General features: G+C 37.2%; 4 protein-coding genes across 8 annotated transcripts in view; 3 read left to right on the forward strand and 1 right to left on the reverse strand.

Annotated features, from left to right (window-relative positions):
• Positions 1-13,310: 13,310 nt before the first annotated feature.
• pcloa (piccolo presynaptic cytomatrix protein a) lies at positions 13,311-87,498 on the forward strand. Its single transcript, XM_038294786.1, has 27 exons — positions 13,311-13,754; positions 18,144-19,245; positions 24,321-25,343; positions 44,503-47,250; positions 47,633-51,698; positions 51,982-53,513; positions 54,691-56,758; positions 58,879-58,926; positions 59,455-59,537; positions 60,840-60,918; positions 63,032-63,157; positions 67,454-67,562; positions 67,720-67,784; positions 67,987-68,171; positions 69,689-69,739; positions 69,886-70,016; positions 71,615-71,641; positions 72,578-72,671; positions 74,263-74,334; positions 74,428-74,674; positions 75,217-75,474; positions 76,361-76,549; positions 78,369-78,510; positions 80,463-80,524; positions 84,811-84,945; positions 85,135-85,280; positions 86,151-87,498. The coding sequence occupies exons 1-27, from the start codon at positions 13,552-13,554 to the stop codon at positions 86,292-86,294; spliced, it is 15,135 nt and encodes a 5,044-aa protein (XP_038150714.1). The 5' UTR covers positions 13,311-13,551; the 3' UTR covers positions 86,295-87,498.
• Positions 87,499-104,158: 16,660 nt separating this feature from the next.
• Positions 104,159-222,864, forward strand: cacna2d1a (calcium channel, voltage-dependent, alpha 2/delta subunit 1a). 4 transcript variants are annotated; one of them, XM_038294777.1, is made up of 40 exons: positions 104,159-104,386; positions 128,294-128,375; positions 129,639-129,755; positions 149,287-149,346; positions 151,029-151,064; positions 151,764-151,917; positions 169,749-169,880; positions 171,114-171,183; positions 171,411-171,461; positions 173,709-173,808; positions 180,124-180,282; positions 182,204-182,308; positions 182,403-182,481; positions 183,058-183,107; positions 183,236-183,343; positions 184,548-184,610; positions 185,455-185,538; positions 185,645-185,719; positions 186,774-186,845; positions 186,947-187,018; positions 187,114-187,175; positions 188,806-188,882; positions 193,016-193,024; positions 193,690-193,750; positions 193,836-193,942; positions 198,172-198,256; positions 198,402-198,464; positions 199,665-199,768; positions 201,756-201,827; positions 202,168-202,235; positions 202,322-202,360; positions 202,446-202,517; positions 208,773-208,925; positions 209,941-209,993; positions 211,889-211,944; positions 214,484-214,610; positions 215,592-215,707; positions 216,209-216,291; positions 217,972-218,060; positions 218,152-218,212. In XM_038294777.1, the coding sequence occupies exons 1-40, from the start codon at positions 104,310-104,312 to the stop codon at positions 218,195-218,197; spliced, it is 3,288 nt and encodes a 1,095-aa protein (XP_038150705.1). In that variant the 5' UTR covers positions 104,159-104,309; the 3' UTR covers positions 218,198-218,212. The 4 variants fall into 4 exon arrangements, with proteins under 4 accessions (XP_038150705.1, XP_038150706.1, XP_038150708.1 ...); XM_038294778.1 differs by lacking the exon at positions 193,016-193,024; XM_038294779.1 differs by lacking the exons at positions 217,972-218,060; positions 218,152-218,212 and adding an exon at positions 220,181-222,864 and having other exon boundaries at positions 104,160-104,386.
• Positions 222,865-251,345: 28,481 nt separating this feature from the next.
• Positions 251,346-276,591, forward strand: hgfa (hepatocyte growth factor a). 2 transcript variants are annotated; one of them, XM_038294775.1, is made up of 18 exons: positions 251,346-251,564; positions 257,362-257,521; positions 257,645-257,757; positions 258,309-258,423; positions 263,410-263,552; positions 263,727-263,847; positions 264,016-264,134; positions 267,697-267,868; positions 267,961-268,112; positions 269,319-269,412; positions 270,400-270,539; positions 272,470-272,502; positions 272,699-272,807; positions 272,900-272,974; positions 273,057-273,194; positions 274,995-275,101; positions 275,215-275,348; positions 275,514-276,591. In XM_038294775.1, the coding sequence occupies exons 1-18, from the start codon at positions 251,501-251,503 to the stop codon at positions 275,688-275,690; spliced, it is 2,166 nt and encodes a 721-aa protein (XP_038150703.1). In that variant the 5' UTR covers positions 251,346-251,500; the 3' UTR covers positions 275,691-276,591. The 2 variants fall into 2 exon arrangements, with proteins under 2 accessions (XP_038150703.1, XP_038150704.1); XM_038294776.1 differs by having other exon boundaries at positions 251,348-251,564; positions 267,979-268,112.
• A 4,839-nt stretch (positions 276,592-281,430) lies between these two features.
• The window catches only part of pax4 (paired box 4), a 6,011-nt gene continuing 1,802 nt past the window's right edge, over positions 281,431-285,639 (reverse strand). The window contains exons 5-11 of the mRNA XM_038294782.1: positions 285,514-285,604; positions 284,298-284,423; positions 284,135-284,217; positions 283,984-284,047; positions 283,793-283,863; positions 283,092-283,188; positions 281,431-281,823 (exon numbers count right to left, since the gene is read on the reverse strand). Coding sequence (XP_038150710.1) covers positions 281,615-281,823; positions 283,092-283,188; positions 283,793-283,863; positions 283,984-284,047; positions 284,135-284,217; positions 284,298-284,423; positions 285,514-285,604 — 741 coding nt within the window. The 3' untranslated portion in view covers positions 281,431-281,614. The remainder of the gene's footprint in view (positions 281,824-283,091; positions 283,189-283,792; positions 283,864-283,983; positions 284,048-284,134; positions 284,218-284,297; positions 284,424-285,513; positions 285,605-285,639) is intronic.

Genomic DNA, 285,639 nt, shown 5'->3' on the forward strand with positions numbered 1-285,639 from the left:
ATAAAGGAGGGGATGACAGGGACCATGTATTGCAAGATTTTGGGGAACAACCTCCTTCCCTCAGTTAGAGCAGTGAAGATGGGTCGAGGTTGGATATTCTAACATGACAATGACCCTAAGCACACAGCCAGGATAACCAAGGAGTGGCTCCATAAGAAGCATATCAAGGTTCTGGTGTGGCCTAGCCAGTCTCCAAACCTAAATCCAATAGAGAATCTTTGGAGAGAGCCCAAATTCTGTGTTTCTCAGCAACAGTCCAGAAACTTGACTGATCTAGAGAAGATCTGTATGGAGGAGTGGGCCAAAATCCCTTCTGCTGTGCATTTCATCATGACTTGAAACACAGCACCACTGCTTACTATTCAAACCCATACTGTAGCATGATCTTGCCGCTAATGATTGGGTAAAGTGTTATTAGATAAAGTCTTATGGTTTTCTTGATCTCAATTATCACAGAAAAAATTGTGCTTTGGCTACTTTAAAAAATATTCTACTATGGCTGCTGGTGATGATAAAATGAATGACTAACAAATATCTTCCCAAGTTATCTTTTAAAAAGCCAGAGCTCATAAGTTTGCTTTACTGTGGTTCTCATTAGTTGCGCATGATTTCACAAGTCTAAATCCGATGCATTAAAATCCAAACTTTTAATTTTTAACAAAGGGATGCATTTAAGTAAATAATTATGTATTTCTTTATTTATTTGCCTCTGTTGTAAATATAGCCTTTGTAAAAATCGGCTATTTTTAGTCACATTTGAATTCTTTATTCATCTATTTATTCGATTTTCCATTTAATTGTTTTCCAAACAAAGCTGGAATAAATTATGTACAGACCCTCAATTCCTGTAGAAAATTCCTAATTGTTGATATTAGTAAAAAAAAAAAAAAAGAAAGAAAGGAAAGGAAAAAAAATTAATTGTAATATAGATTTTTGTTTTAGTTTTGACACCTTGCTTTTTAACACAGACAGTTGGATGAGAGACCAGTCGTCCGAAGAAACCATTAGAGTTTTTACAGTAACAGCCATGTGGTTGCTTTTTAAACACATTGTAGGCTATAGTTCACACCTGGCCTTTTGTGCCACATAATGGCTCATTTTGTGCTGTAACATGCTGACCTGTTATAGAAATTAGACATGAAATTTAGACAGTAATAAGCTCATGGACAAAAACGGCACCATCCATGTGTGTGTTTTGTGGTGTCAGCTGTAGTGATAAGACTGCTGCAATCATGTTTCTGTCCTCAGGGTTCTTGAGTTTGCAGGTTACCATAACAACCATCCTTGTATGTGCTGAGTGTTTGCCTTAGTCTTCGTAATAATCATTTTCAGCAGCACGAGGCAAAAGTCTTTGCCTGTGTTCATCAGATTTTATTTTATTTTCAGTAGTGTGTTCTGTACACAGTGCTGCATTCTTTTCTCTTTATTACTTTGTAAGTATATACAGGCTTTTGCATTAGAAATAACGGAATATTCTTGAACATTTTGCCTTTTTTCAGAGCAGCAGACATAACATAAATGTTTGATTTCTAACAACAGCATCCTAGGGAGTTTAGAATATTTCTCTATGCTTGTGTAAACTAATTACTGTGGGTTTAAGACAAATAACTTTAATGAAGTGGGAGATATGTGTTATACGTGTGTGTATCTGCAAAACAAGAGCTGTGGAAAGTTGGTTTTATTAAGAAGCTCTGACTCATTTTTTCTTGCTCAAGAGTCTGCCTTAGGGATTGTGAGAAACAAAGTCTGTGGGCAAGCAAGGAGGAAATTCAGCTCAACATGAAGCACAAGATAGCAGCAGACTCATGAACTTAATTCAGAGTTAAATTAACTATATTAAATTACTTATACTTTAGGTTTGATGATTTTTTCATGCTGCTGCTTTTGTTTTCATCTCAGTTTTAGTCTGACACACATGTATTTATGTGATTAGTGTTGAAGTGTCTGCAAATGTGCCTTACCCTTAATATTTTTGTCTCCAGATGTTTGGGCTGCACTCCAGTCTGGAGTGGGGGGCAGCAACATGCATTAATCTAATATTTAAAGGGATCTGCAATACGCTGCCCTGCAGGCTTGTGGCAGCTGTGCTGCTACTGGAGCTGGATCCCCTGCAAGAGCAGCTCTCCCTGAGGATGGGTGACATTTTGCATCCAAGCTGAACCCTGCTGTGTTCTCCAGGTACAACTTCTTTTTATATGGCTTCATATTTATTGCAGATGACTAAATTTTTTTATAAATATTTCAGTAGACTACATATTAAAATAGAAATCAAATTAAAAACTAAACTTCTCTTTTTTCCAGTGGACATTTTTTTATGTTTCAAACTGCACAGAGAGAAAACGTTTTTTTTGCAGAGGACCTTTAAGAATCAGACATTCTAATCAGTTATAGTGTTAAGCTTAAAAAGTTTATTGAATTGTGTGGATATGACCAACTAATTAGGAGATGTACTGTAGGCAGAGTAAGCTGGTGGTATGTTAACCAGGTAGGAGGTAAACTAAATCATAACCAGAGTAAAAGCTGATGAGAACTCAGTTAGGGCAGGGCAGGCACAGGAACACAGAAAGGCTGGCAGTTTGTTCAATCACTGAGAATAGAGCTTATTCAGGCAATGAGACAATCTGGCAGAGACAGAAGCTGAATCCCAAACCTCCCCCTAAGCACTAGCCCTAAACTTAGGAGTGTCACTCCCAGTGAGGTCACACTTGCAGCTGTGGAAGGTGCCTTGATTGAAGGTGGGGGTATAAATGAGAATGGGATGACCTCTTCTCTCCAAGGGAAAAGTAAAGCAGTTGTTGCTGTGGCAACAGAGAGATGCCCCATGTCCATGGCTGTAGATCTGTTGCACAGGTTGAAATGAAATCAAACATTTGTCCCTTTATTTAAAGAAATGTATACGGTCAAATACAACTATTGAAAAGAGGAACTTCCCTTTTAGAATTAATTATGTGTTTTTTTCTTTTACTTAACTTGTTATTTTTTGTCAGTGTGGCGAAGATGCAGCAAACAGGCGGAATTTGCATTTGGATGCAAGCATAGTTATTAAATAAAGAATACCTCAATTAACAAATGTACATATACTTTTGTTCCATATAGGTCTGGCTTCCAGGTTTGGGGCTGCTGATGTCCTGCTGGGATGATAACTTGGAACAAATGGCTTAATATAGCCAGGTATTTAGCACCCTCACAGCTTGAGGCTGTATCCGCTGTGGTTCACGGTGAGGTTTGTGTGTTTATTGTGTCTTTTGTGTTGTCAAACAGAACTTTTGCAATCCAAAAAGTCTAGTTTTAGTCCCAGTTCACCAGAACACCTGCTTTCAAATATACTGTGGCTGTGATTTAATCCAGTGGTTGTATCCTCCGAAAGCCAGATCTATCGGCCTATTACGTCATAGCCGCCTGCTCAAATCTGAATCCTTCAGGCCGTTAAATGCAGCTTTCTTTCCCCCAGTTGGAGGCAGAGACATTGTATTAAAGTTTATGGTTGGAAGGACAAGTCCGTTAAACCCTTGTTAGATTATCGTATGCCATGAGTCATTGCACGTTGAAGCAACCCGGCTGCTCCATGTTCAGAGGAAAAAAGGAAATGGCAACGAATAGTGGTGAAAATTGTAAGTATAGTTTACTATGATAAAAATACAGTATATCATTAGGTTTGTCTTAAATTACTGAAAATAGATTATTTTAAACATTCAAAGTCCGCTATGTAATGGGTACTTTTTGGTTTTTAGAATGTTTTATCTATCCCTGTTCAAAACGGGAGGAAGTTTTGCACAGGGAAAGCCCATTGCTCCTCAAGGAGATGGTTAAATGCAGAGAAGTAATTTCCCTCTGGGATTATTAGAGTATATATATATATATATATATATATATATATATATATATATATATATATATATATATATATATATATATATATATATATATATATATATATATATATATATATATATATATATATATATATATATATATAAAAGCATTTAAGGACAGATTAATATCTGTGCAGTGTGTGACCTACAACTCTGATAATTACAACCACAGTACTGCTGCTGAAGCTCTTCAAAAATTTAATTAGCACACAAAACTGTAGTCAGAAGTTTGCCATCCATTATTTGTCTGCTTTTTGCATCAACTCTCACAGTTCCTAGGTGACAGACTCATTTTCATTGCTGTCAAAGGACCCAGTCCAGGTAGATTGGGTGCATTGGAGGACGCAGAGGCAGGATTCTAACACAGCTTTGTTCTCCATGTACAACCAGTCAACTTTCCAGGCTTTTCTTTACTGTAAAGGTAGAGCAGGAGTTTGGCTGGTGTGATCATTAGATCTTCAACCTTTAAGTATTTGGCTTACCATTAACTTTCACATAATTGTAACTTCTAGACAAGCACCAGTTTAAATCTTAACCCTTACCAGATTGGTGAAGTGATCATTGCCCTGGTCCTGTCCATCTCAGTAGGGAATACTGTCTCACGCTTATCTACAGGGATACAACCAATGGCTCCAAGAGATTCTTTTCCAGGACAGTGAGTGCTCTAAGGCATAACTGTCATTTTAGATTTCATTGAAGCTGCATCAGGACCTAGAAAGTCCCTCTCAGGCCTATAGAGACTGTTGGCAGAAATATTTTATATAACTAAACCCCCATTAGTCTTAAAAAGTGCTGTTTGTTTGCACATGCACGCTTAAAATTGCAGTCACTATGACTCATCTGTGTTAGTCCCCACGCAGGAAACTTACCCCCTTGTCGTAAAAGGTAATGATCCCTTTGTCTGTGACGCACTGGTCTGACATCAGGTGTGAGCCTTTACAGAAAACTCAGGAAGGATAACATCTCTATTACTGTTGCCTCATTACGGTACAAGATTTTGGTTTATAAAAAAAATAATAAATAAATATACAACAATATTCAGAAATTTGAAAAATACAATCAAACCAGCAGTTGTGGCCTAATACAAAGTAATAGCCGGATAACATTATAGCCAATTATTTATTTTTTACAATATCTATTAAAAAGCACTGAAAGCTAAAATAACAGCAACAAAACAGCATACTGAAAATATTCCAAGACATGATATGAAGGTAAAGCAAGGCTAAATGAAATAGCCGAGAGTTGTAAAACATATAACGCATAAAAAAATAATAAATAAAAAAAGCAACATTTTAACAAATGTTTTTGTTGATTTTAACACTGTGGTCAAAAAAGACCCTGGAAACCATGCATATTTACAGAAAGTTAAACTAATTATATTTAAATGATAAGGCTCATGATATGATTCATTGATTGAAAACATACTTAAGGATGAGCTGCTGAAAGCTTTTAATATTTCCACCAATATTTATAGACATCAAATACGCCATGTTATATTTCTGTATTTTTTTTTACAAACATGCTTAAAAACTAATTGAAACTGCTTGGTTTCCTTGGAAACAATGCATATTTTAAGGTGTATATTCCTCTGTTAAAATGGCAGGTAGGTGTGATGTCCAAAACATGATTATAATGTGTCTTTCAAAATGTTTTCCACCTCTAAGGAGATTTACTGTCTGCTGTACATTTTAACGAACAGCAATTATCCTCCAAGGGGATGAAAATGTCCCCAAAAAAATTAAAGAAGTTTGCAAAAAGCTGTTTGCTGGGCTTGGATAAATGTAAGCGGTCCTGTCTAATGCACCGTTGAAGACCGTTAAATTCCATTTAAGTATCCAAATTCCATTGGTGGGACTTAAACTGTGTGTTAGATTTTCACTTTGTATACATAGTTCAATTACTTCAATTAAATTATTAGGGCATTTATGTCCATTGTTCTCTCAGATCAAGTTGGACACTCTGGCTTAACTGTTTCCAACATTTTACATTTAATAGGCTCCTGTCTTTCAACGCTACTCTATTCTCAAAACATATAAAGGATCTAGAAGTTTACACATGAAAAACAGGCAGTAAAATATAATTATTACTTTCCACTTTGTACCATAGTGTATTCAAAATGTTGCCACAGGTGTGACTCTCCTAACTGATACAGTGTAGCAATGAAATTGTCTCAATCCTTGTGGACCTCTCTGTGGACTATGACTTCATTGAGGTCAGCTTGACTTTATTTCAGGTAATTAGCTTCTATATAACAGTCCGAATACTATCTATGCTCTGGAAAAGACTTGGTTCCAGAGAATCTGTTAAATTAGCATAATTTTGGAGAAAATACAGCAATTAATGTAAGCTATACTTTATGTCTGTGCTGTCCAGTATTTCCTCTTCATCCTTGGTTTAAATGTATGCAGCAAGCAGCCTCTCTTGTTGTTACATCAATCAGCTGCTGCACTCTTGGCTTTGACGATTTGGCCTCCAGACAACAACCAGCAAATCCTATTAAGCATTCTGCTACACCACAAAGTACCCTTCCCCTGTCCTTCAGCTGAGTATCATAACATAGTCTTTAAATAAGTCTTGCACACACTGATTTACAGGTGGTTTTTCATAAATGTATAAAACATTCAAACATAGTTGACTCGCTGACTCATCTATGAGTCAATATCACATTTTCATTTAGTAAGGTCTAGAACAGACCTCAGCTCAACCTTTTTATTTGCATAACTGATACAAGAACTGTACATGAAATCTTTCCCTGTGCAAGGTATTAAAGTGGGTTTCAACATGCTATTCAATTCAGTTTTGTTGTTTTTATGAGATCAACAAACGTTGAAGTAATTTCTCCTGTTGCTTGGAATAAAAATATGTCTAAGATATTTTCGACCATGTTGTTTTGCTATTTGATTGCCAGTTTGACCCTCATCTATGACAGCAACATTGAGCTGGACAAGTCACACATTGCACTGTGTGAAAACAGCTTACAGGGCAAAGCAAAATGACTGATTGGCCAGCCTTTCAGAAGAAAAGAGGATTAGTGAAGCCACTTTAAGTCTGCGCATGGGTGCACCCTTTTTGGACTGAGGGTGTGTGTGTGCGTGTGCTTCCAGGCACATCTACTGTAGGCATATGCGGATAGTAAGGTAAGGTGAGGGAAGCAAGGAGAGCCTCCGTTGCTTTAAAAGAACTCTTTATCCCAGGTGACTCAAGGGCCAGAGGAAAAAAATCCCCCTCAGGATGTTTGGATAAATGCCAGAATGCTAAGAAGGATAAGTGAGGCTCAGCTCTAAGAAATTAAATGTTATTTGAAAGAAAACTGTCACCTGGGAACTGCATCTCCTCATCATCACTCTGAATCGGATACTAACATGAGCACACTCTCAATGACTACAATAGGTATGTAGTGCTCTCTTTTTTTGCACACTTTTCTGTTCAAAAGAGGACTGGATTACAGAGTTAAAGCTCCCAAGGGAAGATTCGAGTAGCTTGTTTAGACAACCACTTCACAAGGGGAAAGTTACTTTAGTACCTGTACATGATTTCTCCAGAATATCAGTATGCTGAGTCTATTTTAGTGTCTTTTTGAAGCTTGTTTTCTATTTTTATTTTGCCCAAACTCTAGAGAAAAGGAGGCTGTGTTTGTCAGGCTCTCATGCCACAAACAAGTATTAAAATTTAATGAGTCCCGTCTGTGTTATCTGGTTACCAATATCAAGTTACATTAGTGGGTAGATTCATAGGCATACAAATTCCTAAAACACAAATGAATCCAGGATGGTTTATTAATATATACATGTTGAAGCTGGACACATAGTCCTTAACATGCAAGCATTTTTGATACATCATTTATATATACATAAAATACATGTAGGGAAGCATAATTTGAAAACTCATTTTAAATTGTATATTAAAGCTGCTCTAAACAGTTTTAGCCAGCAGAGGTCACTGAAGAGGACTGTCTTTAAAACCTCTCAGGAATTCACCTTTTTCAATGCAGGTTTAAATGATTCAGGAAGCTTAATTTTCTCTTAACTATATACTGGTTTAGATTCTGATTTCAGTGTTAGTCTAGGTGTTTAAATCACATTAGACCCTTGTGCTTACAGTTGGATCTCTGATATTGGGTAATTTGCCATCAGCAGCTGCTCTGACTTTACTTGATTATTATCACCTGGCCCTTATCCTACTAATCACCTCATCAGCAGATGAAAGTAAAGTACCAATACCTTTGGTGCAATTACCTTTAAATTGACCTTGCCAGTACATTGGTCATCCTTGTGTTTGTTCCTCTCATTCCTTTATTGTAACTGTAAGTTTTGAATTGTTGGCTTTTTTTTTCCTTTTCTTCCAAGACTTTAAGTGGAAGACAAAACTCTGCAGTTAAGTCATTTTCTTCCCACCATCATGACAAGTATTTCTAGGATCTAGAGGTCAGACAGCTATCAGGCAAGGGTTTGGCTAGTGAAATTGACTTAATGGTTTATTTAATGACAGTTAAACCATGATTAAGCAACAGGAATTGATGACTCTAACATAGTCCCAGGTGCCCTTAGAAACGTCTTTCCTTTTGTTTTTACTCGCATTGTGAAGATTTTTCACAGTATATTTTATATAAAATTGGATGGAATAAGTGATAAATGTGTAAATGTAAATCAAGTATGAAGTTTGGCACTTTTAAGGATCTTATCTTAAAAATCATAGTCAAAAACTTGACTAGATGCATTTAAAAACACTAATAATATTGAAAATATTTTTTTTGTGGGAGAGGTGAAAATTATTTAGATGTATGCATTTTTTTTCTTTGAAACCATTTTTTCCATTTCTTTCCTTCCAATATCCATTTGAAATATAAATCAAATAGCAATGTACTTAAGCTATTTTATACCACCTAATTCCGCTTTGTAGTCTTTATCGTGAATCTGGAAACCAAAATTAAGTTTCATACACAGAAATAATTGTGTTTTTTGTGTTTGTTTTGTTTTTGCATTTTTTAAGACATTTTCAGCACTATTTTTTGCCCTTTTTTGGGCCAGTTGCCTCATGACCACTGATTTAGCAACAACAAAATACTAATCTACCCCCTGCTCATGTAGGCAGTCAATTATACAACCACATTGCCTGGAAGTAAACTTCAGGTGGTAGATTACAGAAAATTGCCTAAAGTTTGGTGAAAAAGTACAAAAGGCCAAATGGGATGACATGATCAGTACTCTGAAATGGCTGAGGTTGGAATCCAGTGCTTTGAATCATTCTTATGTTTTTGTTTTAGTATTTCAAGCTTTCTTTTTCCTTATTGTAGAGTTAATGTTGATCTACAGTATCTCCTCAAACCTGTTCCCTTTAGTGCAATGGTTCCCCACCCATGGTTCTCAGGCCACTATTCTGAAACTATTTGATGCATCCCATTTTGAACATGCCTGAATCAAATGAATGGCTGGTTGCCCTGCCTCTGCTGGGCTAAATGAGGGGATTGAGCCTTTAAATTTAGGTAGGTAGGACAGATGATCACTACTTTGCGCTCCCCATTGATCACATAACTCAGCCTCCCAGCTTTATGTCGGTACCATATTTGTTCTTTCTCGTCACCACAACAAATAGCATGAAGCATTCTGATATATATCTGCTTGTTTAGTGACCATGGATGATAACTGCTTTTCAAGGTGCATTGTTGGAAATTTTGAGTCCACTACTTTTTTATCCACTAAATGTTCGGACACTCATCTAAAATGCCGTAATCACTATATAGGGATCAGGGTGGACGTTCGGAAACAGCCATCGATGTCTCTCTTTCAGCACACCAGATTGAAATTGGGGATCCTCCTCTGCAATCAAGTGCTGCAGAACCCTTTTAAGCACCCATTCTTTTCTGGTTTGATGAAAAAAGTAAACAGCTAAAACACGCAGGAGGAACAGGGTCGGGAAACACTGCTTTAGTGGCTTAGTTTAGTGTCTCCCTCTCTACTGTCTTTCATCAGTCAGTTGACTCACCTGTTTCCCACTCGGTAATCCCCCTCTTCATTGTTTAAACTAATTGATTTTATGCGTTTTGTTTTCATCACAGTTTATCTTATCCATTTTTTTGTGCACTTTCAGTTTGTTAGTCGAGTCTTATTTTCTTATTTGGGGTCAGGATTTTGTTTGCATCTATCCTGTCTGTCTTCAGCTTCCACTTTTCAACAGAATATCATAGCTAAATTTAAAAAAAACAAAGTTTTGGCTATTTTTACACATGGTAAACAATGTTAACTGCTAAGCAATTTCAAAAACCTCAAACCAGCACAAATCTTAACAAGCTTTTCTCATTCCTATAATCCACATCTAGGAAATTGCAAAGTATTTACACCTCATAACATTTGTTAATAATTGACCAAAATAGCACAATATCATAAAGTACAATGAAAACAACGCGAATCCAAATCGCAGAAGTTTGGCATTGATTCATATGTATTCCATTTACAGTTTACTTTGCCATTTGCTACCAAGCATAGAAAAAACAGAAAATGTCTGGAGAAAGACAATGTTTTCAGATAAGATCAACATTTCCTTTGCAAGCCTATGAGCAAACTGTGCACATAGACTAGATCGCTCAGTGAAACATGATTGTAGCAGCATCATGCTACATGTATGTTTTCCTTTAGATGGGACAACAGTGCTAAACTATTTTTTAATAAGATGCCTTTTAAAGGCACAGGATTTTACATTGTGAGATAGGGAGTGAAATAAGACATCATGGCTGTGCTCTGCTGTTATCTACTCATAGAGCTTTTATAAAGTATTTTCAAACTTGTAACTGTAATTTGCAAAAATGTTAATGGCCTGTGTATACCTTTTGCAAGCTTTGTAAATGAAACCAAAGGACTACATGTGGTAAGTTGACACAGGTCAAACTGAGACTTTCCTATTTATTTATGTTCCCATGTAATTTTTATGTCAAACTCTATATTTACTATAATCTAAGTATGTCTGGTTAATTTATTCATTCTGAAAGCAGCATAGTGAAAGAGTTCAGGATTCGCTGTTTGGTTTTTACAACAGCTGAACCTACATGTGTGTTACAGCATTTAGGTCAAATGCCATAAAATACAAATATTTCATTAATTATCTTTAAAACGTGGTGTAATTTAATAGTTTGACTGAAATGTTTTTCTAATGCTTTCTCTTCTTTCTGTTTGGATGGGTTTACTTTATTTTTTATGAGTGAATAACAGTGCCGTGTAAACATGTGGGTGTTCTACTCATACCTACGCATGCACACATGCCGGCAAAGATTGTCCATGCATAGGCTGCTTATCCACCCTCACAGTATAGAAAATTACAAAGAGTTTCTTCTTGGTAAGAGGAAAAATGAAGTGGGATGCTGGGAGATCATTAGAGTTCCATCATTTATCACTGAAGACAGATGAGAAAATGCATCACTGCCTACACATGCTCATTCAATTTGAGTGGGGTAAAGAGAAGAAAAAATGTGAAACAGAAAAAAAAAGTCATGTCTGCATAGGAAGGTCAAAGAGATTGGAGGTGGGATGAAAATAGAACTGATTTTATATATATGCACACCAATGGAGATGGCATGAAATAAAAACCTAAGGGAGGCAATTAAGCTTGTATCGATTTATAATAGCTTCTGTTGCAGCTATAACCTATTCTCTTTTATCAATTTTTTTAAAAGCTCAGTTATTCAATTACTGAAGAATTGTTATCTTTTTGGCTACATGTAGAAACTGGTTGGTAGAGCTGAACAACAACCATGAACCAAACAAGACAAAAAAATGTTTTTAGGGTCTGATTTTGGTCCTAATATGCAATCACTTTTAGAAAAATAAAATACAGCATGGAATTGTAAGAGCTCAAATTGGATTCAAATGAGTTATACTGTCACATGCTCTTACTTTGAAGCTTCCTGTCCAGGTGCTCGGGGCTGTGAGTTTGCTCCAATGAGGACACATCTGCCCTCACAGACAACACAGCAAATGAGCACTTGCTGTCACATCACCACACTTCCTGTTGACGTAGAGGACAGCCGACAGGTTTTAATATCCTTGACGCTGCATCTGCTTTCTGGTTGCGCATTTTCCAACAACATTAACCCAAAGTATGCTGCAAGTTTGATTTGCAGGATGTGACCTGATGACTGTTCACAGGTGTCTGGGAAAGGGTTGTTCTCTTGAAGATTGGGTGGGGAGTTGGGTTGCTGCTTCTCTAATTTAAAATATCATTTGTAGAGCTCTATTGGATATTCCAAGCTATAAAGCTTTATAAAAGAGATGAGATTAGGAATCCATTGACTTATCTACTTTCAAAGAGTGAAACCTGAATACCTCAGAGTTCTGCCAACATTCAATCTCACATTAAGAAAGGCTATATCACACTGATTGTGAATGCAGACTAGAAAAAGCCAGATTCTCCAACCTATGAGTCATCTGCAGACCTTTGCAGATGTCTTATCTGTGTTTCTGAATATTTCATGATGGCAAACACCTCTAAAATTAGATATGTGAGATTACGGAATAATGACGCCTGATGAATTATATTTCCTTCAAGGTAATCTCTAATGTGAAGTCACACTGCTATGATCACCATTAATCTCTGCTCAGGAGCAATAGATTCTTGATCCAAAATTTATTTTGAAGATGAGAAATTAATATTTTGTGAAGATTAGAGCTTTCTTTGTTTATTTCTTCTCTCAGCCTAGACATATTTGATAGTCGCCTTTAAGTACATATTTTCCTTCAATGATGTCTTAGGATCACTTGCAATGTGGATCATGCGCAGTCGGTCTCAATGCGTTTGGAGAACCTGCGTTAAGATGACTACACTTCTACAGAAAGGAACGGAAATTGTTAGGGGGGATTTCAAGGTAAAACACACTTGATCAAAAAAATAACACATATCGTGAATAGATTTAAAAAGCTTTCGAATAATTGCCTTTAACTCTTGAGATACAACATATGTAGCTGTTTAAAAAATAGGATTGGTTGTGTTATAAAGAATAAGCTAAACCATGATGACAAAAAATAACGTATTTACAGTTAAACATTATATTGATATATAAATGAATGCAATATAAAAAATGTCAATGAACAGCAAATATTTTCTATAAATATAAAAGTTATATTTTACTTGTTTTCAAAAACATACATTTTCACACTTTTGTACCAATTGTAGTTCATTTCTTTACATAACTAAATGTAAAAGCTCATATCTAAATAAAATATTTTTACATATTGGATAAATGTTACATGATACAGCATGAAATAATAAAATTTAAATGATCTATTTTAGTTTTTTTAAAACAAAATTAAATATTTACATGGTTCTTGGATTATATGCATTTAGGAAAAGTAATAGCTTATTTTAACAAAAACACATAGGTAAGTACAATCATTAGAAATTTATTTTGTAACATTGGACCGGAAATCTGGTTCAGTAGTTGTGAGCGCTAGTAAAACGAAGACCCTTCACCGAAAACTGTGGCAACTGGGGATGGAAGCTGAAGATATGCGATGCACAGAAAAATGGGAAATGGAAATGGAGCCCTTCCACGGGACAAGGAAATAACAGAAGACATCTAAATAATCCGTCATGCTTTGATACTCCAAATGATTGTCATTTTTGGAGATAAATAGTATCTAAAAACGGGTCTTGGGTTGATCTGAGAACTGGGGGGGAGCGGGAGGGGTCGATCATGGGGAACGAAGCGAGCCTGGAAGGAGGCGAAGGGCCGCTATCTGGTCTACCTGAAGGGCTGGCACCTGACGGGAAGGGCGGCTTCGTCCGGGTCTCCGACGGTTCTCCGGTCAACCTGAGCGAGGATGAGAAGAGGCAGCTGGCGGCGGCGATGTCAAGGGCGCAGGGCAGGCAACCTGGAGCTCCAGCAGCTGCACGAAGGCAGGGGTTTTAAACGACATCTTTTTATTCACCTCACATATTAAACAAGCGTTTATGAATGGAAGGTGGGAGTGAATATGCGGTTATTAGAATATATGGGATGAGGAAGTGCGGAGTCCAAATTTAAATCCTACACACAAGAAACCCTAATTTATTCCAGGAGTTCATTATGTTGAATAATCAACGGGATTCTATTAGAATGCGTTTTTACTGTTAAATACCAAAATTGGCTTTAGATATGCAAAATTGAAGGTTTAAACGCGTTTTATTTATTGTTCTGTAAATTAAAACACCACCTCCGATTTGATCGGCAATTCTGTATGAAATCAGAGAGACACACCTCCAGTATGAGAAATGGTCGAAATGCCTGCTGGGTAAGGAATTCGGTCGTGCCCATTGCTCTTTTAAAAATCTTCTTTTCCTTCTACTGTTTTCTACATCATCTTAACCCCAAACCATCACATTATTTAATAGTTAAAATATAAATGGAGAAATGGAGAAATTATATTTGTTTTCATTATGCAGTCATGCAGTTAGAAGATCTCCTTAGGTGTCGGATAAGTGATGCGCCTTCGTGCTAATTGGCTCCAACTGGGGGAAAATTGTTATTTATAACCGAGCTAGAGATGGGGGAGTGGGGGCATCGATATTATTATGACTATAAATAGAACAGAGGCGTTAATGTTCTCTCATATTGTCCTTCCCCCTCCGCGTTTTGCGTATTAAAAGCTGCGCTCGAGCTCCTGCGGTCTTGACGCTGTCCATGGTGCTGAAAACATTCACTGCGGCGTTATTTGCAAATTGGCAACGTTTGTCGTCAGAGCCGACCCAAAATATTATGAAGCCCAAAGCAAGCCCACCACAGCGAACGTGGGCGCTTGTAAATAGCATGTGCATGACTCCTTTCAGATTATTTTTTACTATCATTTTAGATTTTATTAATTCTGTCTTCTGCAAACTCTGTCCTAAAGTGAGGTTTTGAACACCCATAATGCTACATTGATAGGCATCCATGAAAAAAAGGGCTTTTACTTTAGGTAATAGTGGCTGAGACTGCAACTTGATGTCCACTTAATGCACCGTGCCAATCCTTTCAGTTAAACCCTGCATTTAAGGAAATGATTAACATTCCCAAAAATGAGCTCCAATGAGCTCATTAATCTGGTGACATCAAATTATGCATTAGTCAATTGATTTGTACATATAACTACTAACACTGACCAAGATTTTTAGAGGTTTTCAAACAGTGTTTATTTTAATTTATGTTGGTAGCAAGAAAGAAACATTCTTATAAAAGAAACATTTTACCATAAACTATACACTAAATATTAAAAGTATATTGCAATCAGAAACTAATCACAGAAGGAAGATTAAGAGTAGCACTTACTGATTGGCTGCTGACATTTACAGTAAGATAGCACTCATGCCCACACTGAAAATAATTGGATACTATTCATTGCAACATTTAACTTTACTGCCTGAGATTTTTATTTGATTACATCCAGGGACCTTTACTATAACAGAAACAAATGTGTGTGCATGTTCTAGACATGCACCATCATGCTTTAATCAAGGGCAGCCAGTCAGTCCATTAATGCAATGATGCATTTCTCTAAGCATCCAGTTGGCATTTGCTTTATTCTTTGTGCAGATTGTGTGTACATACTGTACCCTCTCATTCTGACTTGACATGCAAGGTATCGCTGGCTGTTTCTTGCTTTGGTCAACATTTTACACTGTCATTCGTCAGTATCCTTTTTTTTGTCAGCTTAAACCTCAAGGCTAGGATCTATAATTTTTTTTGCTTTATGTTTTCAATGATGTGTTGATGTAGCCTTTAAAAAATACTGTTATGGCTGGATCGTTGTATTATAATTAAAACTAGGTAATATTTAGGGCAATGTAGTGTACAAATATATTACTCAAAATGTGAAGGTAAATGAATGCATTAACTTTGCCTATAGCTATATTATACCACTTAAATTGGTGGGTTAAATGCAGAGAAGTAATTTCCCTCTGGGATTATTAGAGTATGTAAAAAAAAAAAAAAAAAAAAAAAATTAAATGCATTCCTGTTGCATCAAATTGTTATTTTTATTATGATGTGAAGGAAAAAATGTACATACCTGAAATGTGCATGTATATTCAGCCTCCATGGATAGTACTGTGTAGGCTCCTATTTTGCTATTAGAGCCACAATTTTTGGATAAATCTCTAACAACTTCTAATCTCTGGAGATTAAAGGTCTTGCTGATTCTTTTTTGTAAAGTAGCACAACCTCAATGTAATTGGCTTGAAAGATTCTGTGAAAATCAAATCTCATGTCTCATCAAAGATTTTCAGTAAGTTTTAGGTCAAAACTATACCACTGTAGCCTGCTGTGTGATTATTGGGTGTGTTCTCCTGGAAGGTGAACATGTGATTTAAGTTATTTGCAGCTTAAATGGACTTTTCAAAAGGAATACCCTGTAGTTAGCTCCCCTCATCATTTCATTGATACTGAATAGTTTCATTGTCTCTGCTGATGAAAAATCAAGCCCTCAGTATGATGGCCATCACCATGTTTTAAGGCACAGACAGTGTGTTAGAAGTGATTTACAATGTTAGTTTCTGGGCCAAAATTTTGTTCTCTCTCAAGGATCTGCTTGCAGCACTTTTTTGGACACGTTTTCTGTGTCTCCTGTGTGTCTTATAGCAAACTGGAAGCACAACTTAGGGTGTGCTTTTACAGATGAAATTCAATATTTTGTAAGACTGTCCTGTCAAATTATCTCTTATAGGTAGTACATCCCTGTAGCTTCTCCAGAGATATCAAAGGCCTTTTTGGTGTTTCCCTGAATAAGTCTCACCTTGCTCAGTCTGTCAGTCTAGGTGGATGTCTACGTCTCTTTTGGTCATAGTTGCACCATCCTCTTTTAAGGTAATGAATTGAAAAGTGCTGATTGAGATTAATACAACTATCAATAATCTTTATTGTCATCATAAGGCGATAGTCATTGTCATATTGTTATCATCCTCCCTCCTCCCTGTAGTGGCTCTCTTAATTGCCAAATCTGAGACCCATATTTGAAGCATTGACCCCAAAGCCAATACCATTTCATACTGTCAATAGCACAGCTGAGGTTTAAGGCTCAGCCAGCCTTACATAGCATGACATCCTTGCATAGACGTTAAGGCCCCCACATACTTATGAGAAGAAATGTCAAAATCACAAGGAGAGCATTGTTTGCCATTTTTGCTTCATCTCCATAGTTATCTGGTTGGTTCTTAGCTAATGAAGCTGACCCCGTTGGTCCAGTCTTTGAAATCCAGCTCTATCAGCCGTGTAAATGTATCAATCTGGCTGACCAGGCTAGGTCGCTGTAGTTGTAATCGCTATTGGTAGATTTTTCATGTGTTATGTTGGTTGTTGTTATTGAACTTGTGGGACAACAGTGGTGTTGGATTTAGGCATTCACCCTACCAGTGGTTTGAACACCAGGTCTGTCCATCTCAGAATGCTGGTGAATATTCTAAGTCATCCAGGTCATAGTCAACCCAAAACTGTAAAAAGAAAAAAAAACCTGAACTTTGTTTTCCAAGTTTGAAGACGTTTTGCTTCCAATCCAAAAAGCTTTTTCAAATCAAAATGTCTGAAATAGCGTTGTGTTCCAAGCTTCATAGAGTAGCCCAACAAAGCCTTGTTTTGGCTTAGAAAACATGCAAATTTAACCGGAGGAACAGGTTCACTTTTTAGAGTTCTGTTTGGGTCCTGCTGTAGATCAATCTGTCTTTTAGTCTGTATCCTGGGCTTTAGTATAGGCCAACCTTTACTCGCTACCCATCATTTCTAAGTTGGAAAAACCACCATTCTCTTTGCAAGTACAATATTGGTACAGAAGTGGATATAGGTTTTGTTTTCCTACAGATCAGCCTTTATTTCTACTGAAAGCGGTTTTGCAAGGTTGAGGAAACCTCCAAATGTAAATATCTGTAAAAATTGGTCTGGTTCTGCAGATCAAAATTACTAAGGTTTAATGGTTTGCTTCTTCAAAATACTAAATACACTAATCATATCTTACCTGGATCTCACTCTGTTTAAATGAAATACAAGATATGTTAGGTGTGGTTATTTTAATCATTGGCCTAATTTTTGAGATGTGACTTAATGTCATCATCCAGCACAAACTGCCATGACTTGAACATTCTTGTTTCCTTTAAAAACGTTTAAAAGTTAGAAAGCGATAAGTTCAATTTTGTGCTGTAGTTACATGCATATGGATCAGAATTACCCATAGACCTGTTTTACTTACAGTTCGTGTTGTATGTTAATTTTGTTGTTTTATGTTTGTCCTGTTTTTTGCTTTTTTTTTAAGACACTTACTGAGACTCTTTTTTTTCCTTTTTCAGACCTTCAGAATCTGATGCTCAGCAACACGTAGGAGCCTTAAGGGGCCCATCAGGTTTAAGTAAAAGTCGAACTGTAGATGCCTTCAACCAGGGTCCTCCTGGCAAACCCAAACCGGGCCGCAGCCCTTCTTCACTGAGCCTCTTTGAATCCAGATTCCGGCAGGAGCCAAAAGGCCAAGAGACAAAATCATCCGGCATGTTTGGCTCCAGCTTCCTCAGTGGGGCAAATCCCCTCAGTGCTATGACGTCCTCCATCTCGTCCATGGGGGACTCTGTCAACATTCCCAAGTTTGGACTGTTTGGGGATGAGGAGGAGGGTGAAGCATCGGCCAAAGCAGAGAACAAGCAGGGAGGGAAGCCAGCAGGGAAGGGCCCCCAGCAGGGCCCAGGACCAAAGGCACCACAGCAGGGTGTACCCCCAAAACAGCCAGGTCAAGTCCCTCCTGGGCAGGGGCCAAAGCCAGGCCAAGGCCCTCCTGGGCAGGGGCCAAAGCCAGGCCAGGGTCCTCCTGGGCAGGGGCCAAAGCTAGGCCAGGGTCCTCCTGGGCAGGGGCCAAAGCCAGGCCAAGGCCCTCCTGGGCAGGGGCCAAAGCCAGGCCAGGGTCCTCCTGGGCAGGGGCCAAAGCCAGGCCAGGGTCCTCCTGGGCAGGGGCCAAAGCCAGGTCAGGGCCTCCCTAGTCAAGGACCTGGACAAGGGACACCTAATCAAGGACCCAAGGCAATTTCTTCAGGGCAAGGACCACCTAATCAGGGTCCAAAATCCAGTCAAGGTCCTCCTGGCCAAGGACCAAGACCTGCAGGTCAGACGCAACAGGTACCCAGACCAGATCATAGTGGACCTGGCCAGACCAGAGGTGGTCCACCACAACAAGGACCTGGAAAGCCTGTGTCAAAACCGCAAGGACAGCAAGGCCCCATGCCAGCCAAGGATACTGGGCCCCCCAGTCAACAGATAGCTGGAAAGCCTGCAAGTGGACTCTGCCTGCTGTGTAAAACGACCCAGCTCAACACTGGATCTAAGGAGCCACCCAATTACAATACCTGCACTGAGTGCAAGAACCAGGTCTGCAGCCTGTGTGGCTTCAGCCCGCCAGACTCAGGGGTAAGACGCTGACTGCCTTCCTTTCATTTGCTGTTGTCTTTTTTTTGTTATGTTTTGTTTTACCTGTTTCTTAAAAATATACTTTTTTAAATTGTTGTTTAAAAAAAAAAGAGCTGAAGTTAGTTTTGTTACACTTATAGTAGTTTTCCTGTGCTTAACTGGCTTCATATAATATCAATACAATAATTCATTCTGAATTACACACTGGAGCTGACAATGCTGTGCTTGCAGAAATGGAATTTACTCTGCTGCTTCCCTGGAAAAACTAGACTATTTAAATCTTCAGTTGTGTACTGTTGTCATTTTGCCAGACAGCAAAAATAGAACTCAAATAAAAGGAACAAAATTCAACCTTTCGATGCAAGCATTATCATAATCATCATAAATTATACTGTATAGTCTAACCGAATTGTAAAGGTAACGGTTAAAAAGTGAAAAAAACAAAAAGAATGTCAGGAGATCAAAATCAGATATATATATATATATATATTTATTTATTTTTTTACTTGTTCTGATCGATGTTTAAACATTGACAAATAAAATTTTCATCACAATGTTTATTATAATTAGGCCATAAAATGTGTGTTTGTATAACATTTTTTTGTAATTTTCTAAAAGAAATAAAGATATACATGCCCTACTTTATGCTGGGCATGCTTTTTATATCTATACTTTGTGTTTTAATTGAAATTTAAAACTTCAGTTTTGTATCCAGTCTCATATATTCTTTTTTTAGGTTGTTGTTATAAAAGGATAAAAAATAAATTGTCGATTTTGAAAGGCCTGACTGGTGCATATCTAATAAATGTTAGATATAAAACATTAGAAATAGATAATTTAAATAACACACTGATTGATGCTTATTTTCATACCACAATAGAATTCAAGGCTAGCCTGTTCCCAACATATTGGGCTTTCCTAACTGTGGCATTGGGCATGTTGCTAATAAGAGCAACATGCATGATCTGAGAAACAGAGAGACCATATGGACTTAGGGAATACTGACCAAGGTGACTCATATCATGGCCACAGGAAGGAAATGTGCCAGCAATTGGTGAATTTCACTCAACAAAACTTAAGAGATGGATCTCTCTCTCTCTCTCTCTCTCTTTTTCTATTGATCTCTCTCTCTCTCTCTATATATATATATATATATGTATATATATATTTTTTTTCTTTTTTCTCTTAGACCTGCTTTTGTTTTTTAAAAATCAAATTAGTTATAAAGTTAAATTTTTAATTTTGTGTGTATCACGTGACTACAATAGGAAGAAAAAGCAAAAACTATCATTGAATGCCTAAAAAAAAATGTTTTTTGTAGCTGTTACGTCCCCTGGCTGAGTCTAGGGGGTGTAAGGGACCAGCATAAATGTAGACAGTGAATGAAGAGGTCAAAAGGGCATTTAAAGGTTTTATTCTGCCTTTTCTTGTGAATAAATTATGGTAAAAGCTTCAGCGAGAGCCAAGGCCAAAATAACAAACAAAACAACCCTAAAGAAAAAAGAAAAGTGGACTTACCTAACTCAATATGAAACCAAAATATACAAACCTACAAAATAACTTACCTAACCACCACATAAACAGGATAAAACTGGGGTTAAACAAATAGGCAGCTCTCCCCTACAAAAACATCCAAACAGGTCTACTTAACAGCCCATCAGCTTCTACAAGGATCACAGAGGTGTATGGCAGACAAATGGCTCAGAGGCCCTGAAGTACTGCTTCACAGGCCTTAAATAGTCTTCAGGTGATCTTGATTGGACAGACTCAGGAAGCAGCAGCCAGTCTTAAAGGTGGAGCCTAAAACAGAGCAAAGTGTTAATTGGATGCAAAAACAAAGACATCCAACTTGGGGATGTAACAGAAGCTCAATGTGATGAAACTCTTATGAGCATTTTTTCTTTTTTATTATGTTTTTTTTTTTCTAAGTTGACCTTAAGTTACGCTGGACATGAAAGTAACGTCCATGGCAGAAAGTAAAGAAAACGAGATATGCAAATAGTTTGTTTCTTTTCCATGGCTGTATAAATGTAGGTGGGTCAAGATTAGACACATCAGAATTAATTACTTTTACCTTGTGTAGATCAACATTGTAGTATTGTTAGAGTTTGTTTATATTAAGGGATGATAAACACAGCAACGCACTAATGGGCAATATAAATATGACTGCTAACAGACATGGAAGAGGTCTTTTCTAAATGACTTTGCATTGTCTTTGTACTGAATTGTGCTATACAAATAAATTTGCCTTGCCTTGCCTTGCCTTTCTAGATAGGGTTTCAATTGTTAACAGCTGGTCTGTTGTAGAAACCAAGGAGATGGTCAAACCCTACAAACAAAAGTCTTTGCCACTCTTTGTTTTTGTGTTTTTTCTTTTTTTTGGAGTGTGTGTTTGTTATGGTTAAATCATAAACAATAAAAAAAAATGGACTTATTAGCTCTAAGTAATTTTCCTTCTTTTTTAAAGAAATTGTAATAATAGTAGTAATAATTTTAAAAATATTATCCAACATGGTTTCAAACACTGCTCCCATAAGTGAATTGCATTTATAAAGCCCCTTTTTAATGTTTCAAAGTCGTTCACACAGTTAAGACAAAAAAATTTAAAGGGTAGATAAAATGGATGAAAAGCTTTAATATTCAATAAATCAATAAAAAAGGTAATAGTTATAAAACCCAAACCTCAATGTGGGAATTTAGAGGTTTTCAGCTTATTTCCAAACCCTGTAGGAGTTTAAGCAGGGTATGAAGAAGGGCATTCCTACTATGTAACCTAGTGCAAAAGTGTAGCAGGTCAGATGTTGTATAAAGGTTTGCCTAAGCACGGCTATAAAAGCTTATACAAACAGCTCAAAATAGATTCAAAGTTCGCTAGTAGCTATTAAAGAGAGATTAAAACTAATTATCTGGACTGTTTTGGAAGCAGTTTGTGGAGTAAAAAGACTTGAAAAGTTTTTTCCAAAATAGCCAAGCCCCCCTTGTTATGAAATTGTTAGAAAGTTTGTTAAAATTGTCTAGGGGATAGATATGAAAGCATGAGTAATTTTCAAATCACCCTTCAATATAAGAGGATTTCATCCTTTAAAATCCTTTAGTTGTTTAGAATTTCACTCCATGGAAATTGCTGAGTCAGAAATTGCAGTAAAGTTTTGTATATAATGCCGGACAGACGAGCCAATATAATGATGCTAACTTTTGAATTAGTCCTCACTCTACCTTAATGTGATTTATGAATTTAATTAATTTGCTGGTTGATATTGAGGCCTTGACTCTCTCTAAACCATCTCACTGTAATGGTCTTTGGATTTCGTATCTTTTAGGATTTGGTAATTAACCAATTTTTATCAGTCAATCAAATTGTTGTTTATGACTAATACATTTTTTTGGAAAAAACTCAACCTTTTTTAGCTGATCTTGGGCTTCCATAACTTAGAGTGAAATCAGTTCAGAACATTTTCTTCTTAGATTTCAACTTAGACGTCACTGATAAACTAGCTGACTATGCCATATCACTTGTTGCAAACTGTTATATTTTCATTGTTTGTTTTGAAACATGTTATTTTTTTACAGCATTTTTCGCAGCTTGAATTGTGTTTCCCTTAAATATTAAGGACAGAGGGAATTATTATACTATTTGTCACTTTTATTATAAAACCTAAGTGAGGAAAAAAATAGATTCATTCAATTTGTTAGTAATAAATATTAAATAAATAAAAATCTTCTGTAAAATATGCAAAGTTTGTGATATTTTCTAATGCAATCCTGCTTTATAAGTCTTCATAGGCCTCGCTCTGACATATCTGCCTTGTTCCTTGGTTATCATAAGGCTGCTTGTTCACTACTCTTTTCTAATAAACCTAAGAAGATTCAACAGAATAGCTGAATTTAAAATGGGTTTGAATTACAAACAAATGACTCTGTCCAACAGTTGTTTATGATGGATATTTGTTGCTTTGGGTGTTAAATGGTGGGTATCGTGTATCACATCACATTTTCAGATTTGTATGCATAGAATAATAAATAAATAAAAAATACATATTCCACTTTAGAATTATGCACCAATTAGCTTTATTGGATTTACCTACATCCGTACATCCATCCATTTTTTGTCACACTTATCCCTGCTGGGGTTGCGAGGTTGCCTATCTCCAGCTGTCAATGGGCGAGAGGCGGGATACACCCTGGACAGGTTGCCAGTCCATCGCAGTTGATCACCTACAATCCAGATCAAAATCAGTGATGTGGTTTTAGTTAATATTTTTTTTCATTCGTTTCAAACAATTAAAGTTGCTACAATAGCCATTTTGATTGTAGTAAAACACCATGAACCAACACCAGCTTATCTGAAAAGCTGACTTTGGATCACCGCACAACAATCAATTTGTTTTTAATTATTTGCCTTTATTCTTCCTTTATCTGATTTAGGACTGCTTTGACACAAGGAATACAGCAAACTATTTGCAGGCTGCATGTTTGTTTTCTCTGTGTGTAGCTTATCTTGTGCTGACTCGAGCTTCTGTCTGGATCTTGCCTTATAATTATATATTAAAGACTGCAGTTATCCATGTAACTGGGGCACCTTTTCTTGTCACGCTTTTTCCTTCCTGTCAACTTTGTATAAGTATACTCAGAGTCAGCTCTGTGTGAGCAAACAGCTAGTAATCTTAGTATTTTTTATTTTTTTTTGTCTGCTTACCTATGCAGAGAGACCACTTAGAGGCCGAGGGATTCTTTGCAGATGTTTTGAGTTAATGGGCTGTTTAAGTTGTGACACCATTAGTTTCTAATATTTAACTTTTTACCCAATATACTAAATGTTTCTTGGACATTTTGGCTATTAATCATCTGTAAGCCAAAATACAAGAATTAAGTAATGTGTTTTATTTTCTGAAATGAGTAAAAAAATTATGGCCATCCCAGGTTTTTATTCTTGACTCTCTGCCAATTCCTGATTGTCTTGAATTTTCTGCCCTTCTTTCTGTAAACATACTAATAACTTTAGGAAGCTGATGTCATACATGTGGTTTTGTTTTATAATTAACCCAATTTTAATTTTTTTTTTCTTTTTTTTACAGGGCAAAGAGTGGCTTTGTCTGAATTGTCAAATGCAGCGAGCAATGGTAGGAATGGATCCCCCTGGCATGTCGAAGCCTATGCAAGGCTCTGGCCCCCCCTCGCCTCAGAGACAGGCACCTGGCAAGCCTGGGAAGCTGCTGATAAAGCAGCAGAGCACCTCTGACCAAGGGTTAACACCACCAACAACACCAAGGCAGAAATCCCCAGGTCCTTCATCTCCAGGACCCCTTTCTCCAGGCTCTTCATTATCAGGATCACCCAAAATTGACCCCAAGACAGGACGCCCCATTCAGCAGAAGTCCAGTCCTCAGCAGTCTCCTGCTAAAGCTAAACAGGAATCAAGCTTCTTTGGGGGTCTGGGAGGTATCAGTTTAGGAGGGTTCACAGATTCAGCTAAACCCCCTGCATCTGCTGCACAAGCTGCAGAGTCTGTTACAGGGAAACTGTTCAGTGGGTTTGGCGGATTGATGGAGTCATCGAAGCCTCCTACAAAGGCTGCACCAAAACAAGATGAATCTGTGGCTGGAAAGCTGTTCGGGGGGTTAGGGGGCCTGACGGAGTCGACTAAACCTCCTGCTACTGCATCTCAAATGTTCAGTTTTGGCTCATCGCTTCTAAGCTCAGCAAGCACTCTTGTCTCTGGAGAGGAAACCAAAGCACCAGAGTCTCCACCTGGGTCACCAGATTCGGGACCAGGTTCTCCTCCAGATTCTGATCCTGGTTCACCTCCGGACTCTCCCTTCTCTGCCCCTGGTTCTCCTCCAGATTCTGGCTCTGCCCCTGACACCCCTCCTGCCAGGTCCAAAAAGCCATCCAGACACACCTCTGTGGAGCAGGAAGAGAAACCTTCTGCAGCTGAATCTGCTCAGGCTCAAACCTCAGTTGCCAAGGAAAGCTGCCCTCTCTGTAAGCTGGAGCTGAATGTTGGATCATCTGACGCCCCCAACTACAGTCTGTGCACTGAGTGCAAGAAGAAAGTGTGCAATCTATGCGGGTTCAATCCTAATCCTCATTTAGGAGAGGTAGGAATGCTATTTATTACTCATTTATTTTCATCCCTAACCACACCATTTGCTCTATGAACATGCTACATACTTCTTAATTTTTTCAAATGTTGCGTAAATCAGTCCCTCATGTTTCAATAAAATTAGCCAATGGGGAGATAATAAGGACTTTTCAAGCTTAATTTTCTTCATGAATATCTTGCAAAACTTTATCCTGATAGTCTATGATTACCTGAGTAAGTACATTCATTTACTTCATAAAATTGACATTAGAATGCTTCTGTAAAGCTGTATCTTCAATACAATGTATCTCCATTTTGCCTCCATACATTATCAGCTAAATGTCTTTTAATGACTTAATATAAAAAGTAGACTGATTGTACAACTAACAGCTTCTATATTTTCAAAATAAGAGCTGAATTAACTGTATTTCTTAGTCAAATTACTTCAGATTAGCTCATAGAGGTATTTATATATCCAAAAATCCCTAACAATATTCAAGATTGTTTTCTTTGTTTCAGAAAAGCTATATGCTTTTTATATAAATTACCAAAAGCTGAATACTTTCTGACTTTTGCATTCAGCAAACTGATTGAATTTATTTCTAGGTCATTGTACTGTGTGAAGCAGCACGTTTCAAGCACAAATGTGTTGATATGAAGTGAAGCTAAAGAATATTGACGTTTTCCTTTTTACTGTGCAGCTATATCACTGTCAGTGAAGCAGTATTCAGGTGGTGTAATTGGTACAATGTTCTTAAGCTTAAAAGCCTTACCTTGGCTTCTTCAAATATTTTTTTCTTGCCATTCTTGTCAAATCTTTTTTTCTTTTTTTTTCACCTCTGGAAAAATAAACTTTCTCCAGAGAACACTGGCTTGTTCATTTCCAATTTTGGAGTAAGAGCTTATTTCTTATGCAGAATCATCTTACAATGTTGTGATGTAAATATATGGAGCACCAGAATGAAATACAGTCATTAAAGTCCAATATTTAAATCATACATTAAGAAATTCATTTTAAAAATTGTTTTGAAAATATGATTTTTAAATGAAATTATAAAGACATATTGTAAATTCCATTTTTTTCTTTTTATCCAAATTAAACCAGTGTCCCACGGCATACCAGCCTGCCAGGTGCCAAGTGTAGTGACTGATAGTTCTGGCATCAGTGAACAAAAATATAAGTTATAATTGCAGAGTTAAAATATACCTAAGGATGCAGACTACTAGAATAGACAAATGCTTCTAATTAAATGACAAAAAACGTGGTCATTTTATTGAAAAAGTAAGTTTGGATAACAGCTGAATGACTGCTCAAGACTCCTTCATTAAGTCTGAAGCATTTGTAAAGTTCGTTCATACCTGAAAAAAGATTAGAAATGGGAGAAAAACAGTGGATGCTGCATTTTCTCCTAAAATATTCGTAAGAACCAATCTTCTGTTCTTTTACCAAGCCTTGTCATCTCCCACATGGATTACTGCAAACACTTCTTTTTGGTTTTTCCAGAAATCCCTCCTTTTCCTTCCATTTAGTCCTGAATTCAGCGGTGTAATCATTTCAACACATCACCCAAGACTTACAGAAGCTTTACTGATTGCCTGTCAACTTCAGAATTCAGTTCAAAATCCTCCTGTTCACATTCAAAGTCATCCATAATCTTCTCCCCTCATCACCAAAGGGAGCAGAATTTTCTCCTGCTCTGCTTCCAGACTCTGGAATTTTATAATACTGATACTTTACCTCTGTTTAAATCAAGGTTAGAAATGTATCTATTCAAGACTGTGTATCTTCACTGATTGCCCTGCCTGTGCCTTTAAATGAAATATATTATCATAACCAACAACTCAATAATGGTTCCTAAAACGTTGATACTATGCATACCAGTAAAGTTGTGAAGAATTGCCGAAAAATTAATGAGAAAAATTAAAACTAATTGAATCCTCACCTCTCTCAAAGAGCAACCATGTTCACATAAGCAAAATAGCTGCTTCTTTTTTCAATCCTGACAGAATTAATGAAACAAACATCAAAACAAAGAAAGAGAGAGAAAAAAGACTTCAATTTATAAACATTTATGGTTTGTAAAAGACAGCACATATACTTAAGCATAATTGGGCATCAGAAGGCCCACTGGTGACAATGGTTTTAAAATACTAACACTGGTAAGAAAAATACCTCAAGAATAATATACTACACCTAATTATAGATGGCAAAAATAATTTGGAAATACGAAAAATAGTAAAATGAAATCTAACAGAATGCGTGACAACTGAGCTTTAATGGATTTGCATATAGCACAACAATATAATTCGTCTTTATAAATGGCAGGATCACTATTACTTGTATTAATCCTAATCTGCATTATACTTTTACTTTAGTACTTTTATAGATTTGACTGGATCCAGAATTGCTCCGATTTTTGTTTTGTTTAAATCCCTGTGGAACTTTGAAGATAACCTAGTTGTTCATCTCCTAATATACATTTATTAGAGTTAAGTAAAGTTATCCCATTTTAAAGCTTGGCTTTGATTTCAGTCCAGATTTACTGAATAACAAATAAAAATCTTTAATTAGTATTTTCTGAATGAGTTAGGCATTACAATTTCACCCAACAGTTAGCCGGGAATCAGGCTCCTTTCCCAGGAGAGGAAGAGAAGACCGCCTGATTGGCTGACAGCTGCCAACCTGAGCTTGGGCTAAAAAAAAAAAAGACCTCTTTTTTTATATTAAGTGAGATCCTAATAAACCAAGTAGTCGAGTTTAACAAACATGTTTAACAAACCATTTAAAAACTGGATTAATAATTACAATATACAGTTCCTCTTTAATAATAAAATCTAAAATGACCAATTACAAAACACTAACAGAAATGCCTAATGTATCAAAATTGCTGCAAATTTTACCTATACAACATTTATGTGTTTTGTTGTTTTTTTTTTTACTTAATTTGTCAAAAAATCCAATGACAATTCTATTTTTTATTTATTTTATTTTTTTTCTGTAAATTATTTCATGGTCCAGGCTTTAAAGGGTAAAAAAATGATTTCTAATAGTATGGTTAAATGTAACTTTTGAAACTTTATTTCTTTGTAATTGGCTCTCCTGGTCCTCCATATGAACTGGCTTCACTGTAGACAAAGACGCCAACGTTTCAGCTACAAATATATGTATTTTCAGGCTGCCTGTTGGGATTTTGAAATGCAGAAATATTCCAACTTGTGCATCACATCCATTTGAAGCTTTTGTATCATTATTTTACAGTGGGGAAAAAAAAAATTTAGAAATTAGTACAATGATTCTTCCATAAAAGTCTGTAAATATTGCAAAATTAAATTCAATGCTTTTAAAGATGATTATTTCCTTTATGTATAAAAATAGGCATAAACTTTTTTTTTGGAAATCTAGTCCTTTTGGTTTCCTGTTTCCTTTGTTGTCAGGGTTGGTTAGGTGATTTGTCCTACCTAGCTGTGTGTGTGGGTGTGTGTGTGTGTGTGTGTGTGTGTGTGTTTTGAGTTTCTGTCTGGTGGAAGCACAAACACAACAGATTGTGATATATGGTTAAAGATTTGTTAAATTTATTATGGAAATGTGCCCAGAATGCATGCAAGACGTATTCATACATGCTGCACCCACTTTCTGTTTATTCCATGCAATATATGTGCTGATCCATGCTCAATATTGATGCACAGCATGATTCCAGATTTAATTTAACCCATCTTTATGAGAAAACTAATAATGGACAATGATCTGCTGATGTCTGTATTTCGTAACTAGGTGCAAGATTTTCCTGATTTGGTCGTTTTATTACTTAGGTAATCTGTTGCATTTCTTAAAGCTATCTTCAATAACTGGAAGTAGTGTTAAGCTGGAGATAAAACCCTTACAACTCCCATACATCACTTTTTTCTTTTTTACTATTTAAAAACTGTGTTGTTTTTCAAGTCTTTGTAAGAAGATCTGGTACTTAGAATTTGTTTGGCCCCTATAATAATTTGGCCTTTATTATAGGGGCCTTAATATATTCATTATATACTGCAGTTAAATCGTATCATGCTGGAGATTTAAAAACAAAATCAAAAGTAATCAATTTATTTTCTCTTTTGGGGGTAAAAAAAAATTAAAAACATTGTTAAGAATCATTTGCAACAAGATAACTAACTAATTACGGGTACCCAAAAATAATTAATAAAAAATTATTTTAAGAGCATTTTAAGTTCTTAATATAGTTTCTTTAGTATATGAAAATGTTAATCCTCGACTGTTTAGCTCGAGTAGTATAGGGAATCAAGGTATGTAAAGGTAAAGGTTTTCAGCCTATCGGCAGTGTTTTCCTATCATACAGGACTGTAAGAATCATGAGGAAAAATATCTCCACTGCTCACTGTTATACAACTGAAGCAAAGAGAAACACCTGGTGTAATGTCTACAAATAAGGCCGTTAGATGCTCTATAAAGGCCAATGAGTTGCTTCTTAAGGGGGTAAAAGTGTTTTTCTGTCCTAGACTTACAAGGATAATCTCAAGGACATGAAAAGTTCATTAAACTTCAGTATCTGTGACTATGGAGACCAAATAAAGATAATCTATATTTGTATTAACATTGATCATGCATTTTTCTCACTAATATTATGCAGAATATTTTTTTATTTAGGCTTTTTACACAGTAGCCTATTCTTTGGATTGAAGGAATTTAAATTTGGGCCCTTTGTTCATAATGTGTTGAGTTTGTATTGGCATTAATATACCAGAGGGGGGAAAAAAAAGTTTTTTAAGGGGTTTTCAAATTGCGAATGCTTACCAGGGTGATAAGCAGATAAACCCCCTACTGTAATTGAAGAGATGCGCAGGAAAAAAATGTAGTTGTGAAAATAGCAGGCATCCCAACTATCACTCTAATTGGAAATAAATTAGGCTTTTTATTACCATCATCTTGTTTTACAAGCCAGTAGCTTACATTTGTAAGTAAAACAAATAAATTCCCTTTTCTATTTCCATAATTAAATCCATTAAATATTTAAATATAAACTACTAATTGTGACCACTTTAGATGAGAAAACATGCAGAATATTACGCACATGCCACCTTAGTGGAACCATCTAACCCCTACATAGTGTGTGTCACCTCTGTGTCACTCGCTGTCGTCATGTCAGCTGCCAGAAAAGGTTTGCTCGCTGACGCATGTCAGGGTGCGGCTGTGAATGCGTTTTGTTTGAGGAATGAGTTGAGGTACTTAGCTAAAGGTTTTTATTACCTAAACTGTGAACAACTGAATAGAGACAGCTCGACTACTGTAGGTGTGATATTTAAGTGACTGTATTGTAAGCATGTGGACTTGCTTGTTGTATTTCTTTCTTTTTTTTATGAAAAAAAAATAGGTAAGAATTTTTGCATATTACCAATTAAACACATGTTTGTGATTGTAAGAGGCGGAGTCTCTATTCTCAAAAAGAAATTTTGGGGGCAACAGAATATTCGCCCTCTCATTTAAGTCTTGATCCAGACATTGGATTTCTTGCCTAATCCCCAATAATGCATCTTGTGAAAATAATGCATCCCAGAAGGACAAAGACTATTGTCTTTTCTTCTTTTTGGCATGTTTGTTACACTTTCTCTTAATCTTGTCAGTTCATAATGTGCTTTTGTTTCTTCGTCTGGAAACTAAAATTTTATTATTTTATTTTTTTGTTCTTTGTTTTTCTTTTGTCAGATTATCTTTTTCCCTCATCCTGTTCGTCCTTTACGGTCTCCCTCCCTTTTTATCATGTAGACGATTTCTGTAAAAGTATGCATGCTGCTGAGCAACAATGTTCCTCCAGCTCAGGCTGCATGTCATGTTGGCCCTTTCAGTAATGAGAGCGCGTGTTGGAAGAGACTTACATAAGAAGGGAGTATCAGTGCTTAGCTAACGAGCAGAAATCTGAGTTCTTTTTATACTATCTTACCAGCTGCAATGAAATATACAGCTACATTTTAGATTTTCTCAGGAAACTTTACAAGGAGAGCCTCAACTTCCATGGTCGTTAAAACCTGAAAATCTAACAGGTTTGTGTAAATTGAGCTTAATTGATACACTTAATGAGGGAAGATGAAATGTGAATGCACCATACATCAATTTGACTAAAGTATAAAAACATCCCCAACGTAGCTCTATGTTAGATATCAAAAATATGCGTCTTTTGGTCCCTCATTAAATATTAATAAGATAAAGGAATATTAATATTGATAATTACATTGTACAGCTTTTGGAAAACTCAGACAATTTTGTTTTCTAAACTGACAGAATGAATCTACATTAAGACACATTGCAGGGTAAAGATGTGGTAATGGGCAGATGGCTAGTACAGTGGGGACTGGTTGGAAATGGACGGTTTCCTGCGTGATTCCTGTGTGATTCCCACGTGAATCACGTTGTATTTCCTGAGGCCAGTTTTTTTATTTCAAAAAGAACTGCAATGTACCCGGACAACCACCAGGTGGCGCTTGGGACCTCTGCCGTGCTGAGGGTGACGTTTGTGGGCCTGCAGTCAACTGAAAAGCAGGTTTATTGGGGATCTTGGTGTGATACTGTGCTATTTTATTTTGTTTTTGATTAAAATAAAGTTAATGAATTAATTTAACATAAGATTATGCAGTCAAGTGACTGCATAATCTTATTTTATGAAAATGGTTGCGTAGTTGTAGATACACCTCCGATCTTATCTGAGAACTGTTATTTCTATTTATCTGCATCGCTATTATTTAATGAAAAATAAAATTAATTAAGTTGGAGCCGGGGATACGGACTGTAGCGCAACCAGAGAAAGGCGACAGAGACAGTGCTGCGGCTGGTGATGTTGAAATTAAAATCATATCCAAAGTTGATTCCTCATTAAGATAAGCCAAAGTTATTCAAAAGGGTATGTAAGAAAATATATTTTCTCTAGTTTTGTAAAATATAAGTGCCGTTGAAAGCTTTGTTTTTGTGTGTTACTTTCTTGCCGTGCAATACGTGACACCCCTCCCAGTCTGGTCAAGTAGCAGACTGGGAGGTATGTCACGTGTTGCGAACTTATAGCGCAGTGGTTAAGCTGAGTGGTGTGTAGACTAACAGCTTGAGGGTTCAATCCCAACTGTGGCCGAGTTGCCTTAAATGTTTTTTTTTTTGTTTTTTTTTATAAAGCATCTTAATGCACCTTTTTCCTCCCTGTTTGCACCTCCAGTAACTTCTATGCCAATATGTGACGAGTGAATTTCTCCGCTGTGAGATCAATAAAGCTCATCTAATCACATCTACTCCAATCTAAATAAATAAATAAATATACACATGTTCAATAAATAAATAAGCATTCAATTAATTACCCCCAATAAATGGTGAAATGATATGTTCTCATAATAAATCATTTATTTAAAAAATGCTGTTATGTTCCTTTTTTTTAATTCCTTTTAAAATGCTTAACTATTTTTATTCTTTTATTTTCTTTCAAAAAATCACTAGATTTTAAAAACACTCATAGGTTTTGAAAGGTATTATATATATATAGAAACTAAAACGCTCGGATCTTTCTGTCATTTTGTGTGCGTGTGAAGCATCTGCAATGTTTTCGTTAAATATTCAAATAAATAAGATGGACTTTAAACTAGCAGACACGTTTGGATTTTTGCCATTTAATTTTTTTATTTAATTTTAAAAACGAAAGAAATGGAAATGGGGTTTGACGAAAACCAGAAATATGGTCTGCCTGCATTCATGAACAACTTATGTTTGTGAGACCCCCTACCCCTCAGGACCCCCGCCTAATCAGTGCAAAAAATAACGACAAATGGCTTTAGCAGGTTATTCAGAGTTGACGCGGTACTTTGCAGACAACTTACTCTCTTGTTCTCTGACAATAGAATTCAACCACCACCATTTACAGAGACCCCCTCCCCCTCACAGCTCAACTTTGTGGTTTCAACACTGCAGCGAAAGTTTCCTGATATGGGGAAGAGTGACTTGAAGGACTGCATTGATAAGATCAACGAATTTCTCCGTACAACACGCAAATCATCCCAACGACTCTCAATGTAAACCTGTTCAGTATTCATCACAATAAACACATTTTCTCTCATGCTCTTTTCCCACTTTGTGTTGTTTTAAAATCTAATCTGAAATATAGAAATAGAAATTATAGAAACAAAATGTTTCACAGCAGTTTTTTCAGGAACAGAATCAGGTTTATTGACATTGTCAGAGAAGGAGTTCACAAACTAGGGATTTTTTTATGGTACAATCGTGCAAGATGACACATATAAGGGTAAATAGAATTATAAAAATATCTAAACACTGTGGCAATATATAAGCAATATCTATACCGTATATCCAGGTCTGGGACGGATTTTAGCAGGGGCTTACCGCAGAAGCAGCGAGTTTAAAAATAAAATTAATAAAATTGAACAATATCACACCAAGATCCCCAATAATCCCTTGAAATGTGCGATGCTCCCTTTGGTAAGGAGACCAGGTGGGGGTTTTTTCCACTCATCAACATCGCTGTTGATGCAGAAGCAGCGAGTTTACATGCAAAGTCAGCTCCTCTTTTTATACAGGCTCATGCGTGAATGTCCAACGAATAACTCCAATTGTTGTTTCAAAAATAGAAAACCTGGTTACATTCTAACTTTCATTACTTTATAAAAAAAACTGTTGATGCAGAGGCAGCGAGTTCTGCAGTTCTAATCTGATTGTTTGCCTCCCATCAGCGCCAGGTTATTTGTGTGTTTTGGTGAGACGTTTCCTAGCTTTCTTTAGTCTGTCTGCTTCCCTGATTATGACCAGTTTTTTGTCCTGTGGATCAGCAGTCAACTGAAAAGCAGGTTTATTGGGGATCTTGGTGTGATATTGTTCAATTTTATTAATTTTATTTTTAAACTCGCTGCTTCTGCGGTAAGCCCCTGCTAAAATCCGTCCCAGACCTGGATATACGGTATAGATATTGCTTATATATTGCCACAGTGTTTAGATATTTTTATAATTCTATTTACCCTTATATGTGTCATCTTGCACGATTGTACCATAAAAAAATCCCTAGTTTGTGAACTCCTTCTCTGACAATGTCAATAAACCTGATTCTGTTCCTGAAAAAACTGATGTGAAACATTTTGTTTCTATAATTTCTATTTCTATATTTCAGATTAGATTTTAAAACAACACAAAGTGGGAAAAGAGCATGAGAGAAAATGTGTTTATTGTGATGAATACTGAACAGGTTTACATTGAGAGTCGTTGGGATGATTTGCGTGTTGTACGGAGAAATTCGTTGATCTTATCAATGCAGTCCTTCAAGTCACTCTTCCCCATATCAGGAAACTTTCGCTGCAGTGTTGAAACCACAAAGTTGAGCTGTGAGGGGGAGGGGGTCTCTGTAAATGGTGGTGGTTGAATTCTATTGTCAGAGAACAAGAGAGTAAGTTGTCTGCAAAGTACCGCGTCAACTCTGAATAACCTGCTAAAGCCATTTGTCGTTATTTTTTACACTGATTAGGCGGGGGTCCTGAGGGGTAGGGGGTCTCACAAACATAAGTTGTTCATGAATGCAGGCAGACCATATTTCTGGTTTTCGTCAAACCCCATTTCTATTTCTTTCGTTTTTAAAATTAAATAAAAAAATTAAATGGCAAAAATCCAAACGTGTCTGCTAGTTTAAAGTCCATCTTATTTATTTGAATATTTAACGAAAACATTGCAGATGCTTCACACGCACACAAAATGACAGAATGATCCGAGCGTTTTAGTTTCTATATATATATAATACCTTCCAAAACCTATGAGTGTTTTTAAAATCTAGTGATTTTTTGAAAGAAAATAAAAGAATAAAAATAGTTAAGCATTTTAAAAGGAATTTAAAAAAAAAGGAACATAACAGCATTTTTTAAATAAATGATTTATTATGAGAACATATCATTTCACCATTTATTGGGGGTAATTAATTGAATGCTTATTTATTTATTGAACATGTGTATATTTATTTATTTATTTAGATTGGAGTAGATGTGATTAGATGAGCTTTATTGATCTCACAGCGGAGAAATTCACTCGTCACATATTGGCATAGAAGTTACTGGAGGTGCAAACAGGGAGGAAAAAGGTGCATTAAGATGCTTTATAAAAAAAAAAAAAAAAAACATTTAAGGCAACTCGGCCACAGTTGGGACTGAACCCACAAGCTGTTAGTCTACACACCACTCAGCTTAACCACAGCGCTATAAGTTCGCCACACGTGACATACCTCCCAGTCTGCTACTTGACCAGACTGGGAGGGGTGTCACGTATTGCACGGCAAGAAAGTAACACACAAAAACAAAGCTTTCAACGGCACTTATACTTTACAAAACTAAAGAAAATATATTTTCTTACATACCCTTTTGAATAACTTTGGCTTATCTTAATGAGGAATCAACTTTGGATATGATTTTAATTTCAACATCACCAGCCGCAGCACTGTCTCTGTCGCCTTTCTCTGGTTGCGCTACAGTCCGTATCCCCGGCTCCAACTTAATTAATTTTATTTTTCATTAAATAATAGCGATGCAGATAAATAGAAATAACAGTTCTCAGATAAGATCGGAGGTGTATCTATAACTACTATCAATCTATCTATAAATATTTTCATGAAATAAGATTATGCAGTCCCAATGTTAAATTAATTCATTAACTTTATTTTAATCAAAAACAAAATAAAATAGAACAATATCACACCAAGATCCCCAATAAACCTGCTTTTCAGTTGACTGCAGGCCCACAAACGTACAGACACGGTGTCTCTGACTAAAGGAGCTGGTCAGCTCCTCTTTTTATACAGGCTCATGCGTGAATGTCCAACGAATAACTCCAATTGTTGTTTCAAAAATATAAAACCTGGTTTCATTACTTTACATTCTAACTTTCATTACTTTATAAAAAAAGCGATAATAATTATAATTAAAAAAAAACAAAAACAATTAAGGCAACTCGGCCACAGCTGGGATTGAACCCAGAGTCTATTGAACCAAAGACCACTCAGCTTAACCTCTGCGCTATAAACTCGCAACCCGTGACACCCCTTCCAGTCTGCTACTCGACCTATGTAATTCTGACTCATGGGACGCCGAAATGGAGTCAGACTGTCACCTAGTGGCTATAGTAGTCACATGTTTTTCACACAATACGTGAAACACGCGGAGCGTGAGTGAAGTGTCCATTTCCAATCAGCGCCCACTGTATGTCTGAAAAGGGACAGAGGACAGATGGGTCCTGATTTTCAAAAGAAAGGAAATAAGAGGAAAATGATTACTTACCTAAACCTTCACACATCCTGTCAGAGATATAGAGAAAATGTTTAAATTAAAATTGGGCAAGCAATCATTTACTTTTTTATTTCCATTCATTTTTTTGGACCTCTAAAATGATTATTTTATAATTGGTTAAATTGTATATTATGATATAGACTTCATCATCATAAAGGTTTAAAGGTTTTACAGGAATCCATCATTATTCAAGCCCCTTTTTCCCACTAACTCTGTTAGTCTTTTTGTTTTTTACGTCTCCAAAGCCTGCTGCATGAAAGTAAACACTTCCATGTGGTGATGTCTGTGCCTTCCACCCTGATTGTTATTCAGTTAACATGCCCTCACTTTATACTGTTCTCAGCTGACCAGAATTGGAAATGTAAAGATAAAATTCAGTAATACATACACCAGCAGTAACATCACTTATCTGTTACTTTTTAAAGATTCTAATCATTTGAATATTTGATATGACTTGGACTTAGAGAGATTTATTTTGTCATTTTGTATACACAAGTCTATACAAAAAGAAATTTCGTTTAAAACAGCTCTGGACAATTTCCTACCTTTACTGTATATGACTTAGCATATGAACATCCCAGTCATATCTGTTGCTGTAATTTGTTAGGTTGTGTGGTGGACCCAAAGGCAGACAGAAGCTGGGGTGGTTTCTTGCAGGTTTAATAACAAGTGGGGGCAACGGAGACATATATCCAGAAATAACTTATAAAGGAACATAGAAACCAGTGCAAAGGGGAACACATACGTAGTTTAAGGAGAGAATGAAGAGAATCCAGCAAACTGTAACTGCAAAGGAGGGGTATATATGCCAAACAGAACAAAGATTGGGAGCAGGTGTGGACAAAAAGATCTAGAAGGGAGCTAGAGGAAAAGAGACAGGCATATGGGGGCAATAGAGAGTAAACATGAAATACATAAGTGCTCAAATACGATCAGAAAACAACTAGAAGGTAACTAAAAGGTTATTAAACTGATGGCCTAGAAAAGAGAGAGACATAGATCAAAGTGTAATGGAAAACTTAAAAAGAAAACTTAAAGAGAACCAAAAAGTCCAAAAAGCAGATTCACTACAGTAATGTGTGTCTTTATATGTATTCACTTCATGCAACGCTCACAGTTCTCAACATCACTCGGCCTGGAGCCTGATACGATAAAAATAGTAACAGTCACAGAAGAGATCCACTAAGGCTGGAGAGGGGAAGACACAATAACTAGAGGGCAACCCCTCTCACTATCGTTTGTATTTTTTATTCAATCTATTAAGTAATGAAGTTCTGAAGCAAAGCACAGAGCCTCCTTACATAAGGTATGTTCTCATTTGAAAGGGGTAATATTTTGTCTTGTGCTTTTCATCTGTTTTTTCTGGTGAAAGGAAAACAAATCATGCACTGTCATGCAAATTGTTTTTTTTTCTCTTGAACTGTGTGATTTTTGTAATGTCAAAACCGCTCATTTCAAAATGTTTTCTCCAGATTGTATGTCTTGAAAAGCATAAATTGTTACATAATTTTAGGGATGATGATTTGTTGCATAAAACTGAAAACTATTTTGTTCATTTGTATTCTATACTTCTGAGCCAATACTATAGAGAACTCTGTTTCAACTTTTAACATGCCTCTTTAAGTTTTGGTTTCCAAAGACTGACATAATTTCCTTAGCTCTCAGGCAAGATTAATTATTGCGTGATTTCTTTAATTCACAAACACAAAATTACATCTTGCCAGATGCCTATAGATAGCCTCAAAACAGAAATGTTTTTAGACCAATGAAATGCGGTGACATGTATGACATCAACCAACAGCAACAGGCTGAAGCAAGACAAACATCTATAGTCAGTGGACATTCTTGTAGACTGCTATTCAGACAGTTTAAGCTGAAATACCCTCTCTTTCCTTTTTTATTTAACAGTAAATTATGTGATTTGTGAATGAAAGAGATGTTCACACATTCCTCTCGATCCAATTACCCCCCAGTTAGCTAAAAGCTCGACATGAGAGGCCGGTAGCATTCAAATTAAACTACACTTATCAATCTGGTTTATATCAGGAGAATATTTTCCCATAAATCTTTTAAATTGAATTGGTAAAATGGGTCAGACTGAAGGCAGAACAACTTTAAAGTGCTGCAACTGTTTCTTACGTGTTTCTTAAAGCTTTAAAACCTCAATTGTTAGCGTGATATCAGTATGTGCAATATCTCAAATGCAGAAACCAGTCTGTATACAGTACTTGTTCGCTGTTTGTTTGCTGCAATATTCAACACCAATATTATCATAATGCTTGTATTCTTTTAGATTTGTTTTTGTTGCAGTCCCAGATAAGAACTGGGCCTTTAGATTCTTATATCAGAAACCCTTCCTCTGCAGCTCTGTGTGTAACGTAAGAGTCCTTTTCCTGTGAAAGATGAACTGTCTGCCTTGCCTCAAGTCTATTGCTGCCTGCAACAGATTATCTACTAGGATTGTCCTGTGTTCAGCCACACAATGGTGTTCTCCTTTGTGTGAGTTTAACACATGAATTACTCAAATGGTTGCTAACAGAAATATTAAAATATCCTAAATCCAGGACTTTGTGAATGGACGTTACATTTTTAGGCTTCGTAAATTGTCTTTTGAATAAGTAGCCCTCCAGCTCCGTACCTGGATAATTTTCTCCTCATCCCCTTTCTAATTTGCTAATTTCTGCATGCTCAGCCCAGAGCCAAATTTTAGCCACTGAGTATTTTGTGCCAAGGAATGGGGAGGGGAGGGGTCAAAGCATCGGCGTGCCAGCACTGAGCCATCATCAGACAGAGAGTGGAGGACAGGCAGGCGGAACCTCGCTGAGACTTGAAAACACACACATTCTGGCACCAGCCTCATTTTGTTAGTACAGGCTGTTACATCCTGATTGTGGCTCCCCACCCCCAGTCACATACAGGCTTGTTTTTTTAAATTCACCCAGATGATATTCCGAGAAACTAACAACACAGCTTGGAGTCATTTTGAAAATATTCTTTATGCATGGAAAATAGAAGCTGAAAGTGAGATGTCTCGGTGAAATGTGAGGTATTTATTCACACTTAATGGAATACATTACCTAATTCTAATACCTAATTTAATGGGAAATGCATAAGAAAAAAAAAAAAATCCCATTGTGGAATCAATAATGACTGGCCTAAAACAGAAAAAGATTAGAGAAATCTACTGTGAGGAAAAAAAGAGAGGCCAAGTGGATAAAGGGGGAGTAGCCATCCAGTGTCATAAAAGATCTGGGTATCAGCCTCTGCAGCTGTAAGGACTACAGAGCATGACAACCTGACTGTTGTGATTTATCTGAGCCCTTGTGACTCATAAGTGAGTCACTACCCCTGCACCTTTTGGTGAAGTTTCTAGGCCTGGCAAAATAATTTCCTAAACAAAAACTGTAAAATCAACAAAATATCTGGTGGAGACGTGCAGATCAAATTCTTGATGCTTGAAATAATTTCTTCAATGCAGGCTGATATGTGTCACATATTGGGGGGAAAAAAAGCTTCCTCCAAATGTGTTAGATTGACGTGTTGCCTAGTTACATGTGTTGGAAGTCAATGGGGCATTGTGCTGAGACAGTTTTTTGTTTGTCTTGAATTGTCTCTTTTTCTGTTGTTGTTTATTAGTTTCAAATAAGCTTCTTTTGTAACAATAATAGATCATTTTTTTTCTTTTTGGAGGTATATAAAAAACAACATAGTAGTTTTATTTAATTTACTGAAGCATCTGAATTTAGCCATTGAACCAGGCGCCATCAACATTAATAGGCAAAGATCTTTTTTGGCTTGGAAAGGAGCAGAGTAATGTTCCTCCATAAGCCTGATCCATGTTAATTAAGATGGCAACTCATCAATAAAAAGAAGAGCTGCAATGTTTAGACTTTAACCTTAATTAAAGCTAGAAGTGAAAAGATAATTAAACTATGATTCTAACTAAGATTCTTATTTTATCTGTTAATATATGTTTATTGACTCTATCTCTAAATTATACGCTGGCATTTTAAAACAGGAGCACATGATCAGAACACTGTTACTCAGCAATTTAAAAGGGGACTTAGCAGTTTTAGCATTCTTTACTAATGAAGTAGGAGTTAACACCATGGTAAGATGGAAACAACTGTTTGAGTATTTGTGAAAGGAGTTTGCAGTGGCTTATGATTCTGGTAAGGTATTTTAAGAAGTATCTGATCTGAAATCAATCTTTCCATCGTACAATGAAGTAGACAATTCGAGGACATTCAAAACAACTGCATCCCTTCCACTGTGAGCCAGTCCAACCTGAAAACAGACTGAAAGATACTACAAGGGGTCTCCAGAATGGAATGGAACAAACTACTTGTTTGGTGAAGTGAACCTGTGTAACATTACAGCAGTAATGTGGATGTGTCTTGACTCTGGGAAGCTTTACAGACTTGACCAGCTCAGTACTTTAGAATCCATCATAATATAGTCCATATATCAAAATGACCTCGTTACATATGTGAGACAATTTTATTAACTATTCAAACCAGGGCAATTAAGGGGATTTGGACCCTAAAGCATGACAATAACTAAAAAGAAGCAGCTACAGCAATGACTCACCAAAGCGTAAAGACCTTGAAAGGCTTGAGAGTCAAAGCAAAGTGCCATACTTTTTCTCAGAAAATCTTTTTATTAATTGTTTAATTTCTTTATCAGAAAATCTCTCTCTCTCTCTATATATATATATATATATATATATATATATATATATATATATATATATATATATATATATATATATATATATATAAAAACAAACTTCTTTTAAGAAGTGATACATTGTACTGATCACATTAATGGTTGAAAAACTGTTTCAGTGATGTAATAAAATCTGCAAAAATCCTCCCTAGCATCATGACCGCTGACAGGTGAAGTGAGAAACACTTTTTGTTAATGGAGATGCATTAGATAGGGAAGGAGTAGCCTAGGAGCTGATGACTTAGGAACAGAAAAAAAGGCAACCATAAGGATTTAATGAGGTTTGGCAAGAGCTGAATTGTGACTGCTAGACAACTCGGTGAGCATTGCATGAAGTCAGAGTTTCCCCCAAACTATACCTTATGGAAGATGTTACCTGTCTGTAGTTACTCAAGGAAAGAACATTAGTAAACCAGCTACAAAGTGCAGAAAACAACATTCAAATAGTATACTTTGAATAATATGAAATCCTCTTTGTTAATTTACCATTAGAATTTTCTCTTATTCTCTGATTTTCCAGTCTTTTTTTAAACCTAAATAAGTAAGGAAAATTAAAAATTGGCTTATATATGTTCTAATTGATACCAATTATTTTCCCTTTTGTTATTTATTATTTATGTATTATTCAGTTGCTTTTATTCAAGGTCAGTTAAACCCAACACATTGTGAGTGAATGCAATAGTGTTTTGAACAATGGAATTTTATGTTGGGGTAAATTTCTATTCTATTCTATTTTAGTCTATTCTGTTATATCTCACCTTCCCTTTTCATATATTAAAGTTGAAATATGATTTATTATGAGCAGAAGTAGCAGTTTCCTCAGTTCTAGAAGCTCTAGAAAAAGACTGACTGAGTGAAGGAGTAGTGAATTGTCCCTGTTGTGATGTCTTGATAACGTCAGTGATGACAAGATCTGCGGAGGCTGCCGCTTCCTAACGGCGTGAGGGAGTATTCCTATCAGCAGCCATCTCGCCACCTATCAACGCCTGCTCTTTCTAGTCATTAAGCTGAAGAAACCACCACCACATATTTGTTTTATCAGGGAACGAATGCAGAGCTCTATGGGGCTGATCATTGCCAGTGCTGGTTAGATACATGTGCATGCAGAAATGCCAAGCTTCCTGAAATACAAGATTTCTGACGTTTATGCATGGACTACAACATGGCAGTTCATGCCTTATTTAATCAAAGTCAGCTGCTTCTGAGTTCCCTCTCAGTCATCATCAGCCACTCCCTCCCATTTCACTGTTTCTTCGTCTATCCATGCACAGAGATACATGGAAGACTAGGGTAGAATATAGTTATGTTAATGCATTTGTCAAAATGTCAATCAAGGCATTTGTGCATTTCATTTACACAAGAACATTCAGATTTAGTGCTTGTGAGTTTATGTCATTTGTTTTGGTGTTTGATTCTTACTTTATTGATTGTTTTATCTTGCCACTTTAGCAAAGCAACATGAGATATTCAATACCGACAATAGATCCATATCTTGAATAAAAGCACACAGGAGAGCACTTAGTTCAGAATAAGCATCGTCCTCTAGAGTAATGTTTTCCAGCATACATAAAAATAGACAACGCCAATGACACAGCTTTAGCAACTTTGAAAATAAAAGCACTATGCCTCAGGTGATTTTTAGGGAATTGTCTAGCAAACTATTATACTTAAAGCATAATAGCAAAGTGCATATTGATGCAGTCATAGTCTGTGCTTTCAAAAAAATATATGCTTTCTTGATGATATCTTAAAATGTGCACATGCTCACATACATGATATGTAGACCATTTAAATCCTATAACACATATTGTCTATGTTTTCATATGAACTGTCTGCACAAGATATACAGCCCCATCTGACATGCCTTTCTAACCCTCTGTCCCATTATCATGCATTATGCATGCGCCCATTTCTGAAGTCCCTCTAATGTAAGAGCTTCCCTTGAAATAGAACTGACATTGTTACAAAACATGTTCTCAAAAAAGCATTTGAATGCAGAGAATAACAGTGTATTCTTACTAACAGATATTTACCAGACTGTTTTTGCTTAGCAAATGTATTTCTGATTAGATTTTCCTGTTAAATTCACTCTACATGTATGAAATACCTCAAGTGATCCACAAAGGCAAAGTCATTTCTAAAAATAAGTCAAGAACTATAATGATGAGTCTGTGAACTTTACCATTACAATTATTGATCTTTATTTTAAATATAAGCTCTTCGCGACAAACTGATCACTCGCATCAACCAGTTTTGATTTGGATACATTTTCTCACACAAGCTTTCTTTGAATCATCTTCAAACTTCTTGATGCCATCTAATCCGGTTTACTTTCATTTTCTGAAACTGCTTCAGTTTTTTTGTTTCATTGTCCTACTGTAAAATCTGACTTTGTTACAGATACTTCACACCTAAGTTGTAGTAAATCTGCTTGTCCCATTTGCTGAAAGAAAGCCAAGCACCATTTTACTTGTACTGTCACCATATAGTTGATGGGTGATGTGCAATGCCTTATGTCCTTAAAATCTGTTGGGGCCAAAATATCTAACTGCTTTGATTTTAGTCTATCTACCTAAGAAGTTGTAGAAAAACAATTTTGACAGATTGCTAAGATTTTCTGCAGCAAATTTTATCAATCTTAAACAAGTTTTTCTTTTTTTCTTCTGCAGTGGAGTATTATGTGCTGAATTCACACACTGACCTTGGCTGCATAATGCATAACTCTTTCTTTTTTATTAAATACAATATACATTAGTCTTTCCATGACTTTATATGCATAGTTTTTGACTGTTTAAAAATCCTATGAATATATTCTTGACCCATATATGTCTGAAATTTTACAAGGAGCACCTGACCAGTATTACATCTTAAGTACTGGTCAGGTAAAGAGGCTTGTTATCAGTATCAGTATTGTTTTGAAAATGAGATTAAGGTCTTGAGTATGCTGTTTGCTTTTCTCATCATGATATGATCTTTGTTTAATAATTTGAATATATCAACCCTTTTTCAGAGCCATCAATTACAACAACCCAATTTATAAAAATGCAGTATTATTGATTAGTCAATTTAAACAATGTGTTTTGTAGTTAATGTGAAACAGATCTGAGATCTTTGATTTCTGAAAAACTGTCCTCATGTTTGTCTTGCAGAAGGAATGGCTTTGCCTGAACTGTCAGACCCAAAAAGCAATGTCAGGCCAGCTGGGAGATGTCGAACCACCTGTTTCCTCACCAAAGAAGCAAGAGCCTGCTCCACCCTCTGTCCCGTCTTCTACCCCTGTTCCTGGTGCTGTAGATAGCAAACCTGTAGCTGAACCTCTAGATCCAACCCCAAATGCTTCTGAGATCAAGGTAGCAACCGAATCCACACCCATTTCATCTGAACATATCCACACCCATTCCATCATTCCTATGGAGAAAGTTCTTCAGGAAACACCTGATTCAGAGGAATTAAAGCAGCCATTAGTTGACAAATCAGCATCTGATCAACATCTTTTAAAGTCAGACAGTTTATCTGAGATTAGCTCAGAAAGCCTGTGTGTTGAGAGCAAACAGCTTACTTCTGAGTATATAGCAGAGGAAGGTCCCCACTCTGACATGAACCAAAACACACCGGGTGCAACAGTCAGTGACATTTCAGAAAATCTCTCTGAACAAATCCACACCCATTCCATCATTTCTATGGAGAAAGTTCTTCAGGAAACACCTGATGCAGAGGAATTAAAGCAGTCATTAGTTGACAAATCAGCATCTGATCAACATCTTTTAAAGTCAGACACTTTATCTGAGATTAGCTCAGAAAGCCTGTGTGTTGAGAGCAAACAGCTTACTTCTGAGTATATTGCAGAGGAAGGTCCCCGATCTGACACGAACCAAAACACACCGGGAGCAACAGTCAGCGACATTTCAGAAGCTAAGGAACAACAAAGTAGCTCTGAGAAAGCAACAGGGAATCATCCTGGAACTGACACAGAGATTCCTAACGTTGAGCATCAAGCAGAGTGTTCACCTGTTGGTGAAATCTCAGCAGTTGAAAAGCAACAAGATAGCACAGACAATACGGCAGAGAGCTTTTTTTCAACTGTGGAAGTTGAGACACAAATTCCATTGACAAATGCAGTTTCAGACAACACAGCAGCCTCCATAAAGGTGGAAACTAGGTCAGATACTGAGATCACTCAAACTGAGGGTGCAGCTCTCCCAGAAAATCATCAAAAAGTTAATTCAACTCTTGAAAATCTGCCCGAAGTGACAGATGAGGCAAATGCTTCTATGATCCATGAATTTGTGTCACAGGATACATGTCCTGTAAATACAGATTCTACAGCTGCAGATATAAACAAGGAATTATGTGAATCTTCAACTGACAAACCCCAAAACATGACAGCAGAGCTCACTTTACCAGACACAGCATTAGAGATCATCAAAATTGATGTCGTTGAAAGATTTGGGGCAGAGACCATTGCACCACTTGACACAAATCATGTTACTAAACATAATATGGCAGCAACAGACTTGATAGCCTCTGTAAACTCTGCTGCCAAAGTTGATTCTCCAACAACTGACAACACAGGGCAAGATGTACAAGCAACACCAGCAAACAGTTCAGAAATTGACATTTCTTTGGTCTTGGAAGATAAAAATGATTTTGCAGCTTCAAAGGAAGTTTCTCAGGTAACCGAAACAAAAAGTGCGCTTATAGAAGAAGATGAAAAGGCAGAGCCACAAAGTATGGCAGATACTCCTCCCCCTGTTGTAGATCTATTAAAGAAAAAAAACAATGCTCCAGAGAAAGCAAATAATAACAACTCTGATGGAGCAAATGATTCAGTTAAAATCATAAATAACAGTGAAGTAGCTGTGTTTAACACATCGGAAAAAGATGCTTCATTAGGAGTTGGCTCAACACATTTTGACACAGGAGCAGCAGAGATGATAAAAGATGAAGGGGATTTCTTAAAAAAAGAGAACATTGAGGAGAAACTAGAGAACACAGATGATCAAAAGGTTCTGGTTAAACATGGTAACAACGATGCAAGTTTAATTATGGAAGTCAGCAACAATCAAGCAGATACTATGGAGGGAAAAGAAGTAGGAAAGGAAAGCACAGCAGTATCTCTCCCAGAGGAAATGCCTCAAGAAGACAGTCAGATAAATAAAGACGTAAAGCAAGAAACAAAGTCTGAGCCTGTTGAGGGGAGCGCTGTTAAGACACTGCCATTGTTAGAGAAACCAGAGAAGAAAGAAAACTCTTTGGTCGAAGCACAAGTTGCACCACAGAAAAGAAATGAAAGCTTAGACGATACCACATTAAAGGTAGATGAACAGTCTGACAAAGCAGAGCTTATTTCTGATCCACCATCTGTTGAATCAAGGCAACAAGAAACAGATGTTGTAGAGATACCCTCTGAAAGTGTACTACCTGTGTCATCCTCATGTGATATCATAGAAACAAAGTCAAGAAATAAAACCTGTGAGGAGGAAAGCTTGGAGGATAAGGTAGATGTTGGTTTGAGTACTGCACAAACTCAAAATGAGCCTGAGAAAGTTGTTGAGCCATCAGTCAAGGAGAAGGAGGCAGAAACTGACAAGAAAGAGGATGAGTCACAGCCTGTCGTTGGCAGCCTGCAGGAAGCTATTTCAGTATCTGAAGCAAGTGCAGTATGTGGCAAAGATTGCAATGCAGTGTTTGGTGTGGAAGTGAGCTCCACTTTAGAGAAACATGTAGCTTCAGAAGATTTGCCTTCTTTTACACCTTCAATCCCACTAGCAGAATCTGAAATCCAATCTGTAGTTGGTACGCATGATGCAGGTTTAAAGGAAGAATGCATGGAAGAGAAAATGGAAGCAGAGGCTAATCCTGTGGAAAAGCATGGTGATGACGAAGCACTTTTTGAGGTGACCATAGTATATAGGAATAATACCGGTAGCAGTAGACTCTAGACTAGACCCCACTTATTAATTGTAGCTATATTTCTTAAATCTAAATTAAACATTTTAGCTGTAAAAGCAAGTACATCACAATGGATTAATTATTTCTTATTATATAGTACAACACTTAGTTAAATGCATTGATAAAATATGTTGGTACTTATTCTTTGTTGCATACAAAATGTTTTTGGACTAATATTTATTTTTCAACGAACATATTTATACTTTGCTATTACTATATTTGTCCATATGGTAAAATGCAAGTAAAACAAATACTGTCTAAGATTTTTTGTCCTAATATTTGCAAGGAGTAACAAGTTGTTTTTTTTTCTTCTTTTTTAATCACCAGATTAAAACAGTGGAGACCTTGAAAGAGCTTGAAATAAAAGAAGAGGAGGCTAAAGAAAGCAGCCCTATGAGCCCCTCAGACCTAGCAAGACTAGAAAGCTCTGTACTTCCAATTCTGAAGGCCCCAGTGGGCACAGAGGAGGAGGAGAAACAGACCGACACGCTAAAGATCAGACGCAAACTAGAGGTTCTTCCTATCTCATCTGATTCTCCAAGCTCTGAAGAGGACAAAGAACTCTCAGAGAAGATCGTCAAAGGTACTGCAAAGAAAAAGCTTCTTGTGGCGATGGATGTCAAGGCAGACTCCATGGATGAAAGCAGCGAAAGTTTCGGAAAGGAAAGCCCAATGTCTGGAGATGAGGAGGATTTTATCAGAAAACAGATAATAGAAATTAGTGAAAATGAGGATGCCTCTCCATCGGATGAAGAAAGCTTAGTCAGACAAAAGATCAGAGAGGAGGACAAGAAACAAAAGGAAATCAACAAAGCTGAGAGTGTAGAGAAAAGCATGTCAGGAAAAGCAAGACGATTAACTAAGAAAACTGCTATTAGTCCTGAATATGAGGATGTTAAGGAAATCACGTCCACATTAGATAAATCTGAAGAGAATGGACAAGAGCAACAAGAGGAATTTCAGAACAATGCTTCAGTTTGCAAATTAAAAACATTTGAGCTGAATGTAACCAGTGGCCCCATATGTATACCAGGTGAAGATGGAGAGCCTGAAATAGAAAGTCTGACAGACTCCCCTGATGATCGGTCCAGGGGTGAGGGGTCATCTAGTCTACATGCATCTAGCTTCACTCCTGGAACATCACCAACATCTCTTTCATCTCTGGATGAGGACAGTGATAGCAGCAGCCCAAGTCATGTCCGTACAGGTGAAGGTAAACAACACAGAAAAGCCAAGCACAGACAGACTGGGCAAATGCTGCCAACTATTGAAGACTCATCAGAGGAGGAAGAGTTACGGGAGGAGGAAGAACTGCTTAGGGAGCAAGAAAAACAAAAGGGTTCAGGAAAAAGGTCCAAAAAAGACAAAGATGAGATTCGAGCCCAAAGAAGGCGAGAGCATACAAAGACACCACCGAGCAATCTTTCTCCAATTGAAGATGCCTCACCAACTGAAGAGCAGAGACAGGAAGCTGAAATGGAAGAGATCAGACGGTCTTCCTGCTCTGATTTTTCTCCCAGCATGGAATCAGATCCTGAAGGGTTTGAGATCCATGCTTCAAAGATTGCAGCAGTCCAAAAAACATATCAGCTGCCTATATCAGTATCTCTTCACTCTCCAACTGATGATCAAAACACTGATAAAATGCAGAAGAAAGCTCTCAAATCTGCTGATGAAGCATATGAAGAAATCATGCTAAGGGCTAAATCTCCAACAGTTGATAAAGGTGAAATTCAGTCAGAGAAGGAATCTATTTATGGAGGCAGGCTTATTGAAGACTATGTCTACCCATCTCTTCTGGACAATTCTTTTGATCGAGAAGAGCAAGAGAAAATTTCTGTTCCTACTGAACCCAAAAAACTGAGATCTCCTGATGAAGTTTATGAGGACATGATTAAAAAAAGAAAGGAATTCATGCAACTAGAGCAAGAATATGAAAACATAAAGCCAAAAACTGAAACCTCTAATCCAAAAATTGTGCTGCAACCTGCTGAAAATACTATCCCCCAAAGTGGTACAATAACATTAGGAAAAGATGGGAAGCCATTGTTAGATGCTGAAACTCTCTATGAAGAGCTAATGAAAAGAGTTCTAACACCAGGTACAAGCCCAACTCAGCCTGAGCCAAATGAGGAAACTACTTCATCAAAAAAGATCCTTCACCCTATTCCAGACTTAAAGGTAACACAGTGCTCCTCTGGAGAGTTGTCCTCTGATGATGAAAGTACAGTTAAAAAGGAACAGGAGGTAACAGAAAAATCAGATATGACATCAGCTAAGGACCCTGAGCCTGTTAAAGAGGTATCTGAGGCTTCTCTGTTGATTACATCAGATGAGCAACTTGTTATTGAAACCTCATCCTCTCAGGCTGAACTTGTTGACCTTTCTGCTCCCTTTCAAAGATCATCAATCCCTGTGATTTCTAATGTGTCTCCCCTACCAACTGTCCCCCAGTACACACCTGGTATATCTAGTGTGGTGTCAACAGCTCCTCCTGTTCCCCCTAAACCAAATATTTTGCGCAGAGCTAATTCTCAGGAAAAGGGAGAAGAACCTGTTTCAACACCCCAGCCTCCTCCTACTCCACCAAAGCCTACAGTTTTTCCCAGGAAAGCTCCAGTTCCACTCCCACCACAGGCTTCAGTATGTATCAACAAATCAGAGTCAGTGGCTATAACTTCACCCCAAGGATCACCTGTAAGACAAGCTGTCACTCCAACATACAAACCTCATATTCCACCCCCTGTTCCTCCAAAGCCAGCCATATCTGTTGTGGACAGCCACAGACCAGGACATGGTGTCAAACCACCAATTGCACCTAAGCCTGGTTCACAACCATCTTCACCTGCTCATGCCCCTCATCCAACAAGACCTACTGTTCTTCCCACTTGCGGTAATGACTCAATCCTTAATCTGAGTCCCTCTACAGAGAACAAGACATTTCAACCTTCGTCAAAGTCTCCTTCTTCCCCAAGATATGCCAGCAATCTTCGTGACACGTATGTAGTCATCACACTGCCATCCCAGCCTAGTTCTCCAGTTGAGGGTGTCACAACTCAAGCCCCCTCTGGCCCTGGACCAGCATCTCCTTCACAGCAAACTCATGAGGAGAGTTATTATCAACCACACCCTCAAAACTCGTATTCACAGATACATCAACCGACTCCTCCCCCTCAGACCACCAGGGTGCCTCTGGCATACACACGTGTCACAGAGTCTATTGAAAAACAAGAGATTTGTAGCCCAGAAAAACATGTTTCTAGTTCTTGTCACATAATCGAAGCAATATCTGCCTCAGCAAAGCCATCTGTTATGCCTAACCTCATATCTCAAGTTGTTACAACTGAAGTTCAAAGAACCACTGTTTCTGTTGTCCATGAAAGAACACCACCTCCGGTGCCAGCTCCACGGGCAACTGGCATTCCACTGTCGATGGAGAAACCTAAGCCTCAGATACTAGCACAGACTGAAACAACCTCTTTACCATCTGAGGTGGTAGATCTTAGAACTGTAAAGGTCGATTCAGAAATGAATATGACTGGTGTTGATCTGTCCACTGGCCCTGATTCAAGACGCCAGTCTTTTGTGAGTGATGTCAGTCGTCACACCAGTGCAGTTCAGTCACCTGTGGTCAACCTCAGCACTGAATCATCCACTGTTTCTATAGTGACTGACAGTATTACTATTGTGACCTGTTCCGCAACAATCCAGCAATGTGAAAATGTAGAGTTTCCTCAAGCAACCTCAGTGCCCCTTCAACTAACCAAAAACAAGGTATATGAACCTGTATCTCAAATTATCTATCGACCAGTTGAGTCTCAACCATCTGCTCTTACTACTACAGAAATTCCAATTAACCTCTCAGTGGGATCAAATGCCGGTACAGGAGGTTTCCAAGCTACTCCAATCACTGTTGGACCTTCTTCTATTGCAACCTGTGTTGCCAATGGATTAACTACAGGAAGAACCACAGTGGCAGGAGCAGTTGATCTTAGTACTACAAAACCTTTTAATACTGTGGTGTCAGTTGATGTGACTTCTGCGGATGTAGTTACAACTGTAATCACAGATGATGGAAAACCGGTTGATCTGACAGCAGGAAAGAGAGCCGTGTGCTGTGATGTTGTGTACAAGCTACCGTTTGCAGGAAGTTGTGCCACTCAGCAGCCTACCACGCCTCTGCCTGAAGATCGTTTTGGATATCGTGATGACCATTATCAATTTGACAGAACACCTTATGGCATGAGAGGGTTTAGTGGGATTAAACCCTCGATGTCAGACACCAATCTTGCAGAAGCTGGGCTTTTTATGTACAAGAGTAAGAACAGTTATAATTTCAGTGTCACAACAGAGGGAGCAGTAGATCTCACATCAGCAAAGATATCAGATGCAGGTCAGTGGAGTGACATTGCAGACCTGTCACTTAAATGTCACTTTGGACTGCCTCCACTTATTCATGGCTAATGTGGCTTTTTGACATTTTTCCTTTTTTAATTTGCATGTACTTTGATGTCTTCTTCATTCGAAATCAGACTTTTGCATGTTTCCTTACTTGTTTTGCTTGTTTGAACTTTTGCTTTGACATTCTTTTTTTTGTTATCTGCTCAATGCATGGCTTGATTCAGAAAAAAATGCTCTGAAATTATGAACTAAAAATATGTTTTGACTTTTGACAGGTGAAGCAGTTGATTACTCCAAGAAAGGAAGCTATGCAGGAATGATAATCCCTCCATATTCCAATTCAAGTGCCACAAGCTCTGTTTGTTCACTTTATGGCACCACTAGTGTTTTAAGGTCATCGAATGGAGTGGTCTATTCCTCTGTTGCAGCACCAATTCCATCAACATATGCAATTACTACCCAGCCAGGATCCATATTTAGTACAACATACAATACCTTTTCAGGCATGCACACGAGTGACACCATGCCCTCTTTGTCCAATCTCCAGAATTTACCACTCACCAGATCTCAAAGTTTTCTCTCAACTATTTCCACAACAGAAGAACAAGGAGATGCTCCTCTTAATCTGGAGATCTCTAAAGGAGGTATTACTCCTGCCAATGGTAGGCCTGCAATGACATCTTTATCCCTTGACACATATACAGATGCATCTTTGGAGGCTATAGCTGCTTCACTAGAAGCACTGTCTTCTCCAATGGTTCCTGGAGATGGCCAGTACCAGGCAGAGCGAGAGAGGCTAGAAATGGAAAAGCTAAAACAGCAACGCTTGGCTGAGGAATTAGAATGGGAGCGGCAGGAGATTCAGAGATTCCGTGAACAAGAACAGTTCCTGGTACAGAAAGAATTAGAAGAGTTACAGGCCATGAAGCAGCAGATTCTGACTCAACAAGAGGAGGAAAGGCAAGCACATCTTATGATGCAAAAAGAAACTTATGCCCAGCAACAGCAGCAACTTGAGCAAATACAAAGACTTCAAGAACAGTTGCGTTTACAGCTAGAGGAGCAAAAGCTCCGTCAGATGTATCCAGGTGCTGACATCCCAGGACATGGTGTGCAGGAGGCCATTGTTTTAGGACCAGATGGCACAGTACTTTCTCGAAAAATTACTGATAGCGGATGTCAGACTGATGAGGAGGACGAAGCATTAAGCAAGGCTTACACATCAGGGAGAAAAAAGAAGAGTGTTAAAAAGAGTGTTGATAGTTGTGTGCAGACTGATGATGAGGATCAAGAGGAATGGGAGGCCCAGAAAAGCCGACAAAGTCGCCCCCGTACTTCCAGAGGTGATAGGGGTGGGCAGTCAGAGATGTCTCTTCAAGCCCACACTGAAATTTCTATACAAACTGACACAGATGGGAATATTAGAATGGACACAAGAATGGAGCTGTCAGACTCAGAAAGGACCTCACCAAAGAAACGCCCCACTCCCTTAGAGATAGCTCAGTCTGCAAACCTCAAACCTGAATTTTCTTCCCTTCAAGCTCACCCCAAATCTCCCAAAGTACTTTATTCTCCTGTATCTCCATGTATATCACCTAGCAAATCCCTTGAGTTTGTGTCTTATGATAAGTCCCTAGGTGATACAAGCCCACAAAAGCTAAGAGAAAGTATAGACCCATTAAAATCATCTCCAGCAAGTCCTCGAGGAGCCAAAACCATACAGCGATCCATGTCTGACCCAAAACCTATGAGTCCAACAGGAGAAGAAAGAGCAACATCTGGCACCCAGTTTGGTGAAGGCCATCAGGTGAGTTCTACCCATTATTTTAACTTTGTAACAAATGTTTCAAATTTTTGAAAAATGAATACACGTCAGGATGACCTTCTAGGTTTATAGGTTTCCATTTGAATTGCAATGTGAACATTAGAATAGATTATTTTTAGATAAGTTTTTCTCTACTGGAAAACCTGTATTGATAAAATATAAAAGCTAGTTTTCCCCAGCTCTTCAATACAGAGCTGCTTATACATTTATTAACTGTTTAGGGAAATATGATGAACATGCAGAAATGTTACCTCTTACATTTTAAGTGAGAACCTCTTTCCATTTTTTTTTTCTTTATGGGAGCGTGAGGGATTTGCACAAACCAGCCAGAAAACCACTGAACTTTTTCAAAAAAAGTCTTATTTTATTCCCAAAATGTTCAAAAAAATAATAAACTTGGCCCAAAAACAGAGGTCAACAGAATTCAATTCAGGCTTTAACATAAAGAACTCAAGCACAAACTGACCTAACAAACAGGACATAAGGGAACCTTAAATAGTGGCTGATTAGACCACTGTTGACACACAAGGGGGATAACTGACTAACAAAGTAATAAACAAATAAACTTAACTAAACAAATAAATACTGGCCAGACACTAAATACCTTTTAAATTTAACTAATTAACAAAATTACCCAAACTAAGAATATTTAAACAAATGATAAACAAATTTCCCTTCCCATTACAAATGGTTTGATCCGCTGATTACCCTGCAACCACCAATTGAGGAAAGCTAGAGCTCATTGCAGCCCTCCACCAGCTGATCCCAAGGAAACTGACAACTTAAAGAAGAAAGAAATTAATCAATTGCATCATAACAAAAAAAAAACTGACAAATAAATGTGTGCACTGCAAAAAGCTAACTTAAAGTCAGGCTAATGAAAATATATGAAATGTGCAACTGATTTTGAAAATCAAAATGTAAAAGTTACCACACAGCTTCAGAGTGTGACAGCAGGCTGTCACAGGGAGTGAAAACAAAAACATGGTGATATAAAGAGAATATATTTGCATGCACCATAAAGCCTACAGGCCAAAATAAAAGCATTGACTAAATAAACACTAACCCATATTTCTTATTATTTGTGAAGAATATTGATACAATTGTTTCCTAATTAAAAGAAATATTCACATTATATGTTATTGGTCATTTTTTATAGGGGAAAGGATCCAGTGTTACACCCACGGGTACTCAAAAGAAGGTGAAAAGGACTCTTCCCAACCCTCCGTCTGAAGAAGATTCAACAACAAGTGGACAGACAGCATATACCACCAACTCTGCCCGTCGAAGAATGTGCCGCAATTCTAACATGGCACGTGCAAAGATCCTACAAGACATTGATCGGGAGCTGGATCTGGTCGAACGAGAGTCTTCTAAGCTTCGCAAAAGACAGGCAGAACTAGATGAAGAAGAGAAAGAAATTGATGCTAAGCTTAGGTATTTGGAGATGGGAATTAATCGGAGAAAAGATGCTCTTTTAAAGGAAAGAGAGAAAAGGGAAAGGGCCTACTTGCAGAGTGTTGCAGAGGATAGAGATTACATGTCTGACAGTGAGGTTAGTAACATTCGAGAGACTAGAAGTGTTAGAGAAAGTGGTGAAGATGAAGACATTGAGGATCACGGTCTGGAGCGTCCCAGGACTGCTCCTCACTCAGAACTTGATGACTTTGTTCCTCCACAAACGAAGCATGACTATGGAAAATATTCTCTGTACCAATATCCTCAAAGTCAATACCAGCACTCTATCTATCAGACCCCTCAATCCTACCAGTCTCACTCTCTCTACTCCTCTGTTCCTTCACTTACTACTGCCCAGCAGCAGAGTTACCAGCAGATGCTTTTGTTGCAGCAGAAAGCTGCCAGACAAGCTGCCCTTCTATCAGAGCTTGATGCAACTAAATATGATGTTATTAGTCGTCAGCCTGATCCCACGCCATCAGCTTATCTTGGCGTTAAGTACGATAAATATGGTAACCATTTAGATCTTAGAGCCCTGGAAGTAGGAAGTATAGCAGGTAGCCCAATGTCAGCTGTTTCTGATTCATACTACACAGAGGTAGAACACCACACACCTCAAAGTTACATGCTGTTGGAAGATGCTGCAGAGCTTGCAAAGACCTCCACAGGTCTTTCTTCCTCTTATAGCCTTGCTGAGAGGGAGCTGGCAAAGGCAGAAAAGCTTTTACGTAGAAGTGCTGCAGATCTTGGGTCTACTGATTATCTAGGCTCCACTTCCAGACTGCATACTTTTGGAAAGACACCCGATGAAGAGGATACAATGGAGGAACCCTATGAATTAAAGCTTCTGAAGCAGCAGCTCAAGCAGGAGTTTAGAAGAAGTACAGGTGGAACAGAAAACTTAGAACAACTGACTGGGCTCTCCCAACACTACTACACTCCAAGCTCTGGTGTTTCTAGTTACTCCCAAAGACATTATCCAAAGTCAGAAAAATACAGCATCAGTCGTCTTACTCTTGAGAAACAGGCAGCAAAACAACTACCAGCATCAGTGTTGTACCAGAAACACAAAACCCCACTGATAGATCCAAAACTCTCTTCCAAATATGCCTCTATTACAGACAGCAGGGGTTTGGAAACAGATTATAACTATCTGGGATCTACCAGTGCATCTCCAAGATCCAGTAGGCTTATGCAGGATGAGATTACATTTGGCCTTCGTAAGAATATTGCAGAGCAACAAAAGTATCTTGGGTCTACCTTGGGAGCCAATTTAGCTGGCTCCCTAAATTTGGGCCAGAGCTTGGGCTTGGACTCTGCTTATCCTAGTGGTAGTCGATCGAGACCCTCATCCAGACCTACATCCTGCTATGGCCTGGATTTGTCAATCAAAAGAGACCTCTCAAGTTCTTCATTGAGGCTTAAAGGAGATGGAGAATCATCAGTAGATAGTCTGAGTTATCAAACCCCCTCTGGTCGCACCAAACCCACTAGCCTTCCAATTGTGCAAAGTGGCCGTGGTCGAATACCTATTGTGGCACAGAACTCAGAGGAGGAGAGTCCATTGAGTCCTGTTGGGCAACCAATGGGCATGGCTCGTGCATCAGCTGGGCCTCTTCCACCTATCTCAGCTGATTCAAGGGACCAGTTTGGTTCATGCATGTCCCTACAAGATTCCCAGCTGCAGCAACATATGAGAGAAGAGCCGACAAGGGGTAGGAGTTATGTACTGCTGGATGATCTTCAAGGCACAATGTCTGATAGTGAAGGTAAAAGACAAGCTTGTAAGAATGCATCCCTTTTCATTTTCAGTGTGTTGTGAATACGTTTATTGATATAATTTGCATTGCATGCTAGCATGTATAACACAGGTATTTTTGTTTTTAATTAATATTTTAAATTTTGCATGCTTTCTTTTTATTTTACTTTTGTTGTCTCTTCTATTCTTTGTTTAACATTTACTTTGTTGTATTTGTTCTTTTAGTTATATATCAGCAATCCTTGTTGAAATTTTAAGATTTCAGGTGCATGTATTTCTTTTTTTATTGACTTTTCTTTTATGTATACTACACAACATTTCTCTTTATATCTTTTCTTTGTTTGCATGAAAATCTTGTTTGGCTCCAAGTTCTATCAAGGAAAGAGCTCCCATCAAATATAATGTTATGTTTTTATTTTTGTATTTTTGTAGTTAAACTTACCATATAAGACCATTTTTAGTATCAAGGGATTCCTCTGATTTGCAAAAATATATCACAAGAAAAACTATTTCAGTAGAATGTTTGAAATGCATTACATTTGATGGAAACATTTACTTCGGCATAATAAATTCAAATCTAAAATTTGCATGTCTTATTTTCAATATTATTGTTTTAATGTAGACTGGGTGTTTAATTGTTTTGAAATGAGCATACAGAATGTCATTTAGTAATATAGTTTCGGCTCTGAAGTAATATTTGGTTGAGATTATGAATTTTTAAGTCATTTTTTCTTTAAAACTTCATATGCATTTAATAAAAAAAGTTAAGTATCTAAATTTTTACAAAGTTTTATAATTCAAATAAAACTTTAGAATATACAATAACCATATTAATTCTAGCCCAGATTTTGGTCAAAGGTGACTTTTTGATTGTGGTAGCCCGATCTTGTGCTAAATACTTTGGCCCGATCACCTAAAAGTTTCTGTGTTTAAAAACATACAGACTTCAAAGTGTGAGCAAGACTGATCTACTAAACAAATGCACACAGGGTTTATATTTCTAAAATGAGCATAACATCGGTCTTAATTAGGATTAAGGTATACATTGTGACTGATGATAATTAGTACAGTAAGGGAAAATACGTTTTGTGTTATATTTTGTCATTGGACAGTTAATGATTCATTTTTTTATTTTTTTTTAAATCTGCAGGCAAAGTATTCATTTTCATATTTTCCGCATACAGTAGCTATCATACCAGCCTTCAGCAAGCTGTACTGTTTAAAATTCTGTCTGCCTTTGGGAAATGCAACCAGTTCTACTCTGCTATCCCAAACTCTGCATTTAAATAAGGGGTTCCATATTGTATTTGCAATTATTAAATTGGATATTTAAAACTCTCCCCTTAACAGCTTGTGAATTTTATTGTTTGCTCAAACTACTGCTCATGATATGAGATCTTTGTAGATCAAGCCCTTGCTGCCTCAAATGTTATTTTAGAAAAACAAGGAATTATACATTCAAGTTATTTACAAAAGCCACTGGCATAAACCTAAACTACCTATATTTTATCCAATTCGGGTTAAATTAATATCCCAGCTGTTTTTTTCTGCAACTTAATATATGCATTGTGGTACAAGTTTGCTTTGCAATTGATGGATTCCTTCTTTTGTCCTATGCCCCATCTCATGCTGAAAAATGGTTCAAATGCATCTTGGCAGAAAAGCAAACTTGTGAGCATTTGATGAATTCTACAATATCTTTCAGCAATCGATGCACATTATTAGTTTGATCTCTACCAAAAAACATTGTAGTTATCTAGAAGAAAGCATTTTATCATTAATTAAAACTTGCATACAAGCAATGACTTGTGTGGTTTAGCCAATGGATAAATCCAAATGGCTATGCTATTTCTCTCACCAATTTAAAAATGTTATTCTGGTTAAATTAATTTGCCCTCTTTTAATTGTTGTCTTTCTGACAGGGAAACACCCATCCCAGAAGTTTTCCCAGAAAACTGCTCCACTTAATGTTTTGACTTAAACATAAGCCCTTATTATCAAATAATATTTAAGATAAAAGCAGTTTTGAAGCTCATGACAACTTCTCTGTGAGAAATGTTTTCATTTTGTTTGGTAAAAATAGTAAAATGTCATGATATTATAATGTAAATGAATTTGCCTTGATTCCAGCTCTTTGTGATTCCCTGATGGCTTTGAACAGAGACGGTGCAGCTAATGGTAGGGTATTAGTTTAGTTCTAATGTTGTCCATGAGCTAACATATCATCATAACATATCACAAGCACAATGCACCACACCATGAACTTATGAACAAATGTTGGGGAAAATGAATAACATTTTTATTATATTTTCAGTTTGGAACATAAATCTGAAAATGTAATAGAAAATGTTTTAAAACTTCAATTGGAAATAATTTATATTGATGGTCATTATTCACTTTAACATTATCCAACATTTACATTCATAGTGGGTCCATTTCTCCTGAAGTATTTGATTATATACACATCAGTAACCCTGTTTAATTTATCACCAAGCTGCATTACTTTTCTACTTGGCTACCAATCAATATTTATTTTGCTATTTAAATATGTCCTAAAACTATTAGGTATTTTTTTTATATTTTATAATTAGTTTTTCACTCAGCATCACAAAATCAAATGCAAATAAATCAAATCCATATTATACAGTAAGATGCAAATGTATTAACTCCAAATGATTAAATTAGTGCTCATTTATGTGCCTGAAGCTTATCATCTCAGACGAGAAGAGACAGACTGGTTTGACAAACCAAGAGATGGACGGCCAGAGAACGGACAGGAAAAGAGACAGGTAAAAAAAAACACCAGGTTGGTTGTGGTTGAAAACTTACTTGATTAAAAAGGTCATATTTATGGGTCATTCCCACAAAGTAGTACTTTTTAAGCATTTATTTCTATTTATTTTGCATATTAAAACCCCAGATGTATCTTCACAAAGTGGAATATTACACAAGATAGGATCTTTTTAATACAGTAATGAAAAGTACAAAAATATAATCCTACCAAATAAAGAGATAAAACATTATTTACTGAACCTTACTAGTGGAGTGTCTTAATTACTCAATTATTCAATTACTTGTCTGCATTGTCAGCTACGATGTTTGCTTAGCAATATTTCTATCAATATCTACAGAAAATCTGTATTAGAATTGGTCTTATGTAATACTCTTCAAAGAAATACAATTTAAAATGTTATTAGCTGCAAGCTGCATGCAGTAAAATGAATTGCTTTGAGTGAGCGAGTGAGTGAGTGAGTGAGTGAGTGAGTGAGTGAGTGAGTGAGTGAGTGAGTGAGTGAGTGAGTGAGTGAGTGAGTGAGTGAGTGAGTGAGTGAGTGAGTGAGTGAGTGAGTGAGTGAGTGAGTGGCTGGCTGGCTGGCTGGCTGGCTGGCTGGCTGGGTGGCTGGCTGGCTGGCTGGCTGGCTGGCTGGCTGGCTGGGTGGGTTGGGTGGGTTGGGTTGGCCAGCCAATCCCAAACCGTGCTTAAGCACTATCCCACCACTTAGTGAAAAGGTCCAGTGGAACATTCTGCCCTTAAATAGCAAGTCTGCATCATTTGCAGGCTGGCTGGAATTCAGGAGTAGTTGTAACAGCGGCCTGGTGGCGGAGGAAACACGTTCCGCCAAATGTATTTTCCGCTGGTTTTGAAAATGTCCAGTTAGTTTGTAAAAAAAACATAATTAATTCCAAAAGGGAAGGTGCCCTTTGAAATAGATTTATTTTACCACGTACATTTGTTTTAAGAAATAGGCAAATGTTTTATATTATGTTAATCTGCGCTACAGAGCTACAGCTACACACTGAGTGTCACTGTGTTACTATAGCAACAACTGCTTTCATTTTCTGTTGGAAGAAAGAAGCTGTCCCATTCTTGTTTATACCCCCCAATCTTCAATCAAGGCACCTTCCGCAGCAGAGAGTGGGACTTCACTGGGAGTGAAATTTGATAGCGAAGGGTTAGTGGTTAGGGACCGGTTTGGGATTGAGCCAGAGAGTGAGTGCCGAATTCTGCCATGTTTGTTCAATAAAAGAGATAACTTACATGTCTTAAGAGTGCAAAAGATCTGTCCCATCTTTTCCTTCTGTATGTACAGCAGGGAAAAGGGCCATACTATCCATTCCCTCACCTCAGGGTCAAACTGCAGAGGGATCTCAAAGACCGCAGTGTCACAGGTAAAGTAAACAAAAAATATTGCAGTCTAATTATATCCATGCCACACAGATATTATATTTAATTTTGCCCCATCGCTTCGATCAATCACTGTTGTTTTGGATATGCCGTATTCTTCATAACAGTAAAGTAAGGATGGTATTTTCAAAGTAGATATAGGCCCCAGAAAATTTCTAAAGTTACAGAGCTGGACTGATAGATGTACTTTATTTAACTCAATACTATTTATTTAAAACTCCAATAAAGGAACCTGTCACATCCCTTCAAAAAGCTCCTTTAGGCTCAAAGGTGGCAGACATGTATGGCCATTAGTTATCGCCTTGCTTAAAAATAGCCTCCCACACTGTTCGTGATCTTACAGAAATAAAAACCCAAACAGGAAAGGATTCTTGTTAACATTTTGCTTGTTATGATTTTTTTCTTCTCTCTTCAGCTACTATATAAAGTTGATGGGAATAGGAAATTATTAAGGTTCTGTAGTAAAAGTTTTTTTATGGGATAAGGGATGACTGATAATGCTTGTTTATATAAAGAACAGTTTCACAAATAAAGAAATCAGCCGGGGAATGTACAGTTATGTAACCAATAGAGTGAAGAAGGTTCTACAAAGGACAGAAGTTCTCACTTTTACTTTGGAATATAATGGTCAACAGCTCTAGCAAATGGAAGCAGGACGTTTTGTTTTACCCTAAGCTCCTTTCTTTTCAATTTACTCTTCAACAGTTGGTATACACTGTTCAGTTCTCTCAAACATAGCCATCATTTTTCTTTCTTTCTGGTAAATAATATATTACAGGAACCACCGAAGTGAAGACAAACAGAGCTGCATTGAGTTACAGTTTACAAGTTATAATGCTTTTCCATGTCAAAAAAATATGTAATATTCTTAAAGCATGCTTTTGACATTAACAGAACATGATGATTTAAAACTTCACGAAGGTTTTGTAAGAACTAATGTTTTCTTGTTAGAAGATAATAATCATTAATCAATAGTCAATATCAGATCTCAGACTACATTTACTGACAAGTTTATTAAGTGCAATATTTTGTTTATTTTACTAGCTTCTATTTACATTAAATTAATTACATCTATTCGGAACTGAAAATGTAATTTAATTTAACGTTTAACCTGTAACCAATCCCTTTTTTGTGTGGCACATGGTTATTTTTTTAAATAATTTCTGAAATTGATTTATCTATTATAATTTTTATTTGTTAATTGTCTGAAATAAAATCCTCTCAATTATAAAATATTACATGGTCAGAAAGATCCTCAATTGCACACCTACATGTCCTGCTCAACCGGGTGTTAATTTGAATGTACTGTATTAGCAAATGTTTCACTGTACTCTGTGTGACAAAATTAGCACCTTAAATGCAATCAGTTGTTACTATGGAGCCTCTTCTTGGAGAATGTTATCTATTTTATCCATCAGTGTAAAGTGCTGTTATATAGCAATAAAATACTGTATCCCCATGGTTCAATTTAAGCATCAATTAGAACTATATGGTTTGTATACAACAGAAGGCACATTTTCTTAAATAGTTTATCTGCACTCCTGTTACACTATTATACGTTTTTCATTTGGATGTACATTTTAATACCAACAATTATCTTTTTAAAACCTAAAGCTTTTGTGGCAGACTTGACTAATAGTCAGAACTGTTTTCAATCTCATTTACCAGCTCTCTAAAGAAAAATAATCCCACAGCATAATGTTGCCCCTACCATGTTTCTCTTTGGGTGTTGTTTTCTTTTTCTGATATAAAATACATTTTTACCCCACATGTAGCTGGATAATAATGCATTGTTTTACATTATTTGGAAATTTTAGTCCAGATATATAGTGAATATAATGATATATATATTTTTGTAGAAGTTTTCTTTATTGCTAGAACTTGCCAAAAACGTTATATCCTTTAGGTAGTAAATCCAGTGTGATACTGTTGATTCTTTTTAACCTTTGAAAGTAATAGTTTTATCTAAAAGATGCAAATAAGCAAATACAAGGAAAATCCTGCAATAAATTTTCATGCTATAGATTGTATTGTAAGCACATTGAAAACACCACACATATATTTGTAATGTTGGTCTATCTTTTTAATGCTAAACAGGAAATGGTTTGGGTATCCGTGTGGTTGGAGGGAAGGAAGTTCCAGGTGGGAAGGGAGACATTGGTGCCTATGTTGCCAAAGTCCTACCTGGTGGAGCTGCAGAACAAACAGGAAAAATTCTTGAAGGTCAGTCACCTGTTGTATTTATTTTTCTTTTAGCGCAGTTTTAAACAACAGGCTACATAAAGTCAAATCCATAGTGGTTCAGCAAATTCACAATAAAGGCGGAATGTTAAATTAAAAGTAATTACTTTGTTTTAAACATAGATTTTTTTAAGAGAATTAGCGTCCTATCTAAACCATTCCTTTATCTAAACGTGAACGAAGCAAACTCTTCAAAAACGATGAGACTTTTTTTTTTTTTTATGATACAGTAAATCTGTTTGACAATGTTGTGGTTTATAAGCAAAAAGATTTACAGCTTCAGATAAAAATACGATCATGCGAAAGGGGGTTGCAGCTGACTAGATATCTCCCCTCTGGTAGAGATGACAGTCTGCCAGTACAAATCAGGCAGAGCAACCCCGAGATACGCCTTATCCCTGCTTTAGAACGCCGGATGTCTCCTAAGTTTTGCCGTGCTCGGTCAAGACAAGCCCTGAGTTATGGCTCGTGTCTCAGAGTGTCTCAGTCAAACCCAGTAATTTTCTCACTAACTGTGCCAGTGAAAATATGTTGAAGGAATAAGTAAATACATCCCTCATTTGCGAAGGAATCATTTTCCAACTGAAAGACCCAATGAAAATTCATTTTCAGTTTGAGGTTTAGTTAAGGTTTCACGGCTCTACAAAGTTTTGTACGGCTATTGGAAGTGAGACATGCTGAAGGCATCACTGGTCCTCCACCATACTAAACAAAGACAATAAGTCAATATCCCAAGATGCCCACTGAATTCGTTCTCTGTAACTGGTTTGTAACAACCAGAGAAAAATTTAATATAACCTATCAAACTATCCAAACCTTCTGCATTTGAAGTAATGCTGAAGGTTTATAGGAAATAGTGTTGTGTTTTTTTTTTGTTTTGTTTTTTATAATGTTTTTAATTTAGTCCTTCCTTTCTAATATCTAATATCGCTATGGACCACATATTCTTTATCACTGTTATAGGTAGCATGTCTAAATTCAGCTTTGCTCAATTTTACCTGGTGTGCATCCTGTGAAAGGGGGTCTCTTTGATCCATAGGTCCTAAATGATATCAAACTATGCTACTACCGGTATATCAAATTTAAAAGTTGATTTTTTTTTTTTATTCTTTCCAACCTTCATCGGATCTCTTTGGATTTAAAACTGGACTTTTTAAGTCCAGCCTTAAAAAGTAACAGAGATTCATTACTTTTTTTAGAGGTAGAGTAATCTTTTAAAGGGGTCATAGAATGATTCTACAGGGTACTTGGTGCTGGTCCTTAAGGTCTCTGAATAGGGTGTGTAACATTGGTTGGGCTGAAAATGGCATATTTGCTGTTCTATGAGCCCTAATGCAAGCCTGGTTAAAAGCCCTAAAATGAAACGACAGGTTTTCTTCCTTTTATGGTATTACTGTTTATAGTCACCACTACTTTCCCACTTTAAAGGTACACTATGCAACCGGTGTTGATTTTCCAGCGAGACTCCCCCCAGAGGGCGAAAGTAAAAGTGCACTGTCGTAAATATGCACAGCTGTTCTCCTGGTTTCTCCGTCAAGCCAGGCGCGGTTGTTTTGAGCTTAGCAGACAGGCGAACGCAACAAATGACTAATGCTGCGTTCACACCGCAGCTGGCGCGACAGAAGCAGCGAGTTTACATGCAAAGTCAATGGTTGACGCGCGTCAAGGCGCAGCAAAGGAGCAGCAGGCCCAGCGCGTCTGAGCAGCTGAAGCAGGGAGAGAGACACAGCGCTGATGATCAGAGGCTATGATCTCTCTCCTCTTAAACAGTTTATTGACGCCTAAATTAACTTAAAATGCAGAAATCTGCCGGCAGAATATGCAGTTTGGATTATTTAGATGAAAAACACCTACCAGCTGCCGCGGTGAACCGCGAGGACGTGACCTGGCCAGAGGCTGCTGATGAAGGGGTTCCTTCTGTCGGCGCACCGCTGGTATGTGGGGGTCTGAGCGGCTCCGACAGAAAAAATATTGAAGGCAGGATAATAATCTGAATGAACTGACGGCACTGATTACGTTTTCAGGTGTATTTTCTCATTTAAACACATATTAAAACTACTTTATTCCAAATGATCACAGCAAATATAGCTGCAAGGCAGAGAAAGGATAGTGAAGCTCCGCCCAACGCGCGTCAGACACACTTTTGCACCGCACAGCCAGAGCGTCAGAACTAACTGGTTCAAGCAGCAAAAATGAAGCAGCAGACACGATTTTGCTGCTTTTGCTGCGTGAACGTAGCATAACTGCACAAGGATCGCCACTGTGCTAGCAACGAGAATGCTTTTAACTGGGGGGTGTAGCAGTTCTCGGCCGTAAAGCAAGACTGACTCTCACGAGACTTCTGAGCCTGTGGGTGCGGGTCGGTGCTCCTGCAATTGCAAGTGCAGTATTTCCCCCACAGACCACCAGGGCGGCCGAGAATACCTTTGTTCAACCTGAAATGACTCATTTAATCATCCAAAACGTTATGGAACACATTAATTAACTGAAAAATGTTGCATAGTGTGCCTTTAATACACTGATATATGACCTGTGATTTCACCTCCATTGACCTCTTACTGACACACATTGATGGATGTATAGCTGTTCTCTCTATTAAAATGGAATACATTTGGCCAGGTGTTATTGATTTCAAATGGCAGTAAAACATTTAAACCACCTCCCTTTCACTCTCACCCGTAGTTACGTTACGATTCTTTGTACTGGTCAAACTGGCCTGAGTCATTTTAAAGGTGCCACGCCAGTAAGATGTGGGCAGTAAGAGAAGTACTGCAGCCTGGTTTAGACCTGTGCATTGTGTTCAACCCATGCTCTGTTAAATGAAGATTCTGTTTTTAATGTTTTTATGTAATACCATTATTCAGATAGATTGTTTTTGTATGTTTCTATGAACTTTACTTAATTTTTGCATTTCTGCAACCTAAAGAAAGACTGAGAGTTCAAAGCTGACAATACATTTTACATACATTCCCTTTGCATCCCTTTTTATTTTAGTTCCCCAATTGATATGGAACTTACATTTTCAACAACAATTAAATGTTGAGTTTTCAGGTTATTTTTTTGAAGACGTAGATTTGTAAATCGTTTTGTGGCATTGTTTGGAATTAAAACACCTGATCCTGAAAGTGACTAAACAAGAGAGATGATATGGATTTCAGAAGAGACAGGAAAACGCCATATCCTACTACCATCATGGGAGGAGAAGAGGAGGTTGTGGAGGAGAATAAATACCTCAGTGTTCACCTGGTCAACAAACCCAATTGGAGGCGCAGCTGTGAAGCCATCTAAAGAAGCTCATCGAGCTGATACAGCAGGCCAGCTCTGTTCTAGCAACCCCTCTTGAACCGAAAGAGCTGATTTCACAACCTGAATAACATTATGAACAACAGAGAATATCTTTTCAGAAGATCTTTAATCAACAACAGTGTCTTGTATCAAAGGCTTCCCAAGATCTGCTGTTAGACAGATCCTTCACATCTATAACATAACACCTACACATAAAAACTGTTTGAAAAAATCAACTAAAAAACTATGAGTTACTAGGATTTATTTTCCCTTTAAGATGATTACAGTATTTTTAATTCTAGAACCTAGTTTTAGAAACAGCAACATCTTTGGCTCTTATACATTTAATAAAATGCTAGAAAAAAAGTTAAATGATGAAAAATAAAATGTGACATTGCATAATGCTGACCAAGCCTTGCTGTACCAGGCACTACTGCAAATGGTAGTTACTAGATCACTAAAAGGAACAAAATATAAATGATGAAAGCAGTTAGTTGTGTCTCATGATTTTCTTTAGCTAAACTGATGATAAAATGTGAAATCTTTAACAAGTGATCATTTGAGACTACAGTGTAGCCTTCCTGTCACTCACACTCATGCAGCACGTGAGTATCGGCGCAAACCCAAGGCCCTCTTGATGAGCTGCTTCAATCCCTGTAAGTCATGTCCATGTAAGTGTGCAGGGTTGGAGATTGCTGTGACTTTGTGGTGCTGATTGGATTGCTGCCTCTGTCATTGCACAAAGCAATGTGTTAAGACTGCTTTTATTATATCTCCTTTACACCTTTAATGATTATATTTTACAAAAACACCGTCAGAGATCCTATATGAGAAAAAAAACAAACTCTGCAATTGACTTTTCTCCATAAAGAAAACATGCTTTGTTTTTTTAAGTTGTGGTTTGAAGTGAAATGTCTTAATTTTCCCCATGTAGAAATATAAAAAGTAAACAAAGTATTTTGGATGGTGTGTCCATGTCCTAATAATTCATAGGAATGCAAGTCTTGGAGTGGAACGGTGTTTCTCTGATGGGGAAAACATACGAGGAAGTTCAAGGATTGGTTGGACAGCTATGTAATGAGGCGGAAGTGTGTGTTAGACTGTAAGTAGAACTTTCTCTCTTTTCACCGACTGGGAATGTTTTTATATCATCTTTTTACTGTTGTTGAAACCATATTTCTCTTCTTGTTCAAGAAAGATACATACCTTTTTTTTCTCTCTTTCTCTCTCTCTCTCTCTTTTTTTTTTTTTTTTTTTAGTGATCTTAATATGCTGTCTGAGCCTGAGGAATCCCAGCACCTTGATTTACAGGAGCACAGCAAAGGTGATGCATAGTGATTTCTTTTTTCCTCTCCTTGTGTTTTCCACCTCTCTATAGTCTCCCTGACTAAGTTATATAGTTGTAGCCTCTTTTATTGGTTGTCATTCAGAATTACAAAGGGCTAGATCGATGGTCAGTATTTGATGTTCTGTTTGGTTTGTCTATTTATATTATTTTCTGACTCTCTGTGTGGCTGTCTTTGAAGGGGAAAAACCTCCCAGGTCTCCAGGCGTAGATCCCAAACAGCTAGCAGCCGAGCTGCAGAAAGTGTCACAGCAGCAGGGTCCCATGTCTGCATCCTCTTCCAGCCTGGCAGCTCCAACCTCAGCGACATCTAGCCCCGGTCAGCCTGGATCCCCTTCTGTCAGCAAGAAACGCCACACCAGCAAGGCAAGTTAATTTGAAGGGATTTTAGAGAAATACATTAAATCCGGTGCATATACAGAAACACTAAGTCTATGAGCGCTCGAGTCATTGGTCAAGTTTCTTTTTTGGACACACAATCTTGGCAGATAAAACGGATACTAATCTCAATCCAAACAATAAGACCTTTTTAACACTTTTTGGAATGACTATAACTATATCACTAAGAATCTCTACCAGCGTACTAGTCTCAACCCTTTTGCTGAAGCTCTGGCTGCATGTTTAGGTTATTTGATCTCCTTGAAGTTCAGTCTGTATCCAAGTCTGTTGGCTATTACTTTTTTTAAATATACACCATATCCCATTACCTTTCAATCAGCTCTGAATAGCTTTCCTGTCAGTGTGGAAAAATATTATCCCCACAGCTTGATGCTGCCACCCTATTTCTGTATAAATGGGGGAGCTTTGCATAATGCTTTATACTGGAGGTCTTCAACAGGGGGTCCACAACCCCTAGGGGGTCCATGGAGGTACTGCATCGGGGTCACGAAGGTTTTGCTTGATTAGACTTTTTTTATATTCTGCCTGCAATTTTTTCCACTAATTGAAAAGTCTTTAAATCCACATTAACATGAATTCAACACACTGTAGTAAACAGATAAACGGGGGCAGAAGATGTCTTTCAGTCATCGATGCACACATTCAGCGACACACAGGAGCTCTTTCAAGCTGGGCACCGTTTCATTCACAACACCTGTCCCATCAACCAGGAATCAGAATCGGAAATACTTTAATAATCCCAGGGTGAAATTACTTAATCTGTAATAGAGTAACTATAGGACCAGTTCGATATAACACAATTTCATACAATATATATAATTAGGGGTCCTCGCTCCATCTTGCCATCAGTTTGGGGTCCTTGGCTTGGAAAACGTTGAGGACCCCTGCTTTATACAATATCCACAATTAAACTGCTTCATAACTTCAGAGCTGTCTGATTAATTTTTAGGTGTCCATGATGCTTTTTTTCTATAATCCTTTTAAGAAACTGCTGAGATCTTCACAGAGCAGCTGGATTTATGCAGAGATTAAATTGTCTGATTAGAAATAAGAACCTGCAGGTATTTTGTTGCTGAAAAAAAAATATCTTCAAGCAAAGGAGACTGAAAACAACATCATACTGAATCTTTACATTTTATTTCTAAAACTCCCATATTGTGGTCTGCCGCAAGAATATCCTAAAGGATATTACGCTTGTGGTTATAATGTGACAAAATATGGAAAATGTCCAAGAGGAAGACATGTTTGCATGATTGAAAGATCCTGTATAGTGTTTGCATAATGTCAAGAAAAGAGTAAAGTAAACAGACATAAATATGAAATTAGACCCTAACATGAAATGATATACCAGTTGTGCCTCAAGCTGTGCAACAAACACATCACAGCACTGTACATGATGTAGCATAGGCCCACCCACCATTGAACTCCCAACCTACACAGACTAATGCAGCACATTCTTAGGGTCCTGTTGTCTTTCTTTATAGACTACAGAGGGATCCAAAGCGCACTCTCATCCCATCTCTGGAGAGATACAGGTCTGTGAAATAAAACACTTCTATTGATTAAATACTTCTCCCACAAAAAGTGTTTCTGAAAGAATTTAAACTCAGGAAACATAAATGTAACTGAGACTATTTATGGGATATCAACTTTTGTTTTAACTATTTATTTGTTTTTACAGCTTCAGATTCACTATGATAAGCAGCTGGGCAACTTGATAGTTCATGTCCTGCAAGCCAGAAACCTCGCACCACGGGATAACAACGGCTACTCGGATCCATTTGTAAAAGTGTATCTACTACCAGGGAGAGGGTGAGTCAGGGGGGTGGAAACATCAAGCACATCATAACTGCTTCAGCGAGGAAGAACATCTGAGGACACTGATGGTATAAATATTAGAACGACAAAAAGGATGTCGAATGTGGTGATTTAAAAGACCCTGCTTTTTATTCCGATTCAGAGCAGGAGTTAAATAACGTTTTAGGCTGGCTGATATTTTCTTGTCTGTGCTGCTCAGACAGCTACTTTGTTTGAAACAAAACATAATTTTCATTCATTTTGAAATCGATTTAAAATTGATTTTGGCTTACCATTACTTCTTTGGATGTGCAGCACATGCTCTTTCTTTGATATCAACTCCACATCACTCTGAAACATTGAGTCCATCAGATTTTATGGTAAACAGGTTCCCTTCAATTCCCTTTTACATTGATCAGCTTCCAATCAATGCTAAACACCATTAACACTATGTAAATACTGTGAGGCTAAAAATGTACATGTGTTCAAGCTGTTGATAGATGTCACGCTGCAGGTATAAATGCAGACTAACTCAATAGTGCTCATATTTGCCTGCAATATGATCCACACACCCTCAGTAAGTCCAGGGCTGCCCTCTCACTGTGATAGCAATGTAATGCAATTTAGTCTTTTACCTTCTCTTATCTCTGAGAAAAAACTCCTTTAGAATCCATTGAAAATGTATGATGATGGTAATAATGTGCTGCTCTTGGCATTTTGGCCAAGACTCTTTAAGATCTTTAGCTTTTAATGTGTGAAGATGCAGAAACTGCTGTGTAATTGTAGGAAGGAAGGTTGTGTAAAGACTTTAAAATTGTCAGGACAGGTTTCAACTACTGTTATACTGAGAGAGGGTTTGAGGACATAAACCCTTGTGCACATTCTCATGTATGTGCTTTCGGGCTATACATGAACTTTCACAGCTAATGGCACCGACTGCAATCCCCACTCAGACTTTGCAGTTTCATCACAGATCTCCTGACAACCAAAGTGAGGTTGTTGAGAACAATCACTTGAGGCACAGCAAGAGGTAAAATAAGAAAACATTTATTTTAATTTGCTGAAAGTTCATAATAGACATGTTTTCTTTCAGTTGCTGATCTACAGCAGTCCAAAATATCTGAATTTCTTAAAAAATAATAATAATAATAATAATAACATGGGCAAAATACATGTGGAGGTCTGCAGCTTACTAGCAGGTTCTGGGTCACTTTTTCTATCCTGTATGCTGCGTTTTGGGCTAGATTTTTTGTTTTTTAAGTCCTCAAACAGGTTTTTTTTTTTAAATGCTGCAACTTGCAACCTTCCATAACTAAATCTAAACAAAGATTTTGCACATTTACCCTTTGATAAGAGATTCAAGTCTAAGGGCTCAGCAAAGAATAACTGATTTTCAAATCAGTGAAACCTTTTCAGTATTGCCAACAGGTGCTTAAGTCCACCTCTCACAAGTCTTTGCTTTATCACAAATCACAAAGTAAAGCCAGATCTTTTATGAACCCCCATTCCCTGAAGCCCTCACAGTCCACTGAGACACTCTGATCGTCCTCCCTCCCTCTGACTATTGTTTCTGTATGTTGTTTTCTACATTTAATGCATGCTGGACCCCTCAGTCAGGTCATGGTTGTCCAGAATGCCAGGTATGTGACTTGCCCACTCTAGTTGTGTATTCGTAAAACAAACTGCTTGTCAGTTTGGCAGCTGGCCTAGTAGGTTGATTAGCTCAGTGTCCTAGTAACTCCTTTCATTCTGATGTTTTTTTTTTTTCATTATTGTTTTGTTATATTAACATTACTAATATCCTTAAGTTTTGGTGATGAAAATAAATTCCCATCCTTAACTTAGTTCATCTTACCAAATAGCTCAAAATACTTATATTCTCTCCTGATAGACGTTTTGTTGTCCTTGTTGACCATTGAAATTTGAACTTCCCTAACAATCAGCCCCAACTCCTTCAGTTTATCCTTGTATAGCATTTAAATTCCCTCTATAAATCCCCATTAGTCTCTCTAGTGTCATACCGCACCTACTGCACCCAGCTATACACCTGTGACTTTGCATAGAGTGGATTGTTCTTGTCTTTTCCCAAACTAACTAAAATCTCATACCCAACAATCCTAAATCAAACCCTTTACTCTGCAAAAAACATCCATGTGATCAGTCATTTATTTAGTTACTGTTTTCTTCTTTATGTTTGATATTTGTTTTAAAGTCATATTTTTAACCTATTTTGAAAACTTCCAGGCTTTGCTCATTTCTAAATAACCCCAATAAGTTTTGCTGACATTTTCCTAAATGCAGTAAAGCTTCAAATATTTGAGACTAAATGACTTGAACCACAAAATGGACTTTTTTGCAGCACACCCTGACATCAGTCCTTTCCTTCCATGCACGTAGGTCTTAACATTATTAAACCATCAAAAACACTTTTCATCTCTTTCATTACCTTCCTTCTAGTATCACATAGTGTCCCTCTTTAACCCAACAACTTTCCCCTGAGCCAGTGTGCTGGTTCGCCTAACTGTAAGTTATCCTGAGTCATAACAACATGTATATTTTGTGATGTCTTCCTACAGTGCTGAAAACAAGAGAAAAACCAAACATGCAGGCAAGAGCCTCAATCCTGAGTGGAACCAGACAGTCATCTATAAAAACATCCATCTGGAGCAGGTATTCAACATCCTCAGTCTTTTGCAATTTTTTTAGGCTTGGGTCAAGCGATGTGTCATTATTCAATCCTGGCAGATCACTGCTATAAAAAATTAGCATTTTATACCGTTACACCAGGCATCCCCGAAGTCGGTCCTCAAGGGCCGCTGTCTTGCAGGTTTTAGAGCAGAGGTCACGGATTAGTGGACCGCAGTGTGGATCCGGACCCACCTGCTGGCTAAACCAGACCCAACCTGATTTAAAACATTTATAAACGCATGTTGACCGACAACAGTGTCTAACTTCTCTTGCGCCGCTTCTCCTGTTAAATGGTAAAGCCCTCCTGAGCGTCCAGACCAGGCTACACATGATGCAAATTAGCCAATGAGCTGTGTTAGTTTGGGTCACTGCTGCGAGCCACTTTTAGACACAGCAGGCAAACCCGTGGGAAACCAGGCGATGGGAAAGAAGAAGACAGTGAAAAAAAAAAAAGCAGAGAAAGTGTGGACTGCTGGAAGAGGAGCGGTGCAATAGTGGAAGAAAATTTGAAATGGTGTGCTCAAAGATGACCCTGCGCATTTTGAGTATGTTTGGCTCAATCTACTGCTGTAAAGTAGGATTCTCCACCATGAACATAATAAAAATAAATATGGATCCAGGCTCAAAATGAGCACGTTGATATATTCTTGAGAATGGCTTTGTCTCCATTCAAACCCAGGTTTAAAGCCTTGCAGGGCAGCATAAAGCCCACTTATCTCATTAACCATAAAAAAGAAAAAAAAAACAACAACATTCAGTTCAGGTGTTTTTTTTTAATATGTGATTCAGGAAATTGTCTATATACCAAACTGAACGATTGTTGTTCTCTACTTCAAAAAACACTTTGGATTTTAAAATGGAAAAATCCATCCAAATTAAAAAAATTTTTACTTTGTTTATGTTGTTTATTTTGTATTAAAAAATTCAATGTACAACATGGATGCATAAAAACGTCATTTTATTTCAGTGTTAAATTCTGTTTAAAGTAAAAGACTATAATTAAAAATGTCTCTGAACCTTTATTAGTTGATGATTTTCTTTATTCGGCCCCCGCTGATTTTTAATTGGTTACCCCTGTTTTAGAGGTTTCCTTGCTTTAGCACAGCTGTTTATGATGATAGCAATTGAGCAAAAGCCTGTTAATGAGCTTTTGATTAAAATCAGCTGTGCTTGAGCAAGGAAACCTCTAAAACCTGCAGGACAGCAGCCCTCGAGGATCGTCTGTGGGGATGCCTGTGTTACACACTTAATACATTATGGACGTTTATTTATAGATTTCTGGATGATAAGTGCCCCTAGGTCTTCATTAAATGACTTGTGTATCAATCAAATCAACTCTTTCAGCTTCTGGGCATTCTGGTTTATTTTGTTAAAAACATTAAAACTGTTTTCACCAAGGTTCCAATACATTTGCACTTCAATCTTTTTTGTTCTTTTTAAGAACATCCCACACATTTTAAAACTGGAAGCATATGAGGTTTAAGCAAAGAAATTAGATCTTAACAGGTTAAACATTTCAGATTTTCTCTGACTTTAAGCATGCATTTGATATTTTAAACTATATGTCTTCCAGCTGAGAAAGAAGACTCTGGAAGTGAGCGTTTGGGACTATGATAAGGGTTCTTCTAATGATTTCTTAGGGGAGGTAAATGTTACCCTTTTTTTAAAATGTCTTTTTTGTTAAAATGTTTTTAACTTAAATCTTGATTAGCTGCTAACACGGTTTGGTTGCTTCCAGGTCCTTATAGATCTGTCAAACACAGCCCAGTTGGACAACATTCCTCGATGGCTTCCACTTAAAGAGCAAAGCGAAGGAGACCACCACAGACGTTCCCACTCAGGCCAGGGCCGTCATGGTTCCTCTAAACCCTCCTCGCAGCATTCGTCCCCTAAAATCACTGGCTCTGCACATGATGGTCAGGATTCCCCCAAATCATCTGTCACCAAGAGCCGAAGCCATGGGATCTTCCCAGATCCAGCCAAGGGTAGGGATATGGTGAAATTCCTTACCTGTATGCCATTCCCAAACTACTCTCTGTACCCAGCTACTTCCCTGCTATTCCTGCCCCCTCCACTCTGTATTGGGTATTCCTTTTCCTTGTGATTCTTTTTCCTCTCTTCTCTCTCTTTTTGCTATGTCTCTATCTCCCACGGTGTCAAACTGTGTTCTTTTTATCTGTTTGTAGTACCAGTATCCTTTGCTGCCCATTATTCCCCCACTTGTAGCTTCAGCTTCACGCTTTTTCTGTTTTGTCATGGTCTGCTTTATTGGTTGCCATAACATCATCCAGCTTGGAGGCTTAACCTTAGCTTCCGTCTGTCTTTCCTCTGCTACACAGGGCAACATGGCTGTGGAAGGCTTTGAATGCCTCCCTACTTCAACAAAAAATAATATTAAAATAACATTAAATTTGTTGAGAATGCTCCATAGGCTCAGCACAGGTGCTATAGAGAAGGTCACAGCCTCTTCAGTTCAGTCAAGCGAAGAACAGTTTTTTTGGTAATTTGGTGAATCTGATTGTTTTAGACACACAGGTGCCCACAATCGAGAAATCCCACAGTAGTCCTGGCACATCGAAGCCTTCCTCATCCGGGGGCCAGAGCCAAAGCCCCAGCCATGGACACAGCCAGCACTCTCGCTCTCATGGCGCTTCACGCTCCAGCAAAAGTGCTGCAAAGCAGCACCATCAGGACAACAACACTGGAAGCAGCGGATCTGCTGCTGTAGCACAGGGCGAAGCCCAACAACAGTCACAGCAGCAGCCACCACAGCGCCTCCCACCAAGTAAACCAAGACTCAAATAGAGCCCACGCAGCATGGCCTCCTAACACTCATCTTTTTTCCCTTTTCATTTCTCCTTTTTTTTTTACCTTTTTTTTTCTTACTCTTAATCTCGATATGACTCCAGTGTGTAATCCTATATATATATATATGTACACACATTTGGTCAGAATAAGCACCCTACTGTACCTACTGTATACACTGGATTATCTCCTCTGATACGTTTCACCCCCTTTTGATAAACCCAAAGAGTTACAGAACCTTTTTATTATATTTCAAACTATTTTTGTTTTTTTTAACCAACTAATTGGATGGTTTTTCTTTTTTTATATTTTGTGATATTTTCCGAAAGCAATAAAACAAAATCACCCATACCCTATATTTACTCTACCCTTTATCCATGTTTCGCAAATGATAAAACCAACAATTTATTGAGGAAATGTCCATATTAATTATAATATAATATATATATATTCTGTGTTAAATGGGACTTTTAAAGCAGAAGCAAAAAAAAGAATCATGCACTTTCAGCATTTTTTTTTTTTTTTTTTGGAGTATTCAAAAAAAACTTTTCTTTAAAAATCCAGCGACCAGCATTTTTGAAGCTCCCTCACTGAGTTGGCTGTGCATGCTTTTACACCACCCCCTTTATGGACCCACAATGCAACCCAGCTGATGCTGAGCACCCCTCTCATTGAAGACACACGGGAAAGGGTGAATGTGCACTGCACACTGTGGCTGCATGTGATTCTCAATCAAGCTGATTACCATGATGAGGATGAACTGCGCTCTGAATCTCCATCTTGCTCATTCCTTCTCACATCTTGAACTGCGGTGCCATGACCTTTTGTTTCCTGCTGTTGACCCTGCAAAACACAAACACACCCAGGACAAAGAAGCCACTTCTCGCTAAGGCACCAGAGACACAGCGTAGTGGGTGTGCTCACCATTCAGAGAGCCCAGTCTGACTGGCTGCCTGCCCTGCCATCAACCATGACGGCCAATGCGAGCAGAGCAGACGGCAGACTCCTGAGCCTCAGGAAAGCCATGTCAGAGGAGAGGCCGCAGAGCATCGGAGGTGAGAGTTTGCCCCAAGAGTTTCCCCTCCTCTGTCGTGTGACTGAAGCAATGATGGAGCAAGGAGAGAAAGAGCGAGTGAGAGAAATAGAGGATGCAATACTACTAACGCACATCTGCAGAAAGAAAGAGGGGAGTCTAATAAGCTAAGAGTGAGCCAGAAAGACAGAAAACAAGGTTGCAATCACAGCCACACCACCAGATTCATGTAGTCAGCCACACTTCCATCATGGCCACTGACATACTCCATGCATATATAAATTGTGCTATGCTTTAATTGAAGCTAAAGGCATGGTTTTACTTCATTTTATTTTATTTTATTTTATTTTATTTTATTGATGTCATCAGTCAGTGGCTTAAAAGAAAGCCTGTGCTCTCACGGATTCACCACCGCTCCACATCCACACATCTGGCATCATTTACACTCACATTGCCTGCTCAACTTCTGAGAAAAGAAATACAAAGAGTTTAAAATAAAATAACAATAATTTTAATTATTTGAATAAAAAAGAACATGTTGTTTTTTATTGTTTAAACCATGCTGCACATAGAAGTATAATTGGTTACATTGAATAAGGATTTTCTCCTTTATTGATTTCCTTTACAGAAAAAGCTTTTGCTTTTTCAGACAAAGTTACTAGAGTAGACACGAAAACCAGTTTTCAAGTGATAAGTTTAGTTGCTAATGGGAAAAAGTTGTCTGAACCAAGTGGCCCAATGTAAGGCAAGGGAATTTTATTTTCATGGTAAAAGTTAGTACAAACACAATTCAGAGTGCTTCACATAAAATAAACAAACAAAAAAGCATATTAAAAGCAAGTACAAATAAAAAACATGATCAAAGCAGGTAGTAAAGCAAATAAACCCCTTGGACCACAAACTTAAGCTAATAAAACCTCCGTCAATAATATAACTTTAACAGTCAAAGGCAGTTCTAAATATTCTCTTTATGTTTGGTTACAAAAAAAAAGATACAGTACTTCCCCATTTACATATTTTCCTTCAGGATTTTTTGAGAAAGAAAACAATTGTGGTTCCACCAACTACAGCAAGTAGTACAGCTCATAAAACAGTCTGCAGAAAGTTTGGGGTATAAACCTGGATTTTTTTAGGGTGGGGAGTAAACATGATACGGCTCTTTTTGTCCTTTATATTCACACGTGTTTTGCTTTCAGAACTCGACCAAGGATTTAATTTTTGCCCAAGGTTGTGGCTTGTGTAATAGGAATCCAAGGAATGTAGGCATTGAGTTAATTGATGTTTTAACAAGTGGAGTAATTACCTTTTCTCATAGGGCCAAGTTGGTTTAGACAGCCGCTTTACCCTTTATCAATAAAAGTATTATTTGAAAGCTGATCCTAGACTTTCTCTTATTTTCCAAAAAAACAGAGTAAATCTTTAAAAGGAGATTTATTTTCTGCAGCACTTAATCCACTGTTATCACCCACAGCTAAGATGTTCACACATTCAAAATTTCATACAGATTATTAACAATGAAGTAGTTGTGCCTCTCTTGTAGTGTGCATCATCATGTATTCAGTATTTTTGTGTTTAAGCTATCACGTCTTGTCTTTGCTGAGAGAGGCTTTAGATAAACTTGTATCCACATGCTCTTGCTCAATGTTTGTGTGCAGTCCAGTCCTGTCTTGTGATTCTTTAACAAGCTTCTTTTTATCCACAGCATAACAAATTATTGACCATTTTAACAGATTTACAGTGCTGCAGAAATCAACCAATGCTTCTTCTTTGGACATAGCAAAGATTCAGTTTTTCTCTTCCTTCCTTTTTGTGGGGATGGCTGTGCTCATGTTTGTGCACAGCTCGGTCGAGCTACAGATCCAGCGATGCCCCAGTTACTGCGGCCTCATTAGACAGTGGCCTGAGCGGTAGTGCTTACAGCCTTTTGGACGAAGAAGGGGAGACAAATGAAGTGGACAGTGCTATCTTCCAGGTTCCTCGATTGTAAGTAGACTAACATCCAATAAAATACTATAAAAAATATTTGCTTCCATTCATCAAGGGTCTGTTACCTGTATGAAAGTACAGTTAGGTATTATATCCATTAGTAGAGTTACTATAAGACAACTATAGTATATAGCTATATAAAGTGTAGGACTAAATCAGAGGTAATTTATTAGAACTTGCTCTGTATAAAAGCTAATCCTGGATCATGTGTTTATAAAACCTCAGGGAGCCAAATTTGATTTCCTATTTAGGACAAAATAGAAAATCCCTTTATTGTCCCACAATGGAGAAATTCTGGTGTTTACAGCAGCAAAAAGTTTGTAGAAAAAAAGGTCACACAAATGTTGATCTTAGAAAAGTCCATAAGAAAAACATAATAATGAAGAGTTGAAATATAAACAAATGAAATACTACACTGTAAAGTGTTTTAACAATATAAAAACTGTGAACCTGAAGAATAAATAACCAAAATATTTTTTTTTACAGTAATTGATATTTGAAAATAGCAGCAACATCAGAGATGTGCAAAATGACAGCAGCATGTTTAACTGACTAAGATAGAAATTGTGCAAAATCAGCATGAATATAACAATGTATTGAGGTTTTTGGGAAAAGTGGTGCTTATAAAGTCTTCCAGCTGCTGGGAGGAAGGAACTGTGGTAACGCTCCCTGGTGCATTTAGGGTGCAGAAGTCTGTCACTGAAGGAGCTCTCCTGTTCAGCAACAGCTTCATGCATGGGGTGGGAAACATTATCCAACAGAGATGTTAATGTAGTTAGGATCCTTTTGTTTCCCACCTCCTGCATTGAGTCCAGAGGGCATCCAATTACAGAGCTGGCCTTCCTGATCAGCTTATCCAGCCGCTTTCTCTCAGCTACAGTACATATAAGCCACTGCTCCAACAAACAGCTCCATTGAAGATGGCTGATGCCACAACAGAGTCATATAAGTTCATTCTATACAGCGAACACAATGACATTTTTTTTATTCTTAATGATTAACATCTGTATGTTCATGTGATTACTAAAACTGTTTGTTTCAATTGGTTATTTGTGTCAAATTTTAAACAGGTTGGGATTTACCGGCTTGTTTGCATAAACACTGAATCTGATGATATAATCAGTGAAGCCATGAATTCTGAGAGGTTGGAACAAATGGGAAACTGTATGTCATTCATTTACTTCACAAACTTAATTAATTGTGACATTATTTATAAAAAAAAATAATAGAATATTATTATGCTGATCTTATCTGAAGATTTTCCAGTTATTTTAAGAATATTATTATGTTATCCAGAAATTGTCAGCACCCCAGAAGTGGATGCAAAGCTTTATGTAACCATTTCTAAAGGCTTTCCCCTAACTTTTAACAAATTAAGGGCTAAAGCACTGCAAGACAACTGAATAACCAATGCCAATAGATGAAGTAGCAAATAAAATATATTTGTCACATTTAAAGCATAATTTAGGACCCTTTGATCGAGCCTCCCCTCTATTAAAATTACCTCCCACATCAAAAGGATGGTTAGAAATACACAGTTATTTATAAAAATAATGTTTTATGGGCATGCTTTGGTGGTGCAGGACCCCTATACGGAGGCCTTAGTGCTCGACGCGGCCAACCCGGGTTCGAATCCGACCTGTGATACTTTACCTCATGTCTCTCCCCCTCTCTCATACCCCCTTTCCTATCAGCCTACTGTCAAAAAAAAGAGCCACTAGTGCTGTAAAAACTCTAAATAAATAAATAAATAATGCTATATGTAAGATAAAGTAATTTTTTCAGAAAAGATCAAGTCATTACCTTAAACTTTGTTTGAAATGAAATGTGAACAATAGCTTCCTTTCACTTCTTCTAGACTCTGTTTATGTTAGATTGGTTTATAAACCATCTTTTAGTACATGCAAAGCAATAAACCCTTTCCTTTTCTTTTCGTCTTTACATTTTAGTGGGAAGATCCCAAACGGCACTGACGTGGTCAAATCATCAACGGGACACAGTGATGTTGAAGGTAGAATACGTGTTGATTTCTTATTATGAAAATTTACCGCAAACAAATATACGCATTTCTATATTATTTATTTCTATATTACAGCTGGTTGAATATCTTTGTGTGACAAGAAATATAATCAGTCTTTTAACTAGTCGATGCTCTTTGGTTTTCACTGTGAGCTCACACCTATCCATCTACTCAGTTTTCAGTGCTTTGATTGAAATCCCATTATCTTTTTTTGTACCTACGTTTTTGTAAAGTAGTTGATTGCAGTAAAACCCACAGTGTTGTGTTGTTTGCCACAGTTAAAGATTAATTCTGCTTACTTTAAGTGGCACATAAATATTTCCGGTCAAACATTTATCCATCCATCCATCCATCCATCCATCTTCCTCCGCTTATCCGGGGTCGGGTCGCGGGGGCAGCAGCTTAAGAAGGGAGGCCCAGACTTCCCTCTCCCCAGCCACTTCTTCCAGCTCTTCAGGAGGAACCCCAAGGCGTTCCCAGGCCAGCCGAGAAACATAGTCTCTCCAGCGTGTCCTGGGTCTTCCCCGGGGCCTTCCCCCGGTGCGACGTGCCCGGAACACCTCACCAGGGAGGCGTCCAGGAGGCATCCTAAACAGATGCCCGAGCCACCTCAACTGGCTCCTCTCGACGTGGAGGAGCAGCGGCTCTACTCCGAGTCCCTCCCGGATGACCGAGCTTCTCACCCTATCTCTAAGGGAGAGCCCAGCCACCCTACGGAGGAAACCCATTTCGGCCGCTTGTATCCGCGATCTTGTTCTTTCGGTCATGACCCAGAGTTCATGACCATAGATGAGGGTAGGAACGTAGATCGACCGGTAAATCGAGTGCTTCGCTTTTTGACTCAGCTCTCTCTTCACCACGACGGACCGGTACAGCGCCCGCTTCACGGCAGACGCTGCACCAATCCGCCTGTCGATCTCCCGCTCCCTTCTTCCCTCATCCGTGAACAAGATCCCGAGATACTTAAACTCCTCCACTTGGGGCAGGACACCCCCCCTGACCCGGAGAAGGCACTCTACCCTTTCCCGACTCAAGACCATGGCCTCGGATTTGGAGGCACTGATCCCCATCCCGGCCGCTTCACACTCGGCTGCGAACCGATCCAGCGAGAGCTGCAGATTACGACCTGATGAAGCCAATAGGACCACATCATCTGCAAAAAGCAGAGATGCAATCCTAAGGCCACCAAAACGGATCCCCTCAACACCTTGGCTGCGCCTAGAAATTCTGTCCATGAGGGTAATGAACAGAATCGGTGACAAAGGGCAGCCCTGGCGGAGTCCAACTCTCACCGGAAACGAGCCCGACTTACTGCCGGCAATGCGGACCAGACTCTGACACCGGTCATACAGGGACCTGACAGCCCGTATCAAAGGGCCCGGCACCCCGTATTCCCGGAGAACCCCCCACAGGGCCCCCCGAGGGACACGGTTGAACGCCTTCTCCAAGTCCACAAAGCACATGTAGACTGGTTGGGCGAACTCCCATGCACCCTCCAGGACCCTGCTGAGGGTTTAGAACTGGTCCAGCGTTCCACGACCAGGACGGAAACCACACTGCTCTTCCTGAATCCGAGGTTCGACTATCCGACGGACCCTCCTCTCCAGCACCCCCGAATAGACCTTGCCGGGGAGGCTTAAGAGTGTGACTCCCCTGTAATTGGAGCACACCCTCCGGTCCCCCTTTTTGAATAGGGGGACCACCACCCCAGTCTGCCAATCCAGGGGGACTGCCCCCGATGTCCATGCAATGTTGAAGAGTCGCGTCAGCCAACACAACCCTACAACATCCAGGACCTTGAGGAACTCCGGGCGGATCTCATCCACCCCCGGGGCCCTGCCACCGAGGAGCTTTTTAACCACCTCGGCGACCTCGCCCACAGAGATTAGAGTCCCCAGGCCCAGCTTCCTCAATGGAAGACATGTTGGTGGGATTGAGGAGGTCTTCGAAGTATTCCGCCCACCGACCCACAACGTCCCGAGTTGAGGTCAGCAGCACACCATCCCCACTATAAACAGTGTTGGTGCTGCACCGCTTCCCCCTCCTGAGACGCCGGATGGCGGACCAGAATCGCTTCGGAGCCGTGCGGAAGTCTTTCTCCATGGCCTCTCCAAACTCCTCCCACACCCGAGTTTTTGCCTCAGCAACCATCCGAGCCGCATGCCGCTTCGCCCGCCGGTACCCATCAGCTGATTCCGGAGTCCCACAGGCCAAAAAGGCCCGATAGGCCTCCTTCTTCAACCTGACAGCATCCCTCACCGGAGGTGTCCACCAAAGGGTTCGAGGGTTGCCGCCACGACAGGCACCGACAACCTTGCGGCCGGAGCTCAGATAAGCCGCCTCGACAATGGAGGAACGGAACATGGTCCACTCGGACTCAATGTCCCCCACCTCCCCCGGGATGTGTTCGAAGTTCTGTCGGAGATGGGAGTTAAAGCTCCGCCTAACAGGGGACTCCGCCAGACGTTCCCAGCAGACCCTCACAACACGTTTGGGCCTGCCAGGTCTGACCGGCATCCTCCCCCACCACCGGAGCCAACTCACCACCAGGTAGTGGTCAGTGGAAAGCTCAGCACCTCTCTTCACCCGAGTGTGCAAGACATACGGCCGCAAGTCTGATGAAACGATGACAAAGTCGATCATCGAACTGCGGCCTAGGGTGTCCTGGTGCCATGTGCACATATGGACACCCTTATGCCTGAACATGGTGTTCGTTATGGACAATCCATGACGAGCACAGAAGTCCAACAACAGAACACCACTCGAGTTCAGATCAGGGCAGCCATTCCTCCCAACCACGCCCCTCCAGGTCTCACTGTCATTGCCCACGTGAGCGTTGAAGTCTCCCAGCAGAACAAGGGAATCCCCAGGAGGGGCACCCTCCAGTACCCCCTCTAAGGACTCCAAGAAGGGTGGGTAATCTGAACTGTTGTTTTGCCCGTAAGCACAGACAACAGTCAGAACCCGTCCCCCCACCCGTAGGCGGAGGGAGGCTACCCTCTCGTACCCCAACGTACAGGCACCGAGATGGGGGGCAACAAGTATGCCCACTCCTGCCCGGCGCCTCTCACCGTGGGCAACTCCAGAGTGGAAGTATGTCCAGCCCCTCTCAAGGAGACTGGTTCCAGAACCAGAACCATGCGTTGAGGTGAGACCGACTATTTCTAGCCGGAACCTCTCAGCCTCACACACTAGCTCCGGCTCTTTCCCCACCAGCGAGGTGACATTCCACGTCCCAAGAGCCAGCTTCTGCAGCCGAGGATCGGACCGCCAGGGTCCCCTCCCCCGGCCGCCACCCAACACACATTGCACCCGACCCCTATGGCCCCTCTCACGGGTGGTGGGCCCATGTAAGGGGGGACCCATGTTTCCTCTTCGGGCTGAGCCCGGCCGGGCCCCATGGGTAAAAGCCCGGCCACCAGGCGCTCGCCATCGTGCCCCCCCTCCAGGCCTGGCTCCAGAGTGGGGCCCCGGTGACCCGCGTCCGGGCGAGGGAACACTGGATCCAAATATTTTGCTCATCATAGGGGTCTTTTATATTGGATGTATTTAACCAGACTGAATTTCATTCATAAATGGCGACCAGTGTTAATGGTTTTCAAAATGTATTTTTTAGGGCGGAAATGTAAGATGAGCAACTATGTTCTTTCTAGATAGAAGTGTTGGCCTGTGAACTCTCTCTGAGGCTTCTTTTGCCCAGTCTCTGTGTCTTATTGTTAAATAATGATGCATGCATTATCAAATTATTATCCATGTGTCAACGTATAAACATTTTTCTTTTTTTTTTTTTGATGTAAGCAAAAAAAAGATGAATTTGTAATAGTCATTCAACATTTCCCCTCCCTCCTTGATGGGCCCTTAGCTGGTCCTTGGCTGGTCCCCAACAATTCCTTTTTAAGCATCAATCTTTGTTCTAAAATATTCTTTTTGTCATGATTTGTGGACATTAAGATCTAAAGAGAAGCCTCGTGGTCTGAGCCTGTAATTCAGTGAAAGGTTGGAGTCAGAGCAAAAAGCTATGTACACTCAGTAGAAGGAGGGGGTCAGTGGCTGGAAGTTGGAGGGGATTTTGCTGGGAGTTCCAGGAAAGTGGGTTGCCATTCGCCTGCCATTTGACTGGGAATTAGAATGGCTGCTACTGTATGCTTCCTGTTATAAATATTTGTTTCCACAAGATGGCAGCATAGGGATTCTAAGAATTGAGGCCTCTGCAATAGAACCTAGCCCCTAGGAACCTTTACTATATTGCTGATCTCATTACCTGCATACGTTTCTAGGAAAGACCCAAGTAATGGGAGAGATTAAGATCGCTCTGAAGAGGGAGATGAGAACAGAGGGGGAGCAGCTGGTTCTGGAGATTCTTCAGTGTCGCAACATCACCTACAAGTTTAAGTCTCCAGACCACCTACCAGGTATAAAAAAAAAACACCTTCTAATATAGTCATGCATGTATATATGCAAACATCTGATTGTCTTGGGTATCTGCTGGTCCCTTGACTTATTCCTAATTGTTCTGGTCTCTTGTTTCACCTCTTTTCAAAGTAGGGAACCCACTAATAACATTGTGGTATTTGATGACAATGTCCGTCTCTTCTTCTCAGACCTTTATGTGAAGCTCTATGTGGTGAACATTGCCACTCAAAAAAGGATCATCAAGAAGAAGACGAGAGTGTGCCGTCATGACCGTGAGCCATCGTTCAACGAAACGTTCCGTTTCTGTATGAACCCAACAGGACACTCATTACAGGTGGCTGATATCTTTACTTACATAGGATTTACAGATATCTTCAATCTGTTGATAACATTTTGTATGTTCATCATAGCTACATGTTTTCCATGAGTAATAAAAAAAAAAATTCATTAGTAGCAATATTTTTTTTCCCCACAGCATAGTAGTTATTATTCCTGAAAGTTAAGGGAAAATGATTCGCCATTAACCCTATTGTTTCAATTTTTTTTCTATACAACATACACTATGTTAAGTCTGTCACTTTTGTGGAAGTTTTTTTGTGGAAAAACTAAAAAATAGGCAGGAATTTGCTGCTCATATTAAAAGCAAAGCTTAGCAAAAAACAACAACAACAAAAATACTTCTAGAAAGCTTGTGAACTGCATTCCAAAAAGGTTAAAAAAAAAATAATAAAATAAAAAGCAATCCATTGGACTTTGTTTCCAGGTTTGAAGACGTTTTGTTTCCCATCCAGAAAGCTTTTTCAATTCAAAGTGTCAGAATTAGCATTGAGTTCAAGGCTTTATAGAGTGGACCAAAACAAAAGCCTTGTTTTAGCTTAGAAAACATGCAAATTGAACTGGATGAACGGGTCATTTCCTTAGGAATGGGGGACGTTTGGGTTCTTTGTTAGCCTGCAATACCCAATACTTGTTATTGTTCACTCTATAAAGCCTCAAACTCAACGCTAATTCTGACATTTCGAATTGAAAAAGCTTCCTGGATGGGAACCGAAACGTCTTCAGACTTGAAAACAAATTCCAGTGGATTGTTTTTTTTACTTTTTTGAAATGACTACGACCTGCATAACTGAGAATCTTCACCAACTTGTGTACTACAGACTTTTCCAGAAAGTAAAAGCTATTTCATCTTTGGTTCTTTCACCAGCTTTTCCTTGTGTCAAATGGTGGAAAGTTCATGAAGAAAACGCTGATCGGAGAGGCCTATGTGTGGTTGGACAAAATCGACTTACGCAAACGAGTCGTGAGTTGGCACAAGCTGCTGGCTAGCACGGCTCAGATCCACTCATAGGGGGACAAGAAAAGAGAAATATGATGGGTTTGTGACTTCAGTGGGAACTTAGCTCTGCATCTGAGAAACAGGTCCTGTTTGGGGGAAGGGTGACGCAAGCTCAAGAGGAGGCAAAAGCTCGTCATCTTATCTGTTTTTTTGGACTTAAGGGACTTTTTGTTCAGATGCTGTCAGCATAAAGACCTTGGATTCATGTTTACATGAAAATAAACATGTTTACAGCAAGAAGGGTCCATTATAATGTATCCAGGAAGAGACGCAAACACACAGGTGTTGAGGTCAGCAGCTCAACCAGGTATTACATGCCTTCATTCACAAACACACTCATGCACATGGTTACTTTGCACAGGATCATTTCCACAGAGGAAGACCCATAATTCTAATGTAGAGATACAGGGAACAGACACATTTCTAGATGTTTGTTTATTTAAATGCTTTATCCAATGATGATTCTATTTCAGCACTTATTGCTTAATTCAGAATTTTATTGAATTTAAAACATTATAGAAATGACAGAGAAAGATCTGCCACAGAAACATATAATTTATTTTTCTATTATATTAGCATAGAAGTCTATTATTTATCTCAGTTATTTATCAGATATTTTAAAAATCCTTGTTTGGAAGGAAGCATATTTTCCAACACACTACCTATCTACAGTAGCAGACCAGATCAATGAAGAAAAAAGCTTGTTATAAATTTTATAAATTAATGAACTACTGAACTTTGCCTCCTTTTTAAGATAATATTTCACTGAAATTGTTTAAGAATTAACTAAGACTTATACAAAATTGAATACCACACAATATATTGCGCACATGAGTCTATTCAGCATGCAGCACTCCATGTTTCACCACTAAACATCACCTCTGAGACCCACTTTGTAAATAGAAAGTCTTATTTGGAGATAAAAATAAATAAATAGATACTTTATCACAGACAATCAAGTCTTGACTATTGTGACATTAAGGTTTTATTTATCCATGATGCCCCTGTAGAATGTACGACATCGTCCACACTGAGATTTCCTGTATTTGCTTTGTAAGTTCCAGACGTGTTATGAATCTTAAAGTGCTGGGAAATGCATTAGTTGTCCACACATTTCTTCTGTTTTTGCTTTTTTGTCAGACTTAAATGTTTCATGACTTCAAACTATTTTGAAATCAAACTTCATAAAATCCAACCTTTATAAAAGAAGCTAAATACAGTTGAGGATTTAAAACAAGTTAGCAAAAACAATCGTTCTCTCCATTGGAACATAAATGCTTCTTGAACCTGTTTGATTTAAGAGGCATTTCCTTGTCAGTCAGCGCTAAATATTTTTCTTTGAAGTTGACATGTTTTTGCCCACTGGTTTTTGCAGAACTATTTTGATTACTCCACAATGGATATTTAAGAAAATTTAGCTAAAGGAAGGGCATGTGACACCAAAGCCACACATTGCATACTATAGGGGGCCTGAAACTTCTTTTCATGTCATGTTAAGGTGAAGCTAATGCTATATCTTCTAGTTTCATCTTAAACTTCGAAGGTATAGTGGAGGATTTTCACGATGTTTTGAAAAGACCCACCCTTAATGGGTATATCACCAGAATGATTGACAAATAGGAGGACCCCTTGTTTTGATGATCCACCCGGAAAAAGAACATCCTCCATTATACCTTTAAGGTAATAAAATGTTGGCCGGACAATCTCCTTCAGGGTTTTCTAGTAAAGGGCAGAATAACAATCACAGCAGGTCATTAACTAAAGAGAAAAAATTATCCACACTATGAAACTACCACCATCATGTCTGAATATCAGTGTGATGACAACTACAGATGGTGTTATATATATTTTTCTTGTCAGTCATATGAGATTTTTCCAGAAATATTTGGAATCATTTGTTCTTTCAATGATTCTAGTGTCTGAACTATGAACGCCATTTTTGCCAATTGTTAATGGGTCAATCATGAACACATGACTAATGCCTCAGATGACGTTTTAGGTTTTCTCCTGGGTATCGATCGCCTCTTTACGTCATGCTGTCAGACATGTCCTACACATATTCTACACATATGACAGTGGTCAGTAATTCAAATCAATATTGGAAAATTATACTTTTCATTTTATCGGTTTACTGTCTTATGATGTTTGATGATCTGAAGCATCTATTTGCAAAGAAAAGCAAAAACAGAAGAGTTCTGTAGGAGAGCAAATACTATATTCCTGCATCACATCAGTCTTCTACATTGGGCTTGCTTCAATTTTATGGCCAGCAGTCTTAAGAACATACTTTTGTGGTATTTTGCACTTTTTTTCTGCTCAGAATGTAGAAATGGATAGATTTTAACTGTGAAAATGCTGAGGCAGATTTGAGGTACAACAATACAAGTAAAAGCACTATTAACATCCTAAGTTTACTGCTGTAATATTGCTGCTTTGATGTGCTGTCATTTTTAGAGTTAAAATCAACATTGTTATCTTTAAAGTCTTCTATATCATTACACTTTAAGATAGTTTTGGTTTGTGGTTGTCAAGAGGTAGTTTTACAGGTTTATTCAATACCATCAGCTGAAACAAATAGTAAAACTAACATATTAGTGATTTCTATGCAACATCTACCGTAAAGAGTGAAGGAACTGCATATAACCTTGCCAGTAAGTCACTATGTCCCAATTTGCACTGCTGCATCCTCCACAAATGGTTTCTACTTTAGTTTTATTTTATTTTTACCTTGTGATTTTTGTAATGCTGTACAGATGTGTATTTATTTATTGCCTGTGATACAGTGTCATATTGAGTTCTACTGCATTGGTTTACAGTACATATGAAATGTACATAATAATGTTTTTTTACACAACGTAGAGGTTGTTTACAATATCAGGATGACCTGAAACTCAGAGATATTACGTTATGTGGAGAAATCAACGTCAAAAAAGAAAGAATACATCCAGTGTCTGCACCTACCCTTTGATTATCTTGATTTACAGGATGCATATCATAAATTACCAAAAGACTGTAAAAGATTGTAATTAATAGACATTACACTGGAAGTGGCAGTAGTTTTAAGGTCTCTCTGTAAGTTTGGTTTTGTTTTTCATAATTTTTTCTTAATTTGATCTTCATGTGCTTGTGCGTAGCATGTCATTTGGCCTGATGCAAAAAGTATTTCTGCTTTTTAGTGTTTTCACTCAAAAACCGACTGTAACACAATTCCACATTTCACTAACAGATTTAAACACAGAGGCTATCTCCCTGTTTTTAGCAGTGTAAATATATAGTTTAATTTTTATAGATATATACCTACAAATATATCCATAATTGGGATTGAGGAGTAAAAGAAGTTTTAGCAGACATAACAAGGAGAAATTTATTTTTTTTTTCAATCAGTGTGCAGTGGATAGACTGTATAAAGGATGTTTTGTCTGGTTATAGAGGCCCGGATTAACCAAGCCCTTCACACAGGACCCTAAAAGGTTACCAGTCTTAACACAGAAGTCTTATTGTGACAACTCGAGTTAGTTGCAGAAGAATATAAATATGCTCACTGGATGTTGCATGTTCTGTTGGTGGTTCCTAATATTTTTGTGTCCAGATATTATTACCAAACTGAGAAAGGAGTTATAGAGTGATATATGTGATAGTGGAGGAGGAAGTAATGGAGAAGTACAAATTATTGACAATGTATGCTGACTGTACAAAGATTATGCTTGTAAAACTTGTCTGTTTTTTTCACTTGTAAGTAAACAGAAAAAAATAAAATGTCATGGTTTTGTGATTGTATACAGGAGGTAATGATAAATTATGCAAAATGTGCTGTAAAAATGGCTATTGCCCCATGTCTAAATATTAAATATCAGTACAAAATAAAGCTAAGCTCTTCTGTGCATTTACTTTAAAAGGAAAATAATAAAAAAAGATCACACACATGACATGTTTGGTTTTTAAAGAGAAGAACAGCAATAAACCAGGCCAAGGAATATTACTTTCAATGTCCTCCACATCTAAAGTATTTTCTAATTGACTAATAATAATCTTTAACCTTTTAAAGTTCACTTGGTGAAATATTTTATAAAAACAAAAAAAAAAAACATTTAAAGCCAAAAGTGCTTTTGTTATTCAATTTTTAACTACTTTATAACGTTTTTATCTTTTTAATTTTTTTGCTTAGCCTTTCACTTTTTTTTTTCCTAACTTTTTTCAATTTAATTTACTGTAGGTAATAAATCATTCAAGGGGTCATCTGATTGGTCCATAGCACATTAAAGTATGTAGCCATGTAGCAGTATCTTTGCTGAATGGCTGGGTATAGATCTTGTGGTTCTAGACCTCACTGAGGGACAGGGGGACTCCACTTATTATGTTAGTTATCAAAAACAGTTACTTGCTCTATTAAGGGTTAAATTTTCTTTTTTTTTTTGTCCCAAAACAGATCAAGCAACAGCTTCATGTTTCCTCTCACTTTAACGGTGAGTGAAACAAACCAAACTCTGAATATTAGCTTTAAACTGGAAAAAAAAAACTTTAAAAACTTTCTATTCATGTATGTATATATATATATATATATATATATATATATATATATATATATATATATATATATATATATATATATATATATATATATATATATATATATATATATATATATATGAATAGAATTTTTTACATTTATTTACTTGCACTAAACAGACATTTATTATTTTTTTTTTTTATTCTAGGCGATTTTTTTGTGCAATTACTACATATTGCCACAGGGTGGCGCCATGTTGTTATTTTTCCTTCTCGTTTAGCTTGCAGACGTCCTCAAGCGCAGGTGTTTGGCTGAGTCTGCTTGATTAGTCCTCTGCTCAGGAATGTGTGGGAGTCAACAGATGGGGTTTGTTACCAGCTCCTGCTGCAGCATCATTTATTCAAGCCTCAGATGTTTCAGCATTAGGTATGCGAATATAACTCTGTACTGTACCTAATGAAATATTGTTGCAAAGTATGATTGAAAACTTTTATTTATTTATTTTTTCTTATAGAACGAGATATACAGTAAGCTTTGAGAATTATTCAGTTATTTACTGGTTACTAATATGTGGATTTTTTTTTATGTCGGGATTTACAGAATAAATGTAGGGAAAACTGTTTAGTTTTCAAATAAATAATATATATATTTTATCTGCTTTCACGAGAATTCATCACAAGGCACTGTACTGAGTTTTTCTACCTGTGGTGTTTCTGCAGAGCCCATAATGAGCTCTTCATTTAATTCAGGTGTGCGTCTGCAAGTTACTGTAACATATTTGCTCTCGAGAACTGGAGTTAAGGAGCCCTTGCTTAGACAGTTTCTATCAATATTTATCTGTCACTATTTTCTATTTATTCTAAGAATAGAAACAAAAATATAGGAGCGTGCATTTCATTTAGAATGTTAAAGTTTAGTCATGCATTCTGGTGAAACTGGAAGAGAATGGTGGAGCTCTTTAGTAATAAAATCTGAATTTAGGAGTCCAAGCATGGGCGGTTCTAAACAGGGGCCAGTAGCCCTTTAAGACAGTACTGGTGCCTCTACTGAAGATTTAGTGCTAAATGCATTTTAGATGTTCTGGCATGAAATCGGAGCTAATTGGTCCCTTGGATCTATTTTTTTTATTTTTTAATAATTTTTTTTGCTTTTACAGTTATTTTCAGTTTGTTTTTGTATTTGTTTTTTTTTATGAAGCTTTTGAACTTTTATCTCTTTGTCGCCATATTGAAACAGGATCACATTTCTAATTTGCCATATCTGGGGTTTCAAGATTTGAAAATGACCCAGCCTTAGGCCACCATAATAAATTTGGTCTGGAACCGCTGTTGACTCCAAGTACAATTCTCCATGCAACATGAATGTGTTAATGATAATTAGGGCTGGGTAAAAAATCAGTTTAATCGATCGATTCCTTTACATTTTTGCGAAATCGATGTGAAGGAAATTAGATCGATTAGTTTTACAGTGACGCGCGTGATGTTTACATTCAAATGAGCAGGCGTGTGCAAATGCTGACTCAAGTAACACACCGCAAGTAACACAAATGGGGCTGACCAGCAAACACCCTGTAGTTGTTGCAGTAAATAACTGCAATCATGGTTTGTACAGTAGAGATAGAACAGCTCATGCATGTCTGCTGTGTACCCGCTGTGTCACGTCTGCTTACTCTTGTGAGGCTTCACTTTTTCACTTTTCACAAACAAGTTTGCACTGTTGAGACAGTTTTGTGCACATCTTAACTTTAAACTGTCTGATTTACAAGTTTGCACTTTGTGTTTAATTTGGAGGAAAATAATAAAATGAGTATTTTGAAACACAGTTGAACCACTTTAATTATTGTAAAAACAGATCGAATCGAAATAAATCGATTTAGATCTGTATGAATTAAACTCAAATCAATTCAGGACTTTGGCCAAAATACCCAGCCCTTATGATAATAATAAAAACAACAACAAAAAGACATTTTCTGAGTAGCTTCTGTTTTAAGCAATTCCTATCATGGATGTGTTTATCTCAGTATAATACAGCATCTGGTAATCTAGTTAAACATTTAGTATATCCTTCAAATCTATATATCCCTTCATGTGTTTTGGATGGGCAGAAGATTAGGTAATTTTCTGCATGCTTTAGTCAGTCTTGATATCTTTCCCACTGCTCAGGTGTCCCTCACTCCTAGTTTATGGTCAATTGTCTGCCCTCCAACTGGTCCTTCATTCATCCCTTCATTCTTTTTTTCTTTTATTACGGTACTCCAATGTCGACTCTTTAGCTGATCAAGGATCTCTAATAGCAAACTTCTAAAGATGTATTCTTGCTCTCCTTCTGGCTTCAAAGATGTGGTCTGCATCAGGTGGAGGCTTTAAAATGTCCAGCTGTCATTCTGCGTCAGCGACTCAGTAAGTGGACAGGATGATCAAAATGACAGGAACCTGGAGGGACCAAATCAGAAAATGTCGCCGGCTGCATCATCTCATCTCAGACTGAACAAAGGTTAGATCCCTCTGCTGTGGCCAGTGAGAAGCTATTTTGCTTTTTGAGAACTTTGACATGTTTACATTCCTAAATATGTCAAGACATATGTGGTAATTGTTCATTTGAACAACCTTTATTTTTTTATTAATAAAAAAAAAAATCTGTTGGAGTAAATTTTAGTCAGGGTAAAAAGTAGAGGGTAGATTTAACAATACTTAAACTGCAAACATGCTTGTCAGCCTCAATTAAACCTTCATCTTAAAGTGACTCGTGACGATCAGCCTAAAATTCCCCATCATATGCTCAAAAAATCTATATATTCACACACTAAAGAGAAAGAACAAAGTGACACAAGACTCCTGAATGAAATCCAGCAGAAACAAACACTTTCATAAGTACAGTAGTCTAGTTTGTAAATATTTCACCTGTGTGTAATTTGATTTCTGCAGCAGTCGAGCTGCCTTGGAGGCTTTTTAGATAATAGAATACATTTGATTATGCTAGGCCAAGAAATGGTCTTAGCTTGGATCGACAGCAACATACACGCACTTTACTAACACAAGCCTAGCAAGCAGAGCGCTCACAGGGATCAGAGTTTTGTGACTGAGCAATTGAACAAGCCCATTCTCTTTCCTTTGTTTTTCTTCACCAGAGACAACCAAACCCTTTTAGTGAACAAAAACGAATTACTTTCATGTATGGAGCCCCATTGACGCAAAGTAAGTGGTTAATAATTGTTTTAGAATAGAAAGATAAGACATACTCCCTTTTGTTCAATTTAATGCATTTTTTTCTATTCAAAATAGATATTTTTTTCTAATAGCTTTTTTCATATGACTGACACAAAACGAATGTGAAATCATTTTACTCCTAAATGATGATGCAGATCTATTTCTATCAGTTACAGTATGATAGCATATGTTTTTTTAGACAGAAAAGCAGGACAAATGTGCAATTAGTTGTCAAATTAATGCCTGGGATATGCGGACAGCTCTTAAAGACATCCATATTGGACATCTAAAAAAAAATAAAGTTCAACTGGTGAGTTTTCTAAATTCAGCTCTAAATTTTCAGCAAAACTTATGAATTGAGGAGTTCTGGTCACTAATTGTGGAAAATAGGGAATAAACTTAAATTACTTGGAGCTGCAATCTCTGCAAAGTCCGCTGTCTTCCAAGTGTTTAGTCCAGAGTCTAAATGCACATGCATATTACTCTTTTCTAAACATTTGCATGAAAAGGAAAAATAAATACTTTGATTCGGTCCATTTGAAATTCCACCATAATAAAGCTGTATTTTTTTGTGTAACAGAAGAAAACATTGAATAAATTAATAAATGAGTACTGTACTTTTCCTAAACACTGCAAACCGCATCTTTTCATGGCACTTTATATTCATTTCCTGCACGGAGATGGATAAAATCTATAAAAGAAGCACAGTGGCGGAAAAACATCTTTACCTAATGGTCCACAGCTAATCTCCATCTGGTGGTCTTTGATGGACATTCTAATAATCAGGATCATAATGATCACTGATGTTGTTTTTAACTGCAAATGAAACAACTTTTCTTCTGTCTCAAGGACAGAAGTTTGATAGAATGTGCCCCTGATAGTTATCCAGAGAGAAATTCTAAACGGAGGATAAATCTCACAGGCTATACCAGGTGGATTGTGTCAATAAAAAGGCTGTTCTAAATTGGTGATGCCAGAACAGACGATTGATATTAGCCAAAAAGTGTGGAACAGAGCACCCAGGGGCTTGTTTACAAATTTTATGATTCCATTTTCTTGTTGTTGGTGGAACAGGATGTCTCCAGTTCATAGAGGTAACAGCTTCCCTACAATTTAAGTAGAGTGACCCCTAAAATAGTGAATATTGGGACTTAACAGAACAACTATGGCTGCACAGAAGCCTCAACCTTGCACACCAAAACTTGAAAGAATACAGTCTAGCTACGACCTATAACATCAAATCGCTTCAGATCCCCCCTGCGGGCAGCTTCCATCACTTGGTGCTTTGAAAGAGGCACCTTCTCTGGGCCTTAATCTATCTTCCTGACAGAAAGGCTTTCACTGATAGTAATGTGATCAGTCAATGCACAGAGGGTGCAGCGGCTGCCCTGTCCCGAGTGAGACATCACATCACATGCACGCTTGTCATCATTTCGTTTTGTACTGAGGTAACAAGGTGTAACCATTGTAGTCGTAGCCAAGAAGAAGCTTAAAAAACAAGCTACAGATTTTAACTACTGACAATTTTATCTGCCAAAAAATTATATATATATAAAACCAAATCTATTTGCAGTGATTTGGGGGGTGATGATGAGATGAAAGAGTTGTTGCGGTGTTTTCTGATTGAAATAGCTTTTTCACTTGCAGTATATAGTAGTTCTTATTGAGCAGGTTTTTGAACAGCCTATGGCATGATTTCTGTTTGACACGGCGTTGATTATGGGGGAGGTTAGCGCATTCTCATTTTAAACAATCAGATAAATTATTTTACAAATGGACATTTCAATTAATAATCGAAATTTCTTTAAAATTCATTGCTAATTATTTTCTTAAACTATTTAGCTTATGTGAAAGAGCAGTAAAAACTGTTGTTTTTTTACACGCTTGTATGATATTCCATAGTATTGTTTGCAACAATGTTGTTTCAAACACTGTAGTAAGTTTTCGACAGCAACAAATATCTTAAAGCAAACATTTTATGCATTTCGACCATTTGTTTAGAAGCTAAGACAACTATTGAAAAATATGTTTTTTTGTGACTAAATGCTTCAGTTCATAAAGCAACATTTGCACAAATCATAACCAGAGTAATTACAAAGATACTAATGTTTTTGTTCAGTATTTCAGAATCAAGTTATTTCCCTTTCAGATAGATGCATCTTTGATTGATCATGTTTTGATGCCAGTCTGAACCTTATTCTATTTATATATTCATTCGTATTACCTTAGAAAAACTATAAGAGAGCAAATCCCTCCAGTGAAGGTTTCAGTTGAAAATGACTGAGACGCTAGTTTTTTCTTTAATCACTGTGTCTTTTATACAGACTTATTGATGGCTTATTGTTCTCTGATGGGTGTTAATGTTCAGTTTTTTGTATTATGTGCCACAATATCAGGACCATGTAATGGTATTTTTTTCTTTTGGTTTAATTACAAAGAGATTTCTTGTAGCCCTGCTGCATTAATCTGAGCAAACATAGCATCTCACATGTGGAACATGTTGCACACTCCTATATAATCTGTTCAGTATTTTTCTGGGCTATTTAGAAGCTAATGTTCACTACTTCCTGAGAAGAATTATTGTGTTTTGTTTTTTCTCTGACAGTCCACGATTTCCACATTGGCGACAGTCCATCATCTGTTATTGCAATCATGCTTTTTTTTTTGCCACAATGACCTCTGGCTTTTTTTTTAAGTGCTAGGTAAAGTATATTGATTAAGACAAACGCCCCAATTTTTTTATGCCTGTCATTGTGCTCCTTATTTTATTTATTTATTTCTTTTTGAAGATTCAAATCCTGTGTGCAAGTATTTAGCAGTAGCTTTCCTTGTGCTATCAAGTTATTTTTATATATGCAAACTTTTATCCAATTACATTTTTCCAGACGTAAAAGTGAAATGCATCCAGGCTGCATTGTTGATTTTATATATATATATATATATATATATATATATATATATATATATATATATATATATATATATATATATATATATATTTATTTTTTTTTTTTTTTTTTATCTTTTTACAGGTTCCATCTTTCCTCCTTCACGTGTCGATTCGATAGCCATTTAGGAAGATATCCATCGGTGTCAGCTCATGTGGAGATGGAACACATGTCCCATCAACTTGCCAAGCAGACTCTGCACGGGGTTGATGGTGATTAAAGTTTTTACTTGGAAATCATTTGTTGCCAGGGCAACAGACTGGCCAAGTAGACTTTAATGAATCTAATAAAGCTTGACGGCCTGTGGGAAAGACAAAGTTGGAGAGGAAGGGTAGTGAGGTTAGGGCATGTAAAGAACTCGGTTAAATGGATTACAAGCTTTTACATTGATGGTCTTTTTATTGAGGTCTTGATAAGATTTGTATATTACTTTGATTGTTTTCCAGAGATGAATGGCAGGATAAATTGGCAACATTTCAAGATGGTAAAAGTTTTCAGAGGGTCTCCGATTTGATAGTTTCATTGTATTGAGTCTAGAGCTGCAGTATGAGCTCTATTCTGTGTGCCGACAACTATTCATTTTTTCTCTAACATTCAGTATTCTTTAAAAAGAAGAATATAACATAAAACCATTGTGGAGCATTTTCAATGCAGTATTGATGTTTTTATTTTTTTTATTTTTTTTTAATAAAATAGCCAAAGTAGTTCTTAGCCTATAATATGTTGGTATCCAAAAATATAGATTTATTTTTTTTCACTCACCAAAGTTCTTTAAAAATGTGCTGTAAAGTGTAAATACCTACAAGTGTAGAGATGAAGAGTTTTTATCTATTATTTCCCCTAATGTGACGAATGAGTTTCGAAGTCACGACTCCTTTTGCAGGTGGGTGGGATCAGAGAGGATGGAAGGCCACCATCTATCTCTTTCACTCTGAGAAAACCCATCAGATGTTCCTAATGCTCTTAGAAAACAGACAGCACTGTCACTTTCCATTACATACATACACACACTGACTTTACATCCTTTGCAGCTGCTTTATTCAAGGAACCTGACCTGCGGTTAACTGGATTTTGTTGGACAACAGGTTAAAGTAAGAGTTCAATGGGTCATGTTACTGACATTAATGAAACCTTTAAAGAAATGTAAGACGCCCACTGAACATATTGAGTTTTGTTTCATTGTTATCAACGTATTTCATGGTTTGAGTAATGAAAAAAAAAGATTATAAATCTAGTAACCACTGTTTTGTACAAAATTGTACAAATTTGTCAATATTTCTTATTAGATTAATTGAGAAAATTAAACTTTAATTATAAAGGGCCCTTCAGGCCTACACAGCGTTTCAGATGAGAGCCCCATTTCAAAAAGTTATACCATGGAATAAGTTCTGGGAAATCCCTGCATACCAAGGATTTTCAGTTTGTGAAAACTGGATTGCGGTTATCCAGTCAAGTTTATCCCACAAGTCACTCTGTTGCACAACTCTGGTTGGTAACATGATTTCCTTAAGTTATCCTTAGTCTGTTGCACATTTCAGCTGAGATTAGATACAAAAGTGTTATAAATGTCATGTCCTTTACTATATGAGCCTGTAAATATTGGAGGGCAAAACATTATCATGCTCCACATGATTAGTGTCATTTTTAATACAGATTTATAGATTTTTTTAGCATTACCGTTTTCACTAGAATCAGTCTCAAAAGTAGAGCTGTAGATCCCTCATGACACAGTGAGGGTATTTATGTTAAACATAATTTTCATACTGAAGGCAAACTGTCAAGAATTTAGCACAAAATCGTTACCATACAGCTCAAATGCACATCAAATCATTCATTTCGGCAAGGTGTCATCCTTTCCTTTGCTAGTTCCCTCTCCATCTCAGTAGTTTAAATAATAGCCAAAGCACTCATGAAATAGTCCCCAAAAGATAAAAAAAAAAAGAGTATTAAGCATTGTAGAGTGATTAAGACATACTTTGAAGCATATATGGGATTAAATCCATGTCTCTTTCATTGAATAAAGGATATGTTTGTTTTTATGCTTATTAGGTTCTCAGTTTTGATTAAACAAAGTTTCATGTTTTCTTACAAAAAGACCTAGTATGGAGGGACTGAAAAAACATTAATATCAGCCGCATGTCTGCTGCTTTTCATAAGAAGACATGAAGCAAGGTTTAACTTCTTTCATAGTGTAATTGTCAAATAAGGCTGAAGAAGGTCATTTGGTAAACCTTTGGTAAAGGTTAAACATAACAGCTGCTATCTGGACCAAAGCTGATTTAACTGCATTTTTATATTTTGATCTTGTTTAACTGCTACTTCCTTTTTCCACCTACTGGAATACACTTGTTATTTTTTATGTTAAATAAATCTTATGTTGAGGATGATGCTTTGATTCTCTATTTGCCAAATCTGATTAATAACACCCAAGCTTAGTTATTGAGCTTATCTTAATGTCTCACTCATCATTAAGACCTGAATATGACCCCCATGTTTCTATTAGGAAGACAACCATCACATAAACAAGATAGGGTGGCTACACTAAATGTAATAAACAATGCAGGAATAGACAAAGAAAAAACATATTAAGATGCAGCCCCCGTGCTAGTTTCCTGCTTGGCACCTGCAAGCATTATTTATAATTGTTCTAATTTTATAATGTACCTGTGAAGGAATCCTGAATTAAGCCGTTCAACATGCCATTTTGTTTTGTTTTTTTTAGACACCTTTGCGCATCACAAATATGTGCATGACTTTTTATGAAAGTGTTTTTCATGTAGAAGAGTACATTTACAGATGGTGCCTTTTATAAGTATAGTGTACTTAGGAAATTGGCTCCTCATTTCAAATTGTGATTGGATGTATATCTATTATCTGAGATATATGGTGTTTACTGGTGTCATGGTTGTCATGGGGATCTCTCATGTTGACCGTACACAGCCGGGTAGTTACTGTAGAAGTAAAAGTGGAATCGAGACTCTCTGTTTCTTAGTGCCACTCTGTGATGGTAGACATTACCGTAAATAGTAGCAGCTATCCACCCATCATTATGAACCAGTTGGTCAGCAGGCCTTTTGAACACCCGTCTCCCGTGCAAAATTATACATGCTATTTATGGACATCCATAGACGTCTAGACCCTCTCCAACTTGAAAATTGATCTAATCTGGAATTCACCTGCTGATTCGCCACTTTTTTGTTAGAATAAAAGCTTCCCTTTCAAAATATAGATTATATGTTCCTTGGCACACAGATGGATTGATATTAATATGAGCTCAGCAGGAAAATAGCGAGTTCATCTGACTGAGGCTGTTATTTTTTAGATGTATTCCTGTGTTTTATGAGGTTAAATATGATTCAGATTGATTGCTCAAGTTAAACTCTTAAAAGATTAAACCTGTGGAAAAAAAAGCTGGTTTGGTGCTGTTTTAGTTTATAGTTAAATAGAGCTAAATTTTATTTTATTGAGTTAGTTCTTTTTAGCTTGTTATTTTGGTTAGTTTGTGTGGTAGGTCAAACGTTTGCATGGGTTGGTGCACACTTTCAAACATGTCATGTTTTATGTTAAACATTGCACAACATGTTGTTGTTTTTTTAATAAGCACACATTTTATACTTGAGTTCCCAGTTCTAAACCAAAAATCATGTAACCAAAAAGCCAAAACTGGTCTCTGCCCAGAATAGTTTAATCCAACTTTCTAAAACAGAACTAAGGTGGATTGCTACTTTCTAAACCATGTTTATATTGTTTTTCTTTTACTACCCTCTTTTAATTATTTACTGATCTTTTGGGGATCATTGTACAGTTACATCACCCATTTTGAACCAAACTTTAGCAGTCAAATGTTTTTTACACTTCACAGTAGAATGCTATGTTATATGAATAAGGTCAAAGGTTACATTGAGATTGTAAAATACAAAGTCTTTGGCTCAAAAATCATTAACTATCGACCAAACGGGATGGTTAAATGTGGCACCTTTACCAACATGCTGTTTTGTTTTTCCTAAGCATGCCACCATGCCATATATAACTATAAAAATATCACAGATATACAAGCAGAAATACACCTTTTGCTGTGCACAGCTTTTAGACAAATGGCCTTTTTTCTAGACTACATATTAGTTTTCAGTTGGAGTTGCATGTTCTTTCTAGATGTATGGCTTCCTCTCACCACCCAAAAATGGTCATGGGATCATCGGCCACTTAAAATGCTTATGGCTCTAAATCTGTCTGCACTGGTTGTTGCCTGGTCCCTGTTAAACTGAAATTTAAATCTATTCTGGGTGCACCCCTTGTCTCACTAATAGCTCACAGACTATGGGCAGCCATTGAAATGTCGACATAGAAATACTTTGTGAATTTGCCATCAGTAAACATTTATTTAGTTAGGCTAACTTTATTTGACCAATCTGTCAAATTTCCTTACAACCCCAGGATGTTTTTAATGTATATCATATGGATTTTCTTTTCCAACATCAGGAGTTTTTATTATTGCCTAATCCTTATATATAAAAATTTTCTGACATATGTGAATTAACTATCTTTTTTTGTTTTAAGTGTTTTTTTTTGTTTTGTTTTTTTTTTACTTCCCCTCTACTGCTGTTCTGTAAATACATGCACCCCCCCCCCCCCTTTCAACCCCCTTCCTGCCCAGCAAGGGATCCCAGAGGATCAGCTTTTGTCAGTTACAGTGAAACCTGAGAGGGGCAGACTGAGCTGCTATTTGCACAGTAAATCTATTTAAGTAATTCAAATAACAGCAGGTGAGCAGCATTTTGCTCAGTTTGACTGTTGTGGCTCTTGTCGAGATAAACCTTCCACACATTCACCCTTACACATGCAATTACAGACGAACAACGACCTTTCTTCTGAAAATAACATTGGTGTTTCACAGATAGTTAGTCTATAACAAGAGTCTTTAAAGACAAACAGTATTATTTCAGTATTTACCTCAGTACACTTCCCAGAAAAGGCAAATGTCACTTTAAATTATGTTTGCTACAACCCTTGGAGCAAGGGGAATTTATTATCACATTTCAGCATAAATGGAGGCACAGTATAATTGGAAATTCAATGAAAAGTCGCATTGACATCCATAATAAAACAGCGAACCATTCTTAGAAAAAGACATAATTCGACATAATAGTAATAGTTTCTAGACTGAGAAATTTTCTGCAAATCAGTTAAGGCAATATAATCACTCAAATTGTTAAGGATACGAAGGAGGTTTGAACAAAATCTAAAGAAAAATTAGATATATCAAAACTTAGTACTGTAAAAACAAACTTTGCAGGTCTTAAGTAAATCTCTGTAACTGCTAATAGAGACTTAAGTGAGGTTAAACCTCTTGAGATGCACTGTAGGTAGAAAACTACAGTTTTTTGGTCTAAATCTATTATGTATGTGACTGCAATCAGTTTTTTTTTTCTTGTTGTTGTTATGGCCTCTTCAAAACATTCACTTCGTCCTTTATTTGTCATTTTCTGAATAATATGATTGTATGCTTGAGGTAATTGTCTATTTGGAAGACCAATTTGTGGCCAAGCTTTTGCTTTGTAGGTAATTGTCCTGAGATATTGCTTCAGTATTTTCACACAAGGTTATTTCCAAATGATGCCATCTGTTTAGTGAAGTACAGCTATCCACCGGCAGTAAAATACCCATTTGACGCTGACGCCCTTGTATCTCACAATTGGGATGGTTTATATTTGCAAGCTTAACTTTTTTATCACCTAATATGATGATGTTTATGGTTAGGGGTTTCCATTTTAGTTTCTTTAAACCATGAAACATGTCACCAAAATGAAGGCCATTGTGCTTGAGTGCTTTTGCAAACAGTAATCTGATTTTTCATGTTTTAAACAGGTGATTTTGGCATTTAGTCATTCTGCATGACATGAACCATTAAAAAGAAATTGTTACCCAAGGAAAGTACTTGTTATAACAAAGCTCTGTTCCTAAAATTTTCCAAAGTCTTATTAGTTTATTACTAATAAAAATTGGTTTAATGAATGGAGTATTATTTCAACTTTCAATACTTGAACAGCGTTCTACTAATTATGAAAGACTAGAAGGACTGTGATTTTATTTCATTTTTTTTCTGAATGCTTTTGAGGTTATGTCATGGAAATGTACACTATAAGTCAGTGCATGTTTTTGTCATGTTATATTTCACTTAGAAACCCATAATAAGAAAAAGATTTAGCTTCAATTTTGAAAATCATTTAAAAATTGTACTTTACCTTGTTTGTAATAAGACGAGTACAGTTTTAGGGTTGATTTGATTTTCTTTAAGACTTATAAAAGAATATAAATCTCTTCACTAGCTTACATAAATTTTGAACATTTTATATTCCTAGACCAGCATTTGATTTTGGAGATGTTTTGATTATGTGAAGACCAAATGTCTCTGCATTAGAAATATAAATAAACAAAATTACTTGCTAACAAATATAAAGTCTGAGTTCAGACAGGGCTAATTGTGAACATTTCTATATATATATATATATATATATATATATATATATATATATATATATATATATATATATATATATATATATATATATATATATATTACAAATAAATGTATTTGTTAGATAATTTGGATTATGAAAAATAATTACCGTAATTCTATGAAAGGAAAATCAAACCCGGCATTTTTAATGTAATCGTTTTTTTGACTAGAGAAAAATGACAGTTTCCGCATTAAAAACAAATATTTTTGGTTTTTATTTGCCAAAAGCCGCACATAAAACGCACCAATCAATTTTGCTATGCGATCCAGTCTGGTGGGAACCCAGAAGCGCAACAGACGCGCGTCTCCAGCCTATTCTTTGTCTTTCCCCTTGATATTCATATTCTGTCCCCTAATAAAAGCCTTCAATCTTTCCTATGTATGTTTTATATTTACCTTAAAAACTGTCTAAAAGCCATTTAAACCCACTTTTGGCGTGCCTGACATCTGAGAGGATGTTTCTTACAGTGTGCAGTAGCAAGCAGGCACCGATCTGTTGCGCCCTCCCATTTTTCTCTTTTTTTCTTTGAAAAAACATTTTTTATTTTTTATTTTTTGGGCCGCTATCAAACTGCCTTTCATATTTGTTCGAAATTTAAGAGAAGGATGTCTAAAAGTAAAACCTAAAAAATCAAATCCCTGAACTCCAGCGGTGGGAGGAGGATGAGGGAAAAGAGGCGGAGGGGGGCAGTTGGATAACAAGCAGATGAAATGTTTCCAAACGCGCACCGATGGCGGTGTGAAGCGTTTGGATGAAGCGCAGGGGGACACCGCTTTGGATTTTTCATCACTTTTTTTTGCATCTTTCTCATTCTATGAATCGTTTTTGGGATTGAACACAGAAAAGCTATGGATTACTCCCTCTGTTTGTTGGTTCTTCTGACGACCGTGTCTGTTTCGCACGGACAATTCCCAACACCCCAGATGTGAGTATAACCTAATATAACCTATAGAAACAACCTGCTCTCTAAATCCAGCTGTGGTAAATGGAAAGCGCACATTTAAAATGCGGGGTGTCATCATACTCAGACCTGATTGGGTTACCTCCGAGAAGTTTTCAGTTTATTGCTTTGGTCCCAGATAATGGGGTGAAAGTTAATGCTTCAAGATCCACACGTGGTTAATGTCAGAAACAACTTTGACTTTTATAAAGCATGATGTTTTAGGCTGCTGCCCTTTTTATAATGAGCCTGCAGCAGTGAGACATGTGGCTGCTTGGCTGTCACATGAATCATCCTTGGGAGATATATTAAGACTCAACTGTCTAAAGTTTTCCAAGCAGTAACTTTGCTTGAATTAGAGCTATAAGATGTTCCCATGCTGCAAAGAATACGTTTGGAGGTCAGGATCCTAGGAGCTGTCTCAAATCAACAAATATATTAATATCACTCTTTTAAGATATTAACATAATTATATTAAAGGCAAACATGCTATAGAAAGAAGAGCTGTACTTACAAGTATATAACATGTAGTGCCACTTTGTGCTGTAATCATATCCAGATTTATCTGGCCTACCTGTAATGATTGAATACGCAACAAAAGGTTGGGATTGTAAGTTTTAGTAGTTGTGATTTTGGTTGTAAGAATCTGAACAGTTTAGAAACGACTACCCCCAAATGCTTCATCGATCCAAAAGAGAAATGGGATATTAGACAAGCTTTAATTACCCATGTTTCCACAGTCATGGATGGTGATGGGTAATAAAAGTGTTGGATTAGTTGATTTAATTTGTATTGTTGACCAAAGTGTAGATTGACAAACAAAAATGCATGCAGATGCAGCACATGTGATCGATTCGGATTCTGTCATTAACTTTTTAATTAAAAGTGAAGTTGTATTTGGATGGTTATTTAATGAGATTCACGATCACTTCAATGGGAATTAAAGGTAGAAAGTTCAGTGCATCCCTATGCTCCTCTTAAACAGAATATGTGAAGTATTTTGGCCAGAGTAACTGTTGCCTATTTAATAAAGAAATGTTAAAAGCATTTATTCCAGCATAAGTTAAAGTGTTTTTAGATTTTTGTGTTTTAGATTTTTATGTTTGCTTCTTTTATTATGGAATTTGTCTGGAAATGCTTCACAAGTTCCGCTCTTGATGCAGAACCATTTGTCACATCAGGTTGACACATGGTCTCCTTATGTTATTTCTGGTATGGCTAATTATTGGCTTCTGCATGAATAACTCTCTAATGCAAAACAAAACAAAAAAGTTTGTATTAAAAGTATGTAAAATTGCATTAGAGTTTAGTGTATAAGTTTGCTTTGATTAGACACCTTGTTCACTTGCATTGTCTTTGCCACTAGGACCATTTATTGTTGTTGTGCTAATGCCAGCCTAAATATTACATGCATATAATCTTTATACTCCTTATGCACACATCCTAAACTTTACTTTGATTGACTAAATGTTTACACAATGGACAGGTAGTCCAATGTTTAATCTTTAAGTAAAACTTGGAAATCTTTGTTATAATTTCAGCAGCAACTTGACAACTTGGTGAGATGGGTCTCTGATTCTTATAGTAGGATTGTTTTCTCAAGTAAAGATCAGTAGTTCAATGTATTTTTTTATAGTGCTTCAATTAAACTATTTCCAATCTTGAGAGGAAACAATGCAGTTTGTTCTACAGGGTTTTAATTTGTATCATGAACTAATGTGGAGGCATTTTGGGAGCAGGTGATGTATCGTTTGCTCTTGTCTAAATCTGACAGGTGACCTTTGCCCTGGGGGTAATTTAATAGTTCCAGCACATGGTAAAAGGCAAATCAGTTTCTGAATCAACGGTCTATTTATTCTTGATGTTGCACTTTACCATTAATCAACAGGTTAAGAATAATTCTCATGGTTCAAGAGAGCATGGACAAAAAGGGATTGGTCTTGAATGCAGGCCAAGTCTGGTCCCAGAGCCATGAATGATGATGGCACTTAGCCTAATGGCCAGGAGCGATGATGTCAGACTATCAGAGTCGCTTGCCCACTCCCTATATTTCATGGGCACTAAGTGAATTGATCTGTGGGCTGTGTACATGATGTTCACACAGGGAGCTGTGCAACTAGATGCAAGTGATTGTCTTTGTTTAAAGCTGCAAAAGGTCAATTCAGGAGAAAGGATTTAAAAGTTAAACAATAAACAAAAAAAAAATGAAAACAGCAAAATAATATAAGAAAGGGTTCTTATATTATTTTTGCTGTTTTCATTTTTATTTTATTTTTTTTGGGGGGGGGTGCTCTGGGATTGCTTTTTTGGATTGACAAGCTTCAGCTTTGCAGCCTAAGTTAATGCACACAAAAGAATAGTTAAAAGCGAAGGATAAGGATGATGCGGCTGAACCTTATCTTTCTTTTATTTGTGAAATCCCTCACTGCCTCCTATCCTTCTTTCTCATTGTTTACCACTTCTTTCTTCCTGTCCATCCTCTTTCTGCCAGCTCACTTATCTATCTTTTTATCTTTTTTGCCTGAAGGCGGATGATTAACATCATCTAAGCTTATAACACATCATCCGATGTCAGATTACTCTCTCCAGAGATCTTGGTACCACCCAGCTCTCTATGGGATCATGAAAGATAAAAAGAAAAGATGGAGAGAATGGAAAAAGGAGATGACAGAAAAAAACAGAATTTGACTGTTTTGATCTTTATTTTCTTTTTGAATCATTATTCAGTATCATTAAATCAAATGCTTGTATGTTTTTTTTTTCTGAATTCTGTCACATCAAAGGTTTGTCTTTTGTTTTCATTTAATTTCTCACTCATAGTAACCCCGAATCCTCTGTCTTTAACAGGTGTTTTTGCTCTGATGTTTTTATTTTCATTAACTCGATTTTTGTGCTTAACCAGTTGTGATTCTAATTTTTGTGGCATCTCATTTGGTAATTATTTATTTTTGTATGATGCATTGTCATTAAACTTGCATTCTGGAGGGTAGGTGTGCTGGAACTTTTAGATGTGTCACTTGCCCTACATGTCTGAATGAAATAGCTCATGGATGACTGGAGATGGAGTCCCCTGGTATGATGTGAAGAGGGGCTACTCTCCACATCAGCAATTAATGTATGAAATGTATTTGAAAAAGATAATTAGGAAAAGTAGGATTCTAATTAATAAAAGTCTTGTGGAATTTTCCTGAATAATGAGATTGTCATTGTTTACCCTCTCGTGACAGATTTTATCTAACATAAGACATATCTGCAGTCTTCTGATCAGATGAATCAGGACTTATTGATAAATATAGCTGAATATTAGCATTATAGTAAAGATTTATAACATGCCGTTTTATCCTGTTGAAATGGAGACAAGCATTGAAATCTTTGGTACTCCAGAAACACTTAAGTTTGAAGGCCTAACAAACTTGCATATGTTGGAACAAATAAAATAAAAACACCCAGTTGCCCGTTCCCTGGATCCCTACACCCCTTCTAAGAATAATGTGATAAACGACATTAAATGCGGCACTGAGGTCTGAAAGGACGAACAGCCCAGGATAATTTTGGAGTTTTTACAGCGCTGCTTCAGTACTATGAGCTCTGAAACCTGAATGGAACTCTTTAAAAACGCATTAAATGCTGTAAATACTCACAAACTTAATAAACATTTTGCTTACAGGTGTAATTAATTTTTTACACATTTTGTTACTGAATCAAACTACCTAAAGGTCTGTAAAATTAGATCATAAATTAGTTCATAAATTAGTTTATTTTTAGGTTATTTTTATTTATATTGTGCCAATTTAGAACATATCATCTCAAGGCGCTCTAAAATGACAATTCAATTAAATCATACAGACTGGTTCTATCCAAGGAAACCAAAATGGTTGCATTAACTCATTCACGTTAAAGGATTATATCCTCCTGGACAAGCAAGTAGAGACATTCACCTTTATTTTTTTGCTGACTGTAGCAGTCACTCATACCGTGCATGTAAGTCATCCTGTTTGAGTCGTTTCTTAAAAAAAAAACAAAAAACAACTTAAATCTATGGCACTTTTAATAAGGATAGGTTCATCATAATGGGGGTGGCAATCAAGGGGAACACTTAAATAATTTGGTCTGTTTCGGGTCTAACATGCAGTTTCTTTTGCCTCATTTCAATTTCTGCTTTTCTCGTTCAATGTTCCACCTACTTTCATCTAAATCTTTCATCCTGCCTCAAATCCTTCTATCCTTATTACCGGTACCCTCTTTTTTTTCCCGTTTACCTTTTCCATCTTCTCTTTCATTTCTCTTTTTCTCCCTACATCTCTTTCCCCTTTGAAGGTTGGTAGAAACAAAAACAAAAAAGTCTAATAAGAGATGAGTTTGATATTCCTTTTGTCTTTATGAATGTAATATTTTTTGGCAGCTAAATGCCCAATTTTTTTGTATACCAATTAAACAATATACAATAAAATTGGTCAAATCTATTTTACTTAAATAAAATAATTAATTTCTGTCAATCTTATTCAGCATTTTTTCATATTAAAAATAATGCAGAAATAAGTGAGAGTGATCTTTGTATCTTAAAATCTTTTCTATAATTATCTTCTTGGAATTGGAGCTGATATAAGTTTCCTAAGCCATCATTTGCATGAGTGACACCAATATTAATCTGTGATAATTTCCGTCAGATCCCAGATCCTTATTATCAACATTGTTGTACAGTCCCATTATTAAATGCACTATTATATGATGCAACCAAGAAGAAACTAAAATATTCTTATAATCATGACTTTAATCTGTAGTGCAACAATTGCACAGTCAAGTACATGAGTCAAGATATTAAAATTAGCTCCCAGCTAAGAAAACTTAAAAATACTCTGCATTTTCTTTATGGAACCATGGCGAAATATATGAACCAGAAAATGTGCCTGCGTCTCTGGAAAATCCTGCTAAGGATGGTCACACGGTCCAGCACATTGGTAGTTTATGGCTATTTATATATATTTCCTTTGATTTTAGTCATGTCAAAAGGCTCCAGGCTTTATTTCATGATTGAATCACATTTGGGATGATTTAATATGTATTTATTTATGTATTAAAGACAATGTCTTTTTTTTATCATTATAAAACACCGATGAAGAAAAATATGTCAGTTTCAAGCAACAGGCAGACCTATTTACTTGCTGGGTCTGGTTAGTGGGATTTGTACCATTGTGGTTAAAAAAGGATTAAAGATGAGGCATTTAGGCCTGTTTTTTTATACAATATCTTTAAAAAGTAGTTTCTCATTATTCTGTTATTCTTTTTCCCCCTTTGCCCCTTTCCCATTCTGGCTATATTTAGGCAGGGGCTGTCTCTTACAGTATAAGGAAACAAAAACACCAAAGGTCCTACTCAGATATGAGGGGAAGCCAACATGACCATGGAGTGTAGAATTGCAGCAAGCTTTTGAAAAACTTTCCTCCTGTAAATGTTGTATTGACTTTGCCTGTATACATAGTCAGAGTGTTTCTTGATGATTGAGTTTGTTTCCTTTCTCATGTCTCTGAAGAGACTGGCATGTGTGTAAACAAGAAATTAGGGGGAGCAACTCCAGTGCAGCTTTATTGCATTAAGAATCTTTTGCCACATGGAAATTCTCAAGAATTTTCCATTACAGTGTTACCCTGGCAACCTGAATTGCTAACAGCTGTTTAGACCAGAGTTTTGTTTGTTGCAGGAAGTAGATGCCTGCTGAGATTTGAAGCAGTTTGGGAATACTGTAGCTTTACACTATTTACTTATTCCGTAGTTTAATGTATTATCAGTTTTTATCACAGAGATGTATATTTTGAGGAATATATCACGATATTTAACTACTAAACTAATAAAGTGGTTGCCTGTGTAAAACACAGTCCATAGTAAATGGAGTGGGCTGTGTCTTTGGAAGTTGGAGTCGGAAATATGTCTGAAAATGCTTCATATCGTATTTAGAAATTATATGTAGGTTAGTTAGAAGTTAGCAGGTGACAATTGTCACTTATTATATTCAAACTACCAATTTTGCTAAAGCTGAAGGCATTTGAGTTGTTTTGTTTCTAGTCGTTTGTTTTTAAAGAGGAGCCCTTTAGAGACTTTGAGATCCTGCTTCAAACCTCAGACTGGCATTTTGGGTCTCTTGAATGTTAATCACCACATTGTCAGGTACACCTGCTAATACTCCAAATAGTTTGGGAAAATGGTGTTCAGCCATCTATATTAGAATCAGAAACAGTCGTATTGCCAGGAGTGTTTTAAAAGTACAATGGATTTTTTCAGGAATAGGTGCTGCACACAACATATAATTAGGAGGAACAAATACAAATTGTATTGGAGTGTAATGAGAATTAAGCATCATAGTGTAGGTATTTGTAAAGGAATAGCACTAAGGTAGATATCAAGAATATTTTTTCTAACTTGATCTGAAATACAAGGAAAATGGGGAGGGGGGATGAAAGCCTCCCCCCACCACACAAGTCCACACAGTTTTTTTTGTCATTGACTAAACGAAGAACAGAATGTTGCAAGTAGGGATGGGTACCGAATTCTGTACTTTTGTCGGTACCAAATGAATTCCACCACTACCTCAAACTCCTTGTTCCTGGAACATCAAACGGTTCCATGTTTTGGTACCTAAAGGCATCATTGTGATAGAGAGTGGAAAGTGGTCAGTTTTCCATTGCGTGTATGAATGCTGCATTGCACGTAAAAAAGGGGTGATGAAGTTGTGAGTCTCTACAACAGAACCCAACCTAGCATGGCTAATAGAAAGCACTTAGGAAGAGGGCTCCAATTTCCAAAATGTGATGCGGATTGCACTTTTAGCAGTAGAAATGCTTGAAATCTAAGGGAGCATTTGATTAGGTAGAAGATTTTTTTTTTACAATGAACAAAGTTTAAGAGACTTAGATTCACGACTGCAATTCCTGCATTCGGCAGCATTAAACTTGGTTAGTTTGTCTGCAGCCAGAAACTTGAGGCAGCATCATCATCTTCATCCGTTTCAGGCAAATAAGGCCAATTTTTAAAATTACATCGCATGGTATCGAAAATGGGTACCGTTGAGTAACAACACAGATTCTGAAGGAATTGATGCCTTATTGGTTCAAATGTGAACGGTATCCATCACAAGTTGTAAGTAGACCTATGATGCTCATAAGTCATATCCTGTCTCACAGCTTAGAAAGCACCTTGTATTATGGGATGTGTAATGTCATTCATAAAATTTTTGGTTTTCGCTAGTAAGATTAAAAAAGGTATTTTTTGCTTTTTACATTTGCTGTGCCCAGGTGAAAAAACTGGGTTCTGTTTTCTTTAACTGAAGATGAGAAGTTCAAACAGAACCACATAAATCAAATCAGAGCAGGGGTGAGAGAGAGGGAGACAATTCTTAAGTGGATGATTTAAAAAGAGTAAATTATATTATATATACATTTTATTATGATTTTGTAATAAACAGTAATGTCTAAAATGTTATAATGGAGGACTTTCATACACTTAAAATAGTGTATACTGGCATCTGTTTAGGGATTCTTGCCAATTATTTTTTAGAGGCTTTCATACAGATTGTATTGATATGAGTTGTATCACGTCCAAAATTAAAAAAAATATATTGTGATATAAGTTTTAGCCATATTTTCCAGCCTTAAGATGAGCTGTTTGGTATTCATGCTCTGCCTCTCTTCATTCCTTGGAGTGATACAGCACTTAAGCTGTGCCATTTTTTTTTCTTGAGAGAGGCTGCCTCTCCACCAACTTAATCTTTAAGAAGAATCTTGTCCAGCTTCCTGTTCCACTTAGTCTGGCTATAATGGTTGCGACATTTTTGCAGTAGATTGCAGTTTTAGGGGAGAGGGGGAAGGAACAAAACTGACAGCAAAACTTGTCATAAAAAGATCTATGTTGTGGGCTTATAAATATTTGGTCCTTTCATTAACCTGTTGCCAGGTTAATGAAAGAGAATGTTAATGTGAGTAAATCTGATAGCATCAGATTGATGGTGGTTGGAGAGACTGGTGGCGCCAGTGTACGGCAGCCACGCTTCTTTCAGTGAGCCCCAGGGCAGCTGTGGCCACAATGTAGCCTGCCACCATCAGTGTGTTTGTGAATGGTCTCCTGACTTGAAAAAGCGCTGTACAAGTACAGGCCATTTACCTTTTACAATTTTCCATCATTGCAGAACTTGTAAGTAATGCTACACTTACTGTTCTCACAGTTCTATTACGTAGGTAGATGGTGCTACAGAGAAATTGAATGGCACCTGGTGAAGTCAAACTGCAACTCAATTCTTTAGATTTATAGACGAGTTGAATATGAAATGGGAATATTTAAGTGAACTGAGTATATATTTATAAATGCACATAGTTAAATACGTATTGTAAGTACTTCTAGATGAAATAAGTCTTGTAATGCACTATAGACCATCCGAGATCTTTTGAAAAGGGTATGGAAAAAGTGAGCTTATGATGGACTTTGATGCCTTCTTTTAAGCAGCTTAATGGAACTGCTTTAAGGTTTTACTCTAAGTCTACATTCACACTGCAGGCCTAAATGCTCAGTACCTATTTTTTTTGTGAAATGCGATTTTGTGAAATGCATTCAATCAACACAAGTGTCCCACATGATCAGTAGAGGATGCAATGACGTCACAAGCAAGCCTGCTCTGTGTAAAGAGAAGTAAACATGGATGGTAGTGCTGGAACACGTCTAGCAATCTTTCCCAACCTTAAAAACTCAATCTTTTCAAGATGGTTAAACATAAATACTACTCTCTGTATTATCGTCCGCCATAGTTGTTATTTTCTTGCTACTTCTCTGTAGCAAGACACAGAATAGTGACCTACGTCGGCTTTTAATGAAGTTCAGGTCGGATGAATGCAACCTCACCATTAAAATATAGTTCACATTTGAAAGGATCAGATACATATTGGATTCAGTACCATATAGCCTAGTGGCCTCAGTTGTATTGGAAAAAATCAGATCTGTGTTCAGACTGTCATAAAAAGATAAGATACAGGTCGCATTTGGGCAAAAATGGTTTATGGTCACTTCAGGCTGCTGTGTGAAATAGCCTACGTACCTTTATTGGAAGTGTTGCGACTACTATGGACCAATATGGAACTGGTCGTCAGTACAACACTGACAGGACTTTACTGGTGTAGGCGAGTAGACTGATGTTAATTGGATGTTAATTGGCCAGAGGGTTGTTGGGGATGGGCCTGAACTCTCTAGTCTTAGACATCCATCTGAGATTGTATGTCTGCATTAAAGCTGAAGGGAAGGTTTGATGGATGAGTAGGGAGTTTGTTCAGGAAGTGTGAAGGTGACAGGATGAGGTTTAGTCATCTGAGCAGAGACTGTGAAGAAGATACAAAGAAAACTTGAGGGATTAACAGTGAAAAAGGAAGTAAAAATGTTTGCATAAAATTAACTGTGATTCATTATTTATTTAAAAATGTTTTGAATTACACTGTCCATTCACTCTTAAGCAAGGTTTAGTTTTGGCCATAAGAATTTAAATGCATATTTTCCAACTCCAACTGTACAAACTTGAAGGCCTGTTGAATATAGACTTATCAGCTGATGTATATTTTTTTTTAAAGAGGGAGGGTGGGGCTTAAGAAGATCAACGTCCTATATCAAGGTCTACGTCTTGAAATTTGGGGATGATCAGAGAACCATCAAACATATTGCTGCCCAAAAGTACAAGGTGTTCAGCACTCAGAGACATGGCCAAGGTAAGGAAAGCTGAAACCTGACCGCCACTAAATGATGCAAAAGTTGAAATGTAAAGACTGGGCCAAGTCTGAAGACAAGTTTTATTGACAGATGAAATGAGAGTGACTCTTGACAGACTACATGTATTGGCCAATGGCTTGATCACAAAGTTCGACATTGCATCAGATACCAACATGGGGGGGGGGATACTGAAATGGGCTGGTATTTTTTAAGGTTGCTAGTTGGACTTTTTTTAGTTTGAGGATGGACTCCAAAGCACTTTGAAGACATTTTCTTCAAGCAGTGATACAGGAAAAGCTTGCATCTTTCATGATCTTGGAGGACAATGCTGCATCATTAAGTACTAAGTACTCCACTATGTGGTTAACCAGCAAAGGCCTTAAAGATGAACAAAAATAATGAAGTGGCCCCCTTTCTTATCAGACCTTAACCCCAGTGAGAACTTGTGGTCCCTTCTTAAACAGGAAATATACGGGGAAAGAAAAAAGTATGGCATGAAGGGGGAGTATTGGCCTAGTGGTTAGAGCAGTGTGCTTGTGTTCTGAGAAGGTTGCAAATACTGGTTCGATCCCCACAGCCTGCGCTCTGGGTCCCTGAGCAAGACCCTTAACCCCACACTGCTCCCCATGATGACAACCCACTGCTCCCCAAATGGATGAGTTAAATGCATAGGTAAATTTCTTACATTTTAAATCAATACATTTCTATTATTATTATTATTATTATTATTATTATTATTATTATTATTAGTAGTAGTAGTAGTAGTAGTAGTAGTAGTAGTAGTAGTAGTAGTAGTAGTAGTAGTAGTAGTAGTAGTAGTAGTAGTAGTAGTAGTAGTAGTGTTATTGTACACATCTTTGAATAGTATCTGAAGGCTTATAATGCTTAATGCTTAACAAAAAGTTGATTGTCAACAGTTCAAGAAATTGACAGACTCCATAAATTGAAGACTTATAACTGTCATTGAAAAGAAGTGTGGCTGTATTGGTCACTGATAGATTTTTAATTGCCGGAAATGTTTGTCAATTTTGAGTTGTACGTTTCTTATTTTCACTTTAATGGATGAAAATAAATGAGTAGGGAAAACGTTCAATTTAATCCAGTGGCATAATAATCTGCACACTAATAGTAGCCCAATAATCATACAAACATAAATGTTATCCTAAGAAAGCCAAAATCTCACTTTTTGGATTGACTGGGAGAGTTGTTCAACAATAAAATGAATCCTCACAACTACAACTTGCATAATTGTGCACACAGTGTAGAGGCATAGATTATTGAGCATGCAGTCCTAATTTTAGTTACATGTACATCATTACCAGCTTGTTTATTTCATCACCCGATTTTAAACTGCCTCCAAGCTTAGGATCTGTGGTCTCTGGTGCCATATCCAAAACGAATCAGTTCCATTTCATCAACTTTTTATTTGTGAGATCCTCAAAAAAATGTATTCTTTTTGACTTAATCAAGAGTGTCCAAGAAGGCTCGCTTTTAAGTCTGGTGTGAGATAAATCTCATATGGGTCAGTGCAGCAGCCTTGGTAGCAGGTGAAGTCACTTGAAGGCAATTCAGATTTTATGTGTTGTTCCTCCTTTAAGTTGTTTGAGAGGAAATCCAGCCGGTCATAATAAATTATTTGAATCACAAAACTTAGAACAGACACCTGTGTCCCAAATTTTCTGATTAAAAAGGCGATCTAAGAAACATAGAGATGTTTGTTTATCTCAACCTGCTTGCTTTTTACTGGGGATGCAATGCTTACACTTTTGTGTCCTGATCTTAAGTTAAGAAAGCTTTGGCCTGCCTAATGAGACATAGGAGCTCTTTTTAAAGGCTGTTTTTGCCTTTATCCACATTTTCACTTTTTTTTTTATTGGTTACCATTTACCACACTATTTTGTGTCTTTTTCTGTGTAATATCCTGGTATTCAGTTAATTTAGTCAAACCTTTAATTTTCAACTTTTTTTTTAGATATGTTTTATTTTACGGATTTACAGTCTTATAAGTGCTTTAGCTTTTAGCTTAAAAAGGTAATTTAGTTTCATGAAGCACCTGCTTCCTGTCTGTAAGCCTGCTTTTGAGAGTTTTTTTTTCTGTTTAAGAGAGCCAGTACAGTCATTTCTGCTGCACAATATTATGTTGGAAACTGTTATTGTGACTCCAAGACACAAACAGATCCTCAATCCTTCTGCTTCTGGGCACATATTAGAGAGAAGGCCTGCAACTGCAACTGGAAATGGATAATGGTAGAATGTGCTGCATTAGTACTTGCAGTACAACCACTGGAATATTTAAGATCAGCTTATGGTGCTTTTTAAACATTATATACATTTTCTTTTTATATTGCTTAACAGTATATTCATTTTAACATGTCAAATCTGTTGTTGGAAGTAGTTGAATAACATTGTTGTTGGAATAAATTAAATTATGCATTTATTCAACTGAAGGTTTTGCCTTCTGTGTAAATCTGTAAATCTTTTCACAAACTTGTTCACAAACGCATTACTTTTGTCAAAGAATATTTTACAAGTGAAGCAGAATACAATTTTATTTTGAGGAATATATTGCCCCCATGACGTTTTGTGTCCTTTGTGTACTTTGTCATTTATTAAAAAACAAACCCTGCCTGCTGCTTAGTCCTATACGAATGTAGAATATTGTGGTTGCCTTTACAGAATAAAAAGGTGTCTCCTACATCAAGTTTAATTTGTCACTGGACATATTTCCCCACAGAGCTGCCTCTATACCAGTATTGTATCACATTCAATACCCTGAGCACATCTTATAACTTTCAAGCTTGCATAGATTTTTTTGTTGTTGTTGCTGTTGTCGGTCTGCTAATGAATTTGAGATCCGGGACCTCATTTATGAGGATTTCATTCGCACAAAGCAGGCCCTGAAAATGGCATGTGTCACCTTCCACACAAAGGTTGTGATCTATAAAAAAAAACAGCCCCACATGTAAACTCTGACCTAGGGCTGTAACTAATGGTTAATATGCAGATCGATTAATCTGTTCATTATTTTTTCCATTAATCAATGAATGATTGGATAGCAAAACGTTCCTTAAAGAACATGTTTTAGGAAATTAAACCAGATTAAACTATAACGTTTTCCACTTAAGGATTCTGGATCAAGCATATTGACAATTGGAAAAAAAAGTTTTTACCTTAAATACTAAATCTTTTTTACTCAATCTATTTTTTTATTTTTACAATTTTGGTATAAGTGCTGCTCAAGGTGGGTTACTCTGTCAGCTAAAGGCATATTTTAGAGTCTCTACACTCCAGTTAACGACAAATCGATTACTCAATTAGTTTCACAATTAATTTTAGTAATGGATTAATCACAATTAATCCAATTAATTGTTTCAACACTTCTCTGACCCAAGAAAAATGCTTAACGGGAAACTAGCAACACATATGGTGAAGAGGGGAATTAAAGCCACACTGTATCATGACTCCTCCCAGGCATCAGATGTAATTTCACCTTAGATAAATTTATTGTAAGGTTTCAAAACTGAACTTCTTTGCATGCTTGGGTTGGTGAGCCATAACTTAACTCAGAAAATGTCCTCTACCGGTCCGTGGGTCATTTGGTACCGGGCCGTACAGAAAAAAGTATATATATATATATATATATATACATATATATCTATATATATATATCTATATATATATAGATATATATATACATTTATCGACGATCACAGTCTGAGTGATGTTTTATCTTGAAAAATATAAAAAAATTGCGGTATTCTCTCCCAATTACATCAGTCGGTGCATCTGTGCCTCTTGACACAGGTTAATTCAGTTCAAGACGCATCCTATCTATAACATCCTATCTTTGTGAAGCGGGATTTTCTGCGGTTACAGCGACCAAAACAAAGCTACGGAGCAGACTGGACATCAGGAGAACACTTCGTGTGTCATTTTCTCCGATTATGTCTAGATGGGACCGGCGTGTTGTTTTATTTTATGCTGTTTGTATTTGATTTTATGCCAGTCGTATAATTTTACTTACAGGTCCAAAATGTCTCTGCCATATTTGGCACTTGGTTTTATTTTATTCAAAGTATAAAACCTTTATTTCTGACTTATGACTTCTAACAATCTCAGCATGGATGAGTAGGACATAAGTTAGGTTTTCTTAACATAAGTTTTCTTTTGTTCTATTTTAATGTAGTGTTATATGAATGGTGATCAATGGTTTAAATTATTGCTTAACTGAAATGGAAAAATATTGAAATGATTATGTAGTACAACTTAAATCTAATACTGTAATTCATAGAAAAGGATAAAGATCGATAAACATTACACTCAAAAAACTTAAAACATTTTCCTTTGTTTAAAAGAAGACAACAATTTCATCCATTATGGCTTTATTTTTTTTGCACCGTTTAAACAATCCACTTTTATTGTTGCCGTTTGTGTGTAGTTTGCCCTTGCTGTAAACCACAGATGCTCTTTGGTTGCCTACCAACGCTCCCCATCAGTTTGCAATGGGCTCATAAAATTTCCTCTCGGCTCATCTACAGCTGTTATACAATCACTGTAAGTGCTTGATAAAGCACTGAAATTACCGTTGTCAAGGCTTCACTTAAACACCGCCTTTCCGCTTAAGGAATGGGAGTTACTGTAAAATGTTCCAACTGGTTTGCTAAGAGGCAAATGGACAGGAGAGGCGGAGAAATTGTTTGCGATAGAGAATAATGGAGCAAGTCGACATTGAAAAAGCTTGCAATTATATTTTTATTGACCTCTGTAAACAAGACGAGATATTGGCTGTCTCCTCTGCACCTTGTGCTTAATCGGGCAGTGTTTTGGTAAGAGAAAATTGAGAAAACATATTAGGTCACTCCCTTACTAAAGCAAAGAGAAAGAGATTAAAAAATACACCAAACAGATGTCCAGGGAACATGATTTTATTCAATAGCTTGCAAACTTATTCACTTAACTTGCATGTTTAGTTGAATCTGTACAGACTAAAATGTGTGGCGGTAATATTTAATTTGATAATTGCAAAGTAAAGTATGACTGTGCAGGAGGAGGAAAATAAGGAGTGGTTGAAAGAAATACAAAAAAACTGAAATGTTTTTTTGGCCTTAGTATTCAGCGCCTCTCTTTTCTTTACCCATTTTGTGCATTTAGAGACCGATTGTCTCTGAAATCAATATGCTTTCAACAAAATCATTAACTCAATCTCTCCTCCAATCAGCTCTAAACAGCTTCTTCTTAGTGTTCTGGCTGAACAACCACATCCTCATAGCATGTTATTACAAGATTTTAGTGTGAGGATGTTGTGGTTTTGTTGTTTTTTCCCCCATCAATAGCATTATCTTCAACAGAAAAACTAATCTGGATCAAAAGTATACTTACATTGTGAGTAGAATCTGAAGAGGATGGAAATTCTAAGGGTTGTTTTTTATTTAGTCAGGAAAAAAACTGAATATGTCTGAATTCATACTTCAGTCTTGCTCTTCGTATAGGCTGTATATTTTGGGATTCTATGTATGTGTTAGGGTGCCTTTATTATATTTTTGAAAACCAACATGAGAGCCCACAAAAACTTTTAGATACACTTTCTTTTCTTCCAGATGTCAGCTTATGCCATTACAAGGAGCATTGCTTGAAAACATAATCCCTTCCAATTAGAGGGAAGCCAACATATTGTCTTTCAACCTCAATAAAATTGTGCAGCATTCAGAGGTGGCTTGTGGAAAACATTTTTTGTGGCGATGTAATAAATAAATACATTTCCCTGAGACTATATATTTTTTGCAAGTTGTGCAGGTTTGATATTCAGGCAACGAGGCACCTTCCTGCTGGGATCTATATGCGTTTTTAGTATGAAATTTTAAGATCGAACCAACAGATGTCCAGGGAACATTTTCAACATCGTCATATAAACATTTTTTCACCCATAATGCAAATTTTTAATCGGCAAAGAGAAAGACGCTCTTTCAACAGTAAAGAAAAGATTGATCTTGTCCTAATCAGTTAATTCGAAACCATAGGCTATGTTCTGGCACTAGTGCTGTCAAAATGATCGCGTTAACGCGAGGCCATTTTAACGGCGATAATTTTTTTAACGTGAGATTAACGCTATGTGGTTTTATGGTACAATTTTCCAAGTACATCCCGCTGCAGCCTGCGGGAAGGCGGGGCTATTTTCCCCCAGTCTATGCATTTCTCATAGGCTTCGAGAGCGGACCTCCTCAAGGAAAAAAGACGCTCATACACTGGGTAGCGCTAGTGCCTTTTCTTTAAGCCCCACCACCAACAAACAAGTTGAGTGTCTGGTAACTAGTAGCAGCCTGAAATACGCTGAGAAAACAGATTACTGAGGTGAAATGGAATCTGCTACGGCACTCTTGCCGTCTGTGTACGCCACAGGTCGGTATCGCGTGTGTGTGTGTGTGTGTGTGTGTGTGTGTGTGTGTGTGTGTGTGTGTGTGTGTGTGTGTGTGTGTGTGTGTGTGTGTGTGTGTGTGTGTGTGTGTGTGTGTGTGTGTGTGTGTGTGTGTGTGGGTGGGTGCTTGTGTGTGTGTTCTCATTTTTGTTAAGAGGCTGAAAAGTAACTTTCTAGAGCATAGACTACCGGTACCTCCATCTAGTGATGTCGGTCTATTGATTTTGATGTATTGATTGAAAATTGTTCATTATTACCTTGGTTAATTAACATCTAATGTTAACTCTACTAAATTTTATAGCAGTAGGGTAAAATGCTTGTCTTTGTTCAAAAGACTGTATTAACTGTAAAGACTGTCTTTTACATCAGCCTGTTTTCAGGGCCTTTTTTTTGGCTACATATTTGTTATTTTTGGCATAAATCAGTATCTGTGACCTGTTTTCATTTTAAAAAAAGAACATTGGCACAAACCTAGCTTGTATGTATTTTTTTGTATGTCATCGAGAGTATTTAAATGATTTTCAATCAGGAAAAAAATGTGCGATTAAAATGCGATTAATCGCGAGTTAACTCAGGCATTGATGCGATTAATCGCGATTAAAAAAATTTTATCGATTGACAGCACTATCTGGCACACATGTGAAATATGCCCAGAGCTTTTATAAGGCTGGTAGAGCACTCGCTCTAGAACAGGATGAGAAAAACAGATGTGTAAAGGATACCCAACCTTTAGGAGATCTCGAAAATAAAACACTGATATCCTGTATCTTCAAGGGAACAAGGTAAGTTTTTTTCAGGACAGTAGTGTAAAAAAAACTGTTTCAGGGTAGCTGAGATGGAAGTCGGCTCACAAGGGTCGGCATGGTCAGAGGTGTCATGCAAAAATTTCCCACAACATGCCACAATTGGATTCATTACCTCATTTTCATGTTGCACACAGCCACTGGAGACAGAAATGTTGTGTAGTCCATGTTGTATATGTAAAAACTAAATCAAAATAAAGATAAAGTGAATATCCAACTTAAGTGATAAATCCAGGTAAAGTGATACGTGGCGTGTAACAATAGTGCATAAATGTCAATTACAGGGGGGGTCTGAATCACTTGAGGGAGGCGTTATAGAGGTTGATGACCACAGGTAGGAATGATTTCCTGTCGTGCTCTGTGGTGCATCTGGGTAGGAGGAGTTTTCTGCTGAAGGAGCTTGTCTGCTGCCACGGTGGTCAGGGTGTCCAGCTGCTCCCCCAGAACATCACCGACCCTCTTGATCAGTTTGTTCAGTCTGTTCAGCGACCCTCAACCCACTGCCCCAGCATGTGACAGCAAAGAAGCAAAGAATGTCTTCCTTCAGGAAAAACAATACAGCTTTTGTCCACTGGGGGAACCAAAATGAACACTGTTGTAAAACTGCTCTAAGTGGCAGTGCAATTTTAAATTATGTGGTGCTGCAATTAACGATTATTAGGCAAATCGATTAATTTGTCATTAATTCTTTATGATTAATCGATTAATAATTGGATATTCTTTAAAAACGGCTTAAGAAAATTATACAAGGTGAAACTTTAACTTTTCCGCTTATGGAGTTCTGAATTGACAACTTAGTAATCTTTGTTTAATTACTGCTCTAAGTGGGTTGCTCTGTCAGCTAAAGGCATCTTTTAGAGTCTGTATAGTCCAGTAAACGATTAATAGGTTACTAAATTAGTTGACGGTTATTTCAATAATCAATCACGATTCATCTGATTGTTTCAGCCCTACAATAGTGTAATGCTCATTAATTTTCCATGCAGAAGAAGGTATCAAATACAATACTCAACAAAAATCACTGGTATGTTGAGCTAAATCAGGTAACTAGAAATAATAAAATGTAACGAATGAGTCAAGGAAAGACGGCTAGGTTTGTATTTCCAGTGTTTGTATCCAGTGCTAAAACTTCGCTTCAAAGGGACTGGTTTCCACAACAACAAAAAGTGCCACAGAACAAGTACTTGCAGATGGAAAATCTCTTCTAGGGAAATAACGATGTCAGTTACTTAAAACATGATGTGTAAAAGGGGTAAGAATAAGGTTGTGATTTTATTTTGTCATTTTACACAACAATTCTCCTTTTCTCAGCACTTAAAATAAGAATTTTTCTTTTTAAGCTTAAGTTAATCTAAGGTACCTTGATAAAAAATAAGCAAATAAAATATAGATTGAATCACCGTTTTTTTATTCTAGCAATTGCATTTACTGATAAACAGTACTTATCAGTGTTGATACAACGTCAAATGCTGTGGGGTTTTTTTTTTCTTTTTTAAATAGGCCCAAAATTAAAGTGTTTGAATGGCCAGCATGTCTGATCATTTCACAGCATTCAACTCTGTGGCACATTAATATACATGCTGAGCTCATTAAAGGAGCATAATGAAATCTTAATATCATCCTTTCAGATTCTGAGCCTTCATGTCACACAGACCGTTTGTCTAAACTCCAACCAAGTGTGTCCCTGGCTCTCTGAAGCTAATGAACCTGAGACATTATCTGCTGTGGAACACCAAAATATTTAGTGAGCAGCAGTATGAAGGCATTCGTGCTTCTGCTTTTTCAGAATCCATCAGATCTAAGCTAAAAATGGGTAGCATGTTTGACTCATTCTGGCAAAACACAATAAGTCATGTAATAGTGATACTTTTGTTACTTTTTTTCCGAATCCCACTGCAAAATGGATAATAATAAAAAAAGATGATATCACACAATTAATAGTTTAGCTATCTTAAAAAATTAAATTTTCCTAATATTGAAAAGGGTAGATTTTCTTGACATTTTTTGCGTTAATTTAATTCAAAAGACAGTTTTCTCAGAGTACAGTCTAAGATTTCTTTCTGAAACTGGTCGAACTTTTCGCCTTCATGTTCTAGGATGACTTGCCATGGGCATAAAAGCCCTGGGTGTCCCCACAAATGCTGTGCTGTTTGGCTTTGCAATTAAATCCATTACACTTCTGTTATTAAATACTCATTTAGAGAATGTCACTTTAATATTAAAAGCAATAAAAATATAAAATTCACAGTATGTGCCAGCAAAACATGGCAGAAGCAGCAGGCACAAATTATGAAAAAATTAACATCAGTAGAATGTGACAGTCACCAACTTTATATTTTATCGACAGTGAGAGCTGTATTAAAGCAAAGGACACCTAAAAACATTGATATAACCCTTAAAGCAATATAATTATAGCATTTATGACCAGTTTAACTGTAACAACAAATGCAGAATTTCTACACTGCTGAATTAATATGAATCAATGGGTCAAATGAATAACCCTAAAGGGTTTTTGGTTCAATAGACTGTTGCATCGATGACACTCATTTTATTTTTTATGGATTTTGAAGGTTTATAATTTCTGTTTGTTGTTATTAGAGTTTGTCTCCATTAAATGTGTTATATGTTGTAATATTATATAGGTCTCCTCACCTGTGTTTTTGCTATTTGAGGATTGCAAAACCAAGTAACGGTCAAAGGTGACACATCTGACATCAATACTGAATCTTAAGGTTTTTAAAAAACACAATCTGGGAGTTGGTCCCACTAGTCTTCCCCTGACAGTCAAACTAAATGTTTAGTTCTCAAAGATTTTATCTTGGTGCAAGCTCAAACTTTCTATGACTCCCTGGTTTTACCTCTCTGCTTTGGCAGTGTTAGGAGTCATTGACATGATGGAAGACCCTTCCACAACCAATTTTCAGTTTCTTGGCTGTGGAAGGACAATTCTTGTCCAATCTGCATCTTAATTTTTTTAACAGATCCGTAACTCAGAAGTTTAAAGAGAACACCAGTGCTATTAAACACAGCCATTTCTTAGTAGATGGAATTTACACCCCCTCTTGCATTATCAGAGGCAGAAGAAACCACAGACGTGATGAAGAAACATTTTCTTTTTTAATAAAATGTTACATCTCTTTGATTTCTCTGGCTTCATTATCTTCAAGTTTGACTTTTCTAGCTACGGTAGCATTGGCACACAGTAGATAGAAATGGTGAACGGTGTTGGTACAATCCTCTAATTATACAAGGTAATCAAAAGAGAATGCCGATTTCAGAGAAAACTAATATGTCAAAAGTTTTCATCCTGGAAGAAAAAAATTATGTAACTGTGAACCTGTTAATGGGAAATTGTGACTATATTACTTGATAAAGTTTAGTCTCTGTGCTTGCAAGTTATTGCAAATCTTGTATAAGGCTGTTGTATGAAGTGCAATCACTTCCATAATCTGGTGGATACCAGAATAAGAGGCAATAAATAAAAAAAATGAAATCAGATTATTAAAAGAGCAGGCAAAGAAAGGATGCTTTACAGATTAAATATAATGCAGAGCCTTAGACATCTTCATTATCAGACCATAATGAAACTTCTTCACAGAAGGGAGATCCTCCATTTCTAGAGCCTTCACTATTTATAAAGACTCTTTGATGAGACATGGATAGTTTGTGTGAGATTTAGGAGTAAAACATATTTAACTGAGTTTTATGTACTTGTCTTTTAAGATTGATTTTAAAATGATAACTTTGAAAGATCAGTTTAATCGACCTAATTAACCTAAAGAATTGGCAATTACAGTTGTACACGTCTAATTTCTAATTACCTTCTTACCTGCAAATGGAGCCATATTAAACCACTCACAATAATAAATTAGTATAAAAGGTTAACTAACAATATTTACAAAATCTAGAATCATTAGATTTTACCCTCACAGGTCTAAATAAAAATGTGTAATTGTATGCATTTGTTCGAGTAGTCTTTAAAATGGTTTGGCTCATGTCAAAAAGTCAAAAGTTTTAAGAACCATTTGATACAAGATACATCTTAGAAGTTCACTGTTATTTTACGACCTCTTTAAAATGTTTTTAATCGCTTATTAATTTTATATTTATAATATTCTATATTAAAATAATTTTTGCGAAAAATAAAGTAGAAAAACTGTATTACATAAACTTTGACATTATCTTAAAAAAGAGCTGCATCTCTATATTTACTGCCAGAGCTGTACATCTTCATGAATGCTTGAAAAAACTTATAGATATCGATATTTCACTTTATAAACACCTGCTTCTTTGTGTTGAATTTAGGATTCATTTAAAACAGGTATGGATTTGAAAATAGCGATCCAAAGGTTTTTTCAGTCTGGGACCTATAGTAATGGAGACCCCTTTGAAATGTCTGACCCTGGGACTGGGACCAAAGGCAATTACATCAGACTAGGAGTTGAGGTGTTGTTGATTAAAACAAGCCCTGAGAGTTATAAGCAGAATTCTACCTGAAAATAAGTTAATTCAAAGTAACAATTTCACAACCATTCATACCAGAAGCTACCTCACATTGAAAACTTTAAATAAAACATGACAAATTTGACCGTAAAGGCTGTTAAAGTAGAAATGAGCAAATCCCTGAACTTTAACATACATCAACCCTTCAATTCATGGTGTAATTTACCGTTATCACTGCGACCAATAGGAAGTAGCATGGCAAACAAAATAACTTGATTTTCCCTGCAGTTTAATCATCGTCATAAAGATGTTACATGTGCCATCAGGGTTGGGAGTCCCAGATTTATTGGATAGTCTGTTGGACCTTAAGAATGCTCCTTCTAAGGTTTTAAAAATTAAAGGGTTAAGTGGTTAGAACACTGGTTTGGACATATCAATGGATTGTGGGGTGAGCTGAAGTACATAAAGCAGTTCAGTTAATCAACCTAAAGCTGGAGGTAGCAGAAAATATATGAAATCTGAATATAGTAAGAATTTAAAATGGTCGACTGACCTAACAAGTGTTCACTAAAAGTGTTAAATTATTTCTAACTAAAATCAATACATTAATTCCCATTAAACACCTGTTATACATTTTGTTCTTTGTAAAAGGAATTCTGGTATAGCTAGAAAAAAAAGCTCCTGATTAAAAGGCGCCATATGCAGCTGTCTATGTTCAGATAACCATGTTCAAACTCTGAAGTCATTTTCATGCCATCATAAACTCCAGAATATAAACAAAGATTTGTTTAATTTTGACTGCAGTAAGTTGCCTTTACCCTTCTGCAAACCTCTGGCATAGGTCAGACATAAGTGTTGTGCAGAAGTTTAAAAAAGGGAATGTGCTGACATGAAGTTCATTCTATATTTGCCCTGAGCCACTTGCAGCTGTCTCTTGGCAGGCTAAATATAATATGTGGCTGCTATGCCACATTTCAGCTGGTCATATTACACTGTATTATCAGTTGATCTGATAACTTAAATACTGGTCATTTCTTTAAAACATTAGACACGCTCTCATAATATTAAAGATTATTTCAAATACTGAAGAAGCTGCATTCTTTAGAAAAATGTTAATGTGGAAATAGTTTCCATTTTTTGCAGAGAAAGAATCACAAAGTTACCAGTTTAACAGCCTAATGGACTGTGGTAGCATCTGTTGACCATCTGTTGAATATTAGACTGGTCCAGAATCCAAATACATTGTAAAACCTTCTTTACTAATGCTTTAAGATTTGAATTCCAGCTTGTTTAACTGCACACATACACTGGACAATGTTCTCCTTAACTTAAAATATAGCACATCAGGAAATAAACCTGCATAACAATGATTGTTAATTTAATTTTTCCAATTATGATAGGCTGTCTGACTTAAACATGCAATTTTTCATACTGTAGGTTTATTTATTTTTGTATTTTCTGCAATTATATCAGTTTTGTATTAGGGCTGGAAAATGGGGCCAAAACTTAAAAAACAATATACGTCTCAATTTTCTGTCAGTGCAATATAATTATATCAGTAAAAACAAGCCTCTGAAACTGCCAGATATTACCCCATAAGCAACTTATATAAATATTTTTGCATCTATGAAGCTTTTTCAAGGCAACATTAAAAAAAAAAATCGCATCTACTTTAAGTTTGATTCACTACAGTATTTTTTTTTTTTTTTACGAAGGAAAGCCTGAGAAATAGTCCTACTTTGTGTTGGTCTAATTCAAATAATGAACAGAAGCTTGTAGGTGTACTATAGGTTATAAGTTCAATACATTAGAAGCCAACTGTGCCCTGCAAAAGAATATCTCGTATATCACATGGTTTTAAATCTCTTATGCTGCACACACTTAAGCACAAACATTTAATTATAATTAAACAGGATGTCAGTGACTCTATAAGGAGCTGCTGTCCTTATAATCACCTGTAAAGTTACTGTGCAGAAATATGATTTACAGCTGTTTAGATGTTCTCTTAACTGTTTATATATATATCAGCAGACGAAGGCTTCACACTGAGGTCATAAAATGCCACTGGTTGAGCTGTTTTGGAAAAACAAGGACAAAGATGGATTACATTTGACTCAAATGTGTACCATATCTTCCCATCTTTTCTTAGTGTGTAAAATTCCCCCACTCCAAAAAAAAAAACACAAATAAAATCTCCAAATCCATATTTTCCTGCATGTCTCTTTCATTTATTTATCATGGGGAGTTTGCATTAACTAGCATTTAAAGCCATTGGCCATAGCAGTAATGTTTTAAAAACCATGAAAGCTCTTGCTTTAATACACAGCTCATGGGAAGTAGAGCAATATACAGTATACCCTTGACTAAGCATTAATATTTCATGCTTCCCTTCCCTGAGTCTGTCTGGATATTTTAGTAAGTTGGTTTACTTGGTAATATGATATGGTAATAAAGGAGGTTTTCCAACTGAATGAGACAGTATTTTTGTTTTGTTTACAGGGTAAAAGACTGGGTGGAGCAGATTCAAAAAGAGTTGATCACATTAACAGACAAAGCCAGTGGATTGCAGGACCTAATAGAGGTAAGAGGCTATTTGATGTTGTTTTCCTTCTACAACAAATGGTAAACAGAAATGGATTTTATAGGAAATAATGAGCACTTTGCTGTCTGTGACTCAACTTCAATCCCAACTCAGGTCATTTCAGTTTCCTTCACTGTATTATACCTTGCCAACTATCCATTAAATGTTTTTGTCTAATCAAAAACTGCAATGTATTTAATTGGGATTTTATGACAACAGCAGCAAATTGAAAGGATAAAACTGTGCAATAAGCAAAATGCTGCGACACTGTGGATAAGCATGAAAAACCTCCTCCTGAGCTATTGTGGAAAGGTATTTGGTGTTTTTGTCTTTTTTTTCTGGTAGATAGCAATTTTCCTTCAACTTTTTTATGCATACAGTAGTTTTGGAGAAATTGTCTAGAGGCATACTACTCTGTTTTTATAGGACAGGCCTAAAATCCAGAGCAATCTTTAAAGAATTGGGGTGCTTTCACACCTACTTCTCTAAGCTTTAGCAGTTTTTCCTAATGGAATAGGGAAACATCCCTGATTATTCTAAATGGGGCATGAAAACTATACAGAAGCACCAAGGTAGTACAAGCAAATGAAACAATGTTACCTGAAGAAATATTAAGTTGTTTTTTTTTTTTTTTTTTTTTTTTTTTTATTTGCCTGATCTGTTAAAATGATCAAACAAACATTATAGCCTTTATTATAAATAGAAACATATTTCCAGTCAGCTTGTGCAATATACAACCAGAAAATGTTTTCAAGTGAGGGCCAAAATTGTATGTAAATCAATGTTTGAGAAAATGACATATTTTTTATCCACAACCATGCACTCTACCATGCACTCTGATTCATTTGAAGTTAAAATCAGTCAACTTTAAAGCATTACAAAAGTCAGCAGTGAACAAGATTATCTTTTTGGTATGACTAAAGTAGCAGAATTCAAGGACCATGAAGACAAATGCAGTCATCTGCCTCAGCTCTGTCATTTGTGTGCAGGACAATGGAGTGCCTTCCAGCTGCTGAGTAACTGGATCTTTGGCCTTTTAATGCATTATGCTAGAACGTATTCTGTATTGTAGTGAATATTTAGGTTGAAATGAATAATAGGACTACTTAATTGTAATGCTGGCTTTTGAATTTTGTGCATAACAACTGGAAGGATAGATGCATGTCTGACTTTTAGCTCTAGTTGTTGTTTTTATACCCTTTAACACAATCCAAAGTTCTTGTTGTGTCTGACCCTTCCCTGTCTCTTTTGTGATTTTCTTAGATATATAAAAAACACAGAACCCACTTTAGTGTGGAATCCAACAATGCCACAGAACTGGTGGCAACAGCTTCAAAGAACATAGAGCAACTGCTGGCTAACCGCTCTGACGCCCTAAAGGTGAGAACTTTTCCTCTTGTTGCAGTCCTGTAATTTGAAGATAGCTTTGTCAGACCTGTAGTTATTCAAGTCTTTCTAACCGCTGTTGACTGAACTCTCAAGTGTCAGTGTGGACTTTAATTCAGAACAGACACTGGGAAAAATATTTTTAAGCCTTTTTCACATCCAACATAATTCCGTTATTCTGCAGATAAATTACTTTTCTGACTTGGTACTCTAGTTTGCCATTCAAACAAAATATGTGCATACTATATGTAACACCTGCTTCATCTTGTGCCAATGTTATTGCATAAATGTCATTTTAGCAAACACTAATTATTCAATCAGAAGTCTCATATTTATCAGTACAGCAAACCCATACCATTTGATGGGTTTCAACTTCATTACATCGAACACAAAACAAGAAAACTGCTAAACTAGATGAACCTTATGGCGTGACGATCATTAGAAGACCATTAGACATTTATGATGTTGCATTAGGTCTGGAGCCTGTACAGTATAAACCATCAAAAACATGTTAAGTTGGATACAGTTTTAGAAAGCCGTTAATTAAAATAAAAGATGGTGTTAAGATGTTCAAAGCTTTGAATATTTTATTCCCTTTAAACAATATAAAATAAACCTACCAAATAAAAAACATTAAGGATTTTTGTTGTAGGTTAAAACAGTTAATGAAGTTCTGAAAGTAGGAATATATTTGTCAGTCACAATATGTAAAAAAGGGTGAATTGTTTATTGCTTAAATACTTAAATATTTGAAATGAAATTCTAAGCTTTAACCAAAAAGAAAGTAGTGTTTAGATTAACATACCAAACCAAGTTACCCGACACAGAAAGCAACAGCATGTGCGCATCATCTTTGTGACTTTTGGCTCAATGTACGTTCCCTTACAAATGGCAGGAAGTGAAATTGATTTGTACAACCTTTCACTGCTCACGAGGGTAACAATATGAGGCTGACTAAATTAAGATCTTGCGACTCTCCCAGTCTCAATCAATCTGACTCGGAGTGCCAGAAATATCCAATTAAAATCCACCAGCCGGTTGCCATAGTCCCAGTCCCATCGATTGCCACATCTATCTTGCCAAGCATCCCAATAACTGCAGGGATGAAGAGCAATTACTTGGTGGGATCTCAGCAAAATAATAGTTTTGTAAAATCAGTATTTTGAAAATATTTGCCTTTTAAAATGTACATATTTGCTTTACAGTTTACAATTGTTGAGTACATGTCTCATACAGACACGATTAACTTGTTGCTCTCTGTAAGAATTGTCAAAATTGTTTTTAAATCCATAAAAAGTAATGATGATCAAAATATGTGGTGCTTGATTACATTTGCAATGAATGTTTTAATATACTGTAGATATTTGTAAATGTTTTGGTTGTATATGGAAACATAATAGGATACCAAAATCACTGACCTTTCAGTTCAGCTGGTCTTGTAACAAGATGGGTGCTGGAACCTACAGTATGTGCAAGGTTAAATAAGAGTTGCAGTTTGCATGCAAGTTCCCACCTGAAACAGTAGTAATACTCCTTATTATAAAGGTTACAAAGACAGATTCCTTGTTTTGTATTTTTAATAAATAGGCTAAACCACATTATTCACAAGTGTTGGTCTAAATGTTGGTCTAATACTTAGCCATGATCTTATTATCGCTGCTTCCAACTAAATGTTCTGCTGGTATTGCTTCACTTGGAATAAAACGGACATTGATTAAACAGATATTTTGAGAAAAAGTTAAAAACTAAAGCCTGCTGGATTGAAGAGAAAAGCAGATGAAATGATTTCTTGTCCCTATTAAGGCCTGAACACACCAACTGCGTATGACTTTTTATAGAGGCGCTCTGACTAGACAGGGTGAGCAGATCTGTGGAGACTTTTTTCCCCCACTTCTGTCTTGTCTGTGCTGCATCTCTAATCAGAACAGAGAGAATTTGGAATGGCCTATAGTAAAAACATAATGAGGTGTATGTTAAAAAAAAGAGGGTCAGCGACACCTAGGGGTCTACGGAGGCACTGAATTTGAACTACTTGAAACTGAGGTACTGCATGGGGGTCACAAAAATTTTGGTTGATTGGACTTTTTTTTTCATCTTCCCCATGCAATTTTTTCTACTAATTGAAATTTCTTCAAAAACATGAATTCAACAGACTGTAGTAAACAGATAAATGGAAGCAGAAGATGTCTTTCAGCCATCAATTCACACATTCAGTGACACACAGGAGCTCTTTCAAGCTGGTCCCCGTTTCATTCACAACACCTGTGTCCCATCAACCAGGAATCAGAATCAGAAATACACTATATTGCCAAAAGTATTTGCTCACCCATCCAAATTATTGGAATCAGGTGTTCCAATCACTTCCATGGCCACAGGTGTATAAATTCAAGCACCTAGGCATGCAGACTGTTTTTACAAACATTTGTGAAAGAATGGGTCGCTCTCAGGAGCTCAGTGAATTCCAGCGTGGAACTGTGATAGGATGCCACCTGTGCAACAAATCCAGTCGTGAAATTTCCTCGCTCCTAAATATTCCACAGTCAACTGTCAGCTGTATTATAAGAAAATGGAAGTGTTTGGGAACGACAGCAACTCAGCCACGAAGTGGTAGGCCACGTAAACTGACGGAGCGGGGTCAGCGGATGCTGACGCGCATAGTGCGAAGAGGTCGCCAACTTTCTGCAGAGTCAATCACTACAGACCTCCAAACTTCATGTGGCCTTCAGATTAGCTCAAGAACAGTGCGCAGAGAGCTTCATGGAATGGGTTTCCATGGTCGAGCAGCTGCATCCAAGCCATACATCACCAAGTGCAATGCAAAGCGTCGGATGCGGTGGTGTAAAGCACGCCGCCACTGGACTCTAGAGCAGTGGAGACGCGTTCTCTGGAGTGACGAATCGCGCTTCTCCATCTGGCAATCTGATGGACGGGTCTGGGTTTGGCGGTTGCCAGGAGAACGGTACTTGTCTGACTGCATTGTGCCAAGTGTAAAGTTTGTTGGAGGGGGGATTATGGTGTGGGGTTGTTTTTCAGGAGCTGGGCTTGGCCCCTTAGTTCCAGTGAAAGGAACTCTGAATGCTTCAGCATCCCAAGACATTTTGGACAATTCCATGCTCCCAACTTTGTGGGAACAGTTTGGAGCTGGCCCCTTCCTCTTCCAACATGACTGTGCACCAGTGCACAAAGCAAGGTCCATAAAGACATGGATGACAGAGTCTGGTGTGGATGAACTTGACTGGCCTGCACAGAGTCCTGACCTCAACCCGATAGAACACCTTTGGGATGAATTAGAGCGGAGACTGAGAGCCAGGCCTTCTCGTCCAACATCAGTGTGCAACCTCACAAATGCGCTTCTGGAAGAATGGTCAAAAATTCCCATAAACACACTCCTAAACCTTGTGGACAGCCTTCCCAGAAGAGTTGAAGCTGTTCTAGCTGCAAAGGGTGGACCGACGTCATATTGAACCCTATGGATTAGGAACGGGATGTCACTTAAGCTCATATGTGAGTCAAGGCAGGTGAGCAAATACTTTTGGCAATATAGTGTACTTTAATAATCCCAGGGAGAAATTACTTTTGTTACATTACTCCATAGGCAATAGTGACTATAGGACCAGCTTCATATAACACAATATCATACAATATATATAATTAGGGGGTTCCCGCTCCATCTCACCATCAGTTTGGGGGTCATTGGCCTGGAAAACTAGACCCCTGGTCTAGTGGATGAAAAAGAAGTGGACTTGAAATTTCCCACAATACACCTTGAAGAATAGGGATCATTTGTGGTGACTAGACGAGCAGATATATCCCAGATTGCTTGCAAGAGCTCTCCTCGCAAAGCATCTTCGGATTTGTTGCGGTGACAACAAATAATTAAGATGGTGCAGGTACCGTGCGGGGAGGCGGAGTTACAAGGTCAATGGGGAGCGAAATGCAGTAATCATCTGTCTGAACAGTCGGTTAACTGAGTTTACTGTAAAGTCCACCATCTAGTCCCGGATCTACAGTATGTATATAGTTATTGAGGGATTTGGGGATTAGGGCAGATGTTCGGACAGGCAGTGAGAGGTGATTCTTGCAGAGTTCTCTGGAGTTGGTTAAAGCTGAAATGTTTGTTTTTCTTTTTTTGATAAAGAGGGGAAAGAGATAAGCTGCTCCGTCTGCCACTCCTTATTTTGTTTTTGTGCGGCTCAAAGAGATCAATTTTTTTTACTACTGTATATCCTTTTTCTGTCCTGAAGCTTTTATTTTCTCCTCGAAAAAAAAAAAATAAGCTGCGCTTTCTGTCCCTAGGACCACTACTTTATCTGTTTTCTGTCCAAATAAAAATACTTTTTTTTTTCACCTTATAATTAATTGATTGATTTTGCATGAATGCATCCCACTTGCTATAAACTCGATGTGCGTCTCCAAAACTGTCTGTTTTCTCATGTGATTAACAAATTTAATTTAATATTTTCCCCCAAAGCACATGTGCTTTACTTTGTAACAGCGTCTCTCTTCCTGTCAGATCCATGAAATTGCCGCTGAATTGCTGCTTAGTCCTAATAAAATAGACCTGGGATCTATCTCAGTCGGAGCTAAGCAGGTCCCCTTGGAGAAAATCGTGTTGGGCGTTTTCATCCCCATTGACTTTCAATGAGCGCTATATGCTACAACCTCCTCTGACACAATTTTCTGTCAGATAGGACTCAAAATCGAATTCAGTGTGTTCAGGACTTTAGGGACACCTGTAGATGAAGAGAACAGGACAGGAAATGTTTTGCAATAAACTCCACCAGTGTTTTTTTGTTGTTTTTCTTGGGTATTATTCTTATCAAAAATCATATTTAATACTATCTGACATTTTTATTTATTTTTTTCCTTATCATGCCTTTTTCTTATTTTCTCTCCTAACCTCAGTCTGACTGTCACACAAAATTTCCAATTTTGCTGTTTGTATGTTTGTTTTGCCTTGTTTTTCCTACATCCGTTTCTGTCCTTTCTTATTTCTTCATTGGAGAGGGTGAATATGCATGTCTTTATCTTTTCCTCGGGCATTTCAAGAGGCTTCTGCTTACATTTCAAATACTTTGTGCTAGATTATAAATTTTTTCTTCTGTGGAATTGGAATTATACTTTAATATTACTGACTAATCTAAACCTCTTTTCCAATTAAAACATTAACACTGACAATGCTGTAATTCATAATCAGCTACCCGGAGATTTCTATTTATAAATTATTTTACATATAATTTAACACACCCCAAAGCACCTAAATCATCCTTAAATGTATACTTATATATATTGAATTATCAAGACATTAATAATATGTTTAACTCTTCACAGGCTTAAACTTCTTATCAGATTTAAGAAAGTAGTGAGGATAAGATTGTGAACCTTGTCAAATATAATGATGTAATTAATATTTGATGTCATAGAAGGTTAATGAGAATATAGTTCCCTTTAAAAAAAAATGTTGCTTTTTGGTTACTCAAAAAAACTGCTATCCATTTACTATTTGAGAGGTTGTTGGATATTGCTGCTTGGATTACAGCAAAATATGGCAACTATAAAGGAAAAAAAATGTAAAAGCTCAAAATTCCAAGATTATGGAAAAACCTTGAGATGGCCTTATAAAGATTTGTATTGTTATTTTTGTTTGTATAATTTTAGGTGTTAATGGTAAATGTTTTGCTAAGCTGATTCTACATTTATTTAGATTATAATAATGCCACATACACCATTAAGTTTTGCCTGCATCTCAGCTATGGCAAGATCATCTTAACATGCTTCTGCATCATTGCTGGGAAGGCTACCATTACCTGTCTATAAAGATGTAGGCAGATTTACAGTATCACATAAAAATGTAAGACATTGGACATGTGGGCTTAATATAATCTGTATCTTGTCTCAAATGATTATATTTAATAACTTGAATCAGGGAAAATTTAATTTTGTGTCTAGTAATGGCATTCCCCTTCGTTTTAAAACGTATTTTTTTTGGTATATAGATTGATCAATCAAATGATATGATGCTTCTGTTGCTCTCTGCCCTATACAGAGCCAGGTCAGCTGACTTCAAACAGGAAGCCACAGCCAGCAGTGGACTGTCTTGCCCACTGAAACAGTTTTAGTTTGAATAGCAGAGAACCCCTTTATAGCTTTTTGAATTTTTTTTCTGGCAGATTTTATGGTATGAAAATGCATAAAAATATATTGATCTGGAACCTGATTATCGGATACCAGTTTGTCTAACTTAATTGGATCTCAAAACCCATGATAAATAATTTATGTTACGGTTCAAAATTGTCCTTACTTCCAGGCATATTCAGATTTCAAAGTAATAATATCATTATACCAACATGTTGGTTTTTAATGGAAGCAATAACGTTTTGCAGCGGCTGAATCACAGTCCTGTATGGCACCAGATAATGGACCTGTGAAAAGAGCTAAGAATGTGATAATATGGAGGACTTCCAATTTCTTAAAGCCTTGAACCAAAGATTGACTTTCAAAATTCGAAGGGAAACTCATTAAAAATGGGTCATTTATTATAAAATGATAAATGCAGGGCTCATTTCTTTTATATCAAGGAGCTATTTTTTAAATAAAGTAACAATTTAACTGTTTATTTTCTATATACAGTTACATTTTTTTCCTGTTTTTTCATTTTTTTTTTATATTTTGAGAGAGACCTTTTTTATTTCTTATCTAAAACAAACTTTTTGTTATTAAATAAAAGTTAGAAGTGGGTTTTAAGAAAGCTTACCTGCAGTCTAAGCTCCGACAGCTTTTTTAATTTTTCTATGAATTGTAAAGCTGATTTACAGCCCAGCATTAGAATATTTGTTAAATCTGTGCATTGTACAAACATCTTGAACAAAATAATTCCAAAACCATCTTTAGCAGTAATAACAAACATATACGCACAAATAATTTAAAAAACAATAAACACGTAACATTTACAAATCATGATCATTTATTCCCTCTGATTTTCCTCATTCGTTTGTAACACTTGCAATCACACAAAAAAAGCTGGTACACTCGCTGGTAAAATGTACAAGTGATTGTACTGCTTTGCTTACTGGTCCTCTTAAAGCACTGTGAAATAAGACTTTAAGATGCATTTCCTCTCTCTCTCTTATTATTGCTCAGGTTAGGTTCCCTCTGATTACTGTAATGATAGAGTACCGTGTTTGATTTAGAGACAGGGTTTTTGTGATCGAGCATACTGTTAATTTGAAATGAAACCATTACAAGACATGCCATACATTGAAGTTTTTGGCCTCTTTATTTCACTGCTGTGTAGAAAGTAGTGCAAATGCACGGATGGAACTGCCTTTCATCTAATCGTACCTGCCTAAGTGACTGCCCATGTGCACAGACCTTATTGGCCAACTCACATTTCAGTTCTTTCATTTAGTCAATCTTTCACATTTTAGTGCAGGTGTGATTGATAGTGGCAGAACCTGCATATTACAGACTTGACAAATTCAGGCGCTATTTTTATTACAATTACTCAGCCTTCTATTTTTAACTTGGCTCATCAGAAAATAGCCTGCTTCTGGTATTTGGTTCACCTCTAGCTCCTCATCAATTATTGAATGGGTTTTAACCAACGGCCTTTGATGGAGCCCTTGTTAATGTCTTTCTGTGGAATTGGTCATTTTTTTCTTCAGAGTGAAAGAGATCTCTAAATAAGTTTGGGACCTTAAGAACAATGTTTGAGTTTTAAAGCGTAATTCTTACCTTATTTTGGGGCTCAACTCAATTCATGTTAATTTGAGAGAAATTGCACAGTGCTGTGATTAACCCAACCACACTTCATAGTCCTTGATGTTTTAAGCCTCAGTTTTAAATCCGGTCTATACATGTGACTACTTCTTATCACATTCTCAAACAGTAATATTACCAAAGAGGACATCTAGTTAGTCTGAGTAGTTTATTTAGAAAACCAAACAAATATCCTTCATTGTCCCAGAGGAAATAATTCAGAAATAGAAAACTTAAAAATCTAAAAGATGAGATATAATGGATCTTTAGAGAAATTCTATGAACTTTAAATTTGACATCATGCGTGTTTATGCATGTAAGTCAACACTGTCCACACCACCAATGATAAGCATGCGTCAACACAAACAAAAACATTTTTGAACTTCAGTATTGAGCTTTTGTTTTAGAATCTGTTGAAGAAGCTTTTGAATTTGTGGATTTTGTACTCCCTACTTATGCTAAAGCCGATTTTACAAGCTGCCAATTTTTTTTTTTTTTATGTAATAATATAATCATATGGCTGGGTTGGTTAAAAAGTTGAAAAGAATCTAAGGGAATGCAGCAGACTCATTATTTCTGGATGAACATGTAGTGACAGAGGACAGTAACTTGCATTGTGGTTGACTTTTGCATACAGAGAGAGGATGCAGTAAAAGCCCCACCAGTAGCTTAACTGAATTAACCACTGCAAGATGGGATCAAGTGTATCTTTCATATTGGAAAACATGAAGTCGTCAGCAGCAGCAGCTCAGCCAAATATCCCTCTGCTGGAAGTGTCGCAACTAAACAGAACAAGCAGATGCAACTCAATTGAAGAGAAAAAAATACTAAAACCCAGCGGAAACGATGTTAAAGATGAGGACATATAAATTATGATTGGAGAGTAAAGGGTAAAAGGCTAACAGAGATATGGATTGGTCACAAGGACAGCCAAGGAGAACAATCTAGACTGAGATCTCTACAACCTGAACAGCCTGTACATTATAATTCTCTCTACCTCAAATTTCTGTGTAAAAACAACTGTTGTGTATATTAAATATAAACTTTTTATATATATTTCATTTTAAAAACAGTCAAATTGGTGCTAAGAACTAGAAAGATATCTCTGATCAGAAATTAGAACAAAACCATTTTTTTCGGAGATGTAAAAGTCAAATAAAGTTTCTTGTCGACCATGCCAAAAGAAAAAAAGAGCTAAAAGATGGAGTAAGCCCACAGAACAGACTGTGAAATTTGAATATTGATTGCAAAGTTATTTAAGACCTGGGATTGCATTAGTGGTTTGGCAGCAGATTCAAAAGGCTTTGGCTGCCCACCGAAGACTGAATTGCTATTGGTATGCCTTTATGGAAACAGAAGCACAACAGTTGTTTTCCAGTCTTGACTTGGATTAGTTTACATCCATCCTGGATTGATTTTCTATCAAGAGGAAACAAAACTTGTTTAAAGAGAGTAGGCTGCAGCCACCAAGATTGAGAGGGAGGCTAGTCATAACTGCCAAGAAGAAAGATGGCTTGTGCTACATTGGGACACTTAATGAATAAGATGTCTCTGGTCTCTTGGAGCTTTTTGTCTAAAGTGTGTGTGGATCATGGCTACAGTTAGTAACCATGCCTTCCTGGTTGCTTAGTTACAAAAGGGAGATCTATGCCCCTTCCCCAGTGTTAATAGTATACCTATAAACTTTAACTGTCACCTAATTTGGGTCTTAACACTGGGCAAAATAAATGAGAAAAATCTCACTCATATACTCACAGCCCTATTTGCTTGCATTAAACTCAAAATTACATGATTAGGAGCCTTTATGCTCATTTATGTGTCTGAAGAGGAAGAGAACATCAGTGTAAGTAGTGGATTAGGTTTTTCTGAGTATTGTGTTCTGCAGTGGTGTGTAATTACGGCAAAGACACTGATCTCTAGTGTCTGCAAGCAAGTTATTAGGCTGCCACTGGATGACATGCTGTGAGTCATTAGTCTCTGCTGTTACAACTAATAATCGGGTACAGATCCATTGATTCATGGATGCATTTATAGAGCCATAATAAGGTGTTTTCTAAAACTTTATCGGCCTTTTTTTGTTTTGTTTTTTGTTGTTTTTTTTATTACTATGTCACACATCAGATTTGGTGGTTGTGTCCTGGATTTGTGGACTTTTCACTGGGCACTCATGGGTCTCTACCCTGTGTTTTGGGGGGGTTCTCTTTGGTTTCCAAGTTTTAATGTTACTTACAAAGCAAAGTTCAGATGTTGGCCTTAATCAAATAACAAACCATAGAGCTACCACTTCAGCTTCATGTGGATTCTTACATTTTCTGCTCAGTGCTTCACTATGAGAAGTGTCCAATTATAAAATATGCAAAATACCTGAAACAGAGATGACGGGGCGACATGAGTCATAGATGCCTTGGAAATGTTTAAACCTTATTGATGATAAAGTATAGAACACACCCCTATTTTTGCGTTGGCTGTTTAACATGATAAGTTAATCCCAAATTTCTTGGAATATTGAAGAGTTCCGTTGTGATTCTGATTTAAAGATTACCAACGTGAATGTGGAAGTCTCCTAGAATAATTAAACAGTCCTAATCAACACATATCACAGATAAAAGGTGATTAACTCTAGGACTCCCTGAATTCCGACACTGCTAGAAATCCCCCTGGCAGTTGAATTAAGTTAAATTTTGCCAAATGAGTTCCCATATTGGTAAAGATGTCATTGAATGAATTGGTTCTAGTGCACTATATTAAGCAATTATGAATAAAGTATGACATTGCGTACTTTTTAATCAAATGCTTTTTTATAATATATTTTTGTATAGTAATACCTCCATCCATCTTCTATCATACTTATCCCAAGTGGGGTCGCGAGGGGTGCTGGTGCCTATCTCCAGCTGTCTACGGGCAAGAGGCGGAGTCAACCCTGGACAGGTCGCCAGTCCATCGCAGGGCAACACGGAGACAAACAGGACAAACAACCATTCACGCCTAAGGAGAATTTAGAGACACAAATAAACCTAACAGTCATGTTTTTGGACTGTGTGAAGATGCTGGAGTACCGGAGTAGTCGGAGAGAACCCACGCATGCTCAGGGTGAACATGCAAACTCCATGCAGAAAGAGGAACCCAGATCTTCTTGCTGCAAGGCGGCAGTGCTACCCACTGTCTCACTGAGCAGCCCCTAAAGCAATACAAATATAGCAAAATAAAACGGTAAATTGAATAAAAGGTTTTACTAAAGAAGTTCAGAGTTTGAAACTATTAGTCTACTTATTTATATAAATTGACTTTGACACTAAATTAAATTATTATTTACACTTAAGAACAATAGTTTTAAACTTTACAGTAAAAATGAACATTTAAAAATTTAACAATTTAACTAGTTAACTGACAAAAAAACTATATACAGTTTATACATTCTTTTTTTAGCAATAGAACTTTTTGTATAACTAATAGTCCAAAGGTTTTTTGTAGTCTAAAAAATATAAAAAACAAAAATATATATCATATCAATTCAAATATATATATTTTTTTTTTTTTAATTGAGCTGTTTTTTGTGGGTGTTCAAGCCTCTGGACACCTGTGATTCATTATTCACCACTTCCTGGACCCTGTGTGGCTGCTTTTGTCAGCCAGCTGTTGTGCTGTGTGTGGCTCCGCCGGACCTGCTTTGTGTTTGTCATCTCTGTTTTCCTACACGACGCTTATCAGACATGCAGTGTATGCATACAAAGAGGCCAGTGTGTGTTTGATGTCTCCCTTATTAGCGCTCAGGGCCACACTCAAGCTGCTTTATTCATCCCCATTCAGCTGCATACAGGAACAGCTGTGTTTCATGTTTAGCAAAATTATCTTTGGATATAGTGCAGTTGACATCACTTCTTCGTTGAAACTGTATTTGTATGTTGTTCTTTTAGTGATGGGTGCATTAGATTCAAACTTGTAAGATTCTTATCTGTTGCTATAAAAAAAAAGAAGTACAAGTAAACTTAGTCATAGTATGTTGGGTATTTGCAAAAACAACAAAGGATGCATGGAATTATTTCCTAACACATGGTACAGTAGCAAATTTGGGTGTTGATTTTTGTTGCACAGAGCTGCCACACACCCACTCCAGCTGGGTGCAGCTGTTATTTGGTCTCATTTACAGCCAGCTGGCACATGGTCTGCTTACTGAAGAAGGGATGAGCTGTCAAACCATGCATAGTAGTTGAGCTCGAAACCATTATCAGTCTCTAACAATTTGCTTTCTCTAAACCCTGTATATTTAGTGATATTTATTTCTCTGTGTAATTAAACAATGCTACAGGTGAACTTATCACCTTGTATGAGCTTACTGTAGTTGTTTCCTTCTGGTGCCACTGTGTGCTTGTAATATGTGTTCATGCATTTCCCACTTTCTATTTTTTTCCCCCCTTCACTACTTTTCTCACATCTTCCACAGACCGAGCAGGATAGATATGACTAAAGGGCTGCCAGTAACAACAACAGATGCTCATGTTGTTCTCCCATGCCTCCCTGCATATCAGTGGGGTGGCGGGTGTGTCAATACTTTTGTGTGTGTGCGAACTGCCTTGGCAGTACTAGATACTCTAATGAGACTGGCAGGATATTTTTTTCATAATACATTAGTGTGGCACTTACAAAATACAAAAATACAAGAATCTACAATTTTTTTAAATCAAGTCGGTCAATTTGTGCTCTGCACATTTAATAAACATTGATTTCTGTCTAAAATATATCCTTAGTTAGCAGAGTGGTTACTTCCAAAACCCATTACATCCATCCATTTAGATGCTCTAACTGTTCTGATATGATGATGTAGATTAGCAAGAATCAAATTTTAATAACATAAAGTTGAATTTGATGAATTTGACCATCTGTCAATATAGATACTTTTCCGATTCCAGACCTCTTTAATGTTATTCTTATCATTCTGTCACAGGAGTTGAGCTTTGTTTTTTGTTAATATTCAGATTGCGAAATAGAATCAGAGAGTCGTTTTGGTATAGAAAACTTCTTATGGTACTTTGAACAACAGTGGTTTGTTAAGTGGAGACGGCTGCACTGTGACACAGAGCCAGACAGTGTGTTCTGTTTTGCTTGTCTGCGGGCTTTGCTCATAATGTTGAAGATTTTATATACATGCTGAAGGAAAGAAATGCTTTTTATGGGAAGAAATTTTTGCTAATGACGTAAAACCTTTGAAAACTTAATTATTTTTCACTTTCCTTTAGGCCTTTCCATACAAACTAAGAGATCAACAGAGTATTCTTGTCAATGTACAATCAAATAATACATTTTAGTTTAAGGATAAGCTAACCGTAATAAAGGCCTGCATAATTGCATTGCATCCAACTGCGATGGTCCTCCCTACAGATGGTAGGGGGGGCCCTCGTTGACCGCCATGCTTATGCTGACAAGCTTCTCACTCTGGTCTGGCTCCAAGAGGATGCATCAGTCATCATAAACTGCTTGTGGTCATTAATTGTCACCTCCTGTTGTCTAGGCTGATAAATTGCTTTTTGATATAATAGTTTGATAAAAAATAGTTGAATCAGTAAATTACTTATCAGTAATGGGAAATAGAGCTGAAGCTCTGATTACTGATGAGTAATAATTGATAAGCTAAGGACCTCTATCATCTGATGGTAGCCAAAAGTAGTCTAGCTGCTCCTTTGGAGTGGAAGAAGTCAGTTGAGACATCTGGTCATGAAAGGCAAAGAGGAAACCAGAACCAATACCTGCTAGAAGACTATTTATTCTTTCCTATGTCAGAACATACTGGGATCTTTCAGAATGACTGAAGGGTGTTGCTGGAGTAACTGAATTCTTCTACTTGTCCTGTCGAAGATAAAAATCTCATCTTTTGCTCATAATCAGATCTACATTAAGTTAGTTAAAAAAAACAAAAAAAACAATAGATCATTTTAAAAGTGTATCACTATAAACATGGCTATCTAAGTTTGTGCGAAAATGATGTTTTATATAATTAAATAGATTTTTATTTGTCTTGGCCTATCTCTAATGGGCTTTTCAAGTCATAGCAATAACAACGGTGGTCTTTTTAGCCTCTTCTTTAGTATCTCAAATTTTAAAGAGAGCTTTCAGTTTCATCCTAGTTATTTGCTTTTCATGCAGTTGAAGTTTAATAAGGAAAAAAACTTATTTTTAAAGTTTCAATATATGTCGGTAAAAATCAGTGTTCAAAACATGAAGTCTATTTAAGATAGAAATCATACAAGGCAATCTTGTTATGAATACAAATAAATTGTTAAACAAGTCAGTGTTCCTGTGTGAACTTGTTGTTCAAAGAAATCTGCTTCATGCCAGGAGGTCTCATGCTGGGCTTTATTCTGCAGCTCCAGATGCAGAAACCAAGCTTGAGGGGGGGAAAAAAGTTCCTGTGGGTTCATCGTTTTTCCAGGAGTTGTTGGGCAAAATTCAACATCAGTGCATAAAAATATCCCATTTCATTGTCCAATAGCCATTGTCCAAAAGTCACTTCTGTTCTGCTTTTCTGTTTTCACTAGCATAGGTTGGTGGATTTACCTTTTTTTTTCTAAAGTTCCCCTGAAATTGTTCTGTCTGGCCAGTACCGATTTGAATGTGTTATTCAGCAGCTTGAACCTTCCAGCGTGCTGCCAAACTATCTTCCGGTGGAAATACTTTGTCGATATGGATGGCTTTTGTAACCGCACCTTACCTTGGCTTATCCAAGTGTACACATTGATTTTACAGCATATCCACACTTCCACTGCCCAGTTTCAAGCGCTGCAAGCAGCAAAAAAGCTTCTGCTGCTTAATTTTTGATGCTTGTACACATTAAGGCACGAAGCTCCTCAAGTGCATCTTTGGGCTCCTGAAGCGCATCCAGTAAAGTGGGTCCACATGCATCAGATGCTGCTACTGCGTTTAATGGCAGAGAGCTGAGTTTTATAAGTGAGAAACTCCATATCAGAATATTGTCTGTGCAGGTATTTCATCAAGATTAGATCCTGCCTTCAAATATTATTTCGTACCAGCACGAAACCCCGTTCCTAGGCGGTGCTGTTAGTGAAAATCCCCTTCTAGAGCTTACTCTGGCCTGGTCGCCTCTTGAAGGTTTTCCACTACTATTCGTGGCAGCTGGAAGTAGCGGTTTTCATGTACGTAATCCAAACTGCACACACCGGAATAATAAAAGCAAATATTTTTTTGCCGGCAGGTTTCGACATTTTAAGTAAATTTAGGCATTAATAAACTGTTTCAGGACTGTGATCATAGCGCTCTGCATCAGCATTCCTGTTCTGTCTCCCTGCCAACTCCCAGATCAGCTTCTCCTATTGGTTGATGTGGCGCATGAAGCAGCTAAAGTACATTTTTTCCAACTCCAGCAGCTGTTGTTTGTGCAGCGTGTCACGCACACCAGATGCTCAGAAGCTAACACCGTAAGATGCGCTGCTCCTGCTGCTCGAAACATGCTGCACAACCTTTAGATGCACCTTGATGCACATCAAACATCGACTTTGCATGTAGACCTGCTGCTTCAGCAGTGTGCACTCTAACTGTATCGTATATCTACACAATAGGAAGGAGGGATAGATCCATATTACTTATCATGTAACTTTGGAGGGTTTTTTATTTTCAATGTTATAGCATATTGTGTCTTTGCTGTGGGTTTTCAGTATTTGACCCTTTGCATACTTCAGTGTTTATTTAACAGGATTTTTTTTTTTTATGTAAAAACTTGGTTAAAAAAAACGCAACAACAAAAAAAGATGGAAATGGAAGCGAAGCTAGAAAGTGCCTTTGACCCCTAATCATTAATCTGTTTCTCAGCTCCTTATCAATTTGTGCTTATTCCCCTGTGTGTGTCTGTGTATAAATAGATGCTGGAAGTCTACATGAGTGTTTCAGCTGCTGGCTGAGATGTTTAAAAAAAAAAAAAAAGCAAAATGTGGTCAGAAGGTCCAGTAAATATTTTGTACCTGTAAAAGAATAACTCTATGCAACTAGGTTTTATATAACAAGATGTACATAGTCGTGTGAGAGAAAAATGTGTGTGTCTATTGTTTCAATTTTCTCATTTTCTCACTGATAAAGTAAATGTGAATGAAATGCAGCTTCATTTTGAGCCAAAAGTTCAAAGGAAACTCAGCCCTAAATCCATTTTTTTTTAATCACGCATCTTTTCAGGAATCATAGTGTGTACTAGTGCTCTAAACTTAATTAGGCCGCTGTCCTGTAGCTTTTAAACATTCTTGCTTCTTTACACCTGCCTCCAATATGAGCGCATTAGCAGAGCTATATAGCTCGGCTGCTGCTGGTGAGGTAACCATTTGATTCAGGGTTAGAGGCAAAGGACACAACTAAAAGTTGCCGGACACCAGCCATTGAGATCACTGCTCTATGACTTCATCTCTCCGCCTCTAACTTTGTCCAGCTATTCTGAGTCATTTGTGGTAGAGCTGTATTTCCTGACAGATTATTTACTAATTAGCTTGGTTGTAATGACATCATTTTATTTAGGGTCATCAGGGTTTTCTACAGTAATAATGTACTACTTGGTTTTGGTTTATAAAATAAAATCTCACCAGAATATCGTTGTGCATGCTTGGGACATTTTTGTGCTTGTCGGCTATTCTGCAAGGATAAATAAAACAAGTTAACATAATGAAGTTTTGCCTTCCAAATTGACTTAAGATTTTTCGTCACAGCAACAGCACAAACTTTTTTTTTCTTCCCAAAACTGTTTTTATTATAATTGTGCATGGATAGGAGGATATAGAAACCAAAGTTGATTTAAAGCATCAGATCTTTTGGAATCTTAATTAGGCCTGAACTTTCACAGAAAAACGAAATCACATTTTCCTCTGTCGATGCAGCTTGGTGGCCACAGGCGTCTCAGTCTGAGTGGGGGGAAAAAAAGGCTCGTGTAGTAAAAGACCATCATGACCCAGACTGTCAGCATGCATCTTTCTCAAAATATTATACAGGCTTCTGTTTATGGAGGTTGAAAGCTGGATATTTTTCCAGGCCAGGAGAAAGTAGTCAAGTGGACATACAGAGCCTTAAAAAAGTGTCATTGAAACTGGGGGAGATTTCCACTATAGTGGAGCGATGTGTGAGCGATCATCACATGCTGAACAACCATTACTTCTCCTCATACAGCTATAAATGTCTCTATCTCAGCTGCCTTCCTCTTTCTCTGCACTTAAAGTATTATCTCCCACAGCTAAGTGTTTTTCCTTATGCAAAGCATCTTTAGTTGATAAAGTTTTAATAACACAGCTCGTTAGTTTGCAAGTAATGTGATGGTGTCGCCAGTTGTGAAAATTGGCAAAAATATCCACTTCTGAAAAATATAACTGTTAGTAAAGCTGTTATGCAATGTCATTACTCCCATGCTGCCCATTGTGAAGCAAAAACAAATATGACAAAATGACAGAAAATCTCAGTGTGAATAACCGTTTGATTAGTTGGTACATCAAGCAACATTTCACAACAATTACTACTGCAAGTCGCATTGGATGAGCCTCTGAGCCTACCACAGCCTGCAGGATTTTTGCTCATTTCCAAATGGGAACTTCTCCTGCTCCTTATTGTTGACTGTTTTTTTGCTTCTGAACAGAAATGTTCCAGTCTAATGACAGATTTATATCTGTATTCAGGTCTGGACTTTGTTTTGGCTAAAATCCGACACCTAAAAGTGTTTCCCATTAAACCACTTAGATGGTTGCTTTAGATGTATGCTTCAGATTATTCTCTAATTGGAAGCTTAAACAGACTAACACAGGATCTGCTTAATAAAGTCCCTATATACTGTATAGCTTCAGCCATCTTTCCCTTATATTTGACTACTTCCCAAGTCCCTGCTGCCTTCCCAAAGCCTGACTTTTTTTAGACTCCTGTTGCTCCACCTGAGAAAGGAAACGAGCAACTATCGGGACCCCCTGCAGTCTGTTTCTCACCATGGAGTTTGAGTTAAAGATGATGTCTTAGGGTTTGCTGCAAGACACTTCTGGGAAAATGTTTTTTTTTTGTGGGACTTGACACCTAATCAAAGTCATCCAGCTTAAAGTTGGAATACATAAAAAGTAAACTAAAGTCAGTAAAACAAATTGGTTTCATATTGTGTTAGTGATATGATCAGAATGGTACAGATTTCCATCTTTCGATCTGTAGGATCTAAGTTTCAACCTGATCTGATTTTATTTTTCTGGGGCTAAAGAATGTTCTTTAGGTTCTTGTGACATGAAATGAAAATAAGCTGATGTTTAATGAAGGCATATAAGCAAAAGTTCCTGACCTTTTTGTTTATAATTATTTATAACTTGAACTTGAAGCTTGCAAGGAAACGTTGTTAAAGGATACATTTGAAGACTAATTATATTGTGAGTTATTGGGTTCTAGGTATTAAAATACTGAGATTCGATCAAACATTTACTAATTAGAGCCAATTATGCACCATTCTGATTCAAACTTTACTGGAGCATCTTTAGTTTTAATATAAAGATTTTTTTTCTAATCATAAACTTTTTTACATTTTTACATCCGTATATTTTTATGGCTCTTTAATTACTTTGACTGACTTAAGTGGAAAAAAAATCCTATATTTTACTGAACCAAATCTTTCCTACTTTCATTTAATAAATCGACCGATCCTACATTAGATTTCCGCTCTTTCTGCCTGATTTGAAGTCTCGTGCATATCAGAGGGAAGGAATGGATTTTAAATTTCCCTGGAGAAATTATTAGTACAGCATGTATCTGAACCAGGTACAGATTAAAAACCAAGCCCGTTATAAACCCATTAACCCAGTCATTATGATCTGGGGAAAGTCTGAGTATGAGGGTGTCTAAATTTAGAGCCACTCCTCTGCCCCTGGTTCTGATAGAGGCCTTTTCTTTTGAATATATGTCTAAGTTCAGGTGCAGTGCCATCAAATCTAGGATTATACTTGATTAATGACATGATCACCTTATTGCATTTTCACACTCCTCAAATCAGTTGCCAAATACTTCCTGGAAATAGACCCTGAAAAGAAAAAATATAAAATATTTTTATTTAACTGTTTTAGCAACAATATCTCTAAGGCTTTTATTAAAACATATATATATATATATATATATATATATATATATATATATATATATATATATATATATATATATATATATACATACACACATACAGGAAGAATAATAGGATTCTGCCATAAGAGGTATTCAATTCAGAGTAAAATATTTCATAAATTGCACTTTACAATTGCAGAGTTATCTAAAATCAAGATACCAGTAACATTCACAATAGACAGCTAAATGTACTCAAATGTTTGATCCTGTTTTACATCAAAAGGTTTTTTTTTGGCTTTTTTTTTAAACACTTTCTTAAGCATACAACCAAATATTACTCCCAAATCACTATATTTGGTATACTTCCCAACACGAATCTTCCACACTCTCTGGAAAAAGGAAGAGAAAAAAACAGTAGCTTTCACCTCTAGTTTGGCTTGCAGATTTATTTTACTAAATTCAAAACTAAGCACCCCCTCCTCCCTTGACCCCTGGGTGAAAGATCCTTAAGTTAGACTGTAGGTCTTATTTATTTATTCATTTATTTTAGCGGGGTCGTTATGTGGTGCATTTGAGCAGGGATTGGTTGCTCATTTGTGGTTGGACCTGAATTTGGGGCAGGGCGAGCTAGGGAGAAACCAACATACTGTACTTGTAATTCTTGCACTTGTTGTTCACTCTTAAACCATCTTTTTTTTTCCTCTTTCTTTAGAGACTTGCAACTGAGGCTGAAAGGTTACAAAAGGAACATGAGTGGAGAGTCGACAGTGATGTAAGTTAGAAGCCATACAGTAAATTCATTAACTTACATGCAAATCAAGAGCTGCATGTGCAGAGAAGTTGTATTTCAATTGTGTTTTAATAACTGTCAGAAAGATACAATTTCATTACCGTATATCATGAACTGGCATGAAAGTAAGTAAAATGATGTATGTTTCACAATATTATGAGTTTTAACATTGAATCTAATTTCATATAAAACCATGCTTGTTTCCCTCTTGAAACCACAAACTGCACTGCTTGTGCTTACTGTGGTTGCTTTAGGTCTTCATATGCTCTCTTATGAAATGGTTGCAATCATGAATATAAATGTTCATTTGAAAACACAATTTTATTGCTGCCAATTAACAAATGAAAATGAATACTCTGCACATTTAGTGATGGAGGGAAGTGGATTGATTTGAGCCATTATTGCTTTTAGGTTGGAATTGGAGCTATTTTCAAACCTTAATGACTTCTGTCCATTAAACCTTTTTCTGTAATTTAATGTCATGCATATTATCAAGTGTTGAAAGATTTTAGTAGGACTCATGTCTTTAGTAGACTGATAGATTTATACATTATATAACTATGTATTTGCTTGCCTGGCAAGTGCATACCTTTTTGCTTAATGAACTCAGGTTTTTAAGACTGAACCCGATAAACATAATAGTTTTATTTGCATGCAAACGTAAATCATACATAAAACTACCCTGACTTAATTTAAAGATGACAAATTTACACTGAAGCCTTTTAATTAGGTCTTAAACAATTAATCGGATTAATCGTGATTAATTGATTATTGATATAAATGTCAACTACTTTAGTAATGGAGTAATAGTTAACTGGAGTATAGAGACTCTAAAATGCCTGTAGCTGACAGAGCGACTCACTTAGAGCAGTCATTATACCAAAATTATTAAAATATATATATATCAACATTTTGCATTTAGGGTTAAAAAAAATGTGTCTCCTCAGTTGTAAAAGTTTGAGTTCCACCTGGTTTAATTTCGTAGAAAATCTTCTTTATCTTTGGTTATCCGATTATTAGTTGATTACTCAAAAAAATAATCAACGGATTAATCAATTTGCTAAATATTCATTAGTTGCACCCCTACATTTAATAGCTCTGGCAGATTGACGTTTAAGCCAAGTATATTAACCCCACAGGGGCGGTTAATGTACTTGGTTTGATACAATTTACTCTTTAAAAAAAGAGTAATTTTTCTTTTTAAAACATGTTCACTTAATTATCATCTGACACTCCTAAGCAGATGTCAGTTTTGGGCTCGGTTGTTTTTAGCTATTAAGCTTGTTTCCATTTGATAAAAAAAAAGAAACCCTGTGAGATAATTTTACACTAGCAGTGGTACTAGCATTATTGTTTGCACATGGCTGCAGGGTAGGCAGACAGGTGTTGAGAGTCAGTGAACCAGCTTAGTGGCTCCTGGGCATTATGTCAGCAGTGAGACTAGCTTGTTACCACCAGACTAGCCTGTGTACTGACATGAAGCCCAGCAGTGCAAAACACCAGGATCCTCACTGATCCATGCTGCCAGCAGAGGCCTGCTATTTAAGAAGAGAAAAAAACTCCTAATTGACTTAACTCTAAGCTGGAAAAAAATGACCCCAACTTGAATGCCTTTTTCTCATTCATATTCTTCTCATGTTTCTTTTTTTTTTATATCTTTGCAGCCCAACAAACTCCTTTACTACAATGCCAAGGATGGTGTAAGTATGTGTATGTGTACATACATTTTCTGAAAGATGTTGAACAATTCCCTCCTGGTTCTAAAATATTGTCTTTTCCTAAATATGAAGAAATGAACAGGTTTGTATATTATGTACCTCAAAAGAAAAAAAAATAGTGCTTATATTGTAGAATTTCTGTGCATTGCATTTTACTATCAACTCTGAACAGCCTTGAAGTCAGTAAGCAAAAGTGTTGCCTTCCATGGACTATGATATCCTCAGTCTTCTTAATGGCTTGTGCCCAGTTGTAAATTGGGAATTCCTTTTTATATTTGTTTTTAATTAATCAAAGCCTGTTTACTTACTGGTAATGGGTAATATTTGTACAAAGAACAATAAAGACCATGTATACCTTTCCATCACATTCCTCTGTGCTCTGTACTAAAATAAGTCAAAATAAAATAAATTGAGGCTTGTGGTTGGACTGTCACAAACTGTGGGGAAAGCAACTAAAAGACTTTTATCAGACACTATAAATAGGTCTTTAGTATATGGTAATGAATTTTATTTGTCTTATGCTAAGGTAGGATGTTTATGAGAGCTTCCTGTACTCACCACTATAACTGTATTTTCACAAACGGCCCTGGTCCTTCATTCTTCTACTCCATGTAGGCAGCCATCTGCCTTAAGTCAATGTTTTTTACAGGTCCTGTGTTCATTCTGTATTTCTCGGCACAGATGAATAGGACCTCTTTAGAAAAAGAACAAGAGACAGAAGAGGAGAAGAGAAACCGGTTCATTCCTGACGACTTTGAAATAGACCCGACCTTTAAACGCCATGTCTCCTACAACACCACTGCCGTCCACATCCCTACAGACATATATGAAGGCTGTAAGTTCAAATACCTTTAAATGAAGAAAAATAAATTTATACAGGATTTATTTATTTATCCAGGCCAACAGGGAAACAGGTGGCCAGATAGTATCTGACACCTCCTCCACTTTTTAAAAGGTGGCAAGGATAATCATGTTTTTGATTTGTTATATTTTGACCCCCACAGATCTGACTTCTCCCAGCTGTCTTTATTCATCATAGTATTTTTCAACTGAGCTGACTCACCTACTTGGCAAAACCTAATGTGAAAATTAAATCTTTTCCTTGTTAGATAATTGAATCAGTCCAACAATGCACAGTCATGCAGAGGAAACATGAGAGCCAAATCTGAATTGGGTCTTTTGTGACCATTTAGTAATGCAAATGCCTTTCTGATCATTAAAAGAAAAAAAAAACAATCATGTCATATTTTACTTTTATTTAGCAGTTTGTATTTCATGAATCTGTCCAACTGAACAGCAAAAAACTCCAATCTGATCTTGCAACCATAACAGTGTTGAATATTTCTTCTCAGGAGGTGTTCCTTTCTGCTTTTAAAACCCATTTTCAAGTGACCACTTCTGAGAGTAAGCCTGCCTATGTGTCGACTCTTTACTTAAACATAGCCAGCATTCACCATTAAATATTGGGGTATTCAAACTCTACCTCCAAAAGATAGAAAAGACTCTTTGGAGATACTGAGATACTCTGTTTCTACACATAAAGGTGAGCCTAGGAGGTAAACCAGATCATCAAGAGCACACAGTTGGTCATCTGATCTACTCCCTGCCCCCACTAATACAAGAGATGAATCAAGCTATATCCTACAATAGAAGTCTTAGGCTATATTCACACCGAAGCCTGAAGTGACCCAAATCCGATTTTTTTTCGCCCATATGCGACCTGGATCTGATCTTTTCATGACGGTCTGAACAACACAGATCTGATTTTTTCCAATGCAACCCAGGCTGCTTGGCTATGTGGTCCTGAATCCGATATGAATCTGATCTTTTCAAATGCGACCTGTGTGTGAACGGCTAGTTCGCATTCATTCGACCTGAATGTCATTAATACCCGACAGTGGTCCCTCTTCTGCTTCTTGCTACACAGAAGTGGAAAGACCAGCAACAACAATGGTGGACGATAATGCAGAGAGTAGTATTTATGTTTAACCATCTTGGAAAGATTGAGGGTTTTTTTTTTTTCTTTAAGATTGAGTTTTTAATTTTGGGAAAGATCGCTAGATGTTCTCCAGCACTACCATCCATGCTTACTTAAAGACATAGCACTCTTGCTTGTGACGTCATTGCGTCCTTTACAGTAATGCGGGACACTTAGGTTGTATGAATGCAGTTCGAACAGGAGATCACATACAAATCGCATATATTTTGAAATGTGAACGGCAACGCAAAAAAATCTGATTTCACAAAAAATCAGAATTGAGCATCAAGGCCTGCAGTGTGAACGTAGCCTTAGTCATACACACAAAATCTGGTTCTATACAGAAACTGTCGGCACATGCTACAAAATAGTTAAAAAGAGAATTGAAATGTCTGAATTTAGATTAATTAGTTTCATTTAAAGTGTGAAAATGAAACATGATTATTATTAATGCTTATGGACCATTTTTTATTTATCTAAATATGTTGGCCACCAATCTCCCTCAGCATTTTTGTCGTGACACTTTGTGCACTAGTTGCAGTGACTTCAGTGATTAAAAGCTCAGCCTTTGGGCACCATCTGCATTGAAGAAAGCCCTTTAAGTACTCTAGTCTATATATAGTTGGAATGCCACCCACCCATTGGTCAGCACCCTAGCCCCTTTTTTACGCCAGCCACCAGCTGCTGTCATCTCTCATGCTGATAACTGACTCAACCAATAATTGTTGACAGTTTCATAGCATGTTAGCACACTCATTAAAGATCCCTTTGAAGAAGTGTGAGAAACATTTTATTGTTGTTTGAAGTTCATGTCACTGACAAACATATTTTTCTCTTTGCTTCTACACATTCTTCCAACATTGTATGGCTATATTTTTGTATAATAGCCACACCTGCATTAGAATTACAAAAAACCAAACACTTTAAGGTTTAGCAATAGGCTTTTAATCTCAAATAAATAGTCAGACATTCAGAGATGGTATATAATTCGTTTTTGACTTTAAACCACAGGATAAAGTATGAATTACATGAATACCATTTTCAAAACTGGCACAGATTAAATTAATTACATTTACAAGGGAAAAAGCATCAAACATTAAATATTAAAGAACAAAGGAGCTTCTATCTAAAGGATTGTTAATATAATGTCATATTTAGAACTCATTGTTTTTATTTACACATTTAAGCAGAAGGTAGGGGAAAAAAAACTTGGGTAAGTGTAAAAATAAATTGGTATAAATAAATTTATTTGATTAATTAGTTTAGTTGGGGGAAGAGTTGCCATGAATGTTTATAACTACATGACCTTAGTGCTCAGGAACATGCCACCTTTTTTTACTGTCCAACCAATAGCAGTCTCAAAATGGTATGACATCTTTCTGGAATGGATGAGTGAACTATTATTAATAAGTTTACACAGCTTCACTTCAGGAAAGCAATCTTGAAAATCAAGCTGCCTGGTCAATAAACACCAGTAATATCTTCGTGGTACGAAAAAAGACAGCATCATAGAAGACCGTTTAATTTAATAGAATAGGGAAACCTACAATTAGTTAATTTGGTTGTATTTAGGCACACAGTAAAATCATTTTCTTTAATTTGTCTTGATTGCCATTGACTGAGGATTCAGTAATGGTAGCAACGGTTGTCATTGGTTCTGCTGATAGCATGAGTCTTCACCACATGACTTTAATGTCCTTATACAGCAAGTCGCTCCCCATAAGGCGGACTATAAATGTGCAGTGACGGGCCTCAGAGGCCTCTGACTGTGCAGACATTTTGTCATTGCCAAATGCACTTGGTTATTTTTACAAGTAGCAGTTCTAATGATGAAAAGAATGGGGGATGGGTTCAGGAGATTCAGTAGTGCGTTGCTCTTAGTATGATTCAGTCATCTTTTTTTGTAAATCAAAAGTGGACTACTGGCTGCTTGGTTTGAAGTAGGGTTTTAATTTTACTCTGCAGTAAGAAATGCCTGTTTCTTCTTATACTCTTATACAAATTTTATTGTAATTTTTTTTTATAAACAGAGTGTATTCAAAACTAAATTTCGTTTAGCACAGCTTTCAGACAGTAAATCCCCATTCCCCTTAGAGGAAATCCCCATCCCCTTGGAGAGCAGTGGGCTGCCATTGTGTGGCGCCCGGGGATCAACTAGGGGTTAAAGGAATAGTACACCCAAAACATGATTAGCCTTCATTTTCTACTCACCCCCATGCTGAACAACACTCTGGAGTACTTTTTTGATATATCAAATGCATCTGGAGATCTGGGAAGCTTCTTGCTGTCTGCTGACATTCAAATAATGGAGGTCTATGGCGCCCGAGGCAGAAAGGTCCATAAAAGTCCACAAAAAACGTATCAATATTCCTCCATACTGCTCGTCCAATGTATTCCAAGTGTCCTGAGTGGGTAGCATCCAGAATTTACTCGAAACGAAGTCATTTAGAATGTTTTTAGAGCATAAACAGTAGTGTATAGGATTTCCTGAAAGCGCGCGCCTGCACGATCACGACGCTACGGAAGCCGGCAGACCAAACCAGATGAAAGTGCGCATTCAGCTCGGCAAAGAACTCATGCTCTTCCTCAACACTGAAGTCCTCAGACATTTTTCTTTCGTTGTTTCTTTCTTTGCACAGGTAAACAGCACATTTCTTCTTCTATGCTTGCATTATCGGCAGAGCAGACGCTGAATGCGCACTTTCATCTGGTTTGGTCTGCCGGCTTCCGTAGCGTCGTGAACGCGCAGGCGCGCGCTTTCAGGAAATCCTATACACTACTGTTTATGCTCTAAAAACATTCTAAATGACTTCGTTTCGAGTAAATTATGGACGCTACCCACTCAGGACACTTGGAATACATTGAACGAGCAGTATGGAGGAATATTGACACGTTTTTTGTGGACTTTTATGGACCTTTCTGCCTCGGGCACCATAGACCTCCATTATTTGAATGTCAGCAGACAGCAAGAAGCCTCCCAGATCTCCAGATGCATTCTGATATCAAAAAAGTACTCCAGAGTGTTGTTCAGCATGGGGGTGAGTAGAAAATGAAGGCTAATCATGTTTTGGGTGTACTATTCCTTTAAGGGTTTTGCTCAGGAACCCAAAGGGAAGGCTGTGGGTATCGAACCGGGTACTTGCAGCCTGCTCAGAACGCAAGCGCACTGCTCTAACCCACTAGGCCAACATTCCCCTTATGCCTGTTGTTTTGAACTGTTTTTCTTCATTTTAGTACTAGCACTTCATCGCGCCCTTTCTAACATTGTACAGTCCAACATAAGTAATAAAAGCAGTTATGATTTAAGCTAATATCATATCTTATTAGTATCTGTATTGGTTAATTCTCAAAGCTTAAACATCAGTGTCAAATCAGAAATGGGTGGTATCAGGACCCCCCTACTTAGAATAACATAATGCTATTAACATCTAAACTGCTAGCAACAAAAGAGAGCACAACTCCCCAAGTAAAAATACATGAATTGTGCCCAAATTGGCTATTTGTCCTCCTAATTAACTTAACTCTAAGATGGAAAAAATTGTAATGTGACTCATTTGTGTTTCTAGGTCTCTGATATGGACCTCACAGCAACCTCATTGTTAAACATTTTTGGACCCTGCCAGGTTAGAATTACAAACTTAAGTGTCAAGCCTAAAGACAAGCATGATGGTGAAGAGGTCATGGATTGACACTGCAGGTTGTTGGGGGGCTGTGATGCATTGAGGGAATCTTGAATGCCAACATGAGACAAACTGTAGTAAAATAATTTGGCCACAGAGCAGTATTCCAACATACAGTAATGACCCAGAACAAATCTCCAAGGTAATCACTCCCCTGCTAAAGAAAATTAAAGTAGAGGTGTGGATGGCCAAGCATGTCTCCAGACAGTGAACCCTGTTGAACATCTGTAGTACCTCTTTAAACGGAAGGTGAAGAAGTAAAAGATCCCCTACCTGCTCTGAGATTTGTCATGGAGTGGAAGAGGATTCCATTGGCAACCCTTAAAGCATAAGTGAACTACATGCCCCAAGAGTAACGGCAGATCTTGAGACTTTGGCATCAATTTTAATATTTTCACTTGGACTGCACCTCTGGTTTAGACATCATCTATGTTAATTATAGGGAGAAATTAACTTTGAATTTTGCACAAGCTGCACACTGACTACTGTACATGAACACAAAAAATACACAATGTTAGATAAATATCAACTGTTTAAATGTAGAATGTATTTAATCTAGGCAGCACAAATCTGAAAGAGTAATTTAGAATGCCCTCTAGAGTTAAGGTTATTGATGTAAATGGAAATACTTGGAGAGGGTTGGCAACTGTTTTCAATTAACATGACTCATTTCCTTTTATTAGCATTTCTACCACTTTCTGTGTTATGTTTGATTTGAGCTACAATATACCATTATCAACCCTTGCAATGGAAGGCCTCTGATAAGTTCTCCGCAGGCAGTGTGCACATATGTTAGGGATTGCTCTTTTCCCGTGCAAATAACTGGTTATGGATTAAATTCTTGTAAGCCTAGTTGCAAAGTTGTTTTGGGTATAGCAACACCCACTCTCTTAAATCTTAAGCTCCCACTCTGCTACCCCTCCAGCTGGCCAGTAGAGTCGTGGTTGCCATGGTAACGTGCATCTTGGTTGAAGGAGTAGCAGGCTTGGACACACCCAGCTATTGGTGTGTGAAGAGAGAGAGAAAGGGAGTCGTAACTTGATTAGAGAGATTGGTCTAGACGAGGCTGGCGTCTCTGTGGCTTTTAAAGGAGCTGTATCAAGCAGTACTTACAGTATGTTAGGAAAGACATACAGTGAAAAAGGATTGCCTCATCTCTGCCTCTTTTTTTCATGTTTTTGTACACTCTATTTCCATTTATCTTTTCTTTGCATTCTGTTCAACCTTTTTTCTCAATCAGCACTTAACTTTAACTACATTTTATTTAGCATAATAACTTGTGCTTAATAATAACAAATATGCTACTGTCCTTCCCCCCATGTGATTGGAATCTATTCTTCCTGCTGATTCAATGTGGGTGGTCAGACTGGGATTTATCTAGTGTTTTTGTTCGCACATTCAAACCACAAATGAATCAGCCTGTCTTTGTGCATGAATGTGTTTGAGGGAGAGATGGAGCAGAAAACACTTGAGGTGTGAGAGTTTCCACAAGCATGCATGTGTGTCATATAGTGTGCACCTATTGCACTGTATGTGGATCTCGGGGCTGCATATGCATGTCTTTGCGCTCATTAGGCAGAGCAGTGTGGATCTAATGAGAAGACATGAAAGGGGAACGTTGTGGCCTTGGCAGGAGATCTGAGCCTCGTCTGATGCCCGTTTGCATCAACGCTGTGTGGCACCTGTCAGCCCTAGACATGCACACACTGTGTGGGCCGAGATACTGTGACACTGTGTGTGTGTTTCTGTGTGTGTTTGTGTTATAGTCAAAGTCCTATTGGCAAAACTCAGAGATTCTATATGGATTTTCTTTTAACTTGCACCCTTGTGCAACTTTGTACACATCCTAGTTCATTTACAATGCTTGCAGTCAAATTCAAAGATGCACTTAAATTCATCTGGGTCTTTCTATCCATCCCTTCTCTAGCCTTGTCTCGCTGTGATTACAGCTACATCTTGTCCTTTGTGAGGAGTTGGATGCCTGCCCATGATGTTCTAATCAGCTAAATGGAGGTCCCATTTGGATGCGAGGAGGTTCCCAGACAGTTTTCTTCTAATCTGATTTCACCTTTCCTATAAATCAAGAGCATAAGGAGACATTTGATGTCTGTCCTTATATTTTTATGACCCCGAATCCCATCCAGTGTGTGACAAATGACAGTGAAGGCCAGTGCTCTAAAGGAGACATATTATTCTTTTACTTTCATGGACTCATCATATTTCTTTAACCTCAAACATATTGTATTACTTTAGTCCTCTCTATCTATTTTGAAAAAAATATATATCTCTACCTCATGATGGTTTGGTCACTATTTTCAAAAAAGGATTTTCAGATTTATTTTTTTCAATGGATACAACTGTTGGCTATTTGATCTCCAGAACCTAAAGGGTTAGTATGCAATAAGCCTCTATTCAGCTTTTCTGATTAGGATGTTCTCCTTGTTCTGCCTGTCAATTTTGGTAGGCAGCCATGTCTTAGTAGCTTTTTTTTTTTTTCATGCCATGGTCTTTACAGTTTGGGATAATGGTTTGAAAAGTGCTAAATGAGGTTTTCAAATATCAATTATTGTTGTAAAGCTACATAATAGGATTAGGGCCATTTTTTAAGAATTCAGATTTTAATCTCAGAATTCTGAGAAGTCGGAATGACATGGTTTAGGTTTTTTCTGTTTAGACTTTTTGATGAAAGAAAAAAAATCCATGGCTACTGTATGTACTGTATGTAAATTTTCTGCTCATAATGTGACAACATTTTTACAGGTTCATAGATTTTAAATGCTTTCACCAAACAGTGTACTTAGACATTAGTAGGAATGAGTTTACTACAAACATCACTTTGTCCTAAAATAATCCTGTTTAATTTTAACAAATATAAATTTCTCATAGGGCTATGACTCAGTTTTTTATTATAAGGTAAAACAAAAACTCTGAAATACATTAAAACATATTTTTCCCTACAAATCTGGATCAACAGTAATAAATGATTTAAATGATGAAGACAAGCTATGGATCAAACTAAGAGAATCATAGATTATCAACCAAGACTGATTGGCATGTTGAAGCAGCCTTGAGAGGTTTAATGCCTCTGTTTGCTTAAGTCTGTCGCTGCAAAGCAGTAATGTATTGTTGAATAGATTCTTTCTAGTACAATGATCACAGTTTTTTTATCAACTCATCTTCCACTTTATTACTTACAAGGGAACCAGAAGAGTCACCCATTTGCTGATGGCAGAGAACACCAGAGGCCACAGCATGGCAATGAGCAGCCATCCCTCCCATTTTCACTTCCCACACTTCTCACTGCTGGAGTCAAGTTTATTTTAAAACTCCTGTGCCTCATAATGAGTGTTTGCCATCTTTATGCCACTATCCAGTTCCCATGTCCTCTCGAGACAAAGAATAATAGTCATTTTTATCCGTTTATTGCCGCATAGTACTTAAGTTCTTTGATCTGTGATTCATACAATGGGATTTTCAGAATTTAGATGGTAAATGATTACGATGAGTGTTCTTTTAATTGTTCATCTCTAAGTTAAAACTCTGCTTTGAAGGAACTTGAAAGGTAGATTAATCATCACTCATCTTTTTCGCTAAGAAACAGGCTTGAAGAAGGACAGCTGTTTTCATTTATACTTCAAGGATCTCTTTCCACTGGGTAGTGGTGCTGCTCCCTCTCTGTGGGATAGGCTCTCTAGAGGTCCTTGATTTTATGGTATCCTATAGAGCTCCTCTGAAAATGAACAGCTTCGTGAATATTAGCTTTATTTGGAAAAATTGCAGCTGTAATCAACAAGGGGCTTAAATCCTGACTTCTGGTTATAGTTCCAAAAACCGCAATAGCAGCAAGACTTCCATTTTTAGCCGTAGCATGTAAACCAGGGCTGATCCGCAAATTTAAGGACTGCTGGGATTGAGAGATGTTGTCATACTATCAAGGCAGTTGATTAAAAGAAGTTTGAGGTTAAGGCCTCTTGGATGGATGATAGATCTTTTGATTTTCAACAGAAATTATGAGTTGTTTTGCACATTTAATACATTTTAAATACATCATTGCATGATGTACTAATTGGATACTCAGGAACTTCACATAAACATTCAGTAATGAACTTAACAATCTATTATGGGCTATTCATGTTAAAGGAGTATGGTGGTAATCCTGCATGAATTTCTGTTCTGTCAACACAGATAAATACTTTCTGAAAAAAGTTCTTTTACACAGGCTAAGTTAATTAAATCTAAAAGACCATTTAATCTCACAATAAACCATAATTTTGTTAGGAAATGAAAAGGTTGAGGGCTAGTTTACCCGAAATTATTAATACGTTCTCATGTTCTAATTAGACTTCATTTCATACGTGGTGCTTAATCAAATACAAACGCAAACACTTCCTAATCTACTGTGAATTCTGCATTACACACAGATCTATAAAATCTTCAGAGCTCCAAAAACACAAAGAACAAAAACATTCTTCTTTCTAGTTTGGCAATTTTGGCTTTATTTCTTTGTAACCACTGCTCAGTGGTAAAAGTAGATGTAATTTCATAGGGGTTTTATATTTAAAAAAAAATACAGAGAGAACCTACATTATTGTGTTGTAATGCCATAACAATCCAGACCGTAATTGACTGAATATGCTATAACTAAAATGTTGAATTATTTAAAGGAAACATGACAAATCAAGGAAATTAGAACAATGAGAGAGAAATATTCAAAGATCTATGTACCTTTTCATCTGGATTTTAAACTTCTGACCAACCACCCGCTAATTTTTATATAGTCTCGTCTCATTGACAAAAACTCACACCTATGACTAGTCATGTTTTAGTCTTCAAAGATCCATGTTTAGCTCGTCAGTTTTTGTTATCGTCATGAAAAAAAAACGTCAACAAATTTTCTAAAGTTGCATTTTTCTGATACAGGATTAGAAATGTAATCAAATGCTTTCACAGAGGTCTGAAAATTGGCCACATATAATTAGTATTATTAACAGCCACACATTAAAATTAGATTTTAACAAAAAATCCAAAGCATCAAGATCTGCCATTTGAATCCAGCTTATGTTGCAGTTGGTTAAATCTAATCTATCTATAGATACCACCTGACATGGAGGAGGATTTGACCATGTACTGTAGCCCTTCCTTTACCTGATCAAACGTGGTGATCAGGTAGAATGAATACTGTTAGTGTTTAATGGTGTGTTTGCAGCTTTGTTTCATTATTTTTCTTTTGCTGCTTCAGTGGGTTTTCTTTTCTCAAATATCATCCATCCAGACAGAGATTCTTTCTTCAAATATCCTTCCTGTCCATTGTCCAAAAAATGTGGATATTAAGCACTGATTTTATATATTTTTTACATTTAGAGGGGAAAAAAACTACTCTGAACCACATTTTCTGTGAGACAGTGATCCAACCTTGTCGCTCTAAGTATGTAAACATTCAAACTCGCACGTGTTACCCTCTGAAATCCCTCGGGAGCCATTGCTGACAACTAGAGCCGACCAGCTCTTGCATCTCTGTTGTGACACCTCTCTTCCTCTCGCCACAGTGACCTCGAGCAAGCAACAGGCACGTCACTTCACAGATGGATATGTTTACACTGAAACTGTGATTTGTTTTAGCATTCAGCCTGGATTGGATTGCCACAACATGAAAGCTACGGCTTCAGCCCTGCATATGAACCTGCTATATTAGGCATGTGTGTTTGTGATGGATGTCTGAGACCCTAAATATAAGAAAAAGAAAAAAAAATTGTTTTTTTTTTTTGCACTTTATTTTTTGCTTTAAAGAAACACATAGCATTGCGTCTTGTTTAAAAAAAATTTTTGTTTTGACACATCTGGTTAGTTAGGTCAGGTAAACCAGCAGAACTAATGTATTAAAAGCTGTGCCCCTGGATTAGCAGACTGGGGTTTTGATTCCCCTGCATAAGAGGGACCATAGAGCTTGTTCCAACTATAGGGGATCACACTTCTCAGCCTCCTCAGTAAGGTCAATGCAAGGGTGCTGGACGGAAGGGTCCGCCTGATTGTCAAACCTGCTGAGGAACACTAGACCGGCTGTACACCCTCTGCAGGGTGCTTGGGGGTTTACCCAATTAGCCCACATGTGCGTTTTGGACCTGAAGATGGCATTTGACCGTGTTGCTCATGTTGCTGTCTGGGGGCCACTTCAGGAGTACGCCATCCGGTGTCTGTACAAGCAGAGCAGGAGGTAGGTCAGCATTAACACTGACCTGTTTCCAGTTCATGTTGGATTCCAACTGGGCTGCCCTCCATCACCCATCCTGTTTTTAACCTTTAATGACAGGATTTCTACTCCCAGCCAAGGGCTAGAGGGGGTCTGGTTTGGGAACTAGTGAATTCCATCCCTGTTTTTGGCAAATTACATGCTTCTGCGGGCTCCCTCCTGCCAAGACCTATAGTGTGTACTGGGGTGGTTTGCAGCCTGCAAGGAGATTTGGCTCAACCAAAATCTAAGGAAAACAGAAAAGGGGCCCTAAGATGTTCTATAAAATGCTAAAAATTAAAGGGAGCAATTCTCAGCCATATATGAAGCGGACAGGATGGAAATGAGCTACTCCAAGTCCTAGGCCACAGTTCTCGACCAGAAAAATGTGGCTTGTCCCTTTCAGTTAGGAGGAGAGTTCCTGCCTCAATTGGAGGAGTTCAAGTATGTTTGGCTCATTTTCATGAGTGGAGGAGGATGGAGCAGGAGATCAGAGACCGGTCGGTGCTGCTGATATAACACAGATGCTGTCGGAATGAGCTTTCTCCGCTGGGTGGCTGAGCACTACCTTAGAAAAAGGCTGAGAAGCTTTGTCATCTGGGATAGGCTTGGAGTAGAGGCACTTCATATTGAAAGGAGCCAACTGAGGTGGCTCTAACATCTTTGTCCCTGTTCTCCTGGACACATTCCTCGGTAGGTGTTCCAGGTATATTCCTCTCGGAGGAGGCCAAGAGGATGATTTGGGACTTGCTGGAAGGACTATGTCTCCTAGCTGGCACAGGAGTGCTTCTGGCTTCCCCCAACCAGAGCTGTAGGAGTTGTCTGTGGAGAGGGAAGTCTGGGAGATTCTGCTGGCACTGCTGCCCCTTCAATCAGGTCCCAGATGAAGTGGAAGATGACAAGTATGATTATTACTGGGGCACTCTTTGAATTGCAGTGTTCTTACAAGGCATTGAGTGTATTGGCAAAAGTTCATCCTTAATCCATGGGGTTGAAAATGGACCTTAACAAAGGTGAAATGGATTGTTTATTATAATGGTGTAAAGTGGGTCTGAAAAAAAATCTGATTAATCAATTACTGAAATAATTGTCAACTAATTTAATCATTTATTAAACATTAACTGTAGTATAGAGACTCTAAAACATGCCTTTAGCTGACAGAGCAGCCCACTTGGAGTAATAATTATATTAAAATTACATTAAAAATATGTAAATATTTGGCATTTAAGATAAAAATCTTTTTCGTCTGTCAATATGCTCCTTCCAGAACTCCACTGGTGGAAAAGTTTGATTCACCTGGTTTAATTTCACAAAAATTCTTCTTTAAGGAACCTTTGGCTATCAAATTAATAATTGAAAAAATAATTGACAGATTAATCAAGTTGCAAAATAATCGTTAGTTGCAGCCCTAGTGTAAATTTAAAGCCATTGACCATTGAGAGGAGTAGAGTTTAAAAAGGGGGGGGGGAAAGGATAGGATTGTGAATGTAAAGAGTTTTAAAGGCTTTTAGAAATAAAGAGTAGAATTGTCAAACAGACTTACTTTTTTTCCGCATCACTTAAGTACTCTTACAAAACTGTTTTCTGAGGAAACTGCAGTGTGGAGGCTAGGAACAGAGCTCCAAACATTCTCAAACCCTCTAAATACATTTAAATAGCAAAGCTCTCATCAGAAAAATGCTAACAGCAGCAAACAGACTCCAAAATGACACACTGAAGTCCCTCACATGTTTTATTTATCTAACTGAGTTAGGGTTGTCACGATACTAAACTTTTCAACTCGATACCGATACTAAGGAAAATATTCGATACTCAATACCATTTTCGATACCACAAGGATAAAATTTCAACAGAAATATTTTGATTAATAATTAAAATACAATAAATAAATAAATAAATACAATAAACAATAAGAACAACATTTTGAGGTTGTTTTCTGTGCACAGTATTTAGCAAGCTTGATAAAAAACTTACAAAATTAAAATTAAGTTTTCCTTACTTGGCTATGCTTTGCACACATAACAATGACGCTAGCCAAACCGGTTAAGAAAGAAAAATAATTCTCAGCAGCTGCAACTGTTACAAAAAAAGTCTGAAACTGAAAAGTGCACAGAATTATTCAATCAACGTGGGCTACATTAATAATTGGCAATCCTTTTGGGGAAAGCCTGGTCGGATTCGGAGAGACGGCATCCATCCCTCTTTGGATGGTGCAGCTCTTCTTTCTAGGAATCTGGCCACATTTATTAGTCCTCCAAAACCCTGACCACCCAGGGTGCAGACCAGGAAGCAGAGTTGTAGTTTAACACACATCTCTGCAGCTTCTCTACTGTTACCCACTCTTTACTCCATCCAGACAGTGTCTTGCCCACGACCAACATCTAATAAATTAGCAAAGATTCCCAAAGGAGTAAATCATGATAATCTAATTAAAATCAAAATAACTCCAATTGGGGAAAAAGTTAAAACAATTAAATGCGGTCTGTTTAACATAAGATCGCTTTCCTCTAAAAGTCTATTAGTTAATGACTTGATTTGTGATAATCACATTGACTTGTTTTGCCTTACAGAAACCTGGCTGCAGCAAGAGGATTATGTGAGCATAAATGAGGCAACTCCTTCAAGCTATTTAAATTTTCACATACCCAGAAGTTCTGGGCGAGGAGGAGGAGTAGCAACAATCTTCCAGTCTGACTTACTGATTACTCCCAAAACAATTAATACCTACAACTCTTTTGAACATTTAACCCTTAATTTCCCTGATCCAAATTTCAAGGCAAGAAAACCTCTTCTTTTTGTAACTTTGTATCGTCCACCAGGTCCTTACTCTGAATTTTTAGATGAGTTTTCAGAGTTCCTTTCTGATTTGGTATTAAATACTGACAGGGTCATCATAGTGGGAGATTTTAACATCCATGCTGACATTGAAGGCAATAGCTTAAGAGCAGCCTTTAATGCTATCTTAGACACTATTGGCTTTGTTCAGAGTGTGAGTGGTCCCACGCATTATCATCTTCATACTTTGGATCTTGTGCTGATATACGGCATAGAATGTGAAGAAATAACAGTATTTCCTCACAACCCTGTCCTCTCTGACCACTTTCTAATAACCTTCAGGATTACTTTAACAGAGTTCTCCTCCCCCAAAAGAAGGTTCAATTGTAGTAGATCTTTATCAGATAGTGCAGTTATAAATTTTAAAGAATCTGCTTCACCTTCTCTCTCCTCTGTGTCGCTGAACAGTGCTGCAGAGTGCAAAAGCTTAGCTTATTCCCCTTCACAGGTTGATGATTTTGTTGATGGGGTTGCTAGTTCTCTGCGTATTGCCTTAGACAACGCAGCTCCTTTGAAAATGAAAACCGTTAAAAATAGAAAGCTTGCTCCTTGGTTTAATGCAGAGCTGCGTACTTTGAAGCAAAATGCTAGGAAACTGGAGAGAAAATATCGCTCCACAGGCCTGCGAGAGTCCTTCCTAGTCTGGAAAAATGGTTTACTGCTGTATAAAAGGACCCTTTGTAAAGCAAGAGCAGCATACTTCTCCTCATTAATAGAGGAGAATAAGAATAATCCTAGATTTCTTTTTAATACAGTTGCCAAACTCACCCAGAGCCATAGCTCTGTTGAACCGTCCATTCCACCTGCTCTTAGCAGCAATGATTTTATGGGATTCTTTATAAATAAGATTGATCTTATTAAAAATAAGATCATAAGCACTCCTCTATCCGTGATTGTACCTGAGGTAGTCATGGAATCTGAACCGGGTTTAGACTGCTTTGATCCAGTTGAACTTTCTGAATTAGCAAAATTATTGTCTTCATCTAAGCCTTCAACTTGTATGTTAGATCCAGTTCCAACCAGGTTATTTAAGGAGGTATTCCCTTTGATCTCCTCCTCCATTTTAGATGTGATTAATCTATCTCTGTTACAGGGATATGTACCTAAAGCTTTTAAGGTTGCTGTAATTAAACCTCTGCTTAAGAAACCGTCTCTTGACCCAGATGACTTGGTCAATTATAGACCTATATCCAATCTTCCTTTCTTATCCAAAATTCTTGAGAAAGTAGTTGCCAAACAAGTGTGCGGTCACTTACACCATAATGAACTTTTTGAAGAGTTTCAGTCTGGCTTTAGAGCTCATCATAGCACTGAAACAGCTCTGGTGAAAGTCACTAATGATATTCTCATGGCCTCAGATAATGGACTTGTATCTGTGCTCGTCCTGTTGGATCTTAGTGCTGCATTTGATACAGTTGACCATAATATTCTTTTAGAAAGACTTGAATATTTTGTTGGAATTAAAGGAACAGCACTAGACTGGTTTAAATCTTATCTATCTGATCGAATTCAGTTTGTTCATGTTAATGATAGATCTTCAACACGCTCAAAGGTTACCTGTGGAGTACCACAGGGATCAGTGCTAGGACCAATTCTCTTTACTTTATACATGCTCCCAATTGGTAGAATTATTAGACAGCATGGGATTAATTTCCACTGTTATGCTGATGATACCCAGCTATATCTGTCTATAAATCCAGATGAAGCTAACCCATTACATAGATTACAGGCATGTCTTGAAGACATAAAAACCTGGATGACTCTTAACTTTCTGCTTCTGAATGCAGACAAAACAGAAGTTATAGTCTTTGGACCAGAGTCTCTGAAAAAGAAACTGATTAGCCAGTCACTTCATTTGGATGGGATTAAACTGATTTCAGATAATAAAGTAAAAAATCTTGGTGTTATTTTTGATCAGGACCTGTCATTTAAATCCCATATCAAAGAGGTTTCTAGAATTTCCTTCTTTCATCTGAGGAACATTGCAAAAATTAGAAATATCCTGTCCAGGGGTGATGCTGAGAAACTAGTCCATGCATTTGTTACTTCAAGGCTGGACTATTGTAATTCTTTACTATCAGGAAGTCCACAAACTGTAGTTAAAAGCCTTCAGCTGATCCAAAATGCTGCAGCAAGAGTTCTAATGAAAATTAAAAAGAGAGATCATATCTCGCCTATCCTGGCTTCTCTTCATTAGCTTCCTGTTAAATCAAGAATAGAATTTAAAATCCTCCTCACATATAAAGCCTTAAATGGCCAAGCTCCATCTTATATCAGAGATCTGATTGTTCCTTATGTTCCTAACAGAGCACTTCGCTCTCAATCTGCAGGTTTACTAGTGGTTCCTAGAATTTCTAAAAGTAGAATGGGAGGCAGATCTTTTAGTTATCAGGCTCCTCTCCTGTGGAACCAACTACCAGTTTTAGTCCGTGAGGCAGACACTCTGTCTACTTTTAAGACTAGGCTTAAAACTTTCCTTTTTGATAAAGCTTATAGTTAGGGTGGCTCAGGTTATCCTGAGCTATCTCTATAGTTATGCTGCTATAGGCTTAGACTTTTGGAGGACATAGGGACCCCCATTTCATCATTCTGCTTCATTCTCTCTCTGTTCTCCTATTCTGCAGAATCTGTTAGCACAATCTCTAACCTTCTGCTCTCTCTGCTTTTCCTCAGAGTAGCTTTGCCTCGTCTGTTCCTGTTTGGCTGTGACGTCATCCTGGAAAGAAACATCAGCTGTGCTGCTTCTATCAACACCCTTGTTTATAGATGTTGGAGATCGGCCTGTTTTCCAGTGTGGTCCTGTGTCTCTGACCATGACTGAGTGGATGTGCTCTCTTCGTCCTCTGGCATGGGAGCTGCCTTGGAGCTCGTCTGCCTGGCTGTGTGTTTCCTGGACGGGGCCGCCTTTTACAGCTGCTTTTTGTATCTCTGCTTCTGTCTCCTTGAACCCCAGTCGGCCTCGGCAGAATGCCGCTCACACTGAGCCTGGTTCTGCTGGAGGTTTCTTCCTGTTAAAAGGGAGTTTTTCCTCTCCACTGTCGCTACAAGCATGCTTAGTGTGGGGGATTGTATTTGAGTCAATGAGTCAATGCAATCAACTGGTTTTCCTTAGATAGAAAACTTTGTATCGATTTGACTGTATGATCTGGTTGAACTGTAAAGTGCCTTGAGATGACATGTGTTGTGAATTTGGCGCTATATAAATAAACTGAATTGAATTGAATTGAATCACACAGTGTTCTGAAAGTGCATTTTCCTGTATTCTGCACTTTAGATGAATGACTGTTTAGGTGCGACTGGTACTCGATACTTTTGAAAATGAGTATTGTATCCGGATACAACGTTTCAGTATCGATACTTTTTTGAGTATCGATACTTTTGACAACCCTAAACTGAGTGCCGTGTCACTCATTGTAGTCTAAAGTCTAGTTTAGCTAATCATATCAAAAGTACCAAACTGATCTCTGTACACCTAAACAAGTCATACCCAGCCTCATTCTGATCTTAAATCTGCAGCTCTGGGTATTTTACAATAATAGGGATTAAAAACTCAAGCTAGATTTTTGGAATGATAAGCTTTTAGGAGCTGCACTATGTAGATCTACAGATATAACCTACAGACTATTCTGTAGATTGTATCTTCTTCCAGAAATGTCAAATGTAATTGTTCAGAATCTCGTGTTTTGGCCCCTTTCTACTGCTGCACAAGTTGATGTTTTGAGAGCAGTATAAAAAAAAAGAAGAAAAAAGATATTATGAAAGGAGACTTGTGTCAGTTTAGATATCATGAGACGGTTTTCTCTCAGCAGTCACAGTCAGTAGTCTGTTACTGCTCTACTGTTCTCTATCTATGTATTAATTCTGTTTTTGTAAAAACATATAAATCTCTGCTCACCAAATTTATACTATTTCACCAATGACTTAATCTAATTGTTTTGTTCTTCCAGCCACCATTATTTTAAATGAGCTAAACTGGACAGATGCCCTGGATGATGTTTTCCGGAAAAACAAAGAGGAAGATGAGTCACTGCTATGGCAGGTATTTGGCTCTGCAACTGGACTGGCTCGGTATTACCCAGGTAAGCCCACTCAAGTCCAGACTGATGAATACAGACAAGCAGAATTTTTTTAATGATGGCTTTCTTCTTATATAAAAAAAATTAAAAAAAGGAGAAAAAAATGTTTGAATGCTGTTTATTATATTTCTTAAAGACATGGACAGTTCTAAACAAGAGCCAATAGGGTCCAAGGCCCCTGTAGAACTGATCCTGTCCCTTGTTGCTGCCCCTCAACAACTTTTTTCAATTATTTTAGTTGCCTATTTCACGGTAAAGATTTTGTTTTACTTTAGGTTGATAAAATAATAATTTACAAACATAAACAGTCATGAAAAGACTGCATCCCCAGCTATAGTATAGAGAGAAATAAGAATCCTTCAAAACTTCAAAATAAGAATTGCTTAAAAACTCAGATTGAAGGATTTGGTGTCTTTACAGTATTTTATCTGACTCCTCAATAAAAATCTATATGGGACCAAAAAAAGAAATGGCTGTGGTGACGATGGTGATGATAATAATAATAATAATAATAATAATAATAATAATAATAATAATAATAATAATTGTATGGAAATGGTTTGGCTTTATCCATATGCAAAAAGTGCAAGGCAGCTTGAAGGAATTAATTACAACTTGCTTGAAATTGTTCATCACTGACATGATATTGTCAGTTGTAAACTTTTTAGTCTAACATTTATATTGGCAATTCCTATGTGTCATGTAATAAACCAATATTGTATTAATAAAATAAAAAACACAGAATCTCGCAGTATAGTGAGTGTGTGGCCATATATTTCTTACCTCGTCAGACAGTGTAAGGCCAGTTTCCCAGGACGAGGCTATACTGTGGGGACTTACAGTATAGCCTTGTGTTTTATTGCAGCCGCTCGAGGGAAGGTCCTCTTCTTGGGTTGGTGGTTCAGTTTTGAATGAAGTTATGAATTGAGTTTAGGTTAGGGTTAGGAATATGTTGTTAAAGGGTAAGGTTCTGGGTTAAGTCATACAGTTAATGCAAAATGAATGTAAGTCAATGGAAATAGGGATGAGTGATGATGCATTTAATTTAGAACAAATCAGATCGATCTTTAAAAAAAATGGCCTAAGCTTAATGCAAAAGTTTTAATCCATTCATTATAATGAAGGACTGAAATGATAGAATTGCATTTTAAATGAACTTGTGTTAAATCCATTTTATTTTGGTTGAGCCCGAAGAACTTGACTGTGAAGTAAACACTTTACTCTGCCAACTTACAGCCTCCCCCTGGATCGACAAGAGAAGTGCGCCTGACAAGATTGACCTGTATGACGTACGCAGGCGACCTTGGTAAGCTCATCGGCCGAGTTATAGAAAGTCATGCAGATACGCACAAATGCTTGTTAGTTAAAAATAACGTTGTCTTTCATAATTCAGTGACATCAAATCTGTTTTCTAGTGGAGTCTAGTCTGAGAAGATTTAATACAGCTTTATGGCCCTGAGAATAAAATTTATTTTACGGTCTTTTTATGTGTGTTCTCCAATTTCTCTGTTTGTTTCTTGTATTACTCACCAGGTACATTCAGGGGGCGGCGTCACCCAAGGACATGCTGATCCTGGTAGATGCGTGAGTGACAACCTTATGATTCATATATTACAGTCAGATTGGATTTTCTGTGACACCCCAGGAGGCCCCGATGCTAACTCTGAGCAGCTTCATCCCGCTGGGCAGTGGGGCACTAAGCTCATGTGTGACACTGACTAACAAAAAGCAGCCAGAGCACTGGCCAGCCTCATTATTTGCAGTCCAGTCATTTCCTACAGTGATTTAAGGCTGGAACTTTGAGTTTATTATAACCTCAAGGTCCATGAAGGACTCCTAGAGCATTACAAGAGTTGATAGTTGTTCTTTCTAACTGGAGATCTAAGCATTATTTTAAAAACATGTTTGAATAAAAACATATACCGTATAAATTTGAATATAAATTTCATTTATAAAATGATTTACACAAAAATAACAACTCCCTCAGCTGTATACCAACTCCCTCAGATCATATATGGCAAAAAAAAAATTGCTGTATATGATCTGACTTATATCCAATCAGTTTTGTAAGGCATGGATGATTATGCAGGAATGGATGCACAAGTGGACCCATTTACCCTGGGCAATAAATGTGTACAAACTGATTAGTTGCAGCTTAAGTGGAAACGATTTAAAATCTACTTAAAAAGGAAGTCTGATCCCTGCAGTTCAGTCAGAAAAATTATTACGTATTTCGGTCTTGTTTCTGCTAATTATTTAAAATCTATTGGTCATCTTTTAGAAAATCAGTGACACTCCTACAGTTGTTTTAAGAAATAATTTTTCCAAAATGTGACTCATGTTCAAATATGTAAAAATGTACAATGTCACTCTGGGAAGAAGGAATATTTCCTTGCTGTTTAACAAGATAGGTGCACAAAAGCCTTGAAATTTTTTTTTCCTTATAGAGAAATTCTGAACCCAAATTGTCATAATTTCGGTCTTTTTCTACAGTAGCGACAATTGAAAAACGAAAAAAAATGACTCCTTCATATCACCTATTGTATGAGGAGACAAGATAAATTCACTGGGGTCATCGAACAATTTCATTTTCTTTGTAAATGTTACTAGTTATCTGACTACTGTACATTACTGACCTGCTGATTTCTTGCAGCTATTCTGTGTTGTAAAGATCAAGAAACCTGTGCATTATTCTACTTGCATATTTCTGTTTAATTTTGAAAGCAGTTAATAAATTACAGCAAATACTCCAGCTACATTTATAAAGTTGTTTATGCAAAATAATCCCAATTATTCTTTGTGTAAATTTGTTGGTGGTGCCCCAGGTTTTTGAGATTGCAACTGGGCTGTTTTTTAATAAATTTGTTAATTAGGAAATAAAGATTTTTATAAATTGTTAATTGCAGCCCTATTACTAACGATTATTTTGCAAATTGATTAATCTGTTTATTATATTTTTGATTAATTAACTAATGAACAGATAGCCGAAGATTGCTTAAAGAATACTTTTTGTGAAATTAAACCAGGTGAAACTTTTACCCTTGAGGAGCTGAGGATAGAACATATTGACAAGGATTTTTTTTTTTTATCTTAAATGCAAAATGTTTATTTATTTTTTTTACAAATTTTTTTACTAACAATTTTTTTTTTACAAAGTCTTTACTCCAGTTAATTGATTACTAAATTTGTTGACCATTATTTCAATAATATTTAATCATGATTAATCCATTTAATAATTTTAGCCCTAATATAAAAATTTTTAGACAGAAAAGATACTGTGATAATATTTTTTTATTAATTTATTTTATGGATTTTGTCAGAACACTGACAGTGTCTTTGATCTGTTTTGAAAATTATTGTATTGACATTGTAATTGTTGTGATGTCCAAATATTTTCTCACATTTGGATTTAGTTTTTCTAATCAATGAAATGATAGCAAATCACTTAGACTCCATGGCCAGACAATACCGTACAATTTACTTCTAAAATTAATTCAGTCTGTGTTAAAACTATAGGTAGAAATTCCAGTTGCACATATTCTGTGCTTTTAAATCAGTGCTTAATTGTAAATAGATGTTGCCAAATTGTAAACGTCAATATCTAAGAATTTAACCTTTGTCGATCCATCGATACAATTTCTATGCTGGAAATCTACCTGTATAGTTCTAGAGTTGAGTTCTGTACTTGCTTGAGAGTTTCGTTTACAAGCTTCTGTCTGTCTATAAAAAGAAATAATTTCTGTTTTGTTGGATGTTACTTTAGATTAAGTCAAACTTGCATGTGTTTCGGGCATCAACTTACATTTTTCTTTAACAATTTCTATACCACAGGAGTGGAAGTGTTTCTGGTCTCACCCTTAAACTGATCAAAACATCCGTCAGCAAGATGCTGGAGACCCTCTCTGATGATGACTTTGTAAACGTGGTTTCTGTGAGTATTCAGACAGCTGAGTCAATATAGTGATGGTATTTTTATTTCCCAGTTGCATGTTTTTATAAAAACATATGATCAAACACATTTAATTTAAGGAAAAAGGATTAGAGCATTTTTTAGCAAATATTTCAGTTTACCAGAAAGCTAAGCTTTCTAAACCTACCTGGTCTTATTTGAAAAAGTAATCACCAGTTAATAGAATCTGAATTCCTTTAATGGCAAAGATTATGTCCACAAGCAAGGAGCTTTACTTGGGTTTCATTGGTTCACAGAAAACAGACATCAAATATCTATATACACTTCAGAAGAAATAAAATGACTAAAATAAACATTATGTACATGCATGTGTATGTATAGCTGTTTCTTATGTAAAAAAAAAGAGAATAAAATGCAGGTTGTAGCATTGCAAACATGCTCTTTTTTACCGCAGAGTAGCTTTCTACTGCAGGGTGTTAATTGTGTTCATCAGAGCAAAAGCCTCAGGGAAGAAAATGTCTGTTCTTTTTTTTACATATAGCACTTTGTAGACCTTACCTTAAGGTTAAAGTGTGGACAAATTTGCTTACAGAATTTGTTGTATCTGCAGAGAATTTAGCAAGTCTTTCCTGACTGTACCCTGTACAGGCCTTGGATGGAGTGAAGGTCAGTCTGGATGATTCTCTTTGCAGGCCCAGTTGTTCATTGGAGTCTGTACCTGTTCTACTTTATGAACAAGGCAAACACAACAGGTATAGATGTAGGAACTCTTGTAAAATGGCCGTTCTGGGAGCTTATTCTTAAGTTGCTTTAAGAGTTACAGGGCGTTTCTCAATATGCGTTCTTGAGCGTTCTCGTGTGCTCGTGTACTCGTGACACGTCATCAGCCTCAGCCCGAGTACCGTTCCAATTCTCAAGAACGCCAGATCGAGAACGCATCAAATCCCCGAATGTTGTTCTCACCCCGCCCTCTTTATCAAGCATGCATCAGAGCAGACTTGTGCGTTCTTCAGACTGACCGCTTCCCCAGAATGCCCCGCGGCCGCAGCTTGATTCGAGACAGCGCTCACAGTGTTAAGTTAAACATTCCCTTTTCTGCTGCTGTTGTTCTTCAAAAGTACGTTTTGAAATCGTTTGAGGCGATAACATTATACATTTAAGCCTCCCTGTGTGGCCTGTTTACAGAGTTAGTGCGGAATTTAAAAAAAAAGTCAGACGTTGAGCGGACCATAGTGACCAGCAGACCTCCGAGGGTAACCGCAGCCAGGGCTAATGTTACCCCGTCTGTAGTGCACTTCTCTCGGTCTAGTTATGTGTGAACTACCGCTCGTTCTGATGGCGTTTTTTTGCGGTTCAGTAATTTTTTTTTTATGTTTTTTAAGCTTTAGAAATTAAAAATATTGTTTTCAAAATGTTTTGTGTAGGGAATAAATAGTTTTGACTGTTAAAGAAATGCTAAACAACGTTGCCTGTGATGACGTCACGAGTACGCTTCTGCTCCAATACACATACGTGCTTGCGTGCTCGCGTTCTCGTCAAGTCCGATCTTCCTGCGTTCTCGCCAAGAACAGACTTGACGAGAACGCGAGTACGTACTCGCGTTCTCGTGAATTGAGAAACGCCCACAGTCTCTACTCGGCTTTCTTATAAATATTATCTATGCTTGAGAACCATCTGTGGTCCAAAGACAAAATGGTGCGTGGTGCAAGGTCCACTGTAGGCGGTGTTTTTGAGGATGGTGAGTGGAATGGAGTTGGTGTGTTCTTGGAGTTTCTTTGGGTGGAACACTTTAGGCTAAAAGGAACCTCACACAACTTAGAAGAATTGAAGCAAGGCGACATGTCAGTCGGTCCTGGAGGCTTGTCAGCAACTGGCCAATCAGGGATAGAGATTTGTCCTCAAGTAAAGGGGCTCACTTTGACAAAACTGCCAGGATTTTGCATTTGAAGGGAAAGTGGAAATGGACATTTTGTCAAAAAACATCTAATAAAAGGCTAAATGTTGTCAGAGGGAAGCATGCAATTCAGAAATGCTTAAACCCAAAGTACTCAGAGTGAGAAACACAGTTCTACAGTTTTATCAAAACCATAAAGGAGACTTAGAAAGTATAAAATATGGACAAAAGCCTGCTGCTTATCACATAACCAGCTCTACACAACAGTTCTCAATGGAAGCTACCATTTGTTAATTTTAGTCATGATTAATTCAGTTCCTCATCTTAAGCTTGGAAACCGCTTAAGTTGCTAAATTAATTTCAAGTGTGGGTAAAACATTCCAAGACAGTGTGCTGCCATTGGCTTCTGAAATTCATACACAGCCAGATTATACTGATTAAAAACATGCTTCAGATTTTCACCCTGTCATATCTATACTGTATTCACTCACAGCCATTTTGGTCGGCTTGCCTTCCTCTGGGCTATCTTACAGTTGGCTCCATGTCAATTGTTAAGGATCTGAGGGATGTTGGAGCCATTTTGTCAGCTTAGTTTCTCAGGCAGAAGAGGGAAAACACCATCAGGTCCTGGAGCTTTTTAAAACTTTCTGCAGTGATCTTAAGTGTAGGAAGGGGGTCATTGGGGCAAAAGGGTATGGTTGTGGAGTTGTTGAAGGGTCTGTTTATAGACCTTCTATGTGGGTGTGTAGGAATGGATTGGGAGCTTTTTTATTTTTTACCTCTAGGGAAAAAAGCTGTTGAGGTCGCGAACCTCGATAGAGCAGGAAGATGAACTCCTGTAATAAGTGATGTTGTTGCGTCATTACCTTATAGCTGTTCATGGTTCTCATTGTAGCTTCTCGTAACATTACTGTTCTATTTTTTTATATTTTTCTTACCTGTAAGCTGTTCTTATTGATCACATGCTGCTTCCTTGGATGTGAAGAGAATCATGGTTATTAATTCCTTGCATTTCGAAAAAAAACAGTAGTGAGTTTTTACATCACTCTGCAGGAATCTTCTTTGGAAGATTTTTATTAATTCTGTAACACGGGAGGGATTTCAAGCATAATTGACAAGTTTAAAGTTGTTAACTGCTGGTGAGCTTTTTTTGGTGGGGCTCTCACTGTTCCGTTTAGTTGTAGATATACATTATTGCAATCCGTTTTTAGAACGAACGTTTGACAAATTTAAATCACATTAAATTCCAGAATGATGTTTTGATGCCCTACGCTGTGTTGCCAAACAGGTTTTGTTTAAATTGTTGTTTTTTCCCCCAGTGTTTTTATTCAGGGTGTCTGAAAAGGAGGACACTTAGGTCACCCTATTTTATTGTCATTACACTGTCACAAGTACAGAGCAACGAAGCTCATCCCGTTGGTGAGCAGTGGGCAGCCATCGTGGGGCGCCCGGTAGTAGTGTTGGGTTAAGGGTCTTACCCAGAGAACCACAGTGGCAGTCTGTGTGAGTGGGGCTTGAACCCACAACCTCAGGATTCCAAGTTCTATGGCCTAAACTGAAACTGCAAAAAACGATCTAGAAATGGAAGTAGTATTTTTACTCTTAAAATAAGATGATTAGATAATATGCACTTTAAATAAGACAAACCAATTGGTTTTTATTGTTGAAAATGTAAATTGTCTTGTTCCATTGGCAAAGTATCTTACCTCCTCAATTCAAGAAAAAATACTCTATTTTAAGAAAAATTAAGATAAATTACTTAGATTTATATTTTAGATGCTAGATACTTTAGATTTTAATTTTTTGCAGTGTATATCAAGGGGTGAATTGCTTTTCTATGTAGATTGTGATTGGTTTGGATTTTTTTTCATTAATAAAATCATCAAAAGTGTAAACAAAAACCTTTTTGTATTTTCTCGGGCTATCTTTATGTAGTATAAATGTTTTTGTTTAAAAAGATAAAAGCAGAAGATCTCTGTAGGTGATACAAATATGTCTTACTTTTCACTGCCCTTTACGTTAACTGTAGGTTTTATCAAACGGCCATCGAGAAGGATGCCCAAGTCCAAGTATGTCTGAGTGAGAAAACATTTTCAATTCAAACCCTGAAAGCCGCTTTAAACCCTTTGCAAAATAAATCAACGCTGTGTCCCTCTGCCACATGTTCACTCTATGGGATGGAATGGAAAGTGCCTTCCTCGGCAAATTGCGATTTGATAGAGATCTCAAGTACCAAAGGTTTCCTGGTATTCGAACTGAGGAAGCCTTCATCCATCACAATTTAAAGCTCCAATGACTGCCAGCCAAAGCATTTCTGCTCCAGAGCTATATTACTTTTATAAAGAAAAATAACAGTTCAAAGGGTGAAAATTTTCCTCCAGTTCACAATGTTTGTGAGCTGTTTCCCAGACAAATTGGAGGCAATTGTGCAGATTTGGTTTGATACAGAAATCGCTATAGTGTCAAACATCTGAACGCTAATTAATGTTTCTGCAGTTAATGTAATTGTTTTGCTCTTTTTGCAATCTACCTATGGCTTATTCCTCTTAAAAGCCTTTTTTGTGTAACAAGAATATAAAAGCTACTTTAAAAAGCCTTCAATTTAGGCTCATTTAGATGCTATATTTAGGAAGTGCACATTGTTTGATCAGTATTGTTACACTATAGGATCTTGTAGTGAGCTCCTGCGCTCTATACATACTGCCATCAAAGCATGCAACATCTCAGCTTAATGCATCCCTCCAGTTTCTTGGGTCAGAGTAGGTTGTGTACTAGGATCCAACATTCGCTCTCCAGCAACTCCTTTATCCTAATTGCTTCTTCTTTGTCCTCCCTGCAGTCCCTTCTCATGTCTGGGAACTTAAATTTGCTTTCCAAATTATCCATGGATAGCATTTTGTTTCACGTATTAAAGAAACTGGATTGTGTTTGTTTTTGTTTGTGTGGAACACTGGAAAATGGTCTTTTGTCATAATTTGTTTTGATGTTCTTGGGTTTGGTCCAAGTACTGATGTGATACTATTCAGCATGGCCCTGAGTTAATTCATACTTTGCTTTCAATCAATCATATTAAAACTAATAAACCAAAAAGCATTTTTATCTTTTCTGCAATGACTTTTATAGATTTTAATGCACTTAGTATTTAAAGGAGATAGTTCTTAAGATTCTAATTTCAGCTCAACCTTTTTTATTAATTTAATTGTTAGTCTGGTTGTGATTAGTAGTAATTGATACAGCCTTCAACCACAAGATGTGTTGCCTTTCAGGATTGAACTATTTAGAAACATTTGTCTTTGTTAGAGTACAGCTACAAAGTTTAGTTTAAACTAATTAATTTGGATTATATATATGATAGACCAACACAAGGTGGAATTTTAAACTAAAGTAGAAGGAAAGAGATGAATTATTTTCAAAGATTTCTTTATGCAAAAATATAAAAGATAATAATATTAATAATATAAGGTCTTTCAGTGCACGGTTTTGCCATATCTGGAGACTATCATCTTTGACCATTCATCTTTAAGAAATGGGTTACATGCAGTCATTTTCAATAGTATCTATGAACATCAATTTCATTTCTTGCTGCAAACAGGTTTTCTTCCCATATTGGTTTTGTCATTGGCAGTCTAACATGTTTTAGATGCTCCCTTGAATTGGCAGATTCAGATTGTACGTTTTATTTGTATTTGATTCTAGATGTTGGAGTATGTTAAATGCTTTGAAGTTGACATAAGATCACAAATTTTCTATACATATAAACCAAGGAAAACTGAGAAGAATTGGGTGTATTAGTCATAAATTTTTATTTATTATAATACATAAGAAATAGTTACTTGTGTAGGTCAGAGATTTTTTTCTGTTTAGACTGTAATGATAATTGGATATTCAAAAAGATCCCCAAAACAGATGCTAAGTACTAATGAGCCATTTCTAAACCCAATAGATGCTGTGTGTTTGTGTGTGGATTGACTCTCTTCACTATTTTCCCCAACATTAGCAATTCACCAGTATTAACTTTGAGTTACTTTATATATGTAGTGTTCATTTAACTAGTTCTCCTCCTATAAGTATTAAGCTCTTTGTTTTTGCTCTTTTTTACCTCCATGTGCCACTGTTTTCACATTCCTTCAATCTTTCCTTCAAATCCTTCCTTTTGTTCTTTTAGCTTCCTTCGGTCTGTGAACTTTGATTACATTTACCCTATTTTTTCATTTTATACATGTCAGTTTGTGTTAGTATGTAGATCTCTTGAACATGGTTGTCTGCCATTGTTGGATTTTACGTTTAACTGCCATTTCAATCTTTCACCCTACTTATAGTCTATCATATATGTTTAAGGGACACTGTAACAAAGGAAAAAAAAAACACATATTTAATAGAAAATATGTGCAAGTGCCTTCCCTGTTCTTCCCGTCAACCCTCCTTCCCTTATCCACCTGTAGTTCAACAAAACCGCCAAGCCTGTAGCATGCTTTGAGCACCTGGTGCAGGCCAATGTGAGGAACAAAAGGATCCTGAAGGATGCTGTGCAGAAGCTTAAAGCTGAGGGCATCACCAACTACACCAGTGGCTTTGAGCTTGCCTTCGCACAGCTTGCACAGGTAAAGTGTGTATGGACTTTATTAACTTGCTACATGGTGCCTTTAAGTGGTGGCTGATATATTTTCATGTAACACCCAGTTCAGAACAAATCTTTTCTGATTATTTTCATATCAAATCTTACCTCTAATCTCTTCAACTCAAGTGAAAAATGAATCAAAATCAATACAGCTTGATGATTTAATAACTTTGCCCTTCCATGTATGTATGCCAGATTTATTAGTGCTTTGGTTATGACCCTGCCTTAATAAAGCTAAATAAATTACTGTTCTAACCACCACTTCTGAAGAGGTCTGGTATTGAACTATTCATTAGATCTGGGTCTTTTTATGCAGTGGAATTTCTTAAGTCTCCAGGAGCTGATGTCCTGTACGTTTAAGTTGGTCCCCCTAAACCAATATGTCAGGGAACCGCATTTTGACTGTATTATATTCATGTGTTTTTGGTATACATCCATCAATGTAACAAATCATGGTTTGACAAAATTTATTTGGTATTCCCTGTAAAAACCCTTTAATACTGCATTTCAGTTTGCAAAGGCATCTCCCATGTATATGCCTGAAACTATCACAGTATCAGCTTTATTCTTATTTTGCTTATGGCTGCCCTATTAGGCCCGGCATACACTATACAATACTTTCCATCTGTACAATGAAATCAATGAACACTGATGCGATCTACCTGCTCCAACTGCACGTCCAAAAACCACATGTCGGACTCAGCGCTGAGAGATGGTGCTGGTCAGACTTGTCAATCTGGAAGAAGAAGAGCTCCCTTGTTTGCACATGCACAGTGCTTGAGGTCCTGGTATATCACAAGAGCTGACTGAATTTCAAACATGTTTGATTTTCTCCCAATCTTACATTTCCTGACTGGGAGGTGATCGTGAGAGGCTGATCACCCCTCGTTACCCGCTATATGCTACACGACACAGGACACACGATGAGGCTGAAAGTGGGCCTGATCAAAAAACATTCTTGAGAATTCGCCTAAAAAAGGGCAAAAACATGTACAGTTTATGCCTGGCTTAACTAAAAAAAATCTTTCTTTTTGTGATGATTTAGATGTTGACTTTGGTTTGTCATGCCAAAAGTTATTGGTTGGCTAAAATGTAAATGCTAGAACTCTTAAAGTTTTCAGAACTGTTAATCTCTAAACTTTGACTAAAGTCCTTGTAGTTCCAGCTTAAAAAAATAGCTGCCCTAAATCACGTTTTTTTTTTTATGGTAAAATTTTATCTCACGCTTTTTCGAACCCTACAACATGTTTTTGGAAAACAATATGGCAAATTTTTTTTAACCACCTGTCACTTGAACTGCACAGCAGCTCTTAATGCTGCCATAGACCTATTTTGCAGCTTCCCTGTCTAGTTCCCTGTTTTACTCATTTCATTGTGGCACCATATTTTCTACATTCGGGGAGACTGTCTTCACTTTGTACATTGATTCACATAATGCCTTGGCAATCTTTGGCCTCCTTTTTTCTGATGGAAAGGGTTTATACAGATTCTCCCAATTCTTTAGAAACTGCCTTTGCTTTGCTGTGAAAACAAAGGAATAAAACCAAAAATCTGAACTTTGAGATGATAAAAATAAACACTTTAAATATGCTGAATGTTTAACCTGATCAAATTCTGAACACAGGACTTTATTTTGAGTTGTTTAACCAGAGGTGTTTTATCATTTTTAGACCCTTTTTATAAATGATCTTTGCATGAGTGAACTCATGTTCACTCACCATCCTAAATTTCTAATAAAGGCGAATAATCTGACATAATGTGTTCCTACTGAGTTAGTATTTGTCGCCCTCAACTGGTTCTTTGTGATATTGCACTTTCTCTACATGCACATTGATCATTTCTCAAGCATCAATGCAGCAGCTTTACTGAGCAAATTTAAGAGTTATTGCTTTTGTTTTGACCAGGCCAATGTGTCGAGGGCCAACTGTAACAGGATTATAATGCTGTTCACTGATGGAGGAGAAGAGAGAGCAGAGGAGATCTTTCAGAAATACAACCCTAAGCAAGAGGTAGGACTTTATTTGCTTTCTCCTCAGTAAAATTTTGTCATCAGCCCTTTCGGCATGTTTTATTTAGTCTAATTGCACTTTGTTTACTTTACAGGTGCGCATTTTTACATTCTCAGTGGGTCAGCACAGCTACGACAAAGGGCCAATACAGTGGATGGCCTGCAATAATAAAGGTACCCAAAATGATCAGATCCCTGGTGTTTAGGGTCGAGACTTTGTTTAAGAAAGAAACTTTGCATGATTAATAAATTGCTCTTTCACTTTTCACCATGGAATGAACAAGGAAAAGTCAATCACAGTTTGTGTTTTGCTCTGCATGCCTTTAAAGTTTACATTAGTTCATATAAATGGAGCTTTTCCACAAAATTCATCTGCTTCATGTCATACTCAGCTGTGTTGTTTGTTTGAAAAAGCTCATTCATTGGCTTACATACAGAGGATCATATTCATTGTTGATGATGATGGGACACAAAAGACTTTGCTGGCATGCCACCAGAACAGCTGGTTGGAAGAAGGATTGTGTTGTATTGCTGTTTTTTAGGGAGATTTCATTCTAAATGTGAGCTTTTAGGTTTTTTGTAAATTAAGTTCACAAATGTTAGACCTTTTAACAAATCATTATACCAAGAAATCTTCCTAGTACTTTATTTTTGCTTTAAAACAACAGGAGGAGATTTAATATTGCATCAGTCAAGTAATTATGCTGTTCTTAGGGATCTTTGTTGAATGTATGTCTCTGTTTTCTGTAGGTTACTATTATGAGATTCCATCTATTGGGGCCATTCGGCTGAATACTCAGGTAAACTTGGTGATGAGAAACTATTTCACTGTTTTTGTCGCCCTAAATTGTTGCTCATATTGCCCCCCTGTGGTAGAACAACTGATGTGCAGGTTGCAAAATAAGTTTCTTTCTGGTGATTTTGGTAGGAGTACTTGGATGTTTTGGGTCGGCCAATGGTTAAAGCTGACAGCAGGTCCAAGAGGAAAAGCAAGGCTAAGGAAGTTCAGTGGACAAACGTCTACCTGGATGCACTGGTATGTTCTGTCAGGAAGTGTTAAAACAACCTCAAGGGTAAATAAGGGTACTTTTAAACTAAAACTATGGTGCAATACCAGTTTTATCATTTCATGTGAAGAAGTCTTGTTAAGTTATTTGCTGTCGTGTTATCTTATTTTTGAGCAACAACAGATAAGCTTAATTTCCAAGTTTTGCTGTTAATGCTTTAGTTTTGATTTACTGCCAGGCGACAGCAGATAAGAAAGCTGACCAATTTTATTTGGTCAGAAACTAACCGTTTAAAACACCATATCGACTTTCTTAGATTAAAAAATATTTTTAAAAGAACTGTACTATTTAATCATTCAGTTTTCTGATCAAAACTGCAAGGAGTGTTCTGCAGGTTTTTGTTAAGGCCAATTCTGTACATGGTTCTACTGTAACAACAAAAATATTGTTCCATTTGACAGTATTTACTTAAAAGCTGCTAAATATAAATTTGTTAAAGGAAAATTCCATGTGTTCTTGACACTTTACAAGGAAACTGTCATTTTAAAGTGTGGTGTGCATTAGCATTCTGCCTCCTTCACTCTAGTATCACAGAATTAAATCCTTTGTAACTAAGATTTGTTAGAGATCACATTAAAGGAGAGTTTACATCAGAACTAAGTTATAAAATAATTTCCCAAGTGTTGAACATCCAATGGAGTCAACGCAGTGTCTGAGCATGGTACAGCTACAAACCTTATAAGAATGCAGACAACCTGTTTGAGGCTGTCCTGACATAGAAAGAGGTTCTCTTTAGGCCAGAGCAAGCCCAAACATTCTGCATACTGAATGGATAAGAGCATAGCCATTTGTCAGAACGACCCTGTCAAAGTTCCAGCCCAAAATCCAACAGACAATCTGAGGCAAGACTTGAAAACAGATGTTTTTTCCATCCAATCTGAACTAATTTGGGCTACTTTTCAAAGAAGAATTGATAAAACCTATTTGTTTTGTAACAGTAGTGGTAAACGTAAAAGATTTTTAATTTTTTATTTGAGTTTGTTTTGTTGGTTTTACCAAATATTGACCAAGGCCTGAATGCAAATACATCAAACACTTTTTAGGTTTGTATCTGTCAAGTACCAGGGAAGCCTTCTACCCATTTCTATGGAGGCCTTTTGGTTTTGATGTTTAGATGGTTTAAATAACTGTTTAACCCAGTATGTTAGCTGTATGTTCTCTTCTATCTTCCAGGAGCTTGGTCTTGTAATCACAGGAACTATGCCCGTCTTCAACAAGACCAATACAGGCTCAAAGGTATCCACCAAATACGTTTTAAATAAAACTTTTATACCACCTTCCCAAACACACAAACCAGATTGTTCATATTTTATCATAAATAACTTTAATGACCCAGGGATAAAGAAATTGTCTTTGTCTTTGGTACTGGGGATTTTCACCGTGATAGTTTCCTTTTCTTAATGTTTCCTTTTTGATTCATCAAGAAAAGTAATGAATGTAGAAGTCATGTGGTATGTGTAATAGCATTTTTGCTTTTATCACAACAGGGTGTAATTGGTAACAATTAAAAACGCAGATCATCTCATTCTGGCATCTTTTTTATGTCCTCTGCTGCTGACTGTAGTTCTGACTGTAAATGTGATGCATGCTAGATTATAAAAAGATTAGAAGACAAACACTTAACATGAATACTTGCTTTTATCTTCTTGCTTCTTGTGGGTTTGGCTCGTTTGCTTTGTTGACGCAGAGGTCCCCCAAAGCTCTCAACAAAAAGAAAATGTAGGATGTCACACAGCAGAATTTAAAGAATAGATCAATCATGCAGATCAGAGTGAGAAATGATCCGGTAGCTTAAATGCTTCAAGATGAGTCTACATGTCTACCTCAGAGGACTCGAAGCCTACCTCCAGTGCGACTAAAAGCAAGTCTGGAAATGCCTTCTCCGTGACTCACTGCAGCACATGAAGCTTTTGGGAATGAAACTGTCCAGATTTCTATTGCAACCATTTCCTTGAAATCCTTCACAATCCACCCAGGGAATTAACTCATCCAGGAAGAGCAACAGAACTCATAAGAGAGCCTCACAGTTACTCTTTCTGCAGCTGACATCCTCTCTCTTTTTCCTATGGTTTTCTCTCAGAAGTCACAAAACCAGCTCATCCTGGGAGTTATGGCTATTGATGTCTCCCTGGAAGATATCAAGAGACTTACTCCTCGTTTCACAGTAAGAACTCACAGGTCACACTAATGTGCATTAACTTGTGTCTGTGCATTTTATTCTTTATGCAGATGTTTAGTCATTAATTCTTGTTGTTGCTTTTTTTCCCCAGTTTGGTCCAAATGGCTACTACTTTGCTATTGATCCAAATGGCTATGTGTTGCTCCACCCTAATCTTCAGCCACTGGTAAGCAACATCCCAGTTATTTTTAGAAACAGATTTTCCAGCAACCAAGCAATTCCCAAATACAAAGTTTAACAAGACTTAATTTTCAATATATTGCCAGAATTAACCACTAAAATAAGTAGTGAGTATTTTGACTGTTATGTGCATTGATTTTTGCCCAATCTGGACAAACTGCTGGAGAAACTATGGTTTACTTCTACATGCAATACACGTCTAAAGATGGAGATTTTGCAAAATAGCTTAAGACTTCTCTGTTTGACCCAAGAACAAAAATTTCAAATAATTTTCACAGATTCTTGGTCAGATTTAGACCTGAGCTTTAACTGGCCCATTCTAAGACCCGAATGTGTTTTGATCTGTTGTCACATTGAACAGGTTCTGCTTCTAGATTGTCATATACTTACTGACAAGCTCACTACATGTCCCTACAACTACCATGTGTCTATATGCTAATTGTGCATTTGGGATGATGTAGCGTAGCTTTCCTCGATCTCTGCAGCTCCTCTTATTTTTCTTTAGATCGTTTGATAGACTTTTAAACTTTTTTTTGTTGTTTTCTATCATCTACTTACAGGATTTTATCTATTTGCCTCTTAAGTTGCTCCTCTAACATTTAAGAAACGTGCTTTCTAGGGCTGAAACAATTGCATTAATTGTGAATAATCGAATACTGAAATAATGGTAAACTAATTTAGTAATCGATTAATTAACTAGAGTATAGAGACTGTAAACTCTGACAGAGTAACCCATTTAGAGCAGTAATTTTATCAAAATTGTAAAAAAAAAAAAAAAAGTAAAAAATTAGCTTTCAATTGCTGAAAAATCTTCTTTAAGGAATCTTTGGCTATCCGATTATTAATCATTTAATCAAAAAAACTATAATCGGATTAATCAATTAGCAACTTAATGGTAAGTTGCAGCCCTAGTGCTTTCCTTAGACAACTTGCAAAGTTGGTTGCAGGGGATTACATGGTGTTTCCTCCTGATTACAGTATTTATGTATACACATGACCATCCGGTTCTAAGAAGTCATTTAGTTTCATTTTTTTCACAGACTGCTAAGTTTGATGAGCCTGTAACACTCGACTTTCTGGATGCAGAATTGGAGAACGACATCAAAGTGGAGGTTTGCAGTATAAATGTGTTGTCTAAATGATTGCACAAACTTAAATGAAACCCTGGTGTTCTAATATAATGTATATTTTTGCTTATTTGCTTTTTAAACAGATAAGAACTAGAATGATAAATGGAAAAACAGGGAAATACACTATATCTACATTGGTAAAATCTCAAGATGAGGTAATTCTTTTAACTTCTAAGTTCATAAATTTTTTTTTTTTTTTTTTTTTTTTTTTGGAAGCCTGATTAACTAACTGTAACTGTTATCGTTTAAGCGCTACATTGACCAAGGTCAGAGGACCTACACCTTTGCTCCTGTGAATGGAACAGACTACAGGTTAGATTTAAGTTAACTTCTTGCTTTCTCATACACATATGTAATACTTTTAAATGGATAATGGATCTCATTGGATGAACCCAAAACTTCCACTATAAAAAGTTACCTGACTTTTAATTACACTGTTGCTTTAATGGGGGGTTGTTTCTCAAATGTGTTCAAAAGATTTTAGACTATTTTAGGACATGTGCAGCATACAACTGCCTCTAAATTACCATTAAAAATATTGTTTAGGTGATTTAAAACTGTTGTTACCCAGCAAACACAGTTACATCTCTTTAAGATCTTTTCTTTAATTTAAAATTAAAACCAATATTTTATTGAGATTTTCTGTATTTTCTCTGCAGAGTTTAGATCAGATGTAGGAATACCATTAAGATCAAATGGGTATTAGTAACTTCTGGCATTGAGGAAACGTCTGTTCTGCATTCTCTGGACTCGTTTATCTTCTCTGTAAATTACAAAATTTATTTTTGTCTGGGAAAAAGAGGAGCCTTTTTCTATTTAGTCCAGCTAATACACTTCTGGTCGTAGGGAATGTGCTATAGGTCTGTCTAGGGTGACTTCTGGAGCTCTGGCTCCAGCTGCATACCACACCCTGTGACCCTTTCCCAAACTCTGAAATGCTTTTCCTGTGTGGCTTACCCTAATGGTGGAGGGTAGTGTCGCTGGACTATCGGGTCAGCCCTATAATTGAGTAAGCCATAACAAACTATGTCTGTATTAGACATTTTGAACTGGTTTTAAGTGATTAAATTTTAGAGAAAACCCACTTTGGTTTTCGTTATTTATAAGCCTAAATATCAAATTAACAGTAATAAACTTTTGAGAAAAAAAGTACATTACATTAGAAGTTCCATTTCTGAATTGGAATGAATGCAACATTTTTGTATTATACATTTACTGTTTATTACTTTATTAATAACTGCCTTTAGTCTAACAGTGTTGGAGATTGCAGTTTATTTTTATTTTCACTAAGGCTGCAGTCACAGTAGTCACAATAAGCAGTTTGACCAGTTCTGATCTTCTTGTCGCATCAATATCTCCTCCCAAAGCCATTAGTAATTCAGTCAAATCAGGTAATATAAATTACATCAACATTTACTTTCTCTTTGGGATTAATAAGATATTTTTGAATTAAATAGAAGCCTCAGTTAGCCAGCCTAAAGGCGGCTGAAGAATGCGTCAACATTTTACTGCTCCTTTTCCTGTTGAGTGCTTCTTACCTCTTGATTGTAATTTATGGTACTCTGTTTCTAAAGTGGTCAAATAAATGGTAATTGCATGCTTCATTAACACATAAACATTTCCTCCACCTGTTAAATCTCCTAAGATAATGTCTTGGCCCAATCTTAGCTGTTCGGCAAGGGAATTTTATTCTGATTCTGAATTATCCATATTATATAAACTTATACTATGAGAAAACTATAAAATTCAACTACTTCCAATTGTTTTGGATTTGAAATAAAGAATGTCTCCCATTCAAAATGAGAGTGCACACGAGTTAACTCAAAAACTGTCGCTTTGTACGCAGGTAGCTTATAAAAAACTTGAGTTTTGCACTAATTACTGAATAAGAGATATGTTGCTGAATTAAAGGCAATGTTTTAATTTCTCTTTTTCTTTTCAGCCTGGCCTTGGTTCTACCAGACTACAGCATGAAATACATCCGTGCAAAATTAGGCGACACAATAACCCAGGCAAAATGTAAGTTAACGTTCATATCACTGAAAAAATACTGGTGCATTTCTTTATCACATCAAATTTTTATTATTAGCTATAGTATAAAGATGTTAGGTAAATAGTACCTCTTAGCAGGGTTTACCCAAAATCAATGCTGTCCTAAAATAAAAGACTCCTACAAAGTAAAACAGTGAAGTACCCATGAACATCTACAGCACTCTTCTAATAGGTAATAGTATTTCCTAGTCACTTATTACACTCATCTTTGGTGCAACTGAAACTACTTTTTTTATATCAGCACAGAGAACTGTCCTCCTTTACATATAACGTAGTTCCTTCACTGTCTGGAAAAGTGTGCAGTTTAGCTTAAGTATTTTCCAGGGGCCGCATGTACTAAGAGATGCTTGGATTCCCAGCTGATACCTTGTGTACGCTAAAGTTGAGAGAACTGCATTCGGACAAACAAATCCAGATGTGCGATTTGTGGCATACACATGGACGGAGTGCAAGCTAGTAAAAATGCAGAAGTGTGCATAAATGAGAATAACCCCCCTTGATAAGCCTATGTTATGTTAATAGAAATGTTGTAAATATGTTCTGCACCTGTGATTATTCTGTTTCATGATCGAAAACAATGTCTACATGTGAGAAAAACGAAACAAACAGGACTATCAGTTATTCTTTGTTTAGAATCCAACTTAATGCTATAAGAAGCGCAGATCAGGGGTTTCCAAAATGCAGCCTATTGGAGGGGAGAGTTTGTTGTTGTTGAAAAAAATTCAAAACTCACACAACTAATGTTAAGAAAATGAAGTTGATTAATGTTCCAAGCAGTAAACTGTCCAGCCATGTTTTCTATTAGACTGAATGAATGGTGCATTAAACAAAGTTTCATCTGCACCCAACATATTGTCCTTTGACCGAAGGTGATTGCTGTTTGGTTAGCAGTACACCTCTCTGGATAAGCTGCATCCCAACGATAACATTCTAAGTCACTGAGTTTCTATCTTGGACCAAAAACTTTAATTTTCCTTCTTAAGCTATTAATCATAATTTATAACAAAGAAGATAGCATTTTGTTTTATTTTCTCTGTTTCATATTTGTGCTCTTTTATATCAACTCATCAGTTATACATTTGATAACTTTTTTGTTCTATACTGAATTTCCAGGCATGCCCTCTAGGTGTCCCCAACGAGCAGATAAGCACTTTTTGTACATGTGGCCCATAGAAGAGAAAAAAATCTTTATATTTATAGATTGATGGTCTTTCCCACTATTTAAATCCACTTAGTCATCTTTCAGTAGATGATCTAACCTTTATTGGAGTATCATTTGTATATTAATATATATGTTGACAACTAGTACTTTAAAAAAATAAGTGAAGATTTTTCTGTGATTCTTGAAGTCAATACAAGGATATCAATGTAACTTTGCTTATTCTTGGCTAAAAAGAGGACTTGATTTATTTTATGTACATGTTCTCTAAAAAGGTTGACTTTCATTTTTTTAATATAAATTGCCCCACCCTATAGTGTTCTTCAATGTTTGGATTTTTTCCATTTGGTGTTTATTATGTTGTTGTGTTTGGGTTTTCATGCATTTTTCAAACTGTACAATGTTATCGGCTATTTTGGGGGGGGAAATAAAAATACAAATTTGGGTGCCCAGTCTGTGCTTTTAAGATGTAAAAATAAAGTTGGCTGGCATATGTAGTTTTGTTTCTGGCAGCCTTTTTATTGAATTAAGTTGAAACTGGGCTGAAAAAGTTGGAAGGCCTTAAAAGAAACTCAAACAGATTTACTCCCAGATTATTAAAGTGAGCTGTAGAAAATGAGTGGGGAAACGGCTCTTTTTCATCATCTGAGTGGCAGCAAGTCCAGCCCAAACCTTGGATTATTGAAATTGGAGACTTTGTCATTCAATTAACCTTAAAGCTATTTATCTGTCCTTACAATGTGTACAGATTTTATCATTTAACATTAGGGGAAATATAGTGTTTGCACAATAAGGGAAATCTGTCATAATGCAATTTTAGTTGTATCTCGCCAAGTTAGAATGTCTTCAAAGCATTGCATACTTAAGTGATTCAATTTAACAAGTGTGTTTTATAGATTGATTTCTCAGGTGTTGTTATAATGAAAATGTTTTTGTTTTCTTTTGTTGATGTTCATTATAATTTATCCTAAACCACTTATGAGCTTTACATTGGAAGCATCTCAAACTTTACCAATCTAACCTAGTTTAAAATTCCCCAAAAATTAAAATGAAACCAGGATAACAATTTTTAAATCATTGCAATGCTCCTGCTTCACCTGAAATTAAACACTTTTTCTTCTGTATTGTATTCTTTTAAACTTCTGCACACAGTATTTGTATTAGATACATATTTAAATAGAGGTAATTCTCCCAGAGGCATCTCTTTGCATGCAAAGCATCCCACCAGTGTGTCGCAGACAGCGTGTTTGTGTCTCCCTGTGTGAGAGCGCCTGTATGTATCAACTCCCCCACCTGCTTGGTCTGTTCCAACGACCCTCAGATGTGGTTTTGGCAAAGGCCCACTGTAGCAAGAAGAACAGACGAACAGGATGTTTGCATTATTTAAAGGTGAAGCCATAAAGGGGAAAGCTGTGAGTCAGTACAAAGAGTATAAATTGATCTTTTCTTCAGTTTCTCTTTTTTTTCTTTGACTCATTTTGTGTTTTACAACTTTGTTACTCCTAATGAAAAACAGGAACTTTGGACACAGACAGCTTGATCTGTGTGTCCCTCTAAATGCTTTATCATCAATTTTTCTTTTTTGTGGGTGTTGGATCAAAGATCTTCACAGCACATTAAGCTTAGAGGTTTATCTGAAACCTAAGTCTGACAGTGTCATTTTATTTATTTACTTCACTTCAATCAAAGCACTCAAATTAACCAAAATCCCTTTCCTATCCCAGTTTCCTCATCTTCCTCCTCCTTGTTACCTTAAAATAAGACATTGTATTGTATTTGATAATGTAATAAACCACATAACTGTATGGGTAAATAAACATATAATTATAGGGCACATATGCTGCAGCTCCATTCACTCAGAAGTCCTCAAATAATTTCAGCTTGGAGATGATTGATCAGAAAAAATACAGAGAGTCTAATGGTGAGTCTGGAGGAGGAAGCACCATTGTTCGTTCACTCCTGTGAAAGAATCTATTAACACAATAATTATCTGTTCACTCAAAAAATCTGGCTCTAATGGAAGAAAGCTATATTTTAAAAGTGATAAGACTTTGAGTTTGGAGTTCTACCATGAACCCCATTGTTGATACTCAATTTTTGTTCATGAGAAATAATTGTTCTTTTTTTAACTATACTCAATTTGCTTTCTTTTTTTATGGTATTGCATAACGTCCCACTAAAATACAGCAAAATCTGTTGTAATACTGTGACCAAATGTGCAAGAGTGAAAGGGGATGAATACTTTTCCAAGTTGCAACATTTGTTATACGTTTTAAATAGTAAATACTGTGGAGTGAATAATTTTTTGCTAAAGTTGAATACTAGTTTTGATTGATTTTGTTTTTACACCAAGAGTAAAGAAAAAATTATGGTGTCACTCCCAATATCTCACCACTGCTCATTATGTTGAATTATTGAGGTATGACCATCTATCAAAGCTTTTCTACAAGCTGTAATTATTTTCTGAACATGGCGATCAAAGAGGAGTTTCCATTTCGTCATGAGAGATGTAATAATTGTCTGTAGTTCTTCTTTTTTTTTTTTTTTTGTCTTTTGGGGAGGGGACAAACACAGTTTGAGCTATGGTGAATGTTTCCACTAGATGTACAGAAAATCCATCAAAGTTTGGTAACTCCTGAGATTTACCAAGTCATCAAAAGATGCTAATTCTGGTTCTAAACTTCATCCTCTGACCACACTCTAAGCCTAACTGTGTGTTCCCCATCAGCACCATCTGCATCCAAGGAACCAAACTCTTTTGTTCGCTTTGCAATATTTATATTCAGGACTCGCTCTGTGAATAAAATATTGTCACCTTTGACCTGTGTGGTTTCACCCTGTCTTTTCTTCCCCTCCCTTTTCTTTTCCTTCTCATCTTTACCTCCCTGGGGGATCCTCGTGTTTGTTCGCTTTCTCTCCTCTGGGATTATTCCTACTCCAGGGAAAGAGGGCAAGTATCACTTCTTACTTTCATCTCTGTTCTCCTAATCCTTGCCCTGTCAACCCTTAACACATCTCTTGACGTCTTTTATGTTAACTTTATTTTTAGAGGTTTAATTCTGTGCTGTGTTAACTTTCCTCAAGGTTTGCTCCTGTTTAAGCTCCTATGAACTAAAGCTATTTGGTTTACATGTACATGCACTGATAAATCTCCATTACAAATAAGGGTTACGATTAGCAGGAAGTTACTTTGGACAAATAGCAATGAAATTACAGAGGTGTTTTAATCCTGTTGCTATTTCAGATATCCAGGAGGCACCATTATCCTCCTTCCTTCCGGTTTGCACAAGAGCACAAACCATTTTGTGCCCACTGCATTCAAACCAATGAGCATTTTATTCATCAATAATAATTGACATAAAAATATAAACTGTGAAAAAAAAAAAGTTGTATAATTCTTGATTTTTCCTTATTTATTCTGGTTTTGATCTTGGTGAGGTGATTTGAACAAACTATTTCTAACTGTGACCCAATGAGCGATCTCCACATTGCCTAGTAGCAGAATACGAACGTATTATTGAAAATAAGTTGAAATTGTTTTCAAAGCATGAACAGAAGATATCCCTTATGCGTATTAACTGATGCCTGATTGTCATTTCCTGATCTCGTCCCTAGTTTCTGAGAGCCTGCTTGCTGACAATTTTGATGAATATGGGTACACATTCATTGCACCAAGGTATGTTTACATATATAAAGCAAAATTCTTTGATTTCCAAGTGCCTGACTGTGTGTGCTTATAAGTCTGATTTGGTTTTCCTTAGAATGTACTGCACAGACTTAAAGCCTCCTGACAAGGAAACAAACAACACAGAGTTCCTGATGGACTTTAACAACTATATCGATACAAGGACTCCAAACGATCCTTCGTGTAAGTATAGCCACCCTGTTTCTCTGCAGAAATGAAACATGCAGTGGATTGAAAAAGTAAAATTTTTAATTGCAGCAGCAAACATACGTGAGAGGCTCGTTATAAATTAATTCTGATGGGTTTTTTGTTCTTAAAAGTTTGGCATATATTTTTATTCAGCTTTGATGATTTAGTATTTTGCAGACTGTTGTCTTTGCAGGTGTTGCTGCAGACCAGTGGTTTTCAAACTTATTCCTCGGGACCCCCTGCATATTTTAGAAGTGCCTCTGCTCTAGCACACCTGCTCCAAATAATTACACCCCCTCCTCAGCAGCCACTACAAGCTGCTGGGGTCTACTAAGCCCCCATTTATTTAAGTCAGGTGTGTGGTGGCAGGGAAATACCTAAAACATGGAGGACAGTGGGTCCTGAGGACCTAGTTTGAAAACCAATGCTATAGACCAGGGACTTGAAGCAGTCCCTATAGGGGGCGCCAGAGCTTTTCAGGGGCGGTAGACTGACTGTTATATAGCTTGACACCAAGTTGGAGCATCACAAACTCATTCATATATGTAAATTAAATAATAAAAAATAAATTTTAAATATGTATGATATATTGAATACTCCCTAAGTATTCGTTCTGCAAAGTAAAAAGATATTTAATGTCATGCAGTCTTTAAAACAGATTTGTTCTGTAAACTAGTTGCACCAACAGCCCTGAGTTGATGTTATATACCTCATAGGTTAACATTCTTAAAACTTAGTGTTGAAGAGATCGGAGTAAAAAAAAAATGCAGAAAATGTTAAAAACTTATAAAATAAATAGTTTTAAGGATAAAGGGGACAGCTATGTGTAATCAAAAACTTGTGACTACTGACCATTTTGTAAGGAGTGGGGGGGTTGTCTATTAGTTGTTTAAGTGAGGCTTACACTCCCACAATTGGCAAACTGCATTTGACCTTTGATTACCAAAGTTGGGGCCATTGCTCAACCAGTATGTGGTTTTGAAATCTACTGCAGAAATTAAACTAAACATCTCGTTAAAGTACTTAAAAGAATCTCTTTAAAATTGATCAAACTAACTCCTTTGGTTGATGATAGTTGATAGAGTTATTACCTCTGTGGTTAATTGATTTTGTAGAAATATTTTAATACTCTACAAATAGTTTGGGTCCTGAGTCGGCTCTTCTTTGGAAGTAGCTGAAGCTCAGTATGATTGGATGGAAATATACTTTAAACACAATTTCATGCTTTCTCACTAATTCTCAGTAAAAATTAGTGCTGGACTTAAGCGGGTGGTGTGATCTAAACAGATCTAAGCAGGTTATCCTGCTACAAGATGAACCTCCAGGCTTTTACAGCCCCTTTGAAAGCCTTATTCCAATCTTCTTGTTTCTAGCTGCTCCAATCTTTCCCCGCAACTTTAAAATTCTTTCGAAAGTCTATTTTTTTCCTCAACACTCCTCCACCAAAGCCACATTTCTAGATTTCTCCAACTGAGCTGTGGAGCTCTGCAGACATTATTCTCCAGAGCTACTATGAGCTTCTTTGCAGCATTTCTGACCGAGACAGATTGTCACTTTTGTTCTCTCAAATGTTAAAAGCTTAGGACTTATTTATATATATATATATATATATATATTAGGGCTGGGTATCGATTCAGATTTTCCAAATTGATGCGATTCGATTAACAAGGGCCCGATTCGATTTGATTCACAATTATTGTTTCGTTTCCTTGATATGGAAGACATTCTCAGAAGAACCAATGCTGCAAATAGTAGAAACTTCTAGCTCAAACTTGGAGCATTACTAAAAAATGTACATATCTACATTAGGAATTAAACCCAATGCAGTTACATTAATCATGTATGTTTTATTTAACATGACCTGACCAAATCAACTCAAACCACACAGCAGGCTGTGTAAATAAAATGGCAACAAACACACTGAATAGTGCGTACATGTTTGGTATTATTACCTCACTAAACTGTTTGCGTGAGGGTATAACGTAGCGTGGCTCCAGTGTCCTCATAAGGCCACGGGAACCTTCATTTCCAACCGTGCAGTATGGTTGTAAGTCTTTGCAGATGTATGTAGCAATAGCCTTAGTTATTTTCTGGGCACGCGGGGAGTTTGCTGGTAACTTCATATCAAACGCCTTCTCGAGCTGCATTTGCCTCGGGGCTGAATCAGATTGTGTTTGTGCTGAGTGGTGTCTCGTTAAATGGTTTCGAAGATTAGTTGTGTTTCCACATTACCTCACTTCTGCGTAGCAAATCTTGCAAACCGTTTTGCTCTTATCCAGTTCACTGCTGTCATTTTGTTTTTTAAATCCAAAATATTTCCAGACATCTGCCTTCAAACTTCTTGGCGGTGATTTCAGAGCTTCCGCCATATTGTTTTGGTGCGCTCCTCTCGCGCAGTGACGAGATCTCGCGGGATGCGAGAAGTCATGAATGTATGGAAAGATGTATTATAATGGATCGATTTATGGTTTTTATGAATCGATATCGGGCTATTGAAAGGGAAATCGATTAAAATCGATTAAATCGATTTTTTAACCCAGCCCTAATATATATATATATATATATATATATATATATATATATGCTTTAAACTTCTGTCTGGATTTATTTTGTCTGGTCAGTTGTGCTCCGTGGTCCTCATGACACTGTTTGTTCAGCGGTATTCTCAAACAAACCTATACAACCATTGCTGAGCTCGTTTTTTTTCTTCGGTTTAATAGTCTAGGAATTGAATACCAAAGTTTCACAGAATATCCCTATAAAAGAGAATAAAGTTGTTTACACCATAATAAAACAGGAAAATGCTTGATATGCGTTGTTCATTTATCTTATTAGTGTTTGCTTTGGTGAATTCAGTGACTAAATTTCTGCCATCCAACTTTTAGCAATAAAGATTGCATTGGACATAAAATGTGAGGGCTTGAAGGAACTGTGCAGCCAAATCTGTCATTTGTGTGAAATACAGGATTGGTTGAATGGTTTAGTGTGCATGACCTGGCAAAGCTTTGTAAAGTGGAACCTTTTTCCCTTCATGTTACCTATTTGATGCTAGCTCCAAAGATCTGACCATATCATGCCTGGCTGCACATGTGTGAAGCAGGTCGGCTTAGCTGTGACACACACACACACACCAGCTTTCTTGGTCACACACACTCTACCAGTTACATACCTCTCACACCACTCATGCAGCCACTCGACCTCATCCAATTACTGTGTGTTTGTGAAAAAGAGCAGGACACATGCAGCCTAGAGTGCGAGCAGAGCAATAAAACACATATCGGGTCCGACAGACCTTTTACTTGACATCTGACCAACACATTACCATCCTTACCCTTGCTTAAATACTCTATTTGATATGAAGTACCTATTACTTGGGGTATTGAGCAGAGCAAAAGTTCCCTGGACATTTATAAAAGGGCTCTTTTATTGCGTTCCATTGTTTAATTTGATGGTTTGCATTTAAGGACTTTCTTCAAACATCTCAACATGATCAAACCAATAAAACTTTTCACCCAGTTGAATTATTACTTTCACCGTTATTAGCTGCTAGTTTAATGGAGTCCACAGAGAACCACAAGGGAGGGAGAGGAGTGCAGTCCATGTGGAGGATTGGCGGCTCAGGCATCGTTACACGCTTTACGCGGTTAAGCCACTGCAGTGGCGAAGAAGTACATTAGGAATTCTTGGGCTGCCTTCAATAAAGAATCCCTAATGAAAACCACTGGATGGTGGGCTGAGAGGAGACCAAAGTGTTACGCCAGATGTTCTGTCTGATGTGTGAGGCGTGCCATAAAGACTGGAGATGGTGGTGGTGGAGGTGTATTGGCGAGCTCTGACGTTTATGGACTGGAGCGGGTGGATGGAGGGTTCAAAGAGCCAGGAACGGCCAAAAAAGGGGCAAATCCCTTTTATCAGCTCTTATGTTTGTCATGTGGTCTTGTTGAATGTCTGCAAAAGTATTTTTTACACTTGCACCACCTCACCACCTACACCACAGCATTTTGAATTGCAAATATTTTTTACCTACTCTATAGGCAATTTTAGTTTTGAAATTTGATCATTTTGGGGTTATTCTGGGAAAATGCAGAAAATGTTTTTTCTTGCACAAGTTATTAGTTATCTCTAGTTTTAAATTCATTTTATTTTTCTAAATCTTTACTTATTATTTCACTTCATATTAGATGATGTATTTTTTACTTTAAGTGAACTTTGTTTTTGTTTAGGTAATGTAGAGCTTGTGAACAGACTTCTCCTTGATGCCGGTATCACTGCTGATTTGGTCAAATTCTGGAAACAGAATGAGTTTGAGTAAGTAAAGAGGCACTATTTACTGTTTGGCAATGCAGATGGTTTGAATATTTCAACATCAGCAGTAAATGTCAAGTTTCCATAAAGCATATTCCAGGTTTTTGTTACAATGTTCTCATAGCTGTAATTTTTTTCCACCTGACAGACAAGGTATCGTTGCCAGATTTGTAGCAACTGATGGAGGAATCACTCGCGTCTTCCCAAAAAGGTATATAGGAAATAAAAATGGGGATAAAAAAGTTTTTTTTTCTAATGACAAACATGCACCTTGACTACACAGTCAAATGTTCATCAGCAGCTCTTGGGAAGATAATTATTGTTTTATTTAGGTATCAAATTTCAGATAAAAAAAGTTAGAAAGATCCATTTAGTATTCTACCCTTCAGAAGTATTCTATAGCAGTACTTTAGTCTTCAGGGCCCACTGTTCTGCACCTTTTAGGCTTTTCTCTGCCTTGTTGAAGCACCCAGTGATGCCCCATTGTCAGTTTTTGCAGAACCCATGACGCCTGTTTTGCTCAATAAGCCCTGCTGTTTCAATGTTTCTTATACCATGCACCCGGACAAGGCTGCTATGGCCCTTGGAAGTATACCACACAGTATCAAAGCTCCTACACTGTACTTAACAGCAGGTGTGATGTGCTCTTGAAAATTATTATTTTCCAACAGATACACCTTGAATGCTTATTGCAGAAAAGCTAGCTTTTGCACTGTTCTTGTAAATGTAAAGTGGATTTAAAATATTACAGATTATTACAATACTTAATCTTTTCTGTGCAAAGCAAATGTTTCCAGTAAAACTCCTTGTAGCATCTGGCTCTGAATTATTTTTCTTTTTTTTATTGTTTAGGCGTGCATCCCAAACAAGTAGTTGGGATGTGGATAGTCACTTTATTGAGACTTGGGGGATGATCTACTGTAGCTTTACAAAAAAACATGTGCAAACTTGATATCGAGCACATAAAGCTGATCTACTAACCAGAAACATATTCATTACTGTTTACTTTCTTTCACAGTCTTCTTTAGAAATTCAATTTCTACCATTTAAAAAAATTCCATGCTATTCAAAATTTATTTGCACATGGTATACATTTTTCGTATTTTTTTTAAGATCCTTTTTTTTCTCCAGACAATATTGTTTGCTTCTATTTATTTGTGTTTTTTTTTTGTTTTTTTTTTGCAAAGATACAGTGATTTTCTGTCTATATAAATTAAGGCAAACTTTTGGGAAAATGTACCTGTCTGTAGCCAAAGCTATTGTCTTAACATTATATACAGGAATAACTGCTAAATGTAAATAAACTTACATTTCATTGTATGGGTAATTTCTCACTTCATAAGTGTTGCAGGCTGTTAAAATTTGAATTTGTAAAGTAAAATATTGATTTCACTGTGTGCAATTTTAACAGTGCAGGGTTGGACTGGAAAGAAGAAGCAGAGACCTACGAGTCAAGTTTCTACAAGCGAAGTTTAGACAATGATCTGTACATGGTCAAGCCAACTCGCTACAACGGTAAACTTGCAAAAATATTCTGTGTCTGAGTAACTTCTTAGCATCACAGCTGCATGTTGTAACCCCACCGAGATTATGGGTATCATGCAGAAGTCTATTTCACAAAATCCAAGATAATCTGGGTATTCTGGCTTGATTAAGCCTTAACTCATCTTCACAAAAGCAAGAACACAAATTATCAAGGTGATTTATGCTATGCAGCTAGCCTGCTCCAGGTCAGACTAAGTTTCCTGAATTTTACCAGGGATTCACAAAAATGCTTTTAATAGTCTATTGAACGTGATGAGGGAATTAGAGAAATGTCTGATAAAGAAGCAGAGATGTTGTCCGTAAACTCAGGCCATGCAAGTAGCTCCAAACATATAACTAACTTAAAATTGTATGTTCATATTTTAAGTTTTCTTGACAGTTACCTTTTATAGGTATGGCATCCACAACACGTTCAGACTGCTGGGTCTGAGTTTTGCACTAACAGTCAGAATAAGCCATTGTTAGGACTGCTTTCTACTACCTAGATTATTATATGCATTATATTACCCCGATATGTCTTATCACTCCACATGATGGTGACTGCATCTTCAATAACATCTAGGCAACACATCCATGACTCCAGGGCAGGAACATTTCCAGACTCACTGACCTATTTTAACATCAAAACTTAGGAGGAGGTTAAAATATGTGTGCAGGCACCCTCTAAGTCATTAATAGAAATCATTTTAACATTATAGTCAACATTTGATTCAGAGGCTACCAGCCTGCAAAATGTTCTTACAATCCATCTTATCCACCTCCAAGGTCCTTGTTGGTCCAGTCATATTAGTTCTGTATGACAGGATTTCAATATTAAGAAGAAAATCATAAATCATATCTGCAGGTTAAAAAAGTTTTTTATGCCAGGTCCCATTCTGGATGAATGGATCCAGAGTTTGATCCAAAGATCCCACATTGAGGTTAAAGGCTAAAACTGAAAAAAGGAAACAAAGAAATAAAAAGGAATTTAAATCAATCCACTTTGGGATCTGCATATTACAGGTTAGTTGATAATTTGATTAATATTCAAAGTAACTCCTTAAATTATATTTTCTATTTAGAGAATAGTTGGGAAATATATATTTTACGCTGTTTGAGCATGAATTTGATCTGTTGTTGTTCACCAAATCAGTTAATCTTATGTTTTTGTTTTAAAGAAAATTAGAGACCTTCACTTTCGGGATTGCACCCAGCATGACATGGCTGCACCTGTTCAGCCTGGCTTGGCCTTAGTGAAATGTGTAAAGCATCAAGCCTGGCTTCATCTCTTATCTTTCTAAATGTGCCCTTCAAATTCTAGTCTAATTCTAAAACTTCTATAGCACTCTTTTATAAAAATTATATAGTAACACTAAAGTATTCATACTCTACTTCAACCTTTAAACCTTGTTATGTTAAAGCCACAGATTTCAATCATTTTTATTTGAATTGAATTGTTACCTATGAATGTTTATTTACTAATTTTCTTATGAAAAGGTTCAAATAAATCCCTTCAGAAATGACCAAATTCATGAATACTCAACATGTGTGAAATGTAATCTCTGTATAAACGCAGCTGTTCTAGGGAGGCCTCAGTGCTCTGATAAAGAATATTAATAAGCTAAAAGCATCATTATGGAACATCTACAAAAACAACAAAACTTGGCCGTTTACCTAAACTGACTTAGCTGAGATCAACTTCTAAGTTGTGAGAATCCTTTGACACAGCTTCTAATTGTCCTCTATAATTCTGGGCATTATCAAAAAATAGCGAAAAACAAACTTGATATCAACTGTAATGTTGGGGGCAGTTTATTTAACATCACATTGGCTAATAAAGCTTAATCATCTCTTCTTGTGTTAAATGTTAAAAGTTCAGTGGGAGTGAATTCTTAAAATGCACACTTTATTTAGTGGTGGTTTCTAGATGTTGGTTTATATATTATTGTTATTATTATTATGTTATTCTTTTTTGCAGAAAGTGGTAAAAATGTCCTTGTGAGCCGAGCAGTAAACCTCAACATTGATGGTTTTACACTCAAACCAGCTGGTAAGCAGCACTCTGATGTTTAAGCTAATTTTTTAACCTCCCTGCCTGCTTACAGCAGTGCCTCTTGTTACACACCTTCTTTTGTAAACCCGTAAATTTTTATACCGCAAAGTTTTATCATCCACACACTCCTATTTCATGACCGCGACCCCTCATTCGTCTGTTTCCCCCTGCTCTCTCTGGCAGTAGCCCACATACACAAACCACATATCAAGTTGTCTCATCGCCTGTGATCTTTAGCCAAGTTTCATTTTCAGGTTCAGAGTGTAAAGTTGACACAGAGGACCAGTTTGATCTAGGATGTCTGGATTTAATGTTGTGCTTAACTTTTTTTGGTTAGTTGTTGGTGTAAAAATGGACATCTATCAATGGATGGAGAGCTTCATCAGCATCGAGTATTGGAAGAATGTAGGTAGATGTCTATCAACATAAAATGCTCAAGCTGTAGCTTCATGTCATTATTTGAACCTTTCTGCTTTTTTCTGTGTTTTAAGTGCAAGAATGAGATCTGCGGCTGTAGGAAAGATGATCCGGTAAGGTTGGTGGGGGGGTCATTTAATTGATATTTTAAACAAAAAAGTGGAAAATCTATAGAAATATATATCTGTGTAATTTCAGTATATACACTGTGTTCTGCTGGATGATGGGGGATTCATGGTGATGTCCAATCAAATGGACGATCTCGATCAGGTGGGCCTCTGTATTCTAATTCATGATTGCTTAAAATATTATTATTAGAGATGTCAAGTCACAAGTACATATACTTTGTTACTGTACTTAAGTACACTTTTTAGGTATCTATACTTTACTCCATTACTTATTTTTCTTCCTACTTCTGACTTCTACTCATTACATTTTCAAACAAGTATCTGTACTTTCTATTCCATTTTTAAAAGAAACGTTCCTTGTTACTCTTCGGCTTCGGTTTAATGTTTATAAATATTAATTTCATGTCATGTGCGCTATCCAACGCAGATCATTGGCGCCATCCACATCTAGTGAAAACTAGTGTAATTGGATGAGTCATATAACACAAGCACTCATTGTTTAGCTATTCGTAAAATTTGTGCTGACACCAAAAGAAATCATCAGAAGCAAGCAGGTGTTCTTCAAACTGCAAACTCAAATTATCTTTGCCATGCTACAATGTTGGATTCAGGAAAAGATGTTGAAATGTCTGAAAGGTCGGACACAGGCGAGAGCGTATCGGGAGACGGAGACCAATAAGACCTCCCTCATCCTCCCTCCCTCATCCTTGGCCCTATCTCAAAGAATTTTTCTGAATAGTTGAAAAAATTTAGCTTTCAATTCATATAGGGGCATCTGGATGTTTTTTTAAAGTTATCAGAATCAGAAATACTTTAATAATCCCATAGGGAAATTACTTTTGTTACATGCTGCAGATACAAAAAATTTGTATATATATAAATAAATATATATATATATATATATATATATATATATATATATATATATATATATATATATATATATATATATATATATATATATATATATATATATATATATATATATATATATATATATATATATTAGTGTTGCGCCGATGCCATTTTTTGGCCCCGATACTGATACCCGATACCTGGCTGTGCAGTATCGGCCAATACCGATACCATAATAATGTAAAATATTTGCCATCCTGGCGTTGTCAAGCTGCTGCCTAGCTTTGTGAAGCAGGAAAAATCTAATACAAAGTGAATCCAGTAGAACTTTTTATTGTCTACCAGGAGTGGGTGACAATAGTTGAATAAACTTATGGCTCTCAAAATGGTATCGGTGCCCTATTTGTTGGTACTCGCCGATACCGCTACCACCATTTTAGGGCAGTATTGGGGCCCCGTCCGATACTGGTATCGGTATCGGTGCAACACTAATATATATCTACAAAAAACCACACAAGATAATTTAATATAAATATATACACACACACATACACTATATTGCCAAAAGTATTTGCTCACCCATCCAAATTATTGGAATCAGGTGTTCCAATCACTTCCATGGCCACAGGTGTATAAATTCAAGCACCTAGGCATGCAGACTGTTTTTACAAACATTTGTGAAAGAATGGGTCGCTCTCAGGAGCTCAGTGAATTCCAGCGTGGAACTGTGATAGGATGCCACCTGTGCAACAAATCCAGTCGTGAAATTTCCTCGCTCCTAAATATTCCACAGTCAACTGTCATCTGTATTATAAGAAAATGGAAGTGTTTGGGAACGACAGCAACTCAGCCACGAAGTGGTAGGCCACGTAAACTGACGGAGCGGGGTCAGCGGATGCTGACGCGCATAGTGCGAAGAGGTCGCCAACTTTCTGCAGAGTCAATCACTACAGACCTCCAAACTTCATGTGGCCTTCAGATTAGCTCAAGAACAGTGCGCAGAGAGCTTCATGGAATGGGTTTCCATGGTCGAGCAGCTGCATCCAAGCCATACATCACCAAGTGCAATGCAAAGCGTCGGATGCGGTGGTGTAAAGCACGCCGCCACTGGACTCTAGAGCAGTGGAGACGCGTTCTCTGGAGTGACGAATCGCGCTTCTCCATCTGGCAATCTGATGGACGGGTCTGGGTTTGGCGGTTGCCAGGAGAACGGTACTTGTCTGACTGCATTGTGCCAAGTGTAAAGTTTGGTGGAGGGGGGATTATGGTGTGGGGTTGTTTTTCAGGAGCTGGGCTTGGCCCCTTAGTTCCAGTGAAAGGAACTCTGAATGCTTCAGCATACCAAGACATTTTGGACAATTCCATGCTCCCAACTTTGTGGGAACAGTTTGGAGCTGGCCCCTTCCTCTTCCAACATGACTGTGCACCAGTGCACAAAGCAAGGTCCATAAAGACATGGATGACAGAGTCTGGTGTGGATGAACTTGACTGGCCTGCACAGAGTCCTGACCTCAACCCGATAGAACACCTTTGGGATGAATTAGAGCGGAGACTGAGAGCCAGGCCTTCTCGTCCAACATCAGTGTGCGACCTCACAAATGCGCTTCTGGAAGAATGGTCAAAAATTCCCATAAACACACTCCTAAACCTTGTGGACAGCCTTCCCAGAAGAGTTGAAGCTGTTCTAGCTGCAAAGGGTGGACCGACGTCATATTGAACCCTATGGATTAGGAACGGGATGTCACTTAAGCTCATATGTGAGTCAAGGCAGGTGAGCAAATACTTTTGGCAATATAGTGTATATATATATATATATATATATATATATATATATATATATATATATATATATGTATAGCTATAAATCCAGATATAGTGATAGTGCAAAAAACAGTGCAAGGAATGAATAAAAGTCAATTTATTACTTTTATATAAATATTACATTTTTATATATATTATACTTTTGCACTTTAAGTAGTTTTTGGAGCACATATTTGTTTACTTTTTCTTAAATAAAGAGGTCAAGTTGATACTTCAACTTTTACCTGAGTTTTTTTAAACTGCAGAATCTATACTTCTACTTAAGTAAAAAATGTGTGTACTTTTGACACCAGTGGTTATCATTGACTTGAATCAAAAGTCTAAATCGTTGATTTCTTTTTGAAGAAACATGTAAAGTTCTTTCCAAACATGTAGAGTTTGAAAGCCTGATCCAAACATTTGTTTATTCAATGAGTTTAATAAAATCGTATTATCCGTATTATCAAATAGTTTAAATTTTAAATAAAGAATTAAAGAATAGGCATAGGGATGTCATTAAATCATTAAAGCATTTAGATTGAAGATTTCCTTAAATGGCTGTTTGCTAAATGACTGTAACTGGATCAGATTGTTCTGTGTGAATGGCTGCAGACAGAGTATATGGCTGGCCTGACTGTATGCATGTTGAATGCGTGACCTGGCCAAGGACTGGAGATGGAAAATAGCTGTATTTTCTTAAATGTATTCAAGTCCAGATAAGATTATAAATATTTGTAAATTATTATGTTGGCAATTTAGGTACAGATTGTATCAAAAAATCCACAAAACTCTGTGTACCAATTGGTCTGTCAAAAACTTTACATCTGTACACCTGAAGTATAGAAAGTGACACATATTCCCCCAAAGTTTGTGTTGAAAGAGAATTGCTTGGACATTTTGTTTCTTCTGTAACCATTAGAAAAGGGACTCTACTCTATTTAATAGGTGTCCATCTGTCAAGGACTTTTAAATTGAGCTAAATAAATTTGCCTTATGAATATGTAAGTAATCCACCAGAGGGCATAAGACAAATAGGATTCCTCTAAGCAGGTATTTTAGGAAAGTACCAACATTCAGAGATAGAAGTCTGACCCAGAAATGATTTGTGACATTAAAGGGTTTAGAATGTGTTTTTGTTTCTTGATTCTGGTGTCACCGATGTCCAGAGGTCAGATTGTTTAAAACTTCAAAAAATCAGTTGACACCACAGGTGTATACATGATTACCTGAATGGTTTGATGTTCTATGTTGCTTATTTTGCAAGAGGGAAATTGTAAATATTACGGGATCCTCTCAAGTGTTTACATTGTAATTTTTGTTATAGATTGTTTAAAAATGTTAAGGCGGGCCCGCATGTGATTAACTTTAACAGCTGCATTTTTCTACAGGTTTTAGTGAGGTGATGCTACTGCAAAAGGATAGTTTTTTGAAGCGTTTTTATACATCTTAATTAGAGGTACCAACACGTAGGGAAGGAAAAGTACATAATACACATGTTTTTGTGTTGAGTTCCATTTAGGCCGACTGTCAGCCCTGTCTGGGCCTTGGAATAGATAATATTAGATGGAGCCCCATTAATGGCCTTCTTTAACCGGTTTGGAAAGAAATCTACAACTACCATTTTTAGAGGCATCTTGTCAGCAACTTTTTTTCTTTTCTTTCCACTCCTACTTGTACCATACTCCTCTATAGTCGTTTAGTACTTTTGTCTACACCATACAAACATCTGTGCTAATAAAACCATTTTAATAGAATTTGATCGTTCATTTCCTCCATACAAACAAACCCAGCCACATAAAAGATCCCACCCCTGTTTTCTTGTGCTCAAAGCAGAGTGAAGCCGGAGTTGACACTTGAATTAATGTTTTTGTTTTGTTTTTCTTTTTATACAGCTTTGACTCTGTCCTCATCAGGGCTGGGTGTGTGTTGGATAAATCAGCTGTCCTCTGATGTTTGGCAGCTGTATTAAAAGGCCAGCAGCCTTGTTTGTAAAAGGCCGTGCATGCTCAATCATATTTCCTCGTGGAGCAAAAACTTATTTCCCTCTTTAGGACTTTCTCTCCGCAGCTCATTCCTTTTCATACTCCTAAGAACCCTTGGGGAGTCCGCAGCCGGTGAGGCCGAGACCGTTAATTCATTATTTTCTGTTTCTGAGCTCAGAAAGAGGAGAGGCTCTAGTTACCTTATGGATTGGGAGATTTATATATCATTTGGCTAGAAGGTGGAGAGCTTGTGTGGAGGGGCTGCTTGTTAACAGTGACCCTACCAAGTGGAAGGAAAAGGATAGTTTGCATTTCCTAAAGTGCTCACACATGCATTTAAGCACATGTGCAACAAGATACTTACTGTATGTGAGAGCTCCCACCTGGATACATGAGTGCTTAAACACTTCCAAGCACGCGGTCATGTCACACCTCTGAGATTACAGCTGCCTAGATGGACTGTTTTCACCATATTGTAATGAACTCTGTCATCCTGCTTTGAGTGTCTATGAAATCATTGTTCAAGCACTCTGTGTATATTGTCATTCAAAAATATGTGTAACCCTTGACCTTTTGCTCATTTCATCATGTTAGAACTACAAACTTTGTGTTTTTAAGACAGCATGAGGCTTCCCCTCACCAGCAATTGAAGAGCTGCTTGGGGTAAATGGATGCTCCTGGGAGCGATTCTGATGGAAGCTACAATTACCCTCTTTGTGTTTTGTCTATAGCATAAAGCCCCAGATAAAACACAATGAATTTTGTTGTTGAGGTCTGTTAATATTTTTGTAAGGCAATGATATGGTTGAGGTTCTTGAAAGGAGTGATCATGGGTGAACCTCTCAATTCTTCAAGTTGGGATTTGAACAATAACGTTGGCGAGGATCTTTTGAGATCAAACATCATATTCAGACTTTTCTGTAACCTAACAATGTATAAATTGATTTTATTAGAACCGCCAATTCCCATTTACATGAAACTTACAGTAAATAAGCAATAGAGTTGTTTGGTGGAAGTATCTCCTAACCCATAGAGATATGCCTTGAGATGGGTCCCAGGATAATACGAGCCATCTGACCTGAAATCTGGTAAAGAATAAGTTACAAAATCAGACCAGTATGAACTGCATTTAGCAGTGCAGGTATTAGTCAGGCACTCCACAAAGTGAGTGTGACAAGAACACAACCATTGCTTAAAATAAAAGTCCAAAGGAAAACATATTTGTTATCTGCCATGGTTTTTGTTCACTGGGAATAGAGAAATTAGTCAGATGGTATTAATAGAAATATACAACACTATTTAGGTTTTTATGCGTACAAAACAAGAAAAATCCTTGCTTCCACTTCATCCTTTTTTACAGCTTTATGTTTGTCTGTGGCGCAAAATACCAGTGAAATATAATATAGGTGTGTTGTTCTATTTCCATAAAATTTAGGTGTTAAGTTTTTTTTTCAATGATGTTGCATGTAAGAAAAATCCAAGTGTTGTGCTTTATAATTCCTCCTCCCATTCCCAACATTTCAACTGGCCCCTGTTACCGAAATTGTTTCCCCCATGAAGTTTGAGGTCATGCAGTCACACACCAGGAGATTTTGCCTCTTGGCCCCGGGCAAATTTTTACTTCTTCGTCTTCTACTCTCGGTTTTTGTTAGGAATCAGGTTTCTACTTTTTAAAAAACTGATGTCATGAACCCTGAACTCTCCACCAAATGTGAACCTTAGGACTGATGGAAAACTTTTCTCCCTGTTTCTAACTTCAGATCGGCCAGTTCTTTGGCGTCATTGACCCTGACCTTATGAGAGCTTTGGTCAACTCGTCACTGTTCACCGCAAAGAGCACCTATGACTACCAGTCTCTTTGTGAGCCCAAGAGAGAGAGCAAGGCGGCTGCAGGCCTGCGATCAATCTATGTAGTAAGTTACACAAGCCTGAGACCCAAAGTCCACACATCCATGTTCACACCTTTCAGTACTCATACATGTCGTTTTGCTCATTTAATTCCATAAAGAGATGATGGCAAGTGTTGCAATTTGAACCTATATCTGCCTGTTCACACACACATGCCATCACTCACCAGGGAGCCATATATCTAGATCTATAGATCTCTATAGCAGATGAGGGGATGTGTGCGGGAGTTCAGGAACATGGTGAAATTGTTTGAGTAGGAGTTGCTGTAACAGTAACAAGATTAGGTGGTCTAATGTGTTTGAGTAACACGTGGAGAATGGCAGAAACAAGTACTGCTTTACATCACAAAACGCACAAATCAGAGAGAAATGGAGCAGATTGTATCCAAGCACTATTTCTCTGGATGTTTTCAAGTTTTAGACAAACTGATACCCAGAAAATGGAACAAAAGTGTTCAAATATTAAAAAAATAAAAATAAAAAATCTGCATTTATCAATGGACAGATGAAAACATTTAAATTCCTGTCCTGAACTCAAACGTGTACAAACCACTTGATTGATCAGGATGGGATGAAAGCCTCCGGTAACCACTGTTCAAAGAACCCGTCAGCTGGCCAGTGATGCCTCTAACACGGTCGGTTTAAGAAGTCCTTGATGACTCAACCCGCCATTAACTGGAGTGCAGGAATACAGCGGCAACTCTCTTAAACAAGACCCTCACATGCTAGACCTAATCAAAGCAGCATGTTGGCTCTTTCACTTGAACCATTGGCTACTTTGTTTTCTTGCCGGTGCTTTGTTTGGATATTTATTCCTGCATCTGTTGAGGAGGACCGTGTTCTCATTTCCTCAGTGAAGAGAAGAAAATAAAAATCTTTGGCGGGGTCTGTTGGTATTTGTGCCTTGTAAATCTGAGCACTGTGCAGCCACTGTGAAAATAAACAGGATGTGCCTAGTATGATTTGCTAATCTCTTCATTCATTGTCGGATTTTTTGCATTTATTTTTGTGTCTTTTCTAGCCCACAATAGCCGATATATTAAACTTGGGATGGTGGGCAACAGCTGCAGCCTGGTGAGTCATTTTTAGTTTATTTTTTCTGAAATGGATGCAATTACATTCTTCCCAGTTTTTTTTTCTTAAAAATTTAAACATCTTATAGCCAACATTGTAAATCCTTCAGTCCAGTTTTTAATGAAAAGCAGGCAAGGATGTGTTCCTCCAAATGCTCGTACAGTATTGCATCTGTTTAATAGATAAATTGTTCCCAGGATGGTTAACATTCCACAAAATCTTCCGCTGATTTATGCTCAGTCCCACTGTCTTGATGTCATCACCAGCTTGTATTACAATATGTCCTGTAAAACTAAATTTGAAGGCCACAGACAGTGTGGCTATGTTCACCATCAGAGCTTACATTCAGATGTTTCCAATAAGAATACCATGCAGTCGAGCCTTTGAGTCACTCATGTTGCTAGTTTGTAGTTTTGATCTGATTTTTTTTTTTTTTTTTTGCACGGATCATTTTGAATGTGTATGAACAAGAATTTAATAAATGTTTATTTGATTTATGTATTTTAAAAACTATTTAAAACATATAATTTTTTTAACAGCAAAGCGAAACAGTTACATTTTTCTGTCCTGAAAGGAACCAACAGATTCTACCTTTTTCAGGTTTTTAGGGAGTTTTTCCTCTGGGAGCCCAGGACAATAAAAACTAGATGTTGCCTCATTTACCCTGGTACTGGGAACACAGAGCAAATCAATGTGTGATGACCTAAATGGTCTACATGGTTCTTATCTGACCACCAACTAAAATGTTTTAAGACCAAAGACAAAGATTTTTTGCAACAACAGGTAGTGCAGTAATTTGACAGCTAGTAATAGATGTTCTTTTCCTGTTGGGCTTTGGCCTCCTCCTTTGTCTCCTCTGCCAAGGAGGTTATGTTTTCAGGATTGTGTAAAGACACAATATAAGGCAAAATTTGCTTCTTGGAGGTGTGCTCCCTCTGAATGCTCTTCTAGTTTTTAACTGAGCTTTACAGACACCATTTCTATAATCTAACCATTTATTTCTTCCTTGTCTTGACAGGTATTTAATTATTCATACTTTTTGAAGCTGCTTTAGATGTATATTAACGCCTTAGATTTGGACTGTTTATTTTGTTTGTTCATGCTCTGTAGCATTTCATCTTGGATCTTGTTTATACCCTAGTTTAAGCCTTTGGAACGAAAACACTGACATTCTCTTTTACCTTATTATATATGCAATCAGTCCACATTGACTAAAGAAGACTGTGGGCATGCAGTAATAGAAATATGTTTTTTATAAGAATGGATATATGGAAGAGATTATGTATTGTTTATCTGAAATAAAGGGAGAGGCTAAATATTAAAATGTGATCCAAGAACAGAGCCTTGTGGAACCCCTATGTAATGTTTGTCTTATTTTAAATGTTTTACATCTTATACAAGTTCCTTACTTTTTCGTTTTAAATTTTTCTCTTCAACTCTTTCTTTAAAGGCATTTGGAAATTTAAAGTTGTTTTTGTTTATCTGAAGGACACTAAGGATGCTTATGCTTTAATTTCTACCTATGGTTTCATAATGAGGGCAAAGATTCTTGATTGCACCAAGAGAGGAAACTCGACCCTTTTCTAATATGTACTTTGGAGATGCTTTCGTTTTCCAGCAGAAGAAACTAAATGCTGGGTTGTTGTTTGTTGTCGGCCATAATGATCACAATGGACATAAATAAATGACTGAAATATATCCCACTGTTTGTTGGTGACCATTCTCAGTCAGGATCACCCTGTTTGTAATTAATCTATAAACCAGAGTATTTTTTTTTTATTAGTCACCCAAATAAGTCAAGTTGTTGATATCCTGCATAATTGAGATTCACATCTAATTGGTTCAGATTGGTTCATTGTTTAATTTTTTGTCTTTGAATGTTTTTTTGGATTTAGGTCAATTGTGCAACAGCTGCTGGTCAGCATCACACTCCCAAATGTTCTGGATGCAGGTGAGCAGCCTCTAATTTTAACCAAAGTAACATGTACTTATGATGCTGTAAACATTGTTCACAGTGCTGATGAACATTGTCAATCATCCAGGTCATAGGCATTTAAAAAAAGTGGAATTCCCATCCAGGAAGCTTTTTCAATTCAAAATGTCAGAAATAGCATTGAGTTCAAGGCTTTATACAGTAGCCCAACAAGGCCTTGTTATTATTTAGAAAACATGCAAATTGAAACGGAAAAACATGTCCACCCCTTTGGAATGGGGGTCGTTTGGCTTCCGTTGTTAGCCTGCAATGCCCCATACTTGTCTATGCCTCTGAAAGGGTTGTCATTAAAGGGAATTGTTGGCCTGGCTGAGTAGGTGAGGTCTTTTGTTCCCCTGTAAAGGGGAAGGGATCAACTCAATTGCTGCATTGTAGGTTTTTGAAAGCTGAAATGTGAGTCCAACCCCTCTAAGGTTGTTTTTTCTTTCTTAACATAGATGGCTTCCTTCATGCCCCTCTCAAATCACCTATTTTCTTTGTCCAAAATGTGAACATTTTGGTCCTCAAAAGGATGACCTTTGTCCATAAGGTATAGATGTACCACAGTCTCTTCCCGAGGAGGTTGCTCTCTTGTGTTGGGCCATGCGTCTGTGGAGAGATTGTTTGGTTTCTCTAATATAAAGAGAGAGCATTCCTCACTGCATTGAACTGCATAAACCAGTCTGCTCATATTTGGTCTGGGGGGTTTGTCCTTAGGATGCACTAGTCTCTGTTTAAGGGACTAGGCTGATTTGAAATGTACTGGGATTTTGTGTTTGGAGTTTTTCAGATACTCCAGCAACATATGGGATGGTGATGTTTTTTGCATTTAATGTTCTCACTGTTATCTTCTGCTGCGTTTCTTTTGGATTCTGTTGCTGATTTGACAAACGCCTAGTTTGGGTTTGAAGAGCATCTATGATGTGTTTCTGTTCTTTATGCTTCCCTTCATGCTCAGGCCCGGTGTTATAAGGTTCTGATGGCAGAAAGTTTGTGTTCCAGTGGGTGGTGTGAGTCAAAAAGAAGATATTGGTCTGTGTCAGTGGATTTTCCATACACTTCAATGTTGAGGTTTTCATCTCCTTCCATGCTCACCAAACAGTTCAGAAAAGGTAGCTTGTTGATATTGGCATCCTCTCTGGTGAACTTGATGTTGTGGTCAACTGACTTGCTGTGTCTTGTGAAAGCTTCAGCTTCTTTTAGCTGGATTCTGATGAATGTGTCATCCACATATTTAAACCAATGGTTTGGTGGTGTTCCTCTGAATGTGTCTAAAGTACTCTTTTCCATTTCTTCCATTTAAAGATCGGCTACAATTGGTGACACTGGAGATCCCATGGCACAACCATGCCTCTGTCTGTAAAAATGATCCCTGAACTTGAAATAGGTTGTGGAAAGACAAAGGCCCAGTAGGGTGCAGATTTGGTCCGGAGTGAAATTAGTCCTGTTGTTTAGGTCACTGTCTTGTTGAAGACGTTTCCTGACCGTTTCCACTGCTTTTGATATAGGTATGTGTGAAAAGAGAAGTAACATCAAAATATACCAGGGTTTCTCCTGGCACCATCTTTAAATGTTTGACTTTGTTTGCAAAGTCTTTGGAGTTGCCCATGTGATGTGGTACTGTGATACTTATTCACATTATTACTTAAACTTTCTGGTTTATTGAAAAAGCTGGAAGCTCTCAGTCAGACTGTGGCACAAGTTTCTTAAAATAGTCAAACCACCATCTTGTGGAAAAAAGTACTAATAGGCTTGAAGACTTTTTTTATATATATTTGGCAAAGGTAAAACTGTGTAGAAACAATTGAGCCTTTTTCTTTTGAGAAATTCAGATGTTGCACATGTGAACCAGACACATTGGCTGCTGAATTTCTGTGTATCTCCTGTGGATACAAATGAAGTATTGGAAACAAAAGATCACAGGCGGCTTAAAAACAAAACCCCAAAAAGAGACTTTCTGTTTTGTGATGGGGATCCTCTCTTATTGGATTCATTCTTCTCTTACTATATGCATGTTTTGGATTAAATAAATGTTTGAAATGTCTGAATTTGAGGTTGCTGTTGCCACTTAAAATAAGTGTCTTGACAAGATTTTATAGGAAGATAATGTCAGTTTTTGAATAAGTGCATACTTTTTTATGGTAAATATTCTGTTTAGTTTTGTAAACATTTTGTATTAAAAATGTGGCTACTTCTACTACCTAGAAATTAAAATCTCTAAAGTAATGATTCTAAATGTTAAAGAATGTCTACAATTACACAGATTTATGTGAAGGCTTTTTGCAAATCTTTCTATCAGGTGTCCCATAAATTTGTCTGCATCTGGAAATTTATATTATTGCTGCTGTATTTGTGTCCTAATTTTTCCTCCATTAGGCAGAATCATCCAGAGGTTTCTGGCTTCTTAAAATGGGAGTTGGGATTAAAATTATCTGGACACATTTGTTTACTTGGTGGTTGTATTTAAGCATATGGCTGATGAAGTGTGACCTGAATATACTTTCATATCCCCCTACAGCTGAGATGGATGACACAGAGTCTGATGCAATGACTAAGGAGGTGTGCATTACAGAGCAAACTCAGTACTTCTATGAAAACAAGGATTCATCTTTTGAAGGGTCATTTGAGTGTGCAAACTCCACCAGGTAAAGTTTCCCTTAAGGCCATCCTAACTTGTCTTCTCTTGTGTATTCCCTCTCAGTGAAAATCTAAAAAATAAAATTATTGTGGTTGAATTAGCTTTTCCCCAAATATTAGTATGTTGCCTTGTGAAAGTAAGACTTCTTTATTTTTTGTCTAAAGTAAACCTGTAGAGAGTGCGTGTAGCTTTACTCTGATTACCCTAAAGTAGCTAGTTCCTTTCAGCAGTCAACCAGTTTTAATCTCAGTAAAAATGCATCTGTTCTGAGGAAGTTCTTGTTAAATACAACAAGCAATGAGACAAACAGCACCCTGAGTTTTTTTAAGTTGAAATAAGGTTATAACATCACAATCCTGAAACCACTGTTCTATCCATCATCCAAAAATGGAAAGAGTATGTCGTATTTGCAAACCTGTCAAGACTGACAGTAGTAATTCAAATTTACTGACAGGTGGATTAGAGCATTAAAAAGTTGATTAAAGTACCCATTCTTGAAAATAATTAATATGGCTATGGTTAGTCCAGAGGAGCTGCAGAGATCGAATTTTTGGATGCAAAACACTTTTGAAGTTTTTGAAATCCCTTACAACTGATTGTAAGGGCTTTCACAAGGCTGGCCTTGATAAAAGGGTAGAAAGGTTAAATATTTTATTCAAAGAAAGTGAAAGCAGTTTATTGCTAGATGTGAATAATGTTCTAGCAACTTTGGTGGTCAATGCAAAATGTTGAGCATGATGGAAATCTCTGTCGTCATACGTTATTGGAAGATTCATTGCTATCAGGTAAACTGGACAATGACCTCAAACATAGAGCCAAAGCTCCAAAGGTAAGCTTTAAAGAAACAAAACTTAGGGTGAAACGTCATCCTAGAGTCTTTTACCCATTTAGCCATTTACCTATTTTACCCATATTTCAACTTCCTTATTTTCCTGCGTCTGAAGTCAACAAACCTTTCTTTTGTTTTTCCTGTCCTCTTTTTTTCTAGGCAATACCTTGCTGAAAAGGTGCCCAACACAAACCTGGTCTTTATCATAAGTGACAGACAACAAGGTGACAGCCAGTCATTTTGCACGCCCAAGTTAGTACAGGAAGAACAGGCATGTATCCTTTTACAAAAACTTTATTTCCATGTGACTGTATGCGTTCGAGATCTTTGATAAATGAATTAAAGTCAGATTTTGTAAAGACATCATGTTGAGTCGCTGTTATAGATATACAGATTCAGTAACCATAATAAAGAACAATAATATCCACCATAAGTGACTATAACAAATTGGTACAGACTTCCTGTTTTTCTGCTTTGTGTCTCTGTGTCTGTATCACACATGGCTGTGTGAGATCAGTCTGCAGAGTAGCTGACAAACAAATCTAAGATGTTCTTTCAAACACACAAGCCTGCAGTCAATTATAGGAGGAGTTTCTTGGAAAACCAATAGAGTTGAAAAAGACTGCCACGTCATGGAGGTATTGAGCAATCTGCTTGAGATCCATATTTTAAATATTTAATGTTGTCTTTTACGTTATTGAGCTTTAGTGATCTTCTGTAATCAGAGCTTTCCATACGAAGATATTTGGTTATGGTTTCCTATTTGACTGTCCTAGCTGATGGGCCGGATGCCTGCGAAATGGCTCTCAGACCTCGCCACAGGAAAGGCCCTATGAATTGTTTTGATCAAACCGAGCACGTAAGTTGCTTTAATTATACATTAATCATCTTTCTATTTGGGTAATTTAGTTTTTTTTTTTTTTTACTTCTATGGTATTGATTTGTCTACATTTCCCCCACAAATAATTGCCAAGAAAAAAAAAAAAAAAAACCTCTTAAAAAATGATTTTAAAAAATGGCATAAGGTGATTTGTTTTTTGTTTTTGTTTTTTCATATTTTTATAGGTGTGCGTCCTTACTTTAATGGCACACATTTTAGAATAGTTTAAACAGCAGTGGTCTGTAAATGGTGGGTTTATAGCTGTCTGATGCTGCAGGAAATGGGACAGATGAGAGCAGTTAAGGTGAATCAAGGTCCATAGTAAGTTGTAAGCTGTTGAAAGATGCTAGAACTTGCCACATAGTTAAGTGACTGAGCAGATTCTGGTGATGACTCCCATTGGGTATTTATGCATTTCCCCAGTTTCAAATTGCATGATGTATTATTATCCATATTTCCCAAAAAAATTCCAGAATTTTGAATCCCCTGATGAGAAAATCGTCATAAAATATTTTTGGAATTTCTGACTTTATCATCATCATCTACAGTAAATGCACTTATCCATCAATCCCATAGCTAGATAGACACAAACTGAACATATTATCCATTGAGCACTTAATCCAGCCATAGTTTGATGCATAACTTGTGAATCCATCCAAACATCCATCATGTATGTTTGAGCAGCCATTCTGGAATATATAAATGTTAATGTAACTCAAATTAAAACATTGTTGAAGTTTAATTGACTCAAAACACTACATATATTTATCACTCATATAGTATTTTCAAGCCATGCTTTTCTGTAAGAATTTGGTGATTTCCTGCTCCCAACTAATGAAAACAATAGATATTAAAATATTACATCAAACAAATCAAAAACATTTTGAAACAGAGTTGTGGCCTTAATAATAGGCATGTTTACCTGCTTAAGGGTTGTTAATTATGAAAAAGTACTTTTATTCTGATTAACAGGCCTCATCAGGGTATATGAGTATGTAAATCTTTCCTAAGAAATCTTTAGAATGGCTGATGTATGCTAATATATGCACTGCTTAAAATAAAGGGAACATGTAAACATTTAAGTCTCTTGGAAAAAAGGGAAATTCACTTTTTATTATGGAAATAACAGCAGATCATTGAAGGATAATAACCCTGGCACTTTTCTGTTGCTAAAATCCTCACCTGTTGCATGTCACACTTCTATTTCTATTCTTATTTTTGTTTACCTGAAGCGAAGTGGATGAAGGTTTCCCATGCAGAGATAAATAGTCGGATGTTCTAAAAACAAATGAATAATGAAGCAATACAAGCATTTTTGTGAGCTGACCATAATCTGTTTGTGAAACCTCAAAGCTCAAGTGGTATTTATCTGGATCTAAGTCTCTCTTTTTTTCTTTTTTTTTTAGTCTGTCAATTTTTTGTCTCACTAATGACCTCCTAAGCCTGCTCAGTCTCTTTCATTCACACAAGTGAAAACACTCACCCACTCACTAACTCTTATTGCCTCTTAATTGAATGCATCTGACTTTTTTTGTATACTTTCACTAAAGCAAAGTGTTCTGCTTACGTTTGATTTCTAACTGTGTTGACCTTTTGCTGCATGACTCTCTTTCTCTGTTTTCTCTCTGTCTTGCCTTGTGATTGTCTGTTGATGGTTAGGATGAGGCCATGTGCCGAAGGAGCGCTGGCTCCCCATTGGCTTCCTCTCTGCTCATGTTACTGCTGCCGCTGTTCATGTGCTGTCTCGGGTCAGTCGCATAAAGCAAGTTCTCTGTCTCCTGAACATATCATTATGTTCCTTAACTGAACCTAATAGTCTTTTTATTCTATCTCTTGTAGTCTTGTTTTTGTCCTTGTTTGTTTTTGCTCACTTTATATCTTGTAGATTTTTTTGAAATATCTGTTTTGCTCCCTTTTTCCATTGTTTTCCCACAGTTGTCCTCATCGCCTGTCACTCGCTTAAATTTTACTACTGCCTCACTTCACCTCCCTGTCTCTGTCTGTCTCTCCTCAATGTATTCTCCATCTCACCTGACTTTGAACTGTCAGCCATGATCTTTGTAGCTTTCCTCATCTATCATTTTCCGTCTCTCGGTACAGAGTCTCCTATGGCTCTTGTGGCTCCTAATGTATCCAGGCACTTAAAAAAACAGATCACTCTCTTCTCATTTGCAGATTTTCATGTGTCTCTTTTAAGGTTTCTCAACCGTCGATACATTTGCCAAAAAAAAATCAGAACTTTCCTTAATTTGCTTCCCACATGTACACATCAAGCTTTTTTCATTGTCTTGCAAAAGTATTTAAATATAGTATTTACAAAAGTATTTGATCTGGCTGCATGGTTTATATCTTTATTCTAAAAAGCTACCAAATGTTTTTTTAAAAACCAATGATAAAAATGTCAGAACCCACTGGAGGAGAGGACATGTCTGCATGCATCTAGACTTCAGAAGGAGGAATTTGAACAGGTTTTTTAATGCTCAGTACATTTTGTCTCAGGTAGGTGCAACTAAATGACAGTATTTATTTTATATGTTTTTATTTAAGTTAATTTAAACTGCTCTCAGTTGTGAATTGTTACCTTGGTCACTACACCAATGGCCCTCTTTTCTCTATCAATAACAAATCTACTAAATCTGAATGTTCTGCAGCTTTTTTCTGTTGCGACTTGTGGACTGATTTCTTGAAGAAATGTCCCACTTGCCATCAATTTAAAATATGCTGAGTTGAATCCAGTGTCTTGAATTGAAAAATGTATTAATGAAAAACAAGAAATGATTATCCATATTTATTTTATTTCGTATCTTAAATAAATGAGGCTTATCTTTACTTTTTGCCACCAATTCCTTTTAAACCGTTGTAGGTGAAACATATGAGGACCACATAGTTAAACGTCTTTAGAAAAGTCTTAACAAATATGTCTAATCATCTCTAAAATTGCCTGAAAACCTTTATGTAAATCACAGGCTTGCATATGATGTCAGAGGAAGTATCTTAGATTATCATTGCGGCTTCCTGAAGTTAGTTACGCAAGATTGCAGTATCATTTAGCTGCCACAGGGTGCGCTGTTGTTACTAAAACCTCTTCATTTGTTTGAAAAATCTGGAAATTGGTGAACTCATGACTGCTCCAAAAAATCAATAAAGTTAAGGGTTTTGAAAATAATTTTTAAGATTAGACAAATTTATGTGTAAATAATGTATTAGATTAATCTGCAAATTCATTAAAGCAAATTATTTAAGTCGGAGCAATAAAGGAATACCGAGCAAATCCAATTTTAAGGGTATCGTAGCTCATGCATCTACGTAAAAAACTTTATGAATGATTAGCCACAAAAAAATCCAATAAAGCTGGCAACTTTTATATATACAATAAAAATATATATTTATATATACAATAAAAAACATTTTGTTATAAGACACCATTATATTTTTTGTATAACTAACTTATATCTGCTTTAGAGGTCATTTTTGCCTTTTTTTGTCAATAAATTTGTTTTTGGTAAAGAGGAGAATTAAATTACATATTTATAGTCTTGTAAATTGACAAAAAAAAAGAAAATGCATAAGCATGGCTTGCTATTGAACTGACCTGCAGTTAAATTGTCTTTAGGCTGCAATCACATCTTAAACTTTTTTTTAACAGCTGTAAAACTTAAGCCTAGTTAACAATGATAACCTGAATACCATTGAAATGTATGTATTTGCTTCCAATGGCTTGATGAGTTGTCTATCCATTTTAAAGGTCAATTGAATATTTAGTTTAGTATTACTAAAAGTGCAAAGTTTGTTACCTGATAGTTTGAGCTTAAGTTCACCCACTTCAAGTTCTAAAAATTGGTCTTTAATTACTTTTTTTTTTTCCCAGGAGGAGGACCTTGACTGTGGCGGGGCATCCAGCCTGAATCCGTCGATTTGGCTGATGGCGATCATTCAGGTGGTTTTACTCTGGGTCGCGACCGACTCCAGGCACCATGCCATCCCATCATGACCTCAAAGAAAAGATCCAGCCCAATATGTCTGCTCTCTCCAGATGGACACGGCTACCAGCATCCAGAGCTGCCACCCAAAGGACACGACGAAAGGCGCTCCAAACAAAAGACAGTCTGAATTTATTTATTATTCATGGTTTTCTAAAAGCGTCATCATTTCGGGGGGGTGAAATAAAGCATTGTTTGTTGATAAAGGTTAAAATAATTTCACTCCTGACTGTCTTTTTTTCTTAAGCTGAAAAAAAACCACAAATTGATTTTGATAACCAACTTTTTAACTCCATCTTTTTACGTTGTCCCCCTGAAAGATGTCGGACTGCTTTAAAGTGTCAAACATGGCCTACATTGCGAGTAGACGGCTTGTTTATTGCGTATACTGAGCAGTTTTTTCACCACTGCCAAGAAAAAAAAAAGTCTACCCTTTGCAAGAGTAAAATTTCTTTAGAAATTAATTTAAAGTGCTTGTTTAGTTATTCTTTCTTCAGTTTCAGTTGGATTTTTTGTAATAAAAGCAAAGTTTTAAGAGAACACTACATTCTTATAGCATCCATCACAAAAGTCTTTAGTTTTTACTGACATATTCTGCTCAAAGATTGGAAACCATGTCCTTTGCAATGTTTGTTTACAAAACCCAACTCTTCTACTGCCACACAGCACTTCGTAATGGGTGTGAGTTTTTCGATTTAAAGCTGGTTTTTGGTCTTCGCTCAGGAGTTGCTTGAATTTTCCACCTTGATATTTTTTTCTTTTGACTTAAGGATTGCTCCAGGGTAAACGTGTTGCCATAGTGCACATTAACCAATCTGGACAATTAGTATTAGGTCCTCTGTGGCTCAGTTGGCAAAATTTCTAGTGCCATCTAGACTGTGTGACTCTAATCCTCTGTAGACTGTAGCTGCTAAATGGTGTGTACTGTTAAATATAATAATTTGTTTATTGGTTGAGTGAAGTGTCTGTTCAGGATTTGTTTAACAATAGCATTTATATTTTTCACCGTCACTTCTTAAATGAAATTAATATCTGCACTGAAATTTAAAATACAGCCCAGTTTTACAAACCCTAGGCCCTCTTGTCTTCCTTAATTGAAGACATAAAATGTTGATTGTTTTTAATATTTACATGCGCATGAATGACAAGATAGAACAAGGTATTTACTTTCACTATAACTACCAGTTATAGCAATTGGTCAATTTAATAAATAAGATTTGTGTTGTACACTTTTTTTTTTCACTTTTTTTATAGTCAAGGTACATATATTCCACATTCTTAACTATTCTATTGACTCTTAATTCTTTAAGAGGGAGCTGATGTTATTTGGTAAATCATTGTTGTTTTTTTGCCTTGTATTTGCATTATTTACGCACACTGCAAAGGTATTCATAAGCTTTGAAATTTTTTTTTTTTTTTATGTCACATTACAGATACATGCTTCCACGTTTTGGGAAGATCTCATGTGATTTCCCAGCACAAAGTAACACATGATGCAAAAATGTGGCATGCATGTTTATTTAGCACCTTAAAGTCTATACTTTATAGAACCATGTTTTGCTGCAGCCATGTTGTGAGAAATTATTTCACGCCTACACTGCTCGTCCTTTACTTTTTCCTTTTGCCTCCATCATTCTTCGCATTAATTCTAATCCGTTTTTCTTATATTTACTGGAAAAGAAGCTTTTTCACATCGTTATGCCACCACCACCATGTTTCATAGTAAGGTTGATGTCATATTGAGATTTAAAGTGCTTTCTGTACGAAGATAGACTATATGTACTAAAAGTGTTGCACTGGATTTAATTTACGGGTATCGGAGTAGTGTTCTGAACAAAGAACACTACTCCATTTTTTGGAATCTTTTTCCTCCCTCTTCAGTTACACGCTACATTATATTAGTATATCGCATACCTCCCTAATGTAATGCATAGATGTATGTGATTTTATTAGAAATTGTAAAAAAAAAAAATCAAGGACTATGAATACTTTTTCAAGTTGCTATATGCAATATATATTTAAAGAAAACATGTATATGGATTTAGGTTTCACTGTAAACAAAAGTGGGATTTGTTTTATTTATTTAAGCTTTTGTTATCTCATGAATCCACTTACTCGTCGAAGCACTGTTTCAAAAACAAAGTAAATCTATCAGTTTCTTGGACAAGAACAAAATAAACATCAATGTTTGCAAGCCACACAGTGAATCAAGCTCCCTGAAAGTCTGAACATGTTGGAAATTACTTTAATTTATGTCTTTGTTGAGAACTTGGGTCACATTTTATAGCCAAAACCATCTTATTACGATTGGTTACAAATGCAAGAAAGTTATTTTTCATGTTCTTTGTGAGTATGTCATCAGTTCAATTAAGTGGCAGTTAAATATAAGATGATTATCCACCTTTGTGTAATTCTCTTTAGTGCCTGATGCCTATAAATTAACCAAGCCAGTGTGTTTGTTTGGAAATGCTGCCTTCTGTGATTACTCACATCAGATATTTCATTGGGAAACGTTTGCTTACAAATCAGGAAATCCACAATGAAAAAAAAAAGGATGCCACTTGAAACCAATCCTGGGTGTTTGTGGGATCTGATCCTGACACTGTAACCATTTTAGGGACATCTTAAAAAAATGTTTAGATAATTTTCATTGCTTCATAATTAACTCCAACCACCTCCTGGTTTCATTTCTGTGGCTGAAAACATTTTTCAGCTGCATTTAATGTCAACAGAAGATTAGTGGGTTTTGTGGTATAATGACGAAAACTAACATAATCACCAATTTCCAAGCTGTTTGAGGTGCACTGTTTATGCTTATGGTATTCTCTGTATCTTTAGACTAACAAGAACAGCAAGTCTCTACACTCCTCTTTAGTGACTATCAAGAAGTGCCAAATTGTTAAACTTGTATGGAGAAACCCATTATATAATGTATAAAAATGTTACCAAGCACGACTCAAGTTCCTGCAATTATACTCCTGTGCTGCATGGAGATGGCTGATAAGATATTCATTGTGCTTCTGCTTTTTCATATGTGTAACCTTGGAACGCATATCATTGTTGTTGAGCATTTGTCCACTGTGTAACAACATATAATCAGCGAATACTGCCGTCGTCTTGGGAGACAGCATTTGGCTTTACTGCAGACAGAAAACCTGATGAGCAAGAAGTTGACATGCATTGTTAAATTTAACTGGCTCACATCTTCCATGTTTTTTAGATCATACCAGTGATTTAGCCCATATTCTACAAATTGATCATTTTCTGCAGTATTGATCAATTACTTTTCAGCTGTGTTTGCAGATGGAATTAAGATGCAGGCATCATAAGGATCCAATTTTAATTTCTTAAAGTTGATAGTTTTATCTGATGGGCCCCAAATTGTTTTCTTTGTCTGTTGAGACTTTGACTAATACTGCCAGATAAAGGCTTTTCTTTTTTTATGGTAACATATTAGCATACACTTTCTAACACTCCACATTAGCTATCATGTTCAACAATACCAACATCAAATAATTTATATGAAAGATTCATTTTAAGCTTTCTGTTAATCCACTTGAACATCATGCACAAACATTTTTTAGCCTTCAGGGAATAGCAGTTTTGCTTTGAGTTTAAAATCTGTCTGTGAGCTATTTTCATTGTTCCAAATAGAGGCAGCACGTAAAAACAAACTAAACTCGTTGTGAGATACTGCACATTTGACTGCAAAGTTTAAACATGAAGAAAAATATATTGTTTTATATTTTGTTTTATGTTACACAATGCTTAAAGCTTAAGCATTTATTCTAATATTAGACTGTATTATTGTATCTTAACACTCTGTTGCACAGAGTTGAATATCTTGCATCTGCTGTAAGAGCCTGGTACAACCTAACCGGAAATAGCAGAAGTCCTGTGTTACTTTTTTAGGTCTGTATCAATCTACCAAATTTAATGGTAAATTATTTTGCTTACAGCAATATCAGTGACAGATCTGGTTACCAATGTTGAAAGTCCTTCTTTTGAAAACAAATATAGTTGTAATAAAGGAACATTGACTCATAAAAACACAATTTTCACTTTTCCTAAATAGCTCTGTTTTAGTTATCATTTTAAAATCAATGTATGCAGCTGTCTTATATAGACTGTTTCCTTTCTACCAAAGATGTTCTAGTTCCAGTAGGAGTGTGTGCTCAGTCCTGCCTTATTGCTATTGGAAAATAGCCTGCTTGAGTAATACAGATAATGAAAAAGTGGGCTGATTATCGGTGAACTTTACTTATCCTGTTGCCCATTTCATTAATCACACCACTTCACAAAGAAGGAAGCTTTCTGGAGACTGCAGCATAGATTAATCGGTGAAACAACAAACTACAGATGTCTTGAACAGGATTCCTGTTAGGGTCCCAAATCTCTGTCGGGGTATTTGCAGATAGTGAGGCTTAAACTTGATGACATGGCAATAAATATACCCAACACTTAAAGGTATAGTGGAGGATTTTGAAGAATTTTTGAAAAGGCCCGCCCTCTCCTCTTTCAAAAAGAAATGCACATGCACAACTCTGTGACCGCTTCCGAGGGAACGCCTATTAGACTCGTGCGAGAGCTTGCACAAGCCCATTTCTCCTTGTGCACGCTGTGTTTAAGTTTCTGTTTGCATCACTCATACAGGTACAAGCTTATTTTCCAAAAGGTGATTTGCAAATTTTCCACTATATCAGACTCACCACCGGTAAGTGAAAATGGGGACGAGCTCGTAGGACGGCCTTACGTAAACATATCACCAGAATGATTGGCAGTTAGGTGGACCTTTTATTTAGATGATCCACCAGGAAAAAGAACATCCTCCACTACACCTTTAAGTAAAGGGAAGCACCACACATCAGTCTACATAAACTAGATTAGTGTTGTGATTGTTTCCAAATTACATTGACATGGGCATGCTTCGTAACATCTAACTCTACAGACTTCAATTAACTGATCCTGCATGCTGGGTAATCTGTTGAAACACCAGGTTAAAGGTAGCATGTTTTCTCTCTTGATGACTTTTTGATAATGCAGCCTTTAACATGTTAGTGCTGATGCAGTTAACCATGTCCTGACAATTATGAAGAATTTTTTTATTCTGCTTTGTAAACTTTGACCTTTTCTCTGAACCACATAAAATGTGTATGCTTTTTCCTGCATTCTATGTTCTCTCTGGAGAACATTTTCATGCAAACAATTACTGCTAGGAATTTAGATTTAAAAAATCCAAACAAATGGCCTGAAAACTTAAATAGTGGTCAGGTCATGCACAAAAACTACTTGGAGGGATTGAGCGCTCAAAACTGCAAGTACAGTTTATTATTGTTTAACACCTCAACTCCTAATCAGATTAGGATTTACATTTAGCTTCAGATGCATTTTGGAAATGTTGTTATCCTAATCTAGCATTAAGCCACAAGATCTGATAAACTTTCCTAAAAAACACCATGTTGTTTTTATTACTTTTAATTAAGTACGTGCATAAAAATCAAAACAAGTCCCCCACAAAAAAATCAGTTTATACTGTTGCAATTAAAATTCAGTACATCTAATTTAAGCCAAGTTTTGTGAGCTGTAGATTTTGGGCTAAGAATGCTGGTATGGTCAGGAAAGTTAGTTTCATCAAAGAAACACTGTGCATATTAAAGCTGATCAATATGAACAAGAGCAGAGACAACCGCCCTATTTGTCCAGATGTTCCATTCTGCTCCAAGTGTTAAAATCAGATGCTGTCACCTCAGGAATAATATAGACTGTGTGGTATAAAGTATGTCTGATTCTGTTGGTGCTCTCGATACAGATCGTGTCGGTTGTCCCTCTGGAATTTTGATGATTGCTTTGTGATTTTTTTTTTCTTTTTTAATATATATATATTTCACTGCTCTCTTAGGGCAGATTGTCTGTGGATGGAAACGTAATGTCACACCAAACTGTTAAAGCTGTAGTCTTGGTGGGCTGAGACTCCCTCAATAGTTTTTTTCCGTTGTGGAGCTTGTTTAGAAAATAAGAAAAGTTCTAAGCTTTAAATCAAATAAACAAAAAGGAAGAGATTTAACAAAGGTGTTTGCTAATGTCAAATAAGGTATATTCATAATAAAAATGTTACCATTACTCTGTTATGTTTATACTTGAAGTTTGTACCTACCCATGTGCGTGATTGTGTCCACAGCAGATGTTTTTATGTATGTTTGTAAGCCTGCACAATTTTCAGTAGTTGGCTCCTTTAATGTTTAATTTAAAGCTAACAATTCAGCAGCCAGCAGTTTCTTAAGAAGGCGGCACACTGAATTTTACAAGGAATTTAGCTCAAGTCCGTTAGCAACGACCTGTAAATTTACAGTAATTCCTGTTTTCCAGCTGTTTGTTGATCAAATAGTGACCGTTAACACAGTTCACACGTGTATCTGAAACCAGCTGTGCTAAAGTTTGCAAGGCTTCAGCTTTTCACTGCCCCCAATTGAAAAACCATTCTCTAGTTTTGCTCTTTCCTACAAACATAAAATGTACCCTAGTTCACAAGGATAACCAGAAATGAAGTTGCTTTGGGACATTTTGAATGAGACCAGTTTTGATGTCATTAGCTTTTATTTTAATGAAAAGGTTCTTTCTTTCCAGTAGCCCGGAGCTGAATGACTGCTCTGGGACCAATGATTTAAAATTACAGTATCTTGTAAAAAATGTCATACCCCTTGAAATGTTTTCACATTTTTTCACTTTCTAAGTACAGACTTTATACAATGTGTTTTAACAGGGTTCATTTTAGATGGATTCAATAATAGATAATATGAAGTAGAACCTAAATGGTACATGGATTAGGTAACTAAAAATATATATTTTTTTGATAGATTTATATTCATTAAGAGCTGTTGAAGACATCATGGAAAAAGGACACCATCCTAAAGTTTAGCAGCTGCAGCTGAAAAGGCGCTCTCTCCTCTAGTTGTGAGTAAAGTTCAAGTATTTCAAATCTCAGAGCCCTACAAGATTAAATATATATACTCAGAAAAATAAAGTGGAACCAAATCATTTTACAGCTAAAAACAAATAGTAATATTTTGTGACATTTCCTAAACAGAAAAAAAAACTTACCCAAAAAAAAAAAAAGAATGCAAAATTGGAATAATGTGCTCAAATCTTCTTGTTTCTGTTATTAGGCTTGTTAGGATAATTATCATCGATGGTGTGTGAGTTTATTACACCTTAATATTAGCTGCCTGATGCGTGTCAGAACTGAGGTTTTCTCAAGTAGCTTATCTAATTAAGAAGGTTTCTCTGTTCAGATATACAGTTAATCTTCATTCTGTAGGTGGCAAATGTTTTGGAGTGAGAGCGGTGTCTTTCAGCTAAGAACAAAGTGTAATATTTTGATAAGGCTACAATTTCTATCAAAATCTGTTGTCATGTCTCATGGTTATTTAATACATATAAGTTATGAAGTGTTATTTAAAGAGTTTGTCCCCAGTGATCTCTTTTCAGGAAAACGAACCGGAGAGAAAAAGCTTCCCAGTGTACAGAGAGCTTTATTCAACAGTCTTTAAGCTGAATTTTGAACCAGCTGGAGAAGGGAGAGGTGATTGGTCAATCCCAGTGTTAAGAGTTACAGTAGACTAGTCTAGAAAAGATAAAAGCATGAATGACCCTATCATGGGCATCATTAGGGGGAAAAAAATACTGGACTCTGCTAATTGGCTGCAGGTAATAAAAAAATGAGCTACTCCATTGACCTCACAGTCAAATTTACAGTAATTATGAAGAATAATTGCAAGATTGATAATAAAGGTAGTCAGTTTTCCATAACCCAATGACTTCATTTTTGTCTTTATTTGACTTAAGACAGCTCAGATCCATCCACATTTTAACATCCTGCAGTTTCAATAAACTGAATTTCACCAAATATTAGAGGTAAATAAATCTGGGTCTCATCTGCATAGCAATGAAAGCACAGCATAAACTGATCACTTTCCAAGCGCTGTGGGCCTCTTTACTGCTTATCTGAAAAATATTCCTGTTCGGACTGATTTTTTTTTTAGCAAGTTATCTTGGGAGCTTGGGTTCTTTTTTTTAATAGTAGAACCAGAGATAACAAAAGCAAGGAGTATCATTCTACTAATTTATCCTACTTTAAACCACTTATAACTTTAAGTCTCACTTTTCTGATATCACCCTTGGTCTTCACAATTTTTTCAATAGTTTTTCCTTTTTTTTTTTTTTACAAACTCTTAAACATTTTAGGAATAGCTGTATTTATATTTGGATTAGATCACACATGTGGATTTCATATAATTTTCATGTGACTTCTGAAAGCAACTGGTTGCATTGTATTTGTTACATTCTCTTTTGGAAATGGACCCAATTTCAGGCAGTTAAAAGGAGACGGGATAGATGAACTAAGAGAAGGAATAGAAGAACGGTGAACATACGAGTCTGGTTAACTGAATGTGTTGCAGCTGAGACTGAAACTAAACTGAGCCACCTGAGGGGAAGGCTGACTGGAGATAAACAAATACTATGCTAACAATTGGGGAAAAAACACAGGATACAGGAACAGATTGAACTATCAAAACACTGAGATCTAAAAACCTAGCTAAAACTATCCAACAGGCCAGTAATCATGGGATGATTTCATCTAAAAATGTCAAAGTGAAGGGGGCTGAATATAAAGGCACAACTTTCAGAAATGTATTTGCAAGATTGAGCAGATGATGTATTTTTTCCTTTTGGTTCTAAATTGGGCTTTCATCCAAAATCCAACTAACTCACAAAATGTGAACAAAATAATTTCTAAAGGCTTTGAATTGTAAATTACTCTTGACAAAATTGCTGTAAAGCATTAATGAACATTTCACTTGCATACACATTTAAAGAAAATACAAACTCAATATCTTGGTTATGACAGAATAGTATCTGTAGTTTTGTTTTATTTTGCATGTTGCATTGATTTCTTTGAGTGACTGTAATGCTAAAAGATCATCACCATGCTTAGTCATATTTCCTGGTGACAACACCCTGTCTGCTCAGATTCCCTAACCCTTTTTTCCCCTCAAACTCTTCCTCTCCAAAAGTGTTTTTCCTTGTCTGTCATGGATGAACTGTGATGTCAACAGCCCACGGAGGATTTCCTGCCAGCAGCTCTGTCTCTTGCGTCTGGCAACAAGATGAACCTGTTGGTTTACATTCAGAGGTCAGTTGTGTTTTTGATTGTTATCCCAACTCTGCGGGCTCACGTCCCAGCACATCTAGCCTGCAGTCCCACAAGTAAACGGCTTGTGGAGGAAATATGAACAGTTTATTGTGATGGTAATTACACTCATAAACATTATACATTCTCTAATTACACCAGCAGATTTATTTATATAAAACTGGCTTTCCACTAAATAGAAATTGTATTATTTAAGGGCTTTGTAAATTAGGATCAAAGCATTCTGTCCAAAAAGTGCACTTCTCTTCCTTTTCACCCTCTTGCTCATGCCTTTCATTCCTTGCTGTTCGAGATGAAGAAGATATACTTTCTCCGCTCTCCCTTCCTGTTCTGTGAAAGCGAGCTTTTAGTGGGACTACCTTTAGTTTATCAAAGAGCGCATTTGTCTTCATGAGGAACCTGTTTCTTGTCTGCACAGTCTGCGTTTGTGCAGAAGTGAAACAAACCCGGTTTACTTTTCCACAGAAGTAGCCAAGATGGATTCCTAGATGTTTCCTGGGAGGGAAAAAAACTGAGACAATTTGGTTGGTTATGTTTGAAAAAACAGGATCAACCATGAGCTAGTTTGAGACCACCTAGTCATTGTTGAGGTTTTCTTTTGTTTCTGCATCATTTGACTCCTCTTCAGTTCTTCTGGGTAATTTTAAAGGTTTGACTTTGGGCTCGAGAGGAACATATGCATCCACCCTAAATCACAGTGAGGTTTAACCACTTTGAATTAGATTCAAGACTCCTCTCAAATGTTCTTTCTTTCATGCTTAACTCTTTCTTCTGCTCAATAGAAACTAAAGAAGCTGAAAAAAATATGTTTAACTTTTTGTATGCCTTTCATTCAGAAAGCTTCTACCCTTAGGGCTGACAGCTCCCCAGCATCCAACTCTTTACATTTTCAGATATGAAATAGTGATGGTGGAGATTAGAGTTGGAGTACAGCTTTTTTCAACTTGCCTAAATAGCTCCTGGTTGTTGGTTCACTTTTGTTGTCTAACCCCTAACAAGAAAATCCCTTTGATTACACTTTAGTTTATGTAAAACAAGATGCAATATCCGGCCCAATTTATCAGTTTTGATCTATCATCCTAATGGCTACCATATGTCGTTTCTCTAGCATTATTTTAATCTAATAAAGAGAAAAACCAACAGCAAACAGCGGCCATTTTGATACACTACATATCAAGATTTTGCTTTACTGTGTTTCTTCTAAAATACAAAAAAAGTTTTTAAGGTTTTTACTGCATGGTTTCAATATTTTCTTGGTTATTTAGCCGTATTATTACTTTCTTAAGTCTTCCTCTCTTTGAAAGCATAAAATATGAGCAACCACCTAAAACTTAATCAATTGGTGAGGACATGCATTAAAAATCTATACTAATCAAAACTCATATTCTTTGTCACTAATTGCAGTTGGTAAAAGTTTGAGAGACAGCTTTGAGGTGGGAAGAGGTAACTCTCAAATCAGTAAATCTGTGATGTTTGTGGAAAGTCTTAAGACATTCAAGTCTTGTTCATCAACTGTTGCATATTGCCAACACTGAAAGGAAAACATATAACCCTTTGATGTTTAATGTGTTTGGATGGAACAGACCCAGAAAGAGTATTATATTTAGTTTTACTGTTTTCCTTTACAGATAACAGAGGCAAGAGTTTGCAGAAAGGTACTTACTTCCGCATAAATTGTAATCCGATACCGACCTTTGGCTCTGTTGCACTTGACATGCTGATTCTTGAAAAGGTTTTCCATTAGAGAGGATTAATAAAACTAGTACAAATCCTGGTAGGTCAGACTTGTGGAGGCTATTGGGGAAGGTGAGTATACAGAAGATTATTATTATTTTTTTTTTTTCCAGAAACCTAATGACACAAAGGCAAGTCAGGAGCCATGAACTATTTCCCCATTTACACAACCCTTTTGAAACCATGTCGAGATCAGTTCCAGCACAGTAACCCAGATAACTGTTAAGTGTAAATGGCACACAAAATTGAACCGGTCCACGCCAGATCAAACCGCACTAACATGGTATTAGTTCATCAGTAGGGCTCGGCGCGATTCAGTTGTGGCTTGGTTCTCAGATAACAAGAGCAGACCACGTCATTTCCTTTCAGTCAGGCTCCATTATCATGAAAGTTCAGACATTCATAAAAATACAAGTTTGACTACCGTGCCACACGATTTCCCCTGATAATTCTGCATAGCAGTGTGAAGAACCTCAACATCTGACGTTGTTTTCTGCCTCTGTAGGCCCTGATTAGACTATTGGTATTCACTTCTTAGTGGTACCGTAGATTGTCACTAAGAAGCGAGGAACCGTGTTGGCGTGATGTGTAAATGGTCGTAAGGAACCGAGCTCAGCACGCTTAACTGATCCAAGCTCAGCACCAATCGGTTTTCAGAGGGTAGTGTGAATAGGTCTTACCCCTCTGAAACTGATCCATGTAGAGCTTGGTTCTTACGATCATTTACACATCACACTAGCACAGTTCCTCGCCTCCTGTCGGTGGTCCATGATACTACAACTCTCAAGGTGGGAATTACACAAACAAAACTGGCGGCGCCCATAACATTCAGGAACTTCTGTGCCTGGATAGCATCCTCCACCCAAATTTAAATGAGAGCCTTGCTCTTAGCATCGTCCCAGGTCGCACCACGCTCTTTTGATGCAATTTATTTTTAATAGGCTGAGAAGGAGTTCATTTTGTGAACAGATGAAGAGATCTGTGAATTACAAAGACGGACACACTGAAAACCTTGCAAAATGAGTCAGCTTACTGTAAATAGGAGATGACACGGTCTGCTCATGTGCTCTTTGTTATCAGAGAACTGAGCCACTACTGAACTGTGCCGAGCCCTACTGTAGAACTGGTACTCGATTTAGTGTGGTTCGGTTATGTCTGGCATGGTCCAGTTCAGTTTGCATGCCATTTACACTCTGCAGTTATCTCTGTTACTGTGCTCGGACCGTTCTCGGCACAGATTCAAAAAGGTAGTGTAAATGCGGCTATTGGTAAAGATGTGAAGAATAAAATCCTGGATGCAGAAGCCTGTTAGACACATCTCAGTGGAATGAGACCCCAAAGCAGACCTCAAATAAGATGACATCTGGCCTTTGAAAAAGATGACTATCTTGGTTTTTCTTCTAGACCCATTTCCCCAGTAGCCCAATTTGCCATAAACCAAAATTGGACAGAATGTGTCATTATTCTCTAGCTGGTTCAAGTTATTCTTAGTGAGCCTAAACCCAACATTGAAATAGTTTTAGTTTTCTCTCAGTCTGCTTTATGCCCTTTGATGTCAAAAATGTAGGATATCATCAATTAAAATGGATGTCATTTATTGAGGAGAGCGGGAAACTCGACTCTGTTTTAGTGCCTGAATCTTTCAACTCCTGTCAAAAGTAATAATTCCTTTTTTTATATATTATTCAGTCACTTCCTGGTAACCAGATGGATACAGCTTCACTGATGACAGAATAATAGATAATGCATAACAATTCCATGAAATGTTGGGGAAGAATTTCCTCATACTGGTGCCAAATTAGTCTTTTGAGCTTGTTGCTTATTTTTAATACATAGCTACACTAGTTTTTAACGAAAATACCATATGAAAAAAAGATTACTGTGAAGACAAATAGATATGTTAAATGTTTACAGGTTCCGCACCTTAGAAAGGACGTGTTACCTGATACTCATAATTTGGATTTAGATAAAAAAGGATTTTTTTCCTGTTAGTCTGATGCTCATTTCATTTAAAAGAACAGAGGGGAGAAAAGTTTTTTTTGTTTTTTTTCCAGTTAAAGTTTCTCATATTTCCCAAACATCTCAAACTCCAAATGTCCTCCGCCTGCTTTATGGTATCTGTCTAACTTTGTACTCCAGTTGGGAGTTGTTATTTTGTGACTCACCTGTTGGACATTAATGTACTTGCTTTGTTGTAACTGCTGCAGCCTGTTAAGCATTTGCTTTTCATGTTCCTTTCATGTTTTTTAGCGAAGGAGAAAGTGAAGCTCAGGTGGAGGTCCCAGCTGTCCAAAGAAAAACATTACAGTAAGCACAGGGGACGTGAGAGTATCTCCTTTACTTCTGCCACACAGTAAGTCATACCAGAGGTTTTATGTTTCTGTTTTTATTTGCATGCACACAGGACCCTCCAGCCTGACTAGAAACTAAGGTAAAGACACATTCAAATCCTAAAAAAGTACTTTTTTGTATCTCTTTTAACAAAAAATACAATGAAATATTTAATGAAGGATAACAATCCAAGGTTAAATAGGTATGTAAGTTTTTTTTTTTCTCATACTGGATAAATGGCACCCCAACACCAATATTTTGTGCAATTACCTTTTTCCAACAACTCAGAGCCTAATATTCTATATAAAATTTCTAAAGCTTGAAACACTCAGCAAAACCTCAATGTTTTTTTTTTTTTATGTCAAACAATAATCAATACCCTCTTTAACATGATCTTTAGATGAGAGCAGGCCCACAGCATCATAGATCCCACACTTTCTCTGGAGATGGATTCATTTACATTATAGTGGCTCATCATATGAGCAATACACAGAGTTCAAATTAAATTCCCAATAGCATTAGGAAACTCTACACACTTGTTTTTGCGGTGAATGACTTGAAAAGGAGTTATTCTGAAGTAACCAACGAAGCAAGATATCAGCTTGTATCTAGAATCTTTCTGTGAAGACCTGGTTCCTCAAATATCCCAATCTTTACTGGAATTCTCCTTACAACCCTGCTCTGTGTTCAGCGGTTTAGATAAGTACAGGTCCTATCAGCACTAATTTGTCATAATTTCAGTCAATTTCAAGCTTCTTTTTTGCTTTTACTTGAAATATTTACTGTTAATATTTGCATTAACAATTTGCTAGTGTAATTTATGGAGTTCCGCATAGGTACCTTAATAAAAAAGAATATTACATTGTATGTTACATTTGAAGGTAAATGCTGTAAAACAAAATAAGTTTTTTTCTAAAAAAAAATTTTTTTCTTTAATAAAAGAATTACTTAATTTTCCTTAATCAGTGTGAGATTCTAAATGTTGAGGTTTCTGTAAGCCGACATTTATTCTACATTTAATGTTATTATAGATTACTTTTTATATATATATATATATATATATATATATATATATATATATATATATATATATATATAATGTGTGAGTTTCTAGTTTTACATATAGCAAGAAAATCACTGTCAAAGATTTGCAGATAGCCTCATCGTAGATTATCAGTTTACAAAGGACTTACAATTTTGAGTTGATAAAGCCCTTTTGGAAAATTGAATTAAATGGCTGAAAATACAAATTTAAATTAAGTTTTGAATTTTAAAAACTTCTAGTTAAATTCCAAAGTAATGCTCTATCAAACAAAACAAAAACATAACTACTTGATTTGTTCAATGTGCAGGCTTGTAAAGGAATGGTCATCTTTTTAGATTAGTATAACTATGAAAAAAGCAGTGATACAGCATAAATAAGTCATGCAAATGATTATGCATGACTGGTCGGCTGATGTCCTTTGTGACCAATAGACTAAATTGTTAAAGTCTTCCTGAGAATTGCAAATGATTCACTTTGCTTGAAAGGCAATTGTCTGACTTTTATGTGCTGTAATACTACAAGACAGACTCCTATCAAGTAGAACAGATGCAGCTAATGTTGCGTAACACGGTCAGACCGACAGCTTAGCTCTGGTGGACTGTGAGTTATTTCCTCTACTGTGAGCCACAGGTGTCTGATCAGAGAAGCCAGTTAGCATTTTGACTGTGTGGGATAACACAGTAATTCAGCACTGAAGTCTGACACAAATAGATGAAGCTCTTAAAGATCGTCTGACACGCCAAGCTTCATCCACTGCAGCCAAATTAAACTACAGCTGCATCACAAGAAGGATGGTGTATGCAGATGCTGATATTTCTAAAGAGCCCACACATGCACATTCTGTACTTAATGACTGCACAGCTGATAAACAAACTTGTAAATCCTCACACATACACCTACAAACCACTTGAACCAACACTCTACCCGCACACAAAATTACAAAGAAAATGGCAAGAAACTGTAATAAACACGCAAGGAACATCAAAGAGTCAGCATGTTGTGAACCTGTGGGTTGCACTGGGGTACTTTAATGCTGTGAGTGCAAATGTGAGTTAATCAGTGCATAATAAGTGCAGTATGCAAGATCATTTTGAATGTAGACCAAATGTTAATAATGGTCTTGAGTAATGAAAGCCTTTTAAAAAACAAAGATCCTTGTTTTGGTTTATGGGGAAATAAGCTTACTCATTGAAAATGGTCTAATATATGTTTGATAGTACTTGTATTCATCATCATCTGGGACTGGGTGGCAGGGAAAGCAGGCTCGGCAGAGACTCCCGGACTTCCCTCTCCCTAGATAGCTCCCCAAGGGCTGCCGGAGAAAGCCTGAGGAACTCCCAGACAAGCATAGAGAAGGCCTCTCCATTGTGTCCGGGGTCATCTCCTGGGCCTCCTCCCAGGTGAATGTGCTTGGAACATCTCCCGAGGGAGGCATCCAGGGAGCACCTGAAAGATATTCAACATAGACCAGTAAATTGAGGGCTTTGCCTTTTTGCCAGACCAGTGGTGTGTCCACATTTTAGCAGCAACTGCATCCATCAGTCTATTGATCTCCCAAATATTCTCCCCTCAATCAGGAACAGGACCCAAAAATACTTGAACACCCCCATTTGAATCATGAACTCTTATCCAAACAGAGGGTAGAAGCCACCTGTTTACATCCACCACCAAAACCTTACCACTGAGTTTTTTTGACCTTCTTGGTCACTTCAGCCTGGATGAGCTGGGGAGTGGAGGCCTAATGGTTAGGGCATTGCGCTTGGAATCCAGAGGTTTTGAGTTCAAGCCCCACTCTCACGGACTGCCACTCTCGGTCCCTGAGCAAAGACCCTTAACTCCACACTGCTCCCCGGGTGCCACACAATGGCAACCCACTGATCCCCAAGGGATGGGTTAAATGCAGAGAGTGAATTTCCCCATTGTGGGACAATAAAGGGATTTTTTTTTTTTATTCGGGTCAGCAGCTTCTCACAACCTTGCCTGCCTGGGTGCCGGCAAGCTTGGTCTCACACCTAGTTGCTGCCACAGGAGTCAAAGCCAACCAGGTCCAATAGAGATCTTTCTTGAGCTTGACAGCATCCTTTACTGCTAATGTCCACCACCGGGTGTGGGGATTGCTGGCTCTATGGGCACCTCCAGCCTTACAACTACAGGCAGCAGCATAAAAAATAATGGCAGAGAATATGATGGACTATGTCTGACTGCATCTCCCAAGCCTGCCCTAGAAACCTTCTAGAGGTTGGAGTTAAAGGGACTCTACCAGACATTCCCAGTACATCCCCACTACTCCATTGAGCCTACCAAGTCTTTCTGGCTTAATCCTCTTCAGTGCATCCAGCTAAACCCCAGATGGCGATCAGTTGACAATCGGTTCCTCTGTTCTTATGAAGTGTCCAAAATATTTGGCCAAATGTTGGAAAATATAACTACAAAGTCGATCATAGACCTCCGGCTGAGGGTGTCCTAGGGCCAAGTACAACGATGGACAACCTTATACCTGAACATGGTGTCATTATGGGTAATTGCACAGAAGTCAAATAATAAGACTTCACTGGGTTCAAAGCTTTGATCATCTTTATAGTTTTCTCTTCCTCGAAGTGTTTATTCATCTGATTGAAAAAGAAGCCATATATTATACAAAGTACTTCAGTCAGGGATTATTACATGTCGGAGCATATTGATAAAAAAAATTGTTGTTGCTTTCCCCGGGTATGAAATTACAGATTTTCATTTTTCCCTTTGTCTAACAAAACTTGGAAATACTGGCCTTCAACCAAAAAGCTGAAAATATTTGTTTAGGTTTTTTACCCAATAGACCAACACAACATTATTTTGAACAGAAGGTGTGCTTGTGAGAAGGGGGTCATCTATGCATAACAAATACAATTTCAATTTGCTTTGAGATTTATGCAACACTTCCATTCTTTTATTACTAAATACGTATGTCTGTTTTTCAGCATTTAGTTTTCTAAGCCCTTTTTACTGGAGGTAGGAGTGGAGCTAATTTAATGTACTTCGACTGGTTATCCTACTTGTAGGAACGTTATCTATATGAGATAAGTTATTGAAACCTATGTGAGTTTAGTCTTTCCAGGACCTCAGACCACTAAATTATAATTCTCTTTTTTAAATAAAAATTTACAGAACAAATTAAATTTGCAAGCTCAACGTGTATAAATTAATTTTAAATAAAATAACCTAAATTGATAATACTGTATATTATGTTCTAGATACCTAATTTTCTACAAAAAAGGTTAGTTTCACTTAAAGGTGCCAAAACTCTGTCATCCATCTGTAAAGATATGACAAATTAAAGTATTCTTCAAATAACAGTTAAAGGTTGTAGCCATTGATGATGTATGTCGGGTTTAACTGTAGATGTGTGCACAGGTCCATCCCACTTGGTAAATTTGTGTACACATGTTCAACACAGGCTTGTGTCTTCAGAGGTCAAACTTCGGTCTAGGTAATTTGCCACAGAAGAAACCTGACTCCATTCCAGGGCACCAATACAAGTAAACGTTTCAAAGCTGCAGGAAATCTATTAGCACCTGGTGGGACTCCCCACACGTTCCACTCCATCCTATTTCAGCCCCTCCTCCAAAGCACTCTATCCCTGTCCCACCCTTGTTAATAAAGCCACACAAGACCATTGCACTCCTGCTGTGTCTCTAAAAGCAGGGGATTAGCGGGTGTGTGCACACGTGCCTGTCTTTTTGGCATGTGTTGAGGTGTGCATTTCTGCCTGTATAGTATGTACACCTCACAGTGTGTGTGCATGTAATATATCTGGACCTGTCCTTTTGACACACGTGGAGCCAGTTAGCACTGAATGAGGTGCCAGACAAGCGTGCAGCAGCTGCCACACTAGCAACAATACCCACTGATCCCATCACAGAAGGCTGCAGTGACTTTAGGTCAGTTCATTTATTGTATCTAATTACTTCCACAAATTTAGGTTTTGCTACACATAAAATGTGATTGTATTTAAATTCAAATGTTTTCTTTACTGATGGGTTTTACACATTTACATGAAAAATATTTTCAAGTTAAGAGCAAAGCTTACATCTGAAGCTTTAGATGTGTGTACATAGTGTCACCTATGATGATCAGCATTAACTTGTTGCATCTGATTTCTTTTGGCAGTCGTGACCAAAACCACATTGCAGTTGCTTGTTATATCTAGTATTACAGCCTTCACAGCCTAAGGCAGTAGGAAAAGTAAAAAGATAAATATATCTATTGTTTTTTTGTTTGTTTTTTTTTTATCCTGACCTCCTATGATTGTGTTTTAACCCATGATAATGAGAAGTATAAGGTCACTTAGAAACCAGGGGCTTTTCTCCAAAATCATTTACCCTGGCTTCCCAGTCTTGCATGAATGAAGAGGATGAATCAATTTTAAAAACCCATGCCATGTTTAGAATCTTGTGAAATTAAATAAACTTTAAGGTAAGGACGTTGCTATTTAATCAAAGTTTTTTTCGTTTAATATATTCATGAAGCTTTGTGCTATTGCATATGAAAACATAGCTTTATTAGATGCATGCTAAAAGTCCATTGATCATGGTGAACTTTTGCTCTTTTTTAAAGGAAACTTTTTTGTGTTAACATTAAGGCTATTATAATTAAGATTTATTAGTTAAGAATGACTTAATTTATTAGATTTTCAGTTTTTTTTTTTATCTGTCCACTTACAGCGCACATAAGAGGAAACAAAAAATGGAAAGCTTACAACTAAAATCTGGGTCATTCATATTATATAGAGAAATAATAAGATAGAAGGAATATTTAAATGTATCTTTCTTTCATGAAATGATGACTTGGATTTGTTTCTTACATTTTTTTAATCCAACAGTTCGCCATCAGATAAATTGTAACTAATTTTTTTTATTTATTTATTTTTTTTGCAATTTTAGCTACTTGCAGACAACTGAGCTGTAAAGTCCTCACTGGCACTGGATAGCTTACACCCGTCGCTCAGCTATATGGTTTGGATTTTCTGTTTTTAAGGTGTAGGAGTTTTCGTCTAAATGCATTTTTCAGAAAGATTTTCTCAAAACAAAACATACCCAGACAACAACTGATTCATCCTAAAGACAGAACACCCAAACCTACGCTGCGAGGCATTGTGTATGCTCTCTAGTGAAGTGAGGACTGTCCAGCTTCCTATATTAGAGTAACCAAAAAAAAACAACTACACAAACACCTGGCACAGCGTAGGAGAGGCAACACCTGTGGGCAAGTTCAGCTGGAGACTTGGACCTCAAGAAAAAAAGGACAAACTTTTAAAGACCAAAATATTCAGATTTGTGATAGAGAGGACTGATGGTTTAAAAGTAGAGTGATGGAAGCCATTTCCGTGAAAAGAGAAAGCTATCACTGAACAGAGGAGGATTGAGTCCAAGCATTTACAATTCAGTCATGGAACTCATCCCTATGAAATTACATGAGCCCTCCCATCATGATTCAAAAGACCAGTCACATAGCCCATACACAACAAAAGGCTCCAACAATCCAGAAGAGCAAGAAGTGGCTCTTTGATTTCCATCTGAGTTAGAATGAGTACTGGACGATGAACCTTCATGCTGCTTAAATACACCAACCCCCAGACTAGAGATTGCTCTGGGGTGAGCCAATAGAATTTACAAAGACTCCTGGACAGGTGTCGAAACGTCATCAAAAACTGAGCGAAAGTCTGGTTGCCTTCCAATTTAAGCCTGTTTGTGGCCAACAACTGAGCTGTCAGTTTTGCCAGTCACTTCATAAAGACCCAAATAACAAACATTTTTAACAGCGAACCCATTTAAGAGTCTTTATTTTTAGGTAATAGGCCTTTATTAATTTGGCATTTATCTACCAGCTGTAAACGAATTTTGATTATCAAAGTCAGTTGTGCCCAAGTGTTTGGTCTGTCTTGCTCTTCTGCTCAACAACTCGCCAGCTAGATTGTGGTAAGGAATCAGCCTAATTGGATTTATGTGCGGGAATGTTTTCCAAAGCCACACTTGTGAAATACCTCAACATCTGCTGCCCATTAGCAGTGGACATAACACACAACAGAAAGAGAAAAGCCCCCAATGCCTGATTCATGTGACTGCTTCCCTGCTTTTATTGCAGCAGAGGAAGACGGCTTGTGGCATTGTTTCTGTGCAGCAATCACAGCCTTATCTTTTGTTTTTCTCCCTTGCTTTTTAGTTTCATTTGCATTCTGGTGATTGTTTAATCCCACAGTTGATGTATTACCTCTTTTTAACTCCCTCAATGCCAAAAACATGTCATTCTTTACATTACTCTTGCAGCTTCTCTCCAGGTATAGCCATACCGTCTTTGGAGGTTTGCCGACTCTCTTTCATCTCCTGCCTTTCAGTCTTCAGCCTTCTCCCATTGAATCATTTTCCCCTCAACTTTTCAACAGGACTTATTTTCCATCTGCTAAGTCAGCCGAACATGGACTCCTATTCTTTGTGTTCTCATGCCCAGGGTTTGGACAGTCATTTATCTATGTCAGTACAACTTCGATAGTGAAACCCTTCTCTTGTCACTTCCCTCAGCAAAGACGTCCTCCTGTTTCATCCCTCGGTAGGCACAAGGAGAGACTAGCAAGGGGGTCTGACAACCCGTCGACCCCTCATCTGTCATCTGCCAGGGGAAAAGCACCCACCTAATTGGGGGGAAAGCGTTTAGGGGTTGGGGGGCTGGTGTGGAGGTTGTTATTCTTGTGTTGGAGGGGTCAGAGGTGAAAAAGGGGAGATCACACCGGTGATTAGCCGTCTTCATGTGCAGGAATGGAGGGAAGCGTGGATGGGGGAGCATTTGTTGGGCTGTGGATTGCAAAGCAATTAAAAGGAAATGGGCCGAATTTAGCTTTTAAGATGATCAGACCTGTTAATGGTTCTCCATTGGGTCAAGTTGTGTACACTTGTAGACAAACACTTGTGGTAAGAACTGTATAAAGTGAGATGTAGTCAAATTCCTTTTACAGGATATAATCAAACACAGAACATGTAAGAGCTCCAGGGTGCATTGAATGTTTGAAAAATATGATCTTACTCAGTTAACCACAGACTCCAAAGTGATCATACTTGTCAGTAATGAGAGCCCATCAGTTTAAAACCTGTAAATGTTGGCAGCTCGATATAAGAAAGGAGTCAGAAAGCGAGGCTGCAGTTTGGGACTCCTGACAGTTTTTGGCCCCAGAAGGAGGCTTTTTCACCAACTGCCTTTCCTGCATTCAACCATCCGTCTAATGATGAACATGACCCATCTTCTCAGGTCTCCCCACCTCTGCCTTCTTACTGAGCCGGTCCACACCTCTTTCGGTGGTTCCCAAGCTATGAAATAAATGGGTGGGTGTGATGAGAGCAACTCTAAAATGTAAGCCATGTTTCAACAGACCATTCTCAAGAGAAGTCGGTGAACATGTGCGCAATGTCCCATCAACAGCAATGAAATGTTTTAAAGTTGTACAGCATCCTAAGTGGTATTTTCTTAGTCAAAAACAAATAGCTTATGCAAATTGGGAATAAATGCACTTAAACACGTGTTGCAAAAATAGTGCAAATACACCACTTGTATTATTACACCTGTCAGTTAAAAATATCTTATTTATTTTATTTATCCTTTATTTTACCAAGAAAGAAATCCATTAAGATTTGGAAGCTCTTTTACAAGGATGTCCTACACAACAATTATTGATTTTAATCTGGATACAGACCACGTTGTAAGGAGGACTCTACTCGAAGAGAATGACTAATATCAGTTTCCGAGGTGAAGGTCTGTTTTTGCAACTGCAAAATGACCCAAGAATACCTAAAGAATAAAAATATAGAAAGTATGGTGTGCCAAAGTGTATTGCCTTATGTAAATCTAAGAAAGAGTGAGTGTGCAAACTGTCCCCTGCAGCAATGAACATGTGAATTCACTCTACATAAACTCTGTAAAATGATTTATTTTTCTAGAGAAAGAATCTTTAGCGTTTCCAACTATTTCAATTCTAGCTTTAAACGTTAATCTAAGTTTGATTGCTGTTTTAGGGGTTTTGGATTCTAATATCAAATTATAGATTAGAAAACTATTTAGGGTGAAAACCCTGTGACCAAAGTTGGTCCTTGGGGGCCTCTGTCCTGCAGGTTTTAGAGGTTTCTCTGCTTTAGCACAGCTCATTTTGATTATTGCAGTTCAGCAAAAGGCTTTTAATCAGTTATTAATGAAAATCAGCTGGACTGAAGCAGGGAAACCTGTAAAACAGAGGTCAGGGTTTATCAGACCACGGTCCAGATCCGGACCCACCTGCTGGCTAATCCGGACCCAACCTGATTTAAAACATTTATAAAGTACTGCATGTTGTCCGACAACAGTGTCTAAATTCACTTGCGCCCCTTCTCCTGTTAATATTGTAGAGTGTCCAGCACCTGGCTACATATAATACAAATTGGCCAATGAGCTGCTGTCAGTCAGGGTCGCTGCTGCTAGCTACTTTTACACACAGCAGGCAAACCTGAGGCAAGCTGGGCGATGGGAAAGAAGGAGAAGGCAATAAGAAAAAGAGCTGAGAAAGTGTGGACTGCTGGAAGAGGAGCGGTGTACTAGTGAAAGAAAAGTGAAATGGTGTGCTCAAAGATGACCCTGCACATTTTGAGTATGTTTGGCTCAACCTACTGCTGTGAAGCAGGATTCTTCATCGTGAACATAATCAAAAATAAATATCGATCCAGGCTCAAAATGAGCAAGTTGATATATGTTTTAAAATGGCTTTGTCTCCATTCAAACCCATGTTTAAAGCTTTGCAGGGCAGCATAAATCCCACAGTTCTCATTAAGCCATAAAAAAGAAAAAAAAATAACAACAAATGGTCAGTTTAGGTGTTTTATAAAATATGTGAATCAGGAAATTGTCTATATACCAAACTGAACGATTGTTGTTCTCAACTTAAAAAAACACTTTAAATTATAAAATGGAAAAATTTTCTTTTTTTTTCTTATTTAAAAAGTCAATGTATAACATGGATGCATAAACACCTAATTTTTTTCAGTGTTAAATTCTGTTTAAAGTAACAGATTATAATTAAAAATGTCTCCTGACCTTTACTGGTTGTTGATATTCTTTATTCAGACCCCGCAGATTTTTAATTGACGGCAGCCCTCAGGGACTGACTTTGGGCACGCCTGCTAGTAAAACATTCCAATTCAGATATATGCAGTAATATGTTGTTGTTAAGCTTTTTGCAATGTGCTCTTAATGTTCTATGTCAAATGAGCTCTTGATGCTATCACCACACTCCCTTGCATCCAATAATGGTGTATTTGCTATTAGTTTTACTATAATACCAAGATGTCTTTTTGGCTGCACTATTCATCACCAATGTAATATTCTTTACGTTTTTGGCCCCGTTAGGAGTTCAGCCACATGGCTAAAGGCAAAAGCAAAAATATCACATATCATATCTTTAGCCTTCTGCATGTCTAAAGTGTTAGGGTTAAAAGAGGTTATCTAAAACTTACTCCACGTTAAAAAGAATTTCTGATTTATAAAAAAATTTTAAGGTCTCATGATTATAGAAGGTGCTTTTGCTGAAAGTTGTCAAAGGAAAGCATGTTGCACCATTTATATCTTAAGCCAATATTTCTATATGCTTACCTATTGATATCATAAACCAATGAGGTAGCAAATGTCACATGGTCTAATTAACAATGCTGGAGAAGTGATTGACATCTTGGAATCCTCTGCAATGGCCCTGATCGAAATAAAATAAATCATGGAAGTTAATACTCCCTTTGCTTTGCTTTGGTCTGAACGAGCACTTCTACATCCAACATCATCTCCCTAGATGCATAATCAGCTGTCAAACCTAACTTATTTACCTAAGGCTTTTGAACCACTTGGGACTGGGTGAAGTGTAATTCAAAGGTACCAAACTACAAAAACTTGCTCCAAGAGTGATTTTTTTTTTTCTGGGCGTCTGGATTTCTTCTTTGCCCTGACACTGATTGACATTGCAAGCGTGATGTGTGCATGGTGGACCATGTAGCTATGTGCCTGCTGCCAGGGCTTAAAGCCTTAAATTTGCAACCCCAAGAGCACAAGCATGCATACACACACACACACACACACACACACTATACCCACATGCACTTGTACACCTGCTTGTCTACTTTTGCGCACACCCACGTGCAGACCAAAGGGAGGGAAAAAAAGAGACCAAAGAAAAAACACAAATGACCTGCACGCGTCATTATGAGAGCGGGCCGGGTGTCTGGCATTTACCTCAAACCATTTCTTTTCCCCGCTGCTCTCTCTGGAGGGCTTTAAGTCCACCGCCCGTTAACGGCTGAAGTGTGGATTTCCTGTCAAGTAAGGGTTAGAGCCCAACAAAAGTCCCCTACTCTAGTACCTAAACAGGATCATTTACAGCTGCCCCACTTAAACACACACACTTCATGTCTTACAATGTCCCAAATGGGATGTATACTAAGTCTGTGGTGCTGAATGTTGTCTTTGTAGTGAGCATATTGAGCCTTTATGGTACTTTAAAACACCAGTATCAATGTAACATCCCTATAATAAAGGTATTGTAAATTTCTGTGGTGCAGTGGACTTTATCCAGTCGTATCCTTAAACCATATCCTGTAAAATGGCTTTATAAGATCAGCCTCAAATGTTCCATTGGCATATGCCATGAACAGACTCTTGGCACCGATTCTCTTCCCATTTCTGTTTATCATTCGCAGACTGTTCGGCCAGCAGGACAAACATTCCCTCATTCCCTGACAAATATCTTTCATCATTGTCGAGATTACCCTTTAATGATAGCCGGCAGCTTTTTTTGTCCTAATTTTTCACCAGTTTTGGTCTGGGTAACATGGTTTTATATTTTTTTTACTTTGATGAGGACTAGAATTAAAAACCAGAGCAAAGCCTGGACAGATTTTCTCCACTATCCATCTGATGTCAAAAGAAAACTGTTTTTCAATGACTACAGTTTTGTTTCTGTTTTATTATTGAAACTCATTTTTCTTACATCCTTCCGAACTTAAGAAGCAGTTGGGCTTGGTTCAATGATATTTACTATAAGGTATTAGAAAGGGCAAAAACCTGCACATGGTTCTCACATTTAACTCTATGAGCTAAATCAAGCCATATGGTTACAAACTGTTTTATGCAAAGATCTGGACAAAATGAAATGACATTTCTGCAACTTTTAAGGGCTCAAGGAACGTGGTCTCAAATTATACTCACAGTGCCTGAACAAAAGTATTTATATATACATTTTCCGTGTTTTATTGTATTCCACGTTGAACCGACCCAAAGATTTATAAAAGTATGAAGTGAAAGAACTTTTTTTTTTCCAAATCTTTTCCAAATAAAAATTGATGTCTTTTGTTCTCCGAGTCAAAACTTTGAGGAACCATTTTGTAAAACACATTGAATTGAGTCTGTGTGCAGCAATATTCTTATCCTGCTAGATATTGATCTAAACCATACCATACTAGTGTTTTATGACCAGAAAATAAGGGCGGAAGGAAAGTGGAACACTGCCAAATATTTAGATCAAGTCCATCATCCCTAATATGCAGATTTTTGGCTTCCGGGGGGCAAAAAAGATTCTCACATTATACCTTAACCACCATGTTTCACTTTGAGGGTGATCTGCAGTATAAGCTATGTGGTAACGCATCATTTGCCAGTAGATGAACACATTTGTGACAAAAATATAACTGTCATTGCTTTCTTTGAGCAATGGATTTCTATTAATACTTTTAAATGGAGGATGCATTTGAAGCTGCACAAGTAAAGACAGGTATTTTCAGGTGGTTGATCAGAAAAGCAGATAATATTTCAGTCTTTTGCTGCGATTAAAAGCATAAAAGGTCTTTATTTACTACCCTATATAGTTTCTAACCTTTAGCTTTAGTCCTGAAATGGATCACAACCAAAAGAACAAGCTCTCTGTCAAAAGTAGCTGCTTATAAGTAATTTGGCTGATCTTAGTATGGAGATAAATTGAAGTACTAAATCCTCAGGGGAGGACCTCAGCATAAGGAGTAGAAGAGTAGCATTTAGGGAATTTGATCAGGAAACTTTCCAGGAGAATCCTTTTGATTTTTATTATTATTATGTACCACTGAGAGGAGACCCTGAGGAGGACTAAGAGCTTGCTGGAAGGACTGTTCATCAGTTCTGGTCTTGAATACTTTGAAACATCAGTGAGCATATGTTTTCCCTGGGGAGAGGGATGTCTAGGTTTCCTCCTGGTCTTGAGTCCTGACTTCTTATAAGATAAAGAAAGGATATTTGTGTCGGAAACTACTGTACGTACTGCGTAGTAAAATAGCCATGGCTGCAACAGCCTGTAATGGATTTCTTTTTTTTTTTTATGTAACAAAAGCTACATTGGGAAAAATGTGATTCAAAAGGTAAAATATTTTCCATCCAATCTGTATCTCAACAAGAAAATAACAAAGATAATATAAACATATTCTTTAATTTATTTGCCTCATTTGTCTTGTTTTAGAAACTATTCCAGTTGCCTTTTGGCTAGAGGTAGAGTCTAGTTTGGATGATGCCCCAAAATATTAAACTAGCTCTACTAAAAACATGGTGGAGGTCCTGCACAGACTCAGCCAGTAGTTTTTGATATTGTTGAACATTTGCTTTTTGTCCAGGTAGGATGTGCTTGAATATTTCTGTTCTGAGAATTCAAAATAATCTTAAATCTGTTGTTAGCGTAGGCAGCAGTTTACGAAATGGCAGTGGGTTTATGTGTCATTAAATTTTTAATTGACACTTGACAACAACATTTTCCATTTCAAGTTTTAAATGTATTTTAACCATCTTTCAAATCCTCAGACTCTCACAAAAGGGAATAAATGCCACTGAGCTCTATGTGGTGCACCATTTAATGAAGAAAATGCCAAATCTGACATAGGGATGTTTTTTTATTTAATTTTTTTGGATTGCATAGTTTGGTTAACCCCAAATTCTCTCATTGGAAAGCTTTTCCCACATTTTTGTTTGAATGCTCAACCCTTCAGTCTGATTGATTGAATATGGCTTTATCAAAAGCAGAATCACACAGATTTCTATAGGTTTGTTTCAGTTGGCAAGAGTTTAGTGTCAAGCTCTGGTAAAGCCTTCCAATGTGTTCCTGGACCTCTCGCTGAGCTGCTTCTGCTTGTTTTGCCAATCCATTATGTCGGTGCTCTGTCTCTGGCTCTGTTTTATATATTGTGCAACTATCTAATCCTCAGAGGATGTAATCAACACTTTAGGCCAAGTTCTCTTCTGGTGTACAATGTAAAGAATCCAATCTGTCTTTGCAGCTGGGCAAACGGGAGGCTCCGTGAGGATACACACTGGATGACCTTGTAAAGAAGATCCTGCCTGATGATAATCACTCAAGCATTGATCAAAATAATTATCACAGCTTCTTTATTTCTTATCCCACATCTGGTTTATCAATCCCATATCAAGCATCCACTGTTATACTGCAATGAAATTCTGTGAAGGTGAACAAACTAAGCTTTAACATGCTGCAAAATGACGCACTGTACATTGAAGCGATTTCAGCATCCCGATGATAATCAGTTTGATTTGTTTTTCAGGCTTTAAGATAAAATGATAAAAGTGAATTAAAATGCTATGACACTCTAAAAACTGATGCCACAGGGCATTGGTTTTGAAAGTGCTCAGTCATTCAGTTGCAATGACTAAAAGTAGAATAAGGTAGAAAATTACCTGTTTCTTGGGTTTTTCTAATCGACATATTTAACAGTGAGGCTGGGTTCTCAGCAGTTCGGAAGTGTTAGGGTTGCCTGATTAATCCATCCCAAAATCAAAATAATCACTATCATCACCAAGATTCAACCAGCTAGCAGGTGATTTAAGGAGAAGTTGAACATTTTTAGTAACTTTTTCATTTTGTTTTCTTCCAACTTTAAATTATGAATAAGTAAATCTTCCCACTAGTACACTGGAATCAAAACACTTCTTAATCTTCTAAATCATATCTTGGCTCGTCTGGACAGACTTAATTTTGATCATTTTGGAAAAAATATCTTACTCTTTTTAGACACTGAAGATTTCTCTTGCTTTGTCTGGACTTCGAGTCCATCCTTGATTCTAGATTTGCTTTATCATGGATAATGATGCTGGTGTTACATTTGGGGATTGGCAGCCTAGTGGTTGGGGCATAGATCTTGGAATCCTGAGGTTCTGAGTTTGATTCCCACTCCCACAGACTGTCATTCTGGGTCCCTGAACTTAACCCCACATTGCTTCCCAGGCACCGCACAATGGCAGCTCGCTGCTCCCCAAGGAGATGGGTTAAATGCAGAAAGTTCATCTTGTTGCTCTGTACTTGTGACAGTGCATTTACAATAGAAGCTGGAAAAAAAAAAACTTCTGTATAAAATTGGGATCTAACCTCATTGGTTTCTGGCTCGTTGGTTCCTATCATCCGAGGAAAACCGTTAATAATAATAGTAACTAGACACACCTTTGAGGAAAGTGACTTTCTAGTTGTTTCTTAAAAATGACTATGCCTAGTTTGTAGTGGAATTCTACTATTTTACTCTCAAGTCAACTATCAGTGTCAAACAGGATGATTTATTGACTATATTAAAGTAAAGGTAGGCCCGCCATATATCTGATTAGTGTGGCTAAAAGTGGTCAGATATTCAGCGAAAGTTATGCCATAGAGTTATTGATAGGTACAGAAGTCAGGTGCTCTTTCTGCAACTGGCACAAAGGATTAAATATTAGAGATGATGCATGAATGTATTTATAGGGGACACAAGTATTTGCATTCAGAGGGTTGGGTTAATATTTGAACATTAAACCATAAGTTCTGTTTGGCTTTTAACATTGGTTCTGGCTGCTGCTGGTGAAATTATGTTTTCTTTTTACAATTTTCACTTTGTTAGCAGTATTTTATTGTTTTAGCCCCACAGCCTGGGTGATTATTCTTGCTGCCCCTCAATCCCAATATTACTTCAGTGTATGATCTTCTAATAGCCACTCCCAGCATCTCAGTTTTTGTTACATGATGGAAGTCATGTTTAAAAGCTAAATAGGTTTTATTGTTATCTTCAATTTATCTCTTCTTTCTTTCATCTTTTCTCCCTTTTCCTGTTTTTTTTCCTTCCTGTTCTACTTACATTGCAGTGTCCATATCTGTAATACTTCCAGCATAATTATAATAAAGCTATTTACATGTATAAATCACTGCTCCACTTGTTAAAGCAAAATCTGTTGGGCCCTTTTTTTTGGCATCAATTCAATATTATCTTATTGCAACATTGCCAGACAGGGCACTGTAAAAAAAAATAAATAAATAAACTTTAGCCAATCATTGGCCACCCTTGTGGCCACCCCTACCATTTTTTCCCTCTCATACAGATGATGGCAAGAATAATACTCTCAAGTGGAATATTCAAAACATTTTATTTTTTGTGGTTAATTATGCACATCAATATACTAACATCAAAGATAAGTACAGAATTCATGCTCTTTTTAGAACTAGATTTTGTGTTTTATGGGGTAAAGAGAAAATTGTGTCTCTCCAAGCCATCTACGAGTCTTCAGGGAAATCAAAGATAAATAATTTTAATATAAAAACTTATCAAATAATCCATTTATGTAGATATTAGTGCTTGTAAATATCAATATTATGCAGAATGTTTATTGATACAATATAAGTAGGTAAGTAATGACAATGATGATTGATTTATGCCCTAGAACTCAAAACTGAGTTTAATCCACTATACCTTTTATCTAGAAGTTACAGATGTTTAAATATATGCGTCTATTTGTTAGCTGTAGGAAAGTATAGTTAGTCTTTATTTAGGAATATGGAAGTGTTGCTCGTTAATTTTCTTGTTGGAACATTGTAGATTGACGGAGAGGTTTTGGCACCCATCTACTTTCGGCCACCCCTCAGTGTACATTGGTTATTGGCTGGCCACCATTATAAAACATTTCTGGCTACGCCTCTGCTTTATAAGAACCCCATGTGCTCTGTGTATCTAGGTGGTACTTTATTGTATGTCTCGTACCATGTCCGTTGGTTGTGCTGTTCTTTTTACATTTCTTTGCAGGTGATGAAGCAGACTGAAAATGTTTTATCATTATCTCCCTTTTATCTCCTCTTTATTCCTTTCCTGTTCTACTTACATTACAGTGTCCATATAACCTGTAATACTCCCTGGATAATTATAATAAAGCAATTTATATGCATAAAACAAGTGGAACACTACGGCGATAGCCGTACTGCTCCGCTTGTGAAAGTAAAATCTGTTGGGCTCTTTTTGGCATCAAGACAATTATTCTTATTGCCACATCAACAGACAAGACACTGTAAAAAAATACAATAAAATAATAATCATAATGATAATAACCCCATGTGCATTGTCCAAATTTTAAACTTGTGGAGCCAATTCCTTGTTTTAAAATCATTTAAACTATTCTGTGGTTTTGCCATTTGATCTAGAATTATACAATTAAAAATAAAAGCTTAAAATAAATAAATTTGGAGTTTCTGAGCGTGTGTTTAAGCTTCTCCTCAAAAATATTTATAAAATCGGTGGAGGGGAGATAACTTTCTTTGGGGGTTTTATTTTGAAAATATTCGGATACACATGGATGTTATGCAGAGAGCTTGACGGCTGTGAGGCAAGACTCTGCGGGAGGGAGGGGTGGGGGGCTCATCAACTAGTTGGAAAAGGGGTTGAACCGAGGACGTGTGTGGCTTTTGAGGGCAAAAAAAAAAAGTGGCATCCGCGTGAGGAAGGCGAGCCTCCTGCAGATCATCAGCTTCTTTGGACTTGAACCGGCAGCTCTGTGAGTCGCTCTGCTGAATCGGATTGTGATTCTTCAAGCCTGGATTCAACCATGACTGCAAACCTTTGGATTTACCAGGTTTTGCTCTGCGGTCTGGTCATTTTTCTGGATACAGGTAAGAACTGTAAAGTTTATTACTATTCGATATTATATATATATATATATATATTTTTTTTTTTTTTTTTTTTTTTTAGTTAGAAATAACTTTAGGCTGCGTAAAGGAATTTTAAATTTCACGTTTGAGGTAAATATATCTGAAGATCTTATATTAGACAAAAGTTTGAATATTTAGAAGTGGCTCTATATTTCTAATTAAAATAAAGTAAAAATTTCAAGAATGAAAACTTTGCACTATTGTAATTTGATTAGAGCAACTCAATTATTATTGTTTCCATCAACTTTCTGAGTCCTTTTTGCAGTTTATAAAAAAAAATATAAAGAGATTAATAATCCTTCACTGTGTGGTCCTAATTATAATAGTTGTTTTATACATAACTTTTCTGTATATGTGTATTTCTTTCCTCTTTATTTTCTTTTTTTGTACCTGAATATGACTTTTATTTATTACCTGAACATCTTTTCCCTCTCAGAAAATTTTTTTCCTAAGGAACATAGCTCTTCTTTTAAGTATTTGTCCTTTTATTAGTATTTAGTTCTTAAGTTTATTTTATATCTTCTGTCTGCTTGTTTTTGTCCCTTGTCACACCCAAATTTCTCAACAGTGAGGGGTAGAAAAGCCATTTCTTATCTTATTTCTTACTGCTGGACCAGCACAGAACCAAAGACCACATTGCTTCAAAGATGCTTCAGAGTCCTGTAATTTAGCATTGCATCCGCCTCCATAGAAATATATCTAAATGCGGCTCAAATAAATAGTGAGTTATCTGATGGCTTTACATGTTGACCCTGCTCACATCTGTCCAGCTTAAAAGGTCAACGAGTAAAGCACTGGATCTGTAGTTGCCACCTTTAGTGGTGTTGACCCTGACCTCTCACTGCACCAGAGGTGGGAACAGTAAAAATGTGCACCCACAACTGTGGTGTTTGTGCACCTAGAAAGAGTAGAAAAGAAGAGAACAAGAAGGGAATTAAAAAGCTGTTGTGTGTGTGGGTGTTGGTGTGTGTGTGTGTGTGTGTGTGTGGTGGACTGGGGCGGAGGGAGCTTAACATCTGGCTGCTCAATACTCCAGCACATTTGCACCCTCCAAAACAGATGTATTTTCAGCTTAATTCCCAAACATAGACTAACCTGTTTCTTTCCCGTCTTTTATGCACTGCAAAATGCATGAGAAGTGATGGATTTTTTAAGACCCTAAGAAATATTGTGACCAGGGATGCAACTAACGATTATTTTGCAAATCAATCTGTTGAATATTTTCCGTTAATCGATTAATAATCAGACAGCCCAAGGGTTCCTTAAAGAAGGTTCTGGATAGAGCGAACAAACGAAAAAGATTTTCATCTTAAATGTAAAATGATAACTTTTTTTTTTTTTTTACAATTTCTATAATTGCTGCTCAAGGTGGGTTGCTCTGTCAGCTAAAGACACAGTTTAGAATCTCCACATTTCAGTTAACAATAAACTGAATACTAAATTAGTTGACGATTATTTCAAAAATCAATCACAATTAATCCAATTCATTGTTTAGCTTTAGTTGTGACGCAAATGAACATTTCAAATGTAATGAAATGGATGAACACTGCCCAAGGTGAAACATGGTATAGTCAGAATCATGCTCTGGGGGTCCTTTTCTTTACATGAAAAGGGGAAGCTGGTCATATACAATAAGAAAACCTGCTAGATGCTCTGGATGTAGGAAGAAGATCATTTTCCTGCTTGATATAAAGAATCAGACCTGCATGGAATGATGTAGGGCACATATCTTAGAATGCCTCAAAGTCCTGCTTATGTCTAAGTAGAAGGTTGATGAGCACAAAATCTCCACTAAAGCTTAAACTTGCATTTTGCCAAAAGCTATGAAGGGAAAACAGGCTTTGAGTGGAAGAATGCACTCTGGTCAGAAGAGACCAGAATTGGTATTGTGAGGAAAGAAAATGAGTAGAGCACATCCCACTCAAAACACCATTCACCCTGAAAAATGTGGTGGCAGCATTATGGTGTGGGATTGCTTTTCTTTGGCTGGTTAGAGATTGCTTAGCTGCACAGAGGGCAGCTCTGGACCGCATCCCATTAAAGGCTGGAAAATTCTTGCCACAGGGCTGGGGCTTCACCTTTTAGCAGGAGGCATATTCATGTTTCAGTCAAACAGTGAAGTAAAAGGAGTCGTTTCTACAGAAGGTCAGAGTGTCAGTCCTTAAAAGTCCTAAACTAAAACTCATACCTGTTCCTCCATTACGTCTGCCTCTTCCCGTTAAATCTCGTCACTCTCACCCCACTGAGCACCTTTTATCCTTATCCTCATGCTTCAGCAAAATGATTTGGAGATATGTAGAGATAGCAGGGGTCTGAGTGCAAGGAGAGGAAGAGACTAAGTGAAATCTAATTGAGCGGCCCGGCCAGACATCAGGGCTGGAACAACACGGTGATGACTGCCAGATGTGGTCCAGTGGAGCCCAAACATTAATAACATGTCCTCCCCTAAAACCATTTTCAACCATGACAACCTCTAAACGGTCCACAGTTTACAGAATCCTAAGTACACACACAGCATCTTGTGTTGGGTCTTGGCACAGGGGCATGTGGCTGTAACTCGGTAGCAAAAGATTTTTCTGGGTGATTTATAACACACTTGTCTTTAACTATAAACTTAAAGTTTAAAGGTGCTGGTGAACACTAGGAAATGACAGTTGGAGGGGAGCTCAATCTGGCTAAAGGGTGGAACCCCACCCAAAAAAGCAGGTAGAGATGAATGATTTATGTCACAAAATGTTAATCTTAAAATATGAGTCTGTCCTACTTCTGAACCCCCTTGTGATCCCGTGTGCTTTGTGCCACATTTTTGCAATGATAGACTTCTCTTTTGATGTGCCTCTTCCCAAAAAAAAAAAAAAAAAAAACAGCTCTCCACACAGCTCTATAAATAAGGCAAGAATGAAATATAATGGGTCCATTTGCAATGCCGGCCTCTTAAAGGTTCATTCTCCACGCATACTGTTCTTTTCTTACATTTCCAAAAGCCGAGAGGCTATACGTTAAACATTATACATAAAAATGTTTTTTTTTTATGTTTTTTTATTTTATTGGAATTTCTGATTGATTTTAAAGTTTCTCTGGCAAGCTAAGGCCACTGAGTAAAGGTTCTGGTTGCACAATATAAAGCAGAAATAAACTTAAAGTCAGCATTGTTAAACAGCAAGACCTCTTATAAGTCTTCAACTCTTACATCATGAATATATGATTATGAAATGCTTTCTGTAGGAGCCATGATAACCCTAACTCAAAATGATAGTGTTCCAAATATGACAAAATGGAAAAAATCTGACTTAAGCCTGTAAAATATGAGATATGTTTTCATGAGGTTATCCAGGGCAGCGTATAATCCTGTTGACAGGTGTCACTCTACTCCTAGCTTTTGAAGCAAACAGGCGTTTTGAAGAAGGCTTTGATCCAAAGCACATTTTGTGTTTGTTTTTCTGATATTCTTTATAGATCCAGTTTGGTTAGGCGGGATCAGATTTGCACTGCTTGCAAACGTAATCATAATATTGATTTTAATATTCATTTCAGTGTGTGCAAGTCTGCTTTGATGTGATTTCTTTTCAACCGCATTACTGTACCTTTATATTTGTGTCAACAGTTGGTTCATAATTGTGTCCTGAGATGTGCCAAATCTTTTTTTTTTTTTTTTTTTTTATAGCCCACTGTTGGCATGCAACTGTGCAACAAAAGGCTTAACCTCAGTCAATTAGTTCACACATCAGAACAATTTATCAAAGATTGCACAATGTTCGGTGATGGAATAACCGTTAACATGGAAGAACTCTAAGTTATGCTCTTGAAAGTGATAACATTTTTGGGTGTTGATTAAGTAAACGGAGCACAAGCTGAGACTTGTTTTAAAAATACCTGCAATGCTTGATTTGAATATAAGCAAAGAAGTTTGTTTATTTTTTGTGATTTAACTAAGGCTCTGAATCTTAACTAAGTTCCTGCTGGTGCTCAATGAGAAATGTGCTGCTCTTCAAGGTTTATTCACCATGTTCCTCAGCTTTCTATAGATACTTTCTTTATATTTTTTGGAGAGTATCTTGTATGTTCAGGAAGATCTTTTACAAGGCAATTATCTTGCAATTTGTGAATTAAACCCTTAAAACCTTAAAGTGCTCTGTCAGTTCTGGGGAACTAACAAGTTTTTCCTGGTTGGTTCCAAGGAAGTGACAATGAAATCTCCTCTATGACTAACTTTAAAAAGATTTGATCAAAAGGATTTACTAAAGGAATGTCCTTTGAGCAAATTGTTGTCTTATCCACTGTCCAAATAAGATCTGGTTGGAAAGAAAAAGTTAATTAAGCCAGTATAAAGATTTTGCTTGGCATAAAGTCCAAAAAGGAAATCAAAAGAAAAGTTGGTCAACATCCATCTTCTAACACACTTGATCCCAAGTGGGGTCGCGAGGGGTGCTGGTGCCTATCTGCAGCTGTTAATGGGCGAGAGGCGGGGAACACCCTGGACAGGTCGCCAGTCCATCGCAGGGCAACATAAGGACAAACAACTACTCACGCTCACACTCACAACTAAGGAGGATTTAGAGAAGCCAATTAATCTAACAGTCATGTTTTTAGTCTGTGTGAGGAAGCCGGAGTACCCGGAGAGAACCCACGTCTGCTCAGGGGGAACATGCAAACTCCATGCAGAAAGACCCTGGGCCGGGAATCAAACCCAGAAGCTTCTTGCTTCAAGGCAGCAGTACTTGTAGCAGCATTGTACTTTTGCAGAAAGCCTCAAAGGGCTAACGTAAATAAAATATTGGGCTGCAAATATTTTTTTCAATTAATCCATTAATAATCGGTTCCTTTAAGTAGATTTTTTAGAAATTACACCAGCTGAACCTAAAACTTTTCCACTTGAGGAGTTCTGGATAGAGCATACTGAGAGAATAAAACTTTTTTTTTCTCTTAAATTTAAAATATTTATATATTTTCTAACAATTCTGATATAATTGCTGCTCTAAGTGGGTTGCTCTGTCAGCTAAAGGCATGTTTTACAGTCTCTATTCTCCAGTTAACGGTTAACCGATTATTAAATTAGTAATTTGATTATTTCAGTAATCAGTTAATCACGATTGATCCAATTAATTGTTTTAGCCCTAATGAAATATAATATAAAATGGGGATCTTAAAAGGCAGCGTTCACATAAAGGGTATTGAAAATCAGATTCAATCTGAAATCTAGAGATGAAATCAGATTTCCACTTATGTTGGTCCTAATACTGTTTGGGAAAGTTAGTTCTTATGAAATTTTACAGATTATGACCAAATATGTTCAAACCAAAATAAACAAGCGATATCCTGTCAATGGATGTAATAATCATATAGCCCCCTGGTACTAACTGGCAAATTGTCTGTACAGAGGGGGTCCTGTGGTTGAAATCTGCAAAGGTACCAACAGATGAAGCAGAAAAGAGATGGGCATCATACCTAAATCTTGGAGAATCAACATGTTGCATTAGATGCATCTTATAGAAAGGATTAAAAACCCTTGTTTTGATTTTTACAGCTTGACTAAAAAATATCAGTCGTGTTGTAGTTACAAATTTGCCAATGTTAGATTATTTCAGTACATTTGGATAAGTTTATCCCAACTAGTTACAATTGAAATATGTTGATGGTGCAATTGTAAACCTGAGGGACAATGCAGATTCCTGTTAATGAGTTATTAGGTGTATTTTCACAGAGGATTTGGAGGATTAAGGACTTATAGGAACTGAGTATCTCTGGGTCTGTGTTTTAGGGTGCTGTCGAAACCCTCGCCGCCAGTCTTTACAGAAGTATGAAAAGAGCGAAGGCCACATGCTGGTTTGCTCTGACTGTTCTCAGACTGCAGTGATACAAAAGAGCCGCTCACAGGAACACTGTGCAAGAAAGTGCAGGAAGAAAAACTTCAACTGCAGGTGAGTCAGTTTCTCTGAATTCTCCCTGTTCCCCCTCACTCCCCAGTGTGTCTAATAGTATTTACATATTTTTGTTGTTTATCATTTGGTCATCTTTCAACCGCTTCCCGCTTGTCTCCACAGAGCCTTCAACTTTCAAAGGCACAACAGGAAATGCCACTTGCTTCCTTTTGACCGTTTCACCCACGGTGTGCAGAAGCAGGCCAACATCAACTTCACTCTGTACGAAAAAAAAGGTAGCTGTCACCCTTCTCGCAGTGTTGTCACTGCTTTTCTCATGAGAACAGCAAGGAGTGGCGGGTATGCACAGACTGTTTGTGGTGGTAACACATTTCTGTTGCCTCGTCAAGTCTTTTAGGTGTTTGCTTTCCCTGTTGACATATTAGAAGCCGTGAATCTCCTCACATACAGCAGTTTAATCCTTCTGCTTTGGAGAGCCAATGCTTGAACATTTAGCAGGCTTAAGTGGAGCATAAACATAAAAATAAAAAAAAAATCCTTGTTTACAGCCAACACGGCAGAGCTTTGCCTGAAGTGCAAGCTGTGGAATCTAGTGGAAGTTTGGACAAAGTCAAACTTCCACTTTAGAATTTATTGCAGAATTTACGAAAGCTTCCCTTCGGTCGTGTGTGTTCTGGGAATAACATAAAAGCTCGATGATAACTAATTTTAGAAAAAGTCCTTTCCACCATACTTGGTCAACTATGTCTCGATGCTATTATGCCATTTTGACTTTGAGGTGCCTGTCTAAAATTATACAATGTCTCCTATACCTTTATTCTTTCAGAATACATCAGAGAGTGTATCAGTGGCACAAAGGATAACTACAGAGGGAGGAGGTTTTGGACAAAGTCAAACATCACCTGCCAAGCTTGGTCTGATAATAACATCAATGAGCACACGTAAGACCACTTTTTATTCTTTAGGAAGTAAGCACTGCTTTGTTTTCAACCTTTCCCTTTCATGTCACTCTTAGATATTTTAAACCATAAAGAAATTCTGTTTTTTGTTGTTTTTTTTTAAGTGAAAGAGTCTAAAGGATCAATTCCTACATGAAAATAATATAACCTCCTGAACATAAGGGCTCATTCCACCCCATTAGGGATTAAGGAATAACAGCAGTGAATCTCATACATGATTTCATGTCAATTTTGCCTCATTCCTTTTTGCAGAATTGTTTTTATTTACCGACGCTAGAGGGTTTTCAGGAAATAATAACATTCTCCTTCAGGGTGTTCTGGCAGGGAGCAGAATCAGTGCCGAATAGCTTTCTTTCCTGTAACAGAGCACTCCAACTATCCATTTTCTGACACGCTTCATCCCAGATGGGGTCTCCAGCTGTCAAAGGACGAGAGGCGGGGTACACGCTGGACAGGTCACCAGTCCATCGCAGGGCAACACAGAGACAAACAGGACAAACAACCATTCACACACACACTCGCACCTAAGGAGAATTTAGAGAAGCCAATTAACCTAACAGTCATGTTTCTGGACTGTGAGAGGAAGCCGGAGTACCCAGAGAGAACCCAGGCATGCTCAGGGAGGATATCAAACTATATGCAGAAAGACCCGGGGCTGGGAATTGAACCCACAATCTTCAGTGCTACCCACCCTTAATAGAGCACTATTATTTGAAAATTTTCTTTTTACAGTTATTCGTTTGGAAATTGTATATGACAAAAACTTAAGAAATAAAAATGATTTTAGGTAATAATTGTGTCTGTAATTATATTAAGTGACTTACCAATTGTTTTATACAAATGTTTAATTTGATGAATGAATAAAGGTCCGGTGCCTTGCTCATAAATTACATCCAATCCAGATTTAAAGCGCACATCTTTTTTTAGGCTTCCAGCTTATTCCAGGTTGTGTCTTGTGTTTTCTCTGTGCCTGATACTGAGCAGACCTCAACCTCTGATTTATTGTTGCTCGGTTCATCCCCTTCCACCTCGGGGGTTAGGGGAAGGTGGAGGCTCAGAGATGGTTGAACGTTTATCCAGAGTTAAGTCAGATTTCTTTCAACACATGCAGGGATGTCCCCCCTGTTGACTTTCTTTTTTTTTTTCCTCTTTGCTTCACCAGAGGCCATCAGGTGTGTCCCAGAGATGTTTTCTCTTAGCTACAGTAAAGCAAGATCAGTGACTCTACTCTGCTGAGATGGATCTTTGCCAGCTTCTCATTAGCGGTGCTCATTAGTTACAAGATATTTTAACTGTGGCAGAGAAGGGATTTGGGAGAGGGGGTAATAACAGTTTGAAGAGGTGCAGAGTGAATAATAGAAGCGAGGCAGAATAAAATAAAGAAGGCGCAAAGATTTATAGACTGAAGTCATTTTTTTGTCTGATGTCCAACGAAGTTCACTGAGTTACAAGCATACTGAGACAAAATACAGGTTTGCTTACAATTAAAACAGATTGCAGTGGGGTTCCTCTTCTCTCCCATGCTCCAATCCTGTCATCACTTTCCAAAAGCAGTGGTTAACATAAGGAAACCTTTGTCATCTTTTATTTGACACATGGTCTCGGCGCTCTACTCAAATAGAAATGGACTTCTAATGTCAGAATTTCAAAGGGTGAGTGAGAGATTAACTGTAGGGAGATTTAGTCCCACTGTGGGGTTACCTAACATTGGACGGTCCCGCTGTGCGAGAATTACCACCCTAGTGAACAATGCACCGTTTGAGGCTCAGGTGACTATTATTTTCATGCATGGCTGATGTTGTTGGTGGGAAGGGGGGGTATTTTCTCAGGAGGTTCCCTTCCAGAAGTGGGACTTCCACCTGTTGTCAGTGTTTGCGGTTTTTACCAAAGCAGTGCTGGCAAGTCAAGCTTAGAGAATTTGCACCTCCTCCTGATGTTACATAAGAGCTTAAAGATCCGTTAATCTGCCAAACCTAAAAACGTATGAAATGGGTTTAATTATATTCTAGCTTTTAAAAAAATATGCTAAATTATTCTGCACTCTCTAGCAAACTTTGTATTCAACATGCATCAGTTTTGAAACAGATTTTGACTTATTTAAAGGAACCTAATTGTTTATACGCCTTACGTGTTTATTCACACAGACTTAAGGTTAAAGAGGACAATGCTTTCTAAATGTGATGAAAAATCTCCTGCTAATTAAATTTCTTCTTGGCTAATAATAGTAAAGCAAAAGGTGGTAGCAAATGTTTGACCTTCTAATATTTTCACAGGAAAGAAAGCAAAAATATTAAGAATCTTTTTAAATACTTGGAGGCTTGTTAGCAGAGTTAATGTTGGGGAAAGTCATTCACTCTAATAGAGTTTCCATGATTTAACTGAACATGTTTCAGTCAGAGCAGACTCTTCCTGTTGAGGAGACTGAGGTCTTTTGGAGTGCAGAGGGCTCTCCTAAAGACCTTCTATGACTCTGTTGTGGCATCAGCCACATTTAATGGAGCTGTCTGTTGGAGCAGTGGCTTATCTTTAGCTGAGAAAAGGCGGCTGATCAGGAAGACCAGCTCTGTGATGGGATGCCCTCTGGACTCAGTGCAGGAGGTGGGAAACAAAAGGATCCTAACTACATTAGGATAATGTTGTAATGACAGACTGCTGCACCCTAATGCACCAGGGAGCGTTATAACAGATCCTCCCTCCCAGCAGCTGTGAGACTTTATAGCCACCACTGTTCCCAACAACCTCAATAAGTTGTTACATTAATGCTGATTTAGCACAGTTTCTACCTTAGTCAGTTAAATAACATGCTGCTGTCATTTTTGCACATCTCTGATGTTGCTGCTATTTTCAAATATCCATTACTGTAAAAATGTCCATAACTGCATATTGGTTACTTATTCTCTAGGTGCACAGTTTTTATAATGTTAAAACACTTTACAGTGCAGTATTTCATTTGTTTATTTTATAACTCTTCACTATTATGTTATTCTTATGCACTTTTCTAAGGTCCGCATTCGTGTGACCATTTTTTGCTATAATCTTTTTGCAGTGAAAATACAAGAATTTCCCCAATGAAAACAAAAAGTTTTCTATTCTAATCTATTCTCTTCTAAAATAAAGTAAAAATATGAGGAACTATGGATCATTTTAATGGGCTATAGGTGTCTGTCTACACACCTGAAATTAATTTGTTAACAGCTTTGCACCCTGTTTAAGGAGGCCTAAAGGGGGATACCTAGTTTTAATATAGCAACTATATAAACTTCAATATTTTGCTATTTTATATTTTTTATAGAAATAAAGTAAAAACAATAGATTTTGCAGTTAAAAAATGCGCGTAAAAATACTCCCTTTATGCGCAGACATTTTTTATGTAAAGGGAGTATTTTTACGCACTGAAGCCTTTAGTCCACCTGAAATCACCTTGTTTGTTGTAGTTTTTTATTTGTTTTGCAGCAGATACTAGAGGCCTAGATTTCATCCTCCGTATTTTCCAAAATTAAGCCAATATGTGTCATTGGCTTACAGCGGGAAGCATGTGTGCACAGTGTCTGCCTGCACTCCGATGGGAACAGAGTTTGGCAAAATGATGAATAACTGGCCAACATCTGTTAGCAAAACATCATTACAGCTAACTTGCTCCCATGCTGCAGCCTTTTTTCTCTCTCCTTAACTTTTTTCTTAAAGTGAAGAAACCTGCAATCCGGTTTCTAAATTAACAGTACAGCTTTTGTGATAGTCATACAGTCTATTGAGTTTGTGAGTTACACACAGCAGATGTGATCTTTGGCCCTAGGCAAAGATTCATGCTGCTTTGGAACAAGTGTTTTGTTTTAGTTACATGCATAAATGAGAAGTTGCAGTTGGATCTAGCCCTGTTGCATTATGACATGCATGTCATGTGGGATTGGAAGCTCTTTGTTTGCTGTTAAACTCTTTTTTTATATTATTATTATTATGCTTTTGCCAAGTTAAATGATAAGAATTACCTTTGTACCAGGACAGAATAAACTGGGTATGAATATTTTGAGAGAGTCTTGCAGAGTCCTCACAATGGGCCCAGGGTGAAGTGTTTGGACAAGTTACTGAAGGAAAGACTTTTGCATTTGACATGTCGCTAGCTGAACGAGATTTTCAACATTTTCTTTTGGTCTATTTTTTCTTACTCATCCGTACCTTTTTTCCCTTCTTTGCTAAACTACACCTTAAGCTTCCTTCTGTCCCAACCGTCTCTATCTGGCGGTCTGCAGGAATCAGAACGTGTTGTCATTTATATGGTGGTCCAGGTCAAATATAAAAGCCATAATGAAAATGTAACACATGGCTTTTGTGTTTGTATTGCAGCTTTTAAATTTAACCCAAGACCTCTGAGCCACCTTTCATTTACCCTGGGGGCTTCTTCATCCCTCTCTTCTTTGCTACTCCATATAGCTTTGGCAGTTACGTTTTATTTCTAACACTTTCCTTGACACTAATGTGGTGCAACAGTCGACAGAGAAGGATTAGCTTTAAATGCACTTAAAGGTGGCCAGCAAAGGAGCTGCTTGCGCGGCTCCAAGTGGCCCGTAGCATAGCTCTACCATGCTGGTGGTTACCGTGCTATGACATTCGAGCTGCTGCACACTTCAAAGTCTGGAAATGGTTGAGATTGGTAACGCGATTATGCAAAAGGTGCAACAACGGGAAAGAGAAAGGTATCGATGACTTGGTTTGCATGTGATTGCTATGAGAGGTCATCGGATGATGTGAAGAAAATGCAGCCTGCTAAGACTGCCTGTGCTTGGATTTCAGAGTTATGCATATAACCTAATTAAGTTTCCCTTAGAATTTATTTGGATTGTTATGGGCTGCCCTCTCAAGCCAATGTGATACTAAAAACATGGCCAAATGTGTAAGCACTCCTGCAAATTTATTTATACGGCTTATGGTATCAGTTAACACCTTCAGTAATGTCTGTCTGTGCCCCTCTAGGTTTTATCCAGACAGGTACCCAACACAAGACCTGAGGAAAAACTTCTGCCGGAATCCCAACAACGATCCTGGTGGACCGTGGTGCTACACCACAGACCCTAATGTACGAGCTGAGGAGTGTGGCATTCCACAATGTTCTCAGGGTAAGGCAAAATATAATGTAGACAAAATGTCTCTGATTAAATTAAGATGAAATTGAGAGGTGCTTGAGTTTGATTAATGTTTGTGAACTTTAATGGCCTCTCTGTCATAAGATTTGTTTGTAATTCTTAAAAGGGAAAACAGTTTCTTGATAATTGTTGTTTTTTTGTTGGCAGAGGTTTGTATGAGCTGTAATGGAGAGGATTATCGGGGTAAAGTGGACCAAACAGAAAGTGGCAAAGAGTGCCAGAGATGGGACTCTAAATGGCCTCATGTACACCCGTTCCAACCCAAGAAGTAAGCTGAAAACCATAACGTTGATCTTTCTCACAGACACCAGCACACACCCATGACAGATGCTTGAATAAATGACGCTAATGCTCAGGAGAGGTAGACCTCACCAGTTGTTATGACTTACTTCCCACCCCACTTCCTTTTTCCCCCGTTTTCACTCTGTCCCTGCAGGTATCGAGATAAAGACTTGAGAGACAACTATTGCCGTAACCCTGATAATCGTCTGCGGCCCTGGTGCTACACCATGGATCCCAAAACTCCATGGGAGTACTGCAACATCACAGTGTGTGGTAAGGATGTTTTTATATCTGCAGCAGTAAGCTTGCTGACTGAAGTCTTCAAAGAAACCAAGGGACGCTTGAACGATTGTCTTTAATCTGATTTATGACTCTGTTGGTGATTGTTTTTTTTTTTTTTTTTTTTTAGCATCTTTCATGCTTCTAACCTTCAAACAGTATGTGTCACACAACTGGGATTTTGTCAAAGGACTTGAAAGGAGACTTAGCCACCAGGGTATTAGGGTTTTTTTGTTTGGTTTTGTATCACCATCAGGTTTTATCATTGAAGCTGTTACTTACAAGACTTTAGTGGCTTTGGTGGTTCTCTGAGAATATAGTTTCCCTCTGAAACCCTACAAGTTGTTTAATGTGGTGTTCGGCTTTACATCCCTCCACCTCAAAGGGGGACAACAAATAAGTTGTTTGTAACTGAGATGATCTAAGCCTGGAAACTAGAGGATGCTGATAAAGGCCAATGTATCAACATGCTTTATATACAGACTCTTAAGCTGGAAATACCCCTTAAATATTTTCAAAAATTGTCACATTACAAATCCGACTTGAATGTATTTTGTTTGGATTTTCTCTGATAGACAAACATAATTCCTTTTTTAAAACTAAAATTCATAAAGTAAAAGTTTGCGTATGTATTTGGATAGAATCCAGTGAAACCAACTGCCTACTGAATTCCTCTCATTAAAGAACGCTTCAGAAGTTTAGAGAATTAACTGAAAACGTTTAAAACTGTTAGGGTTAAAAGATGTGTAACTACAACAGGAAAGAAAAAAAACTATTGTTAAAAGAAGGTCATAGATGATCCTTTTTTTTTAAGCTTTTCCGAACATTTTCCATATGGAAGAAGGTGCTTGGTCAGGAGAAACCATTATTAAACTTTCTGACTGTGAGGGACCAAAAGGACAAAAGGTGTTAAAAAATTGAAAAAAAAAACTTTCATTTAATAGTGTCAAAAAAGGTTAAAAGCAATACAAAATAGTTTAAATAATAAAAAAATAAGTCCATACAAAACTAAAACATAAAAAAAACAACTCTTTATTTTAGCACAAAGAATTGAATATTAAGGTGACAAAATAACCAAAGTAAACTTAAACAAAATTCCCCCCTCATTCTTGGGAAAGTGGTTTGTTCCTGGCTGCTTCCACCTCCAACTGATCTGCATTTGCAGAACCTCAAAGTGTGCACCCATAATAAAATATACATCTAAATTAAATGCCAAACTAAATGTGGATCTAACTGCATACTATGAAACTATACAAATACTTTGTAGTGTAGGTAGAAGGATCCACCACACTTACCAACAAGCAGAATGCTATTTGTAGCAAATAAATGAACACAATATAGCTATAGTGAAACATGGCAGCAGCAGCAGCATGCTGTGGAGATATCTTTAGTCAGCAAGAACAGGGAAGTTGGTTAGAGGCAGATAGATGAAGCAAGAATTTAAGATTTATCCAGAAGATACATCCAGAAAGATTTACAGCTGAGTCCAAAACATGGTTCCACAATTATTGATTCGGGCGGCCTGAACCATGTCCTACTTCTCTTTCACTTCATAGTTTTGCATAACTTGGTTTTGCTTTGTCTCCTAAAATTCCCTAAAACATATTGAGGTTTGTGGTTTTAACGTGACGAAAAGTAAAAAGGTTCAACAGATATGAAGACGTTTCCGAGGCGCTGTAGACTGAAGGGGACAGTAGCCATTACGCTGGCATGAACGTTGGGTCTGAATCACAGCATATCGAGACAATTTAATGTGAAAGGAGCAAAGCGATTGCAGATGCTTCCTCCCGGGGCTCAGGGGGTCAGTGAATGGTGTGATGAACATGAAAATGATGTGAATCATATGCTACAGCCCTCACAGACACTAGACTTCAACCTAACTTAACGGCAATGGAAGACTTTGGACTTCTGACATCTCAGGCAGGGCTCTGTCTTCCATAATCGCAGCACAAATTGAGACTGGATCTGTTGGGAAATGGTGTTTCATCAGAAAGTAAATGGACACAAGCCCTACAGACCCTCAGCTGTTACCCACCTGCCATACGTTATTAAAGTAGAGCTGAATAATACAACTTCACTTGACTCAGATTACTTTGATTCCTTCCTTTGATAGTTTTTGTTCTTGAGGTGCAATAGAGCCACAGAAAACTCTATTAAAAAGGGAGAAGAAAAAAAAGTTTTTTGGAACTTTTTTTTTTGTTAAAATCCTCTAACATATCTTGCCGTGCCATCCTCAAACAAACAAAACATCTCTCCTACTCTGTCCGTCAAAAACCAACACACGTGTACTTTACAGTACGGCTTATGATTTACAGCGAGGGCGGAGGTTCTCCATTTGTCCAGATGTGTGCATCCCTCAATGCCTGCCCTCAGAAAGATAAAAACCACTGACCTGTACTGTGCAGAGCACACAGACACTGGCATGCCTTACATCAATGCAAGGAATCCCTCTCTTCCAACCGCCTTTTCATTTCTGCCTCAAAACATTCCCGTTCCTCCTCCATCTTCCCTCATCTCATCTGTCAAAGGCTAAAGAAACAAAGGCAGGGAGAAGGTGCTGCCTGTGTACTGCTTCCCCTGTGCTGCTTAAAGTTAAATTCCATCCCAAAATGTTTAAAATAGTTTGCTGATGGTTGAAGTGGCCCTAAGTTGACTGGTAACAGTTCAGAAATATTTGTCCTCTTTAAATATTTTGGAATTACAGAAACACACTTAAAGGTCTTTTTGGTAATGTTTAGGACTTAAGTCCAGATAAAGCAGAAGACATTGAGGAGAAAGTTCTGCATGTTTTGTAACATGAATTTCTATTTAGCCTGTCAATATTGAGAAAATAGGATAAGATAAACTTTGTTGATCTTTCAGTGGAGAAATTCACTTTTCACATCGGCTCAATAGTCAAAAGAATGTGCCAAAAGGAGGAAAAGGTGCATGGGGTATGTAGAGTATATACAGTGTTACAGTATTAAAGTGTAGAGCAATGCTGCACCATTGCACTGATTCCACCATCTTTGCACATCGTGAAACTAAAGGGTTCATCCATTTTTCTTCGCTAAATTATTCAAACTTGTATTGAAGGCACAGCATTTGTGAACACAAATGTTCAAGTCTTTGCAGAGACTCACGATGACATGATTTACTGCTGAATAATTTACGGCATATTGATATATTTGAAAAGCCCTGCAGATGGAACAACTTTTACCCCAGAAATTTTAACCTGGAACATATGTTATGGTATAATTAAATGTTGTTATGATCAGATTACAGAGACATCAGCAGTGCTTTTTTAAGAAAGCTGAGTAATTAATTCTTGTGAAAAACCCTGTGGGCAAGAATCTGAGCCACCACTGTTATGGATAGGGTGAAAGTTTTCTGTGCCAATAGCAGTGTAGAGGGAGTGCTACTGGTTTTGATCATTTGTCTCTAGGTTAAACACAACACATTCTTTTGAGGATTAAAACCATTCTCATTCACTTCCTCCTTCATTCTTCTGTTAGATTTCAGTGACTTTTTTTTCTTTGGTGGCTTTACTCACGGTCACAGTTTTGTCCTCTCACAGACTTAGACCCCAACGAGGACACGGATGTCAACACAACGGTGTCCTGCATCCAGGGGGATGGCACAAATTACAGAGGAACGATGAATATCACCCCAGAGGGTGTGACATGTCAGCGTTGGGACTCCCAGTTCCCTCATAATCACTCTTTTCTTCCTGTAAACTTCAAATGCAAGTGAGTGACAGCAAAAAAAAATTAGTGGTGATGGAATCAGAAAAACTTAGCTGTAAGCGGTGCATTTGTCAGCCTTATCATTTAAATCGCAGCCGATGTGTTTGTTACAGAGACCTGAGAGAAAACTACTGCCGCAACCCTGATGGGGCAGATTACCCATGGTGCTTCACCACAGACCCCAATCAGAGGATTGCCAAGTGCACTCATGTCCCCAGGTGTGATGCAGACGCTACACCAAAAATAGGTAAACTGCTTTATATTAACTAAACTTTTGTTTTCCTGCTAAGCTAATGCATTGATGCTAGCCAAAACAAGTTTTTTTTTCTCTCCACTTTCACCACAAGCATGCTTGGTGTGAGGGATTGCCTTTGATTCAACGAGTCAATGCAATGAATCAGTTTGACTGTATGATCTGGTTGATTTTTTAATTGCCTTTAGGTGACATGTGTTGTGAATTGGTGCTTTATAAATAATCTGAATTGAAATGGAATAGTCAGCTAGCACATGCAAAGCTCTAAAATGAGAAAACAATGGAAACAGTTGTGCAAAACTGACTGTTTTACATCTGACAGCATGTCCTTCCATTTTCTGACATGTGTATCAGATTCCAAAACTCCATGAAGCAACTGTTAGACACCTGTGCTTCCAGGTGTCACCTGAACAAGCCTTGTAGTTTAATCTGTTCAGTAGGTGACTAATATTTCCAGATAACTGTATGTTTAAAAGGGTTTTGGAAAGACGTTAGGGCAAGAAGTGTGAAGTTTGCTTACACAGAGATCTTTTCCCTCTGTGGGGTTTAGCTTAACTGCTTGCAGCAATGATCTATTAAAATAAGAAACATTTTGTTTTTTTATGTCACATATGTGACTTTTGTTTATGAACATCAGAGGCAACAAATGTGTCCAATAATTGAAAAGAAAACACCACAATCTTTTTAATGGAACATAATTCAAAAACTAAACTGCAGATGCTTTAAGACACATGTCATGTTTTTGCTAAATTACCCAGACATTTTCTATATCACTCTCACAGGACCAAGTCACTTGGCAGCGAGCTGCCCAATGAATTCCTTTTCATAGGAGAACAAAAACACCAGACTTTGGCAAAAGCGCTCACTGTCGTTTCCCATGTTCTCCTGCTCTGCGTTTCAGAGGACCACACATGGCATTTACTACAGACCCTCTGTTTCAGAACAGACATAGTATAAATGAAGTCTAAATCATCTGCTCTATTTGAGAAGCACTGGTTACACAGGCTGTCATCGACACGGAGCAGGTCCAAACCACAAAGGGGAATGTGTTTTTGTTTCCCTCTGCAAATGCATTCATTTGTGTTTTCGCTTTGCAGGCATTCAGGTGTTTTCAACACGGCAAGGCTTGGTTATGTTTGGCAGTCTGGTGAATTTTTATGGAGATTATTCAAAGCAAATGAACCTTGTTGTCCTCCCCAGAATGTTATGAAGACAATGGAGAGATGTACCGGGGAACCTTATCAACAACTCGATCTGGAATTCCCTGTGCGGATTGGTCACCTCATCTAAACAGGTAAACAGGTTTTCATGTAATTGAGACCATTTGACAGTTGAGTTCCTGTCACTTTGTTACTGATGAATCTAAGTAGCACAAACAAACCGTGAAAGGAAATCAGTGGTTCCTCAGGGTTTGGTACCAGGTCTTATTAATATTCATCTGACTGATGAGAGGAAACCTTAGGCTGCTCCCTGTGACCCACCATGACTAAGAAGTTGCCCGTTTTAGGGCCTTTTACTTTCTGCTGAAGCCAGGCTGTTGAATTTACTTAATTTACAAGAATTTTAAAAGCCACAATGGCACAGACAGATGGACATGTTCCAGAACCGACCCCTGACCCCAGGAAGTGCTTTCTGAGGAGAACAGATCAAAGCCAATCAGCTCCCTCGCATAGGCTGCAGCCAGCAAGTCTACCCCGCTCAAGGTTAAGGGTCATCCCAGGGAAAACTGCTGTGAGCTACAGCTTGTTTAACATTCTCCTGGGAAGTGGAATTATCTTCACCCCCTGACAAATTGTTGCCCTTCGCTTGGCATTATTTTTGTGCTGGAGTGTCTAAACCCCTACTTGGTAATTACTTTTCAAAGATATTTTGGATATTTGAGAAGATTGCATTTAATTCTTGTACAGCCAAGTGGCAAAAAGACACGTTTAGAAGTGAATTCCTACCGAGAGCACAACCAAATCGTTCCGTAGAGGATGTGGCTCCTGTTGGTCTGAGCCCTGTTGAATGCTTAAGGCTGCATACTTTCATACTCTCCTGAGCACCCTTCAGAAAATAGTTTCCTTCTATGTGCTTCGTGCTGTTAAGTCAGAGGATTCATTGCACAAAATTTTGAGGCATTGTGGGATTGCTTATAGCGTGAATCTACTGTATGTGCGTGCACCTCGACTCTATGTGCAGTATTCACATACTTGGTTATTTTTAGAGCGACGGGGTGTGTATTACACTGTGGACAGAATAACAAATGCAATATGAGAACCTGTATTTGTGTGTCTTACAGTGGGGATTCTCACTCTACAATATCCCACGTAGGGCTGGAGAAGAACTACTGCCGGAATCCAGACCGAGACAAACATGGCCCCTGGTGTTACACGAGTCCAAATAACCGCCTGGTCTGGGACTACTGCAAGCTGAAGCAATGTGAGTGAATCAAGTATTTCAGCATATGAAGCTACTTTTCAGAAATAAGAGAGCCTACATGATTCTGTTCTCACAAACTAGAAGAGGCTCCAACTGATGCACCTGTTTACAGGTGTTCAGATGACATGCAACAAGCTAAATCAGATGTAAAGCCCAGAAGGTTAAATGACAATCCCTGATATATACTATAACTATAGCTTTTCTTCTCTGTATTATGCATTTGTGCTGAGGTTAGTTCATCTGCACTGAAACAAAGAAACAAACTTATTTTTTTAATAATAATATGCAATATTTACAGATGTTGTGCTATAAAATGTGTTGCTACAGAGTTAGCTGAGCTAACTTTATATCCCCACACTATGCAGTGTTTAACCTACGCTAAAACAAACATTACATGTTTTAATGAAACCTAGGTGGAAGTTCAACTGAAGAAACTAAATTACTTACCCTAATCCATCAGAGGCTCATTCGGTCATTGACCCAGCCAATCTGCTTTGAACCGCACTTCCACAAAGCCCAATCAGCATCCACAGTTCTTAAAAGGTCTTCAAATCCACGACTCAGCCTGCTACCATGCCAAAGCGCACTGCAGTGTTTGCACTATGTCTGATTTTGACTCAATTAAACCCACCTCCATCCCCTTCTCCACCACAATAGCTAAGCTCCACCTGGCTTTTGCATGGTGCCTCTTCAAACTCGTCCCTATCAGAGTGTAATTCCTCCCAGAGTCTTACTGCATTCAGTGCCACATGTCAATTGTCCGGCAGGAGGTCACCTTGTTGAGCCCGGTTCTGCCAAAGGTTTCTTCCCAAAGGGGAGTTTTTCCTCCCCACTGTCTCTTCACGCTTGCTCATCATGGACAGGTTCATGCAAACCTCTGTTTATCAAAGCTGGATATCTATCTTCCAGGTCCCAAGTGAAGCACTACTATCACAGTCTACTAGATCTAGCCAATTCAGCTCAAGCACACAGCTGACTATTATGGACTGAACCAACTTCATCTATCTCCACCTATCTATCTTCGCCTGGGGGGGGAACATCCCTGTTCTCATACACCTGCTTATGCATACTGATGTAAAATTCAGTTTCCTGCTGAGGTCTGAGCACCAAAGACTTAAAATAATTGTATCAATAATATTCTTCTAATTGTCTTTTTCTTTCCGTGTGAGTTTTTCAGATTAAAATAGTCTTTTAGAAACGGTTCAAATTAACATGATACACATTTATTTAGATACATAAACTGCATCCATCTAAAAAACCTGTTTCTTTTTCTCCCTGTTTCTGTGCTGAGCTGAGCTAACCAGCTGCACTGTGTCAGTCAGCTATCAGAAAGTAACTGGCCTTGAAGGATGAGGAATTATCAAACATAACAGTTGTTTTACAGCCAGTGTGTGAGTCTAAATCAGCTTTTCAGGCTGTTTTAATGACACTGACTGATTGTGCTTGTGTTTAGGTGTGGCAGGATAAATACAATAATTTAGCTTAAAAAACATTTGGAACCACAACAAAGAACAATAATAGTTTCTTCTACATCTCCTCGGGTGTCTTCTGCGATCCTTAAGCTGTGGTTTGCTTTGGCAGATAATCCACACTGCCCAAACAGCTAACAGATGGGGACCCTACTGCCAGTCTTTCATAAAAAAAAAAAAAAAAACACTGGTTCCTGGACCCAACTTTTTCCGTGGCTGGTTTCAATCTTGTTGCGATGAAGAGCCTCTTATGAATGGCTGCATAATGACTCCCATAATGTAAAACATGTCCTCAGTGAGGTTTTTTAGGTCTTGAACAAATTTATCTGCAGTGTTTTCTGTCAAAGCCTCAAACAATGTCTCAGACGTGGCGATAAGTCTCTATAAACTCTTGCCGTTTTCTCATGCTGCTTCCTGCTGCTATGAGGTCTGTTCTCACTGTTGTGCTTTTCTTATATTAGGTGAATCAGCAACAGTGGCTCCTCAACTAAACAGTGAGTTTCCATTTTGCTCATCTGCTTTCACTAGTCTGGTCCTCCTCCTTGTCATCCTATCTTCAATCTCCTCCCTTCTCCTTTTAATTCTTTACATCAGATCCTTCTGTATTCATTTACCTGGCTAAACAAATCATATTTTATGGTAGACCTTTTGAAGCCAAACTAAACATGATCAAAATATCTCCTTTTATAGATCTAACTAGGCCCAGGATATCATGCTTTGTGCATATAAACACCAGAATAGTTGGAGGACATGAAGTACAGGCTACAGACGGCAGCTGGGTTGTAAGCATCCAAAGAAAGTAAGTAATTTTCCATTCTTTATAGGATTCCCAAAGTCTCCGATTTTGCAAAGCTTTGCCATTTATTAAAGTATTAATGTAAACTTTCTTAGGAAGGTTCATTTGTGTGGTGGCTCACTGATCAGAGAGGACTGGGTTTTGACCGACCAGCAGTGCTTTACATCCTGGTAATGAAGCATGTTCTGGTATTTTTTTACAATGTTTTTCTGGAGCATATTGTTTTCTCTCTGACTTGCATCTCCTTGTCAGTGTTCCAGATCTCAGGGATTACAGCGTCCAAGTGGGCCTTCTTCACCTTAACGAATCTTCGAAGCGTCCCAGATTGCAGATCTCTCGTCTGATCTGCGGCCCAGAGGGATCCAATCTGGTTATGTTGAAACTAGAGAGGTAAGTACCCAACTGGTGCTGATGTTTCCATTGATCTATGTTAAACCTAAATCTTGAATAAAAGAACGCTGATTATAAAACATGCTGTTTTAAGTGTCATGGTCTTCAGAAGTCGAATGAAAATTTATAATAATAAGAAAAACCTGTAATAAAAAAAGTGCTCCTAAAAGCCATCATTTTGATATGACAGTGTATTGGGACCAGAGATTTTTTTTTATTTTTTATACGAGAATAAAGTCATAAAATTCCGAGAATTAGCTCATCATACCACTATGACAACCAGTTTCAGAAAGAAAGCTTCGGGCATGCTCAGACCAGCATATGACGGCCAACCAGCACCGCAAAACAGCAACATGAGTCAACTTTTTTCTTACACTTAATGATAATAATTTATTGCTAGTGTGCTAAAAGATTTAAAGGTGTATCATTCCGATGATGTTTACTTAAGGCCGCTCTACGTGCTCATCCACATTTTCACTTACCGGTTGTGAGTCTGTACGAGCGATGCAAACGGCAACTTTAAACAGAGCGTGCACGAGGAGAAAGGCTTGTGCATGCTTTGGTACGTGTTTAACAGTCTTTCCCTCTCGGAAGCGGGTACAGAGTTATGCATGTGCATTTTTTTTTTTAAGTGGAGAGAGTGGGGCTTTTCAAAAATTCATCAAAATCCTTGAATATACCTTTACTATTTCTTTAATTTTGAAATGGATGCCAAAGTATAACTTCACAAGATGCTCGACATTCATTTATTCATTTTAGGGAAGACAGTAGGGTTGTCACGATACTAAACTTTTCAACTCGATACCGATACTAAGGAAAATATTCGATACTCGATACCATTTTCGATACCACAAGGATAAAATTTCAACAGAAATATTTTGATTAATAATTAAAATACAATAAATAAATAAATACAATAAACAATAAGAACAACATTTTGAGGTTGTTTGCTGTGCACAGTATTTAGCAAGCTTGATAAAAAACTTACAAAATTAAAATTAAGTTTTCCTTCCTTGGCTATGCTTTGCACACATAACAATGACACTGGCCGAACCGGTTAAGAAACAAAAATAATTCTCAGCAGCTGCACCTGTTACAAAAAAAGGCTGAAACTGAAAAGTGCACAGAATTATTCAATCACACAGTGTTCAGAAAGTGCATTTTCCTCTATTCTGCACTTTAGATGAATGATTGTTTAGGTGCGACTGGTACTCGATACTTTTGAAAATGAGTGTTGTATCCGGATACAACATTTCAGTATCGATACTTTTTTGAATATCGATACTTTTGACAACCCTAGAAGACAGTGTTTCCTGTAAGAGTTGTCACAAAATACAACTTTATTCTCATAATGTTACAATTTTATGCTTTTAATATAGCAGCTTTATTCTCATAATATTATGATTTCATTCCCCTAATGTCATGACGTTATAACGTTACATTACTCTCACAATGTTATGACTTTATGCTCATATTTAAAAGAAAAATCTCTAGTCTCGCCTTAATACTCCTTCGTAATTTGAATTGTGTTGAAACATTAGAGCAAAGAAAAATGCTTGAATGTTGCTGGTTGAAACAATTCTGCAACAAATTCTTGGAGCAACTAGTGTCTAAGTTAGGGAGTGCTGTTTTTCACCTGAGCCCAGGTTGGTTTAGAAAGCTTTTTCCCTAATTTGATAAAACCATAACTTAAGTTGGCATTTCCTCAGGTTATGCATGTCTAAAATTATTCTTTACACTATATAAATAAAATTAGTCTTGAGATAATTTACTTCTAAATCACCATTATGTTTGTTTCAGTCCCGCTCCCGTATCAGAGGGTGCATCAACCATCCATCTCCCGGTAAAAGAATGTCACATCGCTGAAGGCACCAACTGCACCATGTACGGATGGGGGGAAACAAAAAGTACTGCCTTCCTTCACCTTAACACACCTTTTGAGTTTAGGGACATTAAAGCTCAGAGATTTGTACCTGACAGTGTTTATTAAATCACTCATGTGAGATCTCTCTCTGTTCAGATACAGGACCTGAGGAAACTCTAAACTCTGTGACTATGCCAATGGTTGACAATGACATGTGCTCACTAATCAAAGGAGATGCCGGAGAGAACAGGATATGTGCCGGTGGCAACATAGGTGAAGGTGTATGTGATGTAAGTACCTTTGATCTATTTTCTTTGTGAGAAACAGTGATTGACACTGACATTCCTTTATTTTCTGTTTTTATTAAGGTTTAAAGCTTTACACATTAGATGCTAGGTATTGGTATCAGAAAGGGTTGTTGATTTCCTTCTTGTGTCTTCGTTCTTTAATTTCAGAGGGACTACGGTGGCCCGTTGGTTTGCCAGAAGCATGATCGAAAAGTTATCATCGGTGTGAGCATCCCGAGGACAAAATGTGCCTCCTCTCAGCCTGCTCTGTTTGTTAATGTTGCTTTCTACTCGGAGTGGATTTATAAAGTGTTTAAACTATACCCCAGTCTGCAGAGGAACTGACACCTTAGGGTGGGACAGACGTTTAACGTATAGTAGGCGAGGCTGCCAAAGCAATGAGAGTTTTTTCCAACCTGGAGTAGGAATGAGGAAAAGCCACCTTTGGGAGAGTCACCACTTTTTTGGAGGACTTAAAAGACAGAATGTGACTGTGTTAAAAAACTCGAAGATCTGTTTTCATTTAGGCAACAGTAGTCTTTGGCACATGGACAGCGAATGTTAATGTCCCAACATGTTCAGATTTGCCGAAGCCTTTTGCAGACAAAGGAAAAAGCAAAAGACATTTGAGTCAAATCTGAGAGTATTTCCTGGAATGTACTTGAAACTGGTCTCTTTGACTGGCATTTCTTTCAATTTGTTTAGCTGGGCTACAAATTGTTGTTTTTCTTTTATATTATTGTTGTTTTTTATCTCTCTTTTTTAACTTTAAAAATCTTTTATTGGAGGAAAAAACAATATTGAGAGTCCAAAGTGCCACAATTTACAAAATAGATAACCTGTCAAATAGGTTTAATGTGACAGTTTGAAATTAAATTAATTAAATAGAATCTATCAAGACATGTCAAATAAATATGTGATAATTAAAATCAGAGTAGAAATATGTTGTGTAAGAAAATAAAGAAATACATCTAAAACTTAGATGTTTAAATCTTTAATAAAATATCCAATTGGGTAGCTTTAGTTAAACAAATATAAACATTTAAAATTATTTTGTTGCCTCATAGATCTGTTTGGGAGAAAATTATTTTTTAAGTTTTCTTTACCTGTCAAAGGTAACTATGTGAGTTAGGCCTGTTGTAGACGATATGATTGGTCTGCCTTTAAACTGCTGAATAAAACCAATCAGATGTGAACAAACAGATTCAAAATGTTTTATGAGGAATTTAACATATTAAATAATTCAATTAAAAAAAATATATATATATATATATATATATTAATTTGTGATCAAATCTGGTTTGACGTGTTTATTATAGTTTATTTTAAATAATTGTGACACTTTTGGCTCTCAATCCCGAACAGGACTCTTCTTTTCAGGTATTTGCATAAAATGCAGCTGTTGGCTGTTTTAATGTTACAAGCATCAAGCAGAAAACTTTAACAGAATGAAAATACAAGCATGAAAATGTCATTAGAAAATCCCTAAGGCTGCCTATGAGAAAACAAGTAAGTCAGAAGTTTTATACAGCCAAAGCTGTCAGCCTCTAACTCCTGCAGAGGTAGAAAAATTGGACTTGGGATATATATAAATCGCAGCAATGAGTAGATAGAATACTCAACAGTAGCAGCCATGGCCAACCTGTTGGTTTTAATTGTGTGCAGTAGCTGAACTACCTTTTCCCCAGTTAGCTGTAACTGTTAGTTTCCCCTGAGAGAGCGCCTAAGTAGGACTGAGCAAAACGCTCCACATCTTGTGCTAATATTTGTAGCATGAGAGAGAGAAGAGCCGTGCCAAATATAACATGGCTATTTGGTCTCCAGTTTGGAGGGAACTGTGGCCCCTGGTGGGCTGTGTGTGGTCAGTAGAATATTTTTTTGTTTTCTTATATAAAAAGTGACTGTGTGTACAGAGCAGCAGATTTATTTTGTTTCTGACATGATGTGAGATTTTATAGGTCTTATAGATCTGGATTATTGTTGGTTCACCGAGTACGGTCAGATAGGCTTCTTTGAACTTTTGATAATGTGGAATATTTAAAGAAAAACCTTAGTAGGATGTAATAATTAATATTTATTTTTCAGTTTAGAAGAAGCAAATTTTCCTAATAGTTTGTAATTTGATGGTACACTTACCTTGTGGTTTGTGTTATAAACATGGTATGAAAGAGATCGGGGAGCTTGGTGAAATGTGAAGAACACAAATATACGGTTCACTCAGACTCTTCAAAGAGGCTAAGATGGCTCATCAGCTGCTAAAATGTGCCTTAAAAAGCTTTAATACAGATTTTTATCACTGTATAATTATAAAAAACCATGTTACATTATATTTCCATCTCAGGCATGTGCTCTCTATGATTTCCCCCTTTGATCCTTCAAACCAAATGAGCCACTTTCCATTTGATCTCAGTTCTTTATAAATGAGGTCATGTAAAAAGGACAAAAACATTTCAGGATGTTGGGATTTGTTTTTCTTCTTTTCAGGACCTGGCATGTTATCCTAAAGAAATCAAAGATTTGTTGATTTGACATTCTTTACCTTTTGCTAGTCCAAAGAAATGTCACAATTCTTTGGCATATAATCTGAATCTGTTTTCATGAATAAATAAGAGGCAACAACATTCCAATGGGATTGCAAACTCATAGTCGTGTGCATTTCACAAATAAAATCACTGTCATTTCAAATCCAGAAAAATGTGTTCCTCGGCAGACAGGTGAAACCAAATGCCAAAGAATCTTAGTTTTAAGGGAGTTTAGTTTCGACAATGCCCTGAGAGTGTTGCAAATGTTATTTAAATTAGCCTTAAGTAATGTAAATATGTAAATCAGAGTTGTACATTTTGTCAATAGCATACTTATAAAATACAGCTGCTATTTCTTTTTGTACCCATGATATTTTCAGATTTGTGTATTCTTTATATTATTCGTATTTTTAATAAACAATTTTCCATTGAACTGTTTCTCTTGCTGTGCATGTTTTCTTTCATGTATTTCTGCTCGCTTTGTTTTTGGCAGGCATGACTTTCTACCGCTGGGAGAAGCAAACTCCTTGTGTGTGATGAATATTCTTGAGTGGCTGAGGCAGCAGGGGTTATCCATACAACTAGTCGAAGAGATAAATTATAACGCTCTTAGAAACGTTTGGATAACAAATGCGTACATCGTCGGCTTAAGTGGTGTTGAGTTCACTCTGGATGAGCTTTTTAGCCAACTTTGGGTTGCTCAACAGGAGATAAGAAATGCTTTGTGCTCCAGATTTAAGCTTAATGCTAGTGGCAAATAATTACTGGGAGGTTTAAAAAGGCACTCATGGGTGTTTCTTGCATGACAGACAGGGAACATGTATTTAGCATCTGCCACTATGAACAATGTTTAAAACACATAATAGAAAGGAAAAAGCTCCCCATGAGATTTCTGCCTTTTGTGAAGAAATTAAACATTTTGCACAGTAATTTTCTTTTTTCCATAGATTTAATAGATATAAGTGCATTGGAAACTTTGAATGAGCAATCCTAGAATGAATCTGTTCTGCTTGCATTGTTAGATGAAAGGTTTAAAGACGTTGAGGCTGGGAATGTCTTGTTTATAGTGGATGCAGTCCATATTTCAAATACTCAACTTTCCAACGAGATGCTTTTTTCCCCAACCTAATGAGTTAGTCGACAGAGTAGTACAGTAGTTATTAGATATTGTGTGGTTTTATTGAAAGTCTGAAATATAGCATCTAGGTGCTGACAGTGTAAATAATTTACAGTATTTTTACAAACATTTCTGAAACTGCTGTTTTTCTTTGGCTATTCTCAATTTGTGAGTGCTGCTGCCATTTACTCTCCTTCCTTTTTTCAAATAGGAAGTATTCCCTGTGCAGCGGTTTGCATTAGTGTCTTTGTTTTTTTGTTTGTTTTTTGATAAGCCAATAACAAAGATAAAGTTATATTTCGCTGTGCAGCCAAGACTGTGAACTTTATTTGCATTACGCCACAAGAGGGCAGTGTAGCGCAAAGACCGATGGGTTCCTTCAGCCAGAGGGAGATCTAATTAGTCAAAGCCACACACCTGTTTGGTTTGCTTCGTCTAATCAGCTCAGAATTTTTAAACCAGATATGCTTTCGGTAATGTTTGTTCTTCTATTTATATTTTTATTATTCACTATTGTGAATTCCCATGCAGAATGTATTTAGTTATATATAACTATTATATTATGTTATATATATTATAGCATATTTTGCCTCTACAAAAACTGCTTGTTAAATGTAGACAAATGATGTTGCATTAAGTCTACTTGGGTAAATAAAAAAATTTGATGCACTTTAGGGCATCCTTTGTTGGGAGCCATGTCGGGTCAAATTAAGGTAAAAGGAAATACACAGTATACTGTTGTGTTCCTTTCTCATAGAAATGAACTATTTGCTCATAATAGGTGTATTTAGCTGTGCCTCTTCTAGATAATGTGGGAAACAGGTTCTCATGCAAAATTGTCTCATAATAAACTGGAACTTTTTAATACTTTCACACACCTGCATGAAATAAATGTCTCCTTATTTGAGCTCTGCACAGCTAAATGGGGGAATACTGATGAGGGAATTTAGCATTTGATATAGATGTAGCAGGGATATACACATTAATAAATAAAAGGTGAAGGATAGTAGTTTGTTTTATACTAGACCTATGTACAGTACCATTACCATAGAAAAATAATGTTGGATCAGAGCTTCTGCCTTTAGTTCTGCCAGTCAATTAATGATAATCATTGAGTTATTTCATGTCAACACTGAGTTTTCTTGCCCATTGGAGTAAATGGTAAAATGATTCTACTTCGGTGTGTAAGTCCTTATAGCCTTTAGCTTGTTTATTTTAGAGAAGAGTGTTTTTTTCTGTTTTTAACCATTACTAGCTTATGACTGCTAACAACGGGCCTGGTTCTATTGCATGTTTCTTCTTGCTAAACAGGAGTATGTTCTGTCCACTGTCACCACATGCTTTTTTTTTTTTCTTTGACTATCCTTGAATTTAGGTTTTAATATATTTAAAGCAACTTTAAAAAAAAATCCCCATCTGTTATGTTTGGCTATTCCATTATTTAGCTAAAGGCACATGGAATATTTGCTATGTGCAGTTATCAGCATTACAGTACAGTTACTAATCCCCTTTTAAATAAAGATAAACTCATTGAACTAAACACAGCAGCACAGAAGCAATCGTCTATGGAAATCACAGCTTAGACACCGTCATGTGGATATACCATTTACTTATCCACCTTCATGGTGTTATATTCCAACGAGGGTCATTTTGTCAGTAGGCCATTTCCACACTGCTGACCAAGCTGTTTGCATTCTGATCCCGGTCTTTCCCCTCATGACTATTTATCAAGGAGCTCAGAGTCTTAGTGTCTCTTTGCTGTTGTAAAGGGACATAAAGGAACTCAATGCCTTTGCCCTGTTGCAATAATAAAAACCGATACGAAGCAATGCAGATATCAGATCATGTTTAAAGTTTTTGAAGCTTCTCTTTTATAGTCTCTCCCACTGGCTTTCCCTGGACAAAAATCTTGGAAGGATGCCTTAACCTCCTTCTGCACTTTTGCAAAACAGCAAAGCCCACAGGCTGTTAAAAAGATAGCAACCATATCATTTTATGGTGATTCCAAATGATCTGTGGAGCTTTGATTTATGTCGACAAGTCGTCAAGCCAACCAAATCACTGACGAGAAACATGAAAGCACTTTGGATCGAGGTCATGCTCCATTTCCTAATTTATCTTTTAATTTTCTCTGTTAGCACTTCATGTACCCTCTAAAATCTACTCCCTGTTGAGCAAAGCCTGAGTTTATTGGCTCTATCAAAGTTTAGCATTAAAGAACCTATTTCCTGGAAAGACATTAGTAAAACATCCCACTGAAAGAAAAAAGGAGTTTATAGCAGCTTATCTTTCCAACTTTATTTACTACATCCTGTATTGAATTTGTATTTTTTAGGAGGGGATTTATTGCATTAGTTGTATTAATTTTCTCAATCATAGGAACTCTCTGACACTCACTGTATTGGTTTTTGTTTCTTTCTCTATTCCATTTTACAGACGAAAAGACTTATTGAAACATCAGTTGTTTGTCTCCCTCTGCTGGACAGAAATTGTCTCTACAGTTTAAGAGGTAATTTACTTAAAGCAGTTCTTGGCTTCTCTAAAACTAAATGTTTTAAACTATCGGTATGTTTAAATATTCAGTCTGACTTCCGTACCATGTAGCCTGATAGATGAACATCTTCTCATGTTTAAAACTGGCTCCACACAAAGGACAAACTCTGCTGGTTCCACTGCTGAGCGACAGGGCAGAGTGCTCTGATGTTCTCAGAGGTCAGCTGGAAGGTGTTCCTTGGGTTTATGTTATCTTGAACTGCTGGGAGGGTCACGGCGTGTCTGTCGAGATGCAGCGGAGTCCTGCCCATGGTCTGTGGCAACATGTCAAACATCTGCTGGGGTACTGAGGTAAAACAGTCAGAAACAGGCGTACTTCTATATCTGTCAACATTTTTTAGAATAACAAACTAGAAATAAAAACATAGAAATAGGAAAAACAAGCAATTTCCTAATCTTAGGCAGGTAAATATTACTAGACTGACCTTGTTTCCTTCATTTCTTACTCTAAAGGTATATTGCCTTGAGAATGTGCCCTTAATCCCCCAATTCCTTCAGGTCAAGGGACTAACCACTTTGTGGCTGAGTTGCAGTTGTTCTCAACAACAGCAACTGCAGCCAGTTGAGAGTAAAATATTGAGCACTGAGGGAATTGGACAGCTGGCCTTGTTGTACAGTTGGCATCCTCCCACAGCACCATGCTGGAATTCCCTGAGCTCCTGATAGCGATCTTTTGAAGTATTTGTAGAAAAGCTCTGCCTGCCTAGGTCAGTGTTTCCCATATTTTTTTGACTTGTGTAACCCTTTGGACATTTTGAGTCCCCCCTCCCAGTCAAAAGTATTGATGATTGTCCAAAAGTGAAAGGTACAATAACTGATTATAAAATTAAAAATATTTTACTTAATCTTTTAATATGAGCATTTCATTTTAATAGTTTTATACTTTTCATCTCAATTAAAAAACTCAACATAAGTATGTTGCCTAGAAGTTAGTAAGGAAATGAAATATAAAAGAAAAATCCTATTATAAACCTGTATTTATAAAACTGGAGCTCCTCTGAGTAACTCCCTTATAAATCATATTTAAACCTGATGAATTGGGAACAAAATGAATTGGGAACAAAAATTATAATCAGACTGACTTAATAATTTAATTTATTTTCATCAAAACACCTGAGCTGCTTTGATGAGCTCCAATTGATCAGTATGAAAAACAGCTGATCCTAGGCTGTTCCCTACATCCAGTCTGTTCCTCTGCTTGGTTTTGATGTTTCATAGATGAAGGTGAACGCAAACATATAAGAAAAACTAAATTTTCTCTTGATAAAAGCTTGTTTAATTTAAGTTGGGTCCTCGGAAGGCAAAACAGATCCCAGCCCTATTTAATTTTACTACTCAAGACATAAGTTTTCATTTATCCCTTGCAATGCACCCATGGACCACTAGTGGTACAGTAGCCCCTTTTGGCAATCACTGGCCTAGGTGATTGATTTTTATACAGGTACAGGTTTTTCTGTATTATTCGATGATAAAATTGCAGAATAGCCTCCCATTGATAGGATAGATGAACAGATTCAGACTTGTCTCTGATAAAAGATGGAAATATCATCTTACCAGCTTCTGTTTTAGAGAAGTAGCCATGTTGTAGTTTTCCGTGGACTCTGGAAGCCAAAGTGCTGTTTTGATAATTCATTCTTAATATCCCAGTTTCCTACAATCAAAAATGAAGGGATGTAAATAAAAAAGTATATAGCTCCCCCATTAAAAGGTTTATTAATGTAAAAGTGGGACTGGTTAATCTTTTCTAAACTATTTCCACATAAAATGCAACTTGTATCCTGTCTGTATTTTTCTGAATGATGCATTTATAAGGTGATGACATTTTAATACTTTTTGGATTAAGGGATTATTTCTGAATTGAATTTGTCTTTAGTTAACCATTGCAAGTGAAAAGTCAGTAAAACACTTTGCATAATGGCCCTAAATCAAAACTGTCATATTCTTGTGTGTGTGTGTGTGTATATATATATATATATATATATATATACAAATTGCTCCTCATTTCTCATCAGACTTGCACTATGCATATTTGCATTCTTGAGTTGATTGAATTCTTTGTCAGATAATTGTAATGAAAGCCTGGCATTTCCACACTTTTAAGAGCCAGAAAAACAAGATCTATGATAGTTAAACCTTTAAATACTTTTTGGAACACAACTGATCACAATATAGAGTTAAGAAGAATAGATGTAGAACTCAAACTTGATATTGTAGACAGAGAAATAAACATTCTGATCAAAAAAATTTCACCCTACCTGCGAAGTGAGGCTGTGTGTGAGGGCTGGATTTAGAGGAACACATCCTCTTTTCTGCTGCAGGTCTGTAGCTGTAGAAGATATATACTTTTTTAAATATCCTAAATTTTTATGCTTTCCAATGTAGTTCCTTTATGTAACACACCTAATTGCAAATGTTTTGTATATTTGTCCAAACCAAACATCCTTACTCTTTGTTCTGTTTCTGTCTTTGCTCTCTCTCCTCCATTTAGCCCGTCTGTTTGAAAACCAAACCTGCAGAAACAGATGTATCATAAGCTGAAGTCCTAATGCTGAATAAATGTATCTATATAAACTAATTTGGTGGTTTAAAAAGTGCACCTTGATGGTGTCCTCGGGAAGTTTAATTTCAGCTGACAGTTTTTCTCTTGTGTACAAATCAGCGTACTGGCTTTTGGAGAATTCTAGTTTGAGAGAGATGAAAAAAAAATTTCTGGAGCATAAACACACTGAACTGTCACAGGATGATGAATGGGTTGATTACCTCGCTCGAGTGCTCTGCTCTGCTCCGGGGTGAACGTGGTGCGGTTCCTGTGCCGAAAACCTTCAGATTTCTGGTCATCAGAGCTCATCACCTGCTCATTTACCTCCTCGACCACGGAAAGAAAATCTGCACAACATACGTTAGTTTGACACACTGGTTAACTCTATAATTACATTTATTTATTTACACTATAAAGGGAATTTTGGAGACCATTTATCATAAGTTATTACATTATGTTCTCTCTGATAAACCCATTAGGGTTTGATATTTTTCAGGAAAGTAGACAAATATATAATTAACATAAATGTTCATATTTAACAATTATTGCATAATAAAATAGGCACAGAGGTCAAACTGTAATTGTTTTGGGATTCTTTAGCAGAAGCTGGTTTTCTATAGAATATGATGCAACTAGAAATTCTCCTGTTTCAGAGGTTGCTTGAGGAAAAACAAGCTCAATGGAGAGTATATAAGATCAAAAGGTCCAAAAATAGTCCACTGATGGAAGTGAGAAATTTCAGGTGTATGATTTAAATAATTTGGATATATTGTAAGGTCCCATTAAACTAATACAAGTTAAACGTTTGCGTTGACTATGGACTGAATATAAAAAACATTCTGGGTCTTTAAGGTTATGAATTTAGTCTGGGGTTCTGAAACATGTTAAGAAATAATTCAAGGGTTTAACTTTGAAATGAAAGTTGGTGGGGACACTATAAGGGTGGCGGCTGATGGACCTACAGTTACTCGACACAATCGCTTTCAATATGGTTTGTATTTTCCAAAAATTAGCTCTAACATATATTTATTGAATGTTTTCCTATTGTTGAGAACACAACTCCAAAATACACTGATCTTTATATTTATAGGTAGTTGGACATTAATGTATATAAAAAAAGATGAATAACAGCAATATCGATGCCAACAGCAATACATCATGCCTCACTAGTATGGAAGCCATTTCAGTTGCATTCATTAATTCATCAAGAAAAATGTGGATTGATTGATGTTTTCATTTTCAGCTTTATCTTCCTTCAAAAGCAGCTAAATCAAATTTAGAAATTTGTCCCACATATTGTTGAGAATTAATTGGTGTGGACATGTCCACACAGTCCTTCAGAAAATTATGCCCATGAACTAATGCAACTTTCTGAGGTGAGTTTTACATGTTTTGCATAGTTTCTGCAACTTGATGTAAACATTTTTGATAACTTACTCTGTCCAGCCTTGAATGGAGCATTGACTTCCATGCACATCATTCCATGGTCATAGTGGATCTTTCTTAAAATTCTATTAATGGATGACACCTTCCAGGAAAGAGCGCACAAAGCCTCGTCAGGTG

Source organism: Cyprinodon tularosa, unplaced genomic scaffold (genome assembly GCF_016077235.1).
Source record: "Cyprinodon tularosa strain WSP-4 unplaced genomic scaffold, ASM1607723v1 ctg345, whole genome shotgun sequence".
NCBI classification, from domain to species: domain Eukaryota; kingdom Metazoa; phylum Chordata; class Actinopteri; order Cyprinodontiformes; family Cyprinodontidae; genus Cyprinodon; species Cyprinodon tularosa.

Coding starts and splice junctions, on each gene's coding strand:
- cacna2d1a (XM_038294777.1), top strand. CDS start 104,310: ATGGATTACTCCCTCTGTTTGTTGGTTCTTCTGACGACCGTGTCTGTT. Junction 185,539..185,644: donor GACTTACTCCTCGTTTCACA/GTAAGAACTCAC, acceptor TTTTTTCCCCAG/TTTGGTCCAAATGGCTACTA. Junction 214,611..215,591: donor GAGTGTGCAAACTCCACCAG/GTAAAGTTTCCC, acceptor CTTTTTTTCTAG/GCAATACCTTGCTGAAAAGG.
- hgfa (XM_038294775.1), top strand. CDS start 251,501: ATGACTGCAAACCTTTGGATTTACCAGGTTTTGCTCTGCGGTCTGGTC. Junction 270,540..272,469: donor CTACTGCAAGCTGAAGCAAT/GTGAGTGAATCA, acceptor TTCTTATATTAG/GTGAATCAGCAACAGTGGCT. Junction 272,503..272,698: donor AGTGGCTCCTCAACTAAACA/GTGAGTTTCCAT, acceptor CTCCTTTTATAG/ATCTAACTAGGCCCAGGATA.
- pcloa (XM_038294786.1), top strand. CDS start 13,552: ATGGGGAACGAAGCGAGCCTGGAAGGAGGCGAAGGGCCGCTATCTGGT. Junction 47,251..47,632: donor ATGACGAAGCACTTTTTGAG/GTGACCATAGTA, acceptor TTTAATCACCAG/ATTAAAACAGTGGAGACCTT. Junction 80,525..84,810: donor GGGACACAGTGATGTTGAAG/GTAGAATACGTG, acceptor ATACGTTTCTAG/GAAAGACCCAAGTAATGGGA.